The 267,137-nt window shown below is 35.5% G+C and overlaps 7 protein-coding genes and 1 long non-coding RNA gene across 16 annotated transcripts; 5 read left to right on the top strand and 3 right to left on the bottom strand.

Moving 5' to 3' along the window:
- The first annotated feature begins 31,133 nt into the window (after positions 1-31,133).
- Positions 31,134-109,034, top strand: LOC140890712 (uncharacterized). Of its 2 annotated transcripts, XM_073298717.1 has the most exons (3): positions 31,134-31,360; positions 31,464-31,658; positions 108,837-109,034. In XM_073298717.1, the coding sequence occupies exons 1-3, from the start codon at positions 31,237-31,239 to the stop codon at positions 109,028-109,030; spliced, it is 513 nt and encodes a 170-aa protein (XP_073154818.1). In that variant the 5' UTR covers positions 31,134-31,236; the 3' UTR covers positions 109,031-109,034. The 2 variants fall into 2 exon arrangements, with proteins under 2 accessions (XP_073154818.1, XP_073154827.1); XM_073298726.1 differs by lacking the exon at positions 108,837-109,034 and having other exon boundaries at positions 31,147-31,360; positions 31,464-32,082.
- LOC140875427 (uncharacterized) lies at positions 35,541-36,465 on the top strand. 2 transcript variants are annotated; one of them, XM_073279105.1, is made up of 4 exons: positions 35,541-35,737; positions 35,881-36,093; positions 36,136-36,206; positions 36,244-36,465. In XM_073279105.1, the coding sequence occupies exons 1-3, from the start codon at positions 35,620-35,622 to the stop codon at positions 36,183-36,185; spliced, it is 381 nt and encodes a 126-aa protein (XP_073135206.1). In that variant the 5' UTR covers positions 35,541-35,619; the 3' UTR covers positions 36,186-36,206; positions 36,244-36,465. The 2 variants fall into 2 exon arrangements, with proteins under 2 accessions (XP_073135206.1, XP_073135205.1); XM_073279104.1 differs by having other exon boundaries at positions 35,542-35,737; positions 36,136-36,465.
- LOC140890721 (glycine-rich protein-like) lies at positions 75,185-143,580 on the top strand. 4 transcript variants are annotated; one of them, XM_073298745.1, is made up of 3 exons: positions 75,185-75,192; positions 142,600-142,731; positions 143,003-143,580. In XM_073298745.1, the coding sequence occupies exons 2-3, from the start codon at positions 142,614-142,616 to the stop codon at positions 143,272-143,274; spliced, it is 390 nt and encodes a 129-aa protein (XP_073154846.1). In that variant the 5' UTR covers positions 75,185-75,192; positions 142,600-142,613; the 3' UTR covers positions 143,275-143,580. The 4 variants fall into 4 exon arrangements, with proteins under 4 accessions (XP_073154846.1, XP_073154854.1, XP_073154860.1 ...); XM_073298753.1 differs by lacking the exon at positions 75,185-75,192 and adding an exon at positions 120,596-120,610; XM_073298759.1 differs by lacking the exon at positions 75,185-75,192 and adding an exon at positions 120,795-120,799.
- LOC140875397 (uncharacterized) lies at positions 121,374-133,875 on the top strand. Of its 3 annotated transcripts, none has more exons than XR_012148429.1 (8): positions 121,374-121,612; positions 122,307-122,453; positions 122,831-122,894; positions 122,973-123,016; positions 132,352-132,498; positions 132,876-132,939; positions 133,018-133,061; positions 133,614-133,875. XR_012148429.1 is itself a non-coding variant. In XM_073279062.1 (8 exons), exons 5-6 carry the CDS (start codon positions 124,726-124,728, stop codon positions 132,880-132,882), a joined length of 2,169 nt encoding a protein of 722 aa, XP_073135163.1. In that variant the 5' UTR covers positions 121,374-121,612; positions 122,307-122,453; positions 122,831-122,894; positions 122,973-123,016; positions 124,724-124,725; the 3' UTR covers positions 132,883-132,939; positions 133,018-133,061; positions 133,614-133,875. The 3 variants fall into 3 exon arrangements, 1 of the variants encoding a protein (XP_073135163.1); XM_073279062.1 differs by lacking the exon at positions 132,352-132,498 and adding an exon at positions 124,724-126,887; XR_012148428.1 differs by lacking the exons at positions 132,352-132,498; positions 132,876-132,939; positions 133,018-133,061; positions 133,614-133,875 and adding an exon at positions 123,570-123,830.
- An 890-nt stretch (positions 143,581-144,470) lies between the features above and the next one.
- On the bottom strand, positions 144,471-148,592 carry LOC140867443 (uncharacterized). Its single transcript, XM_073272515.1, has 6 exons — positions 146,634-148,592; positions 146,302-146,511; positions 146,119-146,211; positions 145,246-145,284; positions 144,646-144,732; positions 144,471-144,551 (listed from the first exon to the last, which is right to left on the bottom strand). The coding sequence occupies exons 1-6, from the start codon at positions 148,590-148,592 to the stop codon at positions 144,471-144,473; spliced, it is 2,469 nt and encodes an 822-aa protein (XP_073128616.1).
- A 57,159-nt stretch (positions 148,593-205,751) lies between these two features.
- Positions 205,752-209,750, bottom strand: LOC140867471 (uncharacterized). Its single transcript, XM_073272544.1, has one exon. The coding sequence runs from the start codon at positions 209,748-209,750 to the stop codon at positions 205,752-205,754; it is 3,999 nt and encodes a 1,332-aa protein (XP_073128645.1).
- Positions 209,751-213,554: 3,804 nt separating this feature from the next.
- LOC140874805 (uncharacterized) lies at positions 213,555-217,795 on the top strand. Of its 2 annotated transcripts, XM_073278220.1 has the most exons (3): positions 213,555-213,741; positions 214,012-214,230; positions 217,234-217,795. In XM_073278220.1, exons 1-3 carry the CDS (start codon positions 213,624-213,626, stop codon positions 217,500-217,502), a joined length of 606 nt encoding a protein of 201 aa, XP_073134321.1. In that variant the 5' UTR covers positions 213,555-213,623; the 3' UTR covers positions 217,503-217,795. The 2 variants fall into 2 exon arrangements, with proteins under 2 accessions (XP_073134321.1, XP_073134322.1); XM_073278221.1 differs by lacking the exons at positions 213,555-213,741; positions 214,012-214,230 and adding an exon at positions 216,723-216,905 and having other exon boundaries at positions 217,168-217,702.
- A 17,090-nt stretch (positions 217,796-234,885) lies between these two features.
- On the bottom strand, positions 234,886-238,799 carry LOC140875956 (uncharacterized). Its single transcript, XR_012148622.1, has 5 exons — positions 238,753-238,799; positions 238,499-238,661; positions 237,795-237,864; positions 235,510-237,682; positions 234,886-235,039 (listed from the first exon to the last, which is right to left on the bottom strand). It is a non-coding gene; the product is annotated as an uncharacterized lncRNA (long non-coding RNA).
- Between the last annotated feature and the right edge of the window lie 28,338 nt (positions 238,800-267,137).

The following is a 267,137-nucleotide window of genomic DNA, read 5'->3' on the forward strand; positions in this document are numbered from 1 at the left end:
CATAAAAAGCTGATGGAAACCGAGGCCAAAGAAAATCTGGCGGAGTCTAGTACGAGTCAAAAGAGGAAGCGCCCCCATGATGAAAAGCAAAAGGGGAAAGCGAAGAAATTCCAAGGAAGTTGCTACAACTGTGGCAAACCAAATCATATGGCAAGAGACTGCCGACTTCCAAAGAAAAATAACAAAAATCAGAAACCAAGGCAAGTGAACATGGTTCAAGAAAGGTATGTACCTTTAGCACTTCTGATATTGATCTTAGTGCTGTTATATGTGAGACCAACATGGTGGATGATCCAAGAGGATGGTGGATCGATACCGGCTCTACGAGTCACGTGTGTGCCGAGAAAGACATGTATTCCACCTATGCCACCGTTGGTGATAGAAAGTTGTTCATGGGAAACTCCGCAACGTCTGAAGTTGCTGGAGTAGGAAATGTGGTGTTGAAGATGACCTCGAGCAAAGAGGTGACGCTCAAGAATGTGCTGCATGTGCCAGACATTTGGAAGAACTTAGTTTCGGGTTCTCTTTTGAGCAAAGCTGGATTTAGAATGGTTTTTGAATCTGATAAATTTGTATTAACAAAATCCGGTGTATTTGTTGGGAAAGGGTACCAAGATAGTGGTCTCTTCAAATTGAATGTAATGAATGTTATCCGCCCTGAGGCGAAGAATAAAGATATTCGTTCTTTTTACTTGACTGAAAGTTTTGATTTATGGCATGAACGATTAGGACATGTTAACTTCAACACGTTGCAAAGACTTGCAAATTTCAATGTAATACCTACGTTTAAAAGAAATTCACAAAACAAGTGTGAGATTTGTGTTGAAGCGAAAATGGTTAAAGCTCCATTTCATAATGTCACGAGAAGTACTACGCCACTTGAATTAATACATACTGATGTATGTGATTTAAAAATGGTACAAACAAGAGGTGGAAATAAGTACTTTATAACATTCATTGATGATTGCACCAGATTTTGTTACGTATATTTATTGAAAAGCAAAGATGAAGCGATCGAATCTTTCAAGAAATATAAGACTGAGGTTGAAAATCAACGAAGTTCAAAAATTAAAATGATTCGAAGTGATCGAGGTGGAGAGTATGTGGCTCCTTTTGAAGAATTTTGCTCAACTTCGGGCATCATTCATCAAACGACGGCCCCTTACTCACCTCAATCCAATGGCGTTGCAGAACGCAAAAATCGAACATTAAAGGAAATGATGAACGCGTTGCTAATAAATTCTGGCTTACCTCAAAATATGTGGGGTGAAGCGATTCTCTCAGCAACACACATTCTAAACCGGATTCCAATCAAAGGAAAAGACGAAACACCATATGAACAGTGGAAAGGTCGTAAACCTTCTTACCAATACCTCAAAGTGTGGGGGTGTTTGGCGAAAGTAGAAGTACCTAAGCCAAAACAAATAAAAATTGGGCCTAAAACGGTTGACTGTATATTTATTGGTTATGCATACAATAGTAGTGCATATCGATTTTTAGTACATAAGTCAACGAATCCTGATATACATGAAGGCACAATTATGGAGTCAAGGAATGATGTATTCTTTGAAAATATCTTTCCATGTAAAGACAAGAAAGAAATAAGTTCGAACAAGCGAACTCATGAAAACACAATTGAAACTCAACAAAACAACGTGGAACCACGACGCAGCAAGCGTGCAAGAGTTGGAAAATCGTTTGGTCCTGATTTTCTAACATACATGTTAGATAATGAACCAAGAACTCTTCAAGAGGCTTTATCAAATCCTGAGTCTCCTTTTTGGAAGGAAGCCATACAAAATAAAATAGATTCCATAATGCATAATCATACATGGGAGTTGGTTGATCTCCCTCCGGGATGTAAACCTTTAGGATCCAAGTGGATTCTTAAAAGGAAATACAAAGAAGATGGATCTATAGATAAATATAAAGCTCGACTCGTGGTTCAAGGTTTTAGACAAAAAGAGGGATATGATTTTTTTGATACCTACTCTCCCGTTTCTAGAATAACATCCATTCGTGTTCTCATAGCTATTGCAGCATTGCATGATCTTGAGATTCATCAAATGGATGTTAAAACTGCGTTTTTAAACGGAGAATTGGATGAAGAAATATATATAAAACAACCAGAAGGGTTTGTTGTACCCGGAAAAGAACAAAAGGTGTGTAGACTTGTCAAGTCATTGTATGGACTTAAATAAGCACCTAAACAGTGGCATCAAATGTTTGACACTGCAATGTTGTCAAATGGTTTCACAATAAATGAATGTGATAAATGTGTCTACATTAAAGGTACTACAAATGCATATGTAATTGTTTGTCTTTATGTAAATGACATGTTAATCATGGGTAGCAACCATGAATTGATTGTGAAAACCAAGAAAATGTTGAGACAACATTTTGATATGAAGGATTTGGGATTGTGTGATATAATTCTAGGGATTAAAGTCTCTAGACTTCCTGCTGGAATTATGTTATCCCAAACTCATTATGTAGAAAAGGTTCTTGAACGATTTAATGTCACAAATCATCCTATGGCTAGAACACCTATGGAATTGGGTACACATTTAGCCAAAAATAGAGGAGAACCTGTTTCACAAGTGGAATATGCATGGGTGATAGGAAGTTTAATGTATTTAACTAATTGTACCCGTCCTGATCTTGCATATACCGTAAATAAGCTAAGTCGATTCACAAGTAATCCAAGTAAGGATCATTGGAAAGCACTAATGAGAGTGTTTGGATATTTGAAATACACTTTGAGTTATGGAATAGTGTATACAAAATATCCTGCGGTCCTAGAAGGATATTGTGATGCAAATTGGATTTCTGACACAAAAGACTCCAAGTCTATGAGTGGATATGTGTTCACTACCGGTGGAGGAGCGGTGTCATGGAGATCCTCTAAACAAACTTGTATAGCTCGGTCAACTATGGAGTCCGAGTTTATTGCTCTAGATAAAGCTGGAAAATAAGTCGAGTGGCTTCAAAACTTTCTCGAAGATATTCCATGTTGGAATAAACCGGTGTCTTCCATTACGATTCATTGTGACAGTCAGTCAGCAATAGGAAGAGCACAAAGTAGTATGTACAATGGTAAATCTCGACATATTCGTCGGAGACATAATACCATAAGACAATTGATCTCGAATGGGGTTATTTCGGTTGACTATGTGAAGTCAAAGGAAAACCTTGCGGATCCGCTTACAAAAAATATAAATAGAGATCAAATGTACAAACTACTTGGAGGAATGGGTTTAAAATCCACAAAATAAAATGTTTATAGCGGTAACCCAACCTTGAGAATTGGAGATCCCAAAACCTTGGTTCAATGGGATAACTAAGTTATAAATATTAGTTTGAGTACTTGGAAAAATTACTTACTCATTCCTGGAACATCCAAGTTGAAATAACCTGCAAAATGTGGTGAGGTTAAGTTTTTCTTTTAATGATTCCTATACCTATGAGGTGGAGTAACGCAGGATACTCTTGATAGGAGATCACCTATATAAGTGCAAAGTATTGGCCGCTTTGATTGCAACACTTATGAATCTAAGATATGGTCCAGGGCCGAAATGGACACAACGTGAGAACAAAATATGTAAGAGTATTGTTATGTAAGTACTATTGTCTTGGTTTACACAAACTGTTGACTAGTTCAAAACATCGCGTTACTATGCAACTAGTAAATTCGATAGTATTTTACTACGGTAGGTTCAAAGCCACAAGCTACCTATCCTGATGTAACAATAACTCAAAATGATTTTCTAGTGAGAATGTTACTATATGTGAAATTCATTCATGTGGGGGATTGTTGGAAATTGTATTATTGAATGAATTACAATTGAAATGGGCTTGAAAGGGTTTGAATTGATTAACCCAAATTGTTTGTAAAAGCCTTGTCTAAAGTGTTACAAAATTCAAAATTTTGGTGAAATAAATTAGAGGGAAATGGGAAAATGGTAGTCCCACATTGGAACAACTCCAATTTGTTGTTCACCTTAATTAGTCCAACATTGGACTATGGGATTGGGCCCTTAGGGCACCGGATGTTTTGTAAAGGGGCAAGACGCTAGTCGATGCAACAAACACGCGCGCGCGCGGCCGGCTCGGCGCGGCGCGGTATGGTGTGGTGTGGTCTTCTGATCCGATTATTCTTTTTGAATAAAATTTATTTAAAATAATATTTTATTATTTTATTGAGTATGCCCGAGCGGTACCGCCCGAGCGCACCTTCTGCAAAATGAACAGTCACGACTGTTTCTGGCATTTTTCTGTCATGGGTTGCATCCTTACGCCTTAAAACGTGTTGTTTCGTATATAACACTCACGACTGTTTCTGGCTTTTTTCTGTCATGGGTTGCATTCTTATGCCTTAAAACGTGTTGTTTCGTATATAACACTATATATATGGTGGTTATAACATAGAAATGATATACAAAAACATCTGATAACATACATTTCAGATTTCTGATTCTCAAAATCTCTCCCTCACGTTCTCAAAGAAAAGTAAAAGCATATTTTCGTTCGTTGAAGTTCGTGATATTTTCTGTGCTGCTATATCACGATCGAAAGTCGTTGTATCTTAGAGACGATTGCCGCTAACGTTTAGCACTTGGAACGGGCAATTTCGTCTTGCGGATAGAGAGTTTCTCTCGCCTCGACTGTGTTCATTATTGTCGCTGTTATTGTTGCTGCTGTTTTAACAAGGTTTTCAGAATTCGGAATACACCTTATAACACTCCCTTTACTATCATCCTGATTAATTGATCAATTGTTTAATTAAGACTAAATTCTGCTCGTTTAATTAATTTATTATTATTATTATTATTATGTAGGCATATATATTGTTGCATGATATATAGCTTGAAATAAATTATTCCTCTCTATTTATCAGTCTACAAAGTATAATTAGCTTCCGATCTGCTGCTCTTTCGTACAACACCAAGGAAGCGATTTGGAATTACTAAATATATAGTCCATTATAACTCATATAAACAGATCAAATATTATATAATATATTTCTTGTTCCAAAAATAATTTTGGCTATGCCTTAGTCTTCTCATGCACATATTCCTCCCTCTTATATGTTACTTCTCGGTTGTAACATAATAATATATAATACTTGGAGCTTAATTTGTTTAAACCATACCACTCGCAAACTGATCAAAATGATTATCGTATTCTGATTATACCCGTAAAAGTGAGTTTCAATATTTTATTATATGTATTAATTTGTGAGTTTACATATATATAAATGAAAATAAATATATATATATGTGTTATATATGTGGATAAAGACCTCAACCACGAAACAACAAAAAGAGAGATTCACAGAAAGATAATGGTAAAGCTGGTAGTGTACAACGAAATTTTTACAACACAAAAAATTCAATATACAAAAATTTCATTTATCAAAATCTCATGATACATTGAATACAAAATATTGCGATACAGTAATGGTAATAAATAAAATCTTATGTTATTTAGTTTCTAATAATAAAAAAATTCTATAATCATAAATTCGTTACCACAAATAATTATCTCCGTATTAAAGTTCTAATAATTTAGAATATCATTAAAGTATAATCAATATATTTTACAAACAATTATATTGTGATATTTTACTATTGAGATTTTATATTTAATATATCATGAAATTCGATAAATAATATATCTTTTATTGAACTTTTATGATGTAAGAATTTTTGTACAAATTTGGTTATACCTATTGAGATTACTCAATAATTTATTCTATCAGTAAAAATTTAAATTTCTTATATTAACCAACTTTTAGTATATTAATGAAATTTTATCATAATTCAAAATTAAAAATATATTTTAACTATTTTTTGACAGGAAAAAATTGTAATTTTATTAATTATGATCATCCAAATTCCAATATAAGTCTAACCAACCAAGAGGAAAATTCACCATTTTTTCAAATAAATAAGGATGGTGAGGAAGAAGAAAAAACAGCAAGACTATGAGCCACACAATTTGACAAACGGCTAACATGAACAACATCAAACTCAATGAAGTTTCCCATCCTTTCTTTAATCTCTTCAGCACATAAGCCCATGTTACCCAAATTTTCTTCATCAGTCATGACTGCTTGCACGGCTAATAAAAAATCCGATGCCATCTGAATGTTCCTGATATTGTTTTCATACACCAGTTTTACCCCTTCCAATACAGCTTAACAATTCGCCAAGGACCACTGAAAATGTTTGTTTGATCTGATTCATCGTATTTATTATTCTTTATCATATCGTTTTCAAAAATTAAAAATTGATAACTTAATTAATTCTAAAAGTAAAAATATTTATTTTCTTTTATCATGTATAATATATAAAGATTGAAATATTTATTAATTGATCAGAGTCCGAACTGATGATACCGAATAATAATTTTTACAAAACTCCTCTGTCTAATAAAAAATATTTTTTTATTTATTTTAAAACCATGCAAATCTATAATTTATAATTTATTTATAGTGTACTATATCTTATCCGCCCCTTTCAAAAGTTATTAGCTCAACAAATTCAAAATTCAAAAATTCAAATATTATCTTTAAAAATTTATAGTTTTTATAATTTCATTATTTTTATTTAGATAATAATAATTAAAAACTTAACAGAAATAATCATAAATATTTATTTATTTATTTTAATGAAATTGTACTATCGTTATTCGTTATGAGTATCACACTCGAATAGTTTTTTTTAAAATATATAGATCACGATTGACCTGCTAATTGATAGTATATTTTTTTGAATTCATTTAATATTTTTCAGAAATTTTGTTGTCAATGACGAATAATGATCTCCGCTGCAAAAATTATGGGGGGCCGCCCCCGAAAGCTTAGAAACTGTTAAGATGTCAATCTAATTCGAATTAATCGACTCAGCCAGATTCAAAGAACAACCCAGAGAATTCCCAGACACAAATCACAGAGATTTATCAATCAAGAAGATTAACAAATTCAATACAGAAAACTTAAAGCATAAGAACAAGAACACCATTTACGTGGTTCAGCTATAATCAGCCTACATCCACGGGAGATCGCCACTTCTTATTAATGAGCAATCCAAGATTTGATACACTTCACCAATCGAATAACAAAGAAAATAAGATTGATACAGATTTACAGAATTACAGATTGAGCTTTCAATTCCTCAATCACAGCTGCAATCTTGCTTCTTTCTTTTCTTCGATTCCCAGTGAGTGTTACCCTTGTTGATCTTCAAGTTTCTGGAGAATTGATTCTTTATCGTCTCTCAATCGCTTTCCCTGATCTCAGCTTGTATATGTTGTATCCCTCAAAGAAGAAAACTGAATCCGTTATAAGGCATACTCCTAACTCCACAATGGCTAGCACATTGATGGGCTTCCCTTTAATAACAAACCATGTTTAGGCCCAAAGAATTAAATCATGGCCAGTGACTTAATTCTTGCATTAGGCCCAACAATATTATTTCCCTCCCGAGGCCCATACATGATCAGCTGGTTTGAAAGACACACCTCTACAAATCTCCACTTTGACTGATAACCATGGTTGATCTCCATTCTTCCTCCTTACTGATTACTTCAATTCCACTGCTCCAATCAAGTCTAAGCAAAACTTGAACTTTGAATGAGGCAATGTCTTCGTTAGAGCATCTGCAGGATTATCATTTGTACTGATCTTTTAAATTTTGATTTCACCTTTCCCAATTATGTCTCTTACAAAATGGTGCTTTACGTCTATGTGTTTGGTCCTTTCATGAAAAGTCTGATGCTTTGAAAGATAGATGACACTTTGACTATCACAATGAATCACTACTTGTTCTTGTTTCAACCCAAGTTCAGTGATCAACCCTCTTAGCCAAATCGCTTCCTTTATAGCTTCTGTCAAGGCTATATATTCTGCCTCTGTTGTTGAAAGGGCAACAACAGATTGAAGAGTAGCTTTCCAACTTATAGCAGTCCCAAACATTGTAAACACATAACCAGTTAAAGACTTCCTTGTGTCAATATTTCCAGCATAGTCTGAATCCACAAATCCTTCCACTGGTTTCTGTCCATCTTCTTGTTTCTGATACAACAGTCCAATGCTTTTTGAACCCTTTAAGTACCTTAATATCCACTTAAGAGCTTCCTAATGTTGTAACCCCGGGTTTGCCATGAACCTGGAAACCACACTTATAGCATGAGCCAAGTTCGGCCTGCTACACACCATAGCATACATTATGCTGCACACTCCACTTGCATAAGGAATGGATTCCATTTCCTTCTTCTGATCATCATCTATAGGAGATTGATCTGATGACAGCTTCATGTGCTGTCCAAGAGGTGTGGTAACTGATTTGCATTTTTGCATATTGAATCTCAAGAGTACCTTAGCAAGATGTTGGGATCGGTTCAGAGGGTAAAGGGGGGGGGGGGAATACACTCTGAAACTTTTCTTCTTCTTCTTCTACAAAATGATCAAGTGAGGTTTAGTTCACTTAATCTGTTTTCTCAACTTCTAAAACGGTTTGAACAACTTAAATAGTGCGGAAATAGTTCAGAGGTTTTAGTGATGCAAAGTTTATAATGCAATGTATGAACAGAATGTAAGATAAATAGCAGTAAAGACTAAGGCACGATTTATGGAAGTTCGAAGGCTTAATCCTTCTACGTCTCCCCTTCTTCCACTTAGGAAGGAATTCACTAGAAGACTTTGGTTATTACAACGTCTTGTAATACACCCACTTCAGACTTAGGACTTATCCAATGCCTAATCCGAAACTCCTAGATTTACACAGATAAGATTCTCAGTTCTTATCAGACTGGTGGAAGCTTTCAGAGTAGCTTCAATTCTCTTCAACAATGAGTATAGTTGAGTTGAGCTTCTCAAACTGCAGAGCGGTCGAGAGGCTTGAAAACCCTAGGATGATCCTTGACGATCAGATATGTGAACTGTAGGCGAGGGTTTATTTGAGCAGCAAATGAATGATCTTGTAAGTGTGCTCAAGTATATCAGATGAGGACTTCTGATATTATTCAAGTGATTGAGTTGATTGAGATTTTTCTGAATTGCTTGTCTCTCTTTGTTGTCTACCCCACTTTCTTTTTGAGCAATCTTCCCTTTATATAGGTCAATCATCAACGTCTTTATTTTGAACGTTCTGATGCTGCATTGAATGCACATTTAATGCTCATAAATGCATTGATGATTCTGCATGAAGATCGTACACTGCAGACAACTTCCAGGGTCCAAAACTGGAATAAACGGTCGAATGCTTTATCTGTAGTCATTCTGTGTTTTTGCCATTTTGGTGCAACATGTTGTCTCGATTGCAGGAGTCAACATATCTTCTGACACGCCGGTTCTGCTTTTAATAAAAGATCTTGCAAAGAACATCTTGTCACAGGTACTTGTCTTGCAAAGAACATCTTGTCACAGGTACTTGTCTTGAGATATCCTGAAAAGCAGTTGGCATTCTACCTGTAGAGATATTTGTCCTCTGCTGGTTTGAATAACCAGTCGATAAGCTTGTGACTTCAACCGGTCGAGAGACAAAGGCGGTTGACAAGCTTCCGGTAGATAGATTTATCCTCTGCTGGTTTTGATAGCCAGTCGATAGGCTTGTGACTTCAGCCGGTCGAGAGCAAAGGCGGTTGACAAGCTTCCGGTAGTAGTAGATTCCTGAAATATAATGGTTGGCAGCACATTCCTATACAATGAGTTGTTGTTTGTTATCACCAAAATATCGGATTCAACAATTTCCCCCTTTTTGGTGATGACAAAACTTAAGTGCTCCAAGAACAATATGAAAGAATTAAAATGAACTTCATTGAGAGAATGAATTTCATTAAATAAGCATTTTTATTATACCTACAGAAAAAAAAAAAAAATGCAGCTGCGATAAGTAAAGAAGAGATAAGTTGTTCATCTTTTGAACCAACTGGCTCCTCCTGACCTATCGCCTTCTTTTCTTCTTCTGTCGGCTTCTTCTTTTCTTCTGGACTCTTCTTCACGTCTTCTTGCCTCTGCTGCTCTACGTTGCTCTTCTTCCCCCTTTTTGGCATCACCGTGGTTGAGTCGAAGGATGACCTCAGTGAGTTGAGTGCCAAGGCAGGCTTGCATAGTGTCTATTTTTGCATCGATTTGAGCAAGTAGAGTGGCTTGCATAGAGTCCATCCGATCATTCAACTGCTTATGAAGGCGGTTTTTGGATCGGATAACTTGTTCGGAGACGGTAGAGAGCGTGTTGATTTGAGTGCGATGATGATTAGTGATCTCTGTGGACAGACGAGCAAGGTCTCGAGACACGGTCTCGAAATGCCGAATCATCGTCTGGCGTGAATTATCGACCGATAAGGATGAGTTTGTTATGTCTTGAGAGAAGGACCTAACCGTTTGCATGAGCTCATGAAGCCGATTTATCAAGGTATGATCTAGAGCTGCGGCCATGGCTTCAATTAAAGAATCATCAGTCTGAAGCATTTGCCCTTTTGGGTCATTTCTTGGTGAAACCGGGCTAGACTCACGATGATGTGGTGCGGGTGAACTGGCTGGAGAGCTACCCGATGGACCTTCCAATAATGGTACAGTTGGAGATGTAATAGTTTCGACTGCAGCCAATATGGTTGGTGGAGTACCAGGATCAGCACTTGGTTCATCCATAATGAGATCTTCCATAAACTTTTCAGTAGATGGAGACGGTTGAAGTGCTGGATCAGCATCAGTCACTTGCTGTTCTGGAGATGCAGGTGATACAATAGTGCTTGATATCTCCGTTGGGGGCACTGTTGCTTCACTACTGCAAGGAGCCTCTGTCACAGAGGTGACAGGTATCTCTTGTGCAACCACTTCTAAAACATCTTGTGAATGACCGGGAGAAGTGTGAGCGGTCGTCACTGGAGAGGAGTGAGCAATCACAACTGCTTCCGGTTGAGTAACTGCTTGGACTGCGGTTGAGGAGGGGTCGACCGATGAAGATGCTGCCACACTCGATCTTAGAGCAGATGATTGAAAGAGATCAGCAGTGATGAGATCGGTCAGAATCCCATCTGAAGAAGGGAGAGCATAGACGTCTTCTTCACCCTGATCTTGAGTGAGAAAGGTTTTCATCATCACTTGTGCTTCCAGCACATAAGCTTGTAAACAGGCTGCTGAAGCTGGTGTTTTGACATTGTTGAGAGCTTGGAAGTGCTGAAGTAGTTGAGTGATTTGACGTAGACTATCCTGTAGTCCAGTCAAAATCACAAAGTCATCGGCAGCGGTAGGACTCTTGGATTTGAAATTCTTGACACGCTCATTAATTAGCAGAGATAGCAGGCTTCCTCGAAGCTTCAAGTCTATGAGATGTCTTCTTCCCAGAGCCTCCACGATGTCTTCAGTATCAGCAAATAGAAGCATCTTCTGCTCAATGACGTTTAGAGATTTCCATTTAGGAAATATTTGAGCGAGTGTCAAGTGAGTGCGGGAGTGATGCCATCTGTCAAAACGTTGTAGATGACGCTTGACAGTACGGAGCACGTGAGAGATGATCATATTGAGTTCTATCGTAGCTGCTGGTTGAGCCTTGGGTGTGTAGATCATCACACCTTTCCCTTTGTCTTTGGGATCAGCTAGAGTGACCTCAGGAGCTGATGAGGCACCTTCCCGGATTATCACACCCTTTGTAGGACGAGGAGCAGTAGAAGCAACAACGGTAGTAGTCTCGACCGTTGGCAGGGTAGGAGCAAGTCCAGAAAGAGACTTTAGCTTCTTGTGCTGCCTCTTCTTCTCGCCTGCAGGCGTGGATGACACAGCTGCTTTGGAGACCGAAGGGGATGACTTGCTGAAAGCTTGAATCAGTGGAACATTCTCACGTGATTCATCTTCAAAGTCAGATTCGATGATCAGTTGACGCTTGGCAGACTTTTTGGTATGGACTGGTTTGGCCACGACCGGAACCGTTGAAAGCGGTTGAGGGATAGCAATAACCTTTGCGGTTGAGGGCAAGATGTCGACCGCAGTCTCTTTCTTGTTCAGGAATTTGAGAATCGTAGACTTGTTGAGCCATTTGGTGGGATGCAGAGGCTCAGTCTTGGAAAAGTCCACTCCAAGGACGCCCAAGATGTGGCAGATTTGCAAAGCAAATCCCTCGGATTGCCCTTTGCCCCTGATCATTTCACATAGAATATTGAACAGAATGTCTGACCAGTTTATGTTGATCTTGGAGGCAATACAAGCCATGTATTGAAATTTCTCCAGCGTCACCTTGTCGTAAGATCCAGCCTTGGCCAGAAGATTCTTGGCCACGATATTAGTCAGTAGCCTGAATGGAGCTTTGAGAGATGTCTTCTGGGCCGGCAGTTTGATCGGAGCATCAGTAGTTGAGAACTCCTTCAACCAATAAGAGCAGTTACCATCTGGAAGATCCGTGCATTTTGTCAAACCCCTGGAGGGCAGATCAAATGTGCTGGCGAAGAACTTCTGATTGAAGGAGTAGACCTCTGTCTTGATCAAGCATTTGATAGTCCCATGCTCGATTTGAGCGGTTGCGAAGAACTCCTTCAAAACAGGCAAATCGCAGATGGCGCTGCATTCCAGAAATTTCTTCAGTCCAGAGGCTTCAAGCATGGTGAAGACCTCAGATATTCCTGCGTTGTTTGCCTTAACAACGGAATCAAAGTTGATTGCGAGGCAAGTCTTCTGGATCGACATGATAGCTGTAGATAAGAACTCGAGCAGAGAGTAAGCAAAATCTAGAGAGTAATTCGATGATGCGTTCAATACAATATGAAAGCTTTTAGCAAAGGTGAAAGATTGATATACGAGTGTAAAGAAGTATATATAGGAACCTATGGGCCATAGGGTGACGTCATGAAAAGTATTTTTGAAATTCAAAAAAGTTTTGAAGAGCATAATCACGGCGCCCAATTAATGTCATTTGGTTCAAAGCACCAAGCTGCTAGTACGAAGCCTGTCAGAGACTAGTTAAAGGCGGATGATATGCCAATATTTATGGCAACGTAACAGCTAATCTATTAATGTCATATTGACAATCATTCCCCCTAAACACATGCATACTAACTTAAATCTACTAAGCCAAGAATATTTCGAAAATATGAAAACTTAGCGTCCGGTAGAGGCTTGGTGAATATGTCTGCTGCTTGCTGATCGGTAGAGATGTATTCCAGCCTGATTTCCTTCTTTAAGACATGATCTTGGATAAAGTGATGCCTGACATCAATGTGCTTTGTCCTAGAGTGCATCACTGGATTGTGAGTGATGGCTATGTCACTTGTATTGTCACAGTAGATTGGAGCTTCACTCGACCGAATCCCATAATCATTAAGCTGTTGTTGAATCCAGAGTATTTGAGCACAATAGCTGCCAGCAGCAAGGTATTCTGCTTCGGCGGTCGAGGTAGCAATTGATGTCTGCTTCTTACTTGACCACGAAATTAGTCTATCTCCAAGGAATTGACATGTGCCACTTGTACTTTTGCGATCAATTCTACAACCTGCATAATCTGCATCTGAATAGCCAATAAGATTGAGATTTGAATCTTTGGGATACCAAAGACCCACATTAGTAGTTCCTTTAATATATTTAAGTATTCGTTTGGTAGCAATGAAATGAGATTGCTTAGGTGCAGCTTGAAATCTAGCACATAAACAAACTGAATACATGATATCCGGTCGACTGGCAGTCAAATAGAGCAGTGAACCAATAAGGCCTCGATATATGGTTACCTCGACCGGAATTCCCCCTTCATCTTTATCAAGCTTAATTGATGTACTCATGGGGGTAGATACAGTTGAGCATTGTTCCATTCCAAACTTCTTTACCAATTCCTTGGCATACTTGGACTGATTGATGAATATTCCAGTTTCAAGTTGCTTCACTTGAAGTCCAAGAAAGAAGTTTAGCTCGCCCATCATGCTCATTTCAAACTTCTCCTTCATCAGTTTAGAGAACTTTGAGCACAACTTGGGGTTAGTTGACCCAAATATAATGTCATCAACATAAATTTGTACTAGTAACACATGATCACCTTTTACAAATTTAAACAGGGTCTTATCGACCGTTCCAATTTGGAAATCATGTTCCAGTAAAAATTTTAGTAATGTGTCATACCAAGCACGCGGTGCTTGTTTTAATCCATAGAGAGCTTTGTCAAGTTTATAGATATATTGAGGATGAGTAGGATTGACAAAACCTGGTGGTTGTTCAACGTACACCTCTTCTTGAAGTAGACCATTGAGGAATGCAGACTTCACATCCATTTGATAAACTTTAAAATTCTTGAAGGCTGCATAAGCAAGAAAGATGCGGATTGCTTCTAGTCTTGCAACTGGCGCGAAGGATTCCTCAAAGTCTATGCCTTCTTCTTGTCTGAATCCTTGAGCAACAAGTCGAGCTTTGTTACGCACAACAGTGCCATGTTCATCGAGCTTGTTACGAAACACCCATCTAGTTCCAATCACATTTTGATTTTTCGGTCGAGGAACTAGATGCCAAACATTGTTGCGGGTGAATTGATTCAACTCTTCTTGCATAGCTTCAATGCAGCTGGCATCTGATAGAGCTTCATCTATTTTCTTGGGCTCTACCTGAGATATGAAAGCTGCATGCAAGAATTCATTAATCATTTGACCACGTGTTTTTCGAGGAGCAGAAGGGTCACCTATGACCAACCCAGGTGGATGATCTTTGTTCCACCTAAAATAATTCCCTAAAGGGTTGTCATCAATTGGTTGATGAACGTCCTCGTTTACTGGATCATCATTGGCTGGAGGATTGTTATCAACCGGTGGATCCACTTCTGGCCTTGTTTGATCACACCCGGTAGAGGGAACTGGATCATCCTTCTTTGGAGGATATAGATCACTGTCACTCTCTTCCTGTAGATTTGTGTTTTCCAGTCTATGACTCAGATCATTTATGCTCCCTTGAGTTTGTTCTGTACAAAGAGTAGATTCATCAAAAACAACATGAATGGTTTCCTCGACCGTTAGTGATCTTTGATTGAACACTCGATAAGCTCTGCTAACGGCTGAGTAACCAATAAAAGTTCCTTCGTCTGCTTTGGCATCGAAGGCTGTCAAATGATTTTTGCCATTGTTGTGGATAAAGCATTTGCACCCAAAAATTTTGAAGTAAGAAATATCAGGTTTTGTGCCATTCCAGATCTCATATGGAGTTTTGTTAAATCGTTTATTAATCATAGATCTGTTTTGAGTATAGCAAGCTGTGTTAACTGCTTCTGCCCAAAGCCTTTGAGAAACATTTGAATCAGCAATCATAGTTCTGGCTGCTTCTTTTAAAGGACGGTTCCTTCTTTCAGCCACCCCATTTTGCTGTGGGGATCTAGCAGCTGACAACTCATGCTTGATTCCCTGATCATCTAGATAAGTCATAAGAGTGGTGTTTAAAAATTCAGTCCCTCTATCACTCCTGATTCTATCTATCACAGTAGATTGTTCATTTTGCAAGCGTTTAAAAAGCTTAATCAGGTGAGGTGCAGTTTGATCTTTTGAAGAGAGAAAGATGACCCAAGTAAATCGAGAAAAGTCATCTATAACAACAAGAGCATATCTCATTTCCCCTATGCTTCTTACTGGTATAGGACCAAATAGGTCCATGTGAAGTAAGTCTAAACATTTGGAAGAAGACATACACCCTTTATTTTTAAAGGTTGCTCTCACCTGCTTTCCTAGTTGATAAGCAGGACAAACTTTGTCTTTTATAAAATCTCCTTCGGGCAGACCAGAAACCAAATCTGCTTCCTCAAGTTAAAAATGGACTTAAAATTTAGATGATTTAACCGCTTATGCCACAACCAATGTTTATCATGATGAGCAGTAAGACAAGTAGGTGAAGAAATATGTGAGCAAGACCAGTTTACCTTGTAGGTGTTTAGGTCTCGTACACCGGTCATAAGAGTCTCACCTTTGTCATTTTTTATGAGGCAAGTGTGTTTGTGAAACTCGACCGAATGATCCTTGTCACATAGTTGACTAATACTTATCAAATTATAGCATAGTTTGTCAACAAGTAACACATCTTTAATAATGATGTTACCATGGATAATCTTACCCTTACCCACGGTTTTACCTTTGGAGTTGTCTCCAAAGCTGATCTTTGGTCCTTTGCACAACACCACTTCTGTTAGAAGTTCTGGATTCCCTGTCATGTGTCGTGAGCAACCGCTATCTAAATACCAGGTAGTGTCCTTGATAGAAGTGGTTTTCTCGCCCGTTTGGACTTTTAGTACCTGCAAAGAGTGAAGAACTTTTGGTACCCATATCTAGTAGGGTCCAGGTCGGATTAGCCCTTTCGGGACCCACACCTGGAACACCCTTACAGGTTTGCCCGTGTGTGTGTCCAGAAATCTGTGCGGTCGATAGGCAGTAAATGTGTGTGCTTGTGAGGTTGCTGTGTGCTGCTTGCCTTTTTGATTTTCATCAGTTAGCCTGTACCTCTTTTGAACTGGCCTGCAATTAGAGTACTGGTAAGGCTTCTCCTTTGACCATCTTTTCTTAGAGTAGTTATACTCATTCCATGGCCTTTTGAAATTAGATTGGTTTCCCTTTCTTCTTTCATTAGGTTTTGGTTTGATCCAAGTTCCTCTTTGATTAGAGGTCTGGGGATCCACATATCCCAGCCCTCTATGCTTAGAGCTTCGTTCGTTAGATACTTTCTGATTTTTGTCAAAGCTGCACTTATCGTGTTCATATATCGTGCTGGACCTGACAAATCTTATTTTGTTAAGATTGCCTTTGTCCAGGCTTGACTGAATACAGGATTCCATAGACTGTTCATTTGTTCCAAACCCTAGACCGGTTTTATCATGTACCGGTCTTTGGATTTCTTGAATCTTGTCAATGGTTACAGAAGATTTATTCCAAGCCTTAATGGTTTCAAGTAGTTTTTTATTCTCAATCAAGGTAGCTTGGAATACTCTTTTCAAGGTGTCGTTCTCAGTAGCCAGCAGACTTAGCTTGACCTTAAGACCATCAAGCTCTTTTTGCTGCATGCAGCTCGATTTGCTTGACTTATCTTTTAGGTCAGCTCTTTCTGCCTTTACTTCCTCGAACTCCTTGGATAATGCTTTGTATTCATTAGCCATTTCGTGTAAAGCAGTAACTAAATCACTGTGAGTAAATTCAGGTGAGCCAAAGTCAAATACCTCCTCAGCTTCTTCTTCGATGTCGGCCATAAGGCATTCCACTTTTTCATCATCGCTGTCATCTGAAGAGCTTCCGGTATTGGAGTTGTCAGAGTCAGACTCAGCCCACTTGCTTTTGCTTTCGTCTGCTACTAGAACCCTTTGGTCTCTTCCTTTTCTAAACGTCCTTTTATCCTCCTTACCCCTTCTTCTTTCGGAGAATTGCTTCTGATCATTGTTCTTAGGCTTGGTGCAGTCTGCAATGAAGTGGCCTGACTTTCCACAGTTAAAGCAAGTAGGACCATCCTTTGTATGGTCCGATTTATGATAATTTTTAAATTTAGAATTGTTTTTACGCATAAATCTACCAAATTTCTTGACAAAGAGTGTCATGGCTTCATTGCTGATTTGCTCAGCTGATCTCTTTGGAGCTTCCTCGACCGGTGGACATATCACGGTTGAGGTTAAGGCCTTGGTTGGTTGAGAAGTAGATGGTTCATCTTCTGTTCTCATGTTGAGCTCGAACTCGTAGGCTTTGAGATATGCAAAGAGATCATGCAGTTCAACCTTGCTTAAGGCTTTTGACTCTCTCATGGCCACTGTCTTGATCTCCCATTCTTTGGGTAAAGCTCTCATAACCTTCACAGCAATTTCACGGTTAGTATAAGTTTTTCCTAAAGCAATAAGATCACAGATGATACTACTGAACCGTTCATCAAATTCAGCCATGGTTTCCCCTGGCTTCATTTTGGCGTTATCATATTTTTGAATGGCCAAAGTGAGCTTGTTTTCCTTTGTCTGGTCATTCCCTTCACATAGCTGAGTGAGCTTCTCCCAAATCTCCTTTGCTGTGGAACATGACTTGATTTTGCTGAACATATTCTTATCCAGTGTTTTGTATAGGATGTCCCGGGCCACATTGTCAAGATTGGCCTTCTTTTTGTCCTCAGTGGTCCACTCAGCTCTTGGTTTCTCAATCATTTGTCCTGCACCATCGGCTAGAGCTGGGTTGACCTTCATAATTTTGATAGGACCGTCTGTTATGACATATAGCATGTCATCATCCTGTGCTGCAAGATGTGCCTGCATGCGAATTTTCCAATCATCATACTCTTCTTTAGAAAACATAGGAATTCTGTTGAAAGAAGTCATGATTTTAAAACTTCAGATCAGCAGTTGAGAAAGGAACCCGCTCTGATACCACTTGTTGGGATCGGTTCAGAGGGTAAAGGGGGGGGGGTGAATACACTCTGAAACTTTTCTTCTTCTTCTTCTACAAAATGATCAAGTGAGGTTTAGTTCACTTAATCTGTTTTCTCAACTTCTAAAACGGTTTGAACAACTTAAATAGTGCGGAAATAGTTCAGAGGTTTTAGTGATGCAAAGTTTATAATGCAATGTATGAACAGAATGTAAGATAAATAGCAGTAAAGACTAAGGCACGATTTATGGAAGTTCGAAGGCTTAATCCTTCTACGTCTCCCCTTCTTCCACTTAGGAAGGAATTCACTAGAAGACTTTGGTTATTACAACGTCTTGTAATACACCCACTTCAGACTTAGGACTTATCCAATGCCTAATCCGAAACTCCTAGATTTACACAGATAAGATTCTCAGTTCTTATCAGACTGGTGAAAGCTTTCAGAGTAGCTTCAATTCTCTTCAACAATGAGTATAGTTGAGTTGAGCTTCTCAAACTGCAGAGCGGTCGAGAGGCTTGAAAACCCTAGGATGATCCTTGACGATCAGATATGTGAACTGTAGGCGAGGGTTTATTTGAGCAGCAAATGAATGATCTTGTAAGTGTGCTCAAGTATATCAGATGAGGACTTCTGATATTATTCAAGTGATTGAGTTGATTGAGATTTTTCTGAATTGCTTGTCTCTCTTTGTTGTCTACCCCACTTTCTTTTTGAGCAATCTTCCCTTTATATAGGTCAATCATCAACGTCTTTATTTTGAACGTTCTGATGCTGCATTGAATGCACATTTAATGCTCATAAATGCATTGATGATTCTGCATGAAGATCGTACACTGCAGACAACTTCCAGGGTCCAAAACTGGAATAAACGGTCGAATGCTTTATCTGTAGTCATTCTGTGTTTTTGCCATTTTGGTGCAACATGTTGTCTCGATTGCAGGAGTCAACATATCTTCTGACACGCCGGTTCTGCTTTTAATAAAAGATCTTGCAAAGAACATCTTGTCACAGGTACTTGTCTTGCAAAGAACATCTTGTCACAGGTACTTGTCTTGAGATATCCTGAAAAGCAGTTGGCATTCTACCTGTAGAGATATTTGTCCTCTGCTGGTTTGAATAACCAGTCGATAAGCTTGTGACTTCAACCGGTCGAGAGACAAAGGCGGTTGACAAGCTTCCGGTAGATAGATTTATCCTCTGCTGGTTTTGATAGCCAGTCGATAGGCTTGTGACTTCAGCCGGTCGAGAGCAAAGGCGGTTGACAAGCTTCCGGTAGTAGTAGATTCCTGAAATACAATGGTTGGCAGCACATTCCTATACAATGAGTTGTTGTTTGTTATCACCAAAATATCGGATTCAACACAAGATAATCTCCTTGGCTTAGAAACAGATTTCCTTTTTTTTTTTTTCTGTTTCTCTGGATTTTCATTCCCAATATCTTCTTGGCCTCTCCAAGATCCTTCATGTCAAATTCAGAGTTCAATTATTTCTGGATTCTGTTTGTTCCATCATGCATTTGCAACCTAATAGTTTCAATTCCCTTTACTTTGCAGGACTTGTCATTCCCTAGTAATACCATACCTTGATCTGTTTCTGTCAATTTTTCAAACCAAGACTTTACTGGGCACATATGATAGGTACAACCCGAGTCTAGTATCCAAGCATTTTTCATCTCATTTTCTGCCACTACTAGAGCTTCTGTTGTGTCATATTCATCAGATACTAGAGCCACTTCTCCATTATCATTTTGTCTTTCAAAACCTTTCTTCTTTCTTTCTGGGCAGTTTCTTTTAAAGTGTCCTTCTTTATGACAAGTGAAGCATTTATATCTTGTTTTGCTCTTTGATCTTGGCCTGGTCTTGACAGACCTTTGAACCTTTTTTTCTGCTCTGCCTCTTACATTAAGTCCTTTTCCAGAGTCACTCCAGTAAGCTGAATCTTCCTCTGCAACTCCTTTGATTGAATGTCAGATTGTACTTCTTCCAAAGAGATAGTTTGATCTCTTCCATACAACAAAGCATCCTTAAAGTTTTCATAGGACTTTGGCAGAGCATTCAATAGTATGAGAGCCTAGTCCTCATCATCAAGTTTCACGTCTACATTTTCCAAGTCATCCAAGATCTTGATAAAATCATCAATCTGGTCCTCAATGCCTTTTCCATCCTGTACTTAAAAGAGTACAAGCGCTGCTTCATATATAATCTATTAGCAAGGGACTTAGTCATGTATATACTTTCCAATTTTAACCACATAGCCGATGCAGATTTCTCCCTTGCTACTTCCCTTAATGGCTTGTCTCCCAAACATAGAATGATTGCACATTGAGCTTTCTCCAATATGTCATTCTTTTCTTTATCATTTAAAGAAGTCGACATTTCCTCTTTAATTTTCAGAGCTTCTCCTAACCCTTGTTGAATCAAGATAGCCTTCATCTTGATTCTTCACAAAGCAAAGTCATTCTTCCCGGTAAACTTTTCGATATCGAATTTCATTGACCCGAGCATGGTTCCTTTTTTTTCCCATGGACGGCGCCACTGTTAAGATGTCAATCTAATTCGAATTAATCGACTCAGCCAAATTCGAAGAACAACCCAAAGAATTCCTAGACACAAATCACATAGATTTATCAATCAAGAAGATTAACAAATTCAATACAGAAAACTTAAAGCATAAGAACCAAGAACACCATTTACGTGGTTCAGCTATAATCAGCCTACATCCACGGGAAATCGCCACTTCTTATTAATGAAAAATCCAAAATTTGATACACTTCACCAATCGAATAACAAAGAAAATAAGATTGATACAGATTTAAAGAATTATAGATTGAGCTTTCAATTCCTCAATCACAGCTGCAATCTTGCTTCTTTCTTTCCTTCGATTCCCAGTGAGTGTTACCCTTGTTGATCTTCAAGTTTCTGGAGAATTGATTCTTTATCGTCTCTCAATCGCTTTCCCTGATCTCAGCTTGTATCTGTTGTATCCCTCAAAGAAGAAAACTGAATCTGTTATAAGGCATACTCCCAACTCCACAACGGCTAGCACATTGATGGGCTTCCCTTTAATAACAAACCATGTTTAGGCCCAAAGAATTAAATCATGGCCAGTGACTTAATTCTTGCATTAGGCCCAACAATATTATTTCCCTCCCGAGGCCCATACATGATCAGCTGGTTTGAAAGACACACCTCAACATAAACTTTGTGTCCGTCCGCGAGTAGACGCCTTCATTCATGAATGGATTCATGCCAATCCAAAAAAGATACAACTATTCGAAATCGACTCCTAATTTTCTATAAATACGTGCTTCATCAGATTCAATATTCTGTCTTGAATTAGAGTGGTTTACTCTATTTGTATTCTGAGAAAGATCGAGAAACATCTCTTAAAAGATAGCATTAAATAAAGTGCCTTGGAGATTCAATTAAAATCCTTATACTAGTATCGAAATTCCTCAACAGTTTTACAACAAAATTTTATATACCAATATATACACCCAATATTCATATATTTCTTTATACACATGGAATTTAGTTAATGAATCGGCTATTTCATAATATTCATTTCATTATTTTAATTTTTTATTTAAAAAAAAATTCATATCATGAGTGAGATTATATTCTTTTTAAGTGATAAAATAAAAATATATCATTGTATTTTTAAAAAGAATTAATGAGAATGATTGTTGTTAAATTGAGGGCTTTTGTGTTTTATGAAACAAAAAGTTAATTTTGGAGAGAAAAAAATTATAACACAAGAACTGAAATACTTAAGAGCAGGTACACAATAGGCGAGGAAGCCCACGTGAGGAATTGCGCTTCCTCGCCCATCTTCATTTCTCGCCGCTTCAAGGGGCGAGAACCTCGCATGTTATCCGCGTGCGAGGATGCAGTGGGCCACATGCGTAGACCATCCGCGCACTGCTTTTTTTTTTAAATAAAAAAATCCACTGCTTTCTTTTTTTATTTTTTTAATGAAAAACAAAGATGTAACGGCCAGAAAAATCTGGCCGTTAAGATCGAACAACCAGATTTAATCTGGCCGTTTTAATTTATTTAAAATAAATTTAAAAATATTTTTAAAATAAAATTAATAATAATATAATTTTAAATTAAATATGAAATAGTAGATGAGATCATTTGGCCGTTTTAGATCAATGGTCAATATTATTTTAGTGTTCAATATTTTTAAAAAAATAGATAAATTATTTTTAAAAACTGGATAAAATGTCCAACTGTCACGCCCCGAAACCGGGCCTAGTTGACATCGGCGTTGTTTAACAATTTAACATTGAAACAACAAGCTTCATAGTACAAGTCTTGCCAAAAACCAGTCTATTTCATAAACCATAACTATTTTTACAGAGAAAAAAAACACAAGTGCAACAATGCGGAAGCGAAAATGAAATTTAAAGTAAAAATATTTCTTCAACTTGAACTGATCCATCCTCACCAACCTCAGAACCTATTCTGTTCTTTGTCATCTAACTCATCTTCATTCTTATCTGGGGAGCAAAGTAAGGGGGTGAGTGTTTTGGGAAACACTCAGCAAGTGGGGGCCGATCGAGCACGATAAACACCAAAATATATTTACACGTACTCATGTATATTTTATAATCTCGAAACAAAATAAGCATGCTGAATTCGAACAAATACGAAGCAAATATTGCACTGTTAATTATCTCATTTTCCGTGGTTCTACTGATCAGTCACCTATATGTTACTCCTCTAAGGGGCGAGGCCAAAGGAACGGTTATTATTACCCACCGCATCAGGGCCATATCAAATCAAATCAAATCAAATCAAATTGTCGGAAATTCTTTAACCATTTCTAAATCGACTCTTAACAGTGTATCTCAAATATTTCCAAATAATTCTAACATGCTTCAAATAATATCACGAATAGCCAACAAATAATATATATCAAAGTGAAACGAATATTATCATGCCGATCGAATTTTCAAAAGTATAAGTATTTATTTTATAAAACTTAACTCACACACAAAAATAAATATAAGTGTAGAAACTTATATTACACAAAAGAAAGGTAGAAGCCCTCTTACTCGGAAAATCTTGTTGAATCGATAACTGATATAAAATTCTTCTAAAAGCTTCATCTACTCTTTGCCAAGCCCAACTCTTTGATGCCACAAGAACTTAACTCTTAGAAGAAATATGCATGTCTTCCATATAATTTATCTCTCTTTATTTTTATGAATATTATGGATTGAAATGAGAATGTGACTAGTGTAGTATATTTATACTAAAATTTCAAGCAACTCAAAGGGTCACATTAAATGTAAGGAATTGAATTTGGTTTAGTGGGTAGTAACTTGAGAGGGGAAACATGGGTTAGTGGGTAGGAATTTGATAAGTCATGGTGGTTTATGACAAATAATAAGTATGGTATAATGGTTAATTTAAAGACTAGTCAATAATTTTTAACACATGACAAATAAATTATCTATATTGAAAATTTGGACACAAAATGGATTTTATGAACTTTATAATGGATAAAGATATATACTTGAACGTGTGTTTTCATGGTTGAGAATTTTAAAAGACAATCAATTGAGGCATTAAGCCTAATTAATAATCAAACAATAATTATATAAAATAATTAGATATAATGTCACTTTTAAAATTTTAAACATTAATAATTTCACCTCAACATGACAATTAAGATAAATCATTATTTTGAAAATAATACTAGTCAATAAAAATAATAAGTTTTCTTTACATGTAAAATAATAAGTATAATATGAGAACCGAGATTTAGCCAAAATAATTGAAATTAGAAATCTTAGTTTTTATTTCACTAGTAGGTACAAAAATATATTTTCTTTATTATATCATGAATTTTGTCACGGGTATCACACCAACGAACCATTCAAATATTTTTTTGTAATATTTAAAATTTAATTATATGTAATTTTATTTTTTTTTAATTGTGAAAATTTATTTTGTGTTTCCATACAAATAAATTTAATAAAATAAAAAATTAATATTTCAACATCCTCTCTACAATATCATCTCACCCTCGCAAAACCAAGCAATGAAGTTATCATCGCGAACATCATCATGCACTGAAGTTACCAATTTCATCTCATCAACATCATCTCACCATTGAACATGCTCTAAAACTGTTATAGAGGGAGGTATTTGCTCATCTAGAATTTCACAGGAGTATTTGACGCACTTTTCTACAACTAAAACAGTAAAACTATGTTATATTAATTATAAAATTTTACATCCTGGCAAATTCAAGGGCGGTAAACCTATTCAATGAAAATGCCATTTTTTTTTTGTGTAAATACAATTTTCGCACCAAATATTTAAAATGTAATTTGCAACCCCTCGATTGTCCAATTCAATTAGCCGGAAGGTCTTTACTCAAGCATTGAACCTGGTAAATGGGCCAGTAGTAAAAGTAATGGGCCGATAAAAAAAAGTTGACATGTGAGGAAAATGGGCTGACGGGACAAGCCAGCCGGTGAAGTATCATGAAGTTTACATATGGGCTACCTCTACGAGAAAAGGCCGACATCGTCTTGCAACGGAAACACGCAGTGAGCTCAAGTTTACACACACTAGAATACAAGGAAGTTGAGACGCAGATTAGAAGGAGAAATCTAGGGAATAAACTTGATTGTGTTCTTGCAGGATTTATAAAATACGGTTGCGATTGTTGATTAATAATCTTCTATTGAATTGAGCCTTTCATATTGGTGATTAATAAAATACGGTTGCGATTGTTCTCCCGTGGAGTCAGCCTGGATTACCAGCCGAATCACGTAAATTTTGTGTTGTGCGATGAATTTCCGTATGATTGTACTCGATTCTTTAGTTGGTTTATTTTTAATCTATTAATTAATTGACATAATATCATAAAGCTTATAATAAAAACTATATCGAAACGCAATTTTATGTTCGTTCTAAACTTGATCATGTTTTCACCTTTTTTAAAACCTTCATCTAATTATTTTTATATACTAATTAATTTACCTGGAAAAGTGAGTTTCAATATTTTGTTATATGTATTAATTAATTCGTGAGTTTAAATGTGCTTGTGTGTATATATATGTGTGTGTCTTACGTGGATAAAAAATGTTACGTGTATTTCTTTTAATTAGATTAAATGAAGGCCACTTTGAATGCAGAAGCTGAAAGTTTTAAAAAATGCTTAAATAAGTTCAGTTTTTTTTAGGTATTTTTATTTTTAAAAACAGAAATCATTTTGGTATTTGGATAAATGTTGAAAAAATGCTTTTATTTAAATTTTTTAACACAATCAAAAGCAAAAATCCAAAAAACTAGAAATTTTTGCTTTTTAAAATAATATTTTTAAGTGCTTTTTAAAAATGACTTTGTAACCAAACGCATCACTTAAAAATGTTTTTTTTAATAAAAAAAATGCTTTTGATTTCCGGCTTCTCTAACCAAACGGACTCGAAATCTAAGTTTACAAATAACCCTATAAATTAATGGAAGACGACACATCAAGCTGAACCTATAATTGTCGAGTTAGCGATTAACATTTGGACCACATCACATTCAAGACTCTTTCAATTTGACTTTATTTGCAATTCCTGGATTTTATCGTTTTTCGTTCTCCGATTCCAATTCAAATATTATATTTTGTATATTCTAAGCGTTATCCAGTTCTTCGAATATTCGGTTAATTATTTATTCTTTATTCAATGAAATTTTATTTATTTCTCGACAATATTATTTGTCCATTATCTACATATTATATAATACGCACGACACGAACAATCAATTTGCCCAAGTTGCATTGAAATTAATTTCCATGTTTAAATGCTGCTGACCCAGTAGTACTCTCAGGTCTCAGCCGACGTTATTTCTTTTCATTTCCCATCTATAGAAGACAAGTTCATACATAATGCCAATCTAAATATATATTTTATTTGTGGATAGTAAATTTAATCAAAAAAACTATTATTCATGTATTAAGCAATTCCTTAAAATTACGGAAATCATCGTTTCTACCTTTTTGCCCGTGTAACTTTTCGTTTTTTTATCATGTTATCAACCAATTCACGGTTTTAGTCCATTAACATGTATATTTTTCACACTTACTGATTTTTCGAAATACTATTAGATATCGATCTATGGGGAGTTTTACAATCATTTCTTTGAATTAAAAATAGATATGACATCATAATATATATACTGTATGGATTAACAGGGGCGGACCCATGTAGGGTCCAGGGGCATGGCCCTCCTCAAATTTTTATAAAAATTATTAGTATATATTTATATTAATTTTTAATAAAATTAAATATGGTACATGTTAATTTTAAATAATATTGATTTATTATATTTCAAAGAAAATATGTTTAATAAATCATGAAATAATTGTATAATGTATGAATTGATGATAATATTTTAACTTTTTTGGTCGTTTTTAAGTTGATATAAAATGCACATTTATGATTTTTTTATGAATTTTATCCAATAACGGAGCCAGATTTTTATCTCTATCCAAACTAAAATTTTATAAGCTCTCTATTTTTTTGTGTTGAGCTTTTATCTTTTTATTTTTAAAATTATTCACGGGAATATTGACAAAGTTGACTAAATTTAATGTATAAAAAATAGGAAAAAAAAATTAGGTCACCCAAGCGACCACCCAGGCAGAACAACACATACCTCCGTCCGTAATTGTACCCCCCTGACCAAATTTTCTGGGTCCGCCCCTGGTGGCAGGAATATGTAGCACGGGTACTTCAAAAAAAAATTTGAGTATTGGGTACGAGTACAACGCACGGATACGAAAAAATACGTGTCGTTAAACTTTTTCAAGTTTGACTGATCGAGTACGGCCTGAGTACGGTTTGGGTACGACTCGGGTACGGTTTGTGTACGTTTTGAACTAAATTGCAAATAATTAAAAGTTTTAAAGGTTAAATTTAAAAATAATAAATTTTTGAGGACTACTTGATAAATAAATTAAAATTTATTGGGTACGTTTTCGGGTACATTTTTTATTTTTATTCTTAAATTTATATATATGTATATATTTTATATATATATATATATATATATATATATATATATATATATATATATTATATATATTTTTTAATAATAGTCGTGTCCTAGCCGTATTTTATCTTATATTTTCTAAATTTTTCGTATCAATGTATACTTATCGTATCCGATCCGTACCCATATATGTATCCATGCAACATAGTCGCAGGGTGAACACACACACACACATACACACAAATATATATATATATATATATATATAAGCTGAGTTTTTACTAAATATAGCAATTTCCCGCAAAAATATATTTACTAAATAAAGAAACATGTTAATTAAATGCTATATATATAATGAGGATGATGATCATGATTTTTATTCAAAATTTGAAATTTAATCGGATATTATCATTATTTTGAATTTCAATTAGTTTTGTGTGAGTAAAAATATCCATAAATATATATGACAATATATTAATTTTCGGTTCAAATTTTGATAATATTTATAAAAAAATCATTTAATTTTAGTGTATCCAAATATACGTGAAAATATCCATAATGTTATATATATAATAATGTCTCAAATTCAGTTAAATTTTTTTATGTTAATAGTGAAAATTTTCATAAATACAATATATGATAATGTACCAATTTTTTTGTTCAAAATTTGAAATTTCATTGGATTTATCATTATTTTTAGGGAAAATTGCAAATTTAGTCATGTATATTTGTCATTTTGCGATTTGGTCATCTATGTTTTCACATTTCAGTTTTAGTCCGCTATCTTTATTTTTCTGACAACTTTAGTCCTTTTTCCGATGTGGCGCTGACGTGGCACCAATTCACTGCTGATGTGGAGCTGACGTGTACAGTGCCACATAAGCATTTTTGAATAAAAAGGACCGAAATTGCCAAAAATCAGAACATGCAGGACTAAAACTGAAATGTGAAAACATAGAGGACCAAAATCGAAAAGTGACAAACATACCGGACTAAATTTGAAATTTTTCCTTATTTTTAATTTTAGTTAATTTTGTTTTGTCCATATATGTGTGTGAAAATTTTCATAAACGTTATATATGATAATATATCAATATTCCGTTCACAATTATAAAGTTTTGCTATGGTAAGCACCCACCGTGAGCACTTCTGTGAGCACCTATTGGATGCATAACATGCCACATATCTATAATAATGTGCAAAAATAAGTGGTTCAAATTTACTTTCTTTACAGAAATTTAATTAGCCAAAAAATTAATAATAAAAACTAGATAATGATTAATATTATAAATAAATGAGTAGAAATTTTGTGAGACGATCTCGCGGATTTTTATTCGTGAGACGGATCAACCCTACACATATTTACAATAAAAATTAATATTTTGTCATAAAAAGTAATTATTTTTCATGGATAATCTAAATAGAAGATCCGTCTCACAAAATTGATCCGTAAGACCGTCTCGCGAGATTTTTTGTGTAAATAAATATTACAATATACCAATTTTCAATTCAAAATATAATTATGTTATAAACATGAAAGATATAGATATTAAAGCTATACACATTTTTTATGGAGCTAAATACGTATGAAAACTTTTTTAATACATATTTATAATATATATATATGCAAAATATTCCATAAATGATAAATGATATATATATATATATATATATATAATATGTAATATTCTACCCAATAAAATTTTGTTAGTTTACCATATATATGTGTGAAATGTTTAATAATTTTTATGTGTGTGTATGTGTGTCTATATACATAGCATATCACTATTTACCCTTTTTTATTGATAAAATTATTTTGAAAACTCCACCATATATACAAAAAATTTATCATTTGATTTGAACACTCACGTAATATATGAATAGTGCAATGATATAATAATTCAATCAAAATATACAAATGACTCTTTTATTTTGATTAGAGCTATCTTTGAAGTCGACACTTCAATAATCTTGCATTGAGTGTTTAAGCTACGATTGATTCTGTTACGATCTATATTCGTTTCAAAACAAGGGAGATCTAATGTTGTAATGCACATTTTATGATTTTTTTAAACACATATTTCATGATGTTTATGTGTATATATATTATTCTTATTGATATTTATCAATCTATAAATATGAGTATAAAATATATTTTTCTCTATTTTATAGGATTTACGTATACATGCAACAATGAAAATATGGTTTCATAGAGAAAGTGTAACCAATCCTAAAAAAAGTCATTATTTTGTTATTAAAACATAATTGTTGCAGAAAATAAACTGAAATATAAAATCAAATTTATGTAATTAAAACACACGTATGCGATATTTTTGATGATATTTTCTTTCGAAGATGTTTGAATTCAAGAGTTTTAGAGATTTAAAGAATGTGGATGTAATCGATAATATAATTTTTTTTTGTTTAATTTTTAGTTTTTTATTAGTTGTAATTTTTAACTTATGTTTTATTAATCTAACACATTTCTTATCATTTTAAATTTTATTTCTAGACATTGAAAAAATGGTATCAAGAGATTTCCTACAAAATAAATAAATATTTAAGTAAAAAAATTATTAAATTTTTCATTGAAGATTTAGTTTAAATTCTATTTTTCTTATCTTTCTCATTTTATTGGTGGTGAGTTATTTTTTTATATATTTTTTTTTTTGTCAAAAACAATAAGTTACCATATACTTTGCAGGAAGAATTTGTTTTTTAATTATACAATATATAATATTTCATTTTGCTAATTTGTATTTTATTTATTTTTTTAAAATGTCATACTTACTAATATTTATCATTAATTATTAAAATAATATATCGCGGTGTATCGCACGGATAATATAATATAAGAGATCTTTTGGCTTATAAAATACAACTATTTGTGGAGACATGGTCTAGTACACACCTGCATGCACATTAATTATATACGTACTACTGCACCCACACATCTGTAATGGGTATTCATTTTCGACATACTTTTCCATTTAATACTCTGACAACGGTAGTTGTGTTTACATCTCGAATTGTAAATACATTGGCCAGCATATATGATGGGGTGAAGCATACATAGCTACGCACCAAATCCAGAATTTTCTGAAATTTACCATTAATATATACAACCAACAGTTATACGTGCGTACCAAGAAACAATTTGGCATGATATATATATCTAATATTACAGACCAACATGAAACAAATCAGTCTTTTTTTTATACAATGGAGGTGATTATTTACCTGAACTTAACCTGACTCACTAAACATCGGCTCAGATCGTCGATGAGATTCGAACATGAAACAACCACTAGGGTTCTTGGGACCTGGAGATTGGAACAAGTATTTGGTTTATTATAAGGAACAAGTTATAATTTTCATGCGTGGTTCTATGAACATATATAGAGTTATCACACGAGATAGCTAGCTAGGGTTGACTTGTGCAAGCTAATTAAAGACATAATTTTTCCAACAGTATTAGATTTGAATCAAGAAGATGAGAGAAAATTGAGTTATGCGCGCGTGTAGAAAATATGTCCACATCCCTAATACAGACAATAGAAAAAGGAACAAATTAAATTACATAACTACTAATTAACCAACTGACTGTTAACTAAAGGTAGTTGATTAAAAGTCTTGATGACGTAATTATAAAAAAACAGCCAACCAAATCCAAGGCCTACTAGCTCGTGTGACCCTAGCTCTTAATTAATATATAATATATTCATATTTATATATATATATATATATATATATATATATAGATTATCATCACATCCCAATTTTGTACCTATAAATAGAGACTCGAATGTGCCTACATTCTCATCCAAAATCATAACCAAATATTTTAGAAAAGTAAATAAATATTTTCAAAGAAATAATTAACATATATATATGGGCTTGAAGGCACTTTTCTTTCTTGGCTTTTTCTTAGCCACATATCTTGTCATTTCCTCCCAAGTAGCTGCAGCTAGGGAATTGGCTGCAGAGGCTTCCACCACTGACTCTGAGGATACTGGTAATTTTAAGTACATTTAATTCTATGTTAAAAACCATGTATAGTGAGATATTATTATAGTGGCACAATTATACAATGTCATGGGTCGTCTATTTTTTCTTAGCAAATGATGATAAAGTCGATAAGACGAATGAAGTCGGGGTAGATCAATATGGAGGATATCCTGGTGGAGGATATGGAGGCTATCCCGGAGGAGGAAGGGGAGGATATCCCGGAGGAGGATATGGAGGATATCCCGGAGGAGGAAGGGGAGGATATCCCGGAGGAGGATATGGAGGCTATCCAGGAGGAGGCCGTGGTGGCTATCCCGGAGGAGGCCGTGGAGGCTACGGTGGCCGCTGCCGATTTGGATGCTGTGGTGGTCGCGGCGGCGGCTACTATGGCGGCGGCGGATGCAGGTGCTGCTACTTTGCCGGTCAAGTACCCGATGCTGATTGGCAAAGCGAGCCTAGAAATTAATATTGATGAATATGTACAACTCCTGCGCTAGCTATCTATATATATATCTTATATCATGCATACTGATGTTTGTTGAAGTTGTTGTATGATACAACCGATGGTGAGAATTGTTAATAAATGTGTGAAAGATTTGCGTTCATCATAGTGGATGAACACGAATCCATACATATTGCAATATGTGCATGTGCATTGTGTACGTTTTACATATCATGTAAGTACTGTTTGTATAATAGTAAAAGATGTAGTTCCTTTCCTATTTGAAATGGCTTCGTTGTTTTTCTTTTGAAGTTAAATGGCTTCGTAGTTTTTTTTATATACTAGTATTTCGCTGCATGCGTAGCGTGCTCTTATCTTTCGTTTTTAACAAAGACAATAAATAATAATTTGTAAAATTTAAAAATAATAAAAATATAATGTTTTTTTAAACAAATATTCACAAAAAAATATATATACTTTATAAAGTGGGTGCTATTTTTGTAAATAAAAAAATATCAAAAGTCACAAAGTGAGTGTCATTTTGATAAGTAATAAAACATCTAATGGCTAAAAAAAAGAAAATAATATAAAATGACTATTTTGCTTAATTTTTGTTTTATTGAAAATTAAATTAGAAGATAATGGTAATTTCAAATCAAATTTCAATAATTAATTGGAAGTTTGTTAATATATATATATATAAACTAAACTTATTTGGATCTAATATCTGATTTATCAACTCCACAAAAATCATATCAATTATGACACTATTTTAATATCGCGCTCATTCATCTATCAATCATTTAATAATTCACATTTCTATTTCATATCACCAATTCATGTGATAATCTCTCCCTACTAAGCACTCACCGACGGCCATTTCACTAAAAAAAAATAATAATAATTTGACCATCTCCCGTGTAATCCAATACACTGCCGAGGGTGATCATATTTTTAAAAAAAATGAAATTTGACCCAAGGCCCTCCCCTAAATCTTCCCCAATAATAATATCATGAGGCAAGTTTGAAATGAACCTGAAAAAAGGAAAATGAAGCTTCCTAATTAATAAAAAAAACATTAAAATGTAAAATTTCCTTTACGTTAATTATTAACTTGTAAAGCAGTCTAATAAAAAAAAAATTAATCATAATTAAATTTATTTTTACAAAATTAGGCTAGTGTCGAAAATTTCCAAAGTCGTAAATATTAATGAAGATCCCAATAATCTATTATTTTGACTTTCGTCAACCCAATCATTTGAAATAGTGATCACATATAGGGCCGCGTACGAATCTGCGTTATATATATATATATGGAAAACATAATAATGAAGAAGAGGTGAGAAAGTAAAAACACAAATAAAATTGGTATATTTATAGGTAATAAAATAAAATAAATAAATAAATAATATATAATATAATATAATATAATATAATATAGATATATATCAAAATTATATATATGCACACAAAATATAGGAATGAGGCGCACCAAGCTGATGTAGCCTAAAATTATTTGTATATGACACGTTGCTTCCGCAAAGTTCGGAGTATCAACAAATCCTTGTATGTTTTCGGTGGAGATCTTTAGTGGGTTGTTCCTACGTCACAAAACAAAGTCAGAGTAGCCGGGAGGGTTTCCGGCCAAGACACTCCGACGCTTAAGTCAATGATTACTCAAGGAATAATAATCAAGAGTAGAGCGTTATAGTGCTAAAAAAAAGTGTGTACCTTAATAATGAGGTGACTTGAGCTATTTATAGATATTCGGAGAGTTTCATGGGTTTGGGCCTCTTATGGGCTTTTGTAAAATTCAGGGCCTGCTTGAATTAAATATATATAATATTTAAATAAGTTGGGCCCAAAAATATTTGGAGTTGACCTTCATTATTGGACTTAGGACCAGTTGAATTTTTAGGTGTAACCTATCACATATATATATCATATAAACTTAGGATGACAATTTCCTTCGAATCCGATGGAGAATTTGATATCCGACCCGAATGGAGGAGGGTATGGAGGCATTTTTTGGACCCGATTAAATAAATGTGTATGAGGATCTTGTATATGGGGATGAAGGAGGATGTAGTAATATCTTATCCATACCCTATCCGATATCCGATTAAATATAAAAATATATATATACATATTAATTTATATTAAATAAATGATAATTTAATTTTTTTGTTGAATTATGTTAGTTGGATGGAACAATGAAAATTATTAGTATAAATCAAATGCTATTTTGTCGAAGTTTTATTTTTTATATAATTCTTAAGTTGTAGATTTTCTTCTATGTTTCATTTTTTTTATTGTTCTCTTAAAAATTTTAGTATAAAAATCTAGTAAATAAGTAGAGTTTTATCAAAATAATTCAAATTTGAAAAAATGTATTTGTATGAAGTATATATATGATAAATGGGGATATGGGTAGGGTATGGATATCTGATCCTCCGACGGATATGAGGATGCAGATGAAATTGAATATCCGATGGGTATTGTATGAGGATGAATTTAATAAATGGGTATGAGGATGGAGACACGATATCCTACCCATACCCGACTCATTGTCATCTCTATATTAACCATTTACAGTTTATATCAAATATGATCATGCATGCTGCAATAATTTTATGAAAATGAGAGATATTATATATATCACAAAAATGGTTCGAAACCAATAAAAATTTTTTGAAATATTTTTTTAGAGTAAAATATGATCTTGATCCAAATCACAAATAATAAGACCAATTATTAACTCAAATCTCCACACCAGCCATGAAAGTAATCTTGATCGGTTAGGCTAGCTAGCCAATTAGATATGAAATTAGGAAATACATGGTACTATAGAATTTGGATGACGTAATTATTAATTCGGGATGGCTTTGATTAATGTAGAGCATTAATCAATTGTTTTGATCAATAAGAACTAGTCAAATTAATATATCGACCTCTGCCACGGAACAAATTTGGACCACATTTTGTATATTTATGACATTTGAACAATGAGATTCAACGTTTTCACATCATTAATTTATACTTGATTCAAGTTTTAAAATAAGTTATTTTTATATTTAATTTCAATTTATTATCTTATTATTATGATCACGTACATCATCTCACGACTGGTAGATGAGATCCTACCTGTATAGGCAATGCCCCAACCTAGATTTAAGGGTTGAGATTTATCAATATATGTGGGGCCTACAATTTATTTAGTGAAACCCACAAATATTGATCAATCTCCACCTTAGATCTATCATTGGGAGTAATGCCATAAGGTAGAATGAAATGATCCCTCACGACTCACGAGTCAAGTGGAACTAGTCGACTGATCTAGTTTGTGATTAAGTCACTAGCTCTCTCTCTGTCTGTCAGTTAATTGAGACGTTGACCTATATATGTGTATGAGTGACAAATTTAATTAAATGCATGCAAGCGCGCGTGGACGTACATATATATATGCAATATCGAACAAGAACGTAGGCCTAACTTCACAATTTGTTAATAGTTGTAATTAATTTAAGCTGCCGCTCGCTCGCGCTGACCTTTGAAATCATTAAAGAATCGGAAGTATTATATAATACATTAATATTCAAAAAATTAATTTAAATGTTAATTGAAGACGTATAACATCTAACAACCAACTATATATATATATAATTATTAGGGGCCTACTCTTAAATAGTTAATCATAAACATATGTATATGATCCTAGCTAGCTATATAGTATTATAAATAGAGACCCGAATGTGCCAACAATATTCTCATCAAAACTTGAAACAAAAAATTTAAATAACACGTACAACTAGTTACGTTCAAAAATGGGTTTGAAGGCGATTTTGTTTCTTGGCTTGTTCTTGGCTACGTTTCTTCTTGTTCTCTCTGAAGTGTCTGCAGCTAGAGAATTGGCTGAGGCTACAGACACTACTCTGGACACAAGTAAGCATCATATCCATGCATACTTATTATATTTGACAATATGAAGAAATATAATCTTAATTTTTTGTTGACATGCATGTTATATTTATAGATGCCAAATCATGCATGTAATACTAGTTATAATATTATTAATTTTTCTGCAGCAAAGAATACGGCTGACAAGACGGATGAGGTTAATGATGCAAAATATCCTGGAGGTGGATATGGAGGGTATCCATATCGTGGTGGTGGTTATGGAGGGTATCCATATCGTGGTGGTTATGGAGGGTATCCATATCGTGGTGGTGGTTATGGAGGGTATCCATATCGTGGTGGTTACGGCGGTTATCGAGGAGGCTACCCTGGATATGGAGGTGGTTACCCTGGTGGAGGCTATGGTGGTGGTTATCCTGGTGGAGGTTATGGTGGTGGTTATCCTGGTGGAGGTTATGGTGGTGGCCACCCTTGACGTGCATGGTTTCGATCGCTTGTTACTATTATATATGCATTGGGCTGGTAATATTCAGTACGAAGTTTGAAGTAGGAAAATATATAATATGGTCTTATAAGTACGTATGTCCCCTGTAAAATAGTCATATATGTTGCTTGAATGTTTGAAAATAAATTGCGAGGGGGTGTCCATGATAGGCACACGTACATAAGGGGATATGCCTCGTGATACACGTGTACAAGTGTGATTGTGTGTTTAAATCCATATATTAATACAGTAATCATGTATCTTTTGTATACATTTTTACATGGATTTCCAGCATTTAATTTACATTATAATAAATAAATAAAGAGTACAACAATAGTAGTGTTGGAGTCGGAGGATTTTGCAGTTGTTGTCTTGAAAAATGTCGGGATACGACTTTAGATAAGAACATAAATTTGATTTGAAATTTTCAGTTGATGCTAGAATTAAACTCTATGTCCTTATGTCCCAAAGTGACAAACATATATAAAGAATCAAAATTGCAGTTTTTTTCTTTAATTTAAGTTAATATTATATCATATAAAGTACCAAAAACGACATGAATTTTAGTTATAAACAAATATTTTTTACGATATTAAAAAAAAATTGGGGTACTTTTAAAACAGTACATAATTACATAAAATATATTAATATTGTTGAATATTTAATTTAATCAATAAAAATTTTTCATTAAAACTTCCATTAATTAGACCATCTCACCGGCCAATTTACGAGATGGATTCACCCAACAAATTGAATATATTTTATGTAAAAAATATTATTTTTCATCACAAATTTAGATCATATCAACATATCTCATAGATATAGATATAAATAAGTCAGATCATTTAAGAAGATACAAGATTTCTCCTCAAATTTTATTTTGTCCCAAAATATTTGTAATCAATATATTTGTCCCCTCAATTACTTGGAAAAAATGTCACCAAGTTAGTTAGATCAATGCTATATACTTCAATTCATAAACAAAGTATTATGCATATTACTTTATTTAATATAATCTGAATTCATAAACAGTTAAACAACTAGAAAAAAAATATATAACAATTATTGTTTAATGAAAAGAAAAACATGTATGCAAATTCACGATTCAAGCAGATAACTAACTCCTACACATTGATAAGTATTTCTATTTATTTATCCATCATTTTACTTAGAAAACCATAACTAAAAGTAAGCATTAATTCGAAAATATAGCCAATAATTGGAAATTCGATATTTAAACTTGAAGTAAAAAACATCCAAAAAAAATTATATTTAAATGTAAATCTATGAATGTAGTTGAAACTGAATCCAATTTAATATCAAAAAGTTTATATAGTGCAAGACATTAACATGCACATCTTTACGTGAAAAAAGTTAAAAGTTAAAAATGTTGCAATTAAATTTGTGAGATCCCGATTCTAATCATCTAATCAAGAGTTAGTCCTATCGATAATCAATCAAAGGCCACAAGATAAGACATTAAATAAATAACAAATTTTTTTTTTCTGATGAATAGTGCTGCGCTCGATCCTAGAAAATTTCAGGATCGAGCGCACCATAATCCTGAACTCACTGCCGAGAAAGATTCATGTGCCGCGCTCGATCCGGAAAAAAGCCAGGATCGAGCGCACCATTTTGTGCAAGTCTCTGCCTCAATATTTTCACGGGCTGCGCTCGATCCCAGCATTTCATATGATCGAGCGCACCCCCCCTGCCCAGAAAATATACAGAACAAGGTATGCCTTTCCTTACAAACTCAATCCAACTCAATCTAACATGCTCAAATCCGAATCCAACAACATGTAATCAACATACAAAGGTAGTTCTAGAGTTATACAATCTCAAACTAATAGAACATGCATCAATCTAAGTTCCATAACCGATACAAAACGAATTCGAATAAAATCTACTTTCGATTACAATTCGACTTCTACAACAACAAGGCCTCACTCTATCAACTCTTCCACCTAGCCATGCGATCTCTGACACGGTCCTGCCCCACCTGTTGCCAAGTACACATACAAACAAAGACAACAGCCGGATAATACGGTGAGAATATAATTTCCAGTAAAAGAGACAAACATGCATATCATAAAACATCTCAAATGAAATGCATCAACTTCCAGATATTCAATTAACAACCATGCAATTCCAAAAGCATATATAAACTCAATTCAGATGCATAAATGCAATGCATGTCTTTAAATCTGGGATTATCAAGTCGGATAATCAAAAGAGTTGCTGCTTTTGCTTTTGGGATCCCGAGGACAAGATCATGTAAACAACTCACCGACTCTCCCGATCGAGGTGGTGCTATGTATCTCCATCCTCTAGACTTTGGTGCGATTATAAGGAGTATGCTAGCACTAGGTGAAACGGCTACACCCAGGCCACTCACAATATAATCCCCAAAACGTCTATCATAAAAGGGTCGTCCTGCCCGCTGCTCAAATCAAGGATTCTTAGCTCAATATGAATGCAATGCAAAACATAACTCAAATAACTCAAATAATCAAATAACATGCAAGTATGTGATTTTTCCGGAACACTCGAATCAAGTCGGATTCGAGTCACACGTTCCATTCCAGTATAACTCATCTTATACCTCTTTTCAACAACGTCGATGCTCCAAACCTGGAAACAACAACGATTCCTCAGTTCAAGATTCAATCAACTTCCTAGTCGATAATAAGAGAATCGATACTATACCGGCTCCAATCTCCAAGTTGCACAAAGCTGCAATCTCGCAACTCCACTGGCCTCAAATCAATCTGTACAAGAAGTCATAAAGGCTCGAGATTAACATACAACTCAATCGAAGGCTTGGCTCAAACAATTCAAACCGATTGACAATCCAAAACTCAAACCGGCGGCATAACGGTTGTATTCATATCAAACCGGAATTGCAGACAGCATAATATCAATCCAAACAACTCATATCAATCAACATTCAACCATAACAATCCAATTCCAACGAATCATAAAACTCAACTTTCGATCATCCCTTCAAAAATCATAACAAATCCAAACGACGCTCTATTTCAAAACCGACAAAGAATAAACGATCAGAACTCTGCCAAGGTCAACATACTAGAAACTCAATCGATTCTAAGGACATCCCAAAACTAGAATGTATCTGATCGTAGAAAAACTTACGATAGAATGAAGCTCTCGCAGCCGTGATCGCTAATCTGCCTTCAGAAATAAATTCCAACGGACGGATCGAGCTCGGGATGAAATCTGGAAAGCTTGGAAGTCGCTTTATCGTCTTCAATGGAGGGAGACGGCTTGGAGGGGAAGGATGAAGTGAAAAGAGAGTCAAATCTTGCTTAAATATCTATTTAAGTCCAAATTTGCGTTTTAGTCCCTGAAAAATCCAAAATTTGCAAAAAGGACCCTGATCAAAATCAAGTCGGCTCTTGAACTCTGTAATCTCCGATTATCTCAAATAAAGTCGATTAAGATAAAATCGGGGCGTTACAAAATTCATAGATATACATCAATGTAGAAAATAACAAAGAATCAAAAATAAAAATATTATTCTTTGACTAATTGGTAGATAAATATATAAAAATTTTATGATCAAGTGGTAATTTAAAATAAATAAATTAAACTAAAATATAATAAAATTGAAGTCATTAATTTTTTTTCTTGAAACATTGAATCCATTAATTAATATAATCATGATACACAAAAAAACACACAAAAAAAACGATGAGTACTATTTATTGAAATGAGCATTATATTTTTAATGAAGAGAAAAACATGTATGCAAATTCATGATTCAAGCAGAGAACTAAATCCTACACTTTGATAAGTAATTTTCTATTTATTTATCCATCATTTTACTTAGAAAATCATTACTAAAATTAAGCATTTGAAAATCTAACCAATAATTGGAAATTTGATATTTAAACTTGAAGTAAAAAACATAAAAAAAATTATATAAATATTTAAATCTATGAATGTAGTTGTAATTTGAATTCATATATAGATATATATCAACGTACAAAATAACAAAAATTCAGAAGTAAAAATATAGTTATTTGAATAATTGATAGATAAAGATATACAATTTTTATGATCAAGTGTTAAGTTAAAATAAATAAATTAAAATAAAATAAAATAAATTTGAAGTCTCTAATTTTTCTTCTTCTTGAAATTGTGAAGCCATTAATTAATATGATCATGATACACAAAAATACACAAAAGACGATGAATATTTATTGAAATGAGCTCATGGAAATTGTTGGGATTTGGCCCAACTATCATTATAATTTTTCAGCACACTTCCAATTCTTATTTAATTCCCCCACTTTTCCCTAATCGGCAGAGAGGGCAGTAGGCGTTCATTCTGCTTCTGTGAGAGTTCCATTCTTTCTGTGTCAAAGTGGCCGACAAACTTTGTGAGAATCTTTCTTCTTTCTGCGTGAAACATGAGGCAACCGATAACACCCATTTTCACCATGATTTCTAATTGGCCAGATCCTTGGAGCACCTTGTCATTTGTGTATAAAAGGAGTCGAGTGATTGAGAGATTAAGGAGGGCGAGAGAGAGTGAGGCAGCCGTTCTTCTCAATTTGCTTCTGAGTGCGAGACCGAGAAAGCTTGAGAGTGTGATGGTGGGGTGTTGACTATGTGTCTTCTCTTCCCCTTGTTTTGTGCTATTTCTATGTGTTGCTGTCCTCTCTCTCGTTCGTGTGTTGGTTCGGGCGTTCCTACTTTGTGTAGGGGCAGTGGGATTTGTTAGGACGTGGGAGTTCTTTGCGGTCTTCGCCGTGGATTGATGTGTGATTCAGAGAGTTGTAGTGTTTGAGCCCCGAAAGCTTTGAGTTTGCTCACGTTATTGTTACTGCTCTTGTGTTGTTTTCTTTGTGTTTTTGTGTTCCACATGTTAGTGCAGGTTAAAACGGAGGAAGGCGATCGAAATCAGAAGCTAAAATTGGATAGGGACAAGCATGAAATCCCAACAGTGGTATCAGAGATACGGGTTGAAGTTGTTCGTCATACCGAGGCGTTGGGTGCTGCCTTTTGTTGGTTGATGTCCGTTAGTTGTCGTCGCCGCCGAGTGCCGATGTTCCCGTTGGATGCTGCCAAAGATGGACGTTGGGTCCGTACATCGCGCTGGAATTTTGGTTTGTTGGAATCGAAACTCTTGCGATGAGTTTTGCCCTGATATATTGGTTGGAACCTCTTTTACTGCTTTAGTAGCCTAACCGCTTGGTGTGGATGCTATGTGCTGGGATTTGTTACTGGTAGAAGCCTAGGATGTATGTGCTTGGTGGTTAATGTTGTGTTTTCATCTCGCCTTTGTTATTGGATACTATCGTGTTTCCATGATTGGTCACTGTTGTGTTTCCATCTCCGTGTTGTTTTCGATGTGTTTCTTTGTGATTCACATGTGTCTTTGAGATTATCTGCATTTTTCTGTGTGAAATCTGCTAGCTTGTTTTTATTATTTTTCTGTGTGAAAAATATTTATGACTAGATATTTTTCATAACTTGTCTCGGCTCCAAACAAGGTGAAGCATTTACCTGGTTTAAGTCATGATTCTGAAAATGTTGAAAAGTTTAAACAGTCTGAAAATTTTAAACTTTGATATTTTTTGACAGTTGTGTTCTGTTTGGATGTAGTGTTGTAGCTTTATTTTGTGTTCGCTGCATATTGGTTTTTTGTACTAACTATGTATTTTCTGTGTGGGACGATGATGATGGCTGTAGGTGACTCTTCAACCTAGTGAACCGACGTTGGGCCAAAAAGTTGGAGATTGCTGGGCTTTGGCCCAACCATCATTATAATTTCCCAGCCCACTTCCAAGCCTTTATTTAATTCCCCCCTTTTCCCTAATCGGCAGAGAGGGCAGTAGGTGTTCCTTCTGCTTCTGTGAGAGTTCCATTCTTTCTATGTGAAAGTGGCCGACAAACTTTGTGAGAATCTTTCTTCTTTCTGCGTGAAACATGGGGCAGCCGATAACACCCATTTTCACCGTGATTTCTGGGCTGCCAAATCCTTGGAGTGCCTTGTCATTTGTGTATAAAAGGAGTCGAGTGATTGAGAGATTAAAGAGGGCGAGAGAGAGTGAGGCGGTCGTTCTTCTCAATCTGCTGCTGAGTGCGAGACCGAGAGAGCTTGAGAGTGTGATGGTGGAGTGTTGACTGTGTGTCTTCTCTTCCCCTTGCTTTGTGTTATTTCTATGTGTTGTTGCCCTCTCTCTCATTCTTGTGTTGGTTCCGGCATTCCTACTGTGTGTAGGGGCAGTGGGATTGGTTAAGGCGTGAGAGTTTTTTGCGGTCTTCGCCGTGGATTGATGTGTGATTCGGATAGTCGTAGCATCTGAGCCCCGGAAGCTTTGAGTTTACTCACGTTATTGTTACTGCTCTTGTGTTGTTTTCTTTGTGTTTTTTTGATCCACATGTTAGTGCAGGTTAAAACAGTGAAAGGCGATCAAAATCGGAAGAAAAAACGGGACGGGGACAAGCATGAATTCCCAACAGAAATTTAATATCATACTAAATTAACAAATTAATTAAATTACTTAAACAACCTCATATTAAGACAAAAGCCTAAGGAATACAAGGATAAAAATGTAAATTTATAATCAAAAGATCACTTTTAAATATATATATATATATATATATATATATATATATATATTGTCTTTCTTAAAAGTTAAATATATAATAAAAATATTATGTTAAAAAATAGACTAAAAACATTGTGAGCACGATAAAAATTAAAATAGATTCACAAAATTAATAATTTTTTATATTTATATTAGACAAAAAAATTAAGGTAACTTTTAATTAATAACCAAAGTGTCCCTTTTACAGATATATAGATACAGACAAATAAATTAAGATCTAACTTTCAATTAATATTTTTTTTAGTTTAGGACATGAATTAAATATTAACAATTAATTTGACTTGAATAAAAATAAATAAATGGATACAAAAAATGATATGAATTAAATATTAACAATTAATCTGCGTTAAATAAATAAATTGATTAATCTATATAATGAAATGAAAAACCTTAAAAAAACTTGAAAATGACAAAAATATTAATCATTAAATGAAACAATGAGGACAAAATTGTAAATTCATAATCAAAAGTGTCACTTTTAGATATAAATATAAATAAATATAAAATATAGATTTAATTAGGACATGAATTAAATATTAATAATTAATTTATCTTGAATTAAAAAATGAACAAAAAAATGATATGACTTAAATATTAACAATTAATCTACCTTGAATGAATAAAATGATTAATCTATAAAATAACATGAAAAACCTTTAAAAAACCTTGAAAATGACGAAAATAAGTTTTTTTTTTCTTAAAAGTTAATAAAAATAGAATATTAAAAAAATTAGACTAAAAACATTTTGAGCACAATAAAAATTAAAATAAGTTCACAAAATTAATAATTTTTTAGATTTATAATCAAAATTTTCACTTTTAAATAGGAAAAATTTATTTTTTGGTTATGTATGTTTGTCACTTTGCGATTTCAGTCCTTTATAATTTCATATTTCAGTTTTAGTCAACTATTTTTATTTTTTTTGGCAATTTTAGTCCTTTTCCGACGTGGCGCTGATGTGACACAAATTCAGTGCTGATGTGGAGCTGACGTGCACAGTGCCACGTAAACATTTTTGAATAAAAAGGATCGAAATTGCCAAAAATCAGAACATGCAGAACTAAAACTGAAATGTGAAAACATACAGGACCAAAATCGCAAAGTGACAAACATATACGACTAAATTTGCAATTTTTTTCTTTTAAATATTAATAAATATAGAATATATATTTAGGACATGAATTAAATATCAACCATTAATTTATCTTGAATAAATAAATGAACACAAAAAATGATATGAATAAAATATTAACAATTAATTTACCTTGAATAAACAAATTGATTAATCTATAAAATGACTTATAAAACCTTGGAAAGGAAAAAATAATAAACTTTTTTTTTCTTTAAATTAAAATAATAAAAATATTATGATAAAGAAAGTAGATTAAAAACATTGCGAGCGCGATAAAAATTAAAATAAGTTCAAAAAATTAATAATTTTAGATTTATATTAAACAAAAAAATTAAGATAACTTTCAATTAATAACCAAAGTGCCATTTTTATTGATATAGATAGATATATGTAGACAAAAAAATATTAAGATAACTTTCAATTAATAATTTTTAGTTTAGGACATGAATTAAATATTAATAATTAATTTGTCTTCAATAAAAATAAATAAATATACACAAACTAAATATGAAATAAATATTAACAATCAATCTATTTTAAATAAATAAATTGACTAATTTATAAAATGACATGAGAAACTTTAAAAAACCTTGAAAATGACAAAAATATTAATTATGAAATGAAATAATGAGGAAAAAATTGAAAATTCATGATCAAAAGTGTCACTTTTAAATATAAAAAATATATAGAATATAGATTTAGGATATGAATTAAATATTAACAACTAATTTACCTTTAATAAATAAATGGATACAAAAAATGATATGAATTAAATATTAAAAATATTAATCTTCCTTGGATAAATAAGTTGATTAATCTATAAAATGACATAAAATTTTTTTAAAAAAAATCTCGGAAATGACAGATATATTAATTATTAAATGAAATACTGAGGACAAAAATGTAAATTCAGTTATTTTAAACAAACAAAAAAATGAAATATATTAAGATTTTTTTTGAGAGAGAAATATATATTTGACCTTTTATCTATTTTTTAGCGTAATATTTCATCGTACCATATGCACTACCTAATTTACATAACAATTTTTGCATTATCTTTGACTCAGAACCTTACAACATACACATGCTTTGCGTTTTACCTACCACTCATTGTTTTGACATGTCCTACCTAATTAAATATCACCAAAAACTAATGTTATAACCTAATTTGTAACATAAGAACATATTAAATTAATTTTTTTAGTGGCATATTAAATTAAATGTTGTATATATATTCTGTGTGTTTTTGTGTATTTTCTACTTCAAATTTTAGCATCTATCTTATAATACATCCTTGCAAAAATATGGTACTGATCAAGATGGTTTTGCTTTTTATGACCATCCAAATATTGGAGACTTTTCTTCTACTGCACCCCATGCAATCAACACACAACTCATTGATCGTTATTCTATCTTTTCTCCCTTCTACAATAAAATATTTCCATTGCAGATTGTTGGAAAATGAATTAAAAAGCTCACAAACCAGGGTGGAGTACTTACAAGCATGAGAAATGTTCGTAGGAACATGTCAAAATCTGGAGTCACAACTCTCTTATTTCAATATATATCCTGGCTTAACTTTTTTGACCGAGGCATACATAGGTAATCTTCGAATCCGCCAGTACTCCATGATGGACACTGGGAGTGATTTATTATGGGTTCATAGCACCCTATGCAATTAGTGCATGTTTAATTTTAGTAACATATATTATCCATACTTTTGTGGATTTTCGTGAAGTGCAATGATATATCCCAGCGTGTATAAATTTTCAAAGCAAGACCATATGTAACCCTGCAGAAGAAAACTCTCTTTGTCATTTTTATATTGTGTATGCAGATAAAATGGATGTCTCTGGTAATTTGGCCTTGGAAAGTTTCACATTTGTGACCCAATAAGATATTACAATTAGTTCCGAACATAAAATTTGGGTATGCAACTGGCATATCACGAGACAATATGTATGAGATACATGGAATAATTGGACTCCAAGCAACCAGTACATATGCTTTGGTGTCTCTGTTTGGAAGAAAATTCTCCTATTGAATTGCAGTATTAGACATCCCGACTATAAATACAATCACTTGTTCCTTGGCAGCGCAGTAGTTCTTCAAGGTTATTCAACCCCAACAAATATCAGTTACTGAGGTTATCACTAGTCACTGTCGAAGGAATATCACTCGATCAAAAACAACTTGAAATTGATGAAAAAGAAGTATAAATCCAATGTTGTTATTGACTCCGGCTCGACATTATCTAATGTCGAGGAAATTTGATATGAATCGATATTGGAGGAGGTGGATAACTTGATGGACGGAATCCTAAATTCTATGAATATTGAAGATGACAAATTATGCTACCATGGTAATATTGATGGAGACCTACAAGGATTTCCTCTTTTGACATTTCATTTTTCCGAAAAAGCTGATTTAAATATAGGAGTGGAATAAACGAACCCATCTTTTTCTTGGTCATTCGTAGAAACTTTGGTATACAATATCCTAATATAATAGGAGTGTTAGCTCAACAATACTATAATGTTGGCTTTGATTTAGATGGCAATAGGATTTATTTTCAAAACATAGACTGTGATGCATTAGAACATAATTCTATATTTTATAGGTATATTTCTGATCCATCGTATCTATTATTCTTATCATATCGTTTTCAAAACTAAAAAATTGATAACTTAAATTCTAAAAGTAAAAATATTTGTTTCCTTTATCATGTATACTAGATATAAAGATTGAAATATTTATTAATTGATCAGATACCGAATAATTTCTACAAAACTCCTTTGTCTAATAAAAATTATATATTTTTATTTATTTTAAAACCGTGTAAATATATAATTTATAATTTATTTACAATCACTACATCTTGATTATCCTCGATCCCCTTTCATGTTATTATCTCAACAAATTGAACAAAAATGCATGTAGGAATACTGTAATTTTAAGAGTCATATGTAACACAAACGTGTAAGACTCCATGTACATATAACATTATCCAAAAATAAATTAATTGCAGCGGGTGATGATATATTAATGATGATCAATATAATGGTATCCCATTCTTAAGATTTTGCATGCTTCTTACCATCGGATTTCTTGTCTTCATTCAAAATATTAAAATAAAAATAAAATTCTTAGATACGATATATATGGATAAGTTAATATATCATGAGAATATCGAAGATAAGGAAAAATAGCAATTTATTGGAAAGCATCCAATTTTTTTTTTTTTTTTTTTTATCATCATATCATCGATCTCAAGATTATTATCTTAATTAATCAATAATATGGTTTGTGGTTGTATAATACATAATCTCATCGGCTTGTCTTCCCCACTTGTGCTTAATTTGATGGCAGGGTAGGTGCCCGCGGTGGGGGGACATATGGAGGAAACGGTGGGATGATGTTGGGTTTTGAACCTGGAGTGGTCGTGCCCCCATTGGAAGATTCGGAGACGGCTTAACCGGTTCTAGCTTAATGCCACCATAAGAAGTAAAATCAGCCATGCAATGAGGTATGACGGCCAAGACAAATAATAATCCTATCAACATTAAAAAGTATTTTACGCTAGACATGGTTTGCTGTTGAATAAATATGTAGATTGTGAATTTGATGGTGATCAAATAAGTGGTTGAAGGTCACATTTTTATATGAGGGTGAGACCAATTCTTTCAATACAAATGTCTCTCTAGCTTCTTGTATGTAAACAAATGCTTGTTTACACACACACATTTGGACCACATCACATTTAAACCAAGTGTAATCCTCTCCTACACTTCCTCCTACATTTCCTCCTACACATTTAAATTTAGTAAATTAATATTTTACTACTACTAAAATTAAGCAATATATCTTTTTCACTTCTTACCAATATTATAATAAAATAATATCTAGTATTTATAGAAATATTGACACATAAAATTTTTTTATTGCTGTAAATAAATTTTATTTTGCTTAAAAAAACTATTTATAATACTATATATGATTATAATTATAAATACATATTTTTATACACGTATATACATTCATAAAAAAAATTAAAAACATTATTCAAAATCTAAGATATCAAAAATTACTTTAATATTTTAACTTAAACTTGGAAAAATAATTATAATATAATAAAATATTATAAGAACATTTAATTTTTTTTTTGAGAGAATAAGAACATTTAAAACCAAGAAGAAGTTGCTAAAACCCAAAGTATAGACCAATACTCGCCTGAAAAATAGATCAAGATATATCATGACTTACAAAACCGAAAGTTGGTGTGTTTTATTTATTATGTTATATTATTAGGATAAAGATATTTTTGAAATTATATCATATTTTATATTTATCCTAATAATTTAGGATTTACCAAATTAGTATAATTTAAAATTTTTGATGATTGGAGTGATAATATTCGTTCAATTTTATATATTTGTTTGTTTGTTTTTTTTTTTTTCGTATGTTGAATTTAATATGTTTTGTTTAAGTTAGTTTAATTGATTTTAATAAGCATAAAATGAGTATTGTAATAATTCAAGAAGAAATTGAAATTATGTATAAAGATTTTTTTATCCAAAATTTTAGATTTAAGAAATTTAATTAAAAAATTGAAAAAATCGATATCCATAATCATATAATTTTTCTAATATTTTATTATAAGTTTAATTGCAATATAATTTAGTTTAGTTAAAAATTTTGATATCTAATTAAATTTTAATCAATGTTTTTATTTTTCTCTAAATGTATGTATACGTATAAACAAATTTGTTTAAAAGAATATATATTATTTTAGTGTAAATAGTTTTTAAGTAAAATAAAATTTATTTAATGCAACCATTTTTATTATATGACAATATTTCCATAAGAACTAGATATCATTGAATTATAATAAAGGTAAGAAGTGAAAGAGAGATATAATGGTTAGTTTCAGTGGTAAAAAAATATAAAATATTATTACTAAATTTAAATGTGTAGGAGGAAATGTAGGAGGAAGTGTAGGAGAGGATTGCATTTGCATTTAAACACTCTTTGAATTTGAGTTTATTTGCAATTCCTGGATTTATCGTTTTTCGTTCTCCAATATTTCTAATTCAAATATAATATTATATCTGCATGTATATTCTAAGCGTTATCCAATTCTTCGAATATTGGGTTAATTATTTGTTCTTTATTCAATGAATTTTATTTTTTTCTAGACAATATTATTTGTCCTTTATCTACATAATTAAATATGGTATCAAAAGATTGTATAAGACGCACGACACGAACGATCAATTTGCCCAAGTTGCATTGAAATTAAATTCCATGTTTAAATGCTGCGGACCCATATTGCCAGTAGTCTCAGCCGACGTTCTTTCTTTTAATTTCCCATCTGTAGAAGACAAGTTCGTACATAATGCCAATCTAAATATTTTATTTGTGGATGGATAGTAAATTTAATTTTCAAAAAAGATAATATTCATGTATTAAGCAATTCCTTAAAATTAGGGAAAACTAACATTTTTGGCCATGTAACCTTACCTTGTTAAATTTTGTTTTTGATCATTAGAGCTGATCAAATTTAATGAAAACCCGCCCAATATGTTCAGTTTTTTCATCAAAACCGCGGTTGGAAAAAAAATAGCAAATCGCACCGCATAATATGGTGTGGTGGCAATTTTAGTGGAAAACCGCACCGGTCGCATCGTATAAATAAATACTTTAAAATTATTTATGATATATTAATATAATCATGAATATCGTTTATATAATTTATTTTAAATTTAATAAAGTGATTCAAATGAAACATTGCCATGTCTATATCTAATTATAATACCATAATAATGACATAAATTCGAAATTTATGTACTGAAAAAAGAGACTATATAATATATCATCTATATCTATATATATATATATATAATAACTGAGTTTTTGCCAAATATAGTAAAATCCCGCCAAAAATATTAAGTTGAAAAAGGAAACAAACTAAACTTATTTCTATTTATATTATTATAAATGCAACGAAATGGTCAAATCTTTTCATATATTATATATATAAATATATAATTTATAAAGATAACTCATATAATTGACTCAAATTACATATTTTATAATGTTTTGATTTACTAAATAAATATACACTTTCAAATGTATATAAATAAATACTAAAAATATAATAATAAATAAATAAATTTTCATTATAAAATTTGCTTAATCAATCTATAGAAATTTATTAATTTTAAGTATCCGTATATATCAATTTTTTTTAAAAAATAATTACATATAAAATATAACTTAAATAAAATAATTACTTAGTTTTCTTTTAACATTTAAAAGTCTTTTAATTTCGGAAATTAAATTTTCTTAAACACAATATAATATTATATATAATAATATGAAATTTTGACCACAAATGAAAAATGAGCATTATTAACAGAAAATTTTTATTAGTTTGCAATATTTACCATATTTATGAGTTTCAAATTTGATTTATTTTAGATAATGCTTAAATAGACCGAACAATTTTCCTTGATTACTTTACATTCTTATTTTAATTGAAATAACTATTTTATATATATATATATATATATATATATATATATATATATATATATATAGAATTCTTTTATGGTGCCCAACACTATATGCCCACTTCATGTCCACCATGTACAAGTCAACTCATCTATTGTACATGGTGGGCATGAAGTGGGCATATAGTGTTGGACATCATAAAAGGATTCACATCTATATATATATAATAACTGAATTTTTGCCAAATATAGTAAAATCCCGCCAAAAACTTTAAGCTAAAATAGGAAACAAGCTTTATTTAATTCTATTTATATGTTTTATGCACCGAAATTTATTTTAAATATTACTTAGAAATAGTTGTCATTTTCATATATATCTATATATATAATGCACAAATATAATTGATTCAAATTAACTTACTTTATAATAATTTTATTTGCCAAAAACTTACGCTTAAAGTGGTAGATATTAATTAATACTATAAATATAATAATAAATCAATTTTCAATTTAAAATTTGCTTAATCACTTTATAAAAAATAATTAATTATTTGAGTCCATATATATTTCAAAATATCTTACAATACTATAAATAATAATGTACAAATGTATTATATAACAATTTATTTCATTTAGTATTTCGAATTTGCTTCATAAACAATTTTATACGGAACTAAATTCATCTGAAAACATGCTTCCAATGCCAACGAACAAACTTTTCAAACAATTATCATATATATGTGAAATCTTCAATAAATGCTATATATATATTATATAACAACAACAACAACAACAACAACAATAATAATAATAATAATAATACAACAAAATTTTGCAGACTTCCCAATTATATATAAAATTTTCAATAAATGATAAAATTTTTGTAATTTAGAATTAAAATTTATATGAGTCAAAATTCGTCTGAAAATTTTGAAACAAATTACCAAATCAAATTTTGAAACAAATGACCGCATATATGTGAAATTTTAATAAATTCTAAATTTTTATAATAATACAACGAATTTAGAATATTTCTCAATTACATATAAAATGTTCCATAAATAATACAATTTACCTAATTTAGAATTAAAATTTAGAAATTTTACAGAATTAAGGAGGTTCATTTTTCTTTAAAAAAAAAGTTTATGTTAGAATACAGAAGATAATATTATTCGCAGAAAAATTTGATTCGTTTTAAAATATTTTCCATATTTATGAGAAATACTTATATCATTTGAGATAATCTTTAAATGGACATATCAATTTTGTGTGATTACATTAAATTCTTTATCTTGGTTGATATAACTCTTATTAATAAAAAGAATATAAAAGATATTATAAAAATCATATATTATTTTTCTATTAGAATTTTTAAAAATAAATATTTTTCAAAAAATTCAAATTTTTTGTCGATTAATAAATTTGATTAAAAATGATAATTATTTTTTAGAATATGTTAAGTAAATTTATATCAAGGTTCTAATTAAGATACGTAATATAGATTTATGGAAAGTCAATATACCAAATATTCTAGACGACGCTCTTTTAAAAATTTTGAAAATGTAATATTTTATAAAACAAATGTTTTCGAAATAAAAAAATCATAATTTTCCGTCAAATATATTTGAATTCAAGAAATTTAAATATTTGACGAACACAGAAGTCATCGACGAATCAAAATTTTTTGTCATGTTTAATCTTGAAGTGTCGTGTAATTAAATGATCTTAGCATGCATTTATTATTATATTTTAATTTGTGTTAATTTATCACTTTATTTTTCTAGATGTGATTGGGGTAAATATTGTTATTTTAATATCTTATTTTTATGGTGATTATGAATTTGAATTCTTATATATTCCATATATATTTATAATTTTTTAGGCACCACAAGTTAGCATGCACTTTGTGGGGAAGTTTCATGGATAAAATGATGATATTTTTTGATACAATTGGTGATGATCCTGTATTGAAAATAATTGGTGATCAATCACATAAATTTAAAAATATTTATATACACATAAAAAAAATACGATGTAGATCATATATTGTAATTTAGCTTTTTTCAACAAGAGAAGTCGCATGCTGTAATTTAGCTTTTAAAAAATATTTCATCAAATAATTTATTAAATTAAAAATATTTATATAACACACATAAAATACATTTTTTTTCTTATTAGTTTTTTTATGGTAAAAGAAAATATTTTTAATTTTGTCTGCATTGAAAATAAAAATAATAGAAGAAGAAAACTTAAAAATAAATTTACATTATTTTTTATTATAATAGAAATAATATTTATCTGGTTTTATGAGAATATATACTTTTGAAAGATAACTACACAAAACACTAAAAAAAACAATAATAAAATATAGTCCATAATTTTTTACCATAGATTTTTTTAACAAGATAATTATTTTTTTAAATTTTAATATTCATTATAAAATTTTTCCCTATCAATTATCTAATTTCGCTCTTTAAGAAAACTAAAAACAAATATAATAAAAAATATTTGCAATTAAAAACACATATAAAAGAAAAATATGATAGATTAAACAAAGATAATTTATTAATGAACATATTTTTGATCTTTAAATTTGAAGAAAAGTATAATATTCAATCTTATTAGTTAAAATTTATAATTTTAAACCATTTATAATTTTTAAACTCCGAACAAATTGTAATTTTTTTTTTATTTTTTGCAAAAAGTTTATTGTTAAAAAACTTTTATATTTGGTTTTTGTGTATATACACTTAACAATTTTTATAATCTTACCAAATTAAATAAATTTAACTATATGAAAATTTTACCCACTATATTAAATTAAAATAATAAAAAATTTTAAATATGATTTGTATATTGTTATTTTGGTCTATTAAAAAATAAATTTAAATAGTTTCCTTTTATACATTGTTAAAAATGGGTTAATTAAAGTATGAAACAATATTTTTTAGAATTATAAGATTTTGTGGGACATTACGTTTTAAAATCCTAAAGAGTTGTAGTATATAATAATACTAGAGAGAAATAGAAAATCCAAAATTATATTGAAGATACCATAATTTGGTCGCCAAAATTATCTATATATACTTAAGGGCAACAAACCGTATCGTACCAAAAATATGTCATATCGAAAAATATTGAATAAAAATTTTTTATACCGATACCGCACCAAAAATTTTGATATATACCGAAATCGGTGTACCGAAAATTTTGATACATATAATTATCATAACGATTATACCAAAATTTTACGATATACAGAGATTTAGATACGTATTGATCGGTATATATATTCAACTTTATACAAAAAAAACTTTATATTTTTTAAAAGTTATAAATATATGATATTATTAAATTTTAAATATATTCATTATATTTTATCAATATTTTTAAAGATATTCAAACGATTATACTTATTACCTATATATTTAATCATTAAATCTATATATAATAACTGAGTTTTTGCCATTTTTGGCAAAATCCCGCCAAAATCATATTGTTAAAAACGGAAATCAAACATTCCATAATTAAATCACAATATTCATTTAATTAAAAATTACAAAATCTTTGCATCTTTTTATATACATATATATACATTAATAATTCCATAATCTTTGCATCTTTTTATATAAATATATTTTTTTATATACATACATGTATATTTACAATATTTATTTTTCAAAATATTTTTGAAAATCATGAATGATTTAAAATAAATTCCAAAGATTCGAAAAATGTTTAATATAAATGTAAACATAAATATATATATATAAACATATAAACATCATTTCGTAAATTATATATTATTTTTTAATTACGTATGAATATTTACATATATTTATATACAAATATATAATTTCGTAGTCTTTATGTATATTTCCGTAATCTTTGTGTGCGTGTAGATATATATATATATATATATATATATATATATATATAATTTCGTAAATAAAAACCATACAAAATCATGAAATATTTCTCAGCCCGTAATTAATTAAATACTATAAAATCTAAAAAATAAAAAAATATATAAAACATTTCCGATCTTGATTACGAAATTAAATCACAATATTAATATACATTCCATAATATTTGCATCTATTTATATATATATATATATATATATATATCCAATTAAAATTACACAACATTATTTACATTATTATCTGATTTCAGCATTCCTTTGATAATATTTGTTTTCAAAAAAAATTTAAAAATCATAAATAAACATTTAAAATAAAATCCAACCTAAGATTCGAAAAATGAAAATTTGCAGAACAAAACCGAAAAAAAAAGATTGATTTAAAAAAATCACACTTCTACAAATTATTAAATATGTTATTTTATATTTGGCATATTTTGATTACGCATGAATCTTTACAAAACATTCAAATTCCAAACTTAATCACAATATTATGTAATTAAAAATTAAATAATATTTGCATTTTTAATTCCGTATAAAAAACCATACAAAATAACAACCGTAATTAAAACTATACAAAATCACTATTGACTTCTCGGCCCATTCTTAAATACAATAAACTCTTAAAAATAACAAAAAAAATAAAATATTTCCGATTTTGATTACGGAATTAAATCACAATATTTATATAATTAAACATTACGTAATATTGGCATCTATTTATGTATATATATATATATATATATATATATATATATATATATATCCAATTAAAATTACACAACATGATTTACATTATTCCCTGATTTCAGCATTCCTTTGATAATATTTGCTTCAAAAAAATTTAAAAATCACAAAGAAACATTTAAAATAAAATTCAACCTAAGATTCGAAAATGGAATTTTTCAGAACAAAAACGGAAAAAGATGGTTTTAAAAAATCATACTTTTAAAAATTATTAAATCAATTATTTTATATTTGGAATATTTTAATTAGGTTGGGATTTACAAAAAAATCAAATTCCAAACTTAATCACAATATTCATGTAATTAAAAATTACATAATATTTGCATATATAAATCAGTAATTAAAAACTATACAAAATCACTACCGTAATTAAAACTATACAAAATCACTACTGACTTTTTGGCCCGTTCTTAAATACTACAAAATCAAAAAAATAACAAAAATATAGAACATTCCATAATATTTTCATCTATTTATATAATTAAACATTCCATAATTTTTCATATATATATATATATATATATATATATATCTAATTAAATTAAAATTACATAATATTATTTAAATTATTCTAAACATTAAAAAAAAGATTAACTTAAAAAAATCATACTTCTACAAATTATTAAATCAGTTATTTTATATTTGGCATATTTTGATTAGGGAGGAATCTTTACAAAACATTCAAATTCCAAACCTAATCACAATATTATGTAATTAAAAATTAAATAATATTTTCATTTTTAATTCCGTAAAAAAAACATACAAAAATATAAAAACAGTAATTAAAACTATACAAAATTACTATCTATAATTCCATAATTAAAAGCATACAAAATCACTACCGTTATTAAAACTATACAATCACTACTAACTTCTCGGCCCATTCTTAAATACAACAAAATCTAAAAATTATCAAAAATATAGAACATTTTCAATATTGAATTGAGCACAATTATTGTATAAATATAATTATATTTTCAACTTCAATCAAAAAATCACAACATAGTTTCAACTCCATACTCACCAAATGTCACCGTTGTTCAAAGTTATTCGTGAAATAAATCTTTCAGATTGGTATTGGGCACTGAAATTACGATTAATACGTTAATATTTGCGATTCAAATTTATCATCAATCTAACTTCGATTTGTTATGTTTTTTCTCGCTTCCAGGGAACACGCATACATGCAACCATAAAATATGGTGTCATTGACAAATTGAGGCCAATACTCAAAGAAATACGTTTTTATGCCATCAAAGACATGATCGTTGCACAAAATAAAATGAAAATCAAAACCACCTCGAGCATATACAAAATTAATCTCATCAACAAAACAAATGTATGCGAAATAAAAGATCATAATTTTCCGTCAAAGATATTTGAATTCAAGAACTTCAAAGATTTGACAAGCACAGAAATCATCGATGAAAATAAAATTTTTGGTATGTTTAATTTTTGAAGTTTCGTGAATTTAAATGATGTTAGCATTTTATTATTAAATATTAATGTGTTTATTGATCATTGTGTGTTTTTTATATGTGATTGTTGTAATGATTTCAAGTGACAACCCTAAAACAGAGAAATCAATGGACGTCCTACAAAGATAATTGATTTTTCCATTGAAGATTTAGTGTAAAAGTATTTATAATCTAACATTTTTCTGGTCATAAGAAATTTTAATGTAGATATATTCTATGTATATTTATAATTCTTTAGGCACAACAAGTTACCATGCACTTTGCTGGAAAGTTTCGTAGATGAAATGATGACGTTTTTTAATACAATTGGTGATGAGTCGGTGATTGTGGTTCTTCAAATGTATCGTGCAAGAAGATATAAAGGTGAATTAAGTAGGTGTTTCAAATACATTTTATGTCAACAAATTAATGTTAAAAGGTAAATACGCGAAATTCTGGAATTTTTAAACAGGTAATATTACTCTTATATTACTTCATTTTGTTTAAAATTCTAATAAATTTATTTTGATAATTTACATAAAATCAATTTTTTTTCGGATTTAGGATCACCTCAAGCAGTACTCCAGAGAATTCAATCAACACAATGTCATTGCCATGTGCCCGAACTTTTATCGAGAAACTTAGAAATTCAAAGGATATTTTCAGGACTACTGAAAACGACGAGGTGTGAATGTGGTAGGTAGTATTTTGGTATATGCAAAAATAGTATTCGTGGAATCAAATGAAAATTGATGGTATTTGTCATACAAAAAATGTCCTAAGAAACTCAATGCAGTGGGTGAAAAATTTTACTGTGAAAAAGTGTGACCATTTCGATAGTCAAGGAACTACGAGGGTTGCTAAAAAAAATATATCATAATTTGCATATATTACATTGATTATTTAATGAAACTTATTTTTGAATCATTCTTTCATTTGGTTCAATATACAAGTGAGAGTTGTTGACATCACTGAAAATGTAGTTTTTTTACTTTGGGATAGAGTGTGCTGAACTTTTTTGCCGTTTTAAAAAGTAATTTTTAATCTTATTATTCTTATTACTCATTGTAAAATTAATTTTATTAACATTTTAATTGTATAGTCAATATTTTCATTGATTCAAATTTATTTATATTATACACAAGATATAGTCCGTGCATCGCACGGGTGAAATACTAGTATATATATATGATAGAGTTTGTGTCATTTTTAGTAAAATCCCGCCAAAATTTGTTTCTAAAAACAAAAATTTTGTGAACAAAATCGAAAAATAAATTGTTTTAAAAAATATTATATTTTTAAAATTATTAATTCAATTACTTCATATTTGACATATTTAGATTACAAAATAATATTTACAAACAATTTCATTTCTAAATTTAATCGCAATATTCATGTAATTAAACATTCCATAATATTCGCAACTATTTATATACATATACAATCATTTAGAATTACACAAGAATATTTAAAATATTTCATGATTTCGACATTCCATTTATAATATTTTCTTTCCAAATATTTAAAATTAATCAATTAATATTTTTAAATTTTTTAATATAAATATATATATATTTAAATACAGAATTTCATAATATAATTTATGTACATACATCTTTAAGACCTATAAATGTTATTATTAAATATATAAATGTAATTCCGTAATATTTGCATAAATTTATATAAATAAATATCATTCCGTAATATTTGCTTTCTAAAACATCAACAATTTATCATCTAATCATAATATTTCTGTACAAAATAAAAAATTCTGTAATATTTACATATAGTTATATACATATATATTTATTTTAAAATACGAACAATATTTACAAAAAAATCCAAATCCACATGTCTGAAAAATATATAATATTTTTTAATTTAAAAACACTTATAATTAAAATCAAAGTGCACTTTTAAAATATATATTACATAATATTGCTAATTTACCATGAATGTGTGAATATATTTATATATATATATGTATCGTAATATCAATAAATATTTAAAATATCCGATAAATATTAAATATATATGGATATATAGATTAGATCATGGTTCCAATGTAAAAAAAAATCATAAAAAATACAAAATATTGCATATTTACCATATATGTATAAATATTTTTATATACAGAATATATATCATAATATCAATAAAATATTTAAAATACCCGATAATTATTAAACATACATATATATATAGATTACACAATGTTGTTAAGTTAACATTTATAACCAATATTTAAGCATTCCATGTATGATAATTTATTTTTTAAAAAAAAATTAAAAGCGCGCATATTTCAATATTCGAAAAAAAAATCACACATAATACTTTCAAATATTTATATACATTTACAATATTTTCTTTCCAAAAAATTAAAAATTCCATCTCTAAATTCGAAAAAACAACCATGATTTTCCTGCACACAATTAAAAATTTTAAAACTTAACAAAAATGACCGAGCATTTTCAATATTGGTTTGACTAAACTTAAAGTATAAATATAATTTACATGAAAAAAAAATATTATCTAACATGATCAACTTTAATAAAATAGTCATCCATCAATTGCAAACCAATATTACACATTTGTTTAATTTTATTCGTGAACTATACCCTTCAAACTAGCATTGAACGCTGAAGTTACGGTTAGTATGTTGTTAAGATCTACCTCCATATCAAAACAAACAAGATCTCACACGATGGAACATTATTACTAAAAACTGTTGGGATCGGTTCAGAGGGTAGAGGGGGGGGGGGGGGTGAATACACTCTGAAACTTTTCTTCTTTCTTTTCAAAATGATCAAGTAAAGTTTAGTTCACTTAATCTGTTTTCTCAACTTCTAAAACGGTTTGAACAACTTAAATAGTGCGGAAATAGTTCAGAGGTTTTAGTGATGCAAAGTTTATAACACGATGTATGAGCAATATGTAAGATAAATAGCAGTAAAGACTAAGGCACGATTTATGGAAGTTCGAAGGCTTGATCCTTCTACGTCTCCCCTTCTTCCACTTAGGAAGGAATTCACTAGAAGACTTTGGTTATTACAACGTCTTGCAATACACCCACTTCAGACCTAGGACTTATCCAATGCCTAATCCGAAACTCCTAGATTTACACAGATAAGATTCTCAGTTCTTATCAGACTGGTGGAAGCTTTCAGAGTAGCTTCAAGTCTCTTCAATAATGAGTACAGTCCGGTTGAGCTTCTCAAACTGCAGAGCGGTCGAGAGGCTTGGAAACCCTAGGATGATCCTTGAAGATCAGATATGTAAACTGTAGGCGAGGGTTTATTTGAGCAGCAAGAGAATGATCTTGTAAGTGTGCTCAAGTATTGCTTCAGTATATCAGATGAGGACTTCTGATAGTATTCAAGTGATTGAGTTGATTGAGATTTTTCGTGTTGCTTGTCTTCTCATCACTTCTTGAGCAGTCTTCCCTTTATATAGGTCAATCATCAACGTCTTTATTTTGAACGTTCTGATGCTGCATTGAATGCGTATTTAATGCTTCATAAATGCATTGATGATTCTGCATGAAGATCGTACACTTCTTTAAATGCAGACAACTTCCAGGGTCCAAAACTTAAACGGTCGAATGCTTTATCTGTAGCCATTCTGCATTTTTGCCATTTTAGTGCAACCTGTTGTCTCGATGCAAGAGTCAACAGATCTTCTGATACGCCGGTTCTGCTTTTGATAAAAGATTTTGCAATGAACGTCTTGTCACAAGTACTTGTCTTGAGATATCTTGATAAGCAGTTGGCATTCTACCGGTAGATAGATTTATCCTCTGCTGGTTTGAATAACCAGTCGATAGGCTTGTGACTGCAACCGGTCGAGAGACAAAGGCGGTTGACAAGCTTCCGGTAGATAACTTGAAGGGTTTAGATGGTTGCGGTAGGAGTTGTAGTAGATTCCTGAAATACAAAAGATTGGAAGCACATTCCTATACAATGAGTTGTTGTTTGTTATCACCAAAATGTCGGATTCAACAATTTCCCCCTTTTTGGTGATGACAAAACTTAAGTGCTCCAAAAACAATATGAAAGCATTAAAATGATCTTCATTGAGAGAATGAATTTCATTAATTACAATAAGCATTCTTATTACACCTACTGAAGAAAAACAAAATGAGATACAGCTGCGATAAGTAAAGAAGAGACAAGTTGTTCATCTTTTGAACCAACTGGCTCCTCCTGACCTATCGCCTTCTCTTCTTCTTCTGTCGGCTTCTTCCTCACGTCTTCTTGCCTCTGCTGCTCTTCGTTGCTCTTCTTCCCCCTTTTTGGCATCACCTTGGTTGAGTCGAAGGATGATCTCAGTGAGTTGAGTGCCAAGGCAAGCTTGCATAGTATCAATTTTTGCATCTAGTTGAGCAAGTAGAGTAGCTTGCATAGTGTCCATCCGATCATTCAACTGCCTATGAAGGCGGTTTTCGGATCTGACAACTTGTTCGGAGACGGTAGAGAGCGTTTTGATTTGAGTGCGATGATGAGCAGTGATCTCTTTGGACAGATGATCAAGGTCTCGAGACACGGTCTCAAAATGCCGAATCATCGTCTGGCGTGAATTGTCAACCGATAAGGATGAGTTTGTGATGTCTTGTGAAAAGGATCGAACTGTTTGCATGAGCTTATGAAGCCTATTTATCAAAGTGTGATCCAGAGCTGCGGCCATGGCTTCAATTAATGAGTCATCAGTCTGAAGCATTTGACTCTGTGTGTCATTCCTTGGTGAAACCGGGCCAGACTCAAGATGATGTGGTGCTGGTGATCTGGCTGGTGAGCTAGCTGATGGACCTTCCAATAGTGGTACAGTTGGAGATGTAGGAGTCTCGACTGCAGCCAAGATGGTTGGTGGAGTAGCAGGATCAGCACTCGGTTCATCTATTAGGAGATCTTCCACAAACTTTTCACTGGATGGAGACGGTTGAAGTGCTGGGTCAGCATCAGTCACTGGCTGTTCTGGAGGTGCAAGTGATACAATAGTGCTTGGTATCTCTGTTGGGGGCACTACTGCTTCACTGCTGCAAGGAGCCTCTGTCACAGAGGTGACAGGAATTTCTTGTTCAATCACTTCGAAAGAATCTTGTGAACGACTGGGAGAGGTGTGAGCGGTCGCCGCTGGAGATGAGTGAGCAGTCACAGCTGCTTCCGGTTGAATTACTGCTTGGACTGCGGTTGAGGCGGGGTCGACCGATGAAGATGCTCCCACAATCGATCCTAGAGTGGATGACTGAAACAGGTCAGCAGTGATGAGACCGGTCAGAATCCCATCTGAAAGAGTAATAGCAGAGACGTCTTCTTCACCCTGATCTTGAGTAAGAAAAGTCTTCATCATCACCTGTGCTTCCAGTCCATAAGCCTGTAAACAAGCGGCTGAAGCTGTCGTCTTGACGTTGTTAAGAGCTTGGAAGTGCTGAAGTAGTTGAGTGATTTGACGTAGACTATTCTGTAGTCCAGTCAAAATCACAAAGTCATCGGCGGCGGTAGGACTCTTGGATTTGAAGTTCTTGACACGCTCATTAATCAGCAGAGATAACAGGCTTCCTCGAAGCTTCAAGTCGATGAGCTGTCTTCTTCCCAGAGCCTCCACGATGTCTTCAGTGTCAGCAAAAAGAAGCATTTTTGCTCAATAACGTTCAGAGCTTTCCACTTAGGAAATATTTGAGCAAGCGTCAGGTGAGTACGGGAATGATGCCATCTGTCAAAGCGCTGTAGGTGACGCTTGACAGTGCGGAGAACGTGAGAGATGATCAAGTTGAGCTCTACAGTAGCTGCTGGTTGAGCCTTAGGTGAGTAGATCATCACACCTTTCCCTTTGTCCTTGGGATCAGCGGGAGTGACCTTTGGAGTTGATGAGGCACCTTCCCTGATTATCACACCCTTGGTAGGACGTGGAGCAGTAGTAGCAGTAGCGGTAGTAGGCTTGACCGTTGGCAGAATTGGTGTTGGAATGGTAGGAGCAAGTCCAGAAAGGGACTTTAACTTCTTGTGCTGCCTTTTCTTCTCGCCTGCAGGCGTGGATGGCACAGCTGCTTTGGAGACAGAAGGAGATGACTTGCTGAAGGCTTGAATCAGTGGAACGTTCTCACGTGATTCTTCTTCAGAGTCAGACTCTATGATAAGTTGACGCTTGGCAGATTTCTTGGTATGGGCTGGTTTGGCCGCTACCGGAACTGTTGAAAGCGGTTGAGTGACAGCAACAACACTTGCGGTTGAAGGCAGAGTGTCGACCGCAACCTCTTTCTTGTTCAGAAACTTGAAGATTGTAGACTTGTTGAGCCATTTGGTGGGATGCAGAGGCTCAGTCTTGGAGAAGTCTACTCCAAGGACGCTCAAGATGTGGCAAATTTGCAGAGCAAATCCCTCGAATTGCCCTTTTCCCCTGATCATTTCACATAAAGTATTGAACAGTATGTCTGACCAGTTGATGTTGATTTTGGAGGCGATACAAGCCATGTATTGGAATTTCTCCATCGTCACCTTGTCGTACGATCCAGCCTTGGCCAGAAGATTCTTGGCCACGATGTTGGTCAATAGCCTGAATGGAGCTTTAAGAGATGTCTTCTGAGCCGGCAGTTTGATCGGAGCATCAGTGGTTGAGAATTCCTTCAACCAGTATGAGCAGTTACCATCGGGAAGATCCGCGCATTTTGTCAAACCCCTGGAGGGCAGATCAAATGTGCTGGCGAAGAACTTTTGATTGAAGGAGTAGGACTCTGTCCGGATCAAGCATTTGACAGTTCCATGCTCGATTTGAGCGGTTGCAAAGAACTCCTTTAAGACAGGCAGATCGCAGATGGCGCTGCTACCTAAAAACTTCTTCAGTCCAGAGGCTTCAAGCATGGTGAAGACCTCAGTGATTCCTGCATTGTTTGCCTCAATAACGGAATCAAAGTTGATTGCAAGGCAAGTCTTCTGGATCGACATGATAGATGTAGATAAGAACTCGAGGAGAGAGTAAGCAAGAGCTTGATAGTAATACGATAGAACTTTTAATGCAATATGAGAGCTTTAGCAACGGTGAAAGGTTGATATACAAGTGTAAAGAAGTATATATAGGAACTTATGGGCCATAAGGTAACGTCATGAAAAGTATTTTTGAAATTCAAAAAGTTTTGAAGAGTATAATCACCGCGCCCAATTAATGTCATTTGGTTCAAAGCACAAAGCGGCTAGTACGGAGCCTGTCAGAGACTAGCTAAAGGCGGATGATATGCCAACATTTATGGCAATATAACAGTTAAGCTATGAACGTCATACTAGCAATCATTCCCCCTAAAAGCATGCATACTAACTTAGATCTATTAAGCCAAGAATATTTCGAAAATATGAAAACTTAGCGTCCGGTAAAGGCTTGGTGTATATGTCTGCTGCTTGCTGATCGGTAGAGATGTATTCCAGCCTGATTTCCTTCTTTAAGACATGATCTCGGATAAAGTGATGCCTGACATCAATGTGCTTTGTCCTAGAGTGCATCACTGGATTGTGAGTGATGGCTATGGCACTTGTATTGTCACTGTAGATTGGAGCTTCACTCGACCGGATTCCATAATCATTAAGCTGCTGTTGAATCCAGAGTATTTGAGCACAACAGCTGCCAGCAGCAAGGTATTCTGCTTCGGCGGTCGAGGTAGCAATTGATGTCTGCTTCTTACTTGACCACAAAATTAGTCTATCTCCAAGGAATTGACATGTGCCACTTGTACTTTTGCGATCAATTCTACAACCTGCATAATCTGCATCTGAATAGCCAATAAGATTAAGATTTGAATCTTTGGGATACCAAAGACCCACATTAGTAGTTCCTTTAATATATTTAATTATTCGTTTGGCGGCAATGAAATGAGATTGCTTAGGTGCTGCTTGAAATCTAGCACATAAACAAACTGATTACATGATATCCGGTCGACTGGCAGTCAAATAAAGCAATGAGCCAATAAGGCCTCGATACATTGTTACCTCGACCGGGATTCCCCCTTCATCTTTATCAAGCTTGATTGATGTACTCATGGGGGTAGATACAGTTGAGCACTGTTCCATTCCAAACTTCTTTACCAATTCCTTGGCATACTTGGATTGATTGATAAATATTCCAGTTTCAAGTTGCTTCACTTGCAATCCAAGAAAGAAATTTAGCTCGCCCATCATGCTCATTTCAAATTTCTCCTGCATCATCTTAGAGAACTTTGAGCACAACTTGGGGTTAGTTGACCCAAATATAATGTCATCAACATAAATTTGTACTAGTAACACATGATCACCTTTTACAAATTTAAACAAGGTCTTATCGACCGTTCCAATTTGGAAATCATGTTCCAGTAAAAATTTTAGTAATGTATCATACCATGCACGCGGTGCTTGTTTTAATCCATAGAGGGCTTTGTCAAGTTTATAGATATATTGAGGATGAGTAGGATTGACAAAACCTGGTGGTTGTTCAACGTACACCTCTTCTTGAAGTAGACCATTGAGGAATGCAGACTTGACATCCATTTGATAAACTTTAAAGTCCTTGAAAGCTGCATAGGCAAGAAAGATGCGGATTGCTTCTAGTCTTGCAACTGGCGCGAAGGATTCCTCAAAGTCTATGCCTTCTTCTTGTCTGAATCCTTGTGCGACAAGCCGAGCTTTGTTACGCACAACAGTGCCATGTTCATCGAGCTTGTTACGAAACACCCATCTAGTTCCAATCATATTTTGATTTTCCGGTCAAGGAACTAGATGCCACACATTGTTGCGGGTGAATTGATTCAACTCTTCTTGCATAGCTTCAATCCAGCTGGCATCTGATAGAGCTTCATCTATCTTCTTGGGCTCTACCTGAGATATGAAAGCTGCATGCAAGAATTCATTAATCATTTGACCACGTGTTTTTCGAGGAGCAGAAGGGTCACCTATGACCAACCCAGGTGGATGATCTTTGTTCCACCTAAAATAATTCCTTAAAGGATTGTCATCAATTGATTGACGAACGTCCTCGTTTACTGTATCATCATTGGCAGGAGGATCGTTATCAACCGGTGGATCCTCTTCTGGCCTTGTTTGATCACACACGGTAGAGGGAACTGGATCATCTTTCTTTGGAGGATATGGATCACTGTCACTCTCTTCCTGTAGATTTGTGTTTTCCAGTCTATGAATCAGATCATTTATGCTCCCTTGAGTTTGTTCTGTACAAAGAGTAGATTCATAAAAAACAACATGAATGGTTTCCTCGACCGTTAGTGATCTTTGATTGAACACTCGATAAGCTCTGCTAACGGCTGAGTAACCAATAAAAGTTCCTTCGTCTGCTTTGGCATCGAAGGCTGTCAAATGATTTTTGCCATTGTTGTGGATAAAGCATTTGCACCCAAAAATTTTGAAGTATGAAATATCAGGTTTTGTGCCATTCCAGATCTCATATGGGGTTTTGTTAAATCGTTTATTAATCATAGATCTGTTTTGAGTATAGCAAGCTGTGTTAACTGCTTCTGCCCAAAGCCTCTGAGAAACATTTGAATCAGCAATCATAGTTCTGGCTGCTTCCTTTAACGTACGGTTCCTTCTTTCAGCCACCCCATTTTGCTATGGGGATCTAGCAGCTGACAACTCATGCTTGATTCCCTGATCATCTAGATAAGTCATAAGAGTGGTGTTTAAAAATTCAGTCCCTCTATCACTCCTGATTCTATCTATCACAGTAGATTGTTCATTTTGCAAGCGTTTAAAAAGCTTAATCAGGTGAGGTGCAGTTTGGTCTTTTGAAGAGAGAAAGATGACCCAAGTAAATCGAGAAAAGTCATCTATAACAACAAGAGCATATCTCATTTCCCCTATGCTTCTTACTGGTATAGGACCAAATAGGTCCATGTGAAGTAAATCTAAGCATTTGGAAGAAGACATACACCCTTTATTTTTAAAAGTTGCTCTCACCTGCTTTCCTAGTTGACAAGCAGGACAGACTTTGTCTTTTATAAAATCTCCTTCAGGCAGACCAGAAACCAAATCATGCTTCCTCAAGTTAGAGATGGACTTAAAATTTAGATGATTTAGCCGCTTATGCCACAACCAATGTTTATCATGATGAGCAGTAAAACAAGTAGGTGAAGAAGTATGTGAGCAAGACCAGTTTACCTTGTAGGTGTTTAGATCTCTTACACCGGTCACAAGAGTCTCACCTTTGTCATTTTTGATGATGCAAGTGTGTTTGTGAAACTCGACCGAATGATCATTGTCACATAGTTGACTAATACTTATCAAATTATAGCACAGTTTGTCAACAAGCAACACATCTTTAATAATGATGTTACCATGGATAATCTTACCCTTACCCACGGTTTTACCTTTGGAGTTGTCTCCAAAGCTAATCTTTGGTCCTTTGCACAGCACAACTTCTGTTAGAAGTTCTGGATTTCCTGTCATGTGCCGTGAGCAACCACTATCTAAGTACCAGGTAGTGTCCTTGATAGAAGTGGTCTTCTCGCCCGTTTGGACTTTTAGTACCTGCAAAAAGTGAAGAACTTTTGGTACCCATATCTAGTAGGGTCCAGGTCGGATTAGCCCTTTCGGGACCCACACCTGGAACACCCTTACAGATTTGCCCGTGTGTGTGTCCAGAAATCTGTGCGGTCGATAAGCAGTAAATGTGTGACGCCCGGGGCTGAGGAGGCAGGGAGTGATCGCCGGTGCCAAGAGGTTGCATGGACAATGAGCGGCTCCTGGTAGGCTTCTAGGCGGAGGGAGACATGAATGAACCGATCCCGTGCCGGAATGAGAGGGGATTCTGAGACTGTGTAGGTATGGGACTACATAGTTGAGGAGGGCTTAAAAAGATTTCATATGTACTGCTCATATCAAGAAGGTGCATCTTCTTTTCGGGAGCTCATCATGTAAGAATTCCAAAGTTAAGCGTGCTTGACTTGGGGTAATTATAGGATGGGTGACCCCCTGGGAAGTTTCTCAGGGTGCGTGTGAGTGAGGACATAAGCACGCTGAAAAGACACGTCTTGATACAGTGGGTCGTTACAAATGGTATCAAAGCCGACCTCTCTTAGTACGGTATGGTTCGGGGACGAACCAAGCGGAAGCTGGTGGGCATGTGACGCCCGGGGCTGAGGAGGCAGGGAGTGATCGCCGGTGCCAAGAGGTTGCATGGACAATGAGCGGCTCCTGGTAGGCTTCTAGGCGGAGGGAGACATGAATGAACCGATCCCGTGCCGGAATGAGAGGGGATTCTGAGACTGTGTAGGTATGGGACTACATAGTTGAGGAGGGCTTAAAAAGATTTCATATGTACTGCTCATATCAAGAAGGTGCATCTTCTTTTCGGGAGCTCATCATGTAAGAATTTCAAAGTTAAGCGTGCTTGACTTGGGGTAATTATAGGATGGGTGACCCCCTGGGAAGTTTCTCAAGGTGCGTGTGAGTGAGGACATAAGCACGCTGAAAAGACACGTCTTGATACAGTGGGTCGTTACAAAATGTGTGTGCTTGTGAGGTTGCTGTGTGCTTCTTGCCTTTTTGATCTTTATCAGTCAGCCTGTACCTCTTTTGAACTGGCCTGCAATTAAAGTACTGGTAAGGCTTCTCCTTTGACCATCTTTTCTTAGAGTAGTTAGACTCATTCCATGGCCTTTTGAAATTAGATTGGTTTCCCTTTCTTCTTTCATTAGGTTTTGGTTTAATCCAAGTTCCTCTTTGATTAGAGATCTGGGGATCCACATATCCCAGCTCTCTATGCTTAGAGCTTCGTTCGTTAGATACTTTTTGATTTTTGTCAAAGCTGCACTCATCATGTTCATATATCGTGCTGGACCTGACAAATCTTATTTTGTTAAGATTGCCTTTGTCCAGGCTTGACTGAATACAAGATTCCATAGATTGTTCATTTGTTCCAAACCCTAGACCGGTTTTGTCATGTACCGGTCTTTGGATTTCTTGAATCTTGTCAATGATTACAGAAGATTTATTCCAAGCCTTAATTGTTTCAAGTAGTTTTTTGTTCTCAGTCAAGGTTGCTTGGAACACTCTTTTCAAGGTGTCATTCTCAGTACCCAGCAGACTTAGCTTGACCTTAAGACCATCAAGCTCTTTTCGCTGCATGCAGCTTGATTCGCTTGACTTATCTTTTAGGTCAGCTCTTTCTGCCTTTACCTCCTCGAATTCCTTGGATAATGCTTTGTATTCATTAGCCATTTCGTGTAAAGCAGTAACTAGATCACTGTGAGTAAATTCAGGTGAACCAAAGTCAAATACCTCCTCAGCTTCTTCTTCGATGTCAGCCATAAGGCATTCTACCTTTTCATCATCGCTGTCATCTGAAGAGCTTCCGGTATTGGGGTTGTCAGAGTCAGACTCAGCCCACTTGCTTTTGCTTTCGTCTGCTACTAGAACTCTTTGGTCTATTCCTTTTCTAAACGTCCTCTTGTCCTCCTTGCCCCTTCTTTTTTCGGAGAATTGCTTTTGATCATTGCTCTTAGGCTTGGTGCAATCTGCAATAAAGTGTCCTGGCTTGCCACAGTTAAAACAAGTAGGACCATCGTCTGTATGGTCCGATTTATGATAATTTTTAAATTTAGAATTGTTTTTACGCATAAATCTACCAAATTTTTTGACAAAGAGTGTCATGGCTTCGTTGCTGATTTGCTCAGCTGATCTCTTTGGAGTTTCCTCGACCGGTGGACGTATCACCGTTGAGGTTAAGGCCTTGGTTGGTTGAGAGGTAGATGGTTCATCTTCTGTCCTCATGTTGAGCTCGAACTCGTAGGCTTTGAGATCTGCAAAGAGGTCATGCAGTTCAACCTTGCTTAAGTCTTTTGACTCCCTCATGGCCACTGTCTTGATCTCCCATTCTTTGGGCAAAGCTCTCATAACCTTCACAGCAATTTCACGGTTAGTATAAGTTTTTCCTAAAGCAATAAGATCACAAATGATACTACTGAACCGTTCATCAAATTCAGCCATGGTTTCCCCTGGCTTCATTTTGGCATTGTCATATTTTTGAATGGCCATGGTGAGCTTGTTTTCCTTGGTCTGATCATTTCCTTCACACAGCTGAGTGAGCTTCTCCCAAATCTCCTTTGCTGTGGAGCATGACTTGATTTTGCTGAACATGTTCTTGTCCAGTGTTTTGTATAGGATGTCCCGGGCCACATTGTCAAGGTTGGCCTTCTTTTTGTCCTCAGTAGTCCACTCAGCTCTTGGTTTTTCAATCATTTGTCCTGCACCATCGGTTAGAGCTGGGTTGACCTTCATGATTTTGATAGGACCGTCTGTTATGACATATAGCATGTCATCGTCCTGTGCTGCAAGATGTGCCTGCATGCGAATTTTCCAGTCATCATAATCTTCTTTAGAAAACATAGGAATTTTGTTGAAAGAAGTCATGATTTTAGAACTTTAGATCAGCAGTTGAGAAAGAAACCCGCTCTGATACCACTTGTTGGGATCGGTTCAGAGGGTAGAGGGGGGAGGGGGGTGAATACACTCTGAAACTTTTCTTCTTTCTTTTCAAAATGATCAAGTGAAGTTTAGTTCACTTAATCTGTTTTCTCAACTTCTAAAACGGTTTGAACAACTTAAATAGTGCGGAAATAGTTCAGAGGTTTTAGTGATGCAAAGTTTATAACACGATGTATGAGCAATATGTAAGATAAATAGCAGTAAAGACTAAGGCACGATTTATGGAAGTTCGAAGGCTTGATCCTTCTACGTCTCCCCTTCTTCCACTTAGGAAGGAATTCACTAGAAGACTTTGGTTATTACAACGTCTTGCAATACACCCACTTCAGACCTAGGACTTATCCAATGCCTAATCCGAAACTCCTAGATTTACGCAGATAAGATTCTCAGTTCTTATCAGACTGGTGGAAGCTTTCAGAGTAGCTTCAAGTCTCTTCAATAATGAGTACAGTCCGGTTGAGCTTCTCAAACTGCAGAGCGGTCGAGAGGCTTGGAAACCCTAGGATGATCCTTGAAGATCAGATATGTAAACTGTAGGCGAGGGTTTATTTGAGCAGCAAGAGAATGATCTTGTAAGTGTGCTCAAGTATTGCTTCAGTATATCAGATGACGACTTCTGATAGTATTAAAGTGGTTGAGTTGATTGAGATTTTTCGTGTTGCTTGTCTTCTCATCACTTCTTGAGCAGTCTTTCCTTTATATAGGTCAATCATCAACGTCTTTATTTTGAACGTTCTGATGCTGCATTGAATGCGTATTTAATGCTTCATAAATGCATTGATGATTCTGCATGAAGATCGTACACTTCTTTAAATGCAGACAACTTCCAGGGTCCAAAACTGGTATAAACGGTCGAATGCTTTATCTGTAGCCATTCTGCGTTTTTGCCATTTTAGTGCAACCTGTTGTCTCGATGCAAGAGTCAACAGATCTTCTGATACGCCGGTTCTGCTTTTGATAAAAGGTTTGCAATGAACGTCTTGTCACAAGTACTTGTCTTGAGATATCTTGATAAGCAGTTGGCATTCTACCGGTAGATAGATTTATCCTCTGCTGGTTTGAATAACCAGTCGATAGGCTTGTGACTGCAACCGGTCGAGAGACAAAGGCGGTTGACAAGCTTCCGGTAGATAACTTGAAGGGTTTAGACGGTTGCGGTAGGAGTTGTAGTAGATTCCTGAAATACAAAAGATTGGCAGCACATTCCTATACAATAAGTTGTTGTTTGTTATCACAATAAGTTGTCTATATTTTGTTTGTTATGTTTTTCTTAATTTCAGGGACACGCATACATGCTACCATAAAATATGGTGTCATCGACAAATTGAAGCCAATACTCAAAGAATGACGTCTAAGTGCTGTAAATTCGAATAATGTTGGCATTTTATTATTATTTTTTAATTTTTCTTCATTGAATAAAATGATAATTTGACCACTAATGTATTTGACTATTTTTTTAGATGTTATTGGCGTAATGATTTAAAGAGACAACCCAAAAAACAGAGAATTCAAGCTAATCGATTTTGCCATTGAAGATTTAGAGTAAAAAATATTTTTATTCTTGAATTTTTTTGGTTGATTAAAAATTTTAATGTACATATTCCATGTATATTTTTAAATTTTTTAGGCACAACAAGTTACCATGCATTTTGTGGGTAGAATTTGTTGATGAAATGATGAAATTTTTAAATACAATTGGCAATGAACCGATTATAGTGGTTATTCAAATGTGCCGTGCAAGAACATATAAAGGTGAAGTAGGTGTTTCAAATACATTATATATTACCAAATTGATATTAAATGGTGAATTTAAGGAAATTTTGGAATTTCGAAAGAGGTATTGAGATAAAATACATAATATTTGCTTTCAAATATACAACCTATCATGTCAAACAATAAATAAATAACCAATCAAAAGATACTTAATCAATCTAATTCTTTATTTGAATTTAAAATTCAGCCTTATGACTTCAAAAAAATGTCTATATACATCCCAAATACACGATATATTTTATTTAATACTATATGTGTATACCTAATGTGCTAAAATTCGTTATCAAATTTATTTCCTTTTGAATTTGTCGAAATTTACTCTATTTAACAATATTTGATTGGTCGAAAAAATTAGACTACAGAAATAATAAAATTAAAAATTTCAGTTCAAATTTTGTTTTTTACCAACGCTTTATTTAGTTACAATTAATTTTTTTGTTCCACATATTTTAAAAAATCTCCATCTCCATAAATAAATATATAACAATATACCAATTTGATTAATTCTAAATTTGCTTCGTTTACATAAACGAGAAAATCGAAATTACACCTCAAAATATATTTACGTAAAAGAAAAAGGATTGAGATGCAATTAACTTTTTTAAAAAAAAACCCAGATGTAATTAACATTTTAAACAATAATAATGGGTCAACATTTTCCTTAAATTTTGCTTCGGTGAAAAAATTGTCAAATTTATCATATATATACATACAGTAAATGATATAAGTGATATAACTATATAATGTATCATATATATTTAAAAATCTTCAGAAATAATAGTATATATTAATGTGCTGATATGATTTAGATCTAAATTGGCTTTAACAAACGAGAATTTTTAATTTGTTCCGAAAAAAATGTTATGTGAAAAAAGGAAAGAGATGTGTAAAAAAGAAAGAGGAAGTAAAATTATATATAACAATAATAACAGTAGAGCAATTTTAGCTTGAAAATTTGTTGAGGTTCAAAAATTTGAAAATTTTTAACCAAATATATGTGAAAAAAGTCAATAAATTATATATATATATATAACAATCTACCGATTTTACCAATCAAATTTTGATTGTTACGTTATGCATTATTTTGAAAATGATTGAAATCACACGATAAAAAATGTATTTCATGATGTTGATTTTTTTTTTTTCATCTTATGATATCTTTTTATAAATAGTACGATTTACGACTAAATAGATGATATTTTTTCATCAAAGATGTTTGAACTCAAGAGCTTGAGGGATGTAAATAATAGAGATGTTGCTGATGAAATATTTGGTCATTTGATTTTTTTCTTCCTGTTTTATGGATTGATCATAATATATTGTGTTTTTTGTTTTTTTTTTGTTTTTTTATTAAGTAGATTATTTTTATTATGTTTATATGAATCTAACACTTTTTTTACTGCTAATTTTTGTTCTAGATTTCATAGACAAAACTATATCAAGATACTCACCACAAAATAGAGAATTTATTGAACTTGATACAAAATTTATTGATTTTGTCATTGGAGATTTAGAGTAAAGACAATTCAATGAACTTTGTCATTTTAATTTTTTATGTTATTTTTAAAATTTAATTAATGTTTTATATTTTTTTGTTATTTAGAAACAACAAGTTATTTTTTTCATCAAAGATTTCTGAGCTCAAGAGCTTAAGTGGTGTGAAAATAGAGATGTTGCTGATGAAATATTTGGTAAGGTACTTTTTTTCTTCATGTTTTATTTATGGATTGATCATAATATATTGTGTTTTTTGTTTAATTTTGACTTTTTATTAAGTAAATTATTTTTATTATGTTTATATGGATCTAACACTTTTTTTTGCTGATAATTTTTGTTCTAGATTTCATAGACAAAACTATATGAAGAGACTCCCCATAAAATAGAGAATTTAGTGAACTTGCTATAAAACTTATTGATTTTATCATTGGAGATTTAGATTAAAGACAATTTCACATAACTTTTTCACTTTACTTTTTCTATCTTATTTTTTAAATTTAATTAATATTCTATATTTTTTTGTTATTTAGAAACAACAAGTTATTTTTTTTATCAAAGATGTCTGAGCTCAAGAGCTAAAGGGGTGTGAAAAATAGAGATGTTGTTGATGAAATATTTGGTAAGTTGGTTTTTTTCTTCATTATTTATGGATTGATCATACTATATTGTGTGTTTTTTTGTTAATTTTGATTTTTTATTAAGTAAATTATTTTTATTATGTTTATATAGTTCTAACACTTTTTTACTGATAATTTTTGTTCTAACTTTTATAGACAAAACTTTATCAAGAGACTCTCCACAAAATAGAGAATTTAGTGAACTTGCTACAAAATTTATTGATTTTGTCATTGGAGATTTAGAGTAAAGACAATTTCACTTATCTTTGTCATTTTACCTTTTGTAAGTTATTTTTTAAATTTAATTAATATTCTATATTTTTTTTGTTATTTAGAAACAACAAATTTCCATGAACCATGTGGAAAAATTTGTTGATGACCTCATATTTGGGTACAATTGGTGAATAATCTGTTGTTGTAATTCTTAAATTATGTCGTGGGTGAAGTACATGTTTCTAATACGTTTTATATGACTAAGAAGATATAAATAGCAACTTTGATAAAATTCTTGAATTTCAGAACATATATTTCTAGATTACTTCGTTTATTTAAATTTTAATTTATCTTTTGGTTATTTCATAATGTTAATATTTTTTCGAATTTAAGATGACTTCGGATTGCAAGACTCCAACAGCTTTTTATATGTGATCATAACAACAAAAAATTCAGCGACAAACATTGTATTTAAGAAAGTTTTTAAAATTTATAAAATAATTTATTTGTTTTCTAATTGAACTATATGTAATTCGTTTACTAATTTGTATTTTAATTATTTATTTAAATATTCTTATTTACTAATTTTTATTGTTAATTATATAAAACTAACACACCGTGCATCGCACGGGTGGAATACTAGTATATATAATAACTGAGTTTTTGCCAAAAATAGTAAAATCCCGCCAAAAAAATTAGCTAAAAAAGGAAAACAAACAAAACTTATTTTATTTTTGTTCTATATGCAACAAAAATTTTCATTCTTTCCCTACATTATATATATTATATATATATATATATAATTTATAAAGATAACTCATATAATTTACAAAAATTACGTTTTATAACGTTTTGTTTCGCTAAAAATTTTCACTTTGAAATGTAGATATATAAATACTAAAAATATAATAATAAATAAATTATAATTTAAAAATTTGCTTAATTACTCTACACAAATTCAATAATTTTAGGAATCCTTACATATTGAATACATGCTTTAATATATAAAATTTGCAATAATTAATATATTTAATTCTTTAACAATACAACAAAATTAGAAGATTTAATAATTATTACATATAAAATGTACCATAAATGAAAGAATCACTTAATTTTTTTTAAGATTTAAAAAGTCTTTAATTTCGGAGATTGATTTTTCTTTAATAAAATACAAAGATTATTGTTGGAAAATTTAGTTTTGGTATTTATAAAAGTAAGCCAAACTATAAACTGATATTCAAGAAAAGATGACGTCAGCACTAAAGTACAAAGAAAGATTCAGTCTACCTCGACTAAATCTTAGTTTACCTTGCTAAACTGAATTCATCAGTACATCCTTATTCAACCAGGTCATCTCAGAAAACAAAGCAGTTTACCTTACTAAACTGAATTCATCAGTTGAATAAAGACTCAGAGAACAAAGCAGTTTCAGTATACCATTGCTCAACTGATTGCGCAAGAGAACTCTCAGATAAAGATGATCCGTACTCTGACACATCTGCAGATTATAGTGCCGCAATACTAAGGGAATTTCGGCGTCAGAGATCGTTGATGATAGTGACAAATCCAACGGGAATAATTTGAATTCTATCTAAAGAACACTTTTTGAAATTATGACCGTTGCATACCCAAGCTTATAAATAGAGATCTTGATCAAAGTTCACGCGGTGACAACGCTGCTACTGCAAAAAAATCTCAAGAACATCTCACGCCAAAACTTGATCAAGAAACTCCAAAGCACAAACACTGATAAGCATCTTTCTGACCATTGAAGGGTCAATCTTTGTGCAAAAGGATTTCTAGTTATATTTGCTCTACTGTAAAGTCAGTCTAGGACTGTAACCAAAGTGACATACTAGGAGTTCTGATTTGGGCAGTGTTCTAAGTCCTAAAATCGGATAGGGTTTGTGCAAATCACTTGTATAAATCAAAGTCTTCTAGTGAATCCTTCTGAGGTGGAAGAAGGGGTGACGTAGGAGTATTTGAAATCTCCGAATATAACTAGAAATCCTTTTGCACAAAGATCGACCCTTCAATGGTCAGAAAGATGCTTATCAGTGTTTGTGCTTTGGAGTTTCTTGATCAAGTTTTGGCGTGAGATGTTCTTGAGATTTTTTGCAGTAGCAGCGTTGTCACCGCGTGAACTTTGATCAAGATCTCTATTTATAAGCTTGGGTATGCAACGGTCATAATTTCAAAAAGTGTTCTTCAGATAGAATTCAAATTATTCCCGTTAGATTTGTCACTATCATCAACGATCTCTGACGCCGACATTCCCTTAGTATTGCGGCACTATAATCTGCAGATGTGTCAGAGTAAGGATCATCTTTATCTGAGAGATCTCTAGCGCAATCAGTTGAGCAATGGTATACTGAAACTGCTTTGTTCTCTGAGTCTTTATTCAACTGATGAATTCAGTTTAGTAAGGTAAACTGCTTTGTTTTCTGAGATGACCTGGTTGAATAAGGATGTACTGATGAATTCAGTTTAGCAAGGTAAACTAAGATTTAGTCGAGGTAGACTGAATCTTTCTTTGTACTTTAGTGCTGATGTCATCTTTTTTTGAATATCAGTTTATAGTTTGGCTTACTTTTATAAATACCAAAACTAAATTTCCCAACAATTTCCCCCTTTTTGGTGTTTATCAAAACATTTAAAACTTTTCAGTTGGTCATATCATAAGCTGATATTCATTGTTAAGCAGGTTTTAATAATGAGAACTAGAACTCGTAAGAATACTTTGTGAGAACTCTTTTCCCCCTTTTTGATAAACCGAAAAACATAAGAGTAGATAACATAACTTTCTTGATAAAATAATTATCGCCGATCGAAGGAGGGTCTGTGAAATGCGGAGCTGCGGGCTGATGGATGAGCTACTAAATGAGAGCGTTGTATAGCCTGAGATTCATGTTGAGCTCGCAATATATTCTGAGATAAGTCTGCTAACGAGGTCAGCTGTCGAGAAATCCCTTGGAAATTGGACTGAACTGAGTTGTGAAACGTTTGAACAAAGCTATTCAAATTTTCAACTTTTGTCTCCAAAGACTGATGAGAAGTTTGCAGATGAGACAATGAGTTAGTTGAGTGGGTTGATTCTGCCAGAAGCTTATCTAGTAGTGCAAGTTTTTCTTGAAGTTTCCCAAACTCAGCATTCATCGATTGTCTTAAAAAGGATACGTTGCTGTCTGTAGTTTGTTGACTTTCTTTAAGATTGGCGACAGTCTTGGACATGGCATAAACTGATTGCTCAATTTGAGAGAGTGTTTGATACCAATCCTCTTCAGTTGGTGAAGTTGGAGAGTGAAGTCTTTTGTCAGTGATTGAAAAGAGCTCTTTGGAAAAATCTTGTTTTTGTCCTTTAGGAGGAGGGGACGGAGTAACTGCGAATATTTCAATCTTTCCTTTGCCCTTATCCAGTTGAGTTGATGATTCAGGAGCTGTTTGAACAACCATTGCTAGATTTTGAGATAAAATCTCTGTCTCAATAGCTTTGGCAGGAGGAGATGAATTTTTGATAATCTGATCATGGGTGGAAGATTCATTCAACGGTTCTTGCAACTCCTTGTCCTGACAATGCACTGAGGAGACAAAAGGATTATCAATTGAAGTGAGTTGAGAGGGTGCTTCCTCAGCAGCAAACTCGGTTGTAGGAGGTGTGTCTTTGAGTGGAGATGAATTGTCCAAGGTCTGAGTGGCTTCCGTGGATTCTGCCATAACTGATTGGATGGGGATTGACAATTCATCTACTTGAGATAGATGTGGTTCAGATATTTCCATCTGGGTTAAAGTGAATGCTTCGTTTGTTTGATCAAGAATTGGAGAGGATTGTGCTGCCAAGAAAAAGTGATGAGGTACTTCAAGTTATTTTTGAAGGAGTACGGGAGACCTAAATTCTTCTGTAGCTGGTGCTGATATCATCAGAGGGGTGTTATTTTCTTCCTCAATTTGAGATATCACTTCATCAACATTCATAAGTTGAAGTTCAGGAAGAGTTTTATCACTATCTGAAGGGTGTAGTTATTGCTCGATGGTTGTTTCTGGAGCAGTTGAAGTTTCTCTCTGAAGTTCATCAAATGCTTGATCAATAGACTGGTTGGAAGATTCAGTTGAGGCATGACTTTTCTTGTTCTTTTTGTGTTTGGATTTTGATGAGGAATGAGTTTTGTGTTTCTTCCATTCAAATGGGTCTGGAATCTCCAATGTTTTATCAGTTTCCCAGAATTTGACTTCTGTTTGGATGTTGATGAGATCAGTCTGTAGTTGAGTGAATACAGCCCTGTCTTCATAAGAAGTTCTACCCCGAGGATCATAATTTTGTTGAAATTCATCAACAATTTCTCCTATCTTCTTTATCTGCAGAAGATCATAGAAATACTTTCTTCTCATCAAAGCTTCTTGAATATTGACAGTTGTGACTACTATTAGCACAATCTCTTCAGTTTTGACAAACTTAGAGAGTTCAGGCTTCTTGGTGAAGTGTCTGGCTAAGGTAGAAGACCTGTATTGATGCCAAGTATCAAATATTTCAGCAGTGCGTTTCTCAGCATATTCAAGTACTTCATCCATGGTCAAGTCAATTTGGAGTTGAATAGCATTGGATGGTCTGTCAGGGTCTGAGGATGAAGCGATTTGTGAACTTCATGCTACCAAGTCCAAGCCAGAGTGAGTGTATTCAACAATTAGTTTTGAGGATAGACCATCGATTGGTGTTGCTGGAGGCAGAGCTATAATTGGCGAGATGGACTGCAGGGGATCTTTCTGAGTTTTAACAATAGTACTCAAATTTTCGGATGCTGGTGTTTCTAATGATGATTGACGATTCTGAACTGGTTCATTCATCAAGGGTTGCTTGCCTTTTGGATTAGTTTTGTTTGACAAATATTCAGCTATTTTATCAGTGAGATAAGTTCCTTCAGTTGAGACAAAACTAACTGGTTTAGGAAATATGGGAATGATCAGTTTAGATGGAGAAGTTACAGCCTTAGCTTGTAACATTCTTGTTTGCTTGATTTGAGGCAATTTGACCACTTCTTCACTATCAGTCTCATCGCTATCATCAATGACAAGATTTCTTTTCTTTTTGGTGGACTTCTTTGTTGGTGTTTTATGCACTTTTGCAATTGTTGAGTCAGTTGAGTCTCTTGATTGAAAACTTGTGAGATATTCATGATTCAGAATTCTGAACTTGTGTAGTTGAGATGAGGCTTGGAGAGAGATGCCCAAAGTTTCGAGAAGTTGACTGGCTTGAAGAATATAACCAGAGGATTGCTTTGTAGGTGTCATCATTTGAACGAAGATATTAAACAAAATGTTACTCCAATTGAAACACCTTTCATGATAGCCGTCATGACTTTGAACTTTACAACAGTTAACCTAGCAAAAGATCCACCTTTGGCCAAAATGCTCTTGGCAACAATATCAGCTAACATTTGATATTCAGGTTTAAGATCTCTTTTGAGTCCAGATAAAGAAATCGGTTGAATTGAGCTCAAAAATGAATGTTGCATCTCGGTGATATCAGTAGTTGAAATGATGTTGAAATCAGTGTTACCTGAGGTAGGTAAACTGAAAGTGCTGGCGAAGAACGCTTCACTGACCTGAACAGAATGTCCTCCGAGAGAGATTAATAAGGTTCTATCATCGCTGAGTTTGCAGTGATGATAAAGTGACAGTAGATCGTTTTGATAGATGCTCAACTTCGTGATATCTAAGAAATTGCGAAGCCCAGATTGTTCCAAAGCAGTGCAAACCTTTGATATCTCTGGTTTGTTCATTCCGTATAGGGATTCAAAATCAACGGCCAGAGCAATAAGAATGTAAACTGCAGATGAGGTAGCCATGGATATTTTTTCCTGTGGATCAATAGAGTAATCAGAGGAAAAGTTAGATTGAGTTTAGTGTTCTTTGAAGAGCTTAGTTGCTTATAAGATGAAAGAAAAGACTTGGTCAATACGACACATAAGTGACGTGGCTTGCAGAGGAATTTAAAATTCAAATTTACTAGTACAGTAAGGCGGGAAAAAGTACATGTATTTCCCTCAATACATGCTACAGATATCCCTATAAAAGAGGTGAAGCTGTAATTGGAAGGGCAAAAGAAAATGAGTGATCAAATTCCCTTGTTTGGTTTTGTTCGGGGTCCTTATGTGGTATGTAAATCATGTCGTGATAATTATTTTGAAGCTGAGAAGAAGAAGATTGAAGAACGTGTTTTTGAAAAAATAATGAAGGTCTGGCTAAAAATTGAAGAACTCCATATGTATCATCATGCTCAATTTCCTCCGAGAAAATTTGAGGATGCTGAGGAGATAGGTCAAAGGGCAATGTACTACATGATAGCACTGGATACTTTTTCACTCAGAGATATTTTTAAGGATGAAAATATTCTCTATATGATGCTTAGTAAAGAGTACATCACGTTGGTTCATATTGCAACTGATGAGATAACTGATCCTGCTGTTGCTCTACTTCGATCATGGGTGACAAACTGGAGTTATGAAGTTTTTCTTAAGATGAGGGAGATAAAAAGTGTGTGATTGTAATCTTTTTGATTTTAAGTTTGAATAAAATGGTTAATTTATCTAGATTGATATTGTTTATCAACTGATTTTTCTTAGATGGATAGGGTGCATAAACTGAGTTTTTCTGAACTAATAGAGTACGTAAACTGAGTTTTTCTAAACTAATAAGGTACGTAAACTGAGTGAGGATAAACTGAATCACTTAGAGGGCACGAGAAACTATGCTATCAAGTGATGATTACACGCAGTCAGTAATGCAGAGAATTTCTTGTCATCAACAGTGCCTTAATATGTGAAAATTTATATGTGAGAGACTCTCGAAATTCCAAATATTTGATTTAACATATAATAAATGAAAGACTCTTCGATAACTGGACTTCGTGTCTATATATGTAAAAAATAAAGTAAAAGAGTTTAAATAAGCACTTAAAGTGGAAGAAATGGAGAGTTGCAAAATTGCTCATGATGATTTTATTGAAGAAAAAGTTGCTCGACTGCGAGCAAAACTGATCCAAATGCAGTTCAGAGGTCCGGATGCACTTGATCCTGATGAGGTGCGGCGTTTGGAGAAGTACAAGCAAGTTCTTGGGATATATGATGCTGCGTATGTCCTTGGCCGGGAGGGCATACGACTTCTGCTCTTGAAGAAGGAGTTACGAGTGGTAACCCTTTTTCATGGTCTTGAAGAGGTAGAAGATGACCCATTAGAGGAGCATCTTCGCCTGTTGAAGATGGCTGTGGAAATAGAAATAGATCTTGTAAAAAGAGTTTATTAATAAAATGAGTTTTTATTTTGACTGTGTTTGTAAGGCCCGGGATTAATTAGAAATTAATCCGAATTTATTTAATTTTAATCCGAGTATATTTAATTTGGAAATATTTGGAATTTTGGATTTAAATTCTAATATTCTTAAATTATTTAGGGTTGAAATTGAAGTAAAATAAGGGCCGAGGACCAAGTTGCAATTATTGAAGAGTTGAGGGACCAAATTGCAATTATCTTATAACTTATCAGATTTTAAGTTTATTAGTCAGCATGAAACGTGTACTTCATTATATAATTCAGAATTATGAACAGAGGAATCGATTTCTTCCATTTTCTTTGAGTTCTTGATCTTCAAACCCTTATAACTTTTGCTCCGGGTATTCGATTTCGATTCCGAAAAGTGTTTTGGAATCCTTACGATGAGGGCTTCGATCTTGTGTAAGTTTTATGTTATGTTTTATGGATTTCAAAATTGATATGTGGCAAAGATCAGATTCTGAAATTTTGGAATTGTGCTTGGTGTTCTATCGTTTGAATATGCAACACCGGAATTGATGAGCTTATGTTATTGTGTCCAAATATGATCTCCAGCTTATGATTGTAGATTATAGCTATTTCAATGAAGATTTGAATGAGTTATATCAGCTGGTTTGTGAAATATATCTATAATTTTGAATGATATTGAAAAGAGAAATGATTTCGAAGTCGGGATTACGTCGGTTACCGAATTGAAATCGTTACGTCGTTTAATCGAGTTTTGAAACTGTTTTGATAGCCGAATTCTAAGTTGAAGTTGTTATTGAGATGCTATCAATGTTATAGTATTTTTCTTATTCAGTTTCAGTTGAGTTTGAAGGCTTAACGACACAAGACGCCGACTTGAACGAACGAAGAAAGAATTGAGGTTTGAAATGCGATTGATTGATGAATTCTTGATGGTTTTGACTCGTTTCTGAAATGATAGATTGGTATGAAGTTTGATATATGTATTTTGATTATATCTCGCAGATTTGAAGAGTTCAGAACCTCAATAAATGAAGGTATAATGACGACATCGCGAAGTAGGGACCTTGAAACTCAAGAACGATTATCTTTGAGTTGGCCCGCAAAAATCACATACTTGTTTATGTTTTGATTTGATTGTGGTGTTGTCGATCCATCTCAGGTAGTGGATCTTTATATTCGAGTTGATATGATGTTATATTGAATTGATTCTATGCCAAGGTTGCTGTTAACCTTATTTGCGAGTCGGTTACGAACTCGTTAGATGAATATCCATGTCAAGATCATTTATGAATCTTGATGGCTTCAAAGTTATGTGAATCAATTCGTATTTAAAGCGTTTGAGTACTCTATTTGTTGAGTCGAGTTTGAAATAGAGTTAATATGATTTATTTAACGCTTTCGATATGTTGGTTATACTGAGAATTATATCTCACCGGAGTTTATCCGGCTGTTGTCTTGTTTTGTATGTGTGCATGACAACAGAGAGGGCAGGAGCTGATCATCGACGTCATTGACAGCTGGGAGAGAGTCTAGCACGTGAGGGCTCGGGTTGTAGATGAGGTCTTGAACTTTAGAAGCATGAAACTTTGGTTTAGTTGGTTTTGGAATACATGTATCAAATTTGAGATAATTTGTGTCGTTGTCGTTTATCGTTTCTTTAGTGACTTGTACGATGTAATAAATACATGTATGGATGCTTGAGACCTTGTTTATATTAATATGCATGATTTGGATCTTTTATATCATGTTTAGACTTGAGTTTGATGAATTGGAAGGAGTTGAAGGGATCGAATTTGCGGACAAAGAACAGGGCAATTTTCTGCTCCAGGAGGTGCCCCCGCGGTAATTTTTGACGGCTCGCGCGCAGCCTGGAGATTAGCCTACTGTTTTGGAAAAAAACAGGGGCGCCCCCGCGGTAGTTTTTGGCGGCAGGGGCGCACCCCTTTTTGAAAAAAAAAAAAAAAATTTTTATTTTTTTAGATCCTTTCTTTCCTTATTAGTTTAATGATGCTTATTAATTAAATGCCCTTAAGATTTGAGATTAGCAACCCGAGGCCCCACAACAGGTGGTATCAGAGCGTTAAGTTTCTCAGACTAAGAATAGATGAGCGGGGTAGATCGAGTCTTTTACTCTGATTTAAGTATTCTTGAAGCATGTTTATTATCTGACTTGATTTACAGCTTTAAGAATTGCATGCTATCCGTTATCTGATATTATTGGAAGCATGTAACAATACGACTGAATCAGATTTGATCTTTTGAGAAGGCATTGAGTAACTGAAACATAAATGTGTTATGATATGATGAACTGTACACTAATCTGTTTGATTATCAGATATGCCTCCCCGACCAGCACCGAGAGTTAGGCAGACATTGGCTACGAATCAGCCTGAACAGACAAATGCTGCACAGGTCCCAGTGACAGTATCTGAACATGGACAGGGTAGTACGTCTACTGATGAGTTTAGTGATGCGAATCCGATGGAGAAACTTTTGAAACGATTCCAGTCATTCAAACCACCGAAGGTGCAAGGAACAGAGAATGCTATAGAGTGTGAGAACTGGCTGGAAGATATTGAGCAGTTATTTGAGTCCATTGATTATATAGATGATCATCGTGTGAGACTGATAATTCATCAATTGCATGGCCTTGCCAAGAGTTGGTGGATAGCGACGAAGAGAGCACTGGAAAACCAAGGTAATGTTATTACCTGGTCTGTATTTCGAACTGCTTTCTATCAGCGTTTCTTTCCTGTGTCTTATCGCAAGGACAAAGGAGCAGAGTTTGCAAGTTTGCAACAGGGACAGTTGAATATTAAAGAATATGTTGCCAAATTCACTAGCTTGTTGAAGTTTACACCACATATCGCTGTTAGTGACGAAGCTCAAGCCGATCAATTTATCAATGGTTTGAATCCTGATGTGTTTACCCTTGTGAATTCGGGAAGACCGAATACCTTTGCTGATGCTCTGAATCGAGCAAAGGGTGCAGAAGCAGGAATACTGAAACAACGAGGAGCACAGTTTGTGCCACAGCCAGTGAGACAACCACAGGGACAACCACAGATTCCACAGCCACCTCGATTTGAAGCTGGAGGTAGCAGCAGTGGAAAGAAAAATTTCTTCAAGGGTAAGAGCAAACAGTTCAAGAGATCAGGTGGTGGTAGCTCTTCTAGTTCTAGTGGATCCCGACAGTCTAGAGCTGGACAGAAGTCTGATGTATATTGCACCAAATGTGGAGGTCTCCATACTGATGAATAATGCCGAGGTGTGTTTGGAAGCTGCCACATTTGCAACAAGATGGGACACTTTGCGAGAGTGTGTCCACAACGAGGATCTGAGGGTGCACAGGGTACTGGAGCATCGAGACCGGTGGGTCAATCTACATCTTCTGTTCACTCTTTTCAACCACAGCCTGCAGCACCGAGTAGAGGAGGAGGCCAGATGGTGAATCAACCTCCAAGGCAACAAGCAAGGGTTTTTGCATTGACTAAGGAGCAAGCACAAGCGGCACCAGATGATGTGATTGCAGGTAACTTTTCTCTTTATGGTTATCCTGCTTATGCCTTATTTGATACTGGTGCATCGCATACTTTTATATCTGAGCAGTTTGTTGCATTGCATTCATTACCTGTTGAGCCCTTAGCTACTGTTGTATCTATTTCATCACCTCTGGGTCAAGGTATTGTATCAGTGAAGTCTGTACGAAATTGTATATTACAGTGTGAGGGGCATGAGATTGAGCTTGATTGTATTGTACTCGGTTTGTCTGATTTTGATTGCATAATCGGTATTGATATGCTAACCAAGTACAGAGCTACAGTAGACTGTTTTCAGAATATTGTGAAGTTCAGACCTGATATGACTGATGAATGGAAATTTTATGGTAAGGGATCACGAGCTAGAATTCCTTTGATATCTGTTCTTTCTATGACTGACTTGTTACAGAAAGGGGCAGAAGGATTCCTTATTTATGCAGTCGATATACTGAAGACTAGTCCGAAATTGACTAATATACCGGTGGTGAGCGAGTTTGCAGATGTATTCCCTGATGAGATTCCAGGATTGCCACCATACAGAGAGGTAGATTTCAGTATTGAATTGATGTCAGGTACACAACCGATATCAAAAACACCGTACCGAATGGCACCGATTGAATTGAAAGAACTGAAAGACCAACTCGAAGATTTGTTGGCCAAGGATTATATCAGACCGAGCGTCTCTCCTTAGGGTGCTCCGGTATTGTTTGCTAGAAAGAAGGACGAATCGATGAGACTATGTATTGACTACCGGCAATTGAACAAAGCAACGGTAAAGAATCGCTATCCTTTACCTCGTATCGATGATTTATTTGATCAATTGCAGGGATCGTCAGTATATTCGAAGATTGATTTGCGATCCGGATATCATCAACTGAGGGTTAGAGACGAAGATATTCCTAAGACTGCATTTAGAACCAGGTATGGCCATTATGAATTCATAGTCATGCCTTTTGGTCTAACGAATACACCAGCAGTTTTTATGGGATTGATGAATAGGGTATTTCAAAGATATCTAGATGATTTCGTGATCATATTTATCGATGATATCTTGATTTATTCTAAGAATATGTGTGAACATGCTGATCATCTCCGAATTGTATTGAGAACGTTACGGGAAGAAAAATTATATGCCAAGTTATCCAAATGTGAGTTTTGGTTGCAACGAGTCGTGTTTCTTGGCCATATAATTTCAGGAGATGGTATATCAGTGGATCCAAGAAAAGTAGAAGCTGTGATCAGTTGGCAAAGACCGACGTCTGTGCCAGAAATTCGAAGTTTTATGGGCTTAGCTGGTTATTATCGTCGATTCATTCGAGATTTTTCATCTATAGCGAAGCCTATTACACAGCTTACACAGAAGAATGCACCATTTGTTTGGTCTGAGGCATGTGAAAGGAGTTTTGTTGAACTGAAGAAGAGATTGACTACTGCGCCAGTGTTGACAATCCCTACAGGTACTGGTGATTTTGTTGTTTATTGTGATGCTTCTCACCAGGGTTTGGGATGTATTTTAATGCAGAAAGGACATGTTGTTGCTTATGCTTCTCGACAACTGAAACCACATGAGGTTAGGTATCCGATTCATGATCTTGAATTGGCTGCTATCGTTTTTGCATTGAAGATCTGGAGACATTATTTATACGGCGAGAAGTTTGAAATCTTTTCTGATCATAAAAGTCTGAAGTATTTATTTTCACAGTCTGAATTGAATATGAGACAACGACGATGACTTGATTTACTGAAGGATTTTGATTGTGAAATCAAATACTATCCGGGAAAATCTAACGCAGCAGCAGATGCCCTGAGTAGAAAAGTATGTGCTCTATCTTTATCTACTATAGGTGTATCTAATTTTATTGAGAATTGTTGTGTTTCTGGATATGTATTTGAGACATATAGAAGGCCTATGAGAGTTTATGCAATCAGTGCTGAGCCAGAGTTGTTGATTCGTATCAAAGAAGCACAGAAAGCTGATCAGAATGTACAGAAATCGATTGAAATGAACAGATCAGGACATCAGTCTGAGTACAAGCTTAGTGACGATGATATCTTGTATGTGAATAACCGAATAGTTGTTCCCAATATTGCAGACTTGAGACAGAATATTCTGAAAGAAGCCCATTGTAGTCGCTTTAGTGTTCACCCTGGAGGCAGAAAGATGTACAACGACTTGAAGAGTCAGTACTGGTGGAAGCAAATGAAGTCTGATGTGACTGAATTTGTATCCAAATGTTTGAATTGCCAACAGGTGAAGGCTGAAAGAAAGAAACCGGGTGGCTTATTACAGAGTTTATCAATTCCTGAATGGAAATGGGATCACATTTCCATGGACTTTGTAACGAAGTTGCCACGATCATCTCAAGGATGCGATGCTGTTTGGGTGATCATTGACAGATTGACGAAATCTGCGTGCTTTATTCCTTATCGAATGACTTATCGTCATGATCAAATGGCGGATCTTTATATTCGAGAAGTGGTAAGACTTCATGGTGTGCCAAAGTCGATTGTATCTGACCGAGATCCGAGGTTTACTTCGCACTTTTGGCATAGTCTACAGGAAGCTCTAGGTACGCGTTTACATTTGAGTACTGCTTACCATCCTCAAACCGACGGTCAATCTGAACGAACTATTCAGACGCTTGAGGATATGCTTAGAGCTGTAGTACTTGATTTTGGTGTTACATGGCAAAATTCTATACCACTCGTGGAATTTTCTTATAACAACAGTTATCAGACGAGTATAGAGATGGCACCATTCGAAGCGTTATATGGAAAGAAGTGTCGATCACCTTTGTATTGGGATGATGTTTCTGAGGTACCTGAGTTAGGGCCAGATATGATCAGACAGATGACTGAAAAGGTGAAACTGATACAACAAAGAATGAGAACAGCACAGCACAGACAGACCAGATATGCAAATGTACGACGACGGCCGTTATCTTTTGATCAGGGAGATAGAGTGTTTCTGAAGATTTCACCGTTCAGAGGCACCGTTCGATTTGGTAAACGAGGGAAATTATCTCCGAGGTATATTGGGCCGTATGAGATTCTCGAGAAGATAGGCAATCTAGCTTATCGACTCGCTCTTCCTATGTCTTTATCTGGAATACATGATGTCTTTCATGTATCGATGTTGAGGAAGTACATATCTGATGCATCTCATGTGATTCACTCCGATGAAGCTGAATTGGATGACACTTTTAGTTATTTCGAGCAACCTATTCAGATTCTTGATAGAAAGACGAAGCAACTCCGAACGAAGACCATTCCATTGGTGAAGATTCAATGGAGTAGACACGGAGTTGAAGAAGCGACTTGGGAAGTCGAAGACGATATGAAGCAACGATTTCCTTATCTATTTCACTGATGTGAGTTCTTATTCAGTTTTCAGTTATTTTTATTCTTATGAGCATGCGGACTGCATATCTATACTGTTTATGAATTCGAGGACGAACTCATGTATTAGTGGGGGAGAAATGTAAGGCCCGGGATTAATTAGAAATTAATTCGAATTTATTTAATTTTAATCCGAGTATATTTAATTTGGGAATATTTGGAATTTTGGATTTAAATTCTAATATTCTTAAATTATTTAGGGTTGAAATTGAAGTAAAATAAGGGCCGAGGACCAAGTTGCAATTATTGAAGAGTTGAGGGACCAAATTACAATTATCTTATAACTTATCAGATTTTAAGTTTATTAGTCAGCATGAAACGTGTACTTCATTAGATAATTCAGAATTATGAACAGAGGAATCGATTTCTTCCATTTTCTTTGAGTTCTTGATCTTCAAACCCTTATAACTTTTGCTCCGGGTATTCGATTTCGATTTCGAAAAGTGTTTTGGAATCCTTACGACGAGGGCTTCGATCTTGTGTAATTTTTATGTTATGTTTTATAGATTTCGAAATTGATATGTGGCAAAGATCAGATTCTGAAATTTTGGAATTGTGCTTGGTGTTCTATCGTTTGAATATGCAACACCGGAATTGATGAGCTTATGTTATTGTGTCCAAATATGATCTCCAGCTTATGATTGTAGATTATAGCTATTTCAATGAAGATTTGAATGAGTTATATCAGCTGGTTTGTGAAATATATCTATAAGTTTGAATGATATTGAAAAGAGAAATGATTTCGAAGTCGGGATTACGTCAGTTACCGAATTGAAATCGTTACGTCGTTTAATCGAGTTTTGGAACTGTTTTGATAGCCGAATTCTGAGTTGAAGTTGTTATTGAGATGCTATCAATGTTATAGTATTTTTCTTATTCAGTTTCAGTTGAGTTTGAAGGCTTAACGACACAAGACGCCGACTTGAACGAACGAAGAAAGAGTTGAGGTTTGAAATGCGATTGATTGATGAATTCTTGATGGTTTTGACTCGTTTCTGAAATGATAGATTGGTATGAAGTTTGATATATGTATTTTGATTATATCTCGCAGATTTGAAGAGTTCAGAACCTCAATAAACGAAGGTATAATGACGACATCGCGAAGTAGGGACTTTGAAACTCAAGAACGATTATCTTTGAGTTGGCCCGCAAAAATCACATACTTGTTTATGTTTTGATTTGATTGTGGTGTTGTCGATCCATCTCAGGTAGTGGATCTTTATATTCGAGTTGATATGATGTTATATTGAATTGATTCTATGCCAAGGTTGCTGTTAACCTTATTTGCGAGTCGATTACGAACTCGTTAGATGGATATCCATGTCAAGATCATTTATGAATCTTGATGGCTTCGAAGTTATGTGAATCAATTCGTATTTAAAGCATTTGAGTACTCTATTTGTTGAGTCGAGTTTGAAATAGAGTTAATATGATTTATTTAACGCTTTCGATATGTTGGTTATACTGAGAATTATATCTCACCGGAGTTTATCCGGCTGTTGTCTTGTTTTGTATGTGTGCATGACAACAGAGAGGGCAGGAGCTGATCATCAACGTCATTGACAGCTGGGAGAGAGTCTAGCACGTGAGGGCTCGGGTTGTAGATGAGGTCTTGAACTTTAGAAGCTTGAAACTTTGGTTTAGTTGGTTTTGGAATACATGTATCAAACTTGAGATAGTTTGTGTCGTTGTCGTTTATCGTTTCTTTAGTGACTTGTACGATGTAATAAATACATGTATGGATGCTTGAGACCTTGTTTATATTAATATGCATGATTTGGATCTTTTATATCATGTTTTAGACTTGAGTTTGATGAATTGGAAGGAGTTGAAGGGATCGAATTTGCGGACAAAGAACAGGGCAATTTTCTGCTCCAGGAGGCGCCCCCGCGGTAATTTTTGACGGCTCGCACGCAGCCTGGAGATTAGCCTACTATTTTGGGAAAAAACAGGGGCGCCCCCGCGGTAGTTTTTGGCGGCGGGGGCGCACCCCTTTTTGAAAAAAAAAAAAAAAATTTTTTAAATTCTTTTTTTCCTTATTAGTTTAATGATGCTTATTCATTAAATGCCCTTAAAATTTGAGATTAGCAACCCGAGGCCCCACAGTGTTGTTACTAATTTTTTGTGTGTGATACAAGTCTTATATGATATCTTGCAGAAGAAGTTCCCCCTTAAAGTATGCGCAAACAATTTTAAGATAGAGAAAGTTTTATCAATACCACAAAAAAAAAAACTTAGAGAGTTAGTTTTTTTAAAAAAATCAGTTTAGATCATACTAAACTGTCTAGTCAAAATATAATAGATGAACTAATTTTACTCTAAATTGATAAGTCCTAAAATATTTCGAAGATAAGAAAACTTAGACTCTGGGAGAGGTTTTGTGAAGATGTCTGCTGTCTGTTGCTCTGTTGAAATGTACTCCAGTCGAATGTTTTTCTTGAGTGCATGATCTCGGAAAAAGTGATGCCTAACTTCAATATGCTTCGTTATAGAGTGAAGAATAGGGTTGTAAGTGATTGCAATTGTGCTGGTGTTGTCACAAAAGATTGGTGATACCTGTTCTTCAATTCCATAGTCCCTTAACTGTTGTTGAATCCAGATCAGTTGAGCACAGCAACTTCCTGCAGCTAAGTATTCAGCTTCCGTTGTGGAGGTTGCAATGGATGTTTGTTTCTTGCTAAACCATGAAATCAGTCTATCCCCAAGTAATTGACATTATCCACTAGTACTTTTTCTGTCCAGTTTACATCCAGCATAATCAGCATCTGAGTACCCAACTAGATTGAAGGAGTTGTGCTTATCATACCATAGGCCCACATTTTGAGTTCCCTTTAGATACCTCAGTATCCTTTTTCCAGCTATGAAGTGGGATTGCTTAGGATTTGATTGAAATCTTGCACATAAACAAACTGCAAAAAACAATGTCAGGTCTACTGGCTGTTAAGTAAAGTAATGATCCAATTAGACCTTGATACATTGTAGCATCAACTGATGTTCCCCCTTCGTCTTTGTCAAGTTTGATTGATGCACCCATGGGAGTTGTTGCAACCGTGCAATTTTCCATACCAAATTTTTTAATTAATTCTTTGGTATACTTAGTTTGGATTATAAATGTTCCACTGTCCATTTGTCGAACTTGTAACCCAAGAAAGAAATTTAGTTCACCCATCATACTCATCTTGAATTTTTCCTGCATTAGCCTTGAAAATCTAGTGCATAGTTTGGGGTTAGTTGACCCAAAAATGATATCATCAACATATATTTGAACTAATAAAGTGTGATCATCTTTCATAATGGCTCTATTCTTGGATTAGGTTTGTACAAGCCATTTGTACAAACCTAATCCAAGACTAGGACTTACCATTTCCTATCTTAGAACTCCTAGCCACCACTCGATTGTAGGCCGCAACCTCACAATCCACATATAGTTTTACGTTTTTATGTCAAGACTACAAACACAATCTTTAACGTCTTTGTGTAAAGACTCTCACTCAACTAATCATCAAAGTACATCTCTCGAATGTGTGTGAGTGAGCTCTCTTCAACTGATATAGAAAGATTTTGGACAAGGAAGAGTGTTCTAGAAACTTGGTTTGGTGTGAAGAACTTGGCAGTGAGCGCTCATCTTTCTTCTTGTTTTTCACACCTTGGGCTTTGCTCTCAATCTAGCTTGGTTTCTTCAAGTAGGTTGCCCATGCTTTGAATCTCTCTCAATGGCTTTTGTTTGAACTCCAAGATATTGTATTTATAGGCTCCAAGAGTGATATAGCTACTAGACATAAATAAATAGAGTCATTATCTGTACCTTTTCTGGAGCTAAACTAAGTTTCACTAAACTAATCTTGGTAAACTGAATTTAGTGCGAAACTGGTACTATAGCAGTTTTGGCACTGTAGCAGTTGAGCGATCTTCAGTTTGGGTGGGTAAACTACTCTTGGTCAATTTCAGTTTAGGTAGTAGTTTAGCAACTTCCAAGACATGTGATCAGTCTAGCTCTGTATCTCTTGATTAGTTGATTTCTGGGCAAAGTGATGAATACAAAAGTTGTAGCCCTTGATCTTAGCTTTCCAACGCCACCAAAATCAATCAATTTCAAGTTTATATGCAAAAGTTATGCTCGAAATACCAGAGCTGCACAAAATTTCGGTTGAGCACAAAATTAGTTTAGGAGCTAAACTGATTTTGAGCAGTTTAGTAATCATACGATCAATTTAGTATCATATCTCTTGATTTGTTAATTTTTGGGCAAAGTGATAAACATAAAAGTTGTAGCCCTTTCTCTTAGATTTCCATGGAATCAAGAATCACTCAATTCGGAGTTCCAATGCGAAAGTTATGCTTAATACACCAGACTGTTCTAAAAATTCTGCTCTGCAGAATTTCACTTCCGAACCAGTAACTTCAACGCAGTTTATCATCTCCTTAGAATCCGATTCAGTCTTTGACTTGTGAATATGATTTGTATCATTGTCTTATCTTTCCAACGCATAGTGAATAGTTCCATTCGGATAATCGAGCTGCAAGATATGGCCAATATACCAGAACTGCTTGAGGTAAACTGCTTCTGTATTTCTGCTAAACTGATCCGATTCAGTTTGGTATTGCGACGTCAGTTTGATCTAGATATCATCCGTTTTGGCTCAACTGACGTGAAATAAGATATGTTCCAAATTAAGTTTTCTTTGCATTTTCTTTGGCGGATAATCATTTGGATCACTGATATGTAAGATATCGTTGAAAAACTGGAACTCGCCAAAAATTCAGTTTAGCTAACTTTGAGTTTTGGCTTCCAATTTGAGTTAACAACTTCACACTAGAGTAAATATGTTAGAAACACAATAACAAGTTTTGTTATCATCAAAATCAAGATTGCTTGAGTTCCAAAAACCCAACAATCTTCCCCTTTTTGATGATCACAAAACTTGGATAAAAATATAAACATTTAAACTCATGTAATGCAAAAATCATATTTTGATATAACATATTTCTCCCCCTTTTTGTGTGAATCAAAAAGGAAAAAAAATTCTCCCCCTTAAAATTATAATTAGCTCTCCCCCTATATTTTATAAAGGTAGAGGGGTGACTAACTCATGAAAACAACTTCAATGAAATATGTATGCAAAAATAAATAAATTTTCATCCTTACTTGATTATTTTGGTAAAAGAGATCGCATTTCCGGACAACAATGCCGAAACAAAAATAAGCGAGGGAAGTGTTTGAAAATATCACATGCTATGAATTTTAGTCACTCATAAAGATTAAGAGATAATTAAAAATTGACTTGACCAAATCATCTTCCATATTTCTCTACTTTTGCCACCATATATAGTCAACAAGTATAAATAGATCAAGAAGTTGTAAAATATCATTGTGATCCCAAAACAAATAAGCTTATGATGTGTCCCTTCAATGAATGACTCTAAAAAGATTCAAGCGTATAGAGGGTATTCACATAGAAAAATAATGATCTCTCAATGATATTACTTCTCCTCTTTTCCACAAACACAAGTGATTACTTATGCAAGTAGAGAAAATACATTGGAACTCAAATCATTTTTCGAATAAACGGATTTGATATTTGGAATTATAAAGCGCAAGTATATGAAGATACAATTGTAAGTCAAAAATCATTACTCTCCCTATCTTTATAATATGATCATAAAATAATTTTAAAGAACAAACAAAAAGTGTTGTAGCATATGACATTTCATAAATTTTAAAATTATGAAGGATGATGAATGAGCTCCCCCTCAAATTTTGAGTAAAGGAAGTTTGTAAAAATAGAGGGATAAATCTACTATGCTCAATTCAATTTTCCTTTCTTGATCCCCCTTGCTAAATGTCATTTCATGATTTCAAAACATGAATGCAATGCACAAGCAAATCAGTCTCAAAACAATAAATAAATCACGTTGAATGACTAGCAAGCTTCATCAACTTAGGACAAAATTATCTCAAATTACCAAGCAACACAAAATCAAGATTGACATACCAACATAAATATTCATAAGACATTTAAGCATCCTTTAGACATTAAGAACAATCACAATTGTAAGGGAAATGACTAGACATTCTTAATTCAAGACATGCTAGCACAAGTAGAATATCATGTTGGCAATCAAACTCAAAAGCTCTTGTAAACTAATTTTAGAACGAGTTTACCGAGTTTTCTTGATGATGTATGACTCTGATTTGATATGATAAGTCATTTTTATTGATGAGAGCAACTTACTTAAGCTTCTTGGCAAAAACGTCAACTTTTGTCCATGCCCTGTTTTCTGCGGCAGCACGCTGGTTCAACTTCATAGAATAAAATTTTTTTTCTCGTGCATCACCAGGCTGAAAATTTTATACCGCTGCGATCCTCTATGTGTCTAGTTTGCAATGCAAAAAGCGGTTCATAGTTTGGACATTCGAGCAAAGAGTTATGCCATTTTTCCCAAAGTCGCTACAAGTTGGCAGAAAACTCAACTATGCATATATATGTTAGACAAATCATGAAAAACGAATTTTAAAGATCAAAATCAGTTTCAAATGCTATTTCAAGAACTACCCTCTCTGATACCAATTGATAGGATCGGTTGAAAGTCTAGAGGAGGGGTGAATATACTTTCAACCGATCCTATCAATTATATTTAATAATATGAAAGTTTGATCACTGATGAAAATTGAACATTATTAAAATAAAAAATTTTAGTTTGCAAAAATTTTCATATTTTTGATGGTGCAAATTTTAAAAGAATATATTAAAACGATTTTACATAATCATTGCATATATAGAGCTACAAATATTCAATTTTCTATAATAGAATACAAGATAATCTATATATATATATATAATATTAAAGATTTCGAACAAAGATAAAAAAAATTGTTTACAAAAAAAGACATATGCAATAGAAATAGATATACGAAAATTTATAGATTTATATAAATATATAAATATATTTATCTATAATAGAAATAGATTTATTTATGTAATTTCCATAATAAAAAAAGGAACAAAATAACTAATGATATTTCAACCGGCAATTAAAACAATAAAATAAAAAATAATAACAAAAATAGAATACATTTCCAATTTTGATTAGATCCCAATTATTATTGTATAAATAAACAAATATTAAACATCTAAATTGTAAAGAGTTTAACTTTTTCAGATTTTAATTCAGAATTATCAATCAGTATACATAATCACCGTTCAATACATTTTTAGTTTGCAATATTTACCATATTTATGAAGTTTCAAATTTTTAAAAATAATATATTAAAACGATTTTCCATAATCATTGCATATATAAAGCTGTCAATATTCAATTTGCTATAAAAGAATACAAGATAATCATATATATATATATATATATATATATATATATATAATATAAGCTATATAAATATTTACATATATTTATCTATAATAAAAATAGATTTATTTATGTAATCCCCGTAATAAAAAAAGAAACAAAATAACTAATGATATTTCAATCGGTAATTAAAAGAATAAAATAAAAATAATAACAAAAATAGAATGCATTTTCAATTTTGAGTAGATCCCATTTATTAATGTATAAATAAACATAAATTTAATATCCAATTGATCGGATGTTATTATTATTTTTTAATTAAGTTAAATTTTATGTTCATATATATGTGTGAAAATTTTCATAAATGTTTAATATGATAATATATCAATTTTTTGTTCAAATTTGAAATTTGATTGGATGTTAGTATGTTTTCAATATTTTATAATTTCAATTAATTTTTGGTCAAATATGTAAAAAAACATTTTGTAAATTTTATATATAATAATGTACCAATTTTCGGTTTAAACATTGAAATTTCAAAGGATGCTATTAATACTTTATAATTTCTGTTTTTTTTTTTTGTATCCATGTATATGTTTAAATTCGATATATATTATATATGACGATTTATCATTTTTTCAATTTAAAAAATGAAATTTGATCGGAAGTTATCGCTACATTTTAGTTTTAGTTAAAAAAAATTTTATGTCTAGCTATGTATATGTGAAAATTTTCAATAATGCAATATATGATACCGTACAAATTTTTAATTCAAATTTTAAATTTGACACGATATTATCAATACTTTTTAATTTCATTTAAATTTTTTGTTGTGTATATATATGAAAATTTTCATAAATACTTTATATTATAATGTACCAATTTTTTGTTTCAAAATTTGAAATTTGATAGAATGTTATCACGAATTCTTAATTTCGGTTGACTTTTTGTGTTATATATATGTAAAAATTTTCAAAAATGTTATTTATGATAATATATCAATTTCGATTCAAAATTTGATTATATCTAATTACTTTTCAATTTCAGTTAAATTTTTGGTACCCCTATATATGTTAAAATTTGCATAAATGCTATAGATGATAATTAGGTTTTGCTTAACATAATCGATGTTATGGCTAAACCCACCTGAAAATATAGGATGTATTAAAACATATACAATAATGTATCATTTTATTTAATTTATGTTATTATTTTGAGTGCTATGTTACTTTTATATGTTTAGTTCTTACTAATATTTATCATATTAAATATATATAAAAAAATTTATATAATATTACATTTTTGAATTTTTAAAAGAGTATATTTGTGAATGTTTGGTATATTGATTGTTCGTAAATCATTTTTATATGTATATCAATTATATACTTGATATAAATTTTTTATGATATATATTCTAAAAAAAATAATAAAAAATTTATGTATTAAAATATTAATACTCCGTGCATCGCACGGGTGAAATACTAGTAGGGATTAAAAATTAACTTTTTTTCATCCGATATGTTATTCTCTATTTAAATCATGCACATTTAGGGAAGTTGTAAACAAAAAAAATCATCCTTGCTTTGTAAAATAAAAATATGTTTAAAATAAATATTTAACCTCTAAATTAACTAGTATATAAAATCATAAACTCTAATTTCATTGTATTCTTTCAGTAACCGGTCGTTTCTTAGTTCCATCTGTTAATTTTATTCCTTTGTTTCAACTTTTTCTTGATTCTCAACCTTTGGTCTATATTATGTTGAAAATTTTGTCAAGATTTCAAGTTTATTTGAAAAAGATAATTCAATGTATTGATTAATATTATAAATAGGACTTCTTAATATTTGTTTTTATATAATTTTTTTTAAAAAAATAGTTTTGTTTTGCCTTTCTTATACTTTTTTAGTCATGCATGTTAAAAATATGAGGAGATTTTTATGCATTTTTTTTTAGAATTTCTTTCATTTAATTTTATTTGAAAACAATCTTTATGATTTCATGTCGAAGTGATCAAAAAATATTCACGTATTTTTTCTACTTGATCATTCTTCTTTATTAAAAAAAACCGCCCCAAACCGCATATCAACATTTACATAAAAAACCGCAATTAGAAACTATCTATGAAACCGAACCGTGCATAGCAATTCGGTTTGAATTTTATAAAAATACCGCCCAAACCGCATCGTGATCACCCCTAGATCATATTATCAACCAATTCATGGCTTTAGTTCACTAAAACATGCATATATATTTTTTAAAAAAAATTACAAATTTTTCGAAACGCTATTAGATATCGATCTATGGGGCGTTTTACAATCATTTCTTTGAAGTAAAAATAGATATATATATAATGATCGTTACAAATTCTATGGGCAACTATGTGAGCAACAATTGACGTGGCACCTTGTACATCCAATGAGTGATTGTTACGTCAACTGTTGCTTACGTAGTTATTCGATCACATTGACAATCATCATGAGCAACTACGTGAACAACAACTGACGTGATACCTTAATTACATCCAATAAGTGAATAACACATCAGCTATTGCTATATATATATATATATATATATATATGAAAGATCAATTCCATCTTTTGTCCTGTTGTCCAGCTCATTGAGAGTTGAGGTTGATGCAGCAGTTAATGAAATTCAAGGTAAATATGTGATTGGTGGAGTGGTGAGAAATCGTGAAGGATATATTATGTTAGCCTTGGAAAGAAGATTGCAAAACCGCACTCATAGCTGTTTGCGAAACTTATGGCTATCAGAGAGGGATTAAAAATGATTGATGATCGACATGTAGAAGTGAAGGAAGTGAACCCGGATTCTTTCTTGGTTGTGCAAGCATTCATCAAACCAAAGGAGGATCTTAGTTACATTGGTACTATTGCAACAAATATCAAAGAACTTTTGGGACGAACTAATACGAATCTCGTGCATATTTGTAGAAATGAGAATATTGTAGCTCATAAACTTGCATTTTTTGCTAATTTATCCCCGGATCCCTTTGTTTGGTCTCATGGGATCGGAGCTGTCTTTTTTGGTTGGTAAATCTTGTATTTCTTGAATTTAATTAATTAAATAATAGTACAAGTCTTACTATTAAAAAAAAAAAAAAAAGGAGATCATCTTTTGGCTTATAAAATACGTGCTATTTGGGAAGACATGGCCAAGTAGTAAACACCTGCATGCACATTATATATGATCTGTAGTGGGTACTATTTATTTTTGACATACTTTTCCATTTAATATGACAATGGTAGTTGTGTTTACGTCTCGAATTGTAAATACAGTGCCAACATATATGATAGGGCGAAGCATACATATATAGCAACACACCAAATAACATATGATTTATATATGAGAGATATCCAATAATATTACAGGCAAACATGAAACAAATGAGACATTGGGACCTGGGGATTGGAACAATTACTATTTGGTTTATAAGGAATACGTTATTTTCATGCGTGGTTCCTATATAGTACTTATCAAGATAATAGGTTTTGACTTGTGCAAGCTAATTAAAGACATTAATTTTCCAACAGCCAACCAAAAATCCAAGGGCCTACTCGTGTGACCCACACTCTTATTTAATTTATTCATATCAATTATCTATTGGAATATATTCTATATCTTGGAATATATTCTACATTATCCTATGTTTATTTTGTATTTTATATTTTTCTTTTATCTCTTAGGTTTTCTAATTGTATATAAACTAGTCTTGTATTCATTCTTAGGAATATATCAAAACAATATTATTCCATCAGTTTCTACATGGTATCAAGAGCCTCTGGCATACGCCACTAAAATATCCTTAACCCTAATACACGAAGCAGCAGCAGCCGCCGCCCTCCCTTCCGCTGCCGTTTTCCATGGCCGCCGCCATCACTCTATTGGAATATATTCTATATCTTGGAATATATTCTATATTATCTTATGTTTATTTTGTATTTTGTATTTTCCTTTTATCTCTTAGGTTTTTTAATTGTATATAAACTAGTCTTGTATTCATTCTTGGAAATATATCAAAACAATATTATTCCATCAGTTTCTACATGGTATCAAGAGCCTCTGGCATACGCCACTAAAATATCCTTAACCCTAATACACGAAGCAGCAGCCACCGCCGCCCTCCCTTTTTCTCCGAGCCGCCGCTGCCGTTTTCCATGGCCGCCACCATCACTCTAGCTGCTGCCCCTGCCACTCTGATCTCCTTCAATGCTGCTGCCCATGCGCCTTTGAAGCTCACCTCCTCCAACTTTCTCTCATGGCATCTGCAGTTCACGACCCTCCTTACTGGTCATGATCTGCTTGGATTTGTTGATGATTCTCATCCATGTCCGGCCAAGTTAGTTACAACCGATACCACTTCAACGCTGAATCCTGCGTACACCGCCTGGATCTGCCAGGATCAACTGATACTGAATATTATCATTGGATCACTATCTCTGTCATTGATTCCGTTTATTGTTACTGCCACCACATCCGCAGATTCTTGGAACACCTTTGCCCTCACTTATGGCAAGCCCTCCCGTGGCCGCATATCCCAGTTAAAGACGCAACTTCGCAATCCAATCAAGGGCAACCAGTCCATCACCGAATTCATGCAGTTCATCAAATCCAAAGCTGATGAACTGGCTCTCATGAATGCACATGTTGACATCGAGGATCTCACCATCAAAGTTCTTCATGGTTTGGATGATGATTATAAAGAACTTGCTCATGTTATTCAAGCCCGTGATTCTGCAATATCGTTTGAGGAGTTGCATGATAAACTCCTAAATCATGAAGCTCATCTGGCTGCTTGCAGGGACACCCAGATCACACTTCCGGTCACCGCCAATCCGTCTGCCAGATCGCCTGGGGGCTTCCGCCGTTCACCGCCCGTCGCGGCTAACGTCCCCGTTGCGCATCACCAACAAATCCGCCACCCTGGTGGCTGGGCTTCCCGGCAGCCACAGCAACCGTCTCCGTCCACAAATGGACAGCGTGTCCCTCGACCATATCTAGGGCGCTGTCAGCTCTGTGGTCGTCAGGGGCATTCTGCCAAACGCGGCCCGGATTTTCAGTATCTACCAGCTCCTGCGGCACCTTCTGGGCAGTCTTATTCCGCTTCTAGCCCTTCTGCTTCCCCAGCGGCTTACTCGCTTGCACCATCTTCTTCATCTGACTGGATTCTTGACTCCGGTGCCACTCATCACGTGGCATCTGATCTTGCCAATTTCTCAATGCATGACCCTTATGTGGGTTTTGATGGTGTAATTGTTGGTGATGGCACTGGTCTTCCCATCACCCACACAGGTTGTCTCTCACCACCCATTAATCCTGCTTCTCTTCAATTTCCTCATGCCTTGTGTGTGCCCTCAATTCAGAAGAATCATTTATCAGTTTCACAACTGTGTAAATCTAATGACGTCCTGGTTGTTTTCTCTTCCTCTGTTTTTCAGGTGAAGGATCGTCGCACCGAGGCAATTCTCCATCAGGGTCCACTTAAAGATGGTGTCTACTCCTGGTCTGCGTCCACACCGTCTTCACCACTGGCATTTACCTACTCTTTTGTGTCTCAGCCCGTCTGGCATCATCGTCTAGGTCATCCATCTGATCGAGTTTTACGTCAATTAGTAGTGTCTAAGTCGTTGTCGTCCTTTAATTCTCTGTTGCGTCGTTTTAATTGTAACTCTTGCCAGTGCAATAAAAGTCATAAATTACCTTTTCATGATTCTTCTTTATCCTCTCAATTTCCTCTTGAACTTATTTTTTCTGATGTCTGGACCTTCCCTGTTCTTTCTAGTGATGGCTATAAATATTATGTTATCTTTGTTGATCACTACAGCAAATATATTTGGCTTTATCCTTTAAAATATAAGTCGGACGTTCTCCCTGTTTTTCGGTGTTTCAAATCACTTGTGGAAAAACATTTTGGTCATCTCATTCTCACCCTATACACTGATAATGGTGGTGAATTCCTTGCTCTCAAAGATTTTCTTAGTCTGCATGGAATTTCTCATCTGACCACCCCTCCCCATACTCCTGAACACAATGGTTTCGCTGAACGTCGTCATCGTCATGTTGTTGAAACTAGTCTAGCGCTTCTCCATCATGCATCTGTCCCTACCAAGTTTTGGCCTTTTGCCTTTGCAACAACAGTTTACCTCATCAATAGACTGCCTAAACGCAATTTGTCCTACAAGTCGTCATTCTAACGCCTGCTCGGTGTCCCCCCAAATCTCTCTAAACTTCGTATCTTTGGTTGTCTTTGCTACCTCTGGCTTCGCCCATATTCTTCCCACAAACTTACTCAACGCTCATCACCTTGTGTCTTCCTTGGTTACTCCCTCACACAGAGTGCCTACCTGTCTTTTGAGTTCTCATCTGGCAAAATCTTCGTCTCGCGTCATGTTGTCTTTGTCGAGTCTGAATTTCCCTTTGCCAGTGGTGGTTCTGGTGCTGGTTCATCTGTGGGAGTGCCGTCTGATATGCTGATGGAGGATTCCCTGGCTGCTGTTCCTTCACTACCTTGTCCAGTTGAGCCGTGTCCTGTGCCAACCACCTGCACCTCTGCTACACCACCCCCAAACTCGCCACCTATCATGACCAAACCTCCACCTCCACCCAACCAAACGGTCGTCCCCCCTACCCAACCATTCAGCACCCATCCTATGGTTACTCGCTCCAGAAACAATATCTTCAAACCCAACCCTCGTTTTGGCCTCACCGTCGTTCCTGACTTCACTACATCTGAACCAACCACACATACTTCTGCTCTCAAGGACCCTCGCTGGCGTGCAGCCATGTCTAAGGAGTTTGATGCTCTTCTTCGTAATCACACATGGGATCTTGTTCCCTCTGACGTCTCTCAGAATGTGGTTGGCTGCAAATGGGTGTTTCGGCTTAAACGAAAACCGGATGGCTCTGTTGATCGCTACAAGGCTCGCCTTGTTGCAAAGGGATTTCATCAGCGTCCAGGTCTTGATTACACTGATACTTTCAGTCATGTGGCGAAGCCCACTACTGTTCGCATTTTGTTGTCTCTGGCTGTCTCTAATGGGTGGTCTCTTCGTCAAATGGATGTAAATAATGCTTTCCTGCAAGGTCAATTGGATGACTGTGTCTATATGGCTCAACCGTCTGGTTTTGTTGATGATTCGCTACCCTCCTATGTCTGTAAACTGAACAAGGCAATCTATGGTCTCAAACAGACACCGCGCGCTTGGTACATTGCGCTTCGTCAGTTTGTCATCAGTGTTTGCTTTACTTGCTCTCTCGCTGACACGTCTCTATTTATTTATCGTTCTGGCGATATTATTATGTATCTCCTAGTCTATGTTGATGATCTCATTCTCACAGGAAATAATTCTAGTGCTCTCCAAAGCTTCAACGATCGCCTAAGCAGTCGTTTTTCTGTCAAAGATATGGGTTCCTTATCGTATTTTTTAGGTGTGGTGGTTGTTTCATATGCAGGGGGCCTTTGTCTATCGCAGAAAAAATATCTTCTTGATGTTCTCACCCGGACGAACATGACTGACTCCAAACCAGTTCAAACTCCGCTAGCCACAACTGCTGCTCTGCACCTGCAGGATGGCTCTTCCCCTGCTGATGCCACCCTGTATCGTCAAACGGTAGGGAGCCTGCAGTATCTGTCTTTTACTCGGCCTGACATTGCCTTTGTTGTTAACAAATTATCTCAGTTCATGCACTCTCCTTCTTCCCTGCACTGGGGTGCAGTCAAACATCTCCTGCGCTACTTAAATGGTACACGCTCCTATGGTCTTCTTTTTCAAAGGCATTCTTCTCCGACCTTGCATGCCTACTGTGATGCGGATTGGGCTGGTGATCCTGATGATCGCACCTCCACTGGTGTCTATATTGTGTTCTTAGGTTCAACTCCTATTTCGTGGAGCTCCAAAAAGCAGGGGACTGTTGCTCGCTCATCTACTGAGGCAGAATATCGTGCCATTGCATCTAGAGCTGCTGAAATACAATGGGTTCGGTCACTTCTTGTCGAACTTGGGGTCGCTGATGGCCTTTCCCCCGTCTCCATCTACTGTGACAACATTGGGGCCACTTATCTCTGTGCTAATCCTGTTTTTCATTCTCGCATGAAACATATTGCCCTGGATTATCACTTTGTTCGTGAGCTGGTTCAGAGTAAACAAATTCGAGTTTCTCATGTATCATCATCTGATCAGCTGGCTGATACTCTGACAAAGCCGCTTCCTAGTGCTCGTTTGCGTCTCCTTTGTTCCAAGATTGGTGTCTCTATGAGCTCACCATCTTGAGGGGGCCTATTGGAATATATTCTATATCTTGGAATATATTCTATATTATCTTATGTTTATTTTGTATTTTGTATTTTTATTTTATCTCTTAGGTTTTCTAATTGTATATAAACTAGTCTTGTATTCATTCTTGGGAATATATCAAAACAATATTATTCCATCAGTTTCTACACACTCCAGCTGCTGCCCCTGCCACTCTGATCTCCTTCAATGCTGCTGCCCATGCGCCTTTGAAGCTCACCTCCTCCAACTTTCTCTCATGGCGTCTGCAGTTCACGACCCTCCTTACTGGTCATGATCTGCTTGGATTTGTTGATGATTCTCATCCATGTCCGGCCAAGTTAGTTACAACCGATACCACTTCAACGCTGAATCCTGCGTACACCGCCTGGATCCGCCAGGATCAACTGATACTGAATATTATCATTGGATCACTATCTCCGTCATTGATTCGTTTATTGCTACTGCCACCACATCCGCAGATGCTTGGAACACCCTTGCCCTCACTTATGGCAAGCCCTCCCGTGGCCGCATAACCCAGTTAAAGACGCAACTTCGCAATTCAATCAAGGGAAACCAGTCCATCACCGAATTCATGCAGTTCATCAAATCCAAAGCTGATGAACTGGCTCTCATGAATGCACCTGTTGACATCGAGGATCTCACCATCAAAGTTCTTCATGGTTTGGATGATGATTATAAAGAACTTGCTCATGCTATTCAAGCCCGTGATTCTGCAATATCGTTTGAGGAGTTGCATGATAAACTCCTAAATCATGAAGCTCATCTAGCTGCTCGCAGGGACACCCAGATCATACTTCCAGTCACCGCCAATCCGTCTACCAGATCGTCTGGGGGCTTCCGCCGTTCACCGCCCGTCGCGGCTAACGTCCCCATTGCGCATCACCAACAAATCCGCCACCCTGGCAGCTGGGCTTCCCGGCAGCCGCAGCAACCATCTCCGTCAACAAACGGGCAGCGTGCCCCTCGACCCTATCTTGGGCGCTGTCAGCTCTGCGATCGTCAAGGGCATTCTGCCAAACGCTGCCCAGATTTTTAGTATCTACCAGCTCCTGCGGCACCTTCTGGGCAGTCTTATTCCGCTTTTGGCCCTTCTGCTTCCCCAGCGGCTTACTCGCTTGCACCATCTTCTTCGTTTGATTGGATTCTTGACTTCGGCGCCACTCATCACGTGGCATCCGATCTTGCCAATTTCTCAATGCATGACCCTTATGTGGGTTCTGATGGTGTAATTGTTGGTGACGACACTGGTCTTTCCATCACCCACACAGGTTGTCTCTCACCACCCATTAATCCTGCTTCTCTTCAATTTCCTCATGCCTTGTGTGTGCCCTCAATTCAAAAGAATCTTTTATCAGTTTCACAACTGTGTAAATCTAATGACGTCCTGGTTGTTTTCTCTTCCTCTGTTTTTCAGGTGAAGGATCGTCGCACCGGGGCAATTCTCCATCAGGGTCCACTTAAAGATGGTGTCTACTCCTGGTTTGCGCCCACACCGTCTTCACCACTGGCATTTACCTCCTCTTTTGTGTCTCAGCCCATCTGGCATCATCGTCTAGGTCATCCATCTGATCGAGTCTTACGTCAATTAGTAGTGTCTAAGTCGTTGTCGTCCTTTAATTCTCTGTTGCGTCGTTTTAATTTTAACTCTTGCCAGTGCAATAAAAGTCATAAATTACCTTTTCATGATTCTTCTTTATCCTCTCAATTTCCTCTTGAACTTATTTTTTCTGATGTCTGGACCTCCCCTGTTCTTTCTAGTGATGGCTATAAATATTATGTTATCTTTGTTGATCACTACAGCAAATATATTTGGCTTTATCCTTTAAAACATAAGTCGGACGTTCTCCCTGTTTTTCGGTGTTTCAAGTCACTTGTAGAAAAATGTTTTGGTCGTCTCATTCTCACTCTATACACTGATAATGGTGGTGAATTCCTTGCTCTCAAAGATTTTCTTAGTCTGCATGGAATTTCTCATCTGACCACCCCTCCCCATACTCCTGAACACAATGGCTTCGCTGAACGTCGTCATCGTCATGTTGTTGAAACTAGTCTAGCGCTTCTCCATAATGCGTCTGTCCCTACCAAGTTTTGGCCTTTTGCCTTTGCAACAGCAGTTTACCTCATCAATAGACTGCCTAAACGCAATTTGTCCTACAAGTCGTCATTCGAACGCCTGCTCAGTGTCCCCCCAAATCTCTCTAAACTTCGTATCTTTGGTTGTCTTTGCTACCCCTGGCTTCGCCCATATTCTTCCCACAAACTTACTCAATGCTCATCACCTTGTGTCTTCCTTGGTTACTCCCTCACACAGAGTGCCTACCTGTCTTTTGAGTTCTCATCTGGAAAAATCTTCGTCTCGCGTCATGTTGTCTTTGTCGAGTCTGAATTTCCCTTTGCCAGTGGTGGTTCTGGTGCTGGTTCATCTGTGGGAGTGCCGTCTGATGTGCTAATGGAGGATTCCCTGGCTGCTGATCCTTCACTACCTTGTCCAGTTGAGCCGTGTCCTGTGCCAACCACCTGCACCTCTGCTACACCACCCCCGAACCCGCCACCTATCATGACCGAACCTCCACCTCCACCCAACCAAACGGTTGTCCCCCCTACCCAACCATTCAGCACCCATCCTATGGTTACTCGCTCCAGAAACAATATCTTCAAACCCAACCCTCGTTTTGGCCTCACCGTCGTTCCTAAATTCACTACATCTAAACCAACCACACATACTTCTGCTCTCAAGGACCCTCGCTGGCGTGCATCCATGTCTGTTTGATGCTCTTCTTCGTAATCACACATGGGATCTTGTTCCCTTGACGTTTCTCAGAATGTGGTTGGCTGCAAATGGGTGTTTCGGCTTAAACGGAAACCGGATGGCTCTGTTGATCGCTACAAGGCTCGCCTTGTTGCGAAGGGATTTCATCAGCGTCAGGTCTTGACTACACTGATACTTTCAGTCCTGTGGCGAAGCCCACTACTGTTTGCATTTTGTTGTCTCTAGATGTCTCTAATGGGTGGTCTCTTCGTCAAATGGATGTAAATAATGCTTTCCTGCAAGGTCAATTGGATGACTGTGTCTATATGGCTCAACCTCCTGGTTTTGTTGATGATTCGATACCCTCCTATGTCTGTAAACTGAACAAGGCAATCTATGGTCTCAAACAGGCACCGCACGCTTGGTACACTGCGCTTCATCAGTTTGTCATCAGTGTTGGCTTTACTTGCTCTCTCGCTGTCACGTCTCTATTTATTTATCGTTCTGGCGATATTATTATGTATCTCCTAGTCTATGTTGATGATCTCATTCTCACAGGAAATAATTCTAGTGCTCTCCAGAGCTTCATCGATCGCCTAAGCAGTCGTTTTTCTGTCAAATATATGGGTTCCTTATCGTATTTTTTAGGTGTGGAGGTTGCTTCATATGCAGGGGGCCTTTGTCTATCGCAGAAAAAATATCTTCTTGATGTTCTCACCTGGACCAACATGACTGACTCCAAACCAGTTCAAACTCTACTAGCCACGACTGCTGCTCTGCACCTGCAGGATGGCTCTTCCCCTGCTGATGTCACCCTGTATCGTCAAACGGTAGGGAGCCTGCAGTATCTGTCTTTACTCGGCCTGACATTGCCTTTGCTGTTAACAAATTATCTCAGTTCATGCACTCTCCTTCTTCCCTGCACTGGGGTGCAGTCAAACGTCTCCTGCGCTACTTAAATGGTACACGCTCCTATGGTCTTCTTCTTCAAAGACATTCTTCTCCGACCTTGCATGCCTACTGTGATGCGGATTGGGCTGGTGATCCTGATGATCGCACCTCCACTGGTGCCTATATTGTGTTCTTAGGTTCAACTCCTATTTCGTGGAGCTCCAAAAAGCAGGGGACTGTTGCTCGCTCGTCTACTGAGGCAGAATATCGTGCCATTGCATCTACAGCTGCTGAAATACAATGGGTTCGGTCACTTCTTGTCGAACTTGGGGTCGCTGATGGCCTTTCCCCCGTCTCCATCTACTGTGACAACATTGGGGACACTTATCTCTGTGTTAATCCTGTTTTGCATTCTCGCATGAAACATATTGCCCTAGATTATCACTTTGTTCGTGAGCTGGTTCAGATTAAACAAATTCGATTATCTCATGTATCATCATCTGATCAGCTGGCTGATGCTCTGACAAAGCCGCTTCCTAGTGCTCGTTTGCGTCTCCTTTGTTCCAAGTTTGGTGTCTCTATGAGCTCACTATCTTGAGGGGGCCTATTGGAATATATTCTATATTATCTTATGTTTATTTTGTATTTTGTATTTTCCTTTTATCTCTTAGGTTTTCTAATTGTATATAAACTAGTCTTGTATTCATTCTTAAGAATATATCAAAACAATATTATTCCATCAGTTTCTACATTATCATCACATCCCAATTTTGTACCTATAAATAGAGACTCGAATGCGCCTACACTTTCATCCAAAATCAAAACCAAATATTCAAAGAAATAATTAACATACATATATGGGCTTGAAGGCACTTTTCTTTCTTGGCTTTTTATTGGCCACATATCTTGTCATTTCCTCCCAAGTAGCTGCAGTTAGGGAATTGGCTGCAGAGGCTTCCACCACTGAGGATACTGGTAAGTACAGTACTTCATTCTATGTTCAAAACCATATATACATCTTATTATATATAATGGTACAATTAATTATACATTCTTTGTGATGAATATCTATTTTTTTCTCAGCAAATGATAAAGTCGATAAAACAAATGAAGTCGAGGTAGATCAATATGGAGGATATGGTGGCTATCCCGGAGGAGGATATGGAGGCTATCCTGGAAGAGGGGGATATGGAGGCTATCCCGGAGGAGGAAGGGGAGGCTATCCCGGAGGAGGCCGTGATGGCTATGGTGGCCGCTGCCGATTTGGATGCTGTGGCGGTGGCGGTGGCGGCTACTATGGCTACCGCCAATGCAGGTGCTGCTACTATGCCGGTCAAGTACCTGATGCTGATTGGCAAAGCGAGACTGAAAATTAATGATCATGAACGTACAACAACTGCGCTATATATATCTTATATCATGCATAAATGATATTTGGATATATATAGTTTGAGATTTGAACAAAAATAATGATGATGTTGTTGGAAGTTGTTGTATGATACAACCGATGGTGAGAATAATTTGTGTTAATAAATGTGTGAAAGATTTGCTTTCATCTTAGTGGATGAACACGAATCGATCCATAATGCAATATGCATGTGTGATTGTGGCGCGTGCGGGAGGCAGTTGGGTTCTGAATTTGGAGTGGTCATGCACCCCTTGAAAAATTTCGAAGACGGCTTAACCGGTTCTAATGTCACCATAAAAAGTAAAATCAGCTATGCAATGAGACATGACAATCAAAAAAAATAATATATAATCCTATTTACACTAAAGAATATTTTGCGTTAAACATGGTTTGCTGTTGAATAGTTACAGTGAATTTGATGGTGAAATACGTGAGCGAAATGTTACTATTTTATTAATTGGTTATACCAATTTTTTTCAATACATGTGTCTTCGTAGCTCTTGCCATGTAAACACATGCATGTTTGTTTATCTAAAATCTAGTGTAGGGCCAAGGTAAATGTCTTTTGGATTCATTGCATTATTGTGTATTTCTTTCTTTCACACTCATGTTTACTGTTTTTTACACAAATTTAAAAAGTATTTGAAAATGTGTATTTCACAAATCAATTTCTCATTTTGCTGGAGATTTAAATAAGATAAAAAATTATACTAGTATTTATGATGTTAAATTAATAAAAATAAATTGCTAAAAGAGATCAGTAGGATATAAAACATTAAATATGAGAATTAGATAATATAATTGAGATAGGTGAAAATATATATAGCATGAATAACCAACCAGGACCCTCGGAATACATATTTTTAGTATTTTATATTATATATGTAAAAAAATTAAATATTTGGAAAACTGCAAATTTGGTATTTTATGTTTGTTACTTTGCGATTTTGGTCCTCTATGTTTTCATATTTCAGTTTTAGTCTTGTACTGAATTGGTGCCATGTCAGCGCCACATCGAAAAAAAGAGTAAAATTGCAAAAAATAATAATAATAAAGATAGCGGACTAAAACTGAAATATAAAAATATAAAGAACTGAAATCGCAAAGTGACAAACATATAGGACCAAAAAAGCAATTTTCCCTTAAATATTTGTTTGTATAAGAGTTGTAGAATAGTTTTGAACTGTTACATGAATAAAGTGTTCTTTATGTATAATTTTTTTTAAAAAAAACATCTAAGAGGTTTTTATGATTTTTTGAATAAAAATACATATTAAATAATAATTATAAAGATTTTTCTATCAATCTATTCATATAATTTGACCGAATCTCCTTAAATTTACTTGTTGAGGTTTTTTTTATTAACAGAAGGTTTTAAGCTACAATCTATTATAACTTAAAAATTATTTTATCAAAAAAATTTTAAATTTTAGATTATTTAAATATATATCTGATTTATTATTTACATATTTCGAAACACAATGTGTTTTTTTAATACAATGTGGTGTATTTATAAATTTTTGTTTTTGAATTTTTAGCCTAAATATCTATTGTTGCAAAATTTAAGAAAATAATATATTAGTTGCGATATTTGAAAATATTGATATAAAATTTTTATTGAGCTTGTATTGTGATTATTTAGTTAAAAAAATCAAAAGTTGAATAATTGTGAAATTTTAAAAATAATTATTTGTTGAAATTTTTTGAATTTACAATCGGGTAAATCATAAAATTAAAAAAAGAAAAGCATCAACTTAATTTTAAACAAAAATCATATATCGATTTTTTTATTTAATTTATTATATAAATTATAGTTTAACATTAAACGGAGCCAATCCCAATTAATTTTTAATCATGGCTCCATCCTTGCAACATAAGCTCCTAAAAGAGCTTGATTAAAAATTTAAATTACACCCATATTTTCATGAGTCTTGGCCGGTTCAACCGCGCGTAGTTGCAGTCGTTATGCGTGCACGTGGCTAAGTACTCCTCTAGCGGTCGAAGGAATTACAACATCTAGACTCTTCTTTATGTGGCAAAAGTTACTATAGTTTTACCTCAAACAAATAGTCTAAAATCATATGTAGAAACAACATAAAGATAAATCTATCATAAGAATGTCGAAAATAAGGAAAAACAGTATTTGATTGGAAAACAATCAAATTTTTTTAATCATCATATCATCAATCTCAAGATTACATCTTAATTAATCAATAACATGGTTTGTGGTTGTAATGAATACATAATCTCATCGGATTAGTCATCCCACTTGTATTTTGGTGGCGGAGCAGGTGCCGGTGAGGGTACATATGGAGGCGGGTGGTGGTGACATGAGTTGCCATCTAAACTTGAAGTGGTCATGCCGCAGCCATCGAAAGATTTTGGAGATGGCTTAACCGGTTCTAGCTTAATGACATCATAAGAAGTAAAATCAACCATACAATATGGCGGCAAATAATAATCCCAACAACACTAAGGAGTATTTTGCGCTAGACATGGTTTGTTGTTGAATAAATATGTAGATTGTGAATTTGATGATGAAATAAGTGGGTGAAATGCCACTTTTTTATAGGAGGGTGAGACCAATTCTTTCAATACAAGTGTTTCTGTAGCTTTTTGCATGCATTTGAATTTGTGTTTGTTTTATCTTTATCTAAAAGCTAGTGTGGGGTCAAGGATAATCTAATTGTATTTTTTGGACTGATATTCTGTATTTCATCACGTCTTACTTATTTAAGTTTATCTGTTTTTTATATATAGATTAAAAAAAAAATTGGAAATGTAAATTTTATAAATCAATTTCTCATTTTACCCATATATCTTGAAGGTTTAAATAGGATAAAAAGTTTATTCTAGTATTTATATTGGTTAATAATAATTATAATAAAAATATATTGGTTAATAATAATTTAAAGTTTTTATAGATTAAATTTTCAAACATCTTCTATTTATTTTAATTTCAACTATAGAATAGTTTATTTTTAGTTGCTCAAACCCTTTTCAACTCTAATAACTACCCATTTCAACTCTAATAACTATTTAATAGAATTGTTGTCCAATTGAACTTAACTAATTTAAAATGAATTTAAATTTTTTTAATAAAAATTCGTTAAAACCATTTTTTTAATTTTTTAAAGGTTATTGTCTAAAATAATACCTCGCTGATATTATAAGTTCCTAACATCTAAGTTTGTAAGCGGTTTGAAATAAGTTGAACCAAATATCTTAAAAATTGAGAACGAAGCAAGACGGAAAAAATAAAATAAAACGCAATTACATAATATTTAATTATAGGAAACTGTGTATTAGAGAAATGGATTTCCCAAATAAATTAAATCTTAAAACATCAATAAACAAATATGTTAATTTTGTTGGAAAAGAATTTCTCATAAACAAATTTTAATTATTGAATTATATAAATATAAAAATATATTACATTAAATATAGTGTTTAATTCATGTATTAAAATTTCGCATCCTTGTAAATTCAAAAAATCCAGTTTTAGTTTTTGAATTTTCATCAAACGATTTAATTAATCAAAGATGATTAAAAAAGATAAAATTTAATTTTATGAAGTTAGCACAATGAAAGATCTTTCATTGATGCCTACATATTACCAAAAGACCAACACAAATTGGAATATATATGAAAATAGAGATATTAAAACGGGTTAGTTGGAACTTGGAGTTACCGACTTTTGATCTGTCGCAAACCACACTAGACAGGTTGATTAGGAAAGATCTGATCCCAAATGCACCTATTTTAAGTGGTGGGAGTGGGACGAACCAACTTAGAAAATTTACGTGAATGAATAGCGACTTACACATCTTCTCCAATTATTATTCATTATGACCTTTTCAATTATTGTTCATTTTTCGTTGACCCTTACATCGATCCATGCATCTTCGGTTTTTTTTATAATTAATTTAAAAAATAATTTTTTTTAAAAATACTTTAAGTGGTGGAGTTTTGTAAAATTACTGCAAAACTCCACCACCAAGAGTGCAAATATTTGCAGGGTCCGCTCAAGGCTGCAGTGGATGCTGCAGTCTTTCTTCTTTTTTTTAATTTAAATTTTTAGTTTTTTTGTCTTTGTTATTTTTTATTTAAATATTTTTCATGTACTGAGACCAGATAAAAAGATCTTTATAACATATTGAAACAATATTATTCGATTTTTGTTATTTTGAAATGATTGGTTTACCAAAAAATTATTTTTTAAAAAAATATTAGTTGATTTATTAGATATTGTTTAATTTAAAAAATTAATATTTTTCATAGGTTGCATTAGCACATATGTTAGAAAATATCGGTTGAGTAGATGCTACTCGCAGGGTAGTGCCCTGCGGGTGACGTGACGGCGCATGATTAGTTAAAATCAGTGGTTCCCACGTGAGATCCACTAATTTTGACCAATCATGGGGTTACACATCACCCGCAGGGTAGTGCCCTACGGACGACATGTACTAAACCGAAAATATCATTGTTATTTTTGTGATTTCAAAATTAAAATGATTGTTAACCGATAAGGTGAAATAGGGTCGGGACCTATAACGTAACCCTCATATCGTATCCAATTCATGTCCCGAAAATAATCGGTAAATATTTTTTATCTCGACGGGATTCCCGATCCGTCCCTAAATAATATGTTAATATATTTTATTAATAATATTATTAATATATTAAACTGAATATTATTGTGTCTCAGCTTATATAATAATTAAACTATGACTTATTCGCATAATTGTATATTGTCGAAATAATAGAATAATAAATCATGAAATAAAATTTTATTTTTGTGTATTTTTTAAAATTTATATTGATAATTTAGTTGACTCATATTTATAAATTATAAGTATCTAATTAGAACAAATATTAATAAGAGATGAAATTTAACGTTATATTTAACAAAATTTATCAGTACCATGTATCCAAATATTTTATTACTAATTATCTCTCTATCCAACGAAATCCCAAAATTCGGACTCCAAAATGTCTTGGCTACGGGATCGAGAAAAAAATATTTATCGATTATTTTCGGGATAAGAATTGAGTACGAAGGTTACGGGACAGGTACCGATCCTATTCCAACTTAGAAGTTAACAATCATTTTAATTTTGAAATCACAAAAATAACAATGATAATTTTCTCACATATGTGCTAATTGCAACCTATGAAAAATATTAATTTTTTAAATCAAATAATATATTATAAATCAACTATTATTTCTAAAATAAATAATATATTACAAAAAATAATTTTTTGGTAAACCAATCATTTCAAAATAACAAAAATCGAATAATATTATTTCAATATTTGATAAAAATCTTTTTACCGATTTCAACACATAAAAAATATTTAAATAATAAATAACAAAAACTAAAAAACTATAAATTAAAAAAAAAAAAAAAAAAAAAAAGAGGAAGGCTGCGTCGTCTGTTGCAGCTTTGAGCGGACCATGCAATTTAATTGCAGGGTCCGCTCTTTGTGGTGGAGTTTTGCAGTAATTTTGCAAAACTCCACCAATTAAAATAATTTTGAAAAAAAAATTTATTTTTTAATTTAATTATAATAAAACCCTGCATCTTCATACTCTCGAGTCCATTAATTGGTAGTTGGGTTTTTTATTTTTAATTTTAAAAAAAACATTATACTTACAGCGTCCGCTCATACTTGCAGCGGACGCTGCCAGCATTTTTATTTTATTTTTTGGTTTTTTTAAAATTAATTATATAATTATTTATACTTTGTAAAATAATTATTTATTAAGTATTATTTATTATTAGTATGACAGTTTTTTTTTTCAAAAATTTGAATTTGAATTTGAATTTTTGAATTGAATAATTATTAAGAAAACAAAAAAAATTTACGGTTAAAAAAATTAGTTGATTAAATAAATTTTTTTGATAAGATATATTTATAAAAAAATTATTTAATCTAAATATACATATTTTCATTACATTTATTTTATTTTTAAAATGTAAATCATATTTTTAACTTAAAATTTGGGTAACAAAGTTATATATTTATTTTAATTGGTTTGAATATATAGAGGTTCATCGGTTCTGTGAATAAACGTAGAGAAGTTAATTCAGATTTATTTGAACCGAATTGATGAAAAAATGCTATTAGGAAATTTCTCAACTCGAATTTGAGCCGAATTGATGAAAAAATGCTATTAGAAAATTTCTCAACTCGAACTCGATACAAAACAAAATCATCTCAAAATATATGAACTCGAACCGACCCGAATATATGAACTCAAACCGACCCGAATATATCAGAATTAATCCTCTAGGTCTATCCATAGAACTTAATGACTTACAAAGATCTAGACGAATTAAAATAAGTCAATAACTCTGTTAACAAATTATTAATACAAGAAATAAAATTTATATTAAAAATATGTTTATTTAATTTAACTAATTTATCAAAATATGTTTATTTAATTTAACTAATTTTTCATAAATATAACTGATCACAAATAAATTTATTTAACTAATTAAGTTTTATTGTTTTATTAGAAAATTGATTAGCGGAGTTATTGACATATTTTAATTTGTTTGGATCTCTGCAAGTGTAACGACCCACAATATCAAGACGGGTCTTTTCAGCGTGCTTATGTCCTCACTCACACGCACCCTGAGAAACTTCCCAGGGGGTCACCCATCCTATAATTGCCCCAAGTCAAGCACGCTTAACTTTGAAGTTCTTATGTGATGAGCTCCCGAAAAGAAGATGCACCTTCTTGATATGAGCAGTACATATGAAATCTTTTTAAGCTCTCCTCAACTATGTAGTCCCATACCTACACAGTCTCAAAATCCCCTCTCATTCCGGCACGGGATCGGTTCATTCATGTCTCCCTCCGCCTAGAAGCCTACCAGGAGCCGCTCATTGTCCGTGCGACCTCTTGGCACCGGCGATCACTCTCTGCCTCCTCAGCCCCGGGCGTCACATGCCCACCAGCTTCCGCTTGGTTCGTCCCCGAACCATATCGTACTAAGAGAGGTCGGCTTTGATACCATTTGTAACGACCCACAATATCAAGACGGGTCTTTTCAGCGTGCTTATGTCCTCACTCACACGCACCCTGAGAAACTTCCCAGGGGGTCACCCATCCTATAATTGCCCCAAGTCAAGCACGCTTAACTTTGAAGTTCTTATGTGATGAGCTCCCGAAAAGAAGATGCACCTTCTTGATATGAGCAGTACATATGAAATCTTTTTAAGCTCTCCTCAACTATGTAGTCCCATACCTACACAGTCTCAAAATCCCCTCTCATTCCGGCACGGGATCGGTTCATTCATGTCTCCCTCCGCCTAGAAGCCTACCAGGAGCCGCTCATTGTCCGTGCAACCTCTTGGCACCGGCGATCACTCTCTGCCTCCTCAGCCCCGGGCGTCACAGCAAGTCTCTTTGGATAGACTTAAAAGATTAATTCAGATATATTCGGGTCGGTTGAAGTTTAATATTTTTCGAGATGATTTCTTTTCGTCTCGAATTCGGGTTGAGACATTTTCTAATAGCATTTTTGCATCAATTCAGCTCAAATAAATCTGAATTAACTCTTCTACGTTTATTCAACCCGATAATAAATTATTTTTTGTTTTCTTAATAATTATTCAACCCGATCATAAATTCAAAAATTAGATTTAAAATTCAAATTTTTGAGAAAAAATTGTCATACTAATAATAAATAATACTAAATAAATAATTATTTTACAAAATATAAATAATTATACAATTAATTTAAAAACCAAAAATAAAAATAAAAAGGGGTGCACATGGGGACGTGCAAATTGCAAGTTCCCATGCACATGCTGATGCTAGCAGCGTCCGCAGTCAGCATGAGCGGATGCAATATTTTTCTGGAGCATGCATTATTTTTAATAATGTTTTATTTTTTTAAATTAAAAATAAAAAAACCGTAGTTGTTACATGTACATGTCAAAGCTATTAATACCTACGCTTTATTGATACATCTTGTTTTTAAAATTCATGCAACTTATGTGTCGCCAATGAAAAGTAGCTCCCGTATCAACTCGACGGATCATCGATCTCACACTTAGATTATGTTTGCAATTTATTTTTAAATATTGCAAACACTATCTTATTTTTTCAAGTTCAATAGTTGCTATTTAGGCTACTATTAAAATTTAAAACATCAAAATTCATATGACTTTTATTATTAAATTTTCATGATCAGTAATTAACTCATTTCGCCTCATGACTCCAATTAATAATAACACACATTCGTTCTCAACGAGAGTGTGGCGAGAGGCAACTTTCCGAATCATGGGGCCAATAAAGACATTTCTCAAGAAAGACGTATTTCCAACGGCCAACCAAATTATGGGTCTACCCATGGGTAGGATCGAAGTAACCAAGCCAAATACGTATGAAATCTTAGCAAGTTTTGTGTACCTATAAACGGACACTCAAATTTGCTCGAATTCTTATCCAAATCAAACCAAATAAAACTTTTTTCCGAAAAAAAAAAATGGGTTTGAAGACAATTTTCTTTCATGGCTTTTTCTTAGCTGCAATTCTTATTTCCCAAGTGGCGGCTAGGCAATTGGCTGAAACTTCCATTTCTGTGGATAAGCGCAAGTGTCATGCATATAAGTTCTATCATTATTTATTTTTAACAGAGATGTTTTAATTAAGTAATTGAATCAGATTGCAGTTAAAAATAATTCACAATAAGTTCTATAATTTATTTTATGTAATAATTTCTCACTTGGTAAAAAATGAATCCGTGTGCGTTCTATCTATCTTTTCAGCAAATAATGAAGTGGATAAGACAAATGAAATCACAAAAGAACAATATCCCGGAGGTGGATTCAGAGGCTATCCCGGGTTCGGGGGTTTTTCCGGTGGCGGATTTGGAGGATATCCGGAGGAGGAGGTGGCGGGATTGGTGGTGAAGGTTGTCCTTTTGGTTGTTGTGGCCCAAGCTAGCTACTTCAGGCCTGGAGGCTGTACATGTTGTAGTTATGCAGATAAGGTTGACTCACAAAATGAGCTTCAAAATTAAATTATGATAAGTCATGTTGTTATATCCTACCCAAGATTAATTGAGCACAGGATTCACAATTAATGCGTCTTTATCATAATTCAAAATTAAAAATAAATATATTTTAATTATTAAATTCTGTACTAGTTTAGAGGTATCTAACTGATTTGACTACAAAAAAATTGCTTATTTAGCTACGGTTTTTAAAAAACCGTGGCAAATTTAAAACCGTGGTTAAATAACCACAGTTAAAAAAACCGTGGTTATTTAGCAACGGTTTTTTAAAATCGTGGTTAAATTAAAAACGGTTTTTAAAAACCGTGGTTAATTTAACCACGATTTTAAAAAAACCTTTGCTAAATAACCACGGTTTTATTTAACCGTGGCTATTTAACCACGGTTTTAAAAAAACCGTGGCTAAATTGGCCACAGTTTTAAAAAAAATCGTGGTTAAATAGCCACGGTTAAATAAAATCGTGGTTATTTAGCAACGGTTTCAAAAATTAACCACGGTTTTAAAACCTTTGCTAAATAACCACGGTTTTATTTAACCGTGGCTATAAGTGGCCACGGTTTTTTAAAAACCGTGGTTGAATAACCACGATTTTTAAAATCATGGTTGAATAACCACGATTTTTAAAACGTGGCTACATTTAATCACGGAGTTTTTAATCGTGGTTAAATAACTACGGTTTTATTTAAATCGTGGCTAAAAATTAGCAACGGTTTAACTAAACCGTGGTTAAATAACCACGATTTTAAAAAACCGTGGTTAAGTGTAGCCACGGTTTTAAATAACCGTGGTTATTTAGCCACGGTTTTTTAAAAATCGTGGTTATTTTTAGCCACGATTTTTTTAAAACCGTGGTTAAAATTAACCACAGTTTTTATAAAATCGTGGTTAATTAGCATGATATACATCCTCAATTATTTCTTCTTTTTTTTTCTATCATTTCTTCTCCATTCTTTCACTTTTTTTTTTGCCATTTAAAAATTTTCTTAATAGTGTAAATTAGATCAATCTAGAGATTTAATGACTTTCATTGACTTTTTTTATGATAAACTTTTGTGGAGTTGATAGATTTTTATTGACTTTTATGAAATACCACGGAGTTTGTGAAAAGAATTCTATGGAGATATATAGACTTTTTTGCAAGACATTTGCAGACATTTACAAAAATTAGTAGACTATTTTTAAATGATAGACTTTCGTGGAGTTAATAATATTTTTATATGTTTATATTCGATATAATTATTATCCTTATATATATGTGTATATGTTTGTGTGTGTCAGTGTTTTATTCTATACATGTATTATTATAAATTTTTAAATACAGTTAAATTACAATTAACAATTAATGAACAACATATATACAATAATACATATATAACGTTCAATAATACATTTAATTTTTCTCTCCCCTCTTTCAATTATATAAAAAACATTAATTTTATTTTATAAAAAAAATAAATAGCAATATTTGTTGCTATTATTATTTTTCATCAATTTTGTGGCATAAAAGTTCTACTAGTTAAAAATTAAATAACTTTAGTTTATAAAAATTAATTGTATACATCATGAATTAAAATTAAAAATAACAAAATCATCTTCAAAATAACTGTTTTATATAATGTTGTTAATGTGCGTGATTTTTTGAAAATAAAAAACTTTTGTTGTACAAAACTGGATGTCTTCTAACTATTATTATTATTCCTAATTTATTTAATGAAATTGCCATGTCTCAAAAAGTAAAAAATCTCGTTAATGAATGTTCCACTGTATTTATTATTTTATGAACCTAAAATTTATTTTGGTACATGAACTATTGATAAAATGTCAAATTGATACATGCAGTATTGAAAATGGCTTAATTGGTACATGATCCATCTAAAAAGTCTATTTATCCTTTTGTTTATAAAGATTTTATTAATTACATTATTTTGTTTTCAAAGTTATTTATTGATTAATTTTAAAGATATCATATTTATTTAAATTATACCATGATAAATATTATTTTCAACTCAAATTATATAAAAAAAAATATTGTAATATATCGATGAAAATATAATTAAATATAAATATATGTAACCTAAATTTGTTGACCTTGTTTTAAAATTGTTGTAGCAAATATAATCACCATTTAATATTTCAAAATCTGGTATAATTGTTATGTTAGGAGTCCAAAAAAAAGTTCAACAATAAAAATTTAGATCATGAAAAGTAAATTTCATAGTAAGAAACTTCACTCATTATCTAGATTTACGTGATTCTAATGACATAAAATTTTTTTATTTAAAAATTTATATTTTTTTACTCATGCTTGAATTTAAATATAAATAAATAAATATTTATTTTATTATATTTTTAATCGGTATTAAATATATTTCGTGTATATGATTTATTTATTGCGTGTTGTTTTATTAATATATAATTTTTATATCAAATTTTTTCAAGAAAATGGATAATTATTTAATACAAATAGAAAATATCATTTTACTATATATTGATTAATATAATTAATATATATTATATTTGAACAATTAATTTATTAATGAGTAAAAATAAAGGGTGTTACTGCTCGAAATTGAAAATTAAATTTGAATAAAAAATTGAACTGTTAATTCAATTCAGTTTTTTCTTCTTATTAACTTAATCGAACCGAAAAATGAATTTTACTTAAGCTTTTTGAATGAATAAAATAAATAATAATTAATATAAAAATAACAAAAAATAAAAAATTGAATTTTGGTTAAAACAAAAATCAAACGTGTTTTTAACCAAACCGTTAAATTCAGTTCAATTTTTTATTCGGAATTCGAAAAAACCGAAAATTCAGTTAAAGTTTGGATTTTGGGCAAATCAAAAGTTCAATTCGGTTCGGTAAAAATGCACACCTTTAAAAATATAAATTTATTTTAAAAAATAAAAATACTTATTTCTTATAATTTTTAAAATTATATAATATTTTTTTGATAATTTTAATCAATAAAAATTACTTTTAAAAAAATATACACTCAGTTGAACTTATTAAAAATAATTGGACATAATTTTTTTTATAAAATGATAAAATCGTCTTTTTAGTTGAATCATGTACCAATTAAGCTATTTTCAATAGTTTGTGTATCAATTTATCATTTTTATCCATAGTTCATGTACACAAATATATTTCTCTTTAATTTTTATAACACACAAAAATTAAAATAAATTGACATTTTCAAATTTCAAACCCAATTAATTAAATAACAAATACACGTATTACATATATCATTTCTCCCTCCCTCCTTCCTCACTCTCCTCTCGCGTCCCTTTTCTCATTTTTTTTCTTTTGCATTTTTCGTTCCTTTCACCGCCACTAGCTTCTCCGACGGTCATCCGATTTCAAATCTGAGAGTAGTTTCGGAATCCTCGCGACGGGAGCTAGGTATTGGTTCCCATTTTGCAAGGTTTTGAGCTCGTTTCTCCGAACCCATTTCCGGCAGCCGTGTCGCTCGCCGCCGTTCGTCGCCTAGGCTTAGGGGAAGTTGTTCAGGTAATTTGGAAATCTATTTCGTAGCTTTGATGTATATCTCGAATTAGGGTTCGTATTTGGGGATTTTTTGTTGAATTCGAATCTATGTAATTGATATGTGATTATTTGTTCGTTGTAGGTGTTAATATTTGAGCCTATGTAACGATCGATTTTTCTATTTTTCTGAAATTAATTTCGAAATTTCAGAATATATATAGGATTTTCGAAATTTGGGGCTGAATTATCGATTGTTTGGGTTTGAAATGCTTTAGAATTTGCATATAATAATAGTTTAGGAAATTGTTTGTATTTTTCAGAAAATTCAAAATTAAAATTTGTGCATTTTCGAACCCATATGCTGCTACTGGTTTTCTACATATGCATTTATGTTGATAAGGACGTGAAAAGGAAATGAGGAACCAAAAAAAAAAAGACAATTTGCATAATAAAAGTAATTATTGACCTGGAAGATAAATTGTAACGTCCGTAATTATTTAATTTTAATTCGAGAATATTTAATTTGGGAGTATTTGGAGTTTTGATTTAAATTCTAATATTCTTAAATTATTTAGGATTGAAATTGAATGAAATGAGAAATTGAGGACTGAATTGCAATTATTAAAGTCTTGAGGGGCCAAAATGCAAATAGTTGAAAATGAACTGGACACTTGTTATATTTCTGATTATTCACGTGTGATTCAACCATGTACATCAGATTTTTAGAGGCAAGAACCGAGAGAGAGCAAAAGAACTTTCAAGTTTCATTTCTTCAACTTCCAATCGCCATATCTTGAGTTTCGGGTATCCGATTTCGATTCCGAAAGATGTTTTGGAATCCTTGCAACGAGACCTTCGATTTGATGTAAGTTTTCTCTTAGTTCATCATGATTTGGGAATTCAAAATTGACAGAGATCAGAAGTTTGTATGGAATGGTGTTGATGAGATTCTATACCTTGTTTTATTGAAGTTGAGTTGAGGAATGATTGTTGTATCATGTTCTTATGATTTCCCAGCTAGTAGTCGATGTATATGCTTGCTGATATGTTGAGGATTATGCTGGTTTTGAATCCTATACAGCTGATATGAATGTTAGAATGGTTACGGTTGAGTTTTGATTGCCGAGTTTATATCGATATGCCGTCGAACTTTTGAATTGAAGTGTTTTGCTATCTTGTGCTTGAACTGTTATTGAGCTGAGTCTTAGCTGATGATTCCTTGGTTGTATGCTATGATTTCAGTGTATAAACAGGACACATCGAGCTTGAGAACATCGACTTCGAAACCGATAGAAGAAAGCACAAGGTTGGTAGCGTTTTGCCTTGAAGTTTGGGTTGAAAATTGAGCAAATTTTGAGATAGGTTTGGTGGTTGTCTTGTACAGATTTTGACAAGCTAGAAGACACCTTGAAACCTCACATTTGAAAGGTAAAAGTGGACTATTATTTGAATGGGATTATAACTCGAGATGGTTTGTATCGAGTTCCCTAAATCACATACTTATTTGCTTAATTGCTTTTATATGCACTTCTATGAGTTTTTGAATGAGTCTTTGCTGTTAATGGATGCTTTTATGATGATATATGTTGCATTCATCTTGCAAGACTTATTCCTTGATTTTGAAATGAACAGAGACGTTCGAATAGACGATTTGAGGGATTATATATGTATGGCATGGGTGGTTGACGTAGCCTAGCGTCTGAAATACATATGTAGTGGCTTCAAAGTCTAGAGAAGAAAGATAAGTAGCCCCACCTCGATCGGGAGAGTCGGTGGTTATTTATGATATCTTCTTCTCGGGATCCCAACCGAAGAAACGAGAGAATTGTTAGAGAATCTTGTTTTAAAACATGCATTGTTTTTATTTTATATCATGAGTTTGATATATGCTTGTTATGCATGTTTAGTTGCTTTTACTGGGAAATATATTTCTCACCGGAGTTATCCGGCTATTGTTGTGTTGTATGTGTCATGGCAATAGGCGGGAGTGGAACAGGGCAAAAGCGATCTTGAAGAACAAGGGATAAAAGAGATGAGAGAATAGCGTGATGATCCGAGTTTAGGTGGTTTATTGAGCTGTCAATGCTAGAGTTGAGTCCAAATCATGATCTTGTTGTAGTTACATGTACTAAGACTTGTTGGTTATGAGTTTAATGTATTACTCTTATGTACAAAAACTGGAGATGATGTTGCTACCTCTTAGGACTTAACTTGGTGTTTGTAAACAATGAGTCTTGTTTGATATGTGAGCCTATCTTGAGTTGATTTTAAGGCTTTGTTATGATCTATTTCTGTCAACTTATACCATGTTAGAATGCATGCTAGCTTATGTTTTGAAATAGGCTTTGTTCAAGTTGATAGTAGATGAAAAAGGCATGGAAGAACACATTTTGACAGCAAAAGTTTCTGTTCCTTTTTCTGGAAATGTGCTCGCTCGATCGGTGAAATATCACGGATTGAGCGAGGTCATCGTTGCAGGGACAAAAAGCTTGGAGATTGTGGCTCGCTCGATCGGTGAAATATTGCAGATCGAGCGAGGCCACATATTGATTGCACCCGAGAGTTGGGCTAAGGTGCTCGCTCGATCGGCAGCTTTTCACCGATTGAGCGAGGTGCTCAAATTTTTAAATTTTTTTTTTATTTTGTTTAGACTTTGATTCTTGTCTATTAATTATGATGATTTGATTAAATGAGAGATTAGAACTCGGGTCGTCACAACAGGTGGTATCAGAGCGAGAAAATTCTGGACTAAGATAGATAGCGAGTGGGGTAGATCGAGTCTTCTTCCTTGCTTACTTATTTATTATGCTATGATTTATTACATGCTTAACTTACATGTTATAAATGCTAGCATGTTTTACTTTCAAGTATTTTATTACAGGATGTTGTATTTATTTTATTTGAAAGTATGATTAATGATGATTAAAGTCGCATGCTTATTGCACTATCTGACATGATAAAAGCATGTGATCTGTTGTTTACGACATGCTACCTGATTATCTGAGTTGATTGGAAGCATGTGTTATCTGAATACCTCGATTATTTATTTATGAGTGAATCAGAACCGAGTCTTGATCAGAGGAGGACTGAAATAGATTTGATGATTCTGGTATCCTAACTCTTTTGCTAAATCAGATATGTCTCGACGACCAGGCCGACCTCCTCTCAGACCACAGGTTCCTACTCCTAGGCCAGAGCAGACAGTGCATCCTCTGCCTGAACAAACAGTGGTACCTCCGACAGTGCCTCAAGTTACTGCAATTCCGAGTAATGAACAGGGAAGTACCTCTCGAGATATGACAGATATGTCTGCTACACCAATGGAAACGTTGTTGAAAAGATTTCAATCTTACAAGCCGCCAACCTTAAAAGGTACTGAGAATGCAGTCGAATGTGAAGGATGGCTTGATGATATGGAGATGTTGTTTGATTCACTTGACTATGGTGATGAGCGGAGAGTCAAACTGATTGGGCACCAACTACATGAGGTTGCGAAGAGCTGGTGGTTCACGACTAAGAAGGCTCTGGAGCGTAGAGGAACAGTACTCACCTTGACAGTCTTCAAAACTGAATTCTATCAACGATTCTTTCCGGTGTCTTACCGCAAAGATAAGGGTGCAGAGTTTGCTAATCTGAAGCAGGGAAATTTGAATATTGAAGATTATGTTGCAAAATTCTCTACATTGCTACGTTTTTCTCCACACGTTGCCGACAGTGATGAGGCTATGACTGATCAGTTCATTAATGGACTGAATCCAGAGGTATTTACTTTGGTGAACACAAGGCGACCAAATACATTTACTGATGCCTTGAATAGTTCCAAAGGAGCAGAAGCTGGTTTGATACAACAGCGAGGAGCTTTGTATTCTGTTCAACCTCCGAGACAGCCACAATCTTCAGCTCCAATTTCACAACAACCTCCTCGGTTTGAAAGCGGTGGCAGTAGCAGTGGCAAGAAGAAATTTTGGCAAGCTCGAGGAAAGCAGTTTAAGAGGTCTGGGAGCAGTTCTTCGAGTTCGAGTGGGTCAAAACCGAAGTCTGGCATGGTTTGTAACAGTTGTGGTGGAAGTCATCCGACTGATCAGTGCCGAGGCATATTTGGGAGTTGCCATATATGCCATCAGCCGGGATATTTTGCGAGAGTGTGCCCTCAAAGGGGTTCCGGACAGTCACGAGGTACAGAGTCATCACGATCAGTGGCTCAACCTGCGATGCAAGCCTCATCTGTCCATTCCTTCCAACCACCACACCCACAGCAACAACCAAGGCCAGGAGGGAGTCAGACAGGTAGCCAGCCTTCAAGACAACATGCTCATGCCTTTGCACAGAAAGAGGAACAGGCACAGGGAGCACCGGATGATGTTATTGCAGGTAACTGTTCTCTTTATGGTTATCCTGCCTATGTATTGATAGATACAGGTGCATCCCATACATTTATCTCCGAACGGTTTGTGTCATTACATGCTTTGCCTGTTGAATCTTTACCTGTTGTTGTATCTGTCTCTTCTCCTTTGGGGAGAGGTCTTATATCAATTCAGACAGTTAAGAATTGTTTATTACAGTATGACGGTAGTGAAATAGAGATAGATTGTATTGTGCTTGGTTTGTCTGATTTTGACTGCATTATCGGAATTGATATGCTAACCAAGTACAGAGCTATCGTAGACTGTTTTCAGAAAGTGGCGAGGTTCAGACCTGAGATGGCTGGAGAATGGAAGTTTTATGGTAAGGGTTCTCGTGCTAAGATTCCTCTGATTTCTGTATTATCTATGACCCGACTTTTGCAGAAAGGAGCGGAGGGGTTTATTGTTTATACAGTTGGTGTTTTAAAAGCTAGCCCGAATCTGGCTGATTTGCCAGTGGTTAGTGAATTTGCGGATGTTTTCCCTGATGAGATTCCAGGACTACCTCCGTACCGTGAGATTGATTTCAACATAGAACTGATGCCAGGTACTGTACCGATTTCTAAAGTACCTTATCGAATGACACCAGTTGAATTGAAGGAGTTGAAAGATCAGTTGGAAGATTTACTGGCCAAGGGATACATTCGACCCAGTGTTTCTCCTTGGGGAGCTCCAGTACTGTTTGTCAGAAAGAAAGACGATTCAATGAGATTGTGTATCGACTACCGGCAACTGAACAAGGCAACGGTAAAGAACAAATACCCTTTGCCTCGTATTGATGATTTATTTGACCAGTTGCAGGGTTCTTCGGTGTATTCCAAGATCGATCTGAGATCTGGGTACCATCAGCTGAGAGTTAGAGATTCTGATATTCCGAAAACTGCTTTCAGAACCAGGTATGGCCACTATGAGTTTATAGTTATGCCGTTTGGTCTGACAAATGCTCCAGCTGTATTTATGGCTTTGATGAACCGTGTGTTTCAGAAATATCTGGATGACTTCGTTATCATTTTTATTGATGATATTCTGATATATTCGTAGAATTTGATTGATCATTCTGAGCATTTGAGAACCGTGTTGAAGACTTTAAGAGCTGAGAAACTGTATGCTAAACTGTCGATGAAACGACCCAAACATTCTAAAATAACATATGCGGAATTTTTTATTTATTTATTAATACTAAGTAAAATAGATGTACATACATGCCCATACATATATGCACAGAATAAACAGATTTAAAAATAACATAAATAAAATGCAACATTTTTACTTAAATAACTGAGTCAAACTTAAATAAAATACTGTCAAACAATCCACTTAAAAGTTTGCATGCAATAAAAATTATTTAATAAAAATAGTACTAAAATTCACCACTGGAAAGACATAAAAGAAATAAATAAGAAACAGAGTTTAAAAATTCTTAAAAATGTTCATAAGGACTCAGCCGACGGTCACGAGGGATCACTGCATGTCCGCTCATACGTCCTCGCCACCGGTAGGAACTACATCTTCCTCTACGTACTCACCTGCACCATATAAGTGTAGTGAGCCTAGAGACCCAACATGCTAACATAACAAGGGTTTAAAATAATTTAAATAACTGGAATACTAATACATAACATATACATGAATGAGCATGCTTAAAAATTATGAATTATAACTTAAAATCTTACTTAAACTTGATCTTAAATATAATCATATATTACATACATAAACATTGTTGAGCATAACATTTTTCTAACATCGCATGGTCATATCCGTAGTGTAACCTTAAACTTAAAAGTTCGACTAATCAGTCTCTTAAAACCAACGTACGCGGCGGTGAAGAATCACCTCTTACTGGTAGTAAACTACCCTTAAATTGACAGTAAACTGCCCTTAACATGTGGGGACTTGTCCCCCTTAAATTGTTACACTACTTCAACTTCCAACATAAAAATTATTTTCTAGCTCAACCTTAAACATTAAATCATGCCATAAAATTATTTCATGAATGCATGTACTTAAATAAAATGTGTGTCCTTCATATATATTTAATTTAATTTTTATACTAACATATAAATACTAAAATAACATTCATGCATAAAATAATTAAATATATATTTAGGACACATGCAATTTCTCTTGGTTTGTGCTAGACTGCTGGCCCTAACACTCAAGCCCATTTTCTTAAATTCTGGCTCATTAACACTGAGACTGATCAATTAACATTCTTAAGCCCATTAACACATTTCTAAGCCCAATAAATCAATTAAAGTCCATTAGCACATACTTGGCCCAATAACAACTTAATCTGGCCCAATGGGCCCAAAAGCCCAAAGACTGGCCCAATAACTTCCATGGGCCCCCAAGCCCATAAAAATTATTGGACTAACTTAATTAAATTTATTTAAGCCCAATAATAATTAAATTTAACCCAAATAATTAAATGGAACCCAATTAAATTTTTGGATTTAATTAGGCCCATTTAACACTTAATTAAACTTAAAACTTAAAAATAAAAATACCCGAGCCCGACTCACTTAACCCGGACCCGAACCCAATAGACTTTACCCATGACTACTGAACCCGACCCGGATCCCCCAAAACCCTACACCCGAACACCCCCTCCCTTACCTTAGCTGCGGCCGTGAGCAGCAGACCTTCTTGGTCTGCTGCCGGCCAGCTCCGGCCGCCCCTGGCCGGAGCGCCGCCGCCCAGATGTAGCCCACGTCTGGGCGGTCCTAACCTGCCCTGGCTCGGCCTCAGCCCTTCACCCTAGCCCAAGGCCGAACCCCCCTTCCAGAAACCCTAACCTGCGCACCCCATGGCTTCTTCTTGCACCAGCTCACCCAGGCCTCTACCTAGCCCATAACCGACCAAGCCAAGCTAGCCTAAGGACCCCGACGAACCCCTTGACAGCCCTGACCAGCAGCCATGCATGCCCCCTAGCCAAAAACGTGAGCATGATTCACAAAAACATGAACAAGTGCATACATTCAACCCATCTCTATTATTTTCTGAAAATCCTTGAATAAAAACTGATGCATACCCAACACACACATATAAAACTGATATGGTGAAAGAAAAGTGAAAGAAAACATGCCTTGCACCGTAGAATTAATAGGGCAAAGTGCGTAGAACGTTTCCGGGACGACGGTACGACGAACAACCTTTCTTGATGCTTCAAAAATATCGAGGCTATGGAGTCCTTCTTGGAGGCTACTTGGTCGATGAAGGAGATGAATAATGGGGGAGGGAGGCGGCTAGGTTGTAGAGAAAAGGATTGAACGTGAGGTTTGGGGTAGATTTAGGATTTAATTTGGGTATATAGGATTTTAATAACTAATATAGGGAGATAATAACATAAATAAAATAATCTTAACTTTTAAAAATACTAACTAACATAACAATTAATTAAAATTCCGAATATTTATTTTAGGGAATTTTAAAGATAATTAAAAGTCAATATTTTGGCTAAATTTGGATAAAAATGGACTTCTAAAATTATATAAAATTAAATACTGATAATTTTGAGGAAATAAAACTCAAAATAATATTTTTGGGCTCCTAAAAGACTCATAAAATAATTTGGGTAGAAAGTTGTCATCTCGTCCGTCCACGGTCCCGTCTACGCGATAAAATAATTAAATTTCCATAATTCATGAAAATCACTAATTATGGGTTAAATGCTTAAAAATAACTTAAAACATGCACAAATAATTTCACATAAATATTTAACCCATAATCTAAAATTCTAAATAAATAAAATCCCTAATTATGCATGCGAATTTACGTACTAAAAATACTGGGTGTTACAGTCGAAATGTGAGTTTTGGCTGAAACAGGTTGTTTTTCTTGGACATATCATATCCGAAAATGGTATAGCTGTTGATCCAAGTAAAGTCGAGGCAGTGATCAATTGGTCGAGACCAACATCTGTTCTTGAGATACGTAGTTTCATGGGTTTGGCTGGGTATTATCGTCGGTTCATTAAAGATTTTTCCAGTATTGCGAAGCCGATTACTCAGTTGACTCAGAAAAATGCTCCATTTATCTGGTCTGAAGCTTGTGAATCCAGTTTTCTTGAGTTGAAGAAACGACTGACCAGTGCACCAGTCTTGACGATTCCTTTAAGTACTGGTGGTTTCACTGTTTATTGTGATGCATCTCATCGAGGTTTGGGATGTGTATTGATGCAGAGAGGGCATGTGATTGCTTATGCCTCACGACAGTTGAAGCCTCACGAGACCAGATATCCGATTCATGATCTTGAATTGGCCGCCATTGTATTTGCTTTGAAGATTTAGTGACATTATCTGTACGGGGAACAGTTTGAAATCTATTCTGATCATAAGAGTCTGAAATATTTGTTTTCACAGTCAGAACTGAATATGAGACAGCGGAGATGGCTTGATTTGCTGAAAGATTTTGATTGTGAGATTAGATACTATCCGGGAAAATCGAATGCAGCAGCTGATGCATTGAGTCGAAGGGTATGTTCTTTATCTTTATCAACGATTGGTGTATCCCATTTGATTGAAGACTGTTGTTGTTCTGGATTAGTATTTGATATGAATTATCAGCCTCTGCGACTTTATCAAATTCAAGTTGAACCAGAGCTACTTTTGAGAATTAAAAAAGCTCAGAAACTTGATCAGAATGTGCAGAATTCGATTGAGAAAGTCCGATCAGGGCATGTATCTGAATATCAAGTTCGAGATGATCTTCTTTATGTTCATAATGGCCTTGTAGTGCCTGATATTTCTGATGTGTGACAACAACTACTGAAAGAGGCGCATTGTAGCCGTTATAGCATTCATCCTGGTGGTAGGAAGATGTACAATGATCTGAAAGCTCATTATTGGTGGAAGCAAATAAAGACAGATATCACTGATTTTGTAGCTCGATGTCTGAATTGCCAACATGTGAAAGCTGAGAGGAAGAAACCGCCTGGTTTGTTACAGAGTTTGTCCGTGCCTGAATGGAAATGAGATCATATTTCCATGGACTTCGTGACGAGATTACCTCGATCTTCTAGAGGTTGCGATGCTATCTGGGTGATTATCGATAGATTGACGAAATCAGCGTGTTTCATTCCTTATCGCATGACGTATAGACACGACCAGATGACAGAGATTTATGTCCGAGAAGTTGTCAGATTGCATGGAGTGCCGAAATCTATTGTATCAGATCGTGATCCTCGGTTTACATCACATTTCTGGCACAGCTTACAGAATGATTTGGGTACTCAGCTACATTTGAGCACAGCGTATCATCCACAGACAAACGGACAGTCTGAGCGTACCATTCAGACTTTGGAGGACATGTTGAGAGCTGTAGTGCTTGATTTTGGCACTAGTTGGCAAGATTCACTACCCCTTTGTGAATTCTCGTACAACAACAGCTATCAATCGAGTATTGAAATGGCTCCGTTTGAAGCTTTATATGGAAGAAAGTGTCGATCTCCTCTGTACTGGGATGATATTTCTGATGTACCTGACACTGGACTTGATATGATTCGAGATATGACTGAACAAGTGAATCTTATTCAGAAAATAATGAAGACAGCTCAGGACAGACAAGCGAAGTATGCCAATATTCGACGTCGACCTTTGTCTTTTGAACAGGGGGATCGTGTATTTCTGAAGATTTCTCCGTTCAGAGGCACCGTACGATTTGGCAAGCGAGGGAAGTTGTCTCCACGCTACATTGGTCCGTATGAAATTCTGGAGAAAATAGGCAATCTTGCCTATCGATTAGCTCTTCCTCCGGCTTTATCTGGAATACATGATGTCTTTCATGTATCGATGCTTCGAAAATATCTTGCTGATGAATCTCATGTGCTTCAATCTGATGAGGCTGAACTCGACGAGACTTTGAGTTATTTCGAAAAGCCAATTCAGATTCTTGATCGAAAAGAGAAGCAACTTCGAACGAAGACTATTCCACTTATGAAAGTTCAGTGGAGTCGTCATGGTATTGAAGAAGCAACTTGGGAGACAGAATCAGATATGAGGCAACGATTTCCAGAGATGTTTCAATGATGTGAGTCTCCTTTAGTTTTCTGTTATCTGATATACATTATGTGCTGTTCATACTGGAGATTTCGAGGACGAAATCGAGTCTTAGTGGGGAAAAATTGTAACGCCCGGAATTATTTAATTTTAATTCGAGAATATTTAATTTGTGAATATTTGGAGTTTTGATTTAAATTCTAATATTCTTAAATTATTTAGGATTGAAATTGAATGAAATGAGAAATTGATGACTGAATTGCAATTATTGAAGTCTTGAGGGGCCAAATGTAAATAGTTGAAAATGAACTGGACACTTGTTATATTTCTGATTATTCACGTGTGATTCAACCATGTACATCAGATTTTTAGAGGCAAGAACCGAGAGAGAGCAAAAGAACTTTCAAGTTTCATTTCTTCAACTTCCAATCGCCATATCTTGAGTTTCGGGTATCCGATTTCGATTCTGAAAGATGTTCTGGAATCCTTGCAACGAGACCTTCGATTTGATGTAAGTTTTATCTTAGTTCATCATGATTTGGGAATTCGAAATTGACAGAGATCAGAAGTTTGTATGGAATGGTGTTGATGAGATTCTTTACCTTGTTTTATTGAAGTTGAGTTGAGGAATGATTGTTGTATCATGTTCTTATGATTTCCCAGCTAGTAGTCGATGTATATGCTTGCTGATATGTTGAGGATTATGCTGGTTTTGAATCCTATACAGCTGATATGAATGTTAGAATGGTTACGGTTGAGTTTTGATTGCCGAGTTTATATCGATATGCCGTCAAACTTTTGATTTGAAGTGTTTTGCTATCTTGTGCTTGAACTGTTATTGAGCTGAGTCTTAGCTGATGATTCCTTGGTTGTATGCTATGATTTCAGTGTATAAACAGGACACATCGAGCTTGAGAACATCGACTTCGAAACTGATAGAAGAAAGCACAAGGTTGGTAGCGTTTTGCCTTGAAGTTTGGGTTGAAAATTGAGCAAATTTTGAGATAGGTTTGGTGGTTGTCTTGTACAGATTTTGACAAGCTAGAAGGAACCTTGAAACCTCACATTAGAAAGGTAAAAGTGGACTATTATTTGAATGGGATTATAACTCGAGATGGTTTGTATCGAGTTCCCTAAATCACATACTTATTTGCTTAATTGCTTTTATATGCTCTTCTATGAGTTGTTGAATGAGTCTTTGTTGTTAATGGATGCTTTTATGATGATATATGTTGCATTCATCTTGCAAGACTTATTCTTTGATTTTGAAATGAACAGAGACGTTCAAATAGACGATTTGAGGGATTATATATGTATGGCATGGGTGGTTGACGTAGCCTAGCGTCTGAAATGCATATGTAGTGGCTTCAAAGTCTAGAGAAGGAAGATAAGTAGCCCCACCTCGATCGGGAGAGTCGGTGGTTAGTTATGATATCTTCTTCTCGGGATCCCAACCGAAGAAATGAGAGAATTGTTAGAGAACCTTGTTTTAAAACATGCATTGTTTTTATTTTATATCATGAGTTTGATATATGCTTGTTATGCATGTTTAGTGCTTTTACTGGGAAATATATTTCTCACCGGAGTTATCCGGCTATTCTTGTGTTGTATGTGTCATGGCAATAGGCGGGAGTGGAACAGGGCAAAAGCGATCTTGAAGAACAAGGGATGAAAGAGATGAGAGAATAGCGTGATGATCCGAGTTTAGGTGGTTTATTGAGCTGTCAATGCTAGAGTTGAGTCCAAATCATGATCTTGTTGTAGTTACATGTACTAAGACTTGTTGGTTATGAGTTTAATGTATTACTCTTATGTACAAAAACTGGAGATGATGTTGCTACCTCTTAGGACTTAACTTGGTGTTTGTAAACAATGAGTCTTGTTTGATATGTGAGCCTATCTTGAGTTGATTTTAAGGATTTGTTATGATTTATTTCTGTCAACTTATACCATGTTAGAATGCATGCTAGCTTATGTTTTGAAATAGGCTTTGTTCAAGTTGATAGTAGATGAAAAAGGCATGGAAGAACACATTTTGACAGCAAAAGTTTCTGTTCCTTTTTCTGGAAATGTGCTTGCTCGATCGGTGAAACACGGATCGAGCGAGGTCATCGTTGCAGGGACAGAAAGCTTGGAGATTGTGGCTCGCTCGATCGGTGAAATATTGCAGATCGAGCGAGGCCACATATTGATTGCATCCGAGAGTTGGGCTAAGGTGCTCGCTCGATCGGCAGCTTTTCACCGATCGGGCAAGGTGCTCAAATTTTTTTTTTAAAAAAAAAATTTATTTTGTTTAGACTTTGATTCTTGTCTATTAATTATGATGATTTGATTAAATGAGAGATTAGAACTCGGGTCGTCACATAAATTATTTATCTACAAGCGCAAAACTTGACTTTGTTTGCTCAAATTCAATTTTGACAACTCATGTTTCCATTTTTTTTGAGGGCTCCGGCTATAATTTAATCGAATGGACTATGTACATCTTAATTTAAATTTTAATTAAAAAGGATATTTTAAAAAAAATAATATATGTTTTTTAAAAATATTTTATGTATGCGTGTAAAAATTGCTTAGTTTATTTGTAAGTATTAAAAAGCTATAACGTGTAAATCATGAGATTCACGATTGGTTACATTCTTATAATTAGGAAATAAGGGTTGTGTTTCCCCTCTAGATAGCATCTTCTTGGTTTTTGGCGTCTCTCCCAACATTCAAGCAACTCGAAGGTACAAATTTTAATAGTATAGAGTTTAGGTGTTGGACTTTTCATGGATTTGGATGTGTTATGTATAGGATTGATTTTTTAGGTTTCTTATTTTGGTGTAAAGAAATGTATGCTATTAGTGTTCATGGACTTGGTTTCCCTTAGGCTCTTCTAATCCGATTTTGCTGTTTCTCCTGACAATTTTGATCGCTTTTCTCTGTTGGATTCATGGTTTTCATTGCTACTTCACGTTCGAATCTCTGCAGAAGTCCATCTTTGAAAGTTGCAGAAATCTGCTCGAGGTTGTGTTGCTGATGTGGATGATTGGTGGAGTGTTGGACCTTGTTTCTTATTGATTTAGAACGTCTTTGGGGTTTCGACTTGCTGTTGTTTCTGAGACACTCCAAGTTCTTGTTTATTTACTTGTATTGCGCTTCTGTGTTTCAGGTGAGTTGTGGTTGTGCTAAGAGTGGTTATATATTGTTTTTACATCGTTTGTGAATTGTTTGAGGTGATTTGGGCACTTGTTTAGCAGCTGGATTGCTTCATGACGTGGGCACACTTTCTGCTCATCAAGTTTAGTTTTTTCTGTTTTGTTTATGCCAATTCCAATCTTTCATCATTTTAGTCCCTCATTCTTGGACATGGCATTGATGAGATGTACATATTTTTTTATGTTATAAATGACCTTAATGCGGAGTTCAAACATATGGTGGATTACTCGACGAAATAATCAACTTTGTTCATACTCTTCAAAGACAATTTGAGGTAAATTTGCTAAGCTAAACTTATAGGCAATAATTTAGTGAAGGGACAAAGAAATTAAAAAATGTTCAAGTGAAGACATTATTTATTTTTATGCTTCTCTGCTCATGCAACTTAAACATGACACAATAATATAAATTTTTCTTTATTTGTACATGTATATATAATGTTCATTCTCTTTTGCTAGTGGTAACTTTTTTCTATAAATTTTTTTTATCTTCAACAGTTTGCTCAAGTTCTTCACCTTATTTCATTTGTACTCTATTATTTGGCTTTAAATTTTTCACAAAGCTCTTGGAAAGAAGAATCAAGAACTTTCTAGGTGAGCGAATCACCTTTTTCTTTTCATGATTAGATATATTGTTTTTTAGGGTTTATTTGTGGAATTTTGTTGTTTTGTGGTGGTTGATTAATTGCTCTAGTTTTTGGTGATGGTATCAAACCCAAATCTTGTTTAATGTGTTGTTCGACATTTGCAAAACTGCTTCCAAGGCTCTAGTGGAAGTAATGATTTTATATATTATTTTATTTGTCAGCCTCTAAGCAAGATGCACATAATTTTTTAATAACATCTGTCACTGACTCTCCTATGTTGTAGTATGATGGACGAGGTTCTATTTCTGCTTGGTTTTCATCAAGCCTACGATTTTCAGCCACCAACTCTCCTGCTCGTGGATGTCCATTCTCAGGTCTACAATATTTTTTGAAAATTTTACTCTATAGTATATTGTTGTGTACCTTAATCTTCTTGTAAAGTGTGGATTCAAAACCATTTAGCATTGCTTTGAAATTGATTAGAATTGTGTTTATGGTATTTGAATATTCTGAAACAGTTTCAGTTTTTTAGCTCATTTCAACATTGTTTGGAAATATTCTCGCGAGCTACCACCGTCAACCGTCATCAACAGCTACCAGTTTAGATCCAACTTTTCTAGTTTCGTTCTTCAATGTTTTTAGGCTTGTTTCAGCTTGGTTGCTGCCCATTTTTGCGAGGTACTGTAGGATACCCGGAAATGAGTATCAAAAGCTTTGAATTTAATTCATTTTCAACTCATTTATGATACTATATTGATGTATTAATGTCGTTTATATTGTAGGTTATACTATCGGACGAGTTCAAGTTATATTTTCAGGATATTGTAATTTCAAGTTTTCGGTACATCTTTATATTTTAAGTTTTGTCTTAACCTTAATATTTCTGAAAGCTTAACCGCTACATTTTTTTTTTTTAGACTGACTTTGCATTATGTATTTTTGGATACTACTGTTGACGCACAAGTTAGTTCTTTTGTATTCTAATTGAAGCTAGAATGTAGTAGTTGTTTTTTTCTTCATTTTGTCGCGTTTTGGAATTTTTAGGATGAGTTTATTTAATACATTTTAGTGCATGCCATGGATTTTAGGAATTGCTGGTTATCATTTTATTTGAAAATTTTGAATGGAATTAAACTAATGGTTATGAAATATAGGAATTGCTCATATCATTTTATCTAAAAAGGTATTGTTGCTTCATCTCATTCACACAATAAGGTTATGGACATGTTGTTTTAGCTATGTATTTAGATTTTTAAATGTTAAACTATATAATTTTGATTAGTTTTAGTGTTTGTTGTGGGATTAGATTTATTTTTTCTTTGTTTGATTTTATGTGTTCTTGGAGAAATTTTTTATCTTTGATACATATTTTCATTAGTTTTTATGCAATTGATCTTCTGTGGCTAATTTAGATTAGCCACGATTTTTTTCATTTCCGCGTCAAATTTAGCCACGGTTTTTTCTAAACCGTGGTTAATTTAACCACGGTTTTTTTTAATAACCGTGGTAATTTTAACCACGGTTTTTTTAAAACCGTGGCTAATTTTACCACGGTTATAAACAACCGTGGTTAATTTAGCCACGATTTTTTAAAAAACCGTGGCTACATTAACCACGGTTTTTTAAAAAAACCGTGGCTACTTTAACCACGGTTTTTAAAAAACCATAGCTATTTTAACCACGGTTTTTTTAAAAACCGTGGCTAATTCAGCCACAGTTTTTCATAAAACCGTGGTTAATTTAGCAACGGTTTTTTTAATTCCGTGGCTAATTTAGCCACGGTGTATTTAAAAACTGTGGTTAATTTAACCACGGTTTTGGTTAAAACCGTGGTTAAATTTAGCCACGGTTTAAAACCGTGGCTAAATTTAGCAACGGTGGATTTAACCACGGTTTCAAAAACCGTGGCTAAAATCGTGGGTAAATCAATTTAGCCACGGTTTTGGCCGTGGCTAAACTCCAATTTTTTTTGTAGTGAATTCATTCTATCTGTCTTTCTTATAATTTCATTTTCAAAATTGATAACATACATAAAAGTAAAACAGAATTTAAAAAAGGAAAAAAAAAAAAAACCAATCCACCAAGTAAATTAAATTAAAAAAAAGGAGATACAACCTAAGATCCCAATTACATGAAATAAATTCAAAATTTCACCTATATGTGTCGGTACAACTTGAAGAGTATATATATATATATATATATATATATATATTATATCTCGAAAGAAATTAATTATTCCTTGATATATTTCCATGTTTTAAAATTTTATTTAAGTCTTTTATCTTTCTTGGATTTGTAGTTTTTTGGACTTGAAGTTTAGATCTTTTTAAATATCTTATTTAATTGGTTGAGATATTTTAAATAGAAATTATTTTATATTGAATTTTAAAATGATATATTCATATATTTTAAAGAGCTTAAATATTTCTATATTTATTTGATTATTTTGTAGGAGATATTATGCAGTTATCATAATATATTTTTATCTCTTAATTTAATTTAATTTTGTTTCCTTATCATTGTAGATTCAAGTTTGAATTAAGGAAACAATATCAAGCCTCTTTTTGGAGATAAGTTGACACACTTACGTAGAGATCTGTGGCTTGGAGAAAAACTAGAGAGAGCGCAGAAAAGAGAGATCAAGCCGTAGATGAGAATTTGAGCATACAAAATAAAAGTGACGACCAAGAGAGATATTTGAAAGAGCTTTTGAGAGAGACTTCAGCATACACATAGAGATCTCAAGAACAATAGAAAAGGATGAAGGACTCGCATAAACTGATGGTCGATGTTTTTCGTAGATGCCGGTGAAGAGTTTGAGAGCATTGAAGATTGAAAAATGTTGCTCTTGTATTTTGGCATCTAAGGGCCAACTCTATTCTCTTGATTTTCTTGTCTACCTTCAGTAGACTTTTAGGAGTTGGTTTATTTGTTTTATTCTTTATTTTCTCACATGTTTTGAGAAATTTGATTTTTATAATAATTCACAAGTTTTAGGGTTTGTAAAACTCTTTGATTATTTTCTAGTGAAAGTTTTGACCTGAGGCGCTGCAAGACTTGCTTAAATATTTGAGTCTGATTTTTTTGGTTGCTTATCTATTTTATTCATACTTTAAAAAATTCTGATGCATGTTAATCAAGGTGTTATTAAAAATGTTGTCAACACTTTGTGACAACACCTGAATCTGTTTTATGTGCAACCTTCTATTACTTTAGTACTTGTGCATATTTACTTTTGAGTATTTTTATTGTTGGTTTGCCGTTACTATTCACGTTTTAATATTTCCGCTGCATATTGTGTAGTATGTTATGTTGTCAACACCTAGTGACAACATCTGATTCTGATAATTTTTATGAGTCATGGTATCCCTTACATATATATATATACACACACACACACAAACAAACAAACAAATTAATCAAGGAAGAAAAAAAATAAATAAACATGAAAATATGGCTGGTATACTGTACCAAAATATCAAATTATCGGGATATCGTACCGAAAATTTTTCGATACATATACATTTTTTCAATATATCGAATTTTTTTTCGATATTTGTACGATATCGATATGGATTTTTTTCATACTAAAATTTCAAAGTTTCAGTATCGATATGAATAAAATATGACTATTTTTTTTTTTAATATTTTCTACCTGTGACTTTTATATGATGGCTCTAGTTCATGATTCCTTTCTATTTTGATCCGGTCATTAAAATTATCTTGCAAAGGGATGACATGCAATTGAAATCCAATGAACACATGGGATACCGGCTAGAAAACTGAAAAGGCAGTCATCGTCTTCCAACGGATACATGCAGTGTGCTCAAGTTTACACACATGCACTAGAATTACAAGGAAGTTGCCTTTCATGTTGGTGATTAATAAAGCATGGTTGCGATTGTTCTCCAGCGGAGTCGATGTGGATTACCAACCGAACTACGTAAATCGTGTATTGTGTGATAAATTTTCGTATGATTGTATTTGGTTTTGAGTTGGTTTCTTCTTGTGTTCGTGTACAGTAGTATTGATATTTCGAAAAATGGATATAATTAAATTAAAAAAACGAAAAGAGTGGACATGCATCTTAATATCAAAATCCTAAATTTCGTCTATACAAGAAATGACGAACTTAAGCCATATAATATAGATCAGGAGGTACATGAATTTCACAAAAGATTTTGTGAAAGTATTTTGCTTAATAATTATTAACAAAATTACTGTTTAGAAATTAAATCGAGCAAGTAAATAAAGTACTTCAATAATTCAAAGAGATAAACTTCAATATTTTACATATACGATCTAATTAATTAGTGTTATAAAATCTCAACATGAAATCAAATTCAAACTTTCTTCTTTATCTTTATATATCTAGCTGATCTCTATATATATTGCATATACTTGAATCATATAATTGACTGCACAGTAAAGCATCATGCGTAAAAATGGAGCTCTTCGGGGGAACTACGTGCTTAACTGGTTACTAGCTACTGATACAAACAAAAGCGTGATTGATTAATTCCCTTTTAGCAAAACCTAGAAAAAAGTTGTCAACCATTGAATTTTTTTTTTTGTGTCTATGGTTTATTAATCTATTAATTAATTGGCATAGTATCATTAAACTTATAATAAAAACTAGATCGAAACACAATTTTATGTTTGTTCTAAATTTGATCATGTTTCGCACCTTTTACAACTTTCGTCTAATTATTTCTATATACTAATGTTTACCTGGGAAATTGAGTTTCGATCTTTTAATTTGTTATATGTATTAATTAATTTGTAAGTTTTATATGTGCAGTGTGTGTAGGGGTGGGTCTGTACGATATACCGTACCGAAAATTGGTTACCGTATGCCGTACCGAAAAAATATGTATGAAATTTTTCATACCGATACCGTACCGTATACCGAATATATCGAATTTTCGGTATACCGAATTTTCGGTATGACAAAAATGGGAAAATAATTTTTTTGGTCCATTAACTTGTCTAAGTTTTGGTTTTGGTCCATTAACTTTTCCGATGTGGGTTTTGATACACTAACTTTGCATTTTCAGTATTTTTTGGTCCAAATGCATACGTGTCAACTTCTAATTGGCCCAACATGATGATGTGGACCAATCAAAAGCTGACACATATGCAGTTGAACCAAAAAACACTGAAAATGCAAAGTTAGTGTACCAAAACCCACATCAAAAAAATTAATGGACCAAAATCCAAAAGGGGTAAAGTTACTAGATCAAAAAACTTATTTTCCCGACAAAAATTTATACCGTGTACCGATACCGAATTCAAAAAAAATTCGGTATACCGAAAAATTTCATATATATATTTTTAAAAAATATATTTTTTGGTATTTCGGTATATACCGGTATACCGAAAAAAAAAATACCATTTTCGGTAATTTCGATAATTTTTCTGTACGATTTTTCGATATTTCGGTATTTTGGTATTTTTACCCACACCTAAGGGTGTGTATATATGTGTGTTACATGGGTAAAAAATGTTACGTACACTTCTTTTAATAATTAGTTTAGGTGAAATCTATGTTTAAATTAATTGTCGAGTTAGCGATTAACATTTGGACCACATGATCACATCCCATTCAATGACTCTTTGAATTTGACTTTACTTGCAATTACTGGATTTTATCGTTTTTCGTTCTCCGATTCTAATTCAAATATTATATTTTTATATTCTAAGAGTTATCCAGTTATATTCGACTATTGGGTTAATTATTTGATCTTTATTCAATGATTTTTTTTTCTCGACAATATTATTTGTCATTTATCTACATAATTAAATATGGTATCAAAAGATTGTATAAGACGCACGACACGAACGATCAATTTGCCCAGGTTGCATTGAAATTAATTTCCATGTTTAAATGCTGCTGACCCATATTGCCAGTAGTCTCAGCCGACGTTCTTTCTTTTAATTTCCCATCTGTAGAAGACAAGTTCGTACATAATGCCAATCTAAATATTTTATTTGTGGATGGATAGTAAATTTAATCTTCAAAAAAGATAATATTCATGTATTAAGCAAGGAAAACAACATTTTTGGCCATGTAACCTTACCTCGTTAAATTTTGTTTTTGATCATATTATCAACCAATTCACGGCTTTAGTTCACTAAAACATGCATATTTTTTTTTTTAAATTACAAATTTTTCAAAACACTATTAGATATCGATCTATGGAGTGTTTTACAATCATTTCTTTGAAGTAAAAATAGATATCATGATCGTTACAAATTCTATGGGCAACTATGTGAGCAACAACTGACGTGGTACTTTATACATCCAATGAGTGATTGTTACGTCAGTTGTTGCTTATGTAGTTGTTCGATCGCATGGACAACTATCATGGGCAACTACGTGAACAACAGCTGACGTGACACCTTAAGTACAATTTACTATTAATATACACAACCAAGTTATACGTACCATTGTACCAATATGTTTAAAATATGAGAGATCCAATAATATTACAGGCAAACATGAAACAAATGAGCCATTGGGACCTGGGGATTGGAACAAGTATTTGGTTTATAAGGAATACGTTATTTTCATGTGTGGTTCTTATATAGTACTTATCAAGATAATAGGGTTTGACTTGTGCAAGCTAATTAAAGACATTAATTTTCCAACAGCCAACCAATAATCCAAGGGCCTACTCGTGTGACCCACACTCTTATTTAATATATGGGAAAACTGCATATATTGTGCCTACACTTTCACCCAATTTTGTACCTATAAATAGAGACTCGAATGCGCCTACACTTTCATCCAAAATCAAAACCAAATATTCAAAGAAATAATTAATATATATATATATATGGGCTTGAAGGCACTTTTCTTTCTTGGCTTTTTCTTGGCCACATATCTTCTCATTTCCTCCCAAGTAGCTGCAGTTAGGGAATTGGCTGCAGAGGCTTCCACCACTGAGGTTACTGGTAATTAGTACACGCAGTACTTAATTCTATGAATCTTATTTTATATATATATATAAGAGAAATGATATGGTGAGCAACCACCGTGCTCACTCATGTGAGTACCTGCTGATGTTTTACTCAACTATTGGATGTGCATGATGTCACGTTAACAAGTGCTCACATGGATGCTCACGGTGGTGATTGCTCACCATATCATTTCTCATATATATAATGGTACAATTAATTAATTGTGCATTGTGGTGGATATCTATTTTATTTTTATTTTTCTCAGCAAATGATAAAGTGGATAAGACGAATGAAGTCGGGGTAGATCAATATGGAGGATATCCTGGTGGAGGATATCCTGGAAGAGGGGGATATGGAGGCTATCCCGGAGGAGGATATGGAGGCTATCCCGGAAGAGGCCGTGGTGGCTATGGTGGGCGCTGCCGATTTGGATGCTGTGGTGGTGGCGGCTACTACTATGGCTACCGCAGATGCAGGTGCTGCTACTATGCCGGTCAAGTACCTGATGGTGATTGGCAAAGCGAGCTTGGAAATTAATGATCATCAACGTACAACTGCTGCATGCATGCGCTATATATCTTATATCATGCATAAATGATTGGATATATATAGTTTGAGATTTGAACAAAAATAATGATGTTGTTGTTGGAAGTTGTTGTATGATACAGCCGACAGTGAGAATAATTTGTGTTAATAAGTGTGTGAAAGATTTGCGTTCATCTTAGTGGATGAACACGAATCGATACAGAATGCAATAATATGTGTGATTGTGTACGTTTTATATATCATGCAAGTACTGTTGTATAATAGTAAAAGACATGTATAGCTAGTTCCTTTCCTATAGTTCTTTTTTTTTTTTTTTGGAAGTTAAATGGCTTCGTAGTTTTTAAATTGTATACAAAAACTACAACTTATTTGGATCAATATTTGATTTATCAACTCCGCAAATATCGTATAAACTGTGACCCTATTTTATAATTTTAATATCGTATTCACTACTACAAAAAAGCAAAAAAACTACGGTAAAAAAACGTAGTTAATTTGGGGTGTAAAACCGAAGTTAAAAGCCATGTAGTTAAAAGTGCGATCATAGACTATGGTTTTAAACCGTAGTCTATGACCGCAAAAGACTACGGTTTTTAAACTGTAGTCTTTTGTCTTAAAAGACTACATTTTAAACCGTAGTTGTTTTTAATAAAACCGTAGTCTTTTAGACTACGGTTTTAAGAAAACCGTAGTCTTTTGCGACAAAAGACTACGGGTTTTAAACCGTGGTATTTTGTCGTAAAAGACATCGTTTTTAAACCGTAGTAGTTTGTAAGAAAACCGTAGTCTTAAGCGACAAAACACTACGGGTTTAAACCGTTGTTTTTTAACCGTAGTCTTTTGTCATAAAAACAACGGTTTTAAGCAGTAGTCTTTTATAATAAAACCGTAGTCTTTTGATATTAAAGACAACGATTTTCACCGTTGTCGTTTCAAAAATAAAACCGTTGTCTTTAGTCTATATAAGAATCCAATGCGATTAAGAATCAATTTACATAAAATATGCTGTCCATAATATTTAAAACATCATAAAATGTGCAATTAGTTGATCAAAACTACGTACAATTTCCACAAATTGGTCATAATCTACGTACGTACCAACTACAAAAACACTAGTCATACACCATAAACGTTCGAGTAAATTAAGTTTAAAACATCAATTTAAACAAAATGATTGTGCCACAACATTACACAGACAGCAACTCCTCTGCTATATGAAAACAGCACAAAAGACCTTTCTGGATACTCTCCTCAACAATATCTGATACCTTAGGAGAAGGGAACACCAAAAAGGTGAGCATCATCCTATCTAGATACTCTCCTCACGTGGCTTTGAAATCAAAAGGTTTCCCATTCCAGAACCTGTCCCTCCACCCAATAAATGGCAGACCTGAAACCCTGCATCCCAGACACCACAGATAAAAGCATCAAATTACGGCATGTATTTCCCTTTTTCAAGCATTTGCCATTGAAACAAACGGAAGCCAGTGTACAAAAATAAGTAAAATATTAATGCATTACCAAGGGTACACATCAATTAAATATTATCAATGAAGAAAGATGGATGAAAACTAATCATTAATGTAAACAAAGATTGTCGGAACACGCAGAGGCATTTTTTCGAACGTATAACAGACAATTTTATATGCCGCCAGAATCAACGAAGGAAATGGAAAAAGATCGAGCCTTTGAAGAGTGATTACACGTCTACAACATATAAGAAACAAATGCAGGCCGCTATTAATAAATTTATAACGACATAAAAAATATGGAGCTAATTAAAGACGAAATATTCCAATAATATAAGACATTCGTAAAAATATCTAAACACCCAGCCAATAGACCTAAGCAACAATGTTTGATCACGCAAGAAACATCAAAACTTCAACACATCAATCAAAACCATGTATATACCTAAAGGTCGATATGATCTTGTATGCATTCAGCCACCTCCCAGCGCACCTCATCAATTTCTTCCATAGTGTACTCTACTTTCGTGAACTGGGAACACACAAATACATTATATTATTAAAAACAAAACATTAATGAACTTTTAAAATGATATATATAGATAACTTCAAATGATTTAAGTAAGACAGAAAATAGTACTATCGATCTTAGTGAATCCCTCTCGATATTTGAAACTTTTTCGGTAATCTGTTTCACCAAACAGCTACCTTTGTCATCAATCTCACCATCCCTAGCACCGTTTTTGTATATAAATGCTTCAAGTTTGTGTATTCTTGCATCTTGTTATGATATTCTTGCATCTTGTTCTGATATTAATTTCCTAGCCTCCAACAACTCCTTTTTTTGCTCAATAATCAAATATCTGCCAACATCAGCACCCTTCCAAGTTCTACCAACATTAAAATATAATGTTGGAGTAATATGACCTCCAACAGCCCTCACACGCCCACCATGTTTGTTTGATTCGAGTGCTTTTGTGAGGATATCTTCTTTTGTCCCTGTAATTTTCAGTGTACCCTCACGCTTTTGCTATATGTAACCATCCTGTTATAGAATTGAAGAAGAAATAATTACTATACAATATTTCATTGAAATAAAAAAATAGATTTTGATGTAGTGCAATCTCACAATCTTGTCTACTGTCATTTTCAAAGCGTTTCCTTCAAATTCCCCATCTTTATTCACTCGTCCTTTCTTTCAAATAATAGCTCTATTGATGTCATCATCATCACATAATTCATTTGCCTAAAAACAATAACGATCAAATGATATAAATCAAACAAGCACTGGAACATTAAAAATCAACATCAAACGCATTTTTGTAAACACAATTGTCCAAACCATCAATTTTGAAATTAAACTTACTATTTCTTCGGCATAACGTGCATATCCTTTCCGAGCAAGGCGGTGGGGGTACAAGTTCTGTTTTATTCCTTCTTTTTGTTTCTCACTCAATTTCTGTTCAAGTAAAACATTCAACATATAAATTTTATTTATTCCAAAAACTAACAAATTATCAACTTACTTTACAAGAAAAAAAAAACTTACAACGAAGTCATCGGACATGCGACTAATGACAAAAGAACTCCAGTCATCTTGTGCAATACCATATCCAATCGGTGGTTCATTCAATTTCTCCAGTTCATCGAGCTTGCTCAAAATGAAAGTATGGGTGAGATGGGTTTTAAACTGACGCCATTTAATATTCACGGAACTCAAACATCCCTTCTTCCAGCTTTGGTCAACATCATACGACAACTGTTAAAATACGTAATTCAAAATTTTATAACCATAAGATATTAAAACCATGAAAAAACAAAAACTAATTAACCTTTTCTCGAGCTAGCACGCCAATATAACCGAATCACAACATATCTGACATGTTTTGGCAAAATGCCGCGGATGGCCACGGGAAGCAATTGTTGCATTAAAGTGTGATAGTCGTGTGACTTAAGGCCAACCAGTTTCAAGTCCTTTACCGACACAAGATTTTTAAAATTTGATGAGTAACCTGCTGGGACCTTTATTCCTGCCAGAGAATTGCAAAAACTTTTTTTCTCATCCTTACTTAGTGTGTAACAGGCTGCTGGCAAAAACGTTCTTTTCTCCCCCATCATTGGTGCCAATTCAGTCCTTACATTCATTTCCAAAAGGTCTAATCTTGATGCTAATTCATCCTTTGTTTTTCTCGGAATGTCAAGTAACGTGCCAATGAGACTTTCACAAACATTTTTTTCAATGTGCATCACATCAAGAACATGACGAACATGCAAATGTTTCCAATACTCATGTTCAAAGAATATTGATTTCTTTTTCCAGCACGGTTTTCCATCATCCGGATTTGAATGAAGCTTCTTGGTCAGTTTTCCGGGTTGATAACTAATTTTTTCAACTCTTTCCAATACTTCATGGCCACTCAATGGATTTGGTGCGGGGTTAAACTCTTGATTCCCATTAAATGTCTTCTTTTGCCTTCGATAAGGATGATTTAAAGGTAAAAACCTTCGATGACCTGTATATGACATTTTTCTACTATGCTTCAACCTTGTTGAGTATGTATTTTCTGCACAAATAGGACATGCATGATATCCTTTCACTACACATCCTGACATGTTCCCATATGCAGGAAAATCATTGATTGTCCATAGTAAGACAGCTTTAAGAGAGAAACTTTCTTCTCGATATGCATCATATGCTTCAACACCTGTATCCCAAAGGCATTTTAGGTCATCAATTAGAGATGCCAAGTACACATCAATATCATTGCCCGGTTGTCTAGGACCAGATATCAACAAAGTAAGCATCACAAATTTTCTCTTCATACACAACCATGGAGGAAGATTATATGTGATCATTAAAACTGGCCAACAACTATATGCAGAACTCATCAAACTGTGGGGATTGACTCCGTCTGCTGATATAGCCAATCTAAGATTTCTTGGCTCAGATGCAAAATCTGGCCACTTGTGATCAACTAATTTCCAACAAGGTGCATCAGCTGGATGTCGTAGGTATCCATCATGAATTCTTTTATCAGAGTGCCAAGTTAACTCCTTGGATATTATCTTATTCCGAAACATTCTTTGAAATCTTGGAATGGGAGGAAAATACCATAAGACCTTTGCCGGAACACCTTTTACTTTAGAATTGTTGCCCACCTTCCACCTTGACGTTCCACAATTAGGGCAATTGGCAAAATCTTCATACTCCTTCCGGTATAAGATACAATCATTAGGGCAAGCATGAATTCTGACATAATCCATTCCTAATGCACGTAAGCTTTTATTTGCATCATACAAAGACAAAGGCAATTCGTTTTTATCTGGAAGCATTTCTCCAAACAGAAGAAGCATATCGGTGAAACTTTTATCACTCCAACTATACTTTGCCTTCAAGTTAAATAATTTCACAATTGCAGATAACTTTGTGAATTTAGTACATCCAGGATATAAAGGTTTCTCAGCATCTTCTAGTAACTTAGTGAATTGATTTGGATTCTCAGCATAACTATCATATACATCCTGTACCATATCTACCGGTTCCTCAGCAAAAGTTTTGTGCACACCTTGACTTGCTCGAACATTATCATTCATTGAGTTCCTACTCGTACATCTTTCTCCATGCCATATCCATGTGTGGTATGTCAAATCTATCCCATTACTGTACAAATGTGCTCTTATAGTTTGAACATTTTTCTTTTTTATATTACCACATTTTGCACATGGGCAAGGGATTGCATCAGGATCATCGGCGTTCTTCAATGCAAATTTCAAGAAAGACTCTACTCCAATATCATATTCAGGTGATAATCTATTCTTCGACATCCATTCTTTATCCATTTCTGATATAACCAATCAGCAAAAAATTATTAAACACCTACCTTCAAAAAATTGTAGGTCATACAACAAGATCTTAACACCATAATATATAAACTCACTTTTTATAGTGTGAGTTTATAAGAGAATAAAAGGCATACACTATAAACTCACTTTTTATAGTGTGAGTTTATAAGAGAATAAAAGGCATACACTCATGTTCCTCATTATGCATGATCAACCAAGGAAAGGGAAATATGAAATCACCAACTTTTGCACATCAACGTTATACACATTATATATATATATAGTATATCCACAAAACCAATTTGACGAAAACTTCCTCGAGCAACACTAGTCCTTCAAAAACTTTCTCTATAAGGGCTGTTCGGTTCTCCTTGTGTTCTGTTTCTCTAAGAACTTTGACTAGTGGATACCAAAATGTTTGTAGCAAGATTAAAAATGGTTTCAGTGGCATATATGCATATCGAACAGCTAGTATATGACAACCATATATGCATATCGAACAGCTTGTATATAACAACCATATTCACAATTAGAATGAAGATATTAGCTTAATTAGATATCAGAGATGGAAAATATGCTTATAATCATACAAAATACGATTATAAAGATTCTCGACATGACATTGTTTATTGCTAATTAACATGTGGCATCATATCAGCACTTTGACCGGCGGAGAAATTAAAATAAGAGTACATACTGAATGAATTAATTAAAGTGTGTAGAAGAAAGTCGATTTATCGATGTATATAGATCAATAATTATTTAAAGAGACTAATTTTACTTTTTCAAGATGAAAATAATATTTTACTAATAATCTTGGGTATCATTAATCTTCAAATTAATTAAGTGAATCCTTTCTCCTTCGACATAACTAATTGACAATGCTTAAATCCAAATGGACACTGAATATATTAGATAGTGGGAACATCTACCCATCGAGAAAATTAAGGAAACAACTTAAGGAATTAAAATGGTTTACGTAAGCTGGGAAACTCCAAAGCTGGGAAAGCATCCACCTCTAAGTGTACAAAGCAAAACAGTCATACGTCGTCTGAGGATAGTATTTCGGGAGAGGGAGAAAGTGTAGCAGAGATGGTATCGAGGGTAATCAAGCCAAATGATTTAAATCTCATACATCTTAGTGGTTTGACACATAGGGATGCTTTGATTTCTAACACGGTGGAAGAAGATCATGTCATCGGCTCTAAACTTACCGTGGAGGATAGTGTGCTGCTAGAAGATCACCATAGTCATGAGATGAAAGGGACGGTGCATCCAGAAAAGAGCAGGGAACGTGGTAGTAATGAAATCATCAATGAGGTGGGCCAAACGCAAGACTTTAGTCACCAGGAAGGTAACATGCATGTCAATAAAAAATGGAAACGGTTGTCAAGAGATCAGAAGAACAAAATGGCAGATAGAATTAAAAAATGCAATCTTGCCAGCAAGTTCGAAGGGCTATTTGTGGACCAAGATTCTGAACGCAATATGTCTTCTAATAAGAGGACTGCTGGAACAGATGGGGTAACAAGTCTACATATTACAATCGACCCCACGAACAAAGACCGGTTAAAACCATCAAGTTGGCCAGTTTGATTTTCAGTTTCATAAGCATGCTCATTGCTTTGATGAGTGATGTATATAACCATCATTAACCGAATGAGTAACGATATTTAGGTAGGCTTCATACTTACCTAGTGCGTGCATAGTGCTGGCGATTCACTAGCCAATGGTTAACAATAGACACATCATCCTGCACGTACGGGGGAGACGCCATCAGAAACTAGTTATAAACTCTACACTGGTTGATTTGGAATTTCAATACAGGATGCATCATCGAGAAATCATGAGGTTTCAGACGAGCTATTTTCAAATGAAAAAAAAAACAGAGATTTAAGTTTATTTTTAAAACAGAGAATGTCACAATACCTTTTCACCTTTGATTCTATGGCAGAAGCTCGACCCGATAAACCTCCACTACAAATTCTTCGATGCAATTTCCAAACGGCGAAGCTCGACCCGATTAACGTAAATACCAGCAGCAGTAACTCAAAATCGATTTAAGAAATGCGAGGCGATGGAAAATGACTGAGAAATAAGCTCCACCCGATTAATGCTTAGAGTCGATTACAGCGAAGGGAAAAACATAAAATCGAAACTGCCATAATCGATTCAAGAAAATGAGGGAAGCTTAGAATCGATTATAGGGAGATAGAAGATGATGTATGTGTCGATGAGTTTCTCTATGAGTTTACGGATTAGGGCATGGATTTGTGATTTTCCATCGATCAGCAATACAAGTGCCTTGACGCCCGCCCTAGCTTAGAGAAAAATGCCCATATATAATCACGGTACAAATTAAATGAAAAATGGTCAGCCTTATAAAAAAAAATAAAAAAAGTTTCATAGACTACGGTATACAATAACCGTAGTCTATTTATTAAAAACAATGCTCATAGACTACGGTATAAAATAATCGTAGTCTATTTATTTTAAAAAAAACGCTCATAGACTACGGTCCAAAATAACCGTAGTCTATTTATTAAAAAAAACCGCTCATAGACTACGGTCCAAAATAACCGTAGTCTATTTATTAAAAAAACGCTCATAGACTACGGTTTATAAAAACCGATGTTGCAGAGCACAAACCACTACGGTTTTTAGAAAACCGTAGTCTTAAATTTCAAAAAAAACGCTCATTAACTACGGTTTTTGTAAAAATCGTAGTTAAATGTAAAAAGACTACGGTTTTAAACAAAACCGTAGTCTTTTTAGTGTAGTTTATTACCAAAATTCTTGTAGTGATTCATTCATCAACCAATCATTTAATAATCGACATTTATATTTTCCATATCACTAATTCATGTGATAATCTCTCTCTAATAAACCCACAACGACGGCAATTTAACTAAAAAAAATTGGGAGATTTTCTTAAATGGCCTCCATCAAATTACCATAATCAATTTTAGCCTTCAATTAAGTTAATTTACTAAATAATCTTTTTTTTTGTGTCAATTACAATGATATCCTTTTAACCTTATGCATCCTTAATTTCTCCATCTCAGACTCTTTTTCTCTCATCAATTTTGTGACGGAAGTATGTGTGTGTGTATATATATATATGGAAAATTGTTTTTTTGTTCCTGTATATTTGACACTTTGCGATTTCAGTCCTTTATATTTTCAGATTTCAGTTTTCGTCCGCTATCTTTATTTTTTTGGAAATTAGTCATTTTTTCCGACGTGGCGCTGACGTGACACCAATTCATGAACAGTGTCACGTAAGCATTTTCGAGTAAAAAAGACCGAAATTGCCAAAAATCGGAACATGCAGGACTAAAATTGAAATATGAAAATATAGATGATCAAAATCGCAAAGTGACAAAAATACAAGACCAAATTTGCAGTTTTCCCATATATATATATATATACACATACTTCCACTAGCGTATGTAGAAGACATCTCTATTTTTTCCACCCTCATAAGGTTATGTCATCCTAAGGTGCTGCTAAATGAATGGATCTTATGATCAACGTCCACGAATGATAAATCATAGATTGAACCGTAGAATCGAAAAAATTGGGCGTTATACGATATAGCTTTGTATTGGCTAAGTTCATGCGTTGGAGATAAGCAAACTCGAACCGCTAACATTCGTCGTAGGATAAACCACTGTTGCAATAATTTTATGAAAATTAGAGATGTTGCACGAAATGGGTTCGAAACGAATAAAAAAAAATTGAAATACATTTTTTAGAGTACAAATATAATCGATCCAAATCACAAAGAATAAGAACAATTATTAACTCAAATCCCCGTACCAGCCATGAAAGTAATCAATACCTTAGCTTACAATATCGATCGGTTATATAGGCTAGCTAGCTAGCCAATTAGACATGAAATTAGAAAATATATGCATGGTACAGTTTGGATGAAGTGATTCTTCGGGATGGCTTTGATTGTAGAGCATTAATTAATTGTTTTGATCAATAAGAACTAGTCAAATAATTAAATAATTAATATATCAATAAAAGATTACATATAAATATGATATACCATATAACATTATGTCTTATAGTTATTAATATAGCATGCCCTGCGACCTCCGCCACGGAACAAAAATGGACCACATTTTGTATATTTATGACGTTTGAACAATAGGATTCAACGTATTCACATCATTTTATACTTGATTCGAGTTCTAAACTAATTAGAGCTAAAAATTAATTATGTTATTTTTATTTTTATTTTTAATTTATTATTTTATTAGGTAATTTTTGTAACCTCTAAATATAGTGATTATGAAAATTTTCTTAACAAATTTATTAAAAAATTCTTCATAATCAATTATTTTTATAAGTTGTAAACATTTTCTTGTTACGATCATATCACCTCACAAGTCAAGTCCAACTAGTCAACTCTAGTTTGTGATCAAGTACTCTCTCTCTCTTTCTCTCCTTGTGTGTGTTAATTGAGACGTCGACCTATATATGTTATTAGGATACGGGGTTGAAGCAGTTGTTCAAATATTCAGTAGGAAAATATATAATATGGTCTAAGTACGTATATACGTTCCTATAATATAGTTATATATATAGCTAGACTTGGTTGCTTAAAAGTTTGCAAATAAATTGCGAGGGGTGTCCATGCAGATAAGGCACACGAGGGGACATGCCTTGTGATACACGTGTACAAGTGTGATTGTGTGTTTAAATGCATATAATACAGTAATTAATCATGTCTCTTTTGTATACATTTTTACATGGATTTCCAGCATTTACATCAAGGGCGGAGCTATTTAGGATTAATTTGATATTAGCTCAAGTAGCTCAATTAAAAATATTAAATGATTCGAGAGCTTAAAGTTTTAGCCCGAATAAATCAAAAATCCTGGCTATGCTACGGAATTTTACATTCTAATAAATAAATAAAGAGTACATTAATAGTACTACCTTGTTAATGAATTTGCATATCTGCTCAAGCAAATGTAATTAAAATAATAAATAAAAAAGCAATTATTTTTAAAGAAAATTGCTTTTTTGGTCCTGTATATTTGTCATTTTGCGATTTCAATCCTTTATATTTTCAGATTTCAGTTTTAGTCCACTATCTTTATTTTTTTGGCAATTTTAGTCATTTTTCTAACGTGGCGCTGACGTGGCACCAATTCAGTGCTGATGTGGAGCTGACATGTGCAGTGTCACGTAAGCATTTTCGAATAAAAAGGGCCAAAATTGGTCAAAAATCGGAACATGCAGGACTAAAACTGAAATATGAAAATATAAAGGACCAAAATCGTAAAGTGACAAACATACATGACCAAATTTGCAGTTTTCCCTTATTTTTAAACACATTTGGTTTTCATCACATGTTTAATTGGTAGAAACTTTCTAGTCTTTTTCCGTATGTGTGCTATTGTTTTTATTGAAATTATTGAAAAAATTGGATCATACTCATCCATACACACACATTTACATATTTTTATAAACAAGCTAGTGCAAACTGTCTCGTTATTAATTTGTACTCTACTAATTGTGGAGAAATAAGATTTTTTTTAATACAATTACATCGGATACATCGAATATCAAATTACATCAAATTGTGACACTAAAGAGTGAAATTTCTCGCATACAATCGACGGGACTTAAACATTGACCCGAGACTTGCTTATCTCGAGCAAAGAAATTACAAAAAATAAAATGTGAATAATAATATATTTGTCCTCAAATTTTATTTGTCCCAAAATATTTGTAATCAATATATTTGTCCCCTCAATTACTTGGAAAAAAATATCACAAAGTTAGTTAGAGCAATGCTATATATTACTTCCATTTATAAACAAAGTATTATACATATTACTTCATTTAATATAATCTGAATTAATAAATAGTTAAACAAGTCAAAAATAAAAAAATTACAAATTAATTATTGTAGGAATATATTATTCATATTACTCCATTTAATATAATCTGGAAGGAATACATTCTCATCCAAAATCGTAACCAAATATTTTAAAAAAGTAAAAAAAATAAATATTTTCGAAGAAACAATTAACATATGAGTAATGCTACATGTACAACGATTTTTGTACAACAAATCTTACAACACAATACAAAAATTAAATATATTAAAATCTCACGATAAATTGAATACAAAATCTCGCGATAAAATAGCAAATATCATGATATAATTATTGTAAATATCGTTGTACACGATATTTGTTGTACATTTAGCATTATCCTTAACGTATATGGGCTTCAAGGCACTTTTCTTTCTTGGTTTTTTCTTAGCCACGTATCTTGTCATTTCCTCCCAAGTAGCTGCAGCTAGGGAATTGGCTGAGCTGCTTCCACCACGGAGGATACTGGTAAGTACATGTAATTCTATGTTCAAAATCATATATATATATACAAATTTTCAGCCGCCCAACCAATGATGCTCAACTCATCCCGACAACTAAAACCCGGTAGTGGATTTTAGTTAAACGAATTTTTTTTTAAAAAAAACAACTAAAACCTGGTAGTGGGTTTTAGTGGTCGAGAACGAGTTGAGCAAAAATGGTTAGCAGCTGAAAATTACTCTATATATATATATCTTATTATAATGGTACAATTAATTATACAATATTGTTTGTGATGGATATCTATTTTTTTCTCAGCAAATGATAAAGTCGATAAGACGAATGAAGTCGGGGTAGATCAATATGGAGGATATCCTGGTGGAGGATATGGCGGCTATCCCGGAGGAGGATATGGAGGCTATCCTGGAGGAGGAAGGGGAGGATATGGAGGCTATCCCGGAAGGGGCCGTGGTGGCTATGGTGGCCGCTGCCGATTTGGATGCTGTGGTGGCCGCGGCGGCGGCTACTATGGCGGCCGCGGATGCTGGTGCTGCTACCATGTTGGTCAAGTACCTGATGCTGATTGGCAAAGCGAGCTTATAAATTAATGATGAACGTACAAGTACTGCTGCGCTAGCTAGCTATATAGCTTATATCATGCATATATACTGATGATTGGATATAGTTTGAGATTTGAACAAAAATAATGATGATGTTTAAGTTGTTGTATGATATACGGCCGATAGTGAGAATTGTTAATAAATGTGTCAACGATTTGGATTACATATTGCAATATGTGTGATTGTGTACGTTTTATATATGGGTATATATCGATGTAGTTCGTTTCCTATTTGAAATGGCTTCTTAGTTCTTTTTTTTTTTTTTTTTTTGAAGTTAATTAAATGGCTTCGTAGTTCTTATGTATATACAAAAACTACAACTTATTTGGATCTAATATTTGATTTATCAACTCCGCAAAAATCGTATCAATTATGACACTATTTTAATATCTATTCATTCATTTACCAATTATTTAATAATTCATATTTCTATTTCCTATCATCACCAATTCATTATTCATGTGATAATCTCTCCCAAATAAGCACTCACCGACGGCCATTTCACTAAAAACAATTTGACCATCTTCCATGTAATCCAATACACTGCCGAGGGTGATCATATTTTAAAAAAAGAAATTTGACCCAAGGCCCTCCCCTAAATCTTCCCCAATAATAATATCATGACTCATGAGGCAAGTTTGAAATTAATCTAAAAACAGGAAAATGAAGCTTCCTAATTAATAAAAAAAACATTAAAATGCAAAATTTCCTTTACGTAATTTTTTTTTGAAAGATAATCTCATAAATTTATTAAAATAAATCGTTCATTACAAGTCTACCCAACCAAAAGAAAAATTCACCATTTATCCAAATAAAAGTTAACTGAGAAGAAAAAAGAAATTGAGCTAAAATATGAGCTACTCTATTAGCTTTTGTCCGGATATGACCAATCTTTGAGACCACTGGTTCCTTCAACATTGAAACTATTTCCTTTGCACAAACTCCAACATAACTAAGATGTTCATGTTTGGTAGTGACTGCTTGCACTGCCAATAGAAAATCTGATTCAATCTGCACATTACTGAAATTTTTACCATAAAGTACTAGAATGACCCCTTCCCTTATTGCTAAAAGTTCACCATGGACCACAGAAAAAGGTTGGTTTATTTGCTTACCAAGGGCCAGCAGTAAACGATCTTGGCTATTTCGAACCACTCCTCCGATAGTGAATTGATTCATGTCTGAGTTGAACGCAGTATCCGTATTAAGCTTCAATTCATTCAGGTTTGGCGCAGTCCAACTCTCACCATACTAACCCCCTCCGACACCATATCCATGTTACCTACTTCTCTGGCCTTTCGAAAGTCAGATAGAAGTGCCAAACTCCAACCCAACACATCCGGTAGCGGCCCCCTCCCATCACCATGCATGCAAATACTTTTGCTTAGTTTTTCAAACCGCCCAAGCATGCAGTACAAAAAAACTCAAAATCTTCCTTGTTCAGTTTCCCCTTCATCCACCAACAAAATTCCAACGTGCCAACTCTATGACAGCATCGAATTGCTGTTGAAAATTGGGTGGACTCCAGAGATGTTTAATAACATTACAGTAGAATAAAGCATGACATGTTGAATCAGAAGCAAAGCAGCATAGATCACAATTTTCTATTGGAAAATGTGTTAGAAAGTGGTGAATGAGATAAATGTTCATTGTCCCACATTGGTAAATTGTGGAAATGGATGACACTATATAATGCTCAAGTTTAGACAATGGGTTGGGGTCCCAAGGGTACCCATGTTTGTTAAAGGGAGCGGACTTAGACTATGCTAGGTTCGAACCATTAGCCACACGTGCGCGCGCCACCGCCGCCGTCCGACCGGCATGGACCGGGCGTGGGCGTGGGTTGGCTTTGGCACATATTTAAGTTTTTGGATAAATAAACAATTTATTTATTTGTTTTATTTTATTCCAAAAATTAATTATTAATCCAAAAAGTTGTGTCTCTTGGATCTGAATGTGCGCATCCCTTCGGGCCGAATCAGTGCGTCTGTCAACTGAACATGCGCGTCCCTTCGGTCTGAACCAGTGCATCCTCTCGGCCGAGTGTGCATCCAACTGATGCATCCTTCCGCATGCATCTGTCCAACGTCTATAAATAGACCACCCCACATGCATTCATACTCACCAATTCACTCATTCTTTCTTCTCTTGTCTTGCATATAGAGAGTTCTGATCTCTCTTATTTCTCTTCATAAAAGAGTTTCTTCAAAGCACTCTGTGTTCGAAGTTCTTTGAGTTTGCAGTGCTGCTACTCGAAGTTGTAAGCGTTCTATCTTGGAAGACACTTTGCACAATCCCGTTAACACCTAGGCGGGGCAAATTTTGTCTTAAAGAAAAAGAGTTAAACTCTTGGCTCGCTTTTTGATCGTGTGGTTGCAAGTGGTGGAAATTTATCCTTACAAGTTTAAGACAAAATTCGTATGATGGCTACTGTTCCTTCTGCCAAAGTCACGCCGCCCTCTGTTACGCCTCCACCACCGCCCCCTTTTACGCCGCCCTCTGTTACACCGGCTATTGTCACGGCCCCTGCTGCTTCTAATGCGCATGCCGAGAGACCTGAAAAGTTCTCCGGTACTGACTTCAAGACATGGCAGCATAAGATGTTGTTTTATCTCACAACTCTTCATCTTGCAAGGTTTTTGAAGGATGTTGTTGCTGTTTCGGTGCCGGATGCTGACACACAAACAAGGTCTGCTTTCGATGCATGGTGTCACAGCAACTTCTTGTGCCAAAACTACATACTGAATGGGTTGGACAATACACTGTATAGTGTATATTCTGCAACCAAGACTGCTAAGGAAATGTGGGAATCCTTAGAGAAAAAGTACAAGACTGAGGATGCTGGCACGAAGAAGTTCGTAGTCGGTAAGTTTCTCGAGTTCAAAATGGTTGATGTCAGTGCAAGAGTTCCAAATCATCCTCCATGATATAATGGCTGAAGGGATGATGATCAGTGAATCCTTCCAAGTGGCTGCATTAATCGAAAAACTGTCACCCTTATGGAAAGAGTTCAAGAACTATTTTAAGCACAAACGCAAGGAAATGGGGCTCGAAGACTTGATCGTCAGACTGTGAATTGAAGAAGACAATCGTAAAGCGGAGATCAAAGCTAGTAAGATGCCGATGGAAGCGAAGGCAAATTTGGTGGAGCCAAACGCTATAAAGAAAAGAAAGCATTTTGGAAAAGATGTGAAGCAAGGGAAGAACAAGAAATGGAAAGGAACCTGCTGGAACTGTGGAAAGCCGAACCACAAAGCCAAGGATTGTCGCTTACCGAAGAAGGACAATCAGTACCGGGCAAATGTGGTCCAACACACATCTGTGCCTATTGATTTGTCCGAGATAGATCTGTCAGCAGTGATCTTTGAGGCTAACATTGAAACGACCCTAACTCTATAATTAATAAATAAATATGCGGAAATTTTTTTTTTTTAATACTTACTAAATATAACATGTACATACATACCCATACATATATGCACAAAATAAAAAGATTTAAAATAAATAAATAAATAAATAACTTAAATAAAAATGCATTCTTTAATAAAATAAATATCTTAGTCAAATACGTAATTAAAATGCTGTCATAGGAAAATAATTAAAAACTGCATGCACTGAAAATATTTAAATAAATTATCCAAAAACTCAACCACTGAAAATAATTAAAAATATTTAACATGCTGGAATATTCAAACAGGCATCATGACTCAGATATCTATCACGGTCACGGGGATCACTGCCAGTCTGCTCATACGTCCTCGCCTCCGGTGGGTACTACGTCCTCTACGTACTCACCTGCACCATACCAGTGTAGTGAGCCTAGAAGCCCAACATGCTAACATAACAAGGATTTAAAATAATTTAAATCACTTTAATACTAATACATAACATATACATGAATGAGCATGCTTAAAATTACAACATGACATAACCTAACTTAAATTAACTTAAATATCATAATCATACATAATATATAAACATTATTGAGCAAATTATTTTCTAACATCGCATGGTTGTATCCATAGTGTAACCTTAAATCATACATCAAATACTGATCAGCGTGGAAACCAACGTACGTGGCGGTGACGAATCACCTCTTAAATTGGCAGTAAACTGCCCTTCAATAGTTCACATATGGGGACGAGTCCCCCTTAAATTGTCACACTACTTCAACTTTCAACATAAAATATTTTTTTTTGCTCAACCTTAAACATTAAATCATGCATAAAAATTATTTCATGAATGCATGTACTTAAATAAAATGTGTGTCCTTCATATATATTTAATTTAAATTTCATACTAACATATAATTATTAGAATAACTTCCATGCATAAAAATAATTAAATATATATTCAGGACACATGCAAATTTCTCATGGATTGTACTGACTGCTGGCCCTAACACTCAAGCCCATTTACTTAAATCTGGCCCATTAACACAGAGACTGACCCATTAACACTGAGACTGGCCCAATAACATACTTAAGCCCAATAAAAATTATTCTAAGCCCAACTAAATAATTAAAGCCCATTAAAACATTCTAGGCCCAATGACAACTTAATCTGGCCCAATGGGCCCAAAAGCCCAAAGACTGGCCCGATAATTTTCATGGGCCCTAAATCCCATAAAAATTAGTGGACTAACTTAATTAAATTAATTAAGCCCAAATAATAACTTAAATGAAGCCCATTAATTAAATTAATCTAATTAGCCCAATTAAACTCTTAAATTCATTAATTAACTTAAAAATAAAATACCCGAGCCCAACTAACTTAACCCGGACCCGGGCCCAACTAACTTAACCCACTTACTACCAGACCCGACTCGGACCCACGACCCGACCCGGAACCACCCTGAAACCCTAAACCCGTCGCCCCCCCCTTTTCCCGTCTCGGTTGCGGCCGTGAGCAGCAGCCGCTCCTTGGCTGCTGCCGGCCTGCTCCGGCTGCCCCTGGCCGGAGCGCCGCCGCCCAGACGTAGCCCACGTCTGGGCGGTTCGAACCTAGCCCCTGAACCCATCCCATGCAGCCCAGCCCCTAGCCAAACCGAGCCCTTCCCGAGAACCCTAATCTGCGCACCAAGGGAGCCCGATCGAACCAGCTCCAATTCTAGGCACTTTTGGCTTGAACCATCCGAGCCAATCGAGCCTAGACTCACCTTATACCTCCTAGGGACCTTGACCAGCAGCCTAGACGCAACCATGGCTAAGAAACATGAGCATGACAATCAAAATCACACTACAAGACACAAACTTCATGAAAGCCGAAACTTTTTCTGAAAATTCTTGAAAGTTTTTGATGCATACACAATACACACACTATAATATCTGATAGGCATGAAAATAGGGAAAGAATCATGCCTTGCACCGTAGTTTGAAGAGAAAGGAGTGCGTAGAACGATTTCGGGACGACGGGGCGATGACAACCGACTTGGAAGCTTCAAAATCGAGCTATGGTGTTCTTCGTGGAGGCTGCTAGCCGAAGAAGATGATGAATATGGGGTGGGGTGGCGGCTGATGGAAATAACGTGGGGGTAGGGATAGGTTTTGGGTAGAATTTAGGGTTATAACTTAATTAAAAATAGGTTTTAGGATATTAAAATTTTAATAATGATTTTAATAATAAAATATATAACTTAAAAGCTCCAACTAATACTTAAAAATCTGATAACTAAATTAAAATCCCGAAATATTAAATTAAGGGAATTTTAAAGATACTAAAAAGTCATTATTTTGGCTAAATTTGAATAAAAACGGACTCCTAAAATTATATAAAATTAAATACTAAAAATATTGAGGAATTAAAACTCAAAATAATATTTTTGGGCTCTAAAAAGACTCATAAAATAATTTGGATAGAAAGTTGTCATCTCGTCCGTCCACTGTCCCGTCTACGCGATCAAAAACAATTAATTTCCATAAATCATGAAAATCACTAATTATGGGTTAAATGCTTAAAAATCACTTAAATCATGCACAAATAATTCACATAATTACTTAACCCATAAATCAAAAATTTAAATAATTAAATTCCCTAATTATGCATGCGAATTTACGTATTTAAAATACCGGATGTTACAATTCTCCCCCCCCCCCCCCCTTAAATTGGATTTCGTCCTCAAAATTAAGGTACTTACCCGAACAACTCCGGGTAGCGAGTCCTCATATCTGCCTCGGTCTCCCAAGTAGCTTCCTCCTCCGAGTGATTCAGCCACTGGACTCTGACCATCGGTATGACACGCGTCCTAAGCCTCCGCTCCTCCCTAGCCAAGATCCGTATAGGCCTCTCCTCAAATGCTAACTCCGGTGTCAACTGAAGAGGCTCAAAATCCAACACATGCGATGGGTTGGAGACATATCTCCGAAGCATAGATACATGGAAAACGTTGTGCACTGCCGCTAGTCCTGGTGATAGAGCTAAACGGTAGGCCAACGTGCCAACTCTCTCCAAGATCTCGAATGGCCCTATATACCTCGGATTAAGCTTGCCTCTCCGGCCAAATCGCACTACTCCCTTCATAGGTGACACCTTCAGGAATACGTGATCACCTACAGCGAACTCCAAATCTCGTCGTCTGGTATCTACATAACTCTTCTGACAACTCTGAGCAGTCCTCATCCGATCTCGAATCTGGGTCACAATGTCAGCTGTCTGCTGCACAATCTCAGGACCAAGTAAAATCCTCTCACCAACCTCATCCCAATGCACAGGGGATCTGCATCTCCTCCCATACAATGCTGCATAAGGAGCCATACCTATAGACGACTGAAAACTGTTGTTATAGGTAAACTCCACTAATGGCAGTCTAGTCTCCCACGAGCCCTGAAAATCGATGACACAAGCTCTCAGAAGATCCTCGAGAACCTGAATCACTCTCTCAGACTGACCATCTGTCTTGGGATGGAATGCTGTGCTGAACAAAAGTCTATTCCCCATAGCTGTGTGCAGACTCTTCCAAAACGCGGATGTGAATCTCGGATCTCTGTCTGACATAATCGACACTGGTATGCCATGCAACCTAACAATCTCCTTGATGTAAAGCTCGGCATACTGTGTCAATGAGTAAGTAGTCCTCACGGGCAAGAAATGAGCTGACTTGGTGAGTCTATCCACAATCACCCAAATCGATGTGCAACCTCTGGCACTCCTCGGTAAGCCAACCACAAAGTCCATCGTAATATTCTCCCATTTCCATTCCGAAATAGGAAGAGGTCTAAGAAGTCCTGCTGGACGCTGATGCTCTGCCTTGACTTGCTGACAAGTCAAGCACTCTGACACCACTCTCCCGATGTCTCTCTTCATCCCGGGCCACCAATACAATAGCTGCAAATCTCTGTACATCTTCGTACTTCCGGGGTGAATGGAGTACAAAGATGTGTGAGCCTCTGCTAAAATCTTAGCTCTCAACTGATCGATGTTCGGTACCCACATCCTACCACGGTACTGAACAATGCCATCCACAACTGTATACAAGAGATTACCTTTAGCCTCATCTCTCTGTCTCCATCGCTGCAACTCCTCATCAGTAGCCTGTCCATCCCTGATCCGATCTCGCAGAACTGGTTGCACCGTCAACACTGACAAGCTCGGTGCATGACCACTCGGATAACACTCCAAGTCAAACCTCTGAATATCGCTCTGTAGTGGTAACTGTACGGTCAAACATGATACCACTGACGACTTTCGACTCAAAGCATCTGCTACTACATTAGCTTTACCCGGATGGTAGCTAATGTCACAGTCATAATCCTTCACCAACTCCAACCATCTCCGTTGCCTCATGTTCAACTCCTTCTGGGTGAAGAAGTACTTGAGGCTCTTGTGATCAGTGAAAATCTTGCACTTCTCGCCATACAGATAGTGCCTCCAGATTTTCAAAGCGAAAACCACTGCTGCTAACTCCAAGTCATGCGTCGGGTAATTCTGCTCATGAACCTTCAGCTGCCTCGATGCATACGCGATAACCTTGCCACACTGCATAAGTACTGTGCCTAAACCCAGCTTAGACGCGTCGGTGTACACCACTAGCTCCTCGTGTGGTACTGTCACCGCTAATACCGATGCAGTAGTGAGTGCTTCCTTCAGCTGATCGAAGCTCCTCTGACAGTCTAAACTCCAGATAAACTTCGCATTCTTCTTGGTTAAGGAAGTCAAGGGTACTGCAATAGAGGAAAAACCCTTGATGAACTTCCTATAATATCCAGCCAAACCCAAGAAACTGCGAATCTCCAAAGCATTCTTCGGAATACCCCAATTCTGCACTGCCTCAACCTTCGACTGATCAACTGCAATCCCATCTCTCGAAATAATGTGGCCAAGAAATTCCACCTGCTCAAGCCAAAACTCGCACTTGCTGAACTTTGATGGAAAACCGTGTTCAGATCAATTGAATCGATACCCGGTGCAGCGGAAGTTTAAAAATTTTATTTTTCTTTGATATGAAACAATTTCATATCATGGGTATCAAAACGTTTAACGATTAAATCACACAAGTAAAATAAATAATAATTAACTAAATATTTTACCTCCAATCTCGAAGCGAGATTATGGACACCAACAGAATTTAATCTGCTCTTCTTGTATATCCCGGGAACCGATGGCGTCACGATCAATCACCGGAATAAGGTCCACGAACAGAAAACAGAAACCCTCTGATTGACTGCACTAGAAATCAATCAGAAGTTTTGCGTAGAGAATAAACAGATATGATCTGTTAATTCAGAATTGTAATTTTTCACAAAAATCACAAGTCTGAATTTTCTCCGGGAGGGACAAGGATTTCGAAAAACCCTTAGAATATTTATATTGTAATTTCGAAAATTATAAGACACAAAGTCTTTTATTTTCGAACCCAACACCTCTATTTATAGATAATTTCTAGTTATAATTGTATCAGGACTCTAACTCCTTAAAGCCCACAATCCATAACTTAAGCCCAACAAGCCAAGCCCGTTGTTATAGAAATTAATATAAAATTCATCGTGACTCCGATTGATAAACTGATTTCACCAATGTGGACAGAAACCATTTCTGCATCTTTTAGAGTCAAGATAATTTTTCTGAATCCGAATTCAGTGATTTCCAAAAATGCCCATCACTATGTCATTTTAGGAAATTCCACTCCCTTTAGTTGAGAAATCCAATTTCTCTTTCATTAAATTTAACTATCTCTACGGGGTTTTAGTAATCCATTACTTGTGTAACCCTCAATGGTTCAGGAATACAGCTAGCCGTGGGCTCACAACTCCTTGTGACTCGGAACAACAATTTCCGACTTACCCAACGAATTATGGTAAGAGCGTCTAGCAACATTGCCCCATGATTCCCTAGGTATTACTGATAGTGCCTACAAGAACCAGTAGATTTTGGTTAGCGTACAGTACGGTCCCTTCAACCAAATATCCCGATCGAATCAACAACCATTGGTACATCGAGAGTCGTTCGAGATTCGATAACTATGCATAACATCTTGGAGATCTATTAGTGACATCGCATGTGTTACTAGGATAACCATTAACCTAAAACACATCATGTACTCTGGCCAGAGATTCGTCACACTAATATCTCCTCAGATCGCATAGGATATCCACACTCGCAAGTATGTGGTGAATCCTTGACAACAAAGCATCGACTCCTATATGCGTCGTAACTGTACCCAATCCCGACACCTGATGACCCCCATAGAGTCGGTAAATGATTCAAAGCACAGTACTAGCATATAGAGTCTCAATGATGTTTCAAGTAATAAGGACTAATGGTGTACAACCAAAACCGCGGACTTTATCCACTCGATAAGTGATAACCACTTGGAAAGTCCGAATAGGGTAGTTCGATCATTCATCATATGAATATCCATTTGCATGCTTCGAACATCTCTATGTTCCCTACCAATGAAACGTGGTACTCTGCATCGCAAATTCTAGTCTCAAACTCGAGCGATCCTTATCCTTATTTTCGGACGGCTCAATCGACTAGGAACTATTTAGAATATACAGTGACTATAAGATGTGTTTCATGATAGTCATCCCCATGTACTACCACATCTTACATACACTATAGTATATTCAAGGTCTTTATCAAAACAATAATAGTATATCACAATATAACAATATGAAGAAAGATAAAGTCATTGCCATTAATAAAATGTAAATTATATTAAACAAAGATTGTTTACACAAAGAGTCATAAAAGCCCTTAGCCACAAGTTGGCTATCCGGGCACCCACTCTTTCAATCTCCCACTTGCCCTAAAGCCAACTAGTCATATTACGTAATCCCATTGCTTCGCGATGTTTGTCAAACAATGGTCCTGGAAAGGGCTTCGTAAGCGGATCAGCGATATTGTCTGCAGAGGCCACTCTCTCGACTGTAATGTCTCCTCTTTCCACGATCTCCCGGATGATGTGGTATTTCCTCAGTATGTGTTTGGATCTTTGATGAGACCTTGGTTCCTTTGCCTGAGCAATGACACCAGTGTTGTCGCAGTATACCGGGACTGGATCAACAGATTCTGGAATCACACCCAACTCTTGGATGAATTTCCTCATCCAAACCGCCTCTTTAGCAGCAGCTAATGCTGCAATGTATTCTGCCTCAGTGGTGGAATCCGCTGTGGTGTCTTGCTTGGAACTCTTCCAAGAGACAGCACCGCCATTGAGCACGAATACAAATCCAGAGGTTGATTTCGAGTCATCCACGTCACTTTGGAAGCTAGAGTCGGTGTAGCCTTCCAACTTCAATTCTCTTCCACCATAAACCATGAATATATTCTTAGTTCTTCTCAAGTACTTAAGAATATCCTTCACGGCTTTCCAATGCATTTGACCTGGATTGGCTTGATATCTGCTCGTGACGCTCAGAGCATAGGCCACATCCGGTCTAGTAGATATCATCCCATACATGATACTACCTATAGCTGACGCATATGGTATATGTGTCATTTTCTCTATCTCTTCGTCAGTCTTGGGACACATAGATTTGGATAAAAAAACTCCATGACACATAGGTAGATGTCCTCTCTTGGACTCATCCATTGAAAACTTTTTCAATATAGTGTTGATGTAGGTTGCTTGAGTGAGTCCTATCATTCTCTTAGATCTATCTCTATAGATCTGTATCCCTAGAATATAGGATGCCTCACCCAAATCCTTCATCGAGAATCTACCTGATAACCATATCTTTGTTGACTGCAACATCCCTACGTCATTCCCAATGAGTAGGATGTCATCAACATAAAGTACTAAGAATGTTACCGCATCCTTAACTACTTTCTTGTACACGCATGGTTCCTCCGGGTTCTTGATGAAACCAAAATCCTTTATTGTTTCATCAAATTTCTGGTTCCAACTTCTTGATGCTTGTTTTAGACCATAAATTGATCTCTGAAGCTTGCATACCTTATGCTCGCTTCCCATGGAGGTGAATCCTTCAGGCTGCATCATATAGATTTTTTCCTTAATGTTTCCATTAAGAAATGCAGTCTTCAGATCCATTTGCCATATCTCATAGTCATACCATGCTGCTATGACAATTAGGATTCTTATGGACTTGAACATTGCGACTGGTGAAAAGGTTTCATCATAGTCAACTCCTTGTCTTTGAGTATAACCTTTTGCAACCAATCGTGCCTTATAGGTCAACACCTTGCCATCAGGCCCAAGTTTTCTTTTGTAAATCCATTTACATCCTATTGGAACAATTCCATCAGGAGGATCTACTAAAGACCAAAATTGGTTTGAATGCATCGAGTCTATTTCCGACTGCATTGCTTCAAGCCATAAATTAGAATCCGCATCAGAAATTGCTTCCTTGAAGTTTCTTAGATTACATCCAATATCGAGTTCACTTTGATCCCCTTCAAGAAGAAGACCATATCTAACAGGAGGCCTAGAATTCCTCTCGGATCTTCTAGCAATAGGCGTGTCTTGTGATGATTCTTGAGGTGTAGGATCGTTAATTTGTATTTCGGGTTCTTCTCGAATTTCTTCGAGTTCCATCATCTTGCCTTTCTTATCCAATAAGAATTCCTTCTCCAAGAAGGTGGCATTCCTTGAAACAAACACCTTTGTTTTAGCAGGATGATAGAAATAATATCCGATTGAATTCTTCGGATACCCCACAAAATAACATAAGATGGATCGACTATCCAACTTATCTCCCACTGTCTGCTTCACGTAAGCAGGGCATCCCCAAATCCTCAAGTACGAATACTTAGGAGCTTTGCCATTCCATAACTCGTATGGTGTTTTATCTACTGCTTTAGTGTGAACGTTGTTCAACAACAAAACTGCCGTTTCAAGCGCGTAGCCCCAAAACGATGGTGGGAGCTCAGTGAATTCAGCTCATCATGGATCGAACCATGTCCAACAAGGTTCTATTACGACGCTCAGAAACACCATTCAGCTGTGGTGTCATAAGAGGAGTCCACTGAGAGAGAATCTCATTCTCTTTTAGATAGTCCAAAAACTCGGCACTTAAGTATTCTCCACCACGATCCGATCGAAGTGCCTTAATACTTTTGCCTAGTTTGTTTTCTACTTCAGCCTTGAATTCTTTGAACTTTTCAAATGCTTCAGACTTATATTTCATTAAATATAAATACTCATACCTTGAATAATCATTAGTAAAGGTAATGAAGTAGGTGTGGCCAAATTTAGTACCAATTCTAAATGGACCACAAACATCTGTATGGATCAAATCCAACAGATTTTGACTACGCTCAGGTTTCCCCTTGAATGGAGATTTAGTCATTTTTCCTTTCAGGCAGGATTCACAAGTAGGTAAAGAGTTAATATCAGACATATCAAACATGCCCTCTCCCACTAGCTTGTTCATCCTCCTTGAGGAAATATGACCTAGCCTAGCATGCCAAAGATTTGCCGGGTTTTGACTATCGTCTTTCCTTTTATGTGTTGTTACCGGTTTATCGACATAATTCATTGAAACGTCTTTTAATTTTAAGTTATATAGATCATTTTCAAGTTGTCCATTTCCAATCAAACATTCATTCTTGTAAATATTGCAAATCCCATTCACAAAATTGCAAGAATAACCATCTCTATCAAGCATAGAAATAGAAATAATGTTTTTGACCAAATCCGGAACATACAAAACATCTCTAAAAAATAACTTAAAATTGTTTTGCAAAATTAAATAAATGTCTCCTATCGCTTTGGCTTCGACTCTTGAACCATTCCCGAGTCTCAGTTAGGTCTCACCCATCCTTAGCTTACGACTTCTTGTCATCACCTGCAAATCATTGCAAATGTGAGATCCACATCCGGCATCCAATACCCAAGAAGAAGTATTAAGAGAAACATTTATTTCAATGTAAAACATACCCTTTTCAGTTTGCAACTGATCGAGGTATTCCTTGCAGTTACGTTTCCAATGACCGGGCTTCTTGCAGTAATGGCAAACGTTTTCATCCTTCTTCTCATATGAAACCTTGGCCTTCCCCTTCTTATTCGGTACACTCTTCTTGGGCGGGGCAGAACGCTTCTTACCCTTTCCACTTGGCCCCTTCTTCGAGTTAGAAGAGGACCCAACCAAGAGTACCGGTTTATCCTTCTTTAGTGTGGCTTCATATGTGACAAGCATATTGACCATCTCTTCAAGGGTGGCCTCTATCTTGTTCATGTTGAAGTTCACCACAAAACCATCATACGATGAAGGAAGTGAAAGGAGTAACAAGTCCGAGCTGAGTTCATGCTCCAAAGTCAAGTCGAGTGTTACCAACTTTTCAATGAGCCCAATCATGCGCACCCCATGCTCACGGACAGAAGTCCCCTCTCGCATGCGGCTTGTCATGAGCTCTCTGACAGTGGCATACCTCTCCGACCTTGACTGAGCTCCAAATAGCTCCTTGAGTGCTATGTGAATGTCAGCAGCATTCACGGCATCCTCAAATCGCCTCTGGAGTTCATCAGACATCGAAGCCTGCATGTAGCATTTGGCCTTGATATCATGGTCCCACCATAAATCAAGTTTGGCCAACTCTTCCGGACTTGTATTAGCCGGGGCTTCCTTCGGGGGCGGCTTCTCTAACACGTAGAAAGCCTTTTCCGAAGTGAGAATAATCTTTAACTTACGGAACCATTCCGTATAGTTTGCGCCAGTGAGTTTGTTTTGTTCGAGAATTGCAAATAGTGGATTACGCGAATTCATTGTAACGATATACAGAAAAGGAAACAGACAATAATCAGTGATTGTTTAATTAATTTACTAAGACATAAAATATGGCGAATTTTAATTTTATGAATTACACTCCCACTATTTTAACGATTTCACCACCCTCTAGTGAAAACGAAAAACTTTTTCCTTAGTGAGAACATGGAGTCCAATTGACAAATCATAGTCCCGAATAATATCAGCCAACCATAATTTTCAAAAGGTAGAGCCCAATTACTTCCAAAGTAACCCCCATGTATTTACCTCATGTCCAATAAGGGCCCAATAATATGATGTCGTTTATTGTGACATGTCAAGATGACCCATCAATATTAAGTTGTGATGGACGGTCGCCATGTGGATCCCCCAATAATATGAGCCGATCCCATGGGAGTTCCACCCAACTTAAAACATTTGTCGATCCAATGTACAGCTTTCCGACGAACGGGCCCCCCCAATAATATGAGCCGGACCATATCCGCGGGTAGCATCTCATACATTGATCGTTGATGGAAGGTAGGAAAATTTAAACAATATTTAAATTCCCTTTTATTAATCTTGATATAAATTTTAAATCATATTTAAAATGAGGGATTTTTAATTTTGAAAATTTGTCTCATCATTCATTTTTATGTATGCTTGCGGGATTCATACAATTTGTTCTAAACATGCATACATCAATAATATCATATATTATTTAAGGATGATCGATCCCATTATCTATTCGACCCGTGGTTGCCAATCACGAGTCTAAGTCCAATCCTAGGTAATATGCAGGTATGCAATGCAATCCTATTACATTGAGCTTCCAATTTACATTTCTTCAGTCTTCATTGTCTGCTGGGCCCACCATTTCTTCAAATCTTTGTCTCCCACTAAGTCTAATAAATTTACAATAAATTTCGATGACAAATATGGGATACATTTGTAGGGGTGGGAACGGGCCATAAACCAGGCCCACTTTTATTACATATGACAATCATATTGGGCTATAAACCAAATCCATTAATAAACACCAACAACAATAAGACAAATTTAAATTCCTAACATACACCTACAAAATTGGTTATGGCAATCGATCATCCCATTATCCAATTTTAAATTCAAAATTTAAATAATTGGATAAACATGCTGTGGCATCATAATTTAAAAGATAAAATCATATTTTATCTTATCCATCCATAAGATCACATCTTATCATCAATTGTACCAAAATAATCAATTTTCAAAATTCAATTTAACGGATAAAATATTTAAATTTTCCAAAAATTCAAATTTATCCAAAAATTAATTTTAAAAATTTCGGACTCGAACAATTCGATCCGATGCCTCGTGATCTTATCAAAAACATTTTTCGATTGGATCAAACACTAGAATTTCAAAAATTCAAAATTTTCAAAAATCAATTTTTAATTTTCCCGGGCTGCCCAGGACAATCCCGGGCAGCCCGTGCCCTGATCGGGCGCGGGATGGGCAGCCCGCCGCTGCCCATTGGGCAGCGCCGAGCGCTGCGCTGCGCTGGGCAGCGATCCAATCGCTGCCCTTTTTTTTTCTTGCCCGTCAGAAAAATAAAATTTTTGATTTTTTAAAAAATATGTTTTGTTTCAAAAACCCGAGGCCAAAAATTTTTGTACAATCGATTAATTTAATCGTTTGATCTGAGCAACCTGGATTTGATACCACTAATGGAAAACCGTGTTCAGATCAATTGAATCGATATCCGGTGCAGCGAAAGTTTAAAAATTTTATTTTTCTTTGATATGAAACAATTTCATATCATGTGTATCAAAATGTTTAACGATTAAATCACACAAGTAAAATAAATAATAATTAATTAAATATTTTACCTCCAATCTCGAAGCGAGATTATGGACACTAACAGAATTTAATCTGCTCTTCTTGTATATCCCGGGAACCGATGGCGTCACGATCAATCACCGGAATAAGGTCCACGAACAGAAAACAGAAACCCTCTGATTGAATGCACTAGAAATCAATCAGAAATTTTGCGTAGAGAATAAACAGATATGATCTGTTAATTCAGAATTGTAATTTTTCACAAAAATCACAAGTCTGAATTTTCTCCGGGAGCGACAAGGATTTCGAAAAACCCTTAGAATATTTATATTGCAATTTCGAAAATTATAAGACACAAAGTCTTTTATTTTCGAACCCAACACCTCTATTTATAGATAATTTCTAGTTATAATTGTATCAGAACTCTAACTCCTTAAAGACCACAATCCATAACTTAAGCCCAACAAGCCAAGCCCGTTGTTATAGAAATTAATATAAAATTCATCGTGACTCCGATTGATAAACTGATTTCACCAATGTGCACAGAAACCATTTCTGCATCTTTTAGAGTCAAGATAATTTTTTGAATCCGAATTCAGTGATTTCCAAAAATGCCCATCACTATGTCATTTTAGGAAATTCCACTCCCTTTAGTTGAGAAATCCAATTTCTCTTTCATTAAATTTAACTATCTCTACGGGATTTTAGTAATCCATTACTTGTGTAACCCTCAATGGTTCAGGAATACAGCTAGCCGTGGGCTCACAACTCCTTGTGACTCGGAACAACAATTTCCGACTTACCCAACGAATCATGGTAAGAGCGTCTAGCAACATCGCCTCATGATTCCCTAGGTATTACTGATAGTGCCTGCAAGAACCAGTAGATTTTGGTTAGCGTACAGTACGGTCCCTTCAACCAAATATCCCGATCGAATCAAAAACCATTGGTACATCGAGAGTCGTTCGAGATTCGATAACTATGCATAACATCTTGGAGATCTATTAGTGACATCGCATGTGTTACTAGGATAACCATTAACCTAAAACACATCATGTACTCTGACCAGAGATTCGTCACACTAATATCTCCTCAGATCGCATAGGATATCCACACTCGCAAGTATGTGGTGAATCCTTGACAACAAAGCATCGACTCCTATATGCGTCGTAACTGTACCCAATCCCGACATCTGATGACCCCCATAGAGTCGGTAAACGAGTCAAAGCACAGTACTAGTATATAGAGTCTCAATGATGTTTCAAGTAATAAGGACTAATGGTGTACAACCAAAACCGCGGACTTTATCCACTCGATAAGTGATAACCACTTGGAAAGTCCGAATAGGGTAGTTCGATCATTCATCATATGAATATCCATTTGCATGTTTCGAACATCTCTATGTTCCCTACCAATGAGACGTGGTACTCTGCATCGCAAATGCTAGTCTCAAACTCGAGCGATCCTTATCCTTATTTTCGGACGGCTCAATCGACTAGGAACTGTTTAGAATATACAGTGACTATAAGATGTATTTCATGATAGTCATCCCCATGTACTACCACATCTTACATACACTATAGTATATTCAAGGTCTTTATCAAAACAACAATAGTATATCACAATATAACAATATGAAGAAAGATAAAGTCATTGCCATTAATAAAATGTAAATTATATTAAACAAAGATTGTTTACACAAAGAGTCATAAAAGCCCTTAACCACAAGTTGGCTATCTGGGCACCCACTCTTTCAAACTTGGCATACAAACGATGCTCCCTCAAAGTCTGCAAGGCTGTCTGTAAATGCTGTCTATGCTCCTCAATGCTCCTAGAGTAGATCAAGATATCATCAATGAAGACTATGATGAACTGATCTAGATACGGCTGAAAAACTCGATTCATGAGATCCATGAAAACCGCTGGAGCATTGGTCATCCCAAATGGCATCACTAGGAACTCGTAATGCCCATATCGTGTCCGGAAAGCAGTCTTGGACACATCTGCATCTCTAACACGCAGCTGATGATAACCAGATCGCAGGTCGATCTTGGAGAACACTGAAGCTCCCTGCAACTGATCAAATAAATCCTCTATCCTCGGCAGTGGATACTTGTTCTTCACTGTGACCCTGTTGAGCTCTCGGTAATCGATGCACAATCTCATACTGCCATCCTTCTTCTTCACAAATAACACCGGAGCTCCCCACGGAGAAAAGCTAGGACGAACAATGCCTTTCTCTAACTCCTGAATCTGCTCCTTCAACTCTTTCATCTCGGTAGGAGCAAGTCTATACGGTGCCTTAGAGATAGGCACGGTGTCTGGCACTAACTCGATGCTGAACTCCACATCTTTTACTGGTGGAATTCCTGCAACATCCTCCGGAAAGACATCCGGAAAGTCACGAACCACCTCTATCTCGGACAATGATATGCTAGATGGTTCTGAGTCCGTGACAATACTTGCTAGAAACCCCTGGCAACCCCGTCTCAACAACTTCCTCGCCTGTATAAGAGATATCACCTGAGGAATATCACTGCTCTGAGATGCCTGGAAGGTAAACGGGTCGCCTACTGATGGTTTCACTGACACCGATCCCCGACGAAAATCAATCGAAGCTCCATTGACTGTCAACCAGTCCATACCCAAAATCAAATCAAACTCACTCAAAGGCAAAACCACCACATCTGCTCGAATGGAGTGTCCCTGAAGCTCCAACTCCAAATCTCGAATGACCTTCGAGGTAGAAATAATCTGCCCGGACGGCATAGTAACATCATACCCACTGTCAATAATCTCAGGTGTGATGCCTATCCGCCTGATAAACTCCAGGGAGATAAACGAATGCGTAGCCCCTGAATCTAGCAACGCAAACGTGGAGTTGCCTCCAACTAGAATTCTCCCTGCACGCAAAAAATTCCCAACAATTTCATACCACTACTAAACTTTTCCCTAACGAGTCACTAAAAACCCTTAATTCTAATCACAAGTAGAAACATGCTTCTTATTCTAACATGCAGATAGATAACCCAAATAACAACAATTTCACAGAAAGCAAAATTCTTAACCAAAGGAAGAATTATAAAGTACTAGGGATAAGATGTACCGGTGATCAAGGAGGTGTCTGGATCTACCTCCTCGGCCTGCATGATGAACACTCTCCCAGCAGTGTTCTTTTTCCTCGGGCAGTTAGCTATCTGATGCCCTGGCTCCCTATAGTGGTAGCAAACCCCTGCTCCCAACAAACACGGTCCCGAATGCATCTTCTGACACTTCGGGCAAGTAGGAAAACCTATGGCATTAGGGGCCCCGCCCCTCTGCTGCTGTGGCCTCTGCTGCTGCGGCCTCTGCTGCGGATTCGGGTCCTTAGCCGGCCCTGTAAACTGCTTCTTCGCAGGAGGCTGCGAAGATGGTCGCTGATACCCAGCCTGAAACTGCCTCTTACCCTGCTGCTCCCTCTGAATCTCTCTCCGACCCTCCTCGGAACGCAAGGCTCTACTGACTGCAGTCTCATAAGTAGGGACATCCACCATGCGAACGTCATGCCTGATATCTGCCTTCAGGCCCTCCACAAACTGCCTCAACTTCTCTGGTGGACTGTCTGAAATCAAGGGCACAAAGTGACAGCCCCTCTCGAACTATCGCACATACTCCACCACTGACCTGTCCCCCTGACGGAGACTCATGAACTCCTGGATCATGCGGCTGCGCACATCCTCAGTGAAATACTTGGCGTAGAAGATATGCCTAAACTCTGTCCATGCCAGTGTAGGAATGTGAACTCCCCTGGCAGCACCCTCCCACCATAGAGCTGCGTCTCCTCTCAGCATATACGTCGCACAGTTCACCCTGTCGGCGTCTGTGATCCCCATATACGCAAAGATGGACTCCAAAGAGCGAATCCACCCCTCAGCCACCAAAGGATCGGTGGTACCAGCAAACTCCTTGGGTCCCTTCTTCTGGAACCGCTCTGCTACGTCCTCCTCATGGGACATCCTCGGACGTGAAGCCTGCTGCTCCAACAGAGCAGTAATCCCAGCCATCAAGGTAGCATTGGCCTGCTCCAATGCTGCTAGTGGGTTCTACGGAGGTGGAGGTGGAGGTGGAGGTGTAGGTGGAGATCCCCCACGTCTGTTCATCGGTCTGGAAGGCATTCTGCACCACCACATATTTCTTTACGTAAATCGCCATGCATAACTAAGTGGTTTAAAATTAATGCTAACTTAAATTCTAAAAATTAAATCATGCTATAAACACTTAAAACTTACAGACCGGTATCGTGGATTTCTGAGCTCGCATAGCAGTAATGACCCCTCCAAGGACCGTGCTCTGATACCAACTGAAACGACCCTAACTCTATAATTAATAAATAAATATGCGAATTTTTTTTTTAATACTTACTAAATATAACATGTACATACATACCCATACATATATGCACAAAATAAAAAGATTTAAAATAAATAACTTAAATAAAAATGCATTCTTTAATAAAATAAATATCTTAGTCAAATACGTAATTAAAATGCTGTCATAGGAAAATAATTAAAAACTGCATGCACTGAAAATATTTAAATAAATTATCCAAAAACTCAACCACTGAAAATAATTAAAAATATTTAACATGCTGGAATATTCAAACAGGCATCATGACTCAGATATCTATCACGGTCACGGGGATCACTGCCAGTCTGCTCATACGTCCTCGCCTCCGGTGGGTACTACGTCCTCTACGTACTCACCTGCACCATACCAGTGTAGTGAGCCTAGAAGCCCAACATGCTAACATAACAAGGATTTAAAATAATTTAAATCACTTTAATACTAATACATAACATATACATGAATGAGCACGCTTAAAATAACAACATGACATAACCTAACTTAAATTAACTTAAATATCATAATCATACATAATACATAAACATTATTGAGCAAATTATTTTCTAACATCGCATGGTTGTATCCATAGTGTAACCTTAAATCATACATCAAATACTGATCAACGTGGAAACCAACGTACGTGGCGGTGACGAATCACCTCCTAAATTGGCAGTAAACTGCCCTTCGTTCACATATGGGGACGAGTCCCCCTTAAATTGTCACACTACTTCAACTTCCAACATAAAATATTTTCTTTTGCTCAACCTTAAACATTAAATCATGCATAAAAATTATTTCATGAATGCATGTACTTAAATAAAATGTGTGTCCTTCATATATATTTAATTTAAATTTCATACTAACATATAATTATTAGAATAACTTCCATGCATAAAAATAATTAAATATATATTAAGGACACATGCAAATTTCTCATGGATTGTACTGACTGCTGGCCCTAACACTCAAGCCCATTTACTTAAATCTGGCCCATTAACACAGAGACTGACCCATTAACACTGAGACTGGCCCAATAACATACTTAAGCCCAATAAAAATTATTCTAAGCCCAACTAAATAATTAAAGCCCATTAAAACATTCTAGGCCCAATGACAACTTAATCTGGCCCAATGGGCCCAAAAGCCCAAAGACTGGCCCGATAATTTTCATGGGCCCTAAAGCCCATAAAAATTAGTGGACTAACTTAATTAAATTAATTAAGCCCAAATAATAACTTAAATGAAGCCCATTAATTAAATTAATCTAATTAGCCCAATTAAACTCTTAAATTCATTAATTAACTTAAAAATAAAATACCCGAGCCCAACTAACTTAACCCGGACCCGGGCCCAACTAAATTAACCCACTTACTACCAGACCCGACTCGGACCCACGACCCGACCCGGAACCACCCTGAAACCCTAAACCCGTCGCCCCCCCCCCTTTTCCCGTCTCGGCTGCGGCCGTGAGCAGCAGCCGCTCCTTGGCTGCTGCCGGCCTGCTCCGGCCGCCCCTGGCCGGAGCGCCGCCGCCCAGACGTAGCCCACGTCTGGGCGGTTCGAACCTAGCCCCTGAACCCAACCCATGCAGCCTAGCCCCTAGCCGAACCGAGCCCTTCCCAAGAACCCTAATCTGCGCACCAAGGGAGCCCGATCGAACCAGCTCCAATTCTAGGCACTTTTGGCTTGAACCATCCAAGCCAATCGAGCCTAGACTCACCTTATACCTCCTAGGGACCTTGACCAGCAGCCTAGACGCAACCAATGCTAAGAAACATGAGCATGACAATCAAAATCACACTACAAGACACAAACTTCATGAAAGCCGAAACTTTTTCTGAAAATTCTTGAAAGTTTTTGATGCATACACAATACACACACTATAATATCTGATAGGCACGAAAATAGGGAAAGAATCATGCCTTGCACCGTAGTTTGAAGAGAAAGGAGTGCGTAGAACGATTCCGGGACGACGGGGCGATGACATTCGACTTGAAAGCTTCAAAATCGAGCTATGGTGTTCTTCGTGGAGGCTGCTAGCCGAAGAAGATGATGAATATGGGGTGGGGTGGCAGCTGATGGAAATAACGTGGGGGTAGGGATAGGTTTTGGGTAGAATTTAGGGTTATAACTTAATTAAAAATAGGTTTTAGGATATTAAAATTTTAATAATGATTTTAATAATAAAATATATAACTTAAAAGCTCCAACTAATACTTAAAAATCTGATAACTAAATTAAAATCCCGAAATATTAAATTAAGGGAATTTTAAAGATACTAAAAAGTCATTATTTTGGCTAAATTTGAATAAAAACGGACTCCTAAAATTATATAAAATTAAATACTAAAAATATTGAGGAATTAAAACTCAAAATAATATTTTTGGGCTCTAAAAAGACTCATAAAATAATTTGGATAGAAAGTTGTCATCTCGTCCGTCCACGGTCCCGTTTACGCGATCAAAAACAATTAATTTCTATAAATCGTGAAAATCACTAATTATGGGTTAAATGCTTAAAAATCACTTAAATCATGCACAAATAATTCACATAATTACTTAACCCATAAATCAAAAATTTAAATAATTAAATTCCCTAATTATGCATGCGAATTTACGTATTTAAAATACCGGGTGTTACAAACATGGTTGATCATCCCAAATAATGGTTTATCGACACCGGAGCTATGCGACATGTCTGTGCTGACAAGGATCTATTCTCGAAGTATACTCCTATAAGTGGACGAGAGCTCTATATGGGTAACAATGCGATTTCTAAGATCGTTGGATTAGGCAAAGTGGTGATCAAGATGACTTCAGAAAAAGAGCTTACTCTTATTGATGTCCTTCATGTTCCGGACATAAGGAAGAATCTTGTACCGGTTCTAGGCTAGTTAAGGCCGGATTTAGACTAGTTTTTTAAGCTGGAAAAGTTGTAATCATGAAAAATGGACAGTTCCTAGGAAAAGGATATATAGAAAAGCGACTGTTCAAGATGAATGTAATAACTGTACTTCGTGATCTTGAAAGTAATAAAGTTAATGCTTTGAATTACTTGGTTGAATGTTCTAATTTATGGCTTACTAGATTATGACATGTTAACTTCAACACTTTGAGAAAACTTGGAAAACTAAATCTTATTCCAAGGACTAAGATTGATTCAAACTACAAATGTGAAGTATGTGTTGAAGCTAAATTAACTAAAGTACCTTTTCACACAATGGAAAGAAGTACAATACCTCTAGAACTAATTCACACCGATGTTTGTGATTTAAAGTTTGTACAAACTAGAGGTGGGAAAAAGTACTTTATTACATTCATAGATGACTGCACAAGATTCTGTTATGTGTTTCTTTTAGGAAGCAAAGATGAAGCTCTTGAAACATTGAAGACCTATAAGATTGAAGTTGAAAATCAATTAGGCAAACGAATCAAGAAAATTCGAAGTGATAGAGGAGGTGAATATGTTGCTCCATTTGAAGAATTTTGCAATGAATCTGGCATTATTCATCAAACAACTGCTCCTTATTCACCACAATCTAATGGTGTTGCGGGAAGAAAAAATCGTACTCTGAAAAAAATGATGAATGTCATGCTAATAAGTTCTGGACTACCCCAAAACTTGTGGGGGGAAGCAATACTTTCGGCAAATCATATTCTTAACAAAATTCCACATAAAAAGAAGAATGAAACTCCTTACGAATTGTGGAAAGGACATAAGCCCTCATACAAATACTTGAAAGTGTGGGGGTGTTTGGCGAAAGTTGAAATACCAAAGCCAAAACAAGTGAAGATTGGACCTAAGACTGTAGATTGCATATTCATTAGATATGCAAACAACAGTACTGCATATAGATTCTTAGTGCACAAGTCAGTGATTCCTGATATACATGAAAATACGATTATTGAATCGAGGAATGCTGCATTTTTTGAGAACGTCTTTCCTTGTAAGGAAGAAAAATAAAATAGCTCTATTAAAAGAGCTCATGAATCCACAAATGAGGAAACTCATGAAAACGAAGAACCAAGGCATAGCAAAAGAGCTAAGATAGCTAAAACATTTGGTCCTGATTTTCTTAGTTATGCTATAGAAAATGATCCAAGGACTTTAAGTGAAGCGCTATCCAGTCCTGATGCTCCACTTTGGAAAGAGGCCATAAAAAGCGAAATAGATTCCATCATGCAAAATCATACTTGGGAGTTAGTAGATCTCCCAGCGGGAGGAATCAAACCTTTAGGATGCAAATGGATCTTAAAAAGGAAATACAAAGCTGATGGAACGGTGGAAAAATACAAAGCAAGGTTAGTGGCCAAAGGATTTAGACAAAAAGAAGGTTTGGATTTCTTCGACACATATTCACCTGTTACAAGAATAACGTCTATTCGAGTACTTATAGCACTTGCTGCTTTAAACAATCTCGAAATTCATCAAATGGATGTTAAAACGGCCTTTTTAAATGGTGAGTTAGAGGAAAAAATATATATTGCACAACCTGAAGAATTCATTGCTCCCGGTCAAGAAAAGAAAGTGTGTCGACTCATTAAATCATTGTATGGGCTAAAACAAGCTCCTAAAAAATGGCATGAAAATTTTGACAAAACAATGATGTCAAATGGATTCAAGATTAATGAGTGTGATAAATGTGTTTATATAAAAGATACACATGACTCGTATGTAATTGTTTGTCTATATGTAGACGACATGCTCATAATGGATAGTAATCATGATATCATCATGAAAACTAAGAAAATGTTGACAAAACATTTTGATATGAAAGATATGGGAAAAACAGACGTTATCTTAGGAATTAAGATTGTAAAAACGCCTGAATGAATTATCCTAACACAATCTCATTATATTGAGAAAGTACTTAGGAAATTCAACGCGTATGATGTTACGCCGTTAAGATCACCCGTGGATTTAAGTTTACATTTATCCAAAAATCGAGGTGAACCCGTATCTCAACAGCAATATGCAAGGATAATTGGGAGTCTAATGTATTTTACAAATTGTACTCGTCCTGATATTACATACTCAATAAATAAATTGAGTAGATTTACAAGTAATCCTAGTCATGATCATTGGAAAACGTTAGAAAGAGTATTCAAATACTTAAAATATTCAATGGACTATGGATTACATTATGCAACATATCTTTCTGTACTTGGAGGATATTGTGACGCAAATTGGATATCCGATACAAAAGACTCGAAGTCCACAAGTGGATATGTATTCACCATCGGTGGAGGAGCTCTGTCATGGAAATCCTCAAAACAAACGTGTATAGCTCGTTCAACAATGGAATCGGAATTCATAACTCTAGAAAAAGCGGGAGAAGAAGCGGAATGGCTTCGTAATTTCCTAGAAGATATTTTGTGTTGGACGAAACCAGTGCCAGCAATAATGATACATTGCGATAGTCAGTCGGCTATAGGCAGGGCACAAAGTAGTATGTATAATGGTAAGTCAAGACACATACGTCGCAGACATAATACCATTAGGCAGTTGATCTCAAATGTTGTTATCGCAGTTGATTATGTAAAATCAAAAGATAACTTAGCGGATCCGTTGACTAAAGGTTTAGGAAGAGATCAAGTAAACTGCTTATCAAGAGGAATGAGATTAAAACCTACAAAATTAAAGAATATTCATAGCGGAAACCCAACCTTGTAGATTGGAGATCCCAAGATCTTGGTTCAATGGGAAAATCAAGTTATGAATGTTCGCGTGCACTTAGAACTTCGTTCTATTCTCATTCCTAGGATAAAAGTGCAACCTGTGCAAGTAGTGAGGTTAAGTTTTAACAAACTTTTAATGATTCCTATATTTCTTTAAAGAAATAGAGTATGACAGGATACTCAAATAATAGGAGGTCACCTATTTAAGTGTGAAGACGGGCCGCTTCAACGAAACACTTAAGAATCCAAGATATTGTCCAGGGCCAAAACAGACAAAACCATGAGAACAAATAAAGTGTGAGAAAAATTATTGTGTGAATACTGTTGTCTTGGTTTACATCAATGGCTGAATAGTTCAAGACATCATGTTCACTAGGCAGCCTAGTAAATCCGATACTATTTCACTTAGGAATGTTCAAAGCCGCAAACTACCTCTCCACATGCAATAGTTTTTCGGAAGAAACTCTGTTTTATCATATGCATACATATTCGCATAAATCACATTCATGTGGGGGATTGTTGGAAAATATGTTAGAAAGTGGTGAATGAGATAAATTGTAAGGCCCGAGATTATTTAATTTTAATCCGAGAATATTTAATTTGAGAATTTTTGGAGTTTAGATTTAAATTCTAATATTCTTAAATTATTTAGGATTTAAATTGAATTAAAAAGAAGTTTCAAGGGCCAATTTGCAAATAGTGAAGAAATGAAGGGCCAAAGTGCAATTATGGCTTTTTGAGTGGGACACTTGTCTACACATGCATAATCACGTGTAATGTGTATGAAATTCATCAGAATTTATCAACTCCTTCAGCCAAGAACCGAGAGCTCCCATTTTCTTCTTTGAGATTTTATCTTAAATCTTCAATATCTCAAGATCCGTTCGGCCGATTTCAATTCCGGGCATAGTTCTACGATCCTCTCGTCAAAAGCTATGAATTGATGTAAGTATTGATGAGATTCAGTATATTTCGAAATTGTGTGTGTGAAGAACTCAGAATTTGAGTATGGATATATGTTCTTGAGATTCTATGTGTTGTATTATCGCAATCGGGTCAAAGATTGGATGTCGTTTCTGTTTTTTATGAATTTTTCAGCATATATTTCGAAATGGTAGCTGCTGATATGCTGGTATATTGATGTATTTTGGCTGGTATATCATGTATTGAAGTAGATATGAATGATAGATTGGTTGGATTTCAGTTTCGGTTACCGATTCCGTATCGTTACGCCGTCGGTTTGAAAAATGATCAAGTTTGAGTCTAGATTTTTTGAGCTGAGTATTATGTGAGTTCTTGCTGATGTTATTAGACATGTTTGATGTATTTTCAGATTGAAAACAGGGGACTTCAAGTTAAGAATCACGACTTTGAAACCGATCGACGGAAGAACAAGGTTTGTGACTTGTTAGCCTTGAAGATTGAGAAGAGTATGAGCAGATTTTGATTGTGTTCTTGTTGTGCAGCTATATCAGATTTGAAGAGCTTTGAAACCAAGTTTGAAAGGTATAAGACAACCTTTGAATAAGGGCTTGTACATTCAAGAGATTTTGCTTGAATGCCCTTTCAAAACCACATACTATGTGCTTATATGTGTTGTATTTGCACATTTACTTTTTTGTTTGACTTAGCTTGTTATTAGTTGGCTTTTACTCTTATGCTTCTAGATTTTGATGCATTCATCTTGAGCCAACAACCCTTTGAGATTTGAAATGGCAGATTCGCCAAAAGAATACGGATGTTTGGATATATATAAAGGAACCTAGGAGATAGATCAACTCCTATGGTTAGAAACTTGATATAGTATGCCAAAGTCCGGGAAAAGAGCTCAACGCCACCCCGAAAGGGAGAGTAGGTGGGAGATTTGTTGTGTTCTTCTTCCCCGGGATCCCAAGAACTGATATAGAACTTGATAGCAGATTTTTCAGTCATGCATTGCTATAGATTGGTTTAATGCTTGTTGAGATGTTTATATGAGTATTTCCTTAAACTATATGATATGCATGATATAGTTGTTTTATACTGGGATTCAATTTTCACCGGAGATATCCGGCTATTTCTATGTTTGTATGTGTGCATGGGAATAGATGGGGCGAGCACAGGACAAAGAAGGTTGTAAGAAGTACGAGATCAAGAGTAGTATGTGGTGAACTCGGGTTTATGCAGTAGAGTCGATGTCAACCTTTGTATCTAGATCTTGTATATGTTTTGTTATAAACACTTACACATTAAGACTTGTATATTTGGCAAGAATAAGAACAATGTAAGATCTTATGGGTTGTATATTAAGTTCCATGTTTAGTTGCTTGATTAGCTCATGGATTTGCATGTTTTCTTCTAGATTTTGATGTTGAATTCATGCTTCATAAGTTAGAGGATGTTTGAGATTCAAAACAGGGGCAAAACCTTCATTTTTCTGCTATTTGGAAGCCTAATCCGAGGGCCAGGCGCGCCCGCCCAGCCCAGAGGCGCGGCCGCGCCTAACCAAGGCAACTTGGGTGCCTTGGCTCGAGCCTTAGGCGCGCCCGCGCGTCAAGGTCTACTAAAATAAAAAATTGTTGATCTTTTGCGACGTGTTTTTGCGTCGCCAAATATCCTGTATTATTTATTTGATTTTTAAGCAGATTAATTTTCTGATTGAATATTTCTTGTTATTAATCGCCCTTTAAGATGAGATTAGCACCCGAGGTCCCCACAACAGGTGGTATCAGAGCGTAAGTTCTGGACTGATTAGAGAGAAGCGAGCGGGGTAGATCGAGTCCTCTTGATTGATTGATTTTGCTATGATTTAATGTTTTAGATTAAATTGATCACATGATTATGTGTATTGATTTTATAAGCATGTGTTACTGCTTTATCAAGTATGTATTATTTGAGAATGAATTAGAACCGGTTTTGGATCAGAACTTGATCTCTAGAGAAGGCATGAAAATGCTAATCAGAGGGGGACTAAAACAGAATGGGTGAGTCTGATATATTGATACTTTTGTGTGCTAATCCTTTTGAATATCATATATGCCTCCTCGTCAAGCGCCGATTACTAGAAAGACATTGGTCGTTCCTTCGCCAGAAGAGGCAGATGTACCACAGGCCGCAGAAGCTCCTAGACCAGAACAGGGTAGTACATCCAATGATCCAATGGATGTTACAGCAACACCTATGGAGACTTTACTAAAAAGGTTTCAATTCTTCAAGCCGCCTACTTTGAAAGGAACTGAGAACTCAGTTGAATGTGAAGGCTGGTTAGAGGATATGGAAATGTTTTTTGATTCCCTAGATTATGCAGATGACAGAAGAGTCAGACTGATTGGGCACCAACTACATGAGGTTGCCAAGAGTTGGAGGATAACAACCAAGAGAGCTCTTGAAAATCGAGGTACACATATCACTTGGAAAGTATTTACAAAATAATTTTATCAACGTTTCTTTCCAGTGTCGTACAGAAAGGACAAGGGTGCAGAGTTTGCAAATCTGAAACAGGGGAATCTGAATATAGAAGAGTATGTTGCCAAGTTCTCCACATTGCTAAAGTTTGCTCCACATGTAGCTGGAAGTGAAGAGGTCAAAGCTGATCAGTTCATCAATAGACTGAATCCAGATGTCTTTACCCTTGTGAACTCTGGGAGGCCGAATAACTTTGCTGATGCACTTGATAGAGCAAAGGGAGCGGAGGCTGGTTTGATTAAACAGCGAGGAGCATCGTTTGTTGCACAGTCTCAACGACAATCACAACCCCAAGCTCAGTTTCAACAATCATTTCCTAGATTCGAGGGAGGTAGCAGCAGCGGTGGTAAGAAAGATTATCTGAAAGAAAAAGGAAAGCAGTTTAAGAAGTCAGGCAGTGGTTCATCCAGCTTTAGTGGGCCAAGACAGAGCAGTGCTGGATAGGGTTCAGGCTATACATGAATGTATTGCAACAAATGTGGAGGAAGACATTCCAGTGATCAGTGCAGAGGTGTGTCTCGAAATTGTAACATATGCCATCAGCCAGGACATTTTGCCAAGGTATGTCCACAGCGTGGTCTTGTGAGGTCTCAAGGTGCGGGGTCATCACGATCAGTGGCTCAGCCTGAAAGGCAAGCATCTACTATACACTCCTTCCAGCCACAGCCTCAGCAACAGAATAGAGCAGGAGGTAGTCAAGAAACGAATCAACCTCCAAGACAACAAGCTCGAGTCTTTGCCTTGACTGAAGAGCAGGCTCAGGCAGCACCTGACGACGTTATAGCAGGTAATTGTACTCTCTGTGGTTATTCTACTTATGTGCTCATAGATACAGGTGCATCCCATACGTTTATATCTGAACAATTTGCTATATTACATGCATTGCATGTTGAGTCATTATCTGCTGTAGTATCTATATCTTCACCTTTGGGGAGCGGTATAGTATCAGTGAAATCTGTCAGAAATTGTATACTACAGTTTGAAGGTAATGTGATAGAAATAGATTGTATTGTGCTTAGGTTTTCAGACTTTGATTGCATTATCGGAATCGATATGTTAACCAAGTACAGGGCTACCGTAGACTGTTTTCAGAAAGTTGTGAGATTCAGACCAGAAATGGCAGGGGAATGGAAATTCTATGGTAAAGGTTCGAGATCTCGAATACCTTTGATATCAGTTCTATCTATGACTCGTTTATTGCAAGAAGGGGCAGAGGGATTCCTTGTTTATGCAGTAGATGTGTTGAAAACTAGCCCAGAATTGGCAGATCTGCCAGTGGTTAGTGAGTTTGCTGATGTCTTTCCAAACGAAATTCCAGGATTACCTCCAGCTCGGGAGATAGACTTCAGTATTGAATTGATGCCAGGTACGTTACCAATTTCTAAAGCACCTTACAGAATGGCACCAATAGAGTTGAAAGAATTAAAAGAACAACTTGAAGATCTATTAGCAAAAGGGTACATTAGACCGAGTGTTTCACCCTGGGGCGCTCCGGTTCTATTTGTACGAAAGAAAGACGGTTCAATGAGACTTTGCATTGACTACCGGCAATTGAACAAGGCAACGGTAAAGAATAAATATCCATTGCCTAGAATAGATGATTTGTTTGACCAGTTGCAGGGTTCCTCAGTGTATTCCAAGATTGATTTAAGGTCCGGATATCATCAGTTAAGAGTTCGGGAAGAAGATATATCGAAGACCGCATTCAGAACGAGGTATGGTCATTTTGAGTTCATTATTATGTCGTTTGGTCTGACGAATGCTCCAGCAGTATTTATGGGTCTTATGAATAGAGTATTTCAGAAATATCTCGATGACTTTGTTATTATCTTTATTGACGATATTCTGATTTATTCTAAGAATCTGTGTGATCATGCCGAGCATCTCAGAATTATTTTAAAGACTTTGAGAACAGAAAAGTTGTATGCCAAACTGTCAAAGTGTGAATTCTGGTTGAAGAAAGTGGTCTTCCTTGGGCATATTATATCCGAAGATGGGATTTCTGTTGATCCTAGCAAGGTTGAAGCTGTGATCAGTTGGCCTAGACCGACATCTGTACCAGAGATACGGAGTTTTATGGGCTTAGCAGGTTATTATCGCAGATTTATTAAATATTTCTCCAGTATTGCCAAGCCTATTACTCAGTTAACTCAGAAGAATGCACCGTATGTCTGGACCGAAGCATGTGAAGCCGGTTTCAGTGAGTTGAAGAAGAGATTGACAAGTGCACCAGTTTTGACTATTCCTTCAGGTACTGGTGATTTTACTGTATATTGTGATGCTTCTCACAGGGGATTAGGTTGTGTGCTCATGCAGCGAGGACATGTCATTGCTTATGCCTCGAGACAGCTAAAACCACATGAAACCAGATATCCTATCCATGACCTGGAACTTGCAGCCATCGTATTTGCATTGAAGATATGGCGACATTATCTATACGGTGAGAAATTTGAGATTTATTCTGACCATAAAAGTTTGAAATATCTATTTTCACAGTCTGAACTGAATATGAGGCAACGAAGATGGTTAGATTTACTGAAAGATTTTAACTGTGAGATTAAATATTATCCGGGAAAATCCAATGCAGCTGCAGATGCCTTGAGTAGAAAGGTATGTACCTTATCCTTATCTACGATAGGTATCACTAAATTGGTAGAAGATTGCTGTGTTTCTGGATTGATATTTGAAACAGATATGAAGTTTATCAGAATTTTTGCACTTCAAGCTGAGCCAGAATTGTTGGTTAGAATTAAAGAAGCACAGAGAAATGATCAGAGTATTCAGAAGTCCGTTGACATGGTCAGATCAGGGCATCAGTCTGAATACAAGGTTAGTGTAGATAGTGTTTTATATATGAATAACAGACTTGTTGTTCCAGATATTTTAGATTTGAAACATCAGATATTAAAAGAGGCTCATTGTAGCAGATACAGTGTTCATCCTGGTGGCAGAAAAATGTACAATAATTTGAAAACTCAATATTGGTGGAAACATATGAAATCTGATGTTACAGAGTTTGTATCTCGTTGTCTGAATTGTCAGCAGGTAAAGGCCGAAAGAAAGAAACCAGGTGGTTTATTGCATAGCTTACCTATTTCAGAATGGAAGTGGGATCATATTTCTATGGATTTCGTTACGAAGCTACCACGTTCATCCAGAGGTTGTGATGTTGTTTGGGTATTTATCGACAGATTGACGAAATCAGCCTGTTTTATTCCGTACAGAATGACATACAGACACGACCAGATGGCAGAGATTTATGTCAGAGAAGTGGTAAGATTACATGGTGTGCCTAAATCTATCGTTTCAGATCGAGACCCTAGATTTACATCGCACTTTTGGCACAGCTTGCAACAAGCTCTTGGTACTCGATTGCACTTGAGTACTGCGTATCATCCTCAGACTGACGGACAGTCAGAGCGGACTATCCAGACACTCGAGGATATGCTTAGAGCTGTAGTGCTAGATTTTGGCACTAGTTGGCAAGATTCACTACCACTTGTGGAATTCTCGTACAATAACAGCTACCAGACTAGTATCAGATGGCTCCATTTGAAGCATTGTATGGAAAGAAGTGCAGATCTCCTCTTTATTGGGATGATATCTCAGAAACACCTGATATTGGGCCAGATATGATTCGAGAGATGACCGAGAAAATAAGACTGATTCAGAAAAGAATGAAGACAGCACAAGATAGACAAGCCAAGTATGCAAATGTTCGACGCAGGCCTTTGTGTTTTGAACAGGGGGACAGAGTATTCTTGAAGATTTTACCTTTCAGAGGCACTGTCAGATTCAGCAAGAGAGGGAAATTATCTCCACGATTTATCGGTCCTTACGAAATTCTCAAGAAGATAGACAATCTTGCCTATAGACTTGCTCTTCCTCCAGCTCTTTCTGGAATACATGATGTCTTTCATGTTTCTATGCTGCGGAAGTATCAGCCTGATATTTCTCATGTTCTCCAGCCAGATGAAGCAAAATTAGATGAGACTCTGAGTTACTTTGAGAAGCCGATACAGATACTTGATCAGAAAGATAAACAACTCAGAAACAAGACTATTCCTCTCGTGAAAGTTCAGTGGAGTAGACATGGAGTTGAAGAAGCAACTTGGAAAGTCGAATCAGATATGAGACAACGCTTTTCAGAGCTATTTCACTGATGTGAGTTCTTATTCAGTATTTCTGTTATTTCCTTATCTTATATGCGTGTAGACTGCATACGATTTCGAGGACGAAATCATATCTTAGAGGGGGAGAATTGTAAGGCCCGAGATTATTTAATTTTAATCCGAGAATATTTAATTTGATAATTTTTGGAGTTTAGATTTAAATTATAATATTCTTAAATTATTTAGGATTGAAATTGAATTAAAAAAAAGTTTCAAGGGCCAATTTGCAAATAGTGAAGAAATGAAGGGCCAAAGTGCAATTATGGATTTTTGAGTGGGACACTTGTCTACACATGCATCATCACGTGTAATGTGTATGAAATTCATCAGAATTTATCAACTTCTTCAGCCAAGAACCGAGAGCTCCCATTTTCTTCTTTGAGATTTCATCTTAAATCTTCAATATCTCAAGATCTGTTCGGTCGATTTTAATTCCGGGCATAGTTCTACGATCCTCTCGTCAAGAGCTATGAATTGATGTGAGTATTGATGAGATTCAGTATATTTCAAAATTTTGTGTGTGAAGAACTCAGAATTTGAGTATGGATATATGTTCTTGAGATTCTATGTGTTGTATTATCGCAATCGGGTCGAAGATTGGATGTCATTTCTGTTTTTTATGAATTTTTCAGCATATATTTCGAAATGTTAGCTGCTGATATGCTGGTATATTGATGTATTTTGGCTGGTATATCATGTATTGAAGTAGATATGAATGATAGATTGGTTGGATTTCAGTTTCGGTTACCGATTCCGTACCGTTACGCCGTCGGTTTGAAAAATGATCAAGTTTGAGTCTAGATTGTTTGAGCTGAGTATTAGGTGAGTTCTTGCTGATGTTCTTAGACATGTTTGATGTATTTTCAGATTGAAAACAGGGGACTTCAAGTTAAGAATCACGACTTCGAAACCGATCGACGGAAGAACAAGGTTTGTGACTTGTTAGCCTTGAAGATTGAGAAGAGTATGAGCAGATTTTGATTGTGTTCTTGTTGTGCAGCTATATCAGATTTGAAGAGCTTTGAAACCAAGTTTGAAAGGTATAAGACAACCTTTGAATAAGGGCTTGTACATTCAAGAGATTTTGCTTGAATGCCCTTTCAAAACCACATACTATGTGCTTATATGTGTTGTATTTGCACATTTACTTTTTTGTTTGACTTAGCTTGTTATTAGTTGGCTTTTACTCTTATGCTTCTAGATTTTGATGCATTCATCTTGAGCCAACAACCCTTTGAGATTTGAAATGGCAGATTCGCCAAAAGAATACGGATGTTTGGATATATATAAAGGAACCTAGGAGATAGATCAACTCCTATGGTTAGAAACTTGATATAGTATGCCAAAGTCCGAGAAAAGAGCTCAACGCCACCCCGAAAGGGAGAGTAGGTGGGAGATTTGTTGTGTTCTTCTTCCCCGGGATCCCAAGAACCGATATAGAACTTGATAGCAGATTTTTCAGTCATGCATTGCTATAGATTGGTTTAATGCTTGTTGAGATGTTTATATGAGTATTTCCTTAAACTCTATGATATGCATGATATAGTTTTTTTATACTGGGATTCAATTCTCACCGGAGATATCCGGCTATTTCTATGTTTGTATGTGTGCATGAGAATAGATGGGGCGAGCACAGGACAAAGAAGGTTGTAAGAAGTACGAGATCAAGAGTAGCATGTGGTGAACTCGGGTTTATGCAGTAGAGTCGATGTCAACCTTTGTATCTAGATCTTGTATATGTTTTGTTATAAACACTTACACATTAAGACTTGTATGTTTGGCAAGAATAAGAACAATGTAAGATCTTATGGGTTGTATATTAAGTTCCATGTTTAGTTGCTTGATTAGCTCATGGATTTGCATGTTTTCTTCTAGATTTTGATGTTGAATTCAAGCTTCATAAGTTAGAGGATGTTTGAGATTCAAAACAGGGGCAAAACCTTCATTTTTCTGCTATTTGGAAGCCTAATCCGAGGGCCAGGCGCGCCCGCCCAGCCCAGAGGCGCGGTCGCGCCTAACCAAGGCACCTTGGGTGCCTTGGCTCGAGCCTTAGGCGCGCCCGCGCGTCAAGGTCTACTAAAAAAAAAAAAATTGTTGATCTTTTGCAACGTGTTTTTGCGTCGCCAAATGTATGATTTTGCGTCGCCAAATGTCCTGTATTATTTATTTGATTTTTAAGCAGATTAATTTTCTAATTGAATATTTTTTGTTATTAATCGCCCTTTAAGATGAGATTAGCATCCGAGGTCCCCACATAAATGCTCATTGTCCCACATTGGTAAATTGTGGGAATGGATGACACTATATAATGCCCAAGTTTAGACAATGGGTTGGGGTCCCAAGGGGTACCCATGTTTGTTAAAGGGAGCGGACTTAGACTATGCTAGGTTCAAACCATTAGCGACACGCGCGCGCGCCACCGTCGCCGTCCGGCCGGCACGGACCGAGCGTGGGCGTGGGTTGTCTTTGGCACATATTCAAGTTTTTGGATAAATAAACAATTTATTTATTTGTTTTATTTTATTTCAAAAATTAATTATTAATCCAAAGAGTTGTGTCTCTTGGATCTGAATGTGCGCATCCCTTCGGGCCAAATCAGTGCGTCTGTCAACTGAACATGCGCGTCCCTTCGATTTGAACCAGTGCATCCTCTCGGCCGAGTGTGCATCCAACTGATGCATCCTTTTGCATGCATCTGTCCAACGTCTATAAATAGACCACCCCACATGCATTCATACTCACCAATTCACTCATTCTTTCTTCTCTTGCTTTGCATATAGAGAGTTCTGATCTCTCTTATTTCTCTTCATAAAAGAGTTTCTTCAAAGCACTCTGTGTTCGAAGTTCTTTGAGTTTGCAGTGCTGCTACTCGAAGTTGTAAGAGTTCTATCTTGGAAGACACTTTGCACAATCCCGTTAGCACCTAGGCAGGGCAAATTTTGTCTTAAAGAAAAAGAGTTAAACTCTTGGCTCGCTTTTTGATCGTGTGGTTGCAAGTGGTGGAAATTATCCTTACAAGTTTAAGACAAAATTCGTATGATGGCTACTGATCCTTCTGCCAAAGTCACGCCGCCCTCTGTTACGCCCCCACCACCGCCCCCTGTTACGCCGCCCTCTGTTACACCGGCTATTGTCACGGCCCTTGCTGCTTCTAATGCGCATGCCGAGAGACCTAAAAAGTTCTCCGGTACTGACTTCAAGACATGGCAGCAGAAGATGTTGTTTTATCTCACAACTCTTCATCTTGCAAGGTTTTTGAAGGATGTTGTTGCTGTTCCGGCGCCGGATGCTGACACACAAACAAGGTCTGCTTTCGATGCATGGTGTCACAGCGATTTCTTGTGCCGAAACTACATACTGAATGGGTTGGACAATACACTGTATAGTGTATATTCTGCAACCAAGACTGCTAAGGAACTGTGGGAATCCTTAGAGAAAAAGTACAAGACTGAGGATGCTGGCACGAAGAAGTTCGTAGTCGGTAAGTTTCTCGAGTTCAAAATGGTTGATGCCAAGACGGTGATTAGCCAAGTGCAAGAGTTCCAAATCAGCCTCCATGATATAATGGCTGAAGGGATGATGATCAGTGAATCCTTTCAAGTGGCTGCATTAATCGAAAAACTGCCACCCTTATGGAAAGAGTTCAAGAACTATTTGAAGCACAAACGCAAGGAAATGGGGCTCGAAGACTTGATCGTCAGACTGCGAATTAAAGAAAACAATCGTAAAGCAGAGATCAAAGCTAGTAAGATGCCGATGGAAGCGAAGGCAAATTTGGTGGAGCCAAACGCTATAAAGAAAAGAAAGCATTTTGGAAAAGATGTGAAGCAAGGGAAGAACAAGAAATGGAAAGGAACCTGCTGGAACTGTGGAAAGCCGAACCACAAAGCCAAGGATTGTCGCTTACCGAAGAAGGACAATCAGTACCGGGCAAATGTGGTCCAACACAAATCTGTGCCTATTGATTTGTCCGAGATAGATATGTCAGCAGTGATCTTCGAGGCTAACATGGTTGATCATCCCAAAGAATGGTTTATCGACACCGGAGCTACGCGACATGTCTATGCTGACAAGGAACTATTCTCGAAGTATACTCCTATAAGTGGACGAGAGCTCTATATGGGTAACAATGCGACTTCTAAGATCGTTGGATTAGGCAAAGTGGTGATCAAGATGACTTCGGGAAAAGTGCTTACTCTTATTGATGTCCTTCATGTTCCGGACATAAGAAAGAATCTTGTATCCGGTTCTAGACTGGTTAAGGCCAGATTTAGACTAGTTTTTTAAGCTGAAAAAGTTGTAATCATGAAAAATGGACAGTTCCTAAGAAAAGGATATATAGAAAAGGGACTGTTCAAGATGAATGTAATAACTGTACTTCGTGATCTTGAAAGTAATAAAGTTAATGCTTTGAATTACTTGGTTGAATGTTCTAATTTATGGCATACTAGATTATGACATGTTAACTTCAACACTTTGAGAAAACTTGGAAAACTAAATCTTATTCCAAGGACTAAGATTGATTCAAACTACAAATGTGAAGTATGTGTTGAAGCTAAATTAACTAAAGTACATTTTCACACAGTGGAAAGAAGTACAATACCTCTAGAACTAATTCACACCGATGTTTGTGATTTAAAGTTTGTACAAACTAGAGGTGGGAAAAAGTACTTTATTACATTCATAGATGACTGCACAAGATTCTGTTATGTGTTTCTTTTAAGAAGCAAAGATGAAGCTCTTGAAACATTTAAGACTTATAAGATTGAAGTTGAAAATCAATTAGGCAAACGAATCAAGAAAATTCGAAGTGATAGAGGAGGTGAATATGTTGCTCCGTTTGAAGAATTTTGCAATGAATCTGGCATTATTTATCAAACAACTGCTCATTATTCACCACAATCTAATGGTGTTGCGGAAAGAAAAAACCGTACTCTGAAAGAAATGATGAATGTCATGCTAATAAGTTCTGGACTACCCCAAAACTTGTGGAGGGAAGCAATACTTTCGGCAAACATAATCTTAACAAAATTTCACATAAAAAGAAGAATGAAACTCCTTACGAATTGTGGAAAGGACATAAGCCCTCATACAAATACTTGAAAGTATGGGGGTGTTTGGCGAAAGTTGAAATACCAAAGCCAAAACAAGTGAAGATTGGACCTAAGACTGTAGATTGCATATTCATTGGATATGCAAACAACAGTAGTGCATATAGATTCTTAGTGCACAAGTCAGTGATTCCTGATATACATGAAAATACTATTATTGAATCGAGGAATGCTGCATTTTTTGAGAACGTTTTTCCTTGTAAGGAAGGAAAAGAAAATAGCTCTATTAAAAAAGCTCATGAATCCACAAATGAGGAAACTCATGAAAACGAAGAACCAAGGCGTAGCAAAAGAGCTAAGATAGCTAAAACATTTGGTCCTGATTTTCTTAGTTATGCTATAGAAAATGATCCAAGGACTTTAAGTGAAGCGTTATCCAGTCCTGATGCTCCACTTTGGAAAGAGGCCATAAAAAGCGAAATAGATTCCATCATGCAAAATCATACTTGGGAGTTAGTAGATCTCCCAGCGGGAGGAAGCAAACCTTTAGGATGCAAATGGATCTTAAAAAGGAAATACAAAGCTGATGGAACGGTGAAAAAATACAAAGCAAGGTTAGTGGCCAAAGGATTTAGACAAAAAGAAGGTTTGGATTTCTTCGACACATATTCACCTGTTACAAGAATAACGTCTATTCGAGTACTTATAGCACTTGCTGCTTTAAACAATCTCGAAATTCATCAATTGGATGTTAAAACGACCTTTTTAAATGGTGAGTTAGAGGAAGAAATATATATGGCACAACCTGAAGGATTCATTGCTCCCGGTCAAGAAAAGAAAGTGTGTCGACTCATTAAATCATTGTATGGGCTAAAACAAGCTCCTAAACAATGGCATGAAAAGTTTGACAAAACAATGATGTCAAATGGATTCAAGATTAATGAGTGTGATAAATGTGTTTATATAAAAGGTACACATGACTCGTATGTAATTGTTTGTATATATGTAGACGACATGCTCATAATGGGTAGTAATCATGATATCATCATGAAAACTAAGAAAATGTTGACAAAACATTTTGATATGAAAGATATGGAAAAAACAGACGTTATCTTAGGAATTAAGATTGTAAAAACGCCTGAATGAATTATCCTAACACAATCTCATTATATTGAGAAAGTACTTAGGAAATTCAACGCGTATGATGTTACGCCATTAAGATCACCCGTGGATTTAAGTTTACATTTATCCAAAAATCGAGGTGAACCCGTATCTCAACAGCAATATGCAAGAATAATTGGGAGTCTAATGTATATTACAAATTGTACTCGTCCTGATATTGCATACTCAATAAATAAATTGAGTACATTTACAAGTAATCCTAGTCATGATCATTTGAAAGCGTTAGAAAGAGTATTCAAATACTTAAAATATTCAATGGACTATGGATTACATTATGCAACATATCCTTCTGTACTTGAAGGATATTGTGACGCAAATTGGATATCCGACACAAAAGACTCGAAGTCCACAAGTGGATATGTATTCACCATCGGTGGAGGAGCTGTGTCACGGAAATCCTCAAAACAAACGTGTATAGCTCGTTCAACAATGGAATCGGAATTCATAGCTCTAGACAAAGCGGGAGAAGAAGCGGAATGGCTTCGTAATTTCCTAGAAGATATTCTGTGTTGGACGAAACCAGTGCCAGCAATAATGATACATTGCGATAGTCAGTTGGCTATAAGCAGGGCACAAAGTAGTATGTATAATGGTAAGTCAAGACACATACATCGCAGACATAATACCATTAGGCAGTTTGAAACGATCGAAAACTCGAAGGAAATTTTTTTTTATTTATTTATATTAATTTAAACACCACACATATGCCCATACATATATATGCGTTATTACTGAAAATAATTTTATTCAACGTGATATAATATATAATAAATTGATTGAACTCTAGCAGTTTAAATCGTTCGAATAAATTAAAATAATGTAAGCGCGAGAAATACGATATCGCAAAATGCGGAAATACATAGTTTAAAAAAAATACTCGAACATGGTAAAATCATAACGTGAAAGGTAAAAATAGCAAACATGCACTGTAAATAGTTCAATACAACCCTCAAAATAATCTCATAAAAGTGCGGAAATAAATACTGCAATGGTCACAGGCAAGCAAGCTAGCAGTTGATGCTCAGAGGTCCTCGCCGCCAGTCGGGTCCACATCAACAGCTACGGAATCAAACTCACCTGCATCATTTAGATCTAGTGAGCCTAGAGGCCCAGCATGCTCTATAATATACATAACGAATACTACTAAATAAAACCACATGCAAGCACGACGCATATAAAATAACGTGAGGATTTAATGCATGCATGAACGTAAAAATCATATGCATAATAGTAAATCGTAACATAATCATATCATAATTACATAACATAAATATGACATGTCATAGTCATAAAAATCTTTGCTGTGGGTCATATCAGTGAAGTGTAACCTAATTCGATTGATCAATCTAAATCCATCGTACGTGGTGGCGGCCTGTGGGGTGTAACCCCTAACGCCCTATGTCACTTCACCCAACCTTTGGGGATTCATAGGCTCATAATCATAAGTAGAAAGGTCATCGGGCCCGGTATCCCGACCTCAAGTCCCGTGTTTGTCACAAATCACATCAATTATCCCAAAATTATTTTTCTTCGCATGCCATCTATTTAACGTGAAACATATGCATGAATCGTGAATTAAAAATATTATTTTTCTTAAAAACATTGTCCGTAAATATATATTTAATTTTTTTTTATAAAGATAATATTTATATCAAAATATTACATATACGTCTATTAAATATATATTTACAGACTGCGATATTGTCTTGGCTGGTTCGAGCTGCTGCCCTTTAACTTAAACCCTTAAACTAAGTCTGACCCAATTAATATTTATTTTCCTTAGAAGCCCAAAGTCCTAATATTATCCTAAGCCCGATTATTTATTTAAGCCCTATATAACATCATAGGACCAAATAATAATTTAAACACAATTACAACTTAAGCCCAGATAATAATTAAGCCCAGTTTCATAACCTAAGCCCCGTTTCATAACTTAAGCCCAAATAAAATAAACTGACCCGACCCAAAACTCGATACATTGCCCAATGACAAGACCCGACCCGGACCGCTAGCCAAGACCCAGCCCAACTACACTACCCATTCCAACCCAATCCATCAGCCCACTCTCCTTCTACCGTTCACACCTACGCAAAGCCCAACACTCCCAAGTCCCCTCCTGGCCGGAACTCTTCTGGCAAGACCGCCCCCAGGGTCCTGCCAGTTCAACCTGATCAGGTCATGGCTCGAGCCATGAGCCATGAACCCGATCCCCCCCGGACACACACGCATGACACTCCCCTGAGCAAGAACACACACGCCTCTGTTCACTGCCAAAATCACACCAATCTCAGAAATAAAATTCTTAAGACGCCACTCAATGAACCAAAGGGAAGAACCCACTCGAACCAGCAGCCAAGCCCAGACAAGATTTTAAAAAAATAAAACAATCCAACCAATGATTAAACAAGAAACATGCTAAAATCTTAAATTTAGGTTCAAGAACACACACATAAGAATGCAAACAACAATATTTCGCGACTAAAATAAGCATAAAATCGATCCTAATGGTGAGGGGAAGAAATTTGAACATGCCTTAAACCGGAAAATAAAGGTATAGAAACGAAGCTCGGGGCGTGGTGATCAATAATCCGCAAAAATCTTGAAATTCTACCAAGTTTTCGTGTGAGGTGAGTGCAAGGTGAAGGAACACGCAAGGTCCCTATTTTTCTTTTCTCAGACTCGCACAAGGAAGAAGGAGATGGAGATTAGGGCTCAACAATTGGGTTTTAAGTAAATGGATCATGGGCCCTCTTAAGGAAAATGTTTATGGGCTCCCAAAAATTTAAGAACTAAACCCAACTTCAATACTTTGGACCATTAAAATGTTAATTTTTCGAAATAATACAAGCCCAAAAATTTAAAGTGTCATAAAAGTCATTAAAATGGTCCAATTAAACGAAAAACGGACTACTAAAATATATGAATGAAAGAAAACTAAATTTTTCTATATAATAAACCTTAAAATAATTATTTTAGGCCCTTTAAAAATCCTTAAGTCAAAATTTAAATAAAACTTTTATCGCGATCGACTCCTGACCAGTCTACGTGATCAAAATAATATTTTTTCCTTAAAAAATGCATAACTCTTAAAATACTCAAATTAAAAATCCTAAATAAATTTAAAGCATCTAATCATGATAAATAAAAGTCATTTAAACCTTTAATTTATTTTATTATTATTTAATTCTATTTAAACTATTAATAATCCTAATTATGCATTACGGTCAATGTAAGAGGAAATTTTAGGCGTTACACAGTTGATCTCAAATGTTGTTATCGCAGTTGATTATGTAAAATCAAAAGATAACTTAGCGGATCCGTTGACTAAAGGTTTAGGAAGAGATCAAGTAAACTGCTTATCAAGATAAATGAGATTAAAACCTACAAAATTAAAGAATATTCATAGCGAAAACCCAACCTTGTAGATTGGAGATCCCAAGATCTTGGTTCAATGGGAAAATCAAGTTATGAATGTTCGTGTGCACTTAGAACTTCGTTCTATTCTCATTCCTAGGATAAAAGTGCAACTTGTGCAAGTAGTGAGGTTAAGTTTTAACCATGATATTGTCCAAGGCCAAAACGGACAAAACCATGAGAACAAATTTAGTGTGAGAAAAATTATTGTGTGAATACTGTTGTCTTGGTTACATCAACGGCTGAATAGTTCAAGACATCATGTTCACTAGGCAGCCTAGTAAATCCGATAGTATTTCACTAAGGAAGGTTCAAAGCCGCAAGCTACCTCTCCCCATGCAATAGTTTTTCGGAAGAAACTCTATTTTATCATATGCATACATATTCGCAAAAATCACATTCATGTGGGGGATTGTTGGAAAATGTGTTAGAAAGTGGTGAATGAGATAAATGCTCATTGTTCCACATTGTTAAACTGTGGAAATGGATGACACTATATAATGCCCAAGTTTAGACAATGGGTTGGGGTCCCAAGGGGTACCCATGTTTGTTAAAGGGAGCGGACTTAGACTATGCTAGGTTCGAACCATTAGCCACACGCGCGTGTGCGCCACCGCCGCCGTCCGGCCGGCACGGACCGAGCGTTGGCGTGGGTTGGCTTTGGCACATATTTAAGTTTTTGGATAAATAAACAATTTATTTATTTGTTTTATTTTATTCCGGAAATTAATTATTAATCTAAAGAGTTGTGTCTCTTGGATCTGAATGTGCGCATCCCTTCGGGCCGAATCAGTGCGTCTGTCAACTGAACATGCGCGTCCCTTCTGTCTGAACCAGTGCATCCTCTCGGCCGAGTGTGCATCCAACTGATGCATCCTTCCGCATGCATCTGTCCAACGTCTATAAATAAACCACCCCACATGCATTCATACTCACCAATTCACTCATTCTTTCTTCTCTTTTCTTGCATATAGAGAGTTCTGATCTCTCTTATTTCTCTTCATAAAAGAGTTTCTTCAAAGCACTCTGTGTTCGAAGTTCTTTGAGTTTGCAGTGCTTCTACTTGAAGTTGTAAGCGTTCTATCTTGGGAGACACTTTGCACAATCCCGTTAGCACCTAGGCGGGGCAAATTTTGTCTTAAAGAAAAAGAGTTAAACTCTTGGCTCGCTTTTTGATCGTGTGGTTGCAAGTGGTGGAAATTGTCCTTACATTTTCATCTACCGAAACATGATGTCGAGCCAAGTTTTGTCTTGATGGAATACAGTCATGTGTAACTCGCCACCAAAATTTTTTGAAGCGTAATTAAAAAATATTTTACAAAATCTAGCTAGTGTCGAAAATTTCCAACGTTTAAATATTAATGAAGATCCCAATAATCAATTATTTTGACTTTCGTCAACCCAATCATTTGAAATACTACAGAAATAGTGATCACACATTGGGTTATATATATATATATATATATATATATATATGATAATGTCGGAATTTTACCTCGGGTTCCGTCTGGTAGAATGGATCCTCCAAATCCTTTAGAAAGTAGGTCGGGTCGGGTATGGCGGAACTGCACAAGCAACAGCTAGGTCAAAGGGACGCCGAAAGTGTTTTCGGCGTGACCCCCCCGATGCCTAAGTCAGTAGCTTGAAGACAGAGGGTATGATTAAAGTGAAAACTGAGAGATATGAATGCGTGAATGTAAAAGTGAGAGTAATGTGTGATGAATAATGAAGAGTGAGTAATGAATAATGAATAATACAACTATAACAATACCTGTATTTATAGGAAAATAGAGTAAGTTACCTAGTCGAATTATAACATGTCCTGTACTGGGACTCTTCATCCATTGGACCACCTTCAAGTTTATCCCCATCTCATAAATATCTCAAGATGGTCAAACTTATCCACAATGCATGTAAGAGAAGTCCATCCAGCCCATTAGGGGCCAGCTCTGGTCGGCCCATAAATAACAGCCCAGTTTAAGTAAAGCCCTAACAAGTGTAAAACTCGGCTGGACCTTACCTAATGATTATAATTCAATAATTGGGTCAACCCTCATAAACCCATAACGAACGGATTCGGGTTAAAATAATTTCACGGGGTATCAATAGTACCTCCCGAACAGGTCTAAAAAAAGAATGAGTTTAGACTAAGAATGGAGTCCGGTCCCCGCACTGTACATGTGTCCCTAGAACAGTCCAGCATTTTATTCATGAAATGTGTTTCTTTTGGACGGTCCAGATCAGGATCCGTGTGATGTGTTTTTCATGAACGGATCAGATGTCCCTTGACGGTTCATTTATCGAAGCCAAAAACCTTGACTTGTCCCGTCTCGAGCCGTAGATCCAGTAAAAAATCAACGGTCCAGATCGATTCACCATCTCTATATATATGAATCGGTAAAATTTTGTTTGTTACTTTTTACCTTTGTACTGTTACACTGCAAGAATTTCGAGAGCCCTCCCGACCTGGACTGCGCAATCCTGAGCTGCCTTTATCGTTTGTGCCAATCCCGGGCTACAACTCTCTCACCTGTAAGTCCTCCCGCCTTTACACTAGGTTGATTAACATGTCTTCCCCCGACGAAACTTCCGTTAAAGAAGTAGTATCTTTTATCGAAGCACCCAACTCTCCCTCTAATGACCCCGAGCCCTCTGATTCCAATAATCCAAGCTCCGAGCTGGATTTATCGGAGACTCGTATAGAAAAGTTAAAGCGACTACACAAACTTAGGTCGGATGAGGCCCGTTTATCTGCTAAGGGTAGACAATGGTATGAGGTCTTGGCCTCCCACCTGAGCCCTAACCTGGGTCCTAGTATTAGAGAGAGATCGGGAATGCCTGAGGGCTATGAGCTCATAATCCCGGGCCGTAAAGACCGAGCTCACAAACCACCTACTGGTTTTTTAAGTTTCAGCATAGATCAAGTAAGAATGGGTTTGAGATTCCCAATCCCGAGCTGCGTATCTCAGCTCTGTCAATATTTTTGTGTGTGCCCAAGTCAATTGTCCCCGAACTCATTTAGTTCGATCTTATCCCTAGCTGTTCTATTTTGTTTTTTCAGAATTCCCTTAGACATAGGAAATTTTATTCAATTCCTTCAAATTAAGAAGACTGCCCCGGGCCGTTTTTACATTTCCATGCGACCCGAATACCCCTTTTTAAGGGGAAAGTCGAGCTCTCACAAAGGTTGGACGAATAGATATTTCTATGTTAAGCCTACCCAGGCCTGGGAGTGTCGAGGTAACTGGGCTATGAATTTCACCACTCCTGACCCCCCCGGCTCTACCATCCCATAATTTTACCAATTTTCTCAATACCATGTCTGTTCAAATTTTTGACATCGAGAACCTGATCGGGGATGATCTTCTCTGCCATTACGGCTTTAGTGGGAAAGGAGTAGAGATCGAAGGGGATGTAGATAGTACCCCTGTTCCCGTACTACTAATATTTAGACTAATTGAGACACACAATTTATTTATTCATTGCACTTTTATTTGTTTAGACGACAGAATCAGATCCGCCACCATGCCTGCAAATTTCAGAGCTGCCTTGAAGAACCTGAAAAGGAAAAAATCAGAGGACGCGGAGGCTAGCTCAAAACCCGAGGCTGAACTGATTGCACCGCCTAAGAAAAAATCCTCCAAGGCTAAGGAGCAAGGGCATACTATGGCTTCCGAACTGCCACCACCACCTTCCTCCTTATCATCCCGACCTCATGGCAAAAGCCCGTTAGAGGAGTTTGGATCTCTTCAGGACATGGAGCGCCGGGGTACAACGGCTCAGCCCGGGCTACCTGACCTGTCCTTCTTCTCGAAGCCCGATCCCCAAGGGACCCTGGGCATAATGCAAAACTTGATCTCCCGAGGTGACGTAAAAATTCTACAAGCTGTAACTCATCTTGAGGCTAAACAAAACTTTGCTTTGGCCTTCATGCAGGTATGTTACTGTGTTTTAATTCCTAGCTTATACACCGAGCTAGTGTTCATCCTTTTATATTATCACAGGCTTTAGCTTGGGGCGGGGAGATCACCAGTCGAGCTTCCCAGGAACGAGAAGACCATGCCCTGAATCAAGAAGCCTTCGTAGCTCGGATTTCCGAACTCACGCGAAAACCCTGTGAGATGAAAAAAGAGTATGAAGAGGAACAGCTCGGTCTTCGTGCTGAAGCTGAGTCCTGCCGCATAGCTCTGGAGGCTGTCAACACCAAATTTTCCGAGCTGGAGGTGGAGAAGATCGAGCTGGAGGTCCAAGTGCGGGCCTTGAACCAAGAACTGAAAGCTGCCAAGGAGCTTGGAAAAAAGGAGTTTTTGGACTCCGCGGACTTTGCTAATGCAGTAGCTGAGAAGGCGGCAACCTTTTTTGACGAGGGCTTCAAGGGATGTCTTGCCCAGTTCAGGGCTAATGGATATTCCGAGGCCGAGCACCCCGCTTCTTTCCTGGATTGCTCCAAAGCTCTTGATGACATGCCCGAAGAGGATTTTGAGGAGGCTGAGCAAGAAAAACCCTCGGATCCCGAACAAAGCTCTAAGCCCTAAGACGCCCCCGCCCCCTGATTATTTCTGTAATACCTGTTTAAAACATGACCTATATGGTAGACCCTGCGCGGTCATTTAGTTTTGTTGTTGCCCAGATCGGGCTGATACAATGTTATTCAATGAAATGTTTTTGCCCATCTCTGCTTGTTATGCATGTTTTTGCCCAACTCAGGTTTTTTATATGCTTGCTATGAATGAAAATAACAATTACGCCACGATTTTTTACCAAGTGTAAGAAGTTACACACCCGTCCTATATGTGATCGAACTGATTAAATGATGAAATCTTGAAAACATGACCTTCCTGTGCCTGGATCAGGTTCAGAGCTTGGCGGGAACTCATGCAATATACTTTATTAAAATCCCGACCTCATACACCCGAACTGTCCAATATATATAAGAAACCATAAAATTGATTGAAAATTTTCAAGGGTCCAGGTACATTCCTGGAAATCAGAACCCCTATGAATTTTTTATCCGTGTTGTTTAACCAGTCCTGCTTGACCATTTAATAAGACTGATGAAGTTTGTATGACAACCGTGTTTGGGCTATGAATTCCCTTGATGTGGGCCCCCGAGGTGAACTTTGAGTGTCAGAGCTGCCTGGGCCTTTAGTTCCACTGATGTGGTCCTTGCATGCCACTGAAGTGGACTTTGAGTGCCAGACCTGCCTGGGCTTTTAGTTCCACTGATGTGGTCCTTGCGTGCCACTGAAGTGGACTTTGAGTGCCAGACCTGCCTGGGCTTTTAGTTTCACTGATGTGGTCCTTGCGTGCTTTAAGTGCCAGACCTGCCTGGGCTTTTAGTTCCACTTGATGTGGTCCTTGCATGCCACTGAAGTGGACTTTGAGTGCCAGACCTTCCTGGGCTTTTAGTTCCACTGATGTGGTCCTTGCGTGCCACTGAAGTGGACTTTGAGTGCCAGACCTGCCTGGGCTTTTAGTTCCACTGATGTGGTCATTGCGTGCTTTAAGTGCCAGACCTGCCTGGGCTTTTAGTTCCACTTGATGTGGTCCTTGCGTGCCACTGAAGTGGACTTTGAGTGTCAGACTTGCCTGGGCTTTTAGTTCCACTGATGTGGTCCTTGCGTGCCACTGAAGTGGACTTTGAGTGCCAGACCTGCCTGGGCTTTTAGTTCCACTGATGTGGTCCTTGCGTGCTTTAAGTGCCAGACCTGCCTGGGCTTTTAGTTCCACTTGATGTGGTCCTTGCGTGCCACTGAAGTGGACTTTGAGTGCCAGACCTGCCTGGGCTTTTAGTTCCACTGATGTGGTCCTTGCGTGCCACTGAAGTGGACTTTGAGTGCCAGACCTGCCTGGGCTTTTAGTTCCACTGATGTGGTCCTTGCGTGCCACTGAAGTGGACTTTGAGTGCCAGACCTGCCTGGGCTTTTAGTTCCACTGATGTGGTCCTTGCGTGCCACTGACGTGGTCTTTGAGTGCCAGACCTGCCTGGGCTTTGTAAAGAATGTCTAAAAGTACTAATGCGTTATATAAGAAAAATTGGCTCTTACTGCGCGATTATTTTTTTAAAAAACAAAATTGACACAAAACAAGACTGACCCTGAGATAAATAAAAACAGGACTGACTTTCATAACGTAAAAAGAAAGAAAAAAAAAACCCACTGGTTAAGGACCAACTTGATGAGTTATAAATATTGTGGTGAACCCGGGCTGGCCTGCTTAGGGATAGTATTTTTTCAAGTGCTGAGCATTCCAGGGCCTTTTACCCTTCTTGCCTTGGGCATCTTCCAGATAATATGCCGCAATTCCAGCTTTTCCTATTACTTTGAATGGGCCTTCATACTTGGCCTCCAGCTTTCCTCTTTCCCCTGGATGTTGTATCTTGCGCATAACCAGATCTCCCTCCTGAAAAACTTTAGGATATACTCTTTTGTTGTAAGCCTGGGTCATTCGTTTACGATAGGCTGCGAGCCTAAGTGCTGCGCGGGACCTGTGTTCTTCGAGTAAGTCCAAATCCATTGCTCGTAGTGCTTGATTGTTTGCTCCATACGACATTATCCTCGCACTCTCTTGTCCAATTTCTGTCGGGAGAACTGCTTCCGTCCCATACACCATATTGAAAGGAGTTTCACCTGTACCAGATCGAGTTGTAGTTCGATAGGACCATAACACAGAAGGGAGTTCGTCTGCCCATTTACCCTTAGCTGCATCTAGCCGTGTTTTGAGAGCTTGGACAATCGTCCTGTTGGTAAACTCAACCTGTCCATTCCCTTGAGGGTATGCAACAGAGGTGAAAACTTGTTCAATCTTCATCTCTTGACACCATGCTCGAACTTTAGAACCACAGAACTACCTCCCATTGTCTGAGGCCAACCTGCGAGGGATTCCGAAACGGCATACTATATTTTTTCACAGAAAATTGAGCACTTCATTTTCTGTAATTTTAGCTAGGGGCTCGGCCTCCACCCATTTAGAGAAATAGTCAAACGCGACCAATAAAAACTTTCTTTGCCCCGTGCTAACAGGGAATGGTCCTACAATATCCATTCCCCACTGATCAAAAGGACAAGCAGCTACTACTGCCTTCATGTATTCTGCAGGTCTCCACTGTAAGTTAGCATGTCTCTGACAATTATAACATGAATTAACCAGAGCTAATGAGTCTTTTCGCATGGTAGGCCAGAAGAATCCTGCCAGAAGTGCTTTTCGAGCTAGGGCAAGACTGCCCAGGTGACTGCCACAAGATCCCTCATGAATTTCTCGCAACACATAATTGGCCTTATCCGGGCCCAAGCATTTTAACAAAGGCTGAGAGAAGGATCGTTTGAACAGAATTTGATTGATCATGACAAAGCGGAGGGCCCTTCTTTTTACTTTCCTTGCTTTTTTATTATCACTTGGCAGTTCTTTTGTAGTTAGATATTTGTGTATATCATACCTCCAATCTCCTTCTGGTACTTGGGCTAGCATGTCATCCAAAGTTTCCAGCTGGGACACGAGCTCCCGACCCGTGACAATGGGATCCGGTCGATCGCTCAAAACGCTGGCTAAACGGGCCAAGTGGTCGGCCTTGATGTTCTCTGTTCGGGGAATTAACTCTAATTTCAGATCTGTGAATCCTTCTTTTGCCTTGTCCAATGCATTGGCATATTTCCTCATTTTATCGTCCTTGACTTCAAACTTTCCATTGCTCTGTTGAATAGCTAATTGGGAATCGGAATATAGGATAGCTCGGGAAACCCCCAAATTCCGCGTTGCCTTTAGTCCGAGTAACAAGGCCTCGTATTCTGCTTCATTATTGGAGGCTCTAAAGTCTAGTCTGATTGAAATTTTAGTCTCTTCACCCCAAGGTGAGATTATTACAATTCCTGCTCCGCTCCCGGACTTGCATGATGACCCATCTACAAAGATCTTCCATAGTTCTTCTTGTTCTAGCTGAATTGTCTCTGCCAAGAAATCAACTAGGTCTTGGGCTTTTATAGCTGTTCGAGCTTCATATTTGATATCGTACTCACTCAATTCTGTGATCCATCTGACCAGTCTACCCGATACATCCGGGTTAGCTGCGATCTTTCCCAAAGCACTATTGGTGAGTACAGTGATAGGATGTGAGAGAAAATAAGGCCTTAATTTTCTTGCTGTGATGATCAAAGCTAGAGCAAGCTTTTCCTGAGTCAGGTAATTGAGCTCGGGTCCCCTCAGGGCGTGACTGAAGAAATATACGGGCTGATGATTCATTCCGTCCTTTTTGACAAGGACCAAACTGACTGCTCGGGGTGTAACTGCCAAATATAAGAACAATTCTTCCCCTTGGGTAGGTTTATTCAATACGGGTAATTGTTTTAAGTAAGCCTTCAAGTCTTGGAATGCTTTCTCACTTTCTTCATTCCATTCAAAATTCTTCGTTTTCCTTAATGCTTTAAAGAAATGGAGGCTTTTATCTGCCGATCTGCTTATAAACCGGGCCAGTGCTGTAATTCTTCTAGTTAATCTCTGTACTTCCTGTATATTCTTAGGGGAGCTCATAGAAATGATAGCTTGAACTTTTTCAGGATTAGCTTCTATTCCCCTTTGCGTGACCATATAACCCAAAAACTTTCCAGCTCGGACTCCGAAAGTACACTTGTTAGGGTTTAGCTTAAGCTTGTAGCGCTTCAAGGTCTGAAAGGTTTGAGTTAAGTCGGTAATAAACTGGTCCGTAGTTCGGGTCTTGACCAGAATATCATCTACATAGACTTCGATATTCTTCCCAATTTGTTGCTCGAATACTTTATCCATCAGCCTTTGATATGTAGCCCCAGCATTTTTGAGCCCAAATGGCATAACTACGTAACAATATGTTCCTGTTGACGTCACAAAACTTACTTTATCCTTGTCCTCTCTGGCTAATGGGATTTGATGATATCCTTGATAGGCGTCCAAGAAGCAGAGCAGCTCGTGTCCTGCTGTCGAATCGACAAGTTGATCAATTCTGGGTAACGGATAACAGTCCTTTGGACAAGCCTTGTTTAGATCCCGAAAATCCACGCACATGCGCCATTTGCCTGAGGACTTTGGCACCAGCACTATATTGGACAGCCAGGTCGGGAAGTAGATTTCCTCGATGTGTCCCGCTCTGAGTAATTCGTCCACTTGTTCCTTTATAACCGCATCCTTTTCGGGACCGAAGTGCCGTTTCTTTTGGATAATAGGGCGACAACTCTTTATTATATTGAGTTTGTGCTCTGCCACTTCCCGATGTACCCCTGTCAGGTCGGAAACCGACCATGCAAAAACATCCTTATTTTTTTCCAAGCATTCCAGTAGCGGTTGCTTCAACCGTGTTTCCAGGGTGTGAGCAATTTTCACCACCCCAGAGGGAGGTGATATCATGATTTCCTCAATTTCTTCTTCAGTGGTGACAGATGTGTCCTCTATCAAGTTGACTTTCTCCATCACAGAAAGTCCAGGTCTGCCAACATTATCAGCCCTGGCAACCTTTTGCTCTATTCTGACCTCCTCTACATAACATTTGCGAGCTATGATTTGGTCCCCTTCTACCTCACCAACCTCATTTCCCACCAGGAATTTTATTTTCTGATGCAGGGCTGATGCCACTACCATGAAAGTGGTCATGGCAGGTCTGCCTAGTATGGCATTGTAGGCAGACGGAGCGTCAACAATAATGAAACTCACAATCCTGGTTTTGCGGATACTGCTTTTACCCAGAGTTAAGGGTAAATGCACTAACCCCACAGGTCGAATGGCATGACCTGTGAAACCAAAGAGGGATGTTACGACTGGTTCTATCTTGTACTGCCCCAAATCCATTTGACTTATTGCTTCCTGAAATAGAACGTTGACAGAGCTGCCTGAATCCACAAATATCCGGGCTACATCATAATTTGCGATCATAGCTCTTATTACTAGTGCGTCATTATGGTTGCTAGCCACCCCTTTCATATCTTCCGGTCCAAAAGAGAGGGTCGGGCCAGTATGGACAATCTGATTGTCAATCTCCATATTCATTAACTTTCTGCTGCTAGTCTTCCTAGCTCGGTTGGAATCACCATCAGTAGGACCTCCAGAAATCATGTTAATAATTCCTCGAGCGGGCGGGGCTGGTCTCTGATGAGCTCGGTCATCCCTGAGCTGTTCTTGATTGGGTTGGTTGAAATCTTCATGGGGAGGAGCAGTCCTGGCTCTTTGTCTTGACCTTCCTCCCTGTCCTCTGTTCGGGCGATACCTTTCCTGACGGGTCAATATATTTTTTAATTCAGAGTGTTGCTGTATTATTCTTTCAATTTCTTGATCTAATTGACGACAGTCCTCCGTCGTATGCCCATACTCATTGTGAAAGTGACAATATTTATCTGATTCCCTGTTACGAGGTCCCTTCTCAGCCCAGGGAGGCCTCTGCGTGAGTTTACGATCGTCACAAATTTGTAAAGCTCGTACTTTTTTCATGCGTAAAGGGGTGAGAGAAGTGAACTCTCCCAACAAAACGGGCCGGAATGGCTGTCCCATTCCCGTATTATTGTTAGGAACCCTATTGCCCTTTGGACTTTTTGGTCGTTCCCTCTTCATAGCAGCTCTAGAAACCTGTATTTCTTCCATGTTGACATATTTCTCCGCTCGGGCGAGTAGTTCCTCGTATGTTTCCGCTGGTATTTTTATTAGGGATTTGAGAAAATCTTTTGTATCCAGCCCTTGCATGAAGGCACTGATAAGCAGATCTGGTGTCGCAGTGGGTACCTCAAGAGCCAAGGCACTAAACCTGCGGATATATGCTCTCAAATTTTCATGCTCCCTTTGCTTGATTGCGAAGAGACTGAAAGTAGTGGTAGGATGCTTTTTGCTACTGGCGAAGTGGTGCACGAAGGATTTGCTAAAATCCTTGAATTCATTGATCTCTCCGGGGCGTAACATATTGAACCATTGCTGGGCTGGTCCTATGAGAGTAGTAAGAAAGCCCGACACTTAATCTGATCAGAATATTTATGCAACAGAGCTGCATTCTCGAAGCGCGCTAAATGGTCTTCAGGATCTTCCTTGCCATCATATTCTCCAACATGAGGCAATTTGAACTGCTTGGGGAGGTCGGCGTCCAATATCTCCTGAGTAAATGAAATGTTTCTTGTTGTAGTAGCTAGGTACCCGGCCTGTTTTTTCCTTAGCTGCTCCATCTCCTCTTTCAACTTTTTGATCTCATCGAGGTGGGCGTTGTGCTCAGGGTGCAGAGGATTGGCCTCTCCTCTTTCTGCCAAAGCCCTCTGAACAACCTGAGCTATTAATTCCTCTAAATTTGGGTGATCTCCATTTTGATTAGCCATCGAAACTTTTTTCCTTCAAATTCCTACAGACGGCGCCAATTGATGATGTCGGAATTTTACCTCGGGTTCGGTCTGGTAGAATGGATCCTCCAAATCCTTTAGAAAGTAGGTCGGGTCGGGTATGGCGGAACTGCACAAGCAACAGCTAGGTCAAAGGGACGCCGAAAGTGTTTTCGGCGTGACCCCTCCGATGCCTAAGTCAGTAGCTTGAAGACAGAGGGTATGATTAAAGTGAAAACTGAGAGATATGAATGCGTGAATGTAAAAGTGAGAGTGAATGTGTGATGAATAATGAAGAGTGAGTAATGAATAATGAATAATACAACCATAACAATACCTGTATTTATAGGAAAAATAGAGTAAGTTACCTAGTCGAATTATAACATGTCCTGTACTGGGACTCTTCATCCATTGGACCGCCTTCAAGTTTATCCCCATCTCATAAATATCTCAAGATGGTCAAACTTATCCACAATGCATGTAAGAGAAGTCCATCCAGCCCATTAGGGGCCAGCTCTGGTCGGCCCATAAATAACAGCCCAGTTTAAGTAAAGCCCTAACAGGTGTAAAACTGGGCTGGACCTTACCTAATGATTATAATTCAATAATTGGGCCAACCCTCATAAACCCATAACGAACGGATTCGGGTTAAAATAATTTCACGGGGTATCAATATATATATATATATATATATATATATATATATATATTTGTTACGTTACCTAACAATTATGCCCAACTTTGTACTCATTATGTACAATAAGTGAGTTGACTTATATGGGCACGGAATTGGGTAGGGCTGATCAAATTTAATGAAAACCCGCCCAAACCGACCGAATATCGAACCGCATCACACCGCTATATATGTTCAGTTTTTTCATCAAAACCGCGGTTGAAAAAAAATAGCAAACCGCACCGCATAATATGGTGTGGTGGCAATTTTAATGGAAAACCGCACCGGCCGCTTCGCATAAATAAATACTTTTAAAATTATTTATGATATATTAATATAATCATGAATATCGTTTATATAATTTATTTTAAATTAAATAAAATGATTCAAATGAAACATTATCATGTCTATATCTAATTATAATACCATAATAATGACATAAATTCAAAATTTATGTACTGAAAAAAAAGACTATATAATATATCATAGGGATTTAAAATTAACTTTTTTTCATCCGATATGTTATTCTCTATTTAAATCATGCACATTTAGGGAAGTTGTAAACAAAAAAAATCATCCTTGCTTTGTAAAATAAAAATATGTTTAAAATAAATATTTAACCTAAATTAACTAGTATATAAAATCATAAACTCTAATTTCATTGTATTTTTTGAGTCACTGATCGTTTCTTAGTTTTGTCAGTTAATTTTATTTCTTTGTTTCAACTTTTTCTTGATTCTCAACTTTTGGTCTATATTATGTTGAAAAATTTGTCAAGATTTCAAGTTTATTTGAAAAAGGTAATTCAATGTATTGATTAATATTATAAATAGGACTTTTTAATATTTGTTTTTATATAATTGTTTTTAAAAAATAGTTTTGTTTTGCCTTTCTTATACTTTTTTTAGTCATGCATGTTAAAAAATATGAGGAGATTTTTATGCATTTTTTTTTAAATTTCATTCATTATTTGCATGTATTATACATTGAAACTCGAAACTAATTTTCAATGGAGCATTCAATTTGAATTGTGAGATTTTATGATTAAAAACTTGACTATTGTTTTATGTGATTTATTTTTTAAACATTTGTAATTTTCATTGTATTTTTTTAATTTAATTTGAAAATAATCTTTATGATTTCATGTCGGAGTGATCAAAAAATATTCACGTATTTTTTTTACTTGATCATTCTTCTTTATTAAAAAAAAAACCGCCCCAAACCGCATATCAACATTTACATGAAAAATCGCAATTAAATATATATATATATATTTATATATATGTATATTCCTGGGTTATATATATACACACAAAATATAGGAATCATGATATATTAAAAGAAGACACCATGCATGTGATAATTAGCTTGAATCATGCTAAACGTTCGGCCAATTTTGTTGCATACTCGTTAGCTCATTTTGTAACTTCTTCCCACTCACTTTTTTGTTGGTTGAATGGAAATTTTTCATTTTGGTTGGTTAATATTGTACCACATACTTCTTCTTTTTAATAAAAGGGATATGTGTTTTCCGATTAAAAAAAATGAATTTCTTATCTTATTATATCATTTAAACACTTTACAGTATAATACCAAATATGATCATGCATACTGCAATAATTTTATGAGAATGAGAGATATTATATATCACAAAAATGGTTCGAAACCAATAAAAAGTTTTTGAAATAATTTTTTAAAAGTACCATGTAATCTTGATGCAAATCACAACGAATAAGACCAATTATTAACTCAAATGCCCATACCAGCAACGAAAGTAATCTTGATCTGTTAGGCTATACTAGCCAATTAGATATGAAATTAGAAAATATGTGGTATAATTTGGATGAAGTGATCATTATTGGGCCGAGATGGCAGCTTTGATTGTAGAGCATTAATTAATTGTTTTGATCAATAAGAACTAGTCAAATTAATATATCAATCAAAGATGATAGTCATGACATACCATCTCAAAAATTATGTCTTATATATAACATGCCCTGCGACCTCTGCCACGGAACAAATTTGGACCACATTTTGTATATTTATGACATTTGAACAATGAGATTCAACGTTTTCACATCATTAATTTATACTTGATTCAAGTTTTAAAATAATTAGAGTTAAAAACTATATACGTTATTTTTATATTCAATTTCAATTTGTTATCTTATAATTATTATGATCACATCACCTCACGACTCATGAGTCAAGTCGAACTAATCGACTCTAATTTGTGATTAAGGTAGTGTTTGAGAAAACTTCTTTAAAAAACTTTTAAGTTTTTTCGTTAATAAAAATTTGAAATTTTATAAAATTTTGTTAACGAAAAGTTGAGAAGTGCTTGCTAAAAGTTTTCTCAAACACTACCTAAGTATCTCACTCTCTGTTAATTGAGACGTCGACCTATGTGTGTATGAGTGACAAATTTAATTAAATGCATGCAAGCGTGGACGTACATATATGCATCCAACTAGAACGTCCGCCTAATTTCACAATTTGTTGATAGTTGTAATTAAGCTGCAGCTCGCGCTGACTTTTGGAATCATTAAAGCATCGGAAGTATTATATGATATACAATATTCGAAAATTTTAAATATTAATTGAAGACTTATAACATCTAACAACCAACTATATATATAATTAGGGGCCTACTCTTAAATATTTAATCATCATAAATAAATATGTATATGATGCTAGCTAGCTATATAGTATAAATAGAGACCCGAATGTGCCAACATTCTCATCCAAACTTGAAACAAATTAAAAAATTAAATAACACACTAGTTACGTTCAAATATGGGTTTGAGGGCGATTTTCTTTCTTGGCTTGTTCTTGGCTACGTGTCTTCTTGTTCTCTCTCAAGTGTCTGCAACTAGAGAATTGGCTGAGGCTACGGACAGTACTCTGGACACAAGTAAGCATCATATCCATACTTATATTTGACAATATGAAGAAATCTTGCCCCTACGGGATGTCCAAGTTGGTGAAGTAAATGAACTAACCCTGACTAACGTAGTTTGCAGACTATTGCGTTAGTTCGGGGGTTTATCCAATGCGCACCGAAAATAGCGACGAAGGATTCGCATGTCACAAAAAAAATATAAAGAAATCTTATTTTTTGTTGACATGTTATTATAGATGCCAAATCATGTAATACTTATAATTATCATTAATTTTTCTGCAGCAAAGAATACGGCTGACAAGACAGATGAGGTTAATGATGCAAAATATCCTGGAGGTGGATATGGAGGGTATCCTGGTGGTGGCTATGGAGGATATCCTGGTGGCGGATACGGCGGTTATCCAAGAGGCGGATATGGAGGCTATCCAGGAAGAGGGTACGGCGGATACGGAGGCTATCCAGGAAGAGGGTATGGTGGATATCCAGGAAGGGGATACGGTGGTTACCGAGGCTACCCTGGATATGGAGGTGGTTATCCTGGTGGAGGCTATGGTGGTGGTTATCCTGGTGGAGGTTATGGTGGTGGCCACCCTTGACGTGGTTTCGATCGGTTGTTATAACTATGGGGGATGCGGGCCAGTGGTGTTCAAATATTCAGTACGAAATTTGAAGTAGGAAAATATATATATATATAATATGGTCTAAGTATGTGCCCTGTAAAATAGTCATATAACTAGACTTGGTTGCTTCAAAGTTTGCAAATAAATTGCGAGGGGTGTTCATATTATATAGGCACACATAAGGGGATATGCCTCGTGATACATGTGTATAAGTGTGATTGTGTGTTTAAATCCATATAATTACACTAATGATCATGTCTCTTTTAATTTGTATAAATTTTTACATGCATGGATTTCCAACATTTACATTCTAAGAAATAAATAAAGAGTACATTAATAGTACTACCTTGTTAATGCATTTGCAGATCTGCTCAAGAAAATGTAATTAAAATAATAAATAAAAAGCTAGCAATTATATATTTTTAAACACATTTGGTTTTCATGATCATGTGTTTTTATTGCAATTATTTGAAAAATTAGATCATATTCATCCATACACACACATTTAATTATAACATATTTTTATAAACAAGGGCAAACTGTCTCGTTATTAATTTGTACTTTACTTGTGTATAAATAAGTTGAGTTTATGAAATGTGAATAATAATATATTTCACTTTTATCTTGACCGGAAAATTTAATGCACATGCAAGTTGCAACACACGTGACTTTAATTTTATTTTAAATAAAAACAATTAATCCTATAAATAAAAATGAAAATTATATATTTTTTTCTAAAATTATATTAATCACTTATATTACTTTAACTTGATAATTTTCATATGTTTCCACATTTTCTTTTAAATTTAAACTACTTTATATAAATATTGTATCATTTTATTTGTTATATGCATGCCTTCTTCTCTTAGCGAATAAAAATATTTTCTCATTTTATTCAATCTCAATGGTTTTACTTTCTTGGTCATAAAATGATTCACGTCCCATTATAATTTTAATTTTTGGTGATTTTTCAATTAGTATTATCTGATCTTAACATTATTCACAACGACAAGTAAATCAATATATTCATTTTGGGAAAATTGCAAATTTGGTCATGTATGTTTGTCACTTTGCGATTTTAGTCATCCATATTTTCATATTTCAGGTTTAGTCCTACATGTTTCGATTTTTGGTAATTTCGGTCTTTTTTATTCAAAAATGCTTACGTGACACTATACACGTCAGCTCCACATCAGCATTGAATTTGTGCCACGTCAGCGTCATGTCGGAAAAAGGACTAAAATTGCCACAAAAAAAAAGATAACGGACTAAAACTGAAATCTGAAAATATAAAGGACTGAAATCGCAAAGTGACAAACATACAAGACCAAAAAAGAAATTTTCCCTATTCATTTTTTTATAATAGTTTTCAAGTTTCAAAAAAAATCGGTGAAGTCGTAGTCAAATTTTACCGATCCTACACTTTTAACATTATTTTGAATTACCTTTTATTTTATTACGTTTGAAATTACAAATCACCATAATAAATTATTTGATTTTCTAATACCATCAATAATGTTGATATATTTTTATCCATTTTTAGAACTTCTAATAAATGATATTAAGATAATGATTTTTTGTTTTATCTCACCACTCATATTTCTTATTTATAAACTCAATTTGATTTCATCCTTAACTAATTTGATAAAAAAATCTCCATAATCAGTTATTTTTAAAAGTTGCAAACACCACTTTAGTATGATCACATCACCTCACAAGTCAAGTTGAACTAGTCGACTCTAGTTTGTGATCAAGTCTCTCTCTCTTAATTGAGACGTCGACCTATATATGTGTATGAGTGGCAAGTTTAATTAAATGCATGCAAGCGTGGACGTACATATATTCATCGAAATTGAACGTGGGCCTTTGAACTAATTTCACAATTTGTTGATAGTTGTAATTAAGCTGCCGCTCGCGCTGACCTTTGGAATCATTAAATAATCGGAGGTATTTTATGATACAATATTCAAAAAATTTAAATGTACTTAATTGAAGACTAATAACATCTAATGCGTTCAAAATTTTGCATCAATTAAATTACCTTGAACCGATAATTAACGAATCAATTTCTTCAATAAACCGAGCCGAATGATTCCAAAATATTTCTATGTAACAAAGAAAACATGTGAGATGGCTCGCTCGAAGGCGAAGCCACTCCGACGCTCAAGTCAGTATGAGAAAGAGATGTAAAAGACATAGATGAGATGTATAAGTAAAGAGCGAGAGGTGTTATGTAAAAATACAACCTGTCTAAATAAGGGTTAGAGATCCCTTATTTATAGGGAATTATAATTAAGGGCCTACTCTTTAATAGTTAGTCATAATATATGCATATGATCCTAGCTAGCTATATAGTATAAATAGAGACCCGAATGTGCCAACATTCTCATCCAAACTTAAAACAAAATTAAATAACACGTACATGCACTAGTTCAAATATGGGTTTGAAAAAGGTGATTTTCTTTCTTGGCTTCTTCTTGGCTTCGTATCTTCTTGTTCCCTCTGAAATGGCTGCAGCTAGAGAATTGGCTGAGACTTCAAGCACACTGGACACAAGTAAGCATCATATCCATATATATATATATATATATATATATATATATAGGCAACTACGTGAACAACAGCTGACGTGACACCTTGTACATCCAATGAGTGATTGTCACGTCAGCTGTTGCTCATGTAGTTGTCCATTGTGGTTGCTCATACTATATATATATATATTATTTGACACTGAAATCTTTTTTGTTGACATGTTATAGATGCCAAATCATCTAATTAGTAATACTTATATTATTATTATCTATTGCGTATTTTTCAGCAAAGAATAAAGCTGATAAGGCAGATGAGGTTAGTGATGCAAAATATCCTGGAGGTGGATATGGAGGGTATCCTGGAGGTGGCTATGGAGGATATCCTGGTGGCGGATACGGCGGTTATCCAGGAGGCGGATATGGAGGCTATCCAGGAAGGGGGTACGGTGGATATGGAGGCTATATAGGAAGGGGAAACGGTGGATATCCGAGAGGTGGGTACAGAGGCTACCCCGGCGGTGGATATGGCGGTTACCCCGGTGGAGGCCGTTATGGCGGCTATCCTGGTGGAGGCTACGGCGGTGGTTATCCTGGTGGAGGTTATGGTGGTGGACACCCTTGACGTGGTTTCGGTTGTTGAGGTCGGAGGTTATATACGTACTATGGGGGTTGCAGTTGTTGTTCAAATATTCAGTACGAAATTTGATGTAGGAAAATATATACTATGGTCTAAGTACGTTCCTTGCAATATAGTCATATAGCTAGACTTGGTTACTTGAAAGTTCGCAAATAAATTGCGAGTGGTGTCCATGATAGGCACACATAACATAAGGGCATATACAGTGGGAGCTTTTTGAAGCTCCCACGGTGCCACTTGGAACAATTGAAAAAGCTCCTCCCACTCCTCCCATAGTGGGAGGAGCTTTTTCAACTATAAGACAAAGGGCTCTCTTGAATTCGAGCGCCATTTGTCTTTTTTTTTTAATTATTTAAAAAATATTTTTTTATTATTTAATGATAAAAGCTTGCCAGCCGTTTTTTTTGTTCTGTTTTTTGTGTTTTTTTTTTGTTCTGTTTTTTTTATAACGTTAATTTTATTTTGTTTTGTGTTTTTTTTAAATTGTATTTTTAGTGGTTGTAATTTTATCCTATAAATATACATCAAATTTTTTTAAATATATATATAAATTTCAACTAATAAAAATAATAGTTATTTTTTATTAAATATAATTAATGAATATTAAAAATAAATTCATTATAAATTACGTATACATGAATATATTAAATGTATATATTGATAGTACAAATTAATAGTGTTTTTATTAAATAATAGTTGAGATATTTGAAATGAGTGTGGGGTACATAAAAGAATTGTTTGAGGTTTTTATTATAGTGAAGAGTTGAATGAAATTTTTTGCACAAAAGAGTGATGTGGAGAGGTTTACTATTGTGGATGTCCTAAGGGAACATGCATTTCGATACACGTGTACAAGTGTGATTGTGTGTTTAAATCCATATAATACAGTAATCATATCTCTTTTGTATAAATTTATACATGGATATATTTCCAGCATATACATTCTAATAAATAAATAAAGAGTACATTAATAGTACCTTGTTAATGCATTTGCAGATCTGCTCAAGAAAATTAAATGTTATTAAAATAATAAATAAAAAGCAAGTATTTTTAAACACATTTGGTTTTCATCATGTTTGGTAGAAACTTTCTAATCTTTTTCCGTATGTACGTGTGCTAGTGTTTTTATTGCAACTATTGAAAAAATTGAAAAATATTTTTATTTTAAATAAAAACAGTTAATCCTATAAATAAAAATGAAAATTATATATTTTTTCTAAAATTATATTAATCACTTATATTACTTTAACTTGAAAATTTTCATATGTGTCCACATTTTCTTTTAAATTTAAACTACGTACTTTATATATATAATTGTATCATTTTATTTGTTATATGCCTTTTTCTCTTAGCGAATAAAAATATTTTCTCATTTTATTCAATCTCAATGATTTTACTTTCTTGGTCATCAATGATTCATGTCTCATATAATTTTAATTTTTGGTGATTTTTCAATGAGTATTATTCGATCTTAACATTATTCACAACGACAAGTAAATCAATAATTCATTTTTTATAAATAGTTTCAAATTTCAAAAAAAAATCGGAAAAATCGTAGTCAAATTTTACCGATCCTACACTTTTAACATTATTTTGAATTACCTTTTATTTTATTACATTTGAAATTACAAGTCACCATAATAAATTATTTGATTTTTCAATATCATCAATAATGTTGATATATTTTATCCATTTTTAGAACTTCTAATAAATTATATGAAGATAACGATTTTTTGTTTTATCTCACCACTCGTTTTTCTTAATTATTAACTCAATTTGATTTAATCCATGACACATTGGTAAAACAAGAAGAATTTGTTTCTACATGTAATTAATTTGAGTTCACCGTGATTTCTCTTTTTTATAACTCCAGTTTTCATCAACATTTGTAAGTTTTAATAATTTAATTTAATATTATATCATATATAGTACCAAAACGACATGAATTTTAGTTATAAACAGATATTTTAACAATAGTCAAACAAAAAATTGGGGTACTTTTAAAATAGTAAAAAATTACATAAAAATATATATAAATATTATTGAATACTTTTATCAATAAAATTTTTTCATAAAAACTTCCATTATTTAGACCATCTCATCGGCCAATTTACGAGATGGTTTGACCCAAAAAATTGAAAATTATATTTTTATGTCAAAAGTATTATTAAGTCAGACCATTTAACAAGATACAAGATATCTCCTCAAATTTTATTTGTCCCAAAATATTTGTAATCATTATATATATTTTTCCCCTCAATTACTTGGAAAAAATATCACAAAGTTAGTTAGAGCAATGCAATATACTTCCATTTATAAAAAAAAAAAAAAAAGTATTATGTGCATATCACTTCATTTAATATAATCTGAATTAATAAACAGTTAAACAACTCGAAAATAAAAAATATAAATTAATTATTATTTAATATTAAAAAAAACATATATGCAAATTCACGATTCAAGCATATAACTAACTTCTACAGATTGATAAGTAATTTTCTATTTATTTATCCATCATTTTACTTAGAAAATCATAACTAAAAGTAAGCATTCGAAAATCTAACCAATATATAATTGGAAATTTGATATTTAAACTTGAAGTAAAAAACATCCAAAAAGAAATTATATATAAATGTAAATCTATGAATGTAGTTGTAACTGAATCCAATTTAACACCAAAAAGTTTATATAGTGCAGGACGTTAACATGCACGCTTAAAGTTCCTTTACGCGAATAATTAGTTGAAAGCTAAAAATGTTGTAATTCAATTCATATATATACATCAATGTAGAAAATAAAAAAGAATCAGTAAAAATATCATTATTTGACTAATTGGTAGATAAATATATACAGTTTTTATGATAAAATTGTAAGTTAAAATAAATAAATTAAACTAAAATATAATAAATTTGAAGTCATTAATTTTTTTTCTTAAACTTTGAATCCATTAATTAATATAGTCATGATACACACAAAAAACGATGAGTACTATTTATTGAAATGAGCATTATATTTTTAATGAATAGAAAAACACGTATGCAAATTCACGATTCAAGCAGAGAACTAACTACTACAAATTGATAAGTAATTTTCCATTTATTTATCATCATTTACTTAGAAAATCATAACTAAAAGTAAGCATTCAAAAATCTAACCAATAATTGGAAATTTGATATTTAAACTTGAAGTAAAAAAAACATCCAAAAAAATTATATAAAAATGTAAATCTATGAATGTAGTTGTAAGTGAATTCAACTTAGGTAAGTTAGATCCTACCTATACAGGCACTGCCTTGAGGTAGATCTAACGGTAAACATTTACCAATAAATGTGGGGTCCATTATTTTTTAGTAAACCCCGCATGTATTGACAAATGAGTACACTTAGATCTATCATGAGGATTATTCCTGTAAAGGTAGGTTGAAATAAACCTTCAATTTAACATTATAATTTTATATAATGCAAGACCTTAACACACTTAAAATCATTTACACGAATAAGATGAAAGCTAAAAATGTTGCATTTAATTAAATTCATAGATATACATCAATGTACAAAATAACAAAAATTCATAAATAAAAATATAGTTCTTTGACTAATTGATAGATAAAGATATACAATTTTTATGATCAAGTGTTAATTAAGTTAAAATAAATAAATTAAACTAAAATATAATAAATTTAAAGTTATTATTTTTTTTGGAAAATTGTTTTTTTGGTCATGTATGTTTGTCACTTTGCAATTTTAGTTTTTATATTTTTATATTTCAGTTTTAGTCTGATATCTTTATTTCTTTTGGAAATTTTAGTCCTTTTCCGATGTGGCGCTGACGTGGCACCAATTCAGTGTTGATGTGGAGCTGAAGTGTACAGTGTCACGTAAACATTTTCGAATAAAAAAAGACCGAAATGGCAAAAAATCAGAACATGTAGGACTAAAACTGAAATATAAAAAAATAGAGGACCAAAATCGCAAAATGACAAACATACAGGACCAAATTTGCAGTTTTCACAAATTTTTCTTGAAACTTTGAAGCCATTAATTGATATGACCATGATTAAAAAAACACACAAAAGACGATGAATATTTATTGAAATGAGCTCATTAAAATTTAATATCACACTAAATTAACAAATTAAATTAAATTACTTAAACAACCTTATATTAAGACAAAAGCCTAATATATATATATATATATATATATATATATATTTCTTAAAGTTTAATAATAAAAATATTATGTCAAAAAATAGACTAAAAACATTGCGAGCACGATAAAAATTAAAATCAATTCATAAAATAAAAAAATAGATATATATTAGACAAAAAAATTAAGATAAATTTCAATTAATAACAAAAGTGTCACTTTTATAGATATATTTAGATATAAATATAGACAAATAAATTAAGATAACTTTCAATTAATAATTTTTTTAGTTTAGGAAATGAATTAAATATTAACAATTAATTTGACTTGAATAAAAATAAATAAATAAATAAATGAACACAAAAAATGATATGAATTAAATATTAACAATTAATCTATGTTGAATAAATAATTTGATTAATCTTTAAAATGACATGAAAAACCTTTAAAAACCTTGGAAATGACAAAAATATTAATTAATAAATGAAACAATGAGGAAAAAATTATAAATACATAATCAAAAGTGTCACTTTTAAAAAATATAGAATATATATTTAGGACACGAATTAAATATTAATAATTAATTTATCTTGAATAAATAAATGAACACAAAAAATGATATGAATTAAATATTAACAATTATTAATCTACCCTGAATAAATAAATTGACTAATCTATAAAATGAAAAAACCTTAAAAAACCTTGAAAATGACGAAAATAAGTTTTTTTTTCTTGAAAGTCAATAAAATATTATGTTAAAAAAAAGTAGACTAAAAACATTGTGAGCACAGTAAAATTAAAATAAGTTCACAAAATTAATAATTTTTTAGATTTATAATCAAAAGTGTCACTTTTAAATATAAATAAATATAGAATATAGATTTAAAGTGTAACGTTCGAAATTTGCTACGTAAACCCGCATGCATAACTAGGGGATTTAATAATTTTTTTTAAAAATAATGTGAAAATGTGTTAAATTGTTTTTATGAGTTATTTTGTGAGTTATGTGTTTTATTTACATGTTTTAAATATTATTGTGGCATTTAAACCGCTAGGTGGTAATTTATGAAATTATTTGAGAAAGGTTATTTTATGATCGCGTAGGCGGGACCGTGTACGGACGAAATATTAGTTTTTTATCCAAAATATTTTATGAGATTTTTAAGAGCCCTAAAATATTGTTTTAAGGTATTTTTTCATGAAAATTGTAGCATTTATTAGTATATATATATATGTATCCATTTTTATCCAAAATAAGTCATTTTAATGACTTTTAATAACTTTTAAAAATCCCCTATTTTTATATTTCGGGATTTAAGTTAAATATCAGATTGAATTATTTTGTATTTAAGAATTTTAAGTTTATTTTATTTTATTCAATAATTACTTAATATCTTAAGGTTGTTTTATTAAATATTTAACCTAATCCTACCCCTTAACCTACCGTAAACTCACCTAGCCGCCTCCCTCACCCTTTCTCCACCATCTTCACGTTCCAGCAAGAGTTTTCACAGCCCCATAGCCGAGCTTTTAAGGTTTTATATTGGCTTGGAGATCCGTTCGTCCCGGAGGCACCGTACGCGCGATATAAACGTTATTTCTTGCAAATAATCATTGAGGCACGTTTGAATCCCTTCCTTGCTCACCGAGTGTAAAGTAAAACGACCCTAACTCTATAATAAATAAATATGCGGAAATTTTTTTTTTTTTTTTATATATACTTACTAAATAAAATATGTACATATATGCCCATACATATATGCACAGAATAAAAATATTTAAAATGAATAAACAATTAAATACTTAAATAAAAATGCATTCTTAAAAATATAATAAATATCTGAGTCAAACATTAATTAAAAATATACTGCATAAGTAAATAAAAGTTTGCATGCACTGAAAATATTAAATAAATATTCTAGACCCTCAATCACTGAAAATAATAAAAATGTATCATGCTGACAAGAACAATAACATGCATAGCGACTCAGAATATTTCACGGTCACGGGGCCACTGCATGCATGCTCATACGTCCTCGCCTCCGGTGGGTACAATGTCATCCTCAACGTACTCACCTGCACCATACCAGTGTAGTGAGCCTAGAGGCCCAACATGCTAACATAACAAGGGTTTAAAATAATTTAAACCAATTTAATACTAATACATACATATACATGAATGAGCATGCTTAAAAATTACATAACATAACTTACTTAAATAAACATAATACATAACATAATACATAACATTATTGAGCAATTTATTTTCTAACATAGCATGGTTGTATCCGTAGTGTAACCTTAAATCATACATTAAATACTGATCAGCGTGGAAACCTACGTACGTGGCCGGTGACGAATCACCTCTTAAATTGGCAGTAAACTGCCCTTCAATCATATGGGGACGAATCCCCCTTAAATTGTCACACTACTTCAACTTCCAACATAAAATATTTTTATTGCTCAACTTAAACATTAAATCATGCATAAAATATTATTTCATGAATGCATGTACTTGAATAAAATGTGTGTCCATCATATATATTTAATTTAATTTCTTATTAACATATAAATATTAAAATAACTCAAATGCATAAAAATAATTAAATATATAATCAGGACACATGCAAATTTTCTCATGGATGGTCCTGGACTGCTGGCCCTACACACAAGCCCATTAACTTAAATCTGGCCCATTAACATACTTAAGCCCATTATTTCAAACTTTAAGCCCAAATAATTATTCTAAGCCCAATTAAATTAATAAAGCCCATTAAAATTACACTAAGCCCAATAACACTTAAACTGGCCCATTGGGCCCAAAAAACCCAAAGACTGGCCCATTAACTTTTATGGGCCCAAAAGCCCATAAAATAAATGGACTAACTTAATTAAAATTTTAAAAGTCCAAATAAAATTATTTGGAAGTCCAAATAATTTTATTTCAATTTAATTGACTCAAAAACCCATTAATTCATAAAATATTTTAAAATAAAAAGACTCGAGCCCGGCCCACCAAACCCGGACCCGGACCCACTTAAACCCGACCCACTAACTTACTGACCCGACCCGAGCCCCCACGACCCAACCCGGTGCCCTACAAACCCTAAACCCGAGCCCCTTACTCTCCCTCGGCTGCGGCCGTGAGCAGCAGCCATGCCATGGCTGCTGCCGCGGCCGGCTCCGGCCGCCCCTGGCCGGAGCGCCGCCGCCCGGACGTAGCCCACGTCCGGGCGGACCTAACCTGTCCGAACCCCAACCCCCATGCAGCCTAAACCCAGGAACCCGAAGGCCCTTCCCTTCGAACCCTAGCCTGCACCCGTCTCGGCCGCCTGTTGTATTTGCTTCCCTGGGCTCGTTTGGCTCGAGCCATTCGAGCCACACGAGTCCAGGCCGACCCCACACCTCCTAGGACCCTGACCAGCCGACCTGTCATCCATGGTTAACCAAAACGTGGCCATGATTTGAGAAAAACGAAGACAATGGACATACATGCAACCCGTTAACAATTTCTGTGGATTTAAAAAAATTTCTGATGCATAACACTACACACACGTATACTAACTGAGTTGGTACGAAAATTTACGAAGGAATCATGCCTTGCACCGTAGAAGGAAAGACGAAGGCGTAGATAACGATTCCGGGACGACGGGGAGACGAACAACCAACCAAAAGCTTGAGGGAATCGACTATGGAACCTCCTTGGCTGATGGAATAAGGTGAAGATGGAGAATGGAGGGGAGGGAGGCGGCTAGGAGCTTAGAGACGTGAGTTTGGGTAGATTAGGTTAGACTTTTGGGTTAATTAGAATTTAAATAGGATAATAGCTTATTTAGAATTATAATATACCATAAAACATTTATTTAAAAATTCCTAATAATAAAAATAATCTGATGGGAAAGTTAAATCCCGAAATATTAGAGTAGGGAATTTTTAAAAATAGTAAAAAGTCAATATTTTGGCTAATTTTGAATAAAAAGGACTCCGAAAATTATATAAAATTAAATACTTAAAATTTTGAGATAATAAAACTCAAAATAATATTTTAAGGCTCTAAAAAGGCTCATAAAATAATTTGGGTGGAAAGTTGTCATCTCGTCCGTCCACGGTCCCGTCTACGCGATCAAATAATAAAAATACTAAAAATCATAAAAATCACTAATTATGGGTTAAATGCTTAAAAATAAATTAAATCATGCACAAATAATTCACATAATTATTTAACCCATAAATCATAAATTTAAATAATTAAATATCCTAATTATGCAGGCGGATTTATGTAATTAAAAATACCGGGTGTTACAATTCTCCCCCCCTTAAATTGAATTTCGTCCTCGAAATTAAAGTACTTACCCGAACAACTCCGGGTAGCGAGTCCTCATGTCAGCCTCGGTCTCCCAAGTAGCTTCCTCCTCCGAGTGATTCAGCCACTGGACTCTGACCATCGGTATGACCCGCGTCCTAAGCCTCCGCTCCTCCCTAGCCAAGATCCGTACTGGCCTCTCCTCATACACTAGATCTGGTGGCAACTGTAAGGGCTCGAAATCCAACACATGCGACGGGTTGGAGACATATCTCCGAAGCATGGATACATGGAAAACGTTGTGCACTGCCGCTAGCCCTGGAGGTAGAGCTAAGCGATAGGCCAACGTGCCAACTCGCTCCAAGATCTCGAATGGCCCTATATACCTCGGATTAAGCTTGCCTCTCCGTCCAAAACGCGCTACTCCCTTCATAGGTGACACCTTCAAGAATACGTGATCACCTACAGTGAACTCCAAATCTCGTCGTCTGGCATCTGCATAACTCTTCTGCCGACTCTGCGCAGTCCTCATCCTATCTCGAATCTGCGTCACAATGTCAGCTGTCTGCTGCACAATCTCAGGACCCAACAAAATCCTCTCTCCAACCTCATCCCAATGCACCGGAGATCTGCATCTCCTCCCATACAATGCTGCATATGGAGCCATACCTATAGACGACTGAAAGCTGTTGTTATAGGTAAACTCCACTAATGGCAGTCTAGTCTCCCAAGATCCTCGAAAATCAATGACACAAGCTCTCAGAAGATCCTCGAGAACCTGGATCACTCTCTCGGACTGGCCATCTGTCTGGGGATGAAATGCTGTACTGAACAAAAGCCTAGTCCCCAAAGCTGTGTGCAGACTCTTCCAAAATGCTGAGGTGAATCTCGGATCTCTGTCTGACACAATAGACACTGGTATGCCATGCAGTCTAACAATCTCTCTGATGTAAAGCTCTGCATACTGTGTCAAAGTGTAGTTAATCCTTACCGGCAAGAAATGAGCTGACTTGGTGAGTCTATCCACAATCACCCAAATCGCTGTACACCCTCTGGTACTCCTCGGTAAGCCAACTACAAAGTCCATCGTAATATTCTCCCATTTCCATTCCGGAATAGGGAGAGGTCTAAGAAGTCCCGCTGGATGCTGATGCTCTGCTTTGACTTGCTGACAAGTCAAGCACTCTGACACCACTCTCCCGATGTCACTCTTCATCCCGGGCCACCAATACAATAACTGTAAGTCTCGGTACATCTTCGTACTTCCGGGGTGAATGGAGTACGGAGATGCATGAGCCTCTGCTAGAATCTCGGCTCTCAACTGATCAACGTTCGGTACCCACATCCTCCCACGGTATTGAACGATGCCATCCTCCACTGTATACAAGAGACTACCTCTGGCCTCATCTCTCTGTCTCCATCGCTGTAGCTCCTCATCAGTGGACTGTCCCTCTCTAATCCGATCTCTCAAAACTGGCTGCACCGTCAATACTGACAAGCTCGGTGCATGACCGCTCGGATAGCACTCCAACCCAAACCTCTGAATCTCGGTCTGTAGTGGTAACTGCACAGTCAAACATGTTACCACTGATGACTTCCGACTCAAAGCATCGGCCACTACATTAGCTTTACCCGGATGGTAGCTAATGTCACAATCATAGTCCTTCACCAACTCCAACCATCTGCGCTGTCTCATGTTCAACTCCTTCTGTGTGAAGAAGTACTTGAGACTCTTGTGATCGGTGAAAATCTTGCACTTCTCGCCGTAAAGATAGTGCCTCCAGATTTTCAAAGCGAAGACCACTGCTGCCAACTCCAAGTCATGCGTCGGGTAGTTCTGCTCATGAATCTTCAACTGTCTCGACGCATACGCAATAACCTTACCACACTGCATAAGCACTGCGCCTAAACCAAGTTTAGACGCATCGGTGTAAACCACTAACTCCTCGTGTGGTACTGTCATCGCTAACACTGGTGCTGTAGTGAGTGCTTCCTTCAGCTGATCGAAGCTCCTCTGACAGTCTGAACTCCATATAAACTTCGCATTCTTCTTGGTCAAGGAAGTCAAGGGTACTGCAATAGAGGAAAAACCCTTGATGAACTTCCTGTAGTATCCGGCCAAACCCAAGAAACTGCGAATCTCTGAAGCATTCTTCGGAATGCCCCAATTCTGCACTGCCTCTACCTTAGACTGATCGACTGCAACTCCATCTCTCGAAATAATGTGGCCAAGAAATGCCACCTGCTCAAGCCAAAACTCGCACTTGCTGAACTTGGCATACAACCGATGCTCCCTCAAAGTCTGCAATGCGGTCTGAAGGTGCTGTCTATGCTCCTCGATGCTCCTAGAATAGATCAAAATATCATCAATAAAGACTATGATGAACTGATCCAGATATGGCTGAAAGACTCGGTTCATGAGATCCATGAAAACCGCTGGAGCATTGGTCAACCCAAATGGCATCACCAAGAACTCGTAATGCCCATATCGTGTCCGGAAAGCAGTCTTGGACACATCTGCATCCCTAACACGCAACTGATGGTAACCAGATCGCAGATCGATCTTGGAGAACACTGAAGCTCCCTGCAACTGGTCAAACAAGTCCTCTATCCTCGGCAGTGGATACTTGTTCTTCACTGTGACTCTGTTAAGCTCTCGGTAATCGATGCACAGTCTCATACTGCCATCCTTCTTCTTCACAAACAACACCGGAGCTCCCCAAGGAGAAAAGCTAGGTCGAACGAAGCCTTTCTCTAACAACTCCTGTATCTGCTCCTTCAACTCTTTCATCTCGGTAGGATCAAGCCTGTACGGTGCCTTAGAGATAGGCACGGTGTCTGGCACTAAGTCAATACTGAACTCCACCTCTCTCACTGGTGGAATTCCTGCCACATCCTCCGGAAAGACATCCGGAAAGTCACGAACCACCTCTAACTCTGATAATGATCTGCTAGATGGCTCTGAAGTCGTGACAATACTCGCTAGAAACCCCTGGCAACCCCGTCTCAACAACTTCCTCGCCTGAATATAGGATATCACCTGAGGAATATCACTGCTCTGAGATGCATAAAAAGTGAACGGGTCGCCCCCTGTAGGTCTCACTGACACTGATCTCCGACGAAAATCAATCGAAGCTCCATTGACTGTCAACCAGTCCATACCCAAAATAAGATCAAAACCACTCAAAGGCAAGACTACTACATCTGCTCGAATGGAGTGTCCCTGCAGCTCTAACTCCAGTCCTCGAATAACCTTCGAGGTAGACATAATCTGCCCTGACGGCATAGTAACATCATACCCGCTGTCACTACTCTCAGGTGTGATGCCTACCCGTCTGATAAACTCCAGGGAGATAAACGAATGCGTAGCCCCTGAATCTAGCAACGCAAACGTGGAGTTGCCCCCAACTAGAATTCTCCCTGCACGCAGAAAATTCCCAACAGTTTCATACCACTTCTAATTTTTCCAAACGAGTCACTACAAGTTCTTAATTCTAATCACAAGTAAAACATGCTTCCTATCCTAACATGCAGTTAAATGACCCACATAACAAGAATTTCAAATTAAATAATAAATCTTTAACCAAAGGAGAATTTATTAAAATACTAGGGATAGGATGTACCGGTGATCAAGGAGGTGTCTGGATCGACCTCCTCAGCCTGCATCACGAACACCCTACCAGCGGTGTTCTTCTTCCTGGGGCAGTTAGCAATCTGATGCCCCGGCTCTCTGCAGTGGAAGCAAACTCCTGCTCCCAATAGGCAAGGTCCCGAATGCATCTTCTGGCACTTCGGGCAAATGGGATGAGCTATGGCATTAGGGGCCCCGCCCCTCTGCTGCTGCTGCGGCCTCTGCTGCTGTGGCCTCTGCTGCTGATTCGGGCCCTTAGCCGGCCCTGTATACTGCTTCTTCGCAGGTGGCTGCGAAGATGGTCGCTGATACCCTGTCTGCACAAACTGCCTCTTACCCTGCTGCTCTCTCTGGATCGCTCTCCGACCCTCCTCAGAACGCAAAGCCCTGCTGACTGCCGACTCATATGTAAATACGTCTGCCATGCGCACGTCATGCCTGATCTCAGCCTTCAGGCCCTCAACAAACTGTCGCAGCTTCTCCTGCGGACTATCAGCAATCATGGGCACAAAACGACAGCCCCTCTCAAACTGGCTTATGTACTCCACCACAGATCTGTCCCCCTGACGGAGACTCATGAACTCTCGGATCATGCGACTGCGCACATCCTCAGTGAAATATTTGGCGTAGAAGATACGCCTGAACTCAGCCCATGTCAGAGTAGGTAGATGGACTCCTCGTACTGCTCCCTCCCACCATGAGGCTGCATCGCCTCGCATCATGTATGTAGCACAGCTCACCCTGTCGGCGTCTGTGATACCCATATAGTCAAAGATGGACTCAAGTGAGCGAATCCATCCCTCAGCCACCAACGGATCGGTGGTCCCCAAAAACTCCTTAGGCCCCTTCTTCTGGAACCTCTCGGCGACGTCCTCCTCGTGGGACAGTCTGGGACGGGCTGCCTGCTGCTCCAGCAAGGCAGTAATACCCGCCATCATCGTGGCACTGGCCTGCTCCAGTGCTGTCATGGGGTGCTGCTGAGGTGGCGGTGGAGGTGGAGGTGGAGGTCCCCCACGTCTATTCACTGGTCTGGGAGGCATTCTGCACCACCACATATTTATTTACGTAAATCGCCATGCATAACTAAGTGTTTAAATTAAGGCTAACTTAAATTCTAGAAATTAAATCATACTATAAACATTTAAAACTTACAGACCGGTAGCGTGGATTTCTGAGCTCGCATAGCAGTGAGGACCCCTCCGAGGACCGTGCTCTGATACCAACTGAAACGACCCTAACTCTATAATAAATAAATATGCGGAAATTTTTTTTTTTTTTTTATATATACTTACTAAATAAAATATGTACATATATGCCCATACATATATGCACAGAATAAAAATATTTAAAATGAATAAACAATTAAATACTTAAATAAAAATGCATTCTTAAAAATATAATAAATATCTGAGTCAAACATTAATTAAAAATATACTGCATAAGTAAATAAAAGTTTGCATGCACTGAAAATATTAAATAAATATTCTAGACCCTCAATCACTGAAAATAAAAATGTATCATGCTGACAAGAACAATAACATGCATAGCGACTCAGAATATTTCACGGTCACGGGGCCACTGCATGCATGCTCATACGTCCTCGCCTCCGGTGGGTACAATGTCATCCTCAACGTACTCACCTGCACCATACCAGTGTAGTGAGCCTAGAGGCCCAACATGCTAACATAACAAGGGTTTAAAATAATTTAAACCAATTTAATACTAATACATACATATACATGAATGAGCATGCTTAAAAATTACATAACATAACTTACTTAAATAAACATAATACATAACATAATACATAACATTATTGAGCAATTTATTTTCTAACATAGCATGGTTGTATCCGTAGTGTAACCTTAAATCATACATTAAATACTGATCAGCGTGGAAACCTACGTACGTGGCCGGTGACGAATCACCTCTTAAATTGGCAGTAAACTGCCCTTCAATCATATGGGGACGAATCCCCCTTAAATTGTCACACTACTTCAACTTCCAACATAAAATATTTTTATTGCTCAACTTAAACATTAAATCATGCATAAAATATTATTTCATGAATGCATGTACTTGAATAAAATGTGTGTCCATCATATATATTTAATTTAATTTCTTATTAACATATAAATATTAAAATAACTCAAATGCATAAAAATAATTAAATATATAATCAGGACACATGCAAATTTTCTCATGGATGGTCCTGGACTGCTGGCCCTACACACAAGCCCATTAACTTAAATCTGGCCCATTAACATACTTAAGCCCATTATTTCAAACTTTAAGCCCAAATAATTATTCTAAGCCCAATTAAATTAATAAAGCCCATTAAAATTACACTAAGCCCAATAACACTTAAACTGGCCCATTGGGCCCAAAAAACCCAAAGACTGGCCCATTAACTTTTATGGGCCCAAAAGCCCATAAAATAAATGGACTAACTTAATTAAAATTTTAAAAGTCCAAATAAAATTATTTGGAAGTCCAAATAATTTTATTTCAATTTAATTGACTCAAAAACCCATTAATTCATAAAATATTTTAAAAATAAAAAGACTCGAGCCCGGCCCACCAAACCCGGACCCGGACCCACTTAACCCGACCCACTAACTTACTGACCCGACCCGAGCCCCCACGACCCAACCCGGTGCCCTACAAACCCTAAACCCGAGCCCCTTACTCTCCCTCGGCTGCGGCCGTGAGCAGCAGCCATGCCATGGCTGCTGCCGGCCGGCTCCGGCCGCCCCTGGCCGGAGCGCCGCCGCCCGGACGTAGCCCACGTCCGGGCGGACCTAACCTGTCCGAACCCCAACCCCCATGCAGCCTAAACCCAGGAACCCGAAGGCCCTTCCCTTCGAACCCTAGCCTGCACCCGTCTCGGCCGCCTGTTGTATTTGCTTCCCTGGGCTCGTTTGGCTCGAGCCATTCGAGCCACACGAGTCCAGGCCGACCCCACACCTCCTAGGACCCTGACCAGCCGACCTGTCATCCATGGTTAACCAAAACGTGGCCATGATTTGAGAAAAACGAAGACAATGGACATACATGCAACCCGTTAACAATTTCTGTGGATTTAAAAAAATTTCTGATGCATAACACTACACACACGTATACTAACTGAGTTGGTACGAAAATTTACGAAGGAATCATGCCTTGCACCGTAGAAGGAAAGACGAAGGCGTAGATAACGATTCCGGGACGACGGGGAGACGAACAACCAACCAAAAGCTTGAGGGAATCGACTATGGAACCTCCTTGGCTGATGGAATAAGGTGAAGATGGAGAATGGAGGGGAGGGAGGCGGCTAGGAGCTTAGAGACGTGAGTTTGGGTAGATTAGGTTAGACTTTTGGGTTAATTAGAATTTAAATAGGATAATAGCTTATTTAGAATTATAATATACCATAAAACATTTATTTAAAAATTCCTAATAATAAAAATAATCTGATGGGAAAGTTAAATCCCGAAATATTAGAGTAGGGAATTTTTAAAAATAGTAAAAAGTCAATATTTTGGCTAATTTTGAATAAAAAGGACTCCGAAAATTATATAAAATTAAATACTTAAAATTTTGAGATAATAAAACTCAAAATAATATTTTAAGGCTCTAAAAAGGCTCATAAAATAATTTGGGTGGAAAGTTGTCATCTCGTCCGTCCACGGTCCCGTCTACGCGATCAAATAATAAAAATACTAAAAATCATAAAAATCACTAATTATGGGTTAAATGCTTAAAAATAAATTAAATCATGCACAAATAATTCACATAATTATTTAACCCATAAATCATAAATTTAAATAATTAAATATCCTAATTATGCAGGCGGATTTATGTAATTAAAAATACCGGGTGTTACATAAAGCCCCATAGCCGAGCTTTTAAGGTTTTATGACATGTTGACTTGTTTATGCATGTTTCTGATCTAGGTCGTTTTGGGATGATGTTTAGGTCCTAGGATTGGCTGGTCATGGCTAGAACCCCTGCTGTTGCATGGGTGACGGGCTGCACAATGTTGGAGGAAGATGGGATCGGGTTCATCATCAGGGAGTCTATGGCTGAACCAAGCTGGGTAATATGGTTACATTGGGACCCTGGGGTGGTTCAGGTGTCGGAGCTCCGGCCAGTGGTCGCCGGAGATGGTCGGAAGTGCATAGGTTCTGGGGCTGCTCATGGGGAAGGGTTGCGCAGGTTTGAAGGGGAAAAATCAGCCATGGCCGAGCCATGCATTGCATGGTTCGAACCATGGCTGGACCAGGAAGGACCCACGGGACCTTGGTGAGGTCCTGTTGGCGGGGCTCCGGTCTGGGGTGGCCTGAGCAAGGCGGGTGAAGGGCTAAGGCGGCAGCTGCCGCATGGGGTTGGGGATTAGTGTAGGGTCGGCAGTTCGGGATTCTCGGAAACGTGGTTCGCTAGGGCTGATCGGTTTTAGTCGAGGCATGGCTCGTTGGAACCGCCCAGACGTGGGCTACGTCTGGGCGGTGGAGCTCCGGCCGGTGAGTGGCCGGAGCTGGCTGGCGCAGGCCATAATGGCCTGCTGCTCACGGCCGAGAAAAGGAATTAAGGGGCCACTGTATGAGATTGGTAAGGGGTCTAGATTTTTATATTTGGGATTGGTTATTTTATTTTTAATTAATTAAGTGTTTAAGTTAGTAATTTATGGGTTGGGCTTAAATTAATTAATTGAACTAATTTAATGGGCTTTAATAATTATTGAGGTGAGCCCACTAATTTGTCATGGATCGTGTGATCTATGAGAATTATTTGATCAAGTTGTGTCGGGTTTAGAAATTTTATCTTTCAAATTTATAAAGTTAATGGTTAGTTAATAATTTTATTAATTTAACATTAAGTTAATAAGTTGATGTTCCTAAATTATGTTTTAAGTGAGCCCATTAGTTTTCCATGGGCCCGAGGCCCATGAAACTTAATGGGCCAAGTCAGGTTGGACTTTTGGTTTTTCAGTCAGTCTAGGAATTTATGGATTTAAGTTAAGTGGTCAGCAGCTCGAACAAGTCCTTGAAAAAATAAATATCTGTAAATATATATTTAATTCATGCATGCATTTTTATTATATATATTATATGATTTTTAAGAAAATAAATTAAATATATATTTACGGACAAATTTTCATTAAATAAAGAGATAATGAGAATTGTTATGTTCATGCATCATTAAGAATTTTTATGATAAGTTTAAGAGCATGTTATGAAAAATATTTTTATGAAAGTTGAAGTGAAGGTGGAAAGTGATGTGGTTGGAGGCCGGGATACCTGGGCGCGATGACCTTCTTAATGATGTATAAGTATGATGAGCTTATGGATCCAGCTGAGAGGGCTGGTGAAGTGGCAGCACAGAGGTGGAAACCCCACCGCCGCGTACGTTGGTTTAAGATTGATCAATCGCTTAGTATGATGCCACCGACATGGATATGACCTGTTGAGAACAAAGAAAACATGATAAGTCATTTTATGAGATTCATTAAGTATGATACAAGAAAAATGCAAAACAACAATGGTTTTTATCCGTTGTTAAAGGCCATAAAAAACTGTTGTTAAAGCCCGTGTTGTTAAAGAGGACGCTCAAAGACAACGGTAAAAACCGTTGTCGTTTACGGAAAGACAACGGTTTTTCCATCAAAGACAACGGTTTTTTACTGTTGTCTTTGAGCATGTTTTTTAACCAATAGGACTTTCAACAACAGTTTTAAACTACCTACGAAAACGTTGTCTTTTTCAGATAAAAACAAAAAAAAATAAAATTTAATACACAAATTTGCAATATTATAAATTATTTAAAATACAAAATTCAAAAATAAAATTCAATAAACAAATTTCCAAAATTCAAAAATAATATTTACAACATTCTAAAAAATAATACAACCAATAAAATGACAAAAACAATACACTAATAACCGAGTGTAAAGAGGTCGTATTGCAACTCCAACGCTCCTTCACTTGCTGAAACCTTTCTACTTTTTCGGCTTTCCGACATTTTTTCAATACTCTTGAAGACACATGCTCAAAATAAAGATAAATAATATAAATTAAAAACCATAATTGTAAACCAGATTGTCTTTTGCATTAACAAATAATATCTTCAAACTCATAAACTAAATAAATTAGTTTTGAGAAAATCTAAGTATCAACAACAAAAAGTCCTCAAAAAAAGAAAAATCAACTTTAAAAAATTAAACAGTGATAAAACATAAACTTCATAGAAATAAGTAGGAACACTAGCTAAGAAATAAAACATTTATTAAAACTTTAATTAAAATTTAATACAGTTTCTTAGTACTTTTTCACAATTTTTTTTATTAAAGTTAAACAATTCTGACAACTAAATGTTTGAAGCCTTGTTATCATAATTATTTGACGCTTCTTCAGTACATGTATAAGCCGCGTGAACCACCTCTAGCAAATAGCACAACATATATAATGTGCATGACCATTAAAATTAATTATCAAGAAACGATAAACTCATACAACAACATATATAAAATTTTTAAAGTTCCTCTTTAAATATTTCTTTTAAGTTCCACCTGGTTGCCAATTGCAATCAGACATCAAAATCCACACAGCAAATGAGACATTCCACCATCAATCCCACAATGAAAAACCCATTGCCTACATTAATTCATCACAACTTTAAAACCCTAATCTAATTTCAGATCATAATCAACCAAATGGGATTGCCGAAAGCAAAATAAAATTAAAAAAACACATATCTTCAAAACCAACCATGAGAAATTATTCAGAAAAAATACACAGAAAATACCTTGTTCATGATTAGCACCTATTTAATTTCATTTATGTATACGAAACGGTAACTGAAGTTTCCTTGAGGGAATTAGATTGATGCATTGCACTATTGGGGTGTTTTTTAAAAAATAAAATGAAAATGAAAATGAAAAATGAAAAGAAACTATTTTTCGAAGTGATAAAATAGCAAGGAATGCTGGAATTAAGTAAACTTAATGAAGAGAGTGATCAATTACAAGGTCAACGGTAACCTGCAAGGCACCAAGGATATTGGAATCAATAACTGTAGTATAATTATAGATGGATAAACCATTGAACAAGTATAAGGATGGTTAGGATATCGATTTAACAAGGCTGTTCCAGACCAAAATAGCCTGAAATCAGTTATATCTAAACTAACAAAGGAAAAAAAAATTCCTGGAATATGATTTTTATTAATAATGAAACCAACAAATAGAGTATGGAACTTGGGAAGAAAATACGGTCCACCCACAAGGGAGGCCGTCAAATGTCTTAGCAGCAATTTATAGCATGACCTTTTCCCGTTTAGAAACTGTTCCAACAATACAAATTTGCTTATGCAAAGGGCTATACAGGCCTTCTCCAATTTTGCACTCGAAATAAATTTATTTGGATAAAAGGGATAGCATTATTTTCACCTTGCGTTTTAGAGGATGGACCAAGATTACTTCTTGTTCTGACGGTCATACTAATCATGGTACAAATTCATATAAAATAAATATTCAACTAGAGTAACAAGGACATGCAGATTATCACTCAGCAAAAAAAATTGAACCAAAACATGCTCGCTGACATAGGAGAAAAAAGAGTTAAATTATTTCTAGTCATAACGTATAGCAGTCCTCAATAAAATAAAGTCGGAAATTTAGAAGGTTAAAAAGTACAAGCACTGCAATTTTAATAAGGTAAGCATTACTAACCTGTAGAAGCTGGTGTATAATTTAAACTGGTATCTACACAAGTTTATCTAAAGCTATAATGCACAGAAAACAATCTGGAATGTTAGCAATAGATGCATAATACTCTAATATAGTTATAAATAAACTAACTGTAGCGTAACCCCCACCAATAGTATATTAAACGGTTTTATAGAGAAAAAATGGCAAATAACAAGCAATGGCTAACGAATAAGATAGCGAAAATGTCATCCAACGACAAGTGAAATCCAAAGGACAAGAGAACTTAAAAATCAGCAAAAAGAAACCATAAATGTAGAAACCAGTTTACCCAAGAAAGTTAAGAAAGAAAAAGCACAAACCTTCAACAGCAGAACCAGTAGATTTATAAGACTAATCACCTAGCCAAGACCAATAACAACAATGAATGGTAGAGATTTACGTATTGTAAATATCATATCACCTATAAAAAAACAATCAAATGTACAAGGACAACTAGAAAAACAGACTTACATATTGTAAAAGATACCATATGACTGGAGAAGTACTTGAACATAATGTAAATCCAAGAGCAACAAGACTTCTACACACAAGGCAACAAGGTCGAAACCGAATTACAGATTCGTTAGCCGGTAGTGTAAAAATCATATTTAATTCATTTCTCATTCAAAACAAGTTCTCTAAATTGGAAATGAAATCTAACTCATTTTTCTAAATTTCATCTTCTCAGAGATTTTCAAAATAAAATAATCTAATAGTCCTAAATCTATCTGCAATAACACATCTGAAACTTGGACATTCTATTTTCCGCAGATTGGAGCAGTTTTAGTAGAAAATTCATATAAAATTTATTTTACATCCAAATGAGTTATAACTGGTGGAAAATCAAAGATAACACAATTATCTACATGTTTTATGTGAATTTCAACGTCAAAATATGCTCCAATCAATACCAGATTTTGAAATGACAGTAGGTGCAAGAAATTATTCTTAATACAGAGCAGGTTTCAGAAAAATTGGAATATCTCTTTAAATTTTAATTCAAATGACCTGATTCCAGTGACAAATCAAAGAAAACACATAGAACTACACTATACTGTTAAACTCAATCACCTCATAATAAAACACCAAATTCAACACTCTGGAGCAAGAAATTTTTAGACTATATATATGTGTGTATGTGTACTGTTTTGGTGAAATCAATGAAGATTTCTTGCCTCATAAGCTTGTCTGAAGTACACTGTTTGCCTACCAGAGAGCAAGTACAATCGATCGAACAGCTCGAAAACTTCATTGCTCAGCTGGTGTATGGAGGCAATAACAGTCCGCCCGTCTTGGGACAAAGCTCGCAACGTTTGTGTCACAAAGAATGCCGATGCCCTGCCACAGAATCAAAAAATCCCGGGTTATAATGAGAATATTCACCAGAAAAATATATATGCGAGCAAGAAAGAGATTTTTTAGTGATCACCTATCGAGTCAACTGGTTGGTTCGTCGAGGAAAAATCAAGCAGCTTGTGTCATGCCCCGAGACCGAGACGTGCCACCGGCGTTGTTTCAAATTCACAAAAATTATAAAACAACCAGCCTCATAGTACAGTAGATACCAAACCAGTCTATTATCATAAATAAACTCCAAAACATTGTCTTTACAACTCGATAAATCCAAAATAACAAAACAAATGCGGAAGCGTCTAAAAACTTAATAATAAAACATAAATGCCAAAATCCCAAAAATAAACATAACGAAATTTAGTCTTAATAATATCTCTATCACCATCCCCAAAACATATCTTGCTCACGAACTTCTACATCATCATCTTCATAATCTGGGAAGGAAAAGTAAGGGGTGAGTGTTTTGGGAAACACTCAGCAAGTGGGGGCCGATCGATCATACCAAAATATATACATATATATATATTTATTTCAAAACCTCATGAATTAATTTAAATTATAAACATTTCATATCATGTCTCAACATAGCATAACATAGCATAAATAACATCATAGCATATTTGACATGACATAACATAATCTTTGACAAGACACTGAAATTCCTCTCATTACTCGTGGCTAACTGATCAGTCCCCTATATGTAATCCCTCTAAGGGGTGAGGTCATAGAACGGTTATTATACCCACCGTATCAGGGCCATAACATAACATGGTTCGGAAATTCCCTTTCCACTCCTAATTCGAGTCATAACAGTGTCAAAACATATTTTTAGCAAATCATCATCATGAACAATATTAAATAACAAAATTCCAATGATTAACATGAGCGATCGAATTTTGTAAAACATACCTATAATTTTTAAAACATAAGCCCACTTACCGAAATTATTTGTGCAATTAACAGGTGAAACTTTGACAGCAAGTTAGGAGCAAGACCCTCGAAAATTCAGATTTGAATTTTCGAAAATTTGAAGAATCCGAGAAATAATTCTTCCAAAATCCCTAAGCCACTAACCTAAGAAATTAAGAACAAATCTGCACATTAGTGATGCTTAGCTACTAAGCATTCGAAACCTTGGCAAAGAAATAAGAGAAGCTCTGACGTACCTTTCAAGCCCAAACTTTGATGTCAAAATTGCTTTTCCAATTCTTATCCCCACGTGGCTATGAAGGAACAAGTCCAACCTTTGACTACCAATAGTAATTTAGGAGGAAGATGACAGCCTTTATTCACGTGAATAAGGCATGAAGTTGACAGAATTTTCTTGATTCAAATTGCTTGATTGCTTCGGTAATATATAGAGAAAAGAATTGCTCTGGACGTGAATATTCTGAGAGCTGAGGGACGGTTGCCTTATTCCGTGCGAATTGGAGAAGGAAAAAGAATCTGCATTTTTATTGTTTGATTCAATTGCTGAAAATATGCTGATTGAGTATCAAGATCTCGACCATCAGAAAGGTAAGAGTATACTTTGCATAATTTGATAGATTCTTCCTTATTTGTGAAATCTTGCTGACCAAGTTTCGGGATTTCACATCCCTCCCTCCTTATGAGAAGTTTCGTCCTCGAAACTTGAATCAACTTGTTCTTCAAATAAATAAGGATACTTTTCCTGCATCTTTTCTTTCAACTCCCAAGTAGCTTCCCTTTCAGTGTGGTTTGACCATTGTACCTTGACGTAAGGAATGGTCCTTCGCCTAAGAACTTGGTCCATGGTATCCACTATTCGAATAGGGACTTCTTCATATTTAAGCTCTTCATTCAGATTACCATCAGTCACTAGTGGCTCTGCGTCCAAAATATGACTTGAGTTGGGAACATATTTTCTTAGCTGCGACACATGGAACACATTGTGAACTCTTGACATAGCAGGTGGTAAAGCTAGTCGATAAGCCAATGTTCCCACTTTGTCGAGAATCTCAAATGGTCCCACATATCTCGGGTTCAATTTTCCAGCTCTGCAAAATCTCACGACTCCTTTCATAGGTGAAAGTTTGACGTAAGCCTTTTCGCCAACTTCAAATTCCAAAGGTCTCCTTTTTAAGTCTGCCCAACTTTTCTGGCGATCTTGTGCAGCTTTAAGTTTTTCTTTGATTATTGTAACCTTTCCCACCGTCTCCTGAATAATTTCGGGTCCGATAACAGCCTTCTCTCCAACTTCATCCCAATAAAGAGGAGAACGACATTTTCTCCCATACAGTGCTTCATACGGGGCCATTCCAATGCTGCTATGGTAGCTGTTGTTGTAAGCAAACTCAATTAAAGGTAAATGTTCGCTCCAATTGTTGCTGAAATCCAAGGCACATGCCCGCAGCATATCTTCAAGGGTTTGGATTGTCCTCTCAGTTTGGCCATCAGTTTGAGGGTGATAAGCCGTACTGAGTGTGACTTTACTCCCCATAGCTTGCTGAAAGCTCTTCCAAAAGCGCGATACAAATCTTGGATCTCGGTCAGACAAGATACTGATTGGAACCCCATGTAGCCGTACTATATTATCCATATATAGCGTAGCTAATTTGTCCAAACTATACTTCATGCGCACTGGTAGGAAATGCGCAGATTTTGTGAGTCTATCTACGATAACCCAAATACCATCATGCCTCTGTTTTGATTCAGGGAGTCCCACCACAAAATCCATGGAAATGTGCTCCCATTTCCATTCCGGGATTTTTAATGGTTGTAGTAGCCCTCCAGGTCGCTGATGTTCTGCTTTAACCTGTTGGCATACTTGACACTTAGAGACGAATTCTGCGACATCCTTCTTCATTCCATTCCACCAAAAATTTCCTTTTAGATCTCTATGCATCTTTGTACTCCCCGGATGTACTGAAAACTTTGACTTGTGTGCTTCAGACATGACTTCATTCCTAAGATCATTGACGTCTGGTACCCACAAACGTCCTTTCATCCAAAGGACTCCTTTGTCATCTACTTGAAAGTCTGGTAATTTTCCCTCTTTGATTTGTTTCTTGAACTCAGCCAATGACGGATCCAGCTCTTGACTCAATTTGACTGTTTCTCGGAGACACGGTTGAGCCGTTAATGAAGCTAGAATCTTCTTGCTCATGTCTTTTCGACTCAAGGCGTCAGCCACTTTATTGGCCTTACCTGGATGGTAGCTTATGATTAGATCGTAATCTTTTAAGAGTTCGATCCATCTTCTTTGTCTCATATTCAGCTCCTTTTGCGTGAATAAATATTTTAGACTTTGGTGATCAGTGAAAATTTCACACTTGGCACCGTAGAGGTAATGTCTCCAAATTTTCAGTGCGAACACCACTGCTGCTAACTCAAGATCATGAGTGGGGTAGTTTTTCTCATGAGGTTTCAATTGTCTAGATGCGTAGGAGATCACTCTCCCTTCTTGCATTAGCACGCATCCCAAACCTTCCTTTGACGCATCACTATAAATTGCAAAATCTTTTCCTTCCTCAGGTAGCACTAGTACTGGTGTAGATGCTAACCTTTCTTTCAAGGTCCCAAAACTCTTTTCACAGTCTTCATTCCAATCGAACTTTACGTTCTTCTGGGTGAGTTTTGTAAGAGGTATAGCTATTGAGAAAAATCCTTCTACAAATTTTCGATAATAGCCAGCCAACCCCAGGAAGCTTCGAATTTCGGTCACTGACTTGGGTCTGGGCCAGTCTGTTATTGCTTCAACTTTCTTGGGATCCACTGAGACTCCGGCTGCTGAGATAATGTGTCCCAAGAATGCCACACTCCTTAACCAAAATTCACACTTCTTGAATTTGGCATAGAGTTTATTCTCCCTTAAGGTTTGCAGTGTAATACGAAGATGTTCTTTGTGATCCTCTTCACTAGGTGAGTATACGAGGATATCATCAATAAAAACCACCACGAACCTATCAAAAAACTGTTTGAACACTCGGTTCATGAGGTCCATAAATGCTGCAGGGGCATTTGTCAAGCCGAACGGCATTACTAAAAATTCGTAGTGCCCATATCTTGTTCGGAAAGCCGTCTTTGGAATATCTTCTGTCTTGACCTTTAACTGGTGATAGCCCGACCGCAGATCTAGTTTGGAGAAAACAGTAGCTCCTTTAAGTTGATCGAACAAGTCATCTATCCTTGGAAGTGGATACTTGTTCTTGATTGTGATCTTGTTGAGCTCTCTATAATCTATACACATTCTCATGCTTCCATCTTTTTTCTTGACAAATAAGACTGGGGCTCCCCACGGGGATGCACTCGGTCTAATTTGCTTTTTGTCCAGAAGCTCTTGTAGTTGCTCCTTCAATTCCTTGAGTTCCGCTGGTGCCATTCGGTAAGGAGCTTTCGAAATTGGAGTAGCTCCAGGCTCTAGCTGAATCTCAAATTCAATCTCTCGGTCTGGAACCATTCCGGGTAGTTCCTCTGGAAAGACATCCGGAAACTCTCGTACAATCGGAAGGTCTTCTAGCTTGAGCTCTGGCTCTTCTTTTACCTCGCTCACCATAGCTAGGTAAACTTCTTCGCGACCTTTTATCGCCTTCCATGCTTGGGAGGCCGACAAGAGGGGTTTTCGCGTCTTGGTCTTGCCTTGGAATGTAATTTCTTCGAGGTTTGAGGTTCGAAGTTTAACATTCTTATCCCGACAGTTAACCACTGCATGATTTCTAGATAACCAATCCATCCCAAGGATGACATCAAATTCTACCATGTTGAGTTCAACCAAATCCGCATCAAAGATTTGTTCACAGACACACATATTACATTTTCTATGTATCTTGAGTGTCTCAATTATCTTGTTAGTAGGGGTTGCTACTCTCAGTGGTTCAGTTAGATTCTCAGAGATAAGCCCTATCTTTTTAGTGAATCTCTTAGATATAAACGAATGAGTGGCACCACAATCAAATAAAACATACGCAGACTTAGTATTGATTAAAATGGTACCTGCCACGACTTCATTCGTATCATCTGCCTCTTCTTGTGTGATAGCAAACACACGGGCGTTGGGCTTCGTCTCTTTCGGTTGGGCCTGTGCAGCACTACCATTTGGCCCGGTCCTTGGTTTCACAGGATCAGGACAATCAGACATTCGGTGTCCCAATTTGCCACAGTTAAAACAAGCTCCAGTCTTCCGACGACACTCCCCTTCGTGTCGGAAATTGCAGGTAGGACATGGTTTGATCATTGGTCGATTAGGCACTGAGGCAGTTCCCTTAAACGATCCACCAGATTGGTTAGGGCGCTTGGGTGTTGTCCCGGTAGCAGAAGATTGACCAGACAAAGGTCGTTTGTTCTTGAAGTCGTCTTCCCGACGTTTGATATCCGATTTAGCTCGGATAGCTGCTCCCATCAAGTCTGCAAAATTGGCAGGTTGAAAAACTGCTAATGCCGACTGGATTCGGCTATTCAATCCTTTTTTGAAACGGTGCAGCTTCAGTTCATCATCTCCCATAATGGTAGGGGCATAAGATCCGAGCTCATTAAACTTAGAAGTGTACTCCACCACTGTCATATCTGAAGTTTGTATTAGATTTTCAAATTCACTTAGCTTCTGAATTCGAACCTCAGCTGGAAAATACTGCTTCAGGAACGCAGTGCGAAACTGTTGCCATGTGATTGCTCCAACAGCTAACATAGCAGGCGAGACAGCTTCCCACCATTTCCTTGCTTTATCCTCCAGAAAAGGAATTGTTACCTCCACTTTAAGTGCTTCAGGGACTTCAAGTAAACGCAATTGGTCCTCCATTTTCTTCATCCAATTTCTTCCCACTTCTGGGTCAGCATCTCCCTTAAACATTTCAGTTCGGTTCTTACGGAGCGATTCATAATGGAATTTGACTCCGTTCTGAGCAGGTGGGGGAGGTGGCGGATTGCCGTTGCCATTGGTATTTCCCATCCCTTGGAGGGTCGTTGCTACAATTGCTGCGATAGCCGCAAGATCTTCTCGGCTCAGATTGATTCCTGGAGGTGGATTCGCATTATCCCCACGATTGTTGTTGCGTGTTCTTGGGAGTTCTCTGGCCATTTCCTACAGTAAGGGAGTTCTAAGAGTTTGTCAAAACATGATACTTAAAAAGAAAGGAAATAGCAAAATAAAATGAATCAATAAATAATCCCAAGAATAAAATTTATTTTATTGATTCCCAAAATGTCACGAAGATAAGTGAAGCAAAATAAACCAAGTCTCAAAACATTAAGGTATCATGCTGAATCAAACAAAAACCATGCTGAATAAAAGGACTAAGCTAGATGAAAGCCTAATCTATGATTTCTCCATCGCCCGAGGCTTCATCTTCTGCCGGAACATCTTCGGGGTTCTCTTCTGCCACCATGTCTACTTGTTGTAGGTGATTGATATGCTCGAGCAGGGCTGCGTTAAATTCATCACGAGCTTGCACCGAGTTTTGCAACTCTTGCACTTGGTGTTGGAGCTCTAACGTTGCCATCATTCTTTGGTTGCTTAGGTCTTCGAGTAAAGTGATGGTAGCTAGGGACGACTCCAACTTCTTTTTCGTCTCCTCATGTTCCTTCTCTTCCTTATCAAGATAAAATGCAAGCCTTTCGACGTCGGCTTCGAGGTGGTCCCGATGCTCTTCCATCTCACTCTTGTTCGCCTTTAGCTTCTTCATGTCTTCCATCATCTCCTCTTTTTCGTATTGTTCCACATATAGTGAAGTCCTCAATGACTCGATAACTTGCTCCTTGCTTCGAACAACGTTTTTGCGAGCCGTGACTTTGGTGCGAGCCATATTCCTAGAATAAAGAGGAATGAGTTCAAGTTAAAACTTCAAATTGATGAAAATTCAAGCAGAATTGATATAGAACAAGGTTTTTAGGCGAATTTTCCAAAAATAGAAATTTTTGAGATTTTTCTCAAGGATTGAACTACTGATCATAAGGAGTATGGGACAATCGACGGAATCGAATTTCGAGTTTCCCACAAAAAGTTATAGGTAGAACAAACATTTCCAGAAATAGCAAAAACGCGAATTTGAGGGCTCAAACGGCCGAATTTGGGCTAAAAGCGTCACTGTTCATACCATGTATGAGTTTGACTCAGAGGATCGTTTCGGGTCAGGATACGCTGGGCTTGGGTCAAAATTTGACAACGTCAAATTTTTCGGTACGGAATCCCATCCGGATTTATGAACCTGGCGGCTCTGATACCACTAAAATGTCACGCCCCGAGACCGAGACGTGCCACCGGCGTTGTTTCAAATTCACAAAAATTATAAAACAACCAGCCTCGTAGTACAGTAGATACCAAACCAGTCTATTATCATAAATAAACTCCAAAACATTGTCTTTACAACTCGATAAATCCAAAATAACAAAACAAATGCGAAAGCGTCTAAAAACTTAATAATAAAACATAAATGCCAAAATCCCAAAAATAAACATAACGAAATTTAGTCTTAATAATATCTCTATCACCATCCCCAAAACATATCTTGCTCACGAACTTCTACATCATCATCTTCATAATCTGGGAAGGAAAAGTAAGGGGTGAGTGTTTTGGGAAACACTCAGCAAGTGGGGGCCGATCGATCATACCAAAATATACACATATATATATATTTATTTCAAAACCTCATGAATTAATTTAAATTATAAACATTTCATATCATGTCTCAACATAGCATAACATAGCATAAATAACATCATAGCATATTTGACATGACATAACATAATCTTTGACAAGACACTGAAATTCCTCTCATTACTCGTGGCTAACTGATCAGTCCCCTATATGTAATCCCTCTAAGGGGTGAGGTCATAGAACGGTTATTATACCCACCGTATCAGGGCCATAACATAACATGGTTTGGAAATTCCCTTTCCACTCCTAATTCGAGTCATAACAGTGTCAAAACATATTTTTAGCAAATCATCATCATGAACAATATTAAATAACAAAATTCCAACGATTAACATGAGCGATCGAATTTTGTAAAACATACCTATAATTTTTAAAACATAAGCCCACTTACCGAAATTATTTGTGCAATTAACAGGTGAAACTTTGACAGCAAGTTAGGAGCAAGACCCTCGAAAATTCAGATTTGAATTTTCGAAAATTTGAAGAATCCGAGAAATAATTCTTCCAAAATCCCTAAGCCACTAACCTAAGAAATTAAGAACAAATCTGCACATTAGTGATGCTTAGCTACTAAGCATTCGAAACCTTGGCAAAGAAATAAGAGAAGCTCTGACGTACCTTTCAAGCCCAAACTTTGATGTCAAAATTGCTTTTCCAATTCTTATCCCCACGTGGCTATGAAGGAACAAGTCCAACCTTTGACTACCAATAGTAATTTAGGAGGAAGATGACAGCCTTTATTCACGTGAATAAGGCATGAAGTTGACAGAATTTTCTTGATTCAAATTGCTTGATTGCTTCGGTAATATATAGAGAAAAGAATTGCTCTGGACGTGAATATTCTGAGAGCTGAGGGACGGTTGCCTTATTCCGTGCGAATTGGAGAAGGAAAAAGAATCTGCATTTTTATTGTTTGATTCAATTGCTGAAAATATGCTGATTGAGTATCAAGATCTCGGCCATCAGAAAGGTAAGAGTATACTTTGCATAATTTGATAGATTCTTCCTTATTTGTGAAATCTTGCTGACCAAGTTTCGGGATTTCACAGCTTGGTCGTGCAAGTACCGAGCTGAAGCCTTGCAATTGCAACCATAATCGAGATCTCCAAGCACTAAGCAACCTTCTCCGGTGGCCGTCGCACCTTTTCCGATGACGTACGGCAGCGGCGGAGAAGACAGGGAATCGGGTTGGGTGATTTTGGGGATAGGTTTTCTTTCTTTTCTTTTTTGATGGTAGGTTTCAATTTTTATTTTTATTTTGTATTTTAATAATAATAAATAAACTATTATAAGGGGTAAGTATAAGAGGTATCAATAAAATTATTTAAAAAATGTTATAAAAGACAACGGTTTTAAATAAAATGTTGTCTTTTTTATTGAAAAAACGCCCAAAGACAACGGTTTTAATTAAAACCATTGTTATAGAGTAAAAGACAACGGTTTTTACATAAAATCGTTGTCATTTGAGTGTTGTTAATTAGCATTTTTCTTGTAGTATGTGTAGCATGATGATGATGCAATATAATTATTTTTTTATGTTTATATGCATATATTTTTAAGATCATGCACGTATATTTATATTCACGTATTTTATATGATGTGTGCTTGTTTGTGGTTTTATTTTGTTATGTAAGGATAGAACGTGCTGAGCCTCTAGGCTCACTAGATTTAAATGATGCAGGTGAGCAGAATGTTAACAAAGTTATTGTGTTCCCGACTGGTGGCTAGGGCGTATGAGTATCCAGGCGGCTAGTACCCGTGACCATAGCTCTATTACGATATTTATGTTAAGATTTAAAATATGTATTTCCGCACACGATTAATTACTTTAGATTTTTTTTAGTATATGCATGATTGTTAGATTTAATTATTTTATTTTAAAGTTTGCATGGATTTTGGTGTAGAATTATTATTTAGGAATTTTATTATGAAAATTTTTATAAACGATTATTTAGTAATTAATGTTAGGTATTTAGTTGCATATATGTACTTTTATTATTATTTATATATTTATATTTATCGTGTAGATGTATATTAAATTAAGAAAAGTTATTTTTAAGTACGATATATATATGTATGGGCATATATATATATATTTATATTCAGTATTTTTTAATTAGAGATTTTAAAAAAAATCAATAGAAGTTTTAGGATGTTTCATAGGGAATTAATGAAATATTAACAATTAATTTATCTTGAATAAATAAATGAACACAAAAAATGATATGAATTAAATATTAAAAATTAATTTACCTTGAATAAATAAATTGACTAATCTATAAAATAACTTTAAAACCTTAAAAAATCTTGGAAAGGAAAAAAAAATTTTAAAAAGTCAAATAATAAAAATATTATGTTAAATAAAGTAGACTAAAAACATTGCGAGCGCGATAAAAATTAAAATAAGTTCACAAAATTAATAATTTTTTAGATTTATATTAAACAAAAAATTTAAGATTACTTTCAATTAATAACCAAAGTGCCACTTTTATAGATATAGATAGATATAGACAAAGAAATTAAGATAACTTTCAATTAATAATTTTTTATTTTAGGACATGAATTAAATATTAATAATTACATGATTATCCCTCCACTTGATTTGAAAAAAAATCTTTTAAAAATGCATGTAAGATAATCATGTAATTTTAAATGTCATATGCAACACAACGTGTAAGACTCCGTACAGTGACGGACCTACATGGTCCCGAAAGGGTGCAATCGTCTCCCCTGAAATTTTAAAAAAATTTACTATTATATACATAATATCATTATTAAATATAAATTTAATTGTAACTGTCTCTTTGAAATTATTTTTAATAAAAACTTAGTACTATGTATATATATATATATCTAAAATATTAAAATAATTTTATATTGACTAAAAATTCTTCTTGATAAATAATATAAGAATAAATTTATTTTGGGATATAATAAATTTTACATTATGCTTTATTGTCCCATATCTTTTTAAAGATCGAAAACGAAAAGTTTTTTTTACTTGAATGTGATAAGGGAAATTTATTTTAATTATCAATCTGATTTCATCAAGTTAAATATATTTTAATTAGTACCAACTTGATAACTTCATTTTTTTACATTTGAAAATAACAATTAGTTCTCTGAAGTTGTTGAGATTAGCGAACTTGCTAAAAGAATGGTTCAATAAAAAAAATCGATTATATCATTTGGTACATAGATTTACTTTTAAATTTAGCATTATTATTATTGTTGCAACTATAAAGATAATATTATCAGCAATGAAAATCATAAAAACATCACTTCGTAATAGGTTAGGAGATGATATGTTGTTAAATGATTGTGTGATATCATATATTGAGCGATGTGTGCTTGAGACAATTGATAATATATGTATTGTTCATCATTGTTTTTGATTGAGTATTATTCATTATTTTCAGATTATAAAATCTTGGTAAGTGTTATTGTAAAAACATATGAAGTTAATTATATATATGACATTTGTTCTATATTTTGTGTTGTATTAATTTTTTAAATTTGTTGAGTTCCCCCCTTTTGGTTAAAAATCCTGGGTACGGCGCACATGACTCCGTATACATGTAGCATTACCTAAAAATAAAATTAATTGAAGCGGGTGACGATATATTAATGAAGATCAATATAATGGTCTCCCATTCTTAAGATTTTGCATGCGTGGTTCTTATTATCAAATTTCTTGTCTTCATTCAAAATATAAAAATAAAAATAAAATTCTTAGATACGATATATATGGATAAGTTAATATATCACGAGAATGTCGAAGCAAGGCCGATACTGAACATTTTTAGGTTTGTGTCGAATTTTTCTAAAAAGGCCCCTGAATGACTTAAGCATAATACGTGTTCAGCACATTCTTTTAGTTACATGATAATTTCTTCGAATTAAATCAATACATGAAATACAATATAAATAACTAAACAATTTTATTGTAATTAAACAACAAGATCAAACAAGTCCAAAATTATCGCCAAAAAGCAATCCGCCTTACAGTTTTGGAGCTAAAAATTTAATTAAGTATGTATAATCAAGTTTTTCAGTAATTTCTTTCTCAATTGACAACATGATCAATCCATTCAATCTTTCTTGTGACATGGTTGATCAGAGAAAAGTTTTGACGAGTGGTAAACCCTAAAAATTTAACAATTCAATGAAAATTTTAATAAATAATTACAAAGAAATTACCATACACATATTCTTCATTGAAAATTTAGAATAAATAAATCATGATTTTCAAACCACATAAGATTTTTCACTGTCCCCAATTAATTATTTAAGTGCATACAAATTAATTAATCAAATAACTTGCAAAAATCGTATAGACATAAGACAATCAAATTCACAATTTTCAATTATCATATTTTCATCAACCATAGCTCATATAATCATTGTTACCCATAAAAATAATTTAAACATTTCATCAAGCAGTTTACGTGCAGTAATTCAAACTTCTCATTCAAATAATTTTTACACATTAATCCATTAAAAAATTATCGTTATATCTAAATCTAGTAACTAGTTATGAAATAATCAAATAAAAAATAGGAAAACATAGAGCATGAGATAACTGAAAAAAACCTTCAAAAGAAATCTATTCGAAAAACTTGAAATATATTTTTCTTGTGCATACTTTCGCTTATGCTTTGGAGTTTGGAGAAAGGATGGGTTAATAAATTTTATTTGGGCTATTACTTATGTATACTACTAGGTTTTTTTTTTCAAATTATGGGCTCCCAAATTTTTTGGGTCTGAGTCATTGGCCTCTTCTAAAAGGAACGGCCCTGTGTCGAAGATAAGGAAAAATAGCAATTTATTGGAAAGCAACCAAATTTTTTTTTAATCATCATATCATTGATCTCAAGATTATTATCTTAATTTCAATAACATGGGTTGTGGTTGTATAATACATAGGTAGTGTTTGGGAGAGATTCTAGGAAGCACTTCTCAGCTTCTCGTTAACAAAATTTCACAAAATTTCAAAAATTTGTTAATGAAAAGCTGAGAAGTGCTTCCTAGAAGCTCTCCCAAACATTGTCATAATCTCATCGGCTTGTCTTCCCCACTTGTGCTTAATTTGATGGCAGAGTAGGTGCCCGCGGTGAGGGGGCATATGGAGGAAACGGCGGGATGATGTTGGGTTTTGAACCTGGAGTGGTCGTGCCCCCATCGGAAGATTTCGGAGACGGCTTAACCGGTTCTAGCATAATGCTACCATAAGAAGTAAAATCAGTCATGCAATGAGGTATGGCGGCCAAGACAAATAATAATCGTATCAACATTAAAGAGTATTTTGCGCTAGACATGGTTTGCTGTTGAATTAATATGTAGATTAATTGTGAATTTGATGGTGAAATAAGTGGTTGAAGGTCACATTTTTATATGAGGGTGAGACCAATTCTTTCAATACAAGTGTCTCTCTAGCTTCTTGCATGTAAACAAATGCTTGTTTATACACACACACACACACATATATATATATATATATATATATACAGTTTTGCTATGGTAAGCACCCACCGTGAGCACTTCTGTGAGCACCGATGATGTGGCATGTTATGCATCCAATAGGTGAATGTCACGTGGATAGGTGCTCACAGAAGTGCTTACGGTGGTTGCTCATCATAACAAAACTCTATATATATATATATATATATATATATATATATATATATATATATATATATATATAAGTGTGTGTCAAGGCTAATTAATCTATTTGCTCTGTTGGGACTGATATTTTGCATAATTGTTTTATAATTGAAAAATTTTGAAGTGTCTCTGGGACAATGATAATCTAATTGTGTTTTTTGGACTGATATTTTGTACTTTCTCCCGTCTTATTAATTTAAGTTTATGTGTTTTTTCGTACAAATTTAAAAAAAAAATTGGATGTAAAGTTTATAAATCAATTTCTCATTTTACCTATATATATCGAAGATTTAAATAAGATAAAAATATTATACTAGTATTTATTGCTATTAAATTAATAAAAGTAAATTGATAAAATAGTAATAAAGATAACATTAAATATTAAAATCGGACTATATATATAATTGAAAATTATGAAAAATAAAATATAGTCTAAGTGGAAGGTAATACACGTTTTTAATATTTTATGAGTGAAAAACTTGAAATGTGTGTTTGAATAATATTTTTGTAAAATATTTTTGAATTTTTCTTATAAATAATGTGTTATCTATGTATAATTTTTAAAGAACATTTTTGAGTTGTTTTATAATTTTTTAAAATAAAAAAAATACATATTACATAATAATTAAAAGGTCGTAGAATAATTGTCCAAACCGAGTTTTATTTTCATTGAAAAAGTCTTTCATGCACATGTATTAAATAAATATGTAATTATGTATTTCTAAAAAAATTAAATGTATATATATGATTTATCGTGTATGTAGAGAGCAAATGATGCTAATAAATTGATTTGTGGAAATAATTTTTATTAAAGTTTTAAATTACAAATGCGGTTGTGACATCTTATATTGGTTGCATATAAAAAATATAGTCAGTTACAAGATTCATCAATCAAAAAAGAAAAATTTCATTCTTCCAAACAATATGAAAGTAGGAATAAGCAAAAAAAGCAAGAGAATTTGCCCGATCTTCGACTGTGAGTACTAGAGAAATGATATTTTTTCCCTAATAAATTAAGATCTTATATTTTTAATCGAAACAGTATAAGTTAAATTTGTTGAGTGAAAAATTTGTTTCAAAAAATAGTTTCTTATTATTGAATTATTATATACAACTAAAAGAGAAAATTGTGTCAAATACTTTTGTAAATTCATGATGGGATAATATCTCTATTTGTAATGAATTTGAGCATATCAATCCCTCTTTTATATTTTTTTGAGCATGCAGTCCCTATCCATACAATTTGTGAAGGCATGTGCATAATGATTTAATTTCTTGATTTTTTGTAAATGATAAATTCTAGACTTGTCAAAATAGACCATGTAGCGACCCAACCCGGATTCACTATCTAATCAGAGTTAAGAGCATAATTAAACATGCATTAAATAAATCGCTGCGAAAGACTTAAATAAAAGCATACCGGCAGAATACAACCGGTTAAATAAATTCGATTTATACAACCCAATCGAAATAAATAAACCTAAGGGCAAAACCTACAGCTAATCCCGCTGTCTTCACTGGTCACTGGCTATTCCAAGCTCCTGGTGCTCAACCCTGCACCTACACTTCCCCGTCGGATGGGGTGTCCAGATACACAGAAAAGACTGGACGTGAGCTCTAAGCTCAATACGAAAGGAATAATATATATAATATATGCAACACATAAGTGTATTTAAAACGCGAGTAAAACAGTACACAGAGGCGCCATGAATATACAGGGCATTTGCCGGATAGCTAGTCCGCATGAGCCGCTCCTATATTCCCCTATCAACTATAGCGTCAAATCCCACCGTCGTGGTCGCTCCTAGTGATAGCAAAACCAGGGGCTGAGTATCCCCAGACACGAATCCTCAGGAAGAAACGCCTCAACTGATGGAAACTGTCTCGACTCACATCATGCAAGATGCAGTCTAACATAAAAACATGCATGTGCTAAAGCCGTAAAAACATGGTAAAACAAGTAGCACATACTCATGCAACACATACAATATATATCATGCTGACCATCTCAGTCAGTACTTACGTACCTTACTATAGGTAGTCCTAGCAGTCCCACTCTAGGTTCCAAGCCTATCATCAACTCTACAATGCAAATACCCATGCATCATTCATTAAACTCTAAATGTCTTAATTAAGCTATTGCATATTCCTAAATAATTTAATGAGACCATAGCTATACCTGCGTCCGTCGTCAGCCCACTGATGGCGACTATCCCGCAACTAGGGGTACACCCCTGCTGCAGCTCCACAGCCTCAAGCACTGCTCCGCTACACGAGCACTGCTCCGCTACTATGTCAGACACTATCTGACTATACTAAAATATGTTTCATACTCCAACTCTAAAATAAGAGTACCCAAAGCCCTAAAATAGAGCCACGTGGGCGAAGGAGAGGAATTCGGAATTTGTACCAAATGAGGATCTCGGACCTTATATTTATAGAACACGTTCGGGCCGTCCGATCTCGCCTTCGGAGCGTCCGAACTGCTTTGGGTCGTCCGATCGCCTCATCGGATAGTCCGATCTCCGCCACGTGTCAATCCATTCGCATGCAACCATACACCTGTCCGATACACTGTTCGGATCCTCCGAACTCATCCTTCGGTTCATCCGAAGTCTCCCTTATGACATCACCGATGACATAATATTTTGGAACAGCTGGCTGGGTTATAGTTCGGATCGTCCGAACCCACTTCGGAGCGTCCGAAGCCTTCAGAGCCTCCGAAGACTGGTTCCGTCCATGTTCGGAGCGTCCGAACCCCTCGAACCTTAACCTATTATTTTGAGTGTCCTGAATCCATTTCTAAAGTCCGTTAGTCCAATAGGAACTTCCTTAATCATGTTTTACTTAATCCAAACATGATTACACGATTAATTACTCATTAATCAGTAATTATGGATACGGGTCACTACAGACCAAACTCATCGTGCCAACCCACCGCACCATGTAAAATGACAGGATGTGTTAGGGTTTTAGTGGCCTGTTTGGAGGCGGACCTAAACGAGTCAACCCAAATGAGCCACGAGTTAAGGCAAGACGACCCGCCAATTTTTTAAGCAAATAAAAATTTCAATTTTTTAAAAAATTATGGCATAAAAATACTCATTTTAAATTATTGATTTTTTAATTTATAACTAATATTTAATCTGTTTTTAATATTTTACATTATTATTCTTTTATAAATTAAATATATACTTACATTATTTATACTATTTGGATACATTATTTTTTAATACAACTTATAATAATTAACGTCAAAATTTTATATGTTTGTTTGATTGTGATATTTATTGTTTATTATAACGGTATATTGTTGAAAAATCTCTAATGCAAACATGTTTTGTTATCCACTCCCTAGCCACTTTTTTGTACCATGATTTTTGTTAATTTGTAATACATCTTATATGGTTTTGTACCACATGATGTATGATATTGTATCACATTTTATGACTAGGAAGTAGGGAGCCCAAAGCAAAACATGTTTGGATTTTGGGATTTTTGGGCAAATTGCCCATTATAATGTAAAATTGTTAATATATTTTTTTATATTTCAAATAATAGTATTTTTATTTTTATTTTTTATTTTTGATGGATTGACTCGCCTAGCTCGCAACCCGCTGCGAGGCGGTTGGGTTGGGTTGGGGTTTTAGTGACCCGTTTGAAGGCGGATCTAAACGGGCCACCCCAAACTGGCCACAGGTTAGAACGGGTTTGGGAGGCCGACCCTTTTGATATCTCTAATAAATTCCCAAATAAAGCCTCTCGTCTCTTTATTTTTGGTATTTATTTTTAATCAATTGTTCATGCAATTAATTATACAATACACAATTTAAGTACAAAATAAAAAATACACAAACGAAAAAACTTTATTTTTTTATTTACTTTTACGGGTAGAATAGATTAAACATATATATTATCTTTTAATATTTTTAGTGAAAAATAAATTTTTTTATCAAACATTTATTTTTTGTTTTTTTTTTGGTGTCATTGTTTTTAGATTTTCTAAGGATTGTGCTTTGACATAATGTCATTTATAATGAATATTTTTCTTATCTCTATTAACACTTTTTAGATAGAATATATTAAATGTACCTTATCTAAAATTATTAGTTACACATTAACTAAAAATATTAAGAGTAACACTCTTGTGAGACGGTCTCACAAATGAGACGGATCAATCCTACCTATATTTATAATAATAAGTAATACTTTTGGCATAAAATATAATATTTTTTAATGAATAACTCATATAAGAGATCTGTCTCAAGAAAATGACCATTGATACCATCTCATATGAGTTTTTGTCAAATATTAATTAATGAATCGGCAATTGCATAATATTCATTTTATTATTGCATTTTCTTATTTAAAAAAAAATCATATCATCGGTGAGATTATATTATTTTCAAGTGATAAAATTAAAATATAGAATTCTATTTTTAAAAAGAACTAATCAGAATGATTGTTGTTACATTGAGGGTCTTTGTCTCATTTTGTTCATCCAAAATTTTACAAGGTATTTGACGCACTATTCTTCAACTAAAACTATGTTAAATATGGAAGACGACACGTCAAGCTGAACATATAATTGTCGAGTTAGCGACATTTGGACCACATCTCTTTGAATTTGACTTTATTTGCAATTACTGCGTTCTCCGAGTCTCATTCAAAAATTATATTTGTATATTCTAAACGTATTCAATGAATTTTTATTTATTTCTCGACAATATTATTTGTCCATTATCTACATATTATATAATCCGCACGACGCGAACGATCAATTTGCCCAAGTTGCATTGAAATTAATTTCCATGTTTAAATGCTGCTGACCCAGTACTCTCAGCCGACGTTTTTTTCTTTTAATTTCCCATCTGTACAACAAGTAGTTCAATCATAATGCCTATCCAAATATTTTATTTGTGGATAGTAAATTTAATCTTCAAAAAGGCTATTATTCATGTATCAAGAAATTCTTAAAATTAGGGAAATCATCGTTTTTGTCTTTTTGTCATATAACTTATATATGTTTTTCGTTTTCGATAATGTTATCAACCATAATTCACGGTTTTTGTAGTGACTCAGCATGGAATCACCTACTAACTGGCAACTAATAGCATGCATTAAACTTAATACAGCAAAATACTTAACAGAGTAAGAACGTGCGGAAACTTAACCATAAATTTACATATCAGCTTAGTAATATAATCCAGGCTTAAATCTGTAGTGATACAACCATATCGAATTTCTTAAACAGTAAACATTATACAGTTATATCGACTCCTGCTGTATAATAAAATCCTCAAGGCTCCTGCTCCCTAGTCCTGCCTTGAACTACCAGCTCCGTCCATCCTGCGACCTGCCCCATGGAATAGGGTGTCCAAGATAACAACTAGGACGTGAGCGCTACGCCCAGTACATAGACATGAGTAAACATATGTATATAATGCATGCAACATGATGACTGGTACAGGGTCATCTGAAAAGTCATGCTCAGAACCGGCGCCATATGAGTGCTGCCACCGCACGGATCAACCTCTGGGTGCAACCACACTCGTCTAGTACACCAGAGTAGACAGGCATAAATGCCCCCGCCGTCGCGGTACTCTCAGTGACAGACTATCGAGTATAGAGCTGAGCGGCTCTATAATCAGGTATAACAAGGAATAGGCTCAACGTGTATATGCACATGACATATGAGTATAGAAAATGGTAAATCATACATCATGTCATATAATAATGCCAAATAAATGCAACATATAAACATGTATACTCGCTGGCAATCTCAGTCAATGTGTACGTACCTCTAGGCTAGTTCAAGTATAATAGGATCCTAGGTTCCAAGCTTATATTCAAAAGTTCACCGTATCACTACATAAATTCTATAAGCCTTAACTAAGCTAATAAGTACTCCCAAAACTTAAATAGATCTCCGGACCATACCTTCGTCCGTAGTTAGCCCTTTGGAGTCGCTAGTCCCGGATGACTATAACCACACCTTGGTTATTCCAGAACCTCTATTATAACCGATAGGGCCCTCAAGTGTATAACTCACACTATATAACTGAAGAAGGAAACTCGGGAATTCGTAATTGAAAATGAATTCTAAACGGCCCTATTTATAGCCAAATTTCTCGGCCAGGATCGGAACTTCCGATTTCGGGATCGGAGCTTCCGATCCAGCTCATTGCGTGCATGTCTGCCACGCCAGGATCGGAACTTCCGATCTGCTCTATGACCGACACTTGTCAAAACTCGCGACTGAGTCATCGATCATTTTTGACAGCTGGGGATCGGAACTTCCGTTCCAGGATCGGAGCTTCCGTTCCGATCGGAGCTTACTATCCGGGATCGGAGCTTACTATCCGGCCCAAAATGAAAAAGCCCAAATTTTACTTCTGAAGTCCAATAACACTCCGAAATTGGTTAAATACCAACCCTTAATCATGTTTAACATATTATTATCTTAAAATGGTATCTGGGTTACTACATTCTCCCCACCTTTAGATATTTCGTCCGCGAAATAACATCTAAAGACAAATCAAGATAACAATATGAAACATCAAACCATGTCTTATTACAACAACGGTAATTACATCTTATATGATAATCAAAAATACAAAGCAAACAACTCAGGATATTCTTCTCGCATACGACTCTCAGTTTCCCAAGTTGCTTCATCAACGCCTCGGCGCTGCCACTGTACCATCACAAGTGGTATAGTCTTGTTCCGAAGAACTTTCTCCTTCCTGTCTAGGATACAGATTGGTCGTTCAACAAAAGACAGATCTGGCTCTAGCTGAATATCAGTAGACTGAATCACATGAGATTCATCAGCTATGTACTATCGAAGCAACGACACATGAAAAACATTGTGTATACTGGAAAGAGATGGCGGTAAAGCCAAACGATAAGCAACATCTCCGATCTTCTCCAGTATCTGGAAAGGCCCAATGTAACGAGGAGACAACTTGCCTTTCACACCGAATCTCATCACCTTCCTGAAAGGTGATACCCAGAGAAATACATATTCACCAGGCTCAAACTGAAGTGGCCTGCGGCGAATATTCGCATAACTGGCTTGTCTATCTTGAGCAACTTTGATCCTATGCTTGATCAAATCTACCTTGTCTACAATCTGCTGCACCAATTCAGGACCCTCGACTTGCCGTTCCCCGACTTCATCCCATAATAACGGAGTACGACACCGTCGACCATACAATGCCTCAAAAGGTGTCATATCAATACTACGATGATAACTGTTATTGTAGGCAAATTCAATCAAAGGTAACTGATCCTGCCAAGATAAGCCAAAATCTATGACAGAAGAACGTAGCATATCCTCCAGCGTACGAATAGTGCGCTCTGACTGCCCGTCAGTCTCCAGATGATACGCCGTGCTCAAACTCAGAGTGGTACCCAACGCTTGCTGAAAACTACCCCAAAAACGTGAAGTAAATCGCGGATCTCTATCACTGACAATACTCACTGGAATCCCATGTAATCGCACAATCTCCTGGATATATAAGCGTGCCATGCGATCATAAGAATACTCCCGGTTGTAAGGAATAAAGTGTGCTGATTTCGTCAAACGGTCAACAACGACCCAGATAGCATCACACTGACGTGACGTCATAGGTAAGTGGGTGACAAAATCCATAGTTACGTGCTCCCACTTCCATTCGGGAATCTCAAGATTCTGCAGTAATCCAACTGGTCGTCGATGTTCAGCCTTGACCTGTTGACAAACCAAACATCTCGAAACAAATTGATACACACTTCGCTTCATCCCCTTCCACCAGAATCTAGTTCGCAAGTCCTTATACATTTTCATACTTCCAGGATGAACTGATAATCGACTCCTGTGAGCTTGAGATAGAATATCATTCCTGAGCTCCGCAACATTAGGTACAACCACTCTATTGGATAGGCACAATAAACCATCTGCCTGAAAATGGAATCCAGATGTATTAACTCCATTGGCTAGACGTGCCAATCGCTGAGTCTTAACATCAGATATCTGAGCATCTCTGATCCGAGAATACAATGCTGGCTCAGATAGAATAGTATACAAACGAATCCCATTCCTCCCTTTCTTGTGCTTGAGCGTAAAACTCAATGAACAGCACTCTTGAATCATATGAGATATTTCATTAGTCTGAAGTGCAGACAGTCTCACCTGCCGACTCAAGGCATCAGCAGTAAGATTAGCAGAACCTGGATGATATTTGATTTCACAATCATAATCCTTCAGGAGATCCATCCAGCGTCTCTGTCGCATATTCAACTCTGCCTGAGTGAATAAATACTTCAAACTCTTGTGATCCGTAAATATCTCAAATTTCTCGCCATAAAGATAATGTCTCCAAATCTTGAGCGCAAATACAATGGCGGCTAACTCGAGATCATGCACTGGATAGTTATTCTCATGCGTCTTCAACTGTCGAGAAGCATAGGCAATAACATGTCCATGCTGTGTCAAAACACATCCTAACCCCTGACCAGAGGCATCAGTATAAACAACATAACCTCCTGATCCAGAAGGTAGAGCTAGCACAGGTGCAATAGTAAGACGTCTACGCAGCTCGTGAAACGACTCCTCACAATCCGAGGACCAAATGAAGGTAACATCTTTTCGAGTAAGCTGAGTCAAAGGCCTGGCCAACTGTGAAAAATTCTCGATGAACCGACGGTAATATCCCGCTAGACCCAAGAAACTACGAATCTCAGCAACCGTCGTCGGACGAGACCAGTTCAGCACTGCCTCTATCTTAATAGGATCAACAGATATCCCTTCATTAGAAATCACATGACCGAGAAATACTACCCGATCAAGCCAGAATTCACACTTGCTTAATTTCGCATATAGCTGCTTATCTCGTAACGTCTGTAGAACAATTCTCAAATGCTGTGCATGCTTATCCTTGTCATGAGAATAAACAAGAATATCATCTATGAAGACGATGACAAATCTATCCAGATAATCTCGAAATACCTGATTCATCAGATTCATAAAGACTGCCGGTGCATTCGTCAACCGAATGGCATCACCAGAAACTCATAATGCCCGTATCTGGTCCTGAAAGCAGTCGTAGATATATCTGAGTCTCGTACCCGCATCTGATGGTATCCAGATCTCATATCTATCTTCGAATAAACAGAAGTACCCTGTAGTTGATCGAACAGATCATCAATCCGCGGCAAAGGATACTTATTCTTGATGGTGACACGATTCAACTGCCTGTAATCAATACATAATCGCATCGATCCATCCTTCTTCTTGACAAACAAAACAGGTGCTCCCCACGGAGAAACACTCGGACGAATATATCCCTTATCAAGTAGATCTTGCAACTGCTGTTTCAATTCCCTCATCTCTGACGGTGCCAGACGATAAGGTGCTCGGGATATAGGCGTAGTTCCTGGTACTAGATCAATACCAAATTCAACCTCTCGAACCGGAGGAAAACCAGGAATCTCATCAGGGAATACGTCAGGAAACTCGCTGACAACCGGTAGCTGATCAATACCCGTACTACTCATGGACATATCAACTGCATAGATGAGGTAGCCCTCCCCACCTGACTCCAAGACATGACATGCCTTCAAAGCCGAAACAAGTGGCATCGGAGGTCGCGCACCCTCACCATAAAAGTATCAGCTATCACCCTCAACGGGATGAAACTGTACCAGACGCTGATAACAATCCACAGTAGCGTGATACAAAGTCAGCATATCTATTCCCAAGATACAGTCAAAATCTGCCATCGCTAATATCATCAAATTAGCTATTAACACATTACCCTCAAACTCCAGAAAGCAACCCATCATTAGACGCTTAGTTACTATCTCTTGCTCCAACGGAGTAGATACAACTAAATCCATATCTAATGATACGTAAGGTAATCTATGTCTCTTAACGAAGCGACTAGAAATAAAGGAATGCGATGCTCCAGTATCAATTAATACAAGTGCAGGAATACCACATAACAAGAAGTTACCTGCCAACATGCGATCGCTTCCCTCAGTAGCCTGCTCCTGAGACAGAGCAAACACCTGCCCTTGAGTCTGGGGACGAAAACCAGAAGAACTCTGTGGTGCTGGCTGCTGACGTGGAAAAGTAGAAGCCTGAGATCCAACCTGGGATCCCGATCCACTAGCAGAACTCATACGCTGAGGACAATCTCTCCGCAGATGTCCCTGCTGACCACAAATATAACACGCCCCAGTAGCTCTCCGACATGAAGCTGCAGGATGCTTCCCACCACAGTGGCTACAAAACTCCTCCTTCTTCTTCTTCTTCCCAAAGCGGAACATACCTCGTGAACCACGAGATCCAGATGAAGTAGTAGGAGTAGTAGAAGACGTAGGTCCGGATTGCACAACAGATTGAGCTCGAGGCTCAAAAGATCCACTAGGCTGTGCTGGCATCATCAATTGTGCACGCCTGTTGCTAGTCTCCACAAGACGGCAACGGTTCACCAAAATCTCAAAAGATACCGGGTCATCACAGACGACAACCTGAGAGTAGATATCTTGGTTCAAACCTTGTAAATAGATATCATATTTCGACGCATCACTCTCATTGATATGGGGACTGAAAGGTAGCAGATCAAGAAATCGTTGCTGATACTGATCAATAGTCATTGATCCTTGCCTCAAAGTAAGCAACTCCATAGATCGTGCTTGGCGAACAGCCGGAGGAAAATATAATTTCTGAAACTCCCGACAGAAATCCCCCCAAGTCACCTGTCCTCTCTCAGTACGTGCCTGAGCAACCTTGGCATCCCACCAAAAACGTGCTCTATCCTCTGGAACGAATTCTAGAACTTCCAGTTTCTGCTCCTCAGTACACTCAAAAGCTCGGAACGTGCTCTCAAGTTTAGACATCCAGCTTCTAGCTTGTTCAGGATTCTCGCCTCCCACTAAGGGTTTCGGTCCTACCTGCATAAACTTATTGATAGAGTAGCGACGTCTACCCTCATGATGACGATGTTGATCATCATGATGGCGGTGATGACGATGATGATGACCACCTCCCTGGCCAACACTACCGTGACTCTCGTCAGCCATATCCTGAAAAGAATTGCACATTAAAATCCCAAATGCGCAAGAATTACTCAAGACTAAACTAAATCCCAAGTACTAATCCCAAAATCTATGCATGCTCTGATACCAAAAATTGTAGTGACCCAGCATGGAATCACCTACTAACTGGCAACTAATAGCATGCATTAAACTTAATACAACAAAATACTTAACAGAGTAAGAACGTGCGGAAACTTAACCATAAATTTACATATCAGCTTAGTAATATAATCCAGGCTTAAATCTGTAGTGATACAACCATATCGAATTTCTTAAACAGTAAACATTATACAGCTATATCGACTCCTGCTGTATAATAAAATCCTCAAGGCTCCTGCTCCCTAGTCCTGCCTTGAACTACCAGCTCCGTCCATCCTGCGACCTGCCCCATGGAATAGGGTGTCCAAGATAACAACTAGGACGTGAGCGCTACGCCCAGTACATAGACATGAGTAAACATATGTATATAATGCATGCAACATGATGACTGGTACAGGGTCATCTGAAAAGTCATGCTCAGAATCGGCGCCATATGAGTGCTGCCACCGCACGGATCAACCTCTGGGTGCAACCACACTCGTCTAGTACACCAGAGTAGACAGACATAAATGCCCCCGCCGTCGCGGTACTCTCAGTGACAGACTATCGAGTATAGAGCTGAGCGGCTCTATAATCAGGTATAACAAGGAATAGGCTCAACGTGTATATGCACATGACATATGAGTATAGAAAACGGTAAATCATACATCATGTCATATAATAATGCCAAATAAATGCAACATATAAACATGTATACTTGCTGACAATCTCAGTCAATGTGTACGTACCTCTAGGCTAGTTCAAGTATAATAGGATCCTAGGTTCCAAGCCTATATTCAAAAGTTCACCGTATCACTACATAAATTCTATAAGCCTTAACTAAGCTAATAAGTACTCCCAAAACTTAAATAGATTCCCGGACCATACCTTCGTCCGTAGTTAGCCCTTTGGAGTCGCTAGTCCCGGATGACTATAACCACACCTTGGTTATTCCAGAACCTCTATTATAACCGATAGGGCCCTCAAGTGTATAACTCACACTATATAACTGAAGAAGGAAACTCGAGAATTCGTAATTGAAAATGAACTCTAAACGGCCCTATTTATAGCCAAATTTCTCGGCCAGGATCGGAACTTTCGATTTCGGGATCGGAGCTTCCGATCCAGCTCATTGCGTGCATGTCTGCCACGCCAGGATCGGAACTTCCGATCTACGATCGGAACTTCCGATCTGCTCTATGACCGACACTTGTCAAAACTCGCGACTGAGTCATCGATCATTTTTTACAGCTGGGGATCGGAACTTCCGTTCCAGGATCGGAACTTCCGTTCCAAGATCGGAGCTTCCGTTCCGATCAGAGCTTACTATCCGGGATCAGAGCTTACTATCCGGCCCAAAATGAAAAAGCCCAAATTTTACTTCTGAAGTCCAATAACACTCCGAAATTGGTTAAATACCAACCCTTAATCATGTTTAACATATTATTATCTTAAAATGGTATCTGGGTTACTACAGTTTTAGTCCATTAACATGCATATTTTTCACACTAACTGATATTTCGACATACTATTAGATCTATATATGGGGAGTTTTACAATCATTTTTTTTAAAATAAAAATAGATATGATCATCATAATATATATACTGTATGGATTAACGACGTCGCAGGGCGAACACATCTATATATATATAATAACTGAGTTTTTGCCATTTTTGGCAAAATCCCGCCAAAATCATATTGCCAAAAACGAAAATAGTATTATGTTAATTAATTACATATAATTAAGTGAAAAATAAATTTTTAAATAATGCATAGATGATATATACACGTATATATAAATATAGATTGATATATAGATAAAATAATGTTGCTAAATTACCATATATTTATAAATCTAAATTCCATGATTTCATGTATTCCATATATGATTATTGATTTCCAAAGAAGTTAAAAATGAATTCCATGATTTCGTATATTCCATATATGATTATTGATTTCCAAAAAAAATTAAAAATCATTTTTTTAGATTAAAAAAATCTCGCTTAATACTTTCATATATTTATATACATGCACAATATTTCATTTTCAAATTGACAATTACACATCTAAAATTTAAGAAATCAATCCTGATTTGTATTTCCGAATGAAGTTTGGATATTTAAAGCTATTTTTTATATATAGCATATGTTTATACGACAGATTCATATTTTTTCACTATTTAATTAGGGTCCGTTGATTTCAGTAGATTTTTTAAAAATAAGTGTTGTTTTAAGTTGACTTTTAAAAACACTTTTTAAAGTAAAAATAAGTATTTTTTTAAGTTGACTTTTAAAAACACTTTTTAAAGTAAAAACTGAAATAATTTTTAAAAAATACTTATTTTGGCTTAAATAAAACACATTTTAGTTAATAAAAGAATTTTTTTTAAAAAAAAACATTTTTTCTTTATTGTCTACTGAAATCAAACGGGCTTTTAGTCATGTAATCTATCATAACATAATAACATCAAATCAAATAAAATGTATTAAAAAATTTATATACTTGTGTGAGAAATACATAATATTTCCAATTTGAACTAAAATTAACGTCCATCTTTCAAATGAAAAAAATTAATATTGATAAATATTAAAATTACACCAAAAATATTATATATATATATATATATATATATATATATATAATTTCCGTATGAATATGAAATCAATAAATATTTAAATGGTCAATATAGATAACATAATGTTTCTAATTTACCATATATATATATATATATATATAAATCTCAACTCCGATATTTCAACATTCTATACATAATCATTGATTTCGAAAAAAAAATAAAAAATCATTCTTAAAGATTCAAAAATAAAATCATGCTTAATACTTTCAAATATTTTAATCAATATAAAATATCTGATTTCCAAAATATTGACAATTTTATCTTTATAATTCAAAAAACAATTCCGACACAATTAAAAATTATAAAACTTAACAAAACTCATTAAGAATTTTCAATATTGGTTTGAAGACACTTACTGTATAAATATATTTACGAGCAGAAAATATTATTTAACATTTCAAATTTCAATAAAATATTTAACACTCAATTGCAAAGCAAATGATACCTTTATTTAAAATGATCTGAGAACTAGACCTTTTAGATTGACATTGAACGTTGAAACTACGGTTAGTACATTTCTACGATCTACCTTCATATCAAGACAAACAAAATCTCACGATGGAATGCATATTTTAAGATGTTGAGGTATACATAAACTTTTTGTGATTTGTTTTTATATTCAATCTATCTTCGATTTTATTATAACATTTTCTCCATTTTTTAGGGAACACACATACATATCATAATTTGTGTATTTTACACCGATTATTTAATGAAACATATGTTTGAAACATTTTTTCACTAGGTTCAAAATACAAGTGAGAGTTGTTGACATCACCGGAAATATGAAGTTTTCTTATTGTGGGATAGATAGTATGCTGAACTGTTTGGAAAAATATCTTTAGAGTTGAAGACTGAAATGAAAATCAGGTTTACGAAATAAGTTTTTGATAGTATAATGTATTTTTTTCATTGTAGATGATTATTAAATATAAATCTTGCATATATTATTTCATGGTATGGATGCTACAGAAATGTTGAAAGAATTTCAATATATAGCTTATCGAAATGTTTTGTTCAAAATTCAAGTGAGATAACCAAATTCATGGAAATAATGGAACATATATTGTCATCAAAATGGTAACATACCCTATAATTGTAGAAAAAATACGTTGGAAATTTTTTTGAGAGCCAGGTATAATATTTTTTCTTTGAAAGTCATTATATCAAATTTAATATATTATTTTTTAACATTCTCGAATTGTTACAGGAATCCGATTTATTTTAAAAACTGAAAATGACATAAACTGGAGATGTGGAGGTGTGCTAATCATGAAATTAAGTATAACATCTAGAAGAATTTGCTACATTACCTAATAAATATTTTTTCCCACATGTTTTATCGTCGTAATGTGAGGTTTCTATACAATTAAAATTTACAAGCAAAA

The sequence above is a fragment of the Henckelia pumila genome, chromosome 1 (assembly GCF_033568475.1).
Source record: "Henckelia pumila isolate YLH828 chromosome 1, ASM3356847v2, whole genome shotgun sequence".
Classification (NCBI taxonomy): domain Eukaryota; kingdom Viridiplantae; phylum Streptophyta; class Magnoliopsida; order Lamiales; family Gesneriaceae; genus Henckelia; species Henckelia pumila.

What these genes read in the sequence shown, in the direction of transcription:
- LOC140890712 (XM_073298717.1), top strand. Translation starts at nt 31,237, where the DNA reads ATGGGCTTGAAGGCACTTTTCTTTCTTGGCTTTTTCTTAGCCACATAT. An exon ending in CACTGACTCTGAGGATACTG is followed by an intron (nt 31,361 to 31,463) that starts GTAATTTTAAGT and finishes ATTTTTTCTTAG; the next exon opens with CAAATGATGATAAAGTCGAT. An exon ending in CTATCCAGGAGGAGGCCGTG is followed by an intron (nt 31,659 to 108,836) that starts GTGGCTATCCCG and finishes ATCCTGGAAGAG; the next exon opens with GGGGATATGGAGGCTATCCC.
- LOC140875427 (XM_073279105.1), top strand. Translation starts at nt 35,620, where the DNA reads ATGGGTTTGAAGGCGATTTTGTTTCTTGGCTTGTTCTTGGCTACGTTT. An exon ending in AGACACTACTCTGGACACAA is followed by an intron (nt 35,738 to 35,880) that starts GTAAGCATCATA and finishes ATTTTTCTGCAG; the next exon opens with CAAAGAATACGGCTGACAAG. An exon ending in CTACCCTGGATATGGAGGTG is followed by an intron (nt 36,094 to 36,135) that starts GTTACCCTGGTG and finishes ATCCTGGTGGAG; the next exon opens with GTTATGGTGGTGGTTATCCT.
- LOC140875397 (XM_073279062.1), top strand. Translation starts at nt 124,726, where the DNA reads ATGTCTCGACGACCAGGCCGACCTCCTCTCAGACCACAGGTTCCTACT.
- LOC140890721 (XM_073298745.1), top strand. Translation starts at nt 142,614, where the DNA reads ATGGGCTTGAAGGCACTTTTCTTTCTTGGCTTTTTCTTGGCCACATAT. An exon ending in TTCCACCACTGAGGTTACTG is followed by an intron (nt 142,732 to 143,002) that starts GTAATTAGTACA and finishes TATTTTTCTCAG; the next exon opens with CAAATGATAAAGTGGATAAG.
- LOC140867443 (XM_073272515.1), bottom strand. Translation starts at nt 148,592, where the DNA reads ATGGATAAAGAATGGATGTCGAAGAATAGATTATCACCTGAATATGAT. An exon ending in GCATGTCCGATGACTTCGTT is followed by an intron (nt 146,212 to 146,301) that starts GTAAGTTTTTTT and finishes TTACTTGAACAG; the next exon opens with AAATTGAGTGAGAAACAAAA. An exon ending in TTTATTGGGTGGAGGGACAG is followed by an intron (nt 144,552 to 144,645) that starts GTTCTGGAATGG and finishes CCTTCTCCTAAG; the next exon opens with GTATCAGATATTGTTGAGGA.
- LOC140867471 (XM_073272544.1), bottom strand. Translation starts at nt 209,750, where the DNA reads ATGTTACGCCCCGGAGAGATCAATGAATTCAAGGATTTTAGCAAATCC.
- LOC140874805 (XM_073278220.1), top strand. Translation starts at nt 213,624, where the DNA reads ATGGGTTTGAGGGCGATTTTCTTTCTTGGCTTGTTCTTGGCTACGTGT. An exon ending in GGACAGTACTCTGGACACAA is followed by an intron (nt 213,742 to 214,011) that starts GTAAGCATCATA and finishes ATTTTTCTGCAG; the next exon opens with CAAAGAATACGGCTGACAAG. An exon ending in TCCAGGAAGGGGATACGGTG is followed by an intron (nt 214,231 to 217,233) that starts GTTACCGAGGCT and finishes GTGGATATGGAG; the next exon opens with GGTATCCTGGAGGTGGCTAT.